Genomic DNA, 233868 nt, shown 5'->3' with positions numbered 1-233868 from the left:
GTAACGGTTATCAAAGTACTCACACTCGGAGGGCAAACAGCCAGTACCGAACGCGTCGCTCTTACTAGAAATTCAACAATAGTTCGCACACGAGCTAGTGTTATCATACACAACGTCAGTGTCATGGTCGGCCTGGCATCGCAATCATGGCCCGCCATCGCGCAAGGTTGCATCGCATACGTGTCTATACGTAACATTATGCCATGTCGGTTAACGTCCCGTCATTATAAGTTATCACGTCATCAAAATAATATCTACAATTGATAAAGGTCGAAGCAGTTTTAATTATTCATTTAAAAACAAAATGTTGGTTTTTGTACAAAGCCTAGAAATTACGCTTTAAAATTTATTTTCGTTTTGTCTTGGTAGTGTGTGATATGTCAATAATGACGTCATCGTTGTTGTTTCAAAGAGCAATTACAATATATACAATCCTTTCAATTGAACGGTCCGTATAAGCTGTGTGGGTTATTCTAGAGTATTGGGCACATGTGGGTGTGATTTCGCCAGACAACTTTCTCTGCATGTTGTAATACTTCGTGAGTCGCAAAACTTTAGCCCTGCTGCCAAAACTGATCATGTAACAACGCAACTGCTCTGTGACATTTTGAAAGATTCTCTTCTACATATCAAGGTAATCGACTTTTCTACTTTTGGACCAAAATTTATTAACCGGATTAATTATAAATTCAATGATCATTTGTAAATGTAAAAAGACGAGTGATTCATATTATTTTGTGGAGGTGTTATTTGAAATTATGGAAACTTGTAAATAATTTTCTTCCATAACAGATTTCAACTTAAATTACCAAGGAATGATACAGTCATCATTTAACTATGAATCAACTTTGTGTTTTTGTGAAACTATTTGAAGATTGTTACTATACCTACCATATCTCAAATGTGCCATAAAAAAAACGATAATCAAGTCAATTTAAAGCGATAAGAAATCAAATTTAATTAACATATGCGTATGTACTGTGTATTAACTAGCACATTAATTATTGATGTCTTCACTTTAAGAAAAGCCTTTAATATTAATTATAAATTCCTCATTGAGAAAGAACTAGTCATAATAGAAATTTAGAAAGACATAGAGGACAAACATATTAACCTCAAATTTATTAACAAATATAGAGATATTGTTAACTGACTTTTGAACAAATGTCAAAGATACAGAATAGAGCAGAACTTTACTTAAAGCGAAAAACTATAATGGTAACAAAAAACAATACTTATTTATTTACTAGACTAAGAACACAGATTTTTCATTATAAAAAAATATATTTCGCGTATCCTCATTGAAAATAGAAGGTCAGTTGATTTGAATCGAGGCACACTTTGGTTACATGCATGGTGAACAACGCTATCCATCTTGAATTGTCGACGTCGCCCTAAACACGTCATTACGGATCCTCCCGATCCATTAACGGTGCTTTTAGGTACCACAAGCACCGGTCACCGTCCTCGTCGAGTTCATTGCTTGCGACGAAGGGATCCAAAATTTCTCATATAATCACTAAATTCTTTAATTATCAGTCATTGTTTATGACACAAAAATTTCTGAGTAATCATTACACCTAGGTCGTCAACATTAGGAGTTTTGTTACGAGAACCTTGCTGTACAACGGCAACTTGAATCTGTAAAACGTTGACAATTATTGCTAAATAAGAACTCACGGTGTAAATCGCTCATTCACACCTCGTAAACACTAAGAACGTGCACTGCGGATACATATTTGAATAGAGTTCATATAACCTCGGACTCTTTACTACAAAGTTTCATAAATAAGTGACATTTAGTCTTAAGAAGTTACTTGATAATTACTTGCTGAACGTGTTCATTTTACAATTTTACGATAAAAAATAATCTATTTTTCATTTATTTGTGCCCACCTGATGGTAAGTAGTAGAACGTAAGAATCACACTCATATCAGTAAGGGAAGAATATTAATCACAGATAGTACATGTCAAAAAACCTCTGGAAACTGGAAAGTGGCTCCGGATAGTATGGGTAAACTCTGTTCCGGTGGTGAGCAGTGTGATTGTGAAGAAGAAATCATTACGAATACTTAATTCCTTAGAACATTTTCCATCTAAAAATATGTATGTATTTAAATATTTGAGTTATTCTCTCTCTCTCTCTCTTGTCCTTTGCTTGTCAACCGTTTTTATTATTTTTTGTATTAGCTATTGACAAGCTTTATCAACAAAATAATTTAGAAACAGTTTTCTTATACCTTTACAAGAAAATGTTTAATATAAAATAAAAGGTGTTACATAAAAAGTCTTGAGTAATTAAAAAAATATATCAAACAACAACTTCTATAAATTTTATACAATAATATTATAATTCTTCTGAAATGCGAAGTCCTAATAACACTCACTCAAGTTTTTAACACTCACTCTATGGAAAAGTACTAGGTAGTTTTTAGACTAAACGATTCCACGAAGTCTGTCCAGCTAATAGATCAGAAGAAACGATCACGCAGCCTCGTTCTCCTCGAGTTGTTTTTATTTGTCTTAAAATTATCCGTCCAATTTTTTTATTTTTTTATTGCTAGTATGGGTGGATGAGCTCACAGCCCACCTGATGTTGAGTGGTTACTGGAGCTCATAGACATCTACGACGTAATTGTGCCACCCAGCTTGAGATATAAGTTCTAAGGTCTCAAGTATAGTTATAACGGCTGGCCCACCCTTCAAACCGAAACACATTACTGGTTCACGGCAGAAATAGGCAGGGTGGTGGTAACACCAGTAAAAATCGCTCACATTATTTTCCTTTTCTATATTAAATTGTTTTGGAAGGGTGAATGGGCTCACCTGTTGTTTTGGCTGGGCAGAAATATATTGACACCGTAACAACGTGAATTACGTCACCTACCTTGAAATCGATATCTCAATTTTATAACAAATAATTACGCAAATTTACCTATATGTTTGCGGGTGTGTGTTTTTATTACACAATGCTATTCATTCATCGTGGAAGTCAGTCGTGAGAATACTATTAAGCACATATCTCCTAAAAAATGTTATCGGAAAGTTTGGTATCCGATACAATTACACTGAGCACCTTATTTCTTAGGCCTCGACGATTTAAAATTAATTTCTTATGTCCATCGTATCATCTGCCGGAACGAGTTGCTAATACCATTACCTCTTACTTGTGTTGCAAAAACAATCATGGGTTCCAATTCGAATTACTAGAAATTGGTAGTAGTAATTAGTCATTATTCCGGTGTAATTCAGACTCAAAAACAATGACTATTATATACATACTATCTGCGCTTTTTCAAAGTGTTAATTTATCAACACCAATTTATTTCTTATGTGTGTCTACTATTTGGATACATTTTAGCACTAAAATCTTAAAATTACGTTTCTGCTGCTATTACATTCTCACGCTGAATACACGTAACGAAAAACAATCATAAAATAACTATTAACCGAAACGGATTGTAATGAGAATAAAAAAAAGTATGCCTACAAAAATACACATCAGTTCGGTGTCTTAAAATGGATTTCACGCTTGTTTTTTGTTATCCTTCCAAATGCAATTTTTTACTAGGCATCGACGGAAACACATACATTAATAACATGAACATTTATCAACGTACTGTATCAAAACTATTTGATCTAAGTACGAAATATAATCATGGCGCACAGAGGTAAATTTATTAATAAAAACTGGAAATCTTAAAATTATTTTGAAGCATTACAGAAAAACTTCATAAAACTCCACTGCATACAGGTCAAACCCATAATTTTCATAGCTCCGATAGAGAGTCTCAAATACGTTAACAATTTATTTGAAACGAATAAATAATAATTAAGTTTTTGTTTATGTATTTTTATACCTTTAAATGAGCAATTCTTTTATATATATTATTATATATATATAATCTGAATCTCGGAAAGGGCTCCAACGATTTTCATAAAATTTAGTATACAGGGGATTTCGGAGGCGATAAATCGATCTAGCTACGATTTATTTTTAGAATATGTTGTTTTTTTCGTCTTTTCAATAATCAACTTTATCGATAATCAACTTTATGACTTTTCCCGACATCTATTGGCGAATAATAATACTATTTTTCTTAATTGAGAGCAACTAACTGCTTTAAAGACACAACAAGATGGCGTTATAAAAAAAAAATACCGAGTAAAGCTCGGTCATCATCTAGTTTAATTAATTAGATCTTTACCCAAACACATAATAAGGTATTTGCCGGTATATAATATTAGGAAAATACCTAATTATTAAACCCTTTCTTTTCAATTAATTTGTTAACGTAAACTTGATTATGGAAATGAGAAACATAATAAAAATAATTATTTTTAAATACCAGTGTGTCTTAACAACCGCAACGTAATTTAAAATTCAAAATCAGTTACGTATGTTCTGTGGGCAGAGTCCTCATTCAGTAAGCGCGTAGGATGTAGTGAAAGGAACTCAGAAAAACACGACATAGTTGATCAACAAAGTAAGGACCTGTCATATCAAATAAATTATCGACGGGATTGTGTTCATTATTTTATTTAATACTAAACTGCTATTTTTCCAGAAACTATTTTAAATGAACCTTTTAAAAATAAACAAAAAGTTATCTTTGAACAATAGGATTCAAAATCTTCGAATACCTTTTTTATGTCTTTGGATGGGCGGCCTAGTTTATGGCCTTAAATTAAGTAGTTACTGGAATCCATAAACATCACAACGTCAAATACCGCCCTACACCTTATAAAACCTTCCATATTTATAAAATCTAATTAAATAAAATCACGCAGAGGGCCCCTTCGGTTTTCAAGCGTAACCTAACCTGTGTACACTAATAAATAATATGACAACCCATACATACCCATGCATTATGCTATAAATGTAAAGATGAGTTTGATTGTTTGTTTGTTATGCTTTCGTGTCTTAGATTAATGTCACCGATCTTCCAAAATTTTGTGTGCACATTTTCATAATAAGAATAAAGAAATGTCATCAAAAAAAGTACTACGAGTATTCTGGGGGCATAGAAAAATAAAGTGTTTGACGGTCGACAGGTACAGAGTAAATGACTGAATAAACTAGAACATGCTAGATGCTTTAACATGACAAAAAATTGAAAAAGACCTCTGATATCCCGAAAAAATCTAGAACCTCGAAAAAGTTATTACTGGTGGTAGGACCTCTTGTGAGTCCGCACGGGTAGGTACTACCGCCCTGCCTATTTCTGCCGTGAAGCAATAATACGTTTCGGTTTGAAGGGTGGGGCAGCCGTTGTAACTATACTGAGATCTTTAGAACTTATATCTCAAGGTGGGTGGCGCATTTACGTTGTAGATGTCCATGGGCTCCAGTAACCACTTAACACCAGGTGGGCTGTGAGCTCGTCCACCCATCTAAGCAATAAAAAATTAAAAAAAAGTACCACCATTTTTAACAGGCGTTGATATCCCGCGCTTTAACAACAGCACTTAATATATTATACTGATATGTTCTAAAATTATCTTGAGTTACCAGATATACCCCTGATAAATTCAAATTGAAATATGCGTACCGGTTATGCTTATGCGAAATATATATGCACCCTGATTAATTATTGGCCACAATATAATAGGTGTCATTATTTAACAGGTAGGGATATTTTCAAATGACTATAACAAACATTTCAGATAGCAGGAGTATACCTATGTATTTGAAAATATCATGCTTTCCCCATAGCAGCTATGTGTAGCATGATCCCATGTGTTTAATGTCTAGAATTTAATACATATAATATGCTTGTTAGTGCCAAATAGAAGCACATACAACATAGTATAAAGCATTATCCTAAAATAAAGTCTACGCGTCTTGAATTTATTGACAAAATCCAAATAAAGTCAACCAAAGCCGCGGGGAAAACCCGAGCATTCTTGATAAAATTGTTGTAATCGAACGCAATACCCGTCGATATTTACGCAAATACGCCGCGGTTTTGTGTGACCCCGGCGGCTCTGAGAATTAGCCACGAGACACGAGAACATATACACATTTTAATTTTCAAGCGCATTGGCCCGAACTCTTCTATTATGAAAAATTTGGCCTGATATTCACATATAGACTAGCTGGCCCGACAAACGTTATTTTGCCTTATAAATTATTTTTAGGAAAGATAAATAACCTAGATATCGACTGCAGCGCCATTTGTCGGGCTGATTTGTAAATCTAAGCCATCCAGGGTGCTTCCCAAACGCATACAAAAAAATTTATTCAAATCGGTCCAGCCGCTTAAGAGGAGTTCAGTGACAAACACACACACAGAAGAAATATATATCACATATAAATATTAATTTTATAAACCAAATTATTAACCAAAATAATTGACATATAATATGAGTTTTTTTGAGACGTAGTAAGCTTTACAACTTCCTAAACTATATTTTGATATTATCTAAAATGGTCACGACCCGCCTTAAGGTAATCGATTCTCGAAGTTTATAGTCATCACAATCCAAATCGTGGATGCCGACTCTAAAAATAAGATTGAAGTCAATTAAAATTGCATTTTTATTTCAAATTTTTAACTACTGGTATATCGAATGTCCTACCTATTCAACAAAGAATACATTGAGCCTGAAATTTTCAATTTTATCGGTATTCTCGCAAATAAAAATTTATTAATGTTGTCGTAACCAAAATAATATTTAACTAGTTTTTTCATAGAATTTAATTCTACGACACAAGGAAATTATTGAAAAAACCTACCTTATTTTTTTTTTGTTTTTTGTTTCCTCCTTAAACCATTTCAGTTCAGAATGTAATAACTACATATTTGAAACGATTTGATCTCGCAGAATTTTAGTGATTTGATTTGGAGCAGAATGTCCACTGATTGAATTTTACTATTAAACATCTTAAGTATTTTTTACTTAAAGTAGCTGTCATAAACTTCCTTTATATAAAAAAGTGATAGTCCAGCAAAATATACCCGCTTCTTTAAAAAAATATCGAAATCTTATTCTTTCGGAATTCGGAACCATAATTGTAATATTATCTGTCTAAACGAAACAGCTTCAACAGACAGTGATTGATATAACGAAGGATATAAGTTCATGTGTCGTATGTATGCGTCGGCGTCTCCTTACATAACGTTACCGCCACAAAAGGGCACCACAAACCACATGCCGATGACATCATGACGAGCTACTTAACTGTTACATAGACCGTAACGCGTGGACCGAATAAAAAATCCACGCGTTCTAATGTGTTAATGCCGTTACTGTTTGCGCGGGTACATTTTTTTATTGCTCTAGACTCACAGTAATCTTAAATAGTCAATGAAGTCCTAAAACGTGGAATGGGGATACCGTCAACCGTTTTAAGACACTAAATAGGTCGAAAACGGCTATCTCCTTCAACTGTACGCATAACTGCTTCGTGGCAGAAATAGGAACCATGATGGCGTACCCGTTTTTGCTCATGACACGGAACACCAATATATAGTCGATTCTATGATAAAACTCACTTATATGTATAAAAAAATATCTCAGGGGATTTGAAGTAACAAACAGCAAATGCCTAAATTTATTTCATTTCGTCCGTCAATAAAATCTTTCGTTTTATAATTATTAACGAAAACAACTACTATTACATATCACTAACTATATCGAATAAATGTATTGTTATTGCACATACATGCAATCCTAACGTCATAAAATGTATTTCTCGCGAATACATTCATTTGCTATTTTGTTATTAGTTTACGATTGCTTTGCTGCAATCACTGTTCATAAACATTGATTTGCATTGGAAGAGCGGAGCGCAATCGTAAACGAGCGGTGACACAGCGCTAAAAATAGAGCTGAGATCGCTGTGAGGGCCAGAAAGACTCGGCCGGCGGGCGCCAGACCTGTCCTGACAACCCCGTCCCTCCCGTGAATCCCCTAACATACCAGCCGCCATCTTGTTGATCCACAGACCGTAGCGGGCAACAACTTAGGTCTACATGGCAAGGACATTGGAGTCAACTTGCAAATTTTTACGCGGGGCGAGGTTACAATGGTCGTTGGTTATTGATGTACCAACTAAATGATAAGGCGTTGAACTTTTTAAAAGCTGTATTATAAGATACATTTCGGTATACTTATATTCATAAACGAGTACGTAAAAGAAATTGCATAATAAATTTATACCGGTTTAAGCTTGTCTCTAGAGCTGTTTGTTTTTCCAGATAAGTCCAATAAACCAGTTTATTTTGCAAAAATAATATTCAATGAGAATGCACACAATTTTATTTCTACAAAGATAGTCATCTTTTAAATTTCCTTATTAATAATATGAAAACATTTTTTTATTTTTATTATTAATTAATTCAAACTGAAATGTACTTTTTACGAAACATTTAAATATTATGTGAGAATAAATGGAAAGCGTTATAAAAGATTTTATAGGTTAAGAAATTCCAAACTATTTATAAGAAATGATTTTAACCGTTTGCATGGCAATTTCGTAGGTAAAGACCTAATATTAATACTAATGGAGTTCTTAAGTTATACTTAGCCGTTGTAACTATACTGAAACCTTAGAACTCATATCTCAAGGTGGGTGGCGGCATTTACGTTATAGATGTCTATGGGCTCCGGTAACCACTTAACACTAGGTGGGCTGTGAGCTCTCCCACTCATCTACGCAATAAAAAATAATAATACTTGTTATTTACTTGATTACCGAGAAATGAAGTATAGTCTACCAGTAGTACCAAGTGGTTACCGAAGCTCTTAGATATTACAAAATAAGAATGGCCACCCACCTTCGCCACCACCACCAAATCATAGCGCTATGAGAAATGGGGTTTTGTTCGTAGTAAATGTTCTGTTCTTCAGTCTTCATACGCATTCGGGTAGATACAAGATTATCTTAGAGAGCTGGAGCTCTTTTACTTTTACTCCACTCCATGTGGAGCTATAACCTAGTCTACTTAAAAAAATAAAATTAAATGTTTTCTTTATGCTATAGTATATATAGCTGAAATGATGACCACGACCACTCTGTCGAGAGTGCAAACGACTGAAAATATAGTGCATAGTTTATAAAATACTGAAAAACCATAATATTGAAATTGAGAGAAAATGTGGGTATTGAAAATTCTGTAGAGTATTCTAGTCGCTAACAAAATAATCCATCTTCTAAAACATAGATGATGATACACTTGATACATTGTAGAATTTTAAAATTTCAAAGGACAGATATAACACAGGAAGGTGATGTCACTACTTCGACTGGTTTTGCTTATTATTCGAACACTGTTCAGCGCAGAATCGAAATACGAGATTTCTAACTCAACAATTAAAGATAATATTGTGATAAAAAAATAAATGTCTTTTTTATTTTCATAATAAAATAAGCGACTTGAATAACGAGCATTCATAAATATGTGCATCGACTTTTTCATTCATATTTGAAGATTCCACTTCATCCAGGCTTATTAAGTATTCTGTTTCTTTCGAAAGTCATGATTGTTCGTTGTTGAAAAGACACGCCGCATCCAAGATACAGGGACCGACCTAACAGCATTCTCAGAACATTAAATTCAAGCTTTTGTCCTCCGCATTTATAAGTCGTTGGACAAAGTCGATCGGCTACTTTTTATCATTTTGTAAAATACTTGATGAAATCGTTTTAAAATTTTTATTAAGATAACAAACCGTTTTCATAGAAGGTCGAATACAATGATAAATACAGTATATCTGATTATGTAGGCTCTCTCAATGCAATTTATTGTCATAGACCACCCTGACCCCAAAAACCTCAGCGTATTGTGCAAATGGCTATGTGATGCCAGAATAATTAAATAACCACAGCGATCACTGACAATTGCTCTTTTCAATGCTAAAAGTCGCTGAGCTTATTAGATTTATATTTCACAAGCATTATTGATTCACAATAAGTTTCTTAGAGAATGAGATCATCGTAGAACCTTGACCGATGACACAATGTGAATAGACGTCTTCGCATGGAAATAGAAAAGAAATATTCATTTATCGCATTGCTATATATGATAAATAAGTATCTACAGAAGAAAAAAAACGTATAGAATACGTGACTTCGAGTAACCAAAAGGAGCAATGTTTCAGTATATATATATAGAGATGTAAATTATCATAATTATATGGGAGAACGCGGCGGATCTGTAGCAACAAAAACAACGATGAGAATTGAATGTAAGTTGTTTATAATACTTTGCCCGAAGGACATTTGGGATCTTAGTATCTTCGCTATAGAAAGACCCCGCCCACTGAGTTTCTCGCCGGATCTTCTCAGTGGGTCGCGTTTCCGATCCGGTGATAGATTCTGCGAAGCACTGCTCTTGCTAGGGCCAGTGTGAGCAACACTCTGGGTTGAGCCCCGTGAACTCACCTATACGTCAAGGAGAAACTGAAATAGCCTCTCAAGACTATCAGCATAGGTAGAAAAATAAAGTATATATACTGATAAAATCTGTTCCCTTTGAATAATAGATAAATATACTTAAACCTACTATTCAAACTAGCACCTTTTTTTATGATTGAAGGATTACTGGTGGCCCGGAGGCCTTACCAGTTTCACCAGGACAGGTGGGACTAGCACCTACTTATCGGTATAAAGATTATTTCATTGTTAATTATAAAGCAGTAACATATTAGTTAGTAGTAGCATAAGTACAGTAATATTAGTAACATAAATTATTTTATAAAGAAGTAATAAATCGGGGGTTTTCAACAAATTCGGTGATACGATAAAACTTCAATTTGAATAGCAATAAAAAAAAAATATATAAAAGTTTCTTCATCTGTCACAAACGTATACGAGTATTTTACACATATATTTTTCATTATCTTTATATATAGTCAATAGAATATATACAATAAAATATGTTTAGAAAATGATAACTTTAGGTGCTTTATTTAAATAATGATGTATTCGTTTAAGTATGTGCTTAGCAAGCGGCTTGGCCCGCGCTGTTTAAATAATATCGGTGTAGGTGTAGTCAACGAAAGAACGGCCCCGTGCCATATCCGCCGACCGTGCTGTCGAAATTGCTTACGCAACGCATCTTTGGACGAACCGGTAACAAAGTTAAGTAGACACAGCCGCCGTGTAGAACGAGATACATTTCTCCAAATTAACATGGAGCACACACGCCAACTGAACTACTAATTACACCGGTACTTGTTCTATGCGCGAGTGGAATCCACGGTATATCGCCAAATATAACATTTTATACAGTTATTCAAGACATAACGGACAGGTTTTTTTTTTAATTTCTTACAATGAAGTTGGACGGCGCGAAACGATTTTAATCAAAACAGCTATAACATTGAAAAATAAATATGTAATTTTAAGACGTAGCGCCATAATAAAAATAAATGCAATCACTATTGCTTATTCATTAGCAGTAGTGTTGAGTACAATCCGAACATCCAAGGTTGTCACACAACCTACAAGACGTTATGAGTCAGTTGTTAACATGACGAAAATTAAACAAAAGGTCATTTGGAAATTCAGATGTTAAAAACAATTGAAACTTGAAGGCATGCGGGTTCCGCCACTAGGGAAGTCCATTAAAACATAATGTATAGTAACCGGCAAACTTCGTGAGCAAATGACCTTGACTGCGCAGAACCGAATTTTAGATCACTTTGGTGGTGAGGGTGAGGCGCGACGGCAGGGGAAATCGTATCGAGCGCGTTATTGGTAGAATCTGGTAGATCAGTCGAACCTTGCGTCCCGCACCACGCCTTCGTTCCGCTTGCTCCCAAAAGTACGCTTGCGTACAGTGAAAAGTCTATTAATATTAATCGTTGAAGTTATTTGTTATAATTATTATTGTTTGTTGATTTTGTTGTTATTGCTATTTGTTGAGTGTTTCTTGATTTTTTATAAAAAATATACTATGCCACGTCAAACTGGTGTAGTATTAAAAAGACAAGCTAGAAAAACGGTGTACGACGTATATTGCTTTCTTAAAAAGCAGGGAAATAATGATATGGAAACGGTAAAAGAGACTTCAGAGGCAACAAAAACATCAGTCAGTACTGTTAGGCGTATTATTAATGAAGCGAAGGGCTCTAACTTGCTCGCCGTGTTTCGTACTCCAGGTAAAAAAAGATCAGGGAAGAAGAAAGTTACCGGAATTGATAGTTTCGACCAATCTGCAATAAAAAGATGTATTCATAATTATCACATAACAAACAGCGAACTTCCTACCGTCGAAAGACTTCGTAAAAAATTGAAAGAAGATATAAATTTTAATGGCTCGGAACGAAGTTTACGACGAATTATGAAAGAGCTAGGCTTCAGATGGAAAAGAACAGAAAATAATCGGAAGCTATTAATTGAAAAAAGTAATATTCGACTACTAAGGATCGAATATCTCCAAAAAATAATTAAATATAGGCAAGAAGGAAGACCGATAGTGTACACCGATGAGTCCTATGTCGACTCATCACATGCAAGTGGTATGTCGTGGTCAGATGGATCAACTGGGGGTTTAAAAAAACCAATTTCGAAAGGACAGCGTGTAGTAATAGTGCATGCTGGCTCCGAAGATGGATTTGTTCCCAATGCCCTTCTTTTGTTTAAAGCTGGCACAAAATCTGGTGACTACCACGATAACATGAACTATTTGAACTACGAAAAATGGCTGCGTTGTCAATTGCTACCAAATCTGCCACCCAATTCCGTTGTAGTAGTCGACAATGCGTCATATCACAATAAACAGTCTGACCCCGCCCCAACTGCCAATGCCAAAAAAGTCTATATGAAGAAATGGTTACAAGAAAAAGAAATTCCATAAATAAATACATATTATGTTGTTTTTAATAACTTAATAACATTTTTGTACGTAATTGTACGATGCGCGAACTTACCCCCACTACGTCAACTAATGCTCAAGAAGTTTGCCGAGTATTATACATCTAGTTAAATTGATGACTCAATTTGAATGTTTTTTTTAATCGTGTTTCTTATTTTATACCTATCTTTACAAGCTATCTTATAATCTATCCTCCAAAATCAACTAAGCTAATAAGGTTAAAAACTTTTTAGATGCTAATGGGTTTTTTTTATAAAATTATGGACATATCAAGACCTACGCCATACTAGTTAGGAACTATTTTCCTTAAATGTTATTCGAAACGACATCGGAACATCATGATGACAAACACACTTTAATTGCATATTGAAATCAGGTATATAACCGGTGGGCATAAAATGTATTATCGAAAATACGCAAAAAATGGATTTCGACAATATTTTTTCTAAATTCCGCGTGTTTTATTTTAATTAAAAGATGTGATCTTGTAATCGTGGGAGTCGTCCGTGAAGACTAATGTGAGGAATAGAGATATATAGAATACTCGTAGAAGAATCGAGAGAAAAGAAGGGCTATTCCAACTATGCGAGGACGAGTAGGTGAGCTCACAGGACTTAACCTGAATGAACTTGCTAATAGTGGTCCTAACAAGAGCAGTACTTCGGTGAATCGTTCGCCAGATCGAAATCGCAACCCACTGAGAAGACCCGGCAAGAAACTTAGTAGGTTGTGTCAATAGGCTAGATTGCTCGCCGAAATCTTGAACTCCAAAACAGTGATTGCTGCTTGGAGTACCTAAAAACACCGAGACTGGATCGGGAGGATTCGATAGGAAATGCTTCGGGCAATTGCGGCTCATCGTCGCCTCGTCGTCTGGATCCGGTATGTAATTTGGAGGAACCTTACAAGAGGGCTATCACGTCACGCCGCATTTTCTAAGAAACGTTCTGACGCTGTCTTCATAACTCACGCATTAATTCGAATTTGAATTTATTGTGAAGATATAATATATTTCTAATGGACCACGGTGCTCCAGCGGCAAAAACGGAATTGGATGATCTGGAGAGAGTTTATGTGGGCGACGAACACTACACTTGCATAAGTGGTGGCCGGTTGCATGCAAGTTTTGTAGTGTATAACCGTGTTCGAAAGGCCAATTTACTTCGCTTGCAGATCATGGAGTGGAGAGGACTGACTGAGAACTCGATCGCGGACTGACTTAACGTGTAGACGAAATGGCATCCTTCCGTCGAGGGTGACCCCTAAGTACTTGACCTTCGCGGCTCAATGTGCTGGCAAAAGATTGTGATGGCGGAAATAGTATTACCGCGGCTAATCATCATCATTACCTGTATAGATCGTCACTCCACGGAACCCGAGGACGTCCTGCACTACGTTTGCCAATTCGGAGTCTTCACTCCAGAACACGTTTACCCAACGGTTATCGGTTCTCCAACTAATATGGCCAGCCCACTTCATCTGACTAATTCTAATAACGAGGAGATACTCGAACTGGTGTCGGAAATTGGTATCTCTCTGCGGGATTTAATTCGCATCGCTTGATACGAGTACACAGTGCTTAAATTGTTTATGACGCCATTACCTCAGCGGTACAAGTAAAGTGGTTGATGATTAATCAAGTCCTTTTTAAAATAATGCGGGTTTCTGCTCCCATATATACTAATAATAATCATCATTAAAATCAGTAAATCATTTAAAAGCTATTTTCCACATATGAATAAAAAAAACCAAGCATTGCTCATACTGCATTTCAACTCAAGCATACTTATTCCAAGATCACAATTCTTAGCTAATTGTTCGCACAACATTAAAAATGCAATTGGCTTATTTTATTATTTTTCCGTTTCAAGATCACAGTTGATGAGATCATACGGCTCATCAACATTATAATAAAAGAAGAATATAATATATATATAGAAGAATAATAAGAATATAAAGAAAATATAATTATTATTGGTCCGGATAAAATTTTACGGTGCAAATTAAGTCATTCTCGACTTTAAATAGTTTTAAGCTACTGTCATGAGTAAGCATAGGTTTACTAGACTTTTTTTTTATTGAAGAATTAACTTCAACGAAACAAAGAAGTTTTGAATGTTCAAAAATAATATTTAGGTGTAATAATAATAATACACGAAAATTTGATGCCAAATCGAACCCAAATCTATAAATTAAGTCTAATGGCACAATTTAAAAATGCCATTCCAAGAGCTCTACTTAAAAATTCTGTTTCTGTATTTTGTCAAATGGTTATTGAAGGAATTAAAGCTCATTAATAAATCCTTGCTGGTAAATAATATCTAACTTAACAAGATGAGGAATAAATGAAAGAGTTTTCGCAGAAACCCAGACACTCTTAAAACTTTATCGCTTTACATAAAATCAAATATGACATCAGCGTCTCGCGCATCGTCGCTCCCAACAACTAATAAGAATCCGGTCCAAACACAAACATTGAGCGGCGCTGTAAAATTTCACACCTTAACTCATCCACATTTCTACGTTTTGAAGACATTTAAACTTTTACTGCATTTCGAAATGAGAAATCGGTAACATAAAATAATTTTTAAAAATTTAAATTTATTAGTTTATAACTGCTTAAGATTTTTCAACCATGTTTTTCTTTACACAACTATTCATTTGCAAGCCCTCATAATATCGTTATCAAACAATAAAAAACAGCAAATTTCTCACTATTGTTTTTTCTGTAACTAGAATACCTTTTCTTTGAATAAAATTAAAATTTACAACTAAGCTTAATACACAGTCTCAATAACTGAGTAAGATATAATATTATATAGGTATATAGGTATATAGGTATATAATGTTTTTACACCACTGCTGCTCCGGGTGGTTTCTCTTGATATAAATCATAATAGAAAAATAATGTAGATGTAGCACCTACCGTTTATCTAAACTTAACACAATTTAATCAACTTTAAAAAGAGAAAGAGATTATTAATTTCACTGTATTATTATATGTTTTGTGTTACCTCAGCCCATAGACACAGCCTATGGTGTTTCTCGCCGGATCTTCTCAGTGGGTCGTATTTCCGATCCGGTGGTACATTCTGCGAAGAACTGCTCTTGCTAGGGCCAGTGTTAGCAACACCTCCAGTTTGAGCCCCGAGAGCTCACCTACACGCTAGGGTATAGCTGATATAGCCTCTCAAGGGTATCAACTTAGGTAGGAAAAAATATGTTACCTCTGAACTTTTTTCACGATGAACCGTTTTTTATTATTATTTTTTAATTTGAAAGCTAGTGCTTTTATTGTGGTCCCATTTAAATTTCATCTAGATTTGATCAGTAGTTTTTGAATTATTGTCAATAATGTATATTTATTTATGTATGTTGATTTCGATTTATGATATTCTCATTTTAGTTCGCTGAAGTCAGTTTTCAATTTGTTCAAATTGTCTAATCTTTATCAAACTTGATTCTGGGCTAGAACACAGAGTCAATTCTATGAAAAATATTTAAACAACACAAATTTTATTTCATCCTTCATATGTATAATATATATAGTTGACCTATGCGGTTTACAGAAGAGTTAGATGAAAACCTGACCTAATAGATATGATATTGTAAATTCGTTCACCTATCTTGACGCATAAGGTTGAAGTCTGAAGTTTATATTAAAGCTGTTTAACCGTTTACACTGAAAGACAAAAAAAGCGGATATTTTTACGCCAAAAGTAGACAAAGGTAACAGATCCGCTCAACGAGCTCTAAATAACAGCATGAAATAATATTTACCATAGAAACGCTTTCTTAGTCGGTATCTATGGTATTTTCTCAATCATTATAAGAATGCTTTGTCGAAATTTCAACCCTGTACGTTCAACGGTGTCAGCTTCAGCTAGTCTCAAATAGGATAAGCCATTTTATTACAGAACACTGAATACTTTCAAGTTTATTTGTATATTAGCAAGTATCAGCTGTTGAAAGAACAGAGAAAAACTAAAAATTACTTTTCCTAAAGTCTGTGATGCACTTTGTGTTTCTTGAAATCATAAATGAATGGTAGTCACTAAACAAACAATGCCCGGAGGCGTATGTTTGACGGGAAACGAAGCATTCATATTTCAAAGGAAGGGGCGGTGTATATTTAAATTTAAATTCTACATCAAACCTTAGATACTAATAATAAACTTTTAAGCATCATGATATAATATCACAAATTTAATACACCTATTACAATACAATTAGAAGGATACAAGACTTCTAGCAAGCACCAGTAATTATGTTCTGGAAATCTCACGCATGCACTACGTATAGGGGCGGAAACTATACTTAACTTACGATCCGATTTAATCGTCTTTCTAGCCGATCTCGACAATTTCCTGAATAGATGTGCATTTATCCAATTGGTCCTTTAGAATAGAAATTTATTATAGTGTCCCTTGTTGTCATCAACGCTGATGACAACATAGCATTCACTGATAAATCACGGTCATTAATTACGAGTCAACTAACAAGACTCACGACTACACAACAGCCTTTCAAGCTGATGATGTCACCAACTTCAGACCACATACAAATCGATTGCAAATAAAGTAAAGTGTTCCTTGATAATAAATATTAATATCATAATAGACATTGAAGCGTACATTAATAGATCGCGGCTGCTTTTTTCTTGTCTTCACAAAAATATATGGATTCAATAGAGATAATTGAAAGTACATTATAACATGGATCGTCAATGAGATTTTAATGCCATTGAAAAGTAAAGAAACTTGCGATTCGCTTATATACAAATATAATGGCCCCACTGATCCCTCAAGCTACGCAGACAACCGTAGTACTGCTACCGAATGATTAGGATGTATATTAAGAATAACTGGAAATCGAGGATGCGTATCTATGCGTTCCGTGTAGTATCATTTATTGATAGCTAATGACACAATTTTATTCTTCTTTCTTATTACAATTTAACAAACGAGAATACGACATATATTCTTTTATTCTTAATTTATTCAATCTGCCTACTAAGCCACACATTTATTGTAAAACGGATTTAATCATACAAATATGACATCATACCTAGACATTGACTAAGAAGCATTAGCTGTCGAATATCTTAAGCCATTTCATAAGAGCTGTTCTGTAAATGTTTATTACAGTAAGCTATGGCGTGGTTTGTACATTATATTTAACTACAATAAACCCATCGTGGTTATGTTTATTACAAATCTCGTACTTGTGATTTAATTTTTATAACTTTTTTACTAGCGCGTCTCAAAAAAATCTTTGGACAATACATTTAAAAGGTATATACTAGACTAAGCATTAGCGTAGACGCTGTTTTATTGTTATAAATGAATAATATTCGAAACAGTATTCGATGAGACTAAATTACATAAAGGCACTGTTCACAGGCAAGTAAAAATTATAAACTAATCTTATAAAGTGTTATGTTCTTGCTGCGTCTAAAATAGCTTACTACCCACTATGTGTTGATTTGCTACCGGAACCTATATGCACCATGATGTGAACGCTGCCACTAAACTCATGATATGAGGTCGAAGAACTAATTGCTTCATATAATAGCAATGTCAAACTCTAATTCGCCGCAAGAAAAGACGGCATCTTGATACCCAAAGAGACTCACATTACGCACTAGTTTGATTACCCAAACTAGTTATATTCTGTTAGTGAAATTTTTACTACACGGCGCTATTTCTTCATTATTAAAGTCTTTCGTGAACACACGTTCAGAGCTCGACAATATGTTGACAGTGACATGCGAAAGTCGGCTCTCAAATAAAACAATGAACGCATAGATACCAGTTTTCGTCAACGTTTGCGTTTTCACTTCAAGTTCAACGATCTCTAATGATATAGAAGTCCGTCAGCGTCAGATGAAAACGATGGTGCTAAATTTCAAAACTTGACTGTCGCTGGCGAGTTTCTTTAACACGCATTCAAATGCGCTTGAACTTGGACTTTATATCCGCAGTTATGTACGTGCTTACATTACCGTGATTACCTGTATGAAACTACAGTAACCACACGGTAATGTAGGAAGGTCATTGTTACGCCTTATGCCTTTAATTTACTAGGAAATTGTAAAGTAACGTCTAAATACTGCTTGTTACTTAATTAATTAAGTAATTAATTGAACATGTTACTGATTGTGAAGCAGTTATTTTAATCGATAGAACAACAGTTGTTGTTACAACCGATTGGTTATGAAAGAAATTAAAATCTTCTAACAATACGAATATTTTTAGATTAAAACGCTTCGCTAATCTCGTATCTCAAGTGTGTAGATTAAAAATAAAATCGTTAATCAGAAAACCAGAACCTCGAGTTTTAAGAGCAAAAAATAAAAACATTTAACTTGCACGCAACATCAAGTGGAATCGGCGTATAAAAATTATGCCGGTGTGTGTTATAACGCGAATTCCAAACGAAACAGTATATTCAATACATTATTATTATTCGATAATTTATTCGTTGATAATTTTACAAAAATTAATTGTATTTTCAAAGAGTACGTTAACGTCAGTATTGTTACTGTTTATAGATTGTTTATCGCTACTGGAATGAGAACTGTTATTTTCGACTATTGACCGCAGATCAGAATCCTCAGTTGACCCGTGAAGAACCCCGTCCGGGGGTAACTGGAATAGCCTCTTAGACTACCAGCAAATAGGTGGGGAAAAAACCATGAAAGATTGCCGCAACCCACTGACATTAGAATCCCAATCAAAAGTCATATTGAAGGTACGAGGTCGAGGACTTGATTTTATTAGAATACAGGTTCTACTCTTCTAACTGGTTTTTATGATTGCTTCATGAAACGATAGGAATAAGTGAGAGAAAAATAAGGTACTTACAGAATTGTGGTGCCAACCTGTGGAAGCTTAAAAGTAGCGAAGCCCCTATCTATTACTCTAACACTTGAAATAAATATAGGTCTTATTTTAATTTTGGTATTATCATTCCTTTGTCGTGAGTATCTCACGAAATCATACCGGATACATAAAGTACATAGAAAAATATCAGCATGTTATCAAGCTGCGGAAGGTTTAGTTCGGGAATATTAATATTTTATATGGACTATAAAGTTTACAAGAAATTTGTTAACCAAAGAAATAAAATTTTCTTTTTTTTTTGCCACTCAGAGTTTAATATGTTGTTCCCTAGGCAGGCCGTAGGCCGTAGCCCACCTGGTTGTATCACAATTTGTGTACCCCCACCCACCTGGAAAGTTATGTTATATCTCAAGGTCATCATGATCCAAGTCTCAATTGAATATGGACTCAATGGTATAACAACGGCTGTCTCAAACCTTTAACCGGAACGCATGACTACTCGCGGTTGAAACAAGCTTGGTGGTGGTATCTACCTGCGTATGCTTATAATACACGTAACAAAAAAAGACATCAACATTAAAATAAAGAATAAACGACCAAATCAGTTATTTCCGTTGAAGTCTTTTGTATCAAGGCCGCGACGTCGGCACCATTAAAGAACCTCGCGCCCAGTTTCGAACGGGCAGCTATAAAATGATAGATTAAATACCGAATCCGTCACACAACAATGGACCGTTATTGGGAAACTGGACTCCGGCCGGACGATAAACAGATCTCATCCGAGATTGTATCCCGCAGTAACTATAGACACTGTGACCGTCGACTTTAATAAACATATTCTCCTATTTATTACAATCAAAATTTTGGTGAAATTAGCTCTTTCTTTAACTTTAATTTTTGTTAGTGTACTGCGCAAACGAATTTCCGGCTCATCCCGCATTAAGTGATCACCGTTATCTTAATATTACCCCCCCCCCCACCCAACTTGAAACATGAGGTCGAAACCTCAATTGTATTGCCATTGTTTTTTTTATGATTGTAGATTACTGGTGGCCCGGAGGCCTTTCTAGTTTCACCAGGACAGGAGGGTGTGCAAAGGCTCAGCTAGGAGGGGTGGGATTTGCTAGCAGCTGCCCGAGCGACTCCGAAGGAGACCTAACAACTCAAGAGCAGCTGCTTCGCGAATGAATCTACTACCGGATTGGAATCGCGATCTGCTGAGAAGATCCGGTGAGAAATCCAGCGAGCTGATGGACGGGTTGGGTTGCACGTCGAACTCTATATCGAGTTCGACGAGTACGGCTACCAGGGTCCCTAAGCCTACTCCTAGTGTTAGAGCTGAAAGCGTCTAATGCAAGGCTTATTAGATCTGATGGATCCGTAAGGACGTTTCTAGGGCGCCGACGGTGACTGGCTCCTGCGTAATTCGGAGAGTAGTCAGCGACGGCAGTGATAAGGTGATTATCATGACGCATAGACTTATCGAAGTACCGTTCCGACGCTGACATGTATTTTCAGATTGATTCGAGGGCCAGGTCGTCGCGTAGGTCAACATTCCTCAAAAACCACGGAACTCCGACGGCTAACCTGCAAAATCGGGATTGTAGAGATTAGATGGTGTCTATGCGAACACCACATTCGCATAAGTCATTACAGGCCTTATACAAGTTTTGTAAAGTGTCACCTTGTTACGAAGGGATATTTTACTCCGCTTACAGATCATGGGGTAGAATCTACTGAGAATAAAGGCGGCACGGTCACGAACTGATTTTATATGCGGGCAGAATGTCATGGATGCATCCAGAGTGACTTCCAGGTACTTGACCTTCCTGGCCCAGAGTATGGGTTGGTTAAAGAGAGTAATCGGGGGTGTGAAATTCCTCCTCGTAATCCGGAAGGAAATCCACGTGGAGTTTCTCCTTTGAAATAGCACTGCTGTCCTCTTCGCTGGGTTAATGTCTATGCGCCATTTTCGGAACCACTGTTCTAAGGCTACGGCTGCACTCTGGAGTTTTCTCGCGATTAGGGACTTGTTTCTATTATATATTATATCTCAAGGCGGGTGGTGGCATTTACGTTGTAGATGTCTATGGGCTCTAGTAACCACTTAACACCAGGTGGACTGTGAGCTCATTCACCAATCTACGCAATAAAAAAAAGGAACAATCAGAATGGTATTATCTTTTTGTTATTTAGATTGTGGATTATACTGTTTTCCGAAACGGTGGTAGATTCTGCGGAGCACTGCTTTTGCTAGAGCTAGTGTTAGCAAATTTTCTCGAGTTTAGCACATGAGTTCACCTATCCGTCCAGGCTACCAGCTAATAGCTTTTTAGGCCGCGGCTTGGCTCTGCCCCTTACATTGCTGACGTCCATGAGTGATGGTAACCACTCAACATCAGGTAAGCCATATGCTCGTCTGCCTATACCGCAATAAAAAATAATAATAAAAGTATAGGTAAGAAAAATAAGAGTAGAGTTCATCATACTATCTGAAGCCACTGCTTTCATCCACAGTGCGTTTCCAGAGATCTTTTTTGCCACATATTATCCGGTTTTAGAATAAGCTCCCCTCTACGGTGTTTCCCGGGCGCTATGATATGTCCTTATTCAAACGAGGCTTGTGAAGACTACTTAACGGTAGGCAGCGGTTTGCCTATACCCCTGGTATTACTGACGTCCATGGGCGACGGTAACTAATCACTGTCAGATGGGCCATAAGATCGTCAGCCTACAAGGGCAATAAAAATTTAAAAAAAAAGAAAGTAGCCTTCCATCTAAGTTTAATAATACGATATTTACAGGACAGCTTTTTGTGAAAACGAAGATGCTGCTATTTAAAAAAAAAAATATTCTTTTGAAAACCAAAGTTCCACATTTTATTTAAATAAAAACAAAATAAGTCAACGCCCGGACTCCCTCGTGTTCTATAAATAGATATACCTTCGTTCATTACGTGTGGAACGTAAACTCTAGTTGCGAAGTTTACAGTGATTTAAATAAATGAAGATAGATATGCACTGGACGTGGCATTTAGCCTATTGAATAATGGTAACTGGCATGCTTTTACTGATCAATGCGTCAACGTTTTTTCTTAATTATTTTTTTGCTATCATAAATTTGACGGCCAATGCAAAAATCTCAGCTAAATTCCAAGTAAATAAGAATAAATTATTGTATGGTAGATAAATGCTAAGATGTATGATATTTGTGTCTGTGATGAGGACGACGCGACCGGTGACTTACGTAATGTTAGTACTGGATATTCAGCGAAAGGTCACACTGCTCGGTGACCGTGGCCAGCAGAAGGTACAGCGGGAAGGAGCGGGGTAGAGGGGCAGGTGACGCACGTCATCACCAGGGATGTCAGCGTACAGCGTATATTATACTTCTTTATATTTATATACATATACTATAATCTGTAACTATCATAAAGTACATGAAAAATTAAAATCACTCTAATTACATTAACTTGTTTTTTTTTTGGCACAACGCAAAAGTATTTAATATTGAATTAATAAAACAAACAAAACCTAAGGATATTTTTTCTTTGTCTGTCTCTACTGTCTATTCTTAACTTACCCTGTCTAAAATCAATAGGCTTCACTAGTTGCAATAATAATTGGCAACCCTATTCATCACACCACCTAGTGCAAGTCAATGTGGAAGGAGACAGGAAATCATAACAAATTATACTTCTACTGCGATGATTAAAAAAATTAATAAAGAACACCTTGAAATGAATATGTTTCAAATTCGAACATCTTCTATTGTAAACTTTAGACTTGTTTTTTACTTAGCTCTTTGCCTACTGAGTCACCAGTTGGATTTTATTCATACACGATTATAATCATTACGTGCTGAGTGCTCCTTAATTAGATCTTTTAAGCATATAAGTAAAAGATCAATACAGATAACACATAACTTTTTTTATTTTTAGAGTTTTGTACATGTAATGAAATATGGGAACCCTGATATACCAGGATTATTTATTCTCGTGTATTTCAGCCGGTATTTCAGAAAGTATTTCCACAAAACAAGTGGGCGTGTTACTTAAAATATAAAAATGAAAGCTTGTATGCTCCTTACTGTTATACTCATCTTACATACACCTTAAGTGTTTTATTTGATTGAATTAAAAGTTTGTATAAATGTTGTCAGTACTTAAATTTTTTTTTTATTTATTGCTTAGATAGGTGGACAAGCTCACAGCCCACCTGGTGTTAAGTGGTTACTGGAGCCCATAGACATCCACAACGTAAATGCGCCACCCACCTTGAGATATAAGTTCTAAGGTCTCAAGTACAGTTACAACGGCTGCCCCACCCTTCAGACCGAAACACATTACTGCTTCACGGCAGAAATAAGCGGAGTGGTGGTACCTACCCGTGCGGACTCACAAGAGGTCCTACCACCAGTTATTCCCACCGACTTAGGTTGGCTGAAACGCTTAAAAATTGTTGAATTGAAACAAACAATTATAATCACAGGCGAGCGTTAACAGTTTTTCAATATAATATACTTTTCCGATCCTTTTTTCACAAAATAATTTCTCGTTATATTCTCGCTATTTTAAGTACTTAACCAATCGTGGTCTGTTCAGCTCGCACTTGACGCTTACCTACTTATATTAGCGTTTTTTTTTTTTAAATAAATATAAAATGTTAATAAATTATTATGTATATGTATGCATTTAGACGTCCAGGTCTCAGTCTAAGTTTAACCTAAAAAAAACATTCGTTTCACTGCCAATGTTATCGATGCTACCCACATATTTTATATAATAAAATAATAATACTTTTTTTATGTGTTTTAATAAACACGCTTAAATTTTTTCAGTGTTTTTGAAATAAGAATTACTTTGACAAAGCGAATATATAAATGACAGCTGTTGTTACTTAACTTATGTTTAATAACATATCACTAGAGGTCCCGCAGTAGTCGAAATTCGACTATAATTGTAAGTTTGTACACTATTATGATTGTATTTTATACTTCTATAATCAGAAATTTCGACAAGGCTACACTATAATTTTTTTTAAATAAAGACATACAATATTTAATCTATTCTCAATTTGACCACAGACGTCAAGTACAAAAGTTTGACAATAAATAGTATGCATGCGTGTGTGCGTCAAATACATGGTATGTAGTGTGTGTAATGTTTTCTTTATTGATTTAATGCATCTTTTATGCATTATTTAAAAAAAATATTAGCATTGTGCACTTCTTCTCCATATTCACTATAAGTGTGGAAAATTTCATACTCCTCCGTCCCCGCAATTTTCGTAAAAAGGGATACAAAGTTTTTGCTTCACGTATTAATATATAGATAATATGTAACGGGACTCTTAAAGTATAACATCGAAGTTATTTGTACGACACTGAACGGGTATGTAAACAAGCTGAGCCCAGGTGATTGCTGCTTCCGTTTCTCTCGCTGGAACAGCTAACGTTAACGGTTTCAAAAACATAATTATTTAACAGTTTTATAACTTGTTTTCTATTAGACTACGAAATAGTTTCATTAATAACACAAACATCCTATCTATTTCTGCCTTGAATCAATCATGCGTTCCGGTTTGAAGGGTGGAGTAGCCGTAATACAATACAGTGGAGAGTTCGACCCCATATTTCTACAAAGCGATGATGTCTATGGGCTCCGGTAACCAATTAGCACTAGATGGGAAGTAATCTTCGTCTAACCATCAAGAGTAATAAAAAAAACAGTAGTCTTACTGGCGGTAAGGAAGTATTATGCAAGTCCACGGGTATCGCCCTTCTGCCGCAAAACAGGAATGCCTTTCAGTTTGAATCGGTAACATAAAACTGAGACTCTAACACTAGCCTTAGCAAGTGCAGTGCTTCGCAGAATCTACCACCGGATCGAAAACGTGACCTACTGAGAAAATTCAGCGAGAAACTCAGTGGGCTCGAACCTGGTGTCACCGCGATATCGCTGTAATGGGCCCTGCTAACTATGGTATAATACTTGAACCTTAAATTATTTAATCCGTTTACGTTAGTCACTACATCATAACAAAATTATTTATCTAATATTTAACACTTGCCTTGCACTTGCACTTGCACTTGCAAAACTGTAAAGCATTAGGAACGTCAGACATTAATAATATTATACAATTACAAAAAAGACACAAGGTTAAACCATAAAATTATTTTTGTATGAAAATATGACCTTTATATGATAAGAAGTTGATCTTTATTAAATCCGTCTTTGTCCAGAACCAGTCAGTCGCATTCCATTTGTTCTTCGACTTGCGTCTGAGAATAAAAAAATCTGTTTTCGATTTTATAATTATATCTAAGCATATATAAACTGCGGTTAATTTATTGGTTTTGTGGTAGATTTTAGTTATATTTTATCTTTATTATCACAAATATTCATCCCAGTCCATGTTTTCAAGACGTCTTACCGACGACAACTTTAACCGTAAACCAAAACTAAAATATGTTTCTCTGTCGAAAACAGCAGTAAAATATCCAGTACGTAAAGATATATTTAGCCATCTTATTCCTGACTTCAAACCGCAACGTTCTTACTGCAAAAATAGATAGCATGACGGTAAAGATCCCTTCGGGCAGTATACAGATTCTAGTTCCATAGGTCTTTTACTGGATTCTACTTTAGTACTATTCATTAACTGACACAACACTAGCTCGACTCTATTTTATGGGTTGTATTACGTTCACATAAAATTATTAAGAATGAATTTTCATAACCTTTAATATTTTGAATTCAATTCGATTTTTATTTTTCTGAAGATGATTAAGATCTGTAGATTAGATAGAAACAAGGTGAATATTCCATGATCGAGCGGACTGCGCGGGTAATGAACCCAAACTTCCGCAGGATTCACGACCAAGAACCGCGCTCGCGGCCCGTTCCTTGCCTCGCCCGCTATTTGCTTCCACCCTGCTCACGAATTGCTCACGAAGTCAATACACCTCCAGGCCCCGTGCTAGCACAATAAACAATGGCTTGATTTAATTACAAGATTGAGTAATGCCTAATTTAAAAAAGACGAAAAAAAAATCTCATAGTTTTCATAACAATGCATCAAAGCAGTCAGCATTGTTCAACACTATGGGCACAAAATTTACAGATTAAATTTTGAATACAAACCTGTTCACAATTGAGACATTACTAAACTTCTTTAGAACGTAATAGATACATCGAAAACGATTTTAGTTTCACGAGTAAAGTTTAAAAGAAATAGCTATTATTTTTTTCTTGAGAAAGAGTTCACCTTAGTTGAAGGTTTTGTATTGGAAATTCAAAGGTACAAATTAACCGACAACAAAATACTCACGAAACGTTCGTAGGTGATGAGTTGTCTCGTCTGACATGATATGTTGTATACTATGCTTTGTGCTAATAAAATCGTTTACCGGTAGGCGGGGGGTCCCTGACAATGCCGATATCCATAGGCGATGAAGAACATTCACCATAAGTGCCGTATGTTCGTCATGTTCAGTCGTCGTGGCCTAACGGATAAGACGTCCGGTGCATTCGTGTTGAAGCGATGCACCGATGTTCGAATCCCGCAGGCGGGTACCAATTTTTCTAATGAAATACGTACTCAACAAACGTTCACGATTGACTTCCACGGTGAAGGAATAACATCGTGTAATAAAAATGAAACCCGCAAAATTATAATTTGCGTAATTACTGGTGGTAGGACCTCTTGTGAGTCCGCACGGGTAGGTACCACCGCCCCGCCTATTTCTGCCGTGAAGCAGTAATGCGTTTCGGTTTGAAGGGTGGGGCAGCCGTTGTGACTATACTGAGACCTTAGAACTATATCTCAAGGTGTGTGGCGCATTTACGTTGTAGATGTCTATGGGCTCCAGTAACCACTTAACATCAGGTGGGCTGTGAGCTCGTCCACAAGGATAAGCAATAAAAAAAAAAAAAAAAGCTTACACTAGTAATAAAAAAATGATCGACTATTTTTAATTCAAATGACATATATATAAAATACGTTCGCTTTTTTGTTTTAATTGCCAAATGCAGAATGCGTTCATGTTCAATGCGAGCTCTACAACCAAGGAAAGATGGTACCCACGACGGCGAAATGTACGACTTCATTATTGTTGCAGGTATACAAGCAAGCCCACAGTCTACCGGGAGTTCTTACTGGTGGTAGGACCTCTTGAGAGTCCGAGCGGGTAGGTACCGCCACACTGCTTATTTCTGCCGAGAAGCAGTAATGCGTTTCGGTTTGAAAGGTGGGGCAGCCGCTGTAACTATTTGAGACCTTAGAACTTATGTCTCAAAGTGGGTGGCGCATTTACGTTGTAGATGTCTATGGGCTCCAGTAAACACTTAACACCAGGTTGACTGTGAGCTCGTCCACCCATGTAAGCAATAAAAAATAAAAAAAATTAGTTGAGTTGTCACCTGTCACTATTCGAACGCACCACTGCTATACGACACAGGTGTGCATCGATACCTCCTATGAATTGTATCTCTGCTTGACTGTTATGAAATAAACAAACTCATAATTATTTGCGTATCTGGTTGAGGCGAGTATTGGCTGTGCTAGTGTGTCGCTTCGATAGTTCACCGTTACAATTTCATTGTTAACAGTAAATAAGGAAACGAACAAATAAAATTTTTGTTCGTCCACATTCGTATGAAATTAGAGCGATACACGATCTGCATATTTTAAAAGAATTTACTTATGCGTTTTACCTACTGTTAGTTCAAGTGAAGCAATAAATACGCACACAGTTTCAAGTGTTATATTGAGGACGAACAGTTATTTTAATTCATAATCAAAGTGAAGATTTTTTTTGAATTACATGAAATTCGACATGCTTTATTAAATGGTCTGCAACACACCACATTAATTAGAGTTCCGAAAAAAATTCTCTCAATTATTTTGAAAATAAATTAAAATTTGATAGTTAAGTTGTACTTATTTCAAATTAAGTTTTAAGTTAGTTTGATAAGTTAACATAAAGGTTGGCGAAAAATTTCTTTCAAAACACCGCTAATGATTTCAAGCAATTTCTTCATTTCCGGAACAAAACCTCAAGTTTGTTAATATTAGCCTCGCCCCAGAAATTCTTAAAACTGTCTTCTGCTTACGTTTCCCAGTTCCCACTAAAAGTGTCCACAAAAGAAAGTGTGTACTTTGAATTGGGTTTACGTTAGTCACGCATGCTGTATTAGTTTAGCTGCCATCTTGTGCAGCAAGCACCTCTCGCAATACCTTTTATTGATTTTGTAAGAATTACTAATCCATTTCAGTTCGTAAAATCTATTAACACGCTTATAATATTAGATTAATACCAACAAAAAAAAACATAGTAAATTGAAACATCTAAATTATGTCTTAAAGTAAATGACGACATTTATGTTGTGATATCTATGGGCTCCTGTAAAAATCATCCTCCTTGAGAGATGAGGTCCAAGTCCCAATTCTAATGTATAACAGATTATCTAATTCTCTAAGCCGAATCGCACGAATGCTTCACGGCAGAAATAAACAGCACGGTGGTACCTAGTCGTAAGGGTTTAAATAAAACACCGGTATACTTACCTATTTTAATAAAAAATATTATATTTCAAGTACCTATCCATCTACACATATATTATATGTGATAGTAAAAGTAAAACATGTTTAAGAATTTCTGAATGAAGCCTTTGTAATTTTTCAAATAGATAATAATATTCTTCTTTAATACAATAGAAGTAAAAGGAGATCTCTAGCATATTTTGTGCGTTGTTGCTTTGTGAGAAATGACGTACAATGAAAAAGAGGAGATCTGGAACTGGATCTGGTTCTGAACTGGTCACACATTTAAAATTCACACATTAGAACGGCCGTCTGGTGTAGTGGTAAGTGACATGGTCACTACACAAGGGGGTCGCGGGTTCGAATCCCGCCAAGGGGAGATATTTGTATGATAAATATAAATGTCTTTTCCAGGGTTATGGATGTATATTAAATATATGTATGTGTATAATAAAAAACTTACATTTATTTCCGTTATCTGGTACCTGTAACACAAGCTCTTTACGAACTTATCACGGGAACAGTTAACGTGGCGTGATTGTTAGTAAATATTTATTTATTATTTATAAAAAAAAAAAAAAAAAATAAGAAGTAACTCTTCTATAGACAACCTCAAACCAATATCACCACACCAATCCCGTGTAAGGCCAGTGGTGGAGTCAGTATTCCGACTAATTTTCCTCCACCTGTTCCGTTCTCGTCACCATCACACTAAAATTTTCGCGAATAACTACCTAATCAAACAAAATAAGTAAATCACGGACGTGTAGATAGAAAGATAGAAGTCATTGTGGTCTCAAAGATAAGACACCCGGTGTACTTATATCGAGCAAATGCGACTATCGATATTCAAAAACAAAAGGCGGGTGCCATTTTTGTGATGAAATACATACTTAGCACATGTTCACGAATGACTGTTTAATGGAGACTTAACCTCATGTCTCAAGGTGGAGGCTGCAATTTACTTTGTGATTTTTATGGGATACTAATAAATACTTAATACCGGGTGGGAGGAGCTAGTTCACCCGGCTATACATTAAAAAAATAATTTACGTTTATCAAGTTAGGGAAATTAGCAATACGTATTTTTTTTCTCAAAACAAATTCGAAGTCGCAGTTTTAAAGCAACTTTGCGAAATCGTCAAAATTTTAAAATTAATAAGTAGGCAGGTAGATCTATCGTTTAAGGTGATAATAGCTATAGGGTGTGGGATGAATGTCGGGAAATGATATAAATGTGAATTGTCTGTAGGTAGCGCCTATAAGGTCAGCCTTGCACCCACACATGCCATATTTAGTAGGTATCTCAACTTAGCACTAAACAACGTAAAACGAGTAAAAAGGTTGTATGTAAAAAGAATATGCCATCCAAATAGAAACTCTATGCTCCAGACTTAAGAATAAAAGTACAGCAGTTTTAGCTTTGATTTTTCATTTTATTTAACTCTTTATAAATCCGGTTTGCAACATTCACCTTTGCCTAAACAGGCAAGCGGACTTTAGAATGGCAATTGTGGGCGAACATGCGTTGGAAAAGAAAATGACTTACTTTTTAAATGTATTGAGAAAAAGAATAAAGCGCCCCGCTGTATTCTTTTTCTTGCTATTTTATTATTTCAAGGCTAAGAAAACATTACTCACACATTACTTGAAATAACTGCTTAATGCATAAATAAGATATTTGTTTAGATTCCACAAATCCTAATAGTTTCAACAAATCTGATTTGTTGAAAAATCTTTCATCAACAGATATTCTGCTCAGACTATTGGCACTATTTTACCTAATTCGCTTACCAAATTTCGTCTACATATTTGTTGATTTTATAAATCGGGTGTAAAAACCGTGTATTGAATTTAAAAAATAAGTTCATGGCGACCCTCTCACACAAGTGCCGGAAAATAAAAAAAAAAGAAATGTTGACTAGGGGTTATAGGGACTCAGGGTAGAATAGAGACAAATCTGGGAATTTCTTTGCGGTCTTAGTACGCATTGATTTTGTATTAATTATAACTATATTGACCAATTTTAATTTAAAGCGTGCAAGATTTTTTCTCTAATTTAGCGACAGTCGTCTTTTCATTGTGAATTTAAGTGAAAGCTACAAAAGCTTATTTCATTGTGAAAGCTACAAAAATTAATCTACAAAACATTTTAATTATCTTTGTTATTATTTGAAAATTGTATCAAGTGATGTTTTGAGTGTTTTGGGAACAGTATACGATATAATTTAAGTGGTATAGCATTATTTTCATGTATCTAGCTTAACAAAATCTGAATGAGTCGTATTTGAACAAGAAATGAGGGGGAAGGGTTCGAAAAATGGGGCTTAACAGGGACTCGACTGGGTCAATCGGGACGGCTATTTATGTTTGATATAAAATTCAGAAAAGATAGATTTTTCTGAAATTCTATTCTTTTAACCCATTTCAATGAAAATAAGAGAGTTATTTTTTTACCATTCGCGTGCACACTGACAACCAAAAGGCAACATTAATAATTTAATTGATAACCAATTATGTATTTGATGTTTTTTGTTTTATTACGCTAAAAAAGTATTATTTCTTACTTAAATACACACAAAGTTTTTAAAAGATTGAAATAGATTATTTAAAACATTGAAAAGTACCAAGTAAAGATTACCAATTTGACTTCGATGATTTGAATTAATACTTAGTCATCAAAGTTTTGTAACTGACTAAAGATATTGAAAAGTTAATTACCTCTTGTACTATTGATTTGGAAGATTTGGCTGAGTTAGAAGTTTTGGTCAATACGCATATCGGGTGGGTAGGTAGGTTCCTACCTAACAACTAAACAGTGCCTTGCCAGCCCTATCTTTTTTTTTTCCTACCTAAGCTGATAGCTTTGAGAGGCTATTCCAGCGTAACCTTAACTAGTAGGTGAGCTCACGGGGCTCAAACCTGACGGCGTTGCTAACATGAATCCTAGCAAGAGCCGTGCTTCGCAGAATCTACCACCGGATCGGAAGCGCGACCCACTGAGAAGATCCGGCGAGAAACTCAATGGGCTGTGTCTGAGGGTTAATTTACTCGTCGAGCCCTTCGTCGCAAGCGACGGGTTCGACGAGAACGGTGACCGGTGCTTGAAGTACCTAAAAGCACCGTTAGTGGATCGGGAGGATCCGAAATGACGTGTTTTGGGCGACGTCGACTGCTTCCCATTCTTTCCGCAGGATCGGGAATGTAGTTACCGGCGGCCACGATGAGAGGGTTCTCGTGTCGTGTCGCTTTATCGAAGTGAGCCCTATCGGAAAACTCTATTGTCCCCATACGTGACCCGATTCATCCCAAAGCCAAGGTGAATCGGATAAAGCTAGTTTTTTTAACTTTTTCTGTATATTTTCCAATGAACTTTATGTATAATAAGGCATTGTATATGAAAATTTAAGCATCCGGAACCAGTTTAATCCGATTCTCAGCTTTTTTGATTCTCACACAGTCGTCCATTAAAGTCTCAACAAAGTCCCAAAATTTGACCGAGACATGACTTGATTCCATCTCATCGTTTATTTAATTTCATTCGAATTTTACTACAATTTCTGATAAATAACCTTAATTTCCATGTATAGATGTATTGTTGTTGTTGATGTATTTTATAACAAATTTATAAACTAATAATAATATTGCAAAAAAAGGATATAGGTACTACCTATATATACTTCACTGCGCTTACTATCGTAATTTATACTTTTCTGTGTCTTTAATGGACTTACCATCCGATTTTTTTCCCTACCTATGCTGATAGCCTTGAGAGGCTATTTCAGCTTCACCCTAACATGTAAGTGAGCTCACGGGACTCAAACCGGAAGTGCTGCTAAAGCTGGCCCTAGCAAGAGCAGTTTTTTTTTTTTTTTTTTTTTCCTACCTAAGCTGAGAGCCTTGAGAGGCTATGTCAGCGTAACCCTAACTTTTGTAGGTGAGCTCACGGGGCTCAAACCTGATGATCAAGAGCAGTGCTTCGCAGAATCTACCACTAGATCGGAAATGCGACCCACTGAGAAGATTCGGCGAGAAACTCAATGGGCTGCCCCATCCGAATAGCATTTGTAGTCTGATATAATAATATATACGCGGGATAATTAGCAGTGTCATTTTTGTAAAGTTAGGTTCAGTTTGATAAAACCGATTATTAAATGATCTATTAAATAGAATATTAATCCTTAATAATGTATTGATAGATTAATCATATATTCATATCCTATGTATATTATTCAAAGATATTCTTTAGTATGGAAGGATTATTGGTGGCCTAAAGGCCTATCAGGTATCACTGGGGCAGGTTAATCTAACGCCCATAGACACCACCAAACGAGTTTCTCGCCGGCCGGATCTTCTCAGTGGTGCGCGCGTTTTCAATGTTAGCAATTCTCTCCGGTTGGCGATTAATTGATATAGTCCCTTAAGCTACAAACGATTAGGTACGAAAAAATCTAACTTGTTATAGACAACAGCATACCACAGATGAAGTCATTTTTTTGTTTCTTGTCTATAGATAAGATGGCGGGTGATGAAACTGACAGGTTTGTAAATATTGAAAAGATGATATTTTGTTCAAATTCTTATGAAACATCTGCATTTTTAATAAAATAATTATTACTGTCAATAAAGAAGTACTCAAAACTTATATAATTTTCAAAATTTTCAGCAATTTAAAGCCTTCCAGTGTTGCGATCATAAGAGAAGTTTATGATAGCGAAAATGCTCACCTTAAATTTGAAATGGAATTGGAAAGAGCACTTGAGGCTGGTGTGAGCGTTATTGTTATAGAACCAGAGCCACTAGGAGAAGAGACAGCTCGTTGGATATATGTAGGAAACCTCTTGCATAAGGTCTCTGTTTACAGTGGCCTTTGCGGCATTGCATCAGGTAATTTTAATTTTAACACGCTATTATACGCCGTAATTCTATTATACATTGGATAACTCTCCTTGAAAGATGATTATACTATCCTAACCAAACTATTCATATGACCTTTATGTTTCTAGCAGATAGTACATAATTTTTATTAATTCAATATTTACTTTAGTTTAATCTACACATTTGCCCCAATCAAAATGATAAGTTGACATAAAATCCTCTTCGAACAATTTTCTCCCTCCCTACATACCTCCAGACAAGGCTATGACAGCCTGATTTTTTATTACACATTTAGAATCTTCTCCATTTCAATTGTCTAATTTTTTTCTTTGCATAATTAAGCTATGGTTTTCTGATTGAAATCTATGAGATCATCACTATTACATTTTGTGAAAAAATGGAGACAACTTGTGAGGGACCTATGTACCAGCAGGGTACCTTAGAGTACTACAACAAGGACATCACATTGTGATAACCTACTTAAAACTTTCCAATTTTCTTTCTCTGCTTTTTGACATGCGAGGACAGGCAAACTTCAGCAAAAGTTATTAGGCAAATAGTATCCTTGCTACCTCTTGTAGACATCACAATTTAATACTGTGCTCTATAAGAAATATGAGGCTGACTGCTCACTTGCAAGCTTCTTGACAAAGTAGTAAGAATTCCACTAATCTTAAAACTAATATTAGTACACAAACATTTCTTACTATAAGTAATTCTATAAGTAATTAACTGTTTTCAAGTGCTGAATATTTATTTTGGACATGTTCCTAAAGTTCTGTAGACAGCTTAGATACTGAATAAAAGAATACAATAAAATAATATACTATTAATTATATAAATTTAAGTACACTAATTTATTAAATGCATGACTATTCCGCGAAGAAATGCAGTCACATAATTTTCTCTTTATTACTATAATGTAGGTGGATGAGCTTACAGCTCAGCTGGTGTTAAGTCGTCATTGGACCCCATAAGTATCAACAACATAAATGCTGACATGCTCTTTGTTGGAAACATGAGTTCTAAGTCTCATTTTTTCAGTACAATGTCTGCCCCACTCGCATTACTACTGCACAGCAGAAATAGGCAGGGTGGTTGTACCTACCCATGCAGGCTCACAAGAGGGTGTCTTGTACCACCAGTTATTTCACAAATTATACTTTTTGCCTATTACACAATTTTATTCCTTCACTGTGAAAGTCATTCATGAACAGTTCAGTATCGTCATCAGAAAATTGCATGAGTGGTTTTAACACCAGCAAAGCTCTATAAGAACACACCAGTTGTCTTATCGCAAACCACTACGAATTCAAAGTTGAACAAAATTTGTCTAGACATTTTTAAATTACAGGTCTGATGTGGAATTCTTTAGCCTGCACACCCTTGGGTATTGTATCGATTCTATGCTCTGGTTGTTACACACTATCGTGGCAGTGGGACCCATGCTGTAAATATCAAGAGGAGAAAAATCGAAGGCATATAGCGACACTGCCAATGTTGAGTGATCTAACTTCTGCTTCACCTGTTGTGTTAGTACATACAGATAATAAGCGAAAAATTATATTTCATAATGCTATATCAATAGCGGCTGTTGGAATATGCTTATGGAGGTTATACAATACTTTTAAATGAATTTAGTGTTGAATGTATTATGCTAAATAATACAAAACTAGCACATTTCTAAGTATTTAAGTTAGTGAATATTTTATTATAGTGCTCATGTTATTGGTTATCTAAAGTCAAATTCTTTACTATATAGATAGCAGATTGTAAAAATTGTATATTATGTTATATAGTAGAATTAGATATGTACAAAAATGTTTTATTCTAAGCTTGTAGTTTAAAAATGTGATAGCTGTTAGTAATAAATAAATCTGTTACATTTTATAGACCGTGACCTTATAATAATATTGTATGAATGTTTTCAAACAATAAAAAAAATTGATAATTTTATTTTTCATTTAATAAAAGTACAATAATATTTTAAATCAAAACGCGAAACTGTATTCATGTGGCATAAGGCTCAGGTTTCGTTCGCTCTTTTTGCCATAATCGTAAAATACAATGATGGGAATGCGTGTCTCAAAAATATGGCAAATCTAGGTAGAAACTGGCTTAGTATCAGTTCATTTTTTTTATTAACAACTGCCTCTAATATTTTGTTTGCCGTATATTCTGCTGTGAAACCTTTCGCTGTGGTGGCATCCATAACTGAAAATAAAAACGATATCTCATTAAAATTTATGAAACCAGAAAACCTGATTAAGTGTGACTTGTGTAATATGTAATATTGGGTGTGACAGTGTGTTTAGGCTGTGTAGTATCTGTCTAGAATGGCACCACCCCACCGCTTCTCGTGGATGTCTTAAAAGGCGATTCTAAGTGATTTACGGAAGAATAGGCAGCAACGTTTTCATAAGTACCTAATCTAAGAGCATAATCCAATCACTAAACGACATTTTCTGGAGCTAGTAGGGTGTATTGTGTACTCGCACTGGTCCACGTGTTAGCGGAGCGGAGCGGGACAGTCGTTATAGAAGACATTGTAAAACTTTTAAAAACAAATTATTATGTTTACTTTATTTAACCTGCTTTAAGTTACAAATTAAAAAGGTCACTAGCAATGTGACCAAATATTTGAAAATATTGTGTTATTTCATGTAGATTAAAGGTTAGGTTATATGTATAAAGCATAAAGCTCTTATGCAAAGATATAGGTATTATACTTAGTCTGGCCATAAATACTGTTACAATTAAAAATAAACAAAATATTACATTTGAATTTGGAATCTGTAATTTTTATATGATTGCTCATTGAGTTTTCTCATTTTGGCGCCAATACATTGTACAATATTTTGCGATATTAAAATGGAGTGGGGTGATAAAGAGAACCGAATCGCTGTGATTGCATTACACAAAATAGGTATGGAGCCAAATGCAATTTTTAAAACTCCATACGCTTAGTATTAGTAAAATGTTTGTGTACCGGGCTATTAATAGGTGCAATGAGACCTCCTCTGTTTGTGACAGAAAAAGATCTGGCCGTCCACGTAGTGTTCGTACGAAAAAGGTGGTCAAAGCAGTAAGTTTTATATTTATATTTTAAACTAACACACTGTAAAAGTAATAAATGTTATTTGCAATAGAATTTTTTTTATTTTTAATTGTAACAGTATTTATGGCCAGACTAAGTATAAGTTGTAGGCAAGGTTCAACAAAGTTTTAAAATTAAAAATGTAACTAATGTTTTCGCGATTCGATAATGCCGAAGAATAACAATTTCATCGTCCGTGGCCGTAACTAAAATATTCGAACCTTCGAAGAAGATAATTAACGCCTGATCAAACCGACAAAGTAGGTACCTATTTTGATACTTTATATATTTTATACTTTTATAAATTGCTGTTAAAGGTATAACATTAGCCCGTTTTAATACGATCTTCTTTTGCAAAACATTCTCAATGCTTGTATAACAGTTTATGAATGACTTATACTTACCACCATGAGTGTCACCAGATCCGGTGAAAGCATTCATTGATATAGCTGTTTTTATATACCCTGGGCTAACCACAGTGACATTAATACCGTACTGATCCATCTCAGCACGAAGACAGTCACCAAAAGCTTGTAGAGCATGCTTGGATGCAGCATAAGCTGAACGATTAGGTATGGAAATTAGTCCTTGCACAGAACTATTAAATACGACATGCCCAGATTTTCTTTCTATCATTTTCGGTAGTACAGCTGAAATTAATTTATCAACATATTTTAACAAAAAAAACCATAAATATCTAGTCTTAAAATCCTTTACCTATTAAGCTTGAATTGGTTAAAATAAATAAATTCGTAATAGTAAACACATTAAAATAGCACGTCTTATCAACTGAATACATACCCTTTGTCAATGCTACTGACCCGAAGTAATTGATAAACATAATTTTCTGATCAACATCGGTTTTAGTGTTTAAAATAGATCCTCTATGAGTGACACCGCCATTATTGACTAAAATGTCAACGTGACCACATATCCCGTACACTTTCTCCACAAACAAATACATATTATCTATGTCCGCTAAATTTAACTCCAAAACAACTGGTTCAAGAGTTTGGATGGCCTAAAATTGTATAAATAAGAAATTGAAATCAAATACATTGACAAATGTTACATACACTCATAAGCTACTCTCTTAATTAATAAAAATATATATCCCAGCTAAACTTTCAATTGTTATTAAATTCAATATTTGAGTTAAACATGGAGGAACTAATACAATCCTCAACTGCAGCAGCGGCTTCCCTGTGACCCAGAGATTATTAATGTCCATAAATGACGACGACTACTTACCATCAGGTGGGCCGGCTTCTCGTCTGCCTTTAATGCCAATAAAAACTTGTGTTATAAAAATTACATATATGTACCCGCAAAATTAATACCCTTTTGTCGAAAGACCGCAAGGGTAGATATACCAACATCAAGCCAATTTCAATTCATTGCCAATTATTCCATATTTAAGACTGTTGGAACTACAAAATAAAGCTAAATGTGTAATACAATTAAACTCAGTGTAATCACTGGCATGTTGTGAAACTGAAGAAAAATATATTACTATACTGCCTATTTCTGCCGTGAAGTAACAATGCATACCAGTTTGAAAGAAAAACAGACGTTATTTGAACGCTATAAAACTCCGACCACTTTTCGCAAATTGTGCAGCAGCATTCATATTATGATTACCATGAGTTGTGTATGTAACTATGCCAGTAATCATGACGTATGCAAGCGTAGTGTTCGCTCACGCGGCCCACACCAACTTGAAGCCCCTTCAGGTTATACAATCACGATTCTGCAGGATAGCCGTCGGAGCACCATGGTTCCTGAGGAACGTGGATCTCCACGATGACCTGGAGCTCGACTCTGTCATAAGTATCTACAGTCGGCATCATTGCGGCGCCACTTTGAGAAGGCGGCACTACATGAGAACCCTCTTATCGTGGCCGCTGGAAACTACATACCCGATCCTGTAGGCCTGGTAAACAGTCGACGTCGCTCAAAGCACGTCATTACGGATACTCCTGATCCATTAACGGTGTTTTTAGGCACCACAAACACCGGTCACCGTCCTCGTCGAACCCGTCGCTTTCGACGAAGGGCTCGGCGAGCGAATTAACCCATAGACGCAGCCCACTAAGTTTCTCGCCGGATCTTCTCAGTGGGTCGCGTTTCCGATCCGGTGGTAGATTCTGCAAAGCACTGCTCTTGCTAGGGCCAGTGTTAGCAACACTCCCATTTGAGCCTCGTGAGCTCACCTACACACGTTAGGGTGAAGCTGAAATAGCCTCTCAAGGCAATTAGCATAAGTAGGAAAAAAAAATGCCAGTAAAAATATGTAGAAAAAAAAATATAACTTACAACTTTCCTGGATATCAGATCCTGTTTAACTCTTTCGAGTTCTCTTTTCCGCCGAGAAGCAAGGATAATTTTACAGCCCTGTCCATAAAATACATGAGCCAGTGCCTCCCCAATACCAGAGCTTGCACCAGTAATTAAGACCACCTACAAAAAATCGCCCAGGTAGTTAATTGAATTGGCTGTTTATTGTCTGCCTAGAAAAGAATCCATCTCTACCCCCCCAATAATCCCCCGTATATTGTTGATACGCTTATTGCTGGCCTGAACTGTTAGGTACCACGATTTTACTGGTTGTAACGAGGGCTGTAAGTTCGCATGAGTAAATACCGCCATCTTGCTTATTTCATTCTGAACAGTAGTCAATATGTTCCAAATACCAAAAATATTAATATCACAACCTTCAGGTGTTAATGCTTAAGGGCGACTAAAGTTATAACTACCAAAAACTATTTAGAAATACTAAACTATTTCTTAAAATAAACAGTTCCTTCTTCATAAAACTTGTGAACATATACCAATGTAACACTTGTTATTTTGTTCACACATTAACTGTAATAAAATCCCTTTTATTTTAATCCCTACTAATATATAAATGTGAATGTAAGTTTGTTTGTTACGCTTTCACGCGATAACTACTCAATCGATCATCATGAAACTTTGTACACATATTCTTGAAGTATTAGAAGTAACATATGATACGTTTTATAAAGAAAAAAAAAATTTTTTTTACGAAAAATTAAAATTTTTTTGTCAAAAAATCTCAAAATCTAGCTTCTTCAACGCCATCTACCGGTTCAGTAATGAAGTTCCAATCCTAAGTGCTGTAAATCAAGTCGCGGGTAAAATTTAGCGTTATGCCAAAGCAACTATTCCACGCGGACGAAGTTGCGGGAAAAAGCTAGTATACTATAAAATGTAAAATGTTATCTACCACCGATCCTATGTTTGCTCTAAATACGATTGCTGAGGAGTTTCGTGCAAAACTTCGGCTTATGTGTATCGCATTCTTGGACATGGAAAAGGCATTTGACCGTGTACCAAGAGATACGATCTGGTGGAGACTTCGCAAGAAGTATGTACCCGAACATTATGTTAACATCATAGTTGACATATACAGGGATGCGGGGTCAATGGTACGAACAGTAGTCGGTCAGACAAAACCAATAGTAGTTGCAGAAGGTCTGCATCAAGGTTCAGTACTGAGTCCATTCCTGTTTGGCATGGTTTTAGACTCACTCACTGAGGTGACGCAGTCCTCAGCCTCGTGGACTTTCATCTATGCAGACGACGATGCTATCTGCACCAAGAGCCGCACAGAGCTACGAGAGGCACTCCTGTTGTGCAAACAGCAGTTACAGGCCGGTGGCCTAGTATTGAGTGTTGCAAAGACACATTACATGTCTTTTAATGACCCAGATCCAGGTGACAACAGTCCAATTTCCATTTACGGTCAACTTGTAAGCATGTGCAATCAATATAAGTATCTGAGTAGTATGATGCACAGATCTGGGAACATAAAATGCAACATTCAACACCGAATAGCCGCAGCGTGGCTAAAATGGCAAGAAGTAAGTGGTGTCCACCGCGATAGGAGGATGCCCGTTAAACTCAAGGGTATGATGTATAAGACCATAATAAGGCCTGTTCTTATGTATGGCAGTGAAACATGGGCGGCAACCAAAAGGAACGTGCATACCATTCAAGTTGCTGAAACTAAGATGCTGAAGTGCATGTGCGGCGTGACTAAGCTCGATAAAATCCGCAACGAGTACGTGCGTGGAAACCTCGGTGTACGGGACATCGGCGACAAGATGCAGGAGCGTAAGCTGAGATGATATGGTCACGTAAAAAGGAAGCCACCTGACTACATTGTATTGTTATAAAAGTAAATTAATTTATTAAATTTGGGTTCCTAGTTTTTGAATTTAAGAATATTGGTTATATTGTATTATATTTGTTTTTGTTATATTTAATGTTGGACTGTGTGTAACAGTTACATGTAGTTACTTCATGTTCTTCCTTATCTTCAAAAAGATAGTAAGCCACATTGACTGTTTGGAAATCTTTTAGCTTACTTGGTTATTTTTTGACTAGTGCACTTACTAGGCACAGATGAACACTTTTGTTTATTTGTGAACTTCAAATATTAGTACCTATTTTTATATTGTATACTCCAGGAGTGGCCTACCAGTTGATCGCGACTATTAGTCCAGTTTAGTTCAGTTGATCAAGGCAAGGCCAAAGCTACAATCTAAGAAGAACGCAATGCAAGAAGTAGTTACTAAGATTAAATTTCAGTTTTATGTGTGTATCATGTTTTGTGTATTTTTAACAAAATAAAAGTATACTACTCATTTGTAGACTGAAATATACTGTTTCATTACATTTCAAGAAATGGTCATTACTAGATCGCAGCTTCATCAGTAAACAGTAGATCTTGGTTCTGATCAAGTTGGCCACCCCTGGTATTGGGATTTAGTAGTTCAGTGGGTTAACAAGATTATGCAATCATATATTTTTGGTAATAGAAATCCCTTACAGTATTTTGAAATAGGACAGTAATATTTAAGTTTTATTGAAATAACATTTTATGATGTTATTTCAATAAATTTTATTGTTAAGAGATTTGAAGATAATAATTTAAAAGCTTTATAGAATAATCTGTTTCATATTCGGGTTTGCGTCACGGTGTTTCGGGGTCGCCTTTCATGATATTTTGGTTACGGTATTAAATATTTTACCATTTATACTTTTCCATAAACCACTAGGTAAAACTTAGATGTAACTTATGTCAAGACTAGAATCTTTAAAGAGCAAGGGTTTCTACTATAAGGCGAAGTCAACTGTTTATTAGCTTTGATACTCTAAGCTGAAACAACCAGATGCATTAAGAAAAAACTGATCACAGTGTTATAGTAAGTAGTATTATATTGTGTTCACGACCAGACTCGAACCTGCCTTCACATGAGACAGGGGCCTCAAAAGGTAATGTATCACTAGTTATGCGAATTAATATTAATATCTAATTTAAAACGTAATATTTAAATTGACTGATATGTTTACCTTTCCTCGTAACGTTGATCTCCTTTTCTTTTGAAGAAGATGATTAATTACCCCGTACATTGTTACTCCAACCATAAAAGGTACACCAATGTAAGTGTACCAATTTTTTTGCTGTAACTTCATCAAGCTATTCATTTTTAGACAGATATAAATGGAGAAAACGTTATATTTATTATATTATTTTTGTATATGCAGTGATAATAAAATTTAGGTATTTTTTAAATTAAATTGTAGATAGGCAAGGGTCCAAACAATACACAATATTTTAAACCTAAAGACAAGGGTCATCGACCATTCCACAGATTATCTACGTAACGTAGTTTTATTTTTCCAAATAGAAAAGCAAAGGTATCACACCATACAGCCTAATCTTTTATATATTTTTTTTTTGTAATATGATATTATGAAATGAAATGAAGTTGATTAATATGAATCATGGCATGGCATGGCATGAAATGAACTGAAATGAGATGAGATGATATGATATATTTTTATGAAAAATGATAATATGGAGTGAAATGAAATGAAATGAAGACGATTGATTTGAGACATTAATCATCTGGGATGAATTTAAATGAAATGAGATGATATAGTATGAAATATCATCTCAGTAAAATGGTGATCGCTTATTTCGAATTTTTCAGTGGACTTTTTAGAGAATCCTGAGAAGCTACGTCCAGCGGCTTTGTTTCATTTTCTCACATTTGTGCACTTTCACAGATATTAAACAGTTAATAAACCACCGATATTACACATTTAAACCTGCAGAAATACTAAATAGACAAAATAAAACAAATCACACAACTTCACTCCTCGCGATTCATCGTTTTCGTCGAACCCGTCGCTTACACCCGTCACTCACATGCGCACGAATACGCAAACCCGCAAGTGTAGGACGACATTTGCAAATGATTATGCAAAGTTTTCGCTGCATTCGTGGTTTTCCAAGCTGTGTCGGTTTTTTAACAGACATCAAAGCGCGCGAACCTCGAACCTTCGCGTAGTCTCCCACACATTCGCTTGCCCAGTTGCGCCAACGATTGCGAAGGTAATGGACGTATCGCCATTTTCATAGTTCGTGACGTCTACTGTGTAGCGTATCTTCATCAAAAGAAATCCCATAAAAACAGCATGGCTGTTAATGATATCTGGGAAAGAATTCAAAACTCTTTTTCTTTTCAATGTTCTATTGACGAATTAAAAAGGAGGAGAAATTCGTGAGACATTCGTAAACAAGTGTAGGAGGAAGCGCAAACGGGTTCGCAAATTGAGTATGCGAACCCATTTGCACAGCCGCTAGGTTTGCGAATGAATGTTTGACGGCCCTTCACATGCGCGCAAACATTCGTACAATGTACGAATATTTGCGCGCATGTCAGTGGCCGGCATTACGACAAAGGGCTCGGCGAGTAAATTAAAACACAGACACAGCCCACTGAGTTTTATTTTTTTTATTGCTTAGATTTGCGGACGTGCTCACAGCCCACCTGGTGTTAAGTGGTTACTAGAGCCCATAGACATCTACAACGTAAATGCGCCACACATCTTGAGATACAGTTCTAAGTTCTCAGTATAGTCACAACGGCTTCCCCACCCTTCAAACCGAAACGCATTACTGCTTCACGGCAGAAATAGGCAGGCTGGTACCTACCCGCGCGAACTCACAAGAGGTCCTACCACCAGTAATTACGCAAATTATAATTTTGCGGGTTTAATTTTTATTGCATGATGTTATTCCTTCACCGTGGAAGTCAATCGTGAACATTTGTTGAGTACGTATTTCATTAGAAAAATTGGTACCCGCCAGCGGGATTCGAACACCGGTGCATCGCTCGATACGAATGCACCGGACGTCTTATTCTTTAGGCCACGACGACTTCAAAATTCCCGCCGGATCTTCTCAGTGGGTCGTGTTTCCGATCCGGTGGTAGATTCTGCGAAGCACGCCTCTTGCTAGGGTTCGTGTTAGCAACGTCATCAGGTTTGAGCCCCGTGAGCTCACCTACTAGTTAAGGCGATGCTGATATAGCCTCTTAAGGCTATCAACTTAGGTAGAAAAAAAAAACTCGCGTTCCCGCCAAAAAGTCCCTGCAAATGCAAATAAATAAAATCATAAATTAGATATACACACAATATTTCAATTATGTTCCCTGCTTTTTATGTCCCTCTTTGGTAAATAAAGATAGGAACTAAGGTGTTTTTTTAAAAGGTTTTTTTGCCTGGTTACGAAACTTTTGAGCCAAGTCTTATTTTTCTTTTAATCTTTTAAAATATGAAAAATAATGTGGAGTGAAATTAGATCATGTTGATTAATTTAACGACTTTGACTTTAATGAATTGCGATGAAACTAAATGAAAAGAGATGAGTTGAGATGAAATAAAATCTCAATAAAATGGTAGTTTATTAACAATACTTTTCTAGTGGACTTTTTAAAAGAGACTCGAGAAGTTACGTCTAGCGGTATTGTTTCATTTTCCCATATTTGTGCACCTTCAGAGATGCTAACTAATTAATAAAGTACAATTATTACACATTTTATCCTTAAGAAACACTAAATTAGCTAAAACGATCCACACAACGTCGTTCCTCGCGATCCCGTCTTTTTTTTTTGCCTACTTAATGGTAGTAACCTCAAGATATGGTAGCTTCACCGAACGTGTAGGTGTGCTTACGGGGCTCAAGTCGAAGACTTTACGAACACTAGCCCTAACAAGAGCAGTGCTTCACTGTATCTACCAAATACACTGGATTGGAATGTCTATCCACTAAGAAGTTCCGCCGAGGAAGTCAGTGGACTGTATCTGTGATTTAATTTTCATGATGTACCCTTCATCGCAATCTACGAACGGACATGCGAACGGTGACCGGTGCTTGGAATGCCTAAAAGCACCGATCCAAAACGACATTATTTTCTTCGAACGAGCCTTGCAGACATATTATCCGACCGCGACGGGGCAACGCAAAGCCGCCGTCACCCGAAACATGCCTTGTCAGATCCCTCGGATTCACTCTCGGTACTTTTAGGCCGCTCAAGCACCGGTCACCGTCCTCGTCGAAACTCATCAATTATGACGAAAAGTTCGACGAGGCTCGAAGAGTTTGACGAAAAGCTCGGAACTAACTCATAGACACTGCCCACTGAGTTTCTCGCCGGATCTTCTGTGTGGGTCGCGATTCCGGTCCGGTGGTAGACTCTGCGAAACACTGCTCTTACTAGGGCTAGTTTTAACTAATTCTCTCAGGTTGAGCCGGTAAGCTCACCTACCCGTCCGGGCGTAGCTGGTATAGTCCCTTAGGCTACCGACGAATATGTAGGGAAAAAAGACAACTCAATGGCAGCGACTTGGTTGTGCCCCTGGTATTATTGACGTCCATGAGCGACAGTAATCACTTACCATCAGGTGGGCTGTATGGTCGTCGGTCTACAAAGGCAATAAAACAATTACGATTTTTGGCTACGACGACTGCTTACCGCTTAGTCATCTAGATCGTGTTTGTAGTTGCCGGCGGCCACGATAAGAGCGTAATCGTGTGGCACCGCTTTTTCTAAGAAGCGTTGTGACGTTATGTTTAGATACTTACGCATTGAATCTAATTCTACCACGGTGCTTTGAGGGCTATTCTGCAACAAGGGTATTGAATGACTTGCTTGCAAATCATCGTATAGAGTCGTCAGAGTAGAAACGCGGCTCAGGCGCGCACCGCATTTATGTGGGGATAGGATGTCATCCCTCTGTGAAGATGACGCCTAGATATTTGCACTTCAAGACCAACATTATGGGCTAGCTGAAGGGGGTCATTTGGTAAATGACGTTGGTATTACCGCGCATAGTGGGCGTTCCCGCCAAAAAGTTACTTTTTTTTGTAAATTATGAGCCATAGACTGTGCATCATAGACATATTTCACTTTTTGGGTTGTCTAATTGGAAAAGCAAAAGAAGCGTAGCTCCATACATATATTCCTTTTAATTTTATACAAATCATAGCTAGGAATTTTTGAACAGTTCACTTCACCCGAGAGGCCTCGTCCATCGATTTTACTCTATTTCCCCCTTCCTTTTTCAATTATTTTACCAAGACGGATACCACAAAACGAAAGAGAACGGATTGAACAGAAAATCAGTTGAAGCCTCGAAGTATTCTAGAATACGATTATTTCAATTCAATCTTTAAATTTTTAAAAGTAGTATAAATTAAATAACTTGATAAATCCTGAAATAATTATCAAAAAAATATTTGGGAAGGAAGGAACCACGCTCTTAAAACGGTTAGGTTGAAGGTTACAAATCAGGTTTAAGTATGGAGGTTGACTTCCTACTGGTAATTAACAAAGTACCTCCATGTCTAGGAACCAAGGTGGCGTCCTTGCTAACACGCACAGATTGAGTTATCTATCTTAGATATGATATTTGGTATAACATTATGTTTTCACCGGAAAGTATGTGAATCGAATGTCGTCGTTCATAACCTTGGTAAGCTATGTAGTTAGATGCTCCTTAAAACAAAAGATATTAATCGGCCAACGTAGCGTGTATCTGCTATAATAAATAGGACAGTTTGCGGTCTGTGTTTAATGTAGCAGCCGGTCTACTAATCGATTGGTAGTTTTATAAAACAGAGAGAATCGTGTAAGGCTTTATCCAGGAAAAAAAATACTTGGTTCATTCTTTCTGAATTATGTACTGAGCGCCGGTGAAACCGCTCGGCAAGTCTCGTACCAACTTAATAAATGTGTATACGTAAATGTAAATATACTTAACTAAAAAGATATACTAGTATATTTAAAATAATTATTACCTGAGTCCGAAGAGAAGATACATACTAAATAGATCAAGGCTGACCCTACAGTAGAAGGAGAAGATGATGATGATTTTGTTATTCAGGTCGTATTGGTCAGGAAATTACGCTAAAGGGATACAATTACTACATCGTTATTAATTAATTTTACGTTGAAAATTTCCACTACATAGAGAAATTGATACATGTTAAGCTAATAAAAGTATATTAACTAATAAAAGTATATTAAAAACTATTAAACGACTAGGCTAACAGTAGGTTCCTACAAAATGATGTAGGTAGCGTCTAATTTTCTAAAACATAATCTATGCACCTCATAGCTAGCGTCATCTGGAAAAAATTTACAGTTTATGGCAACACCAATCTGCAATTTCTTGAGCTAAATGTTGAGATTATGTTTAATTTTTTCTGGCTATGTAAAATACAAATAGTTAGCAATGTTTCTGTGAGTATTTCATGTATATCAACACGGAATCTTTTACATACAAAGTATCGAAAGTTTTTCGTATCTAATGGGAGTGTCGTTTAGATGCGCTGACCTTCGTTTTGATGCACAACTCACAACAAAGCATCAAATTGACGGCTGCCCCATTTTCACAACAATCTTAGGATTTGTTACTGGTTAATTATTAGTGAAAATCAATTACTATGATGAGGTTCCAAATGATAAACAGCAACCTGTTATGTGCCAAGTGTTACGTGAGTGGAAAGTAAAATGATAATGGAATCGGCGACTACGCAAACAATTTTGTACGGTGTGATTTGTCGTTCAGAACCACAGACTTTCTTTTTAACTTCTAGGAAAGTATTATTAAACCTGAGGAAATAAAATTGTTGGATCAAAATGAATGAGAGGGATATTCCCAGTGTCCCCATTACAACACTAGCAGGAGTAGCTAGTCTGACAGATTGTAAGTACTTTATTTTAAGTAAATACAGAATTTACATATTACCATAATTATATTATAAATACAAGATAATCATGATGATATAGATCATGAGCCCTTGGGTAGTTTAATTAAAATTCAAGCATAAACATAAGTTAAATTTGCCATCAAATATCCATGTAGTTATAAATTATAATTTTATGATGCTATCAATTTATCAAAAACAATTTTCATAATTATGCACAATACATCAGTTAAATTAAATAATATTTAGCATTAAATATCGAATGTCAGTTATTAATTAACTGTTACTTAATTCTTCTTTTTCACCAGACATAATTCAACAAATTTTAAAGTTACTGTCACAACTTGTATTAATACTTGAAAGTATAAATACCCATAGTATAAAGTGAATTATGAATTGGTTCATATGGATATTATGAAAGAGCAGTTTATTTTTCAACAAAGATAATTGAGTCAAGTAATATTGGTGTCAGTCAACCAAAACTTTCATGTGCTTTCATAGTCTTGTTTAAGTCTTAATTATTGCTCTATACTCCTCCATACCAACTCCATTGTGTTTAGAATGTGCTGCTTTGAAATTAAATGAATAATTCTGATTCTAATTCTATCATTTAATTCTGACTCTATCACAATACCTGAGTGAGTAATAATAATGTTATCTAGAAATTATGTACGAGAAAATTAAATGTAAAATTAAAATCTCTCTAAATCGAGATTTCATTGATTTTGGAGTTGGGTTATAATTTTGTATTTTTAATACTTTCACTGCAACATTAGTTTATCTTTTTTTAATGCAAAAAGTGTGTCAAACGAGGTTCAACTAAGCTTATAAAATCTAACTGAGATTATTGTGGCCTGAAGCATAAGATACCATAGGCACTCATAATTAGTGAAGTTATGATGCTGGTGTTTGGTTGGTAGTTTTATAATAAAATACTTATTTAACTAATGATCGTAACTGACTTCTGTGATGAAAAAGTAACTTCACATACAAAAATCAAAATGCCAAAATTGCATAAAATAATTTGCATATTTATTATACAATTGAGACACACTTTAAAGTGGTTCCAACCAATCCAAACCAATCTTAAAGTGGTTGGAGGCATTTACATTATGTTCTCTGATAACCGCTTAAAACCAAGATCTTGATAATTACAAATATTTAAAAAAAGCTATGTAATACATAGATTTACTCCGCAGGTTTCCACTTGTTTGTCTTTCTTTGACTATGTTGAGGTAATAAACTCTATTTGCCAATAAGCTGCATTTCAGTATTTATACGCACATACAAGTGAATCTCCTTGTATGCCAGTATTAATGATCTTCTTATTGAAGCAGCAAAGCCATGTCAATCACTGCCAATCCCGTTTATGAGTTTTATAAAAATAAAAAGCAAAACTTATAATTAACATACTTCAGTAATAGCCATTTATACTTCTATACTAATATTATATATTATATATATAATTATAAAGAGGAAAGGTTTGTTTGTTTGTATTGAATAGGCTCCAAAACTACTGAACTGATTTGAAAAATTCTTTCACTGTTTGGAACCTACACTATTCCCGAGTGACATAGGCTATAATCTTTTTTTTTGAAATTAGGGATCCTTACTAAAACTCCAATAATATAAACCAAGGTGTACAAAATTACCCAAAATATTCTTTACATTGCATGCCCTGTGAAAACTTGATGATAGAATAAAATAATGTACTACGAGTTTGTAGAACACATTATTATTTATAAAAAGTGTTGAGACAGCATGTCTAACTATTATAGTTATGCCGCAATAAGTGTTCTTTTATTTAATAAAATAAAACAATGTCAAATATTGAAGAAATTTTAGTTAAAGACCCGAGCGGAGCAGAAGCGGGCCGCTAGTCTATTATATGAAAGCACTCAGTTGCTGGATTTTTTCTGATTTGACATATTTTGTATTCATTGTTATCATTGTTAGATCCAGACCTTAGTCTTGTTGTCTTAAAAAATCTTTTTACTTAGCACTTTATGTATTTTCCATATCATTCACTTTTACATTCAAGACACAATTATTATATATTTTAAACTAAATGTTTAAAAAAGTTTATTATTTCCAATTTATTGTTATTATAGTTGTATTGTTTCAGTTGTGGGTATATATATTTATAAAACAGATTAGATACAGAACAGAACAGAACAGAAACAGATAGAAGTATTTGAAAATATTACTATTTTATTATTAATAAATATTAATATTAATAATATTAATATTATTTTATTATAATATTAATATTATTAATAATATTATAATTATAGTAATATTAATATATTTAATACTACAAATATAGTAATATTGATTACTCAAATACTAAATGATGATTTTTATCTGCTTAATTAATTATTTGAATCACTACACTTTGAAACTATTTTTAAAATAATCAAATTCATAAAAAATAAAATATTTATATATTAACTTAAACAAAACATGCAGAGTATATATTAAATGTTTTTTCAGTATTACCAGTGTTACCACTTCCAACACCTTTACCGTCAACATTAAATAACAAGTCGCAACTTTTCCACCCACTGGTGGCTGAAGAGGCAGCAAAATTATTGGCAACACGAGATAAAGATTTAGTTTCGCAGCTTCTTGAGTCACTAATGCAAACTTCTGTACGGAATATGTAAGAACAATTTTGAAACAATATTAAAATTTGTTAGATTCATATATATATGTGGGAAAATTTTAATTTTAATTCTAATTTTAATTTTGTGTTGAAATTTTCAGAGATTTAAAGGATGAAAGCATTCCAAATGCAGTTAGTCCTGCACCTCAACAACAATCTACACCTGAATTGTTGAAGGCAATTTTAAGCATAAATCCCAATGTATTTGATCAACAGCAACAAAATCATTGGAGTAACAATAGTATACACACATCAAAATTTAATGGGATATCTCCATCTCCATCATATAGTTATACACAACATAATGCAGTTCCCTCAAGCCCTTCGACATTAGGGACAGCAATTCACTCTGGGACCATTCCCAGTCAACAGTTGTTGGCTCCACCATGTCAGTCATCACCTCACGTAAACATGGGTTCCCCTCCATCCCAGGCCAGACCAGGTTCCCAACTTAATATCACTGGACAAAATAGTATATCCCCGATTTGGAGTAATGCAAATTCATCCAGTACATATCCGAGTCCGCAGTCCACAACTTGTTCGAATCCTCAAAATGGTGGATTCTACAATAGTATAGTTTCAGACAATAGAAATTTTGATACTAATATTAGTGATGAAAAAGATCCATTATCTATGTCACCAACAAATCAACCTGAACAACAAAGGTTACACATGCAAATGCAAGACAAAACTTTTGAACAAGGTAAACTAATATAACATTTTTTAACAATACTTTCTGTACACATTAAATAGAATTTTGAACAAAACGTGACGTTTGACTATCTGGTTTTCAACAGCTGATGGTAACGTTATGACTGGCCAATCTCCAGCCCAAGCTAGTGTAGCGCCATCGCCCTTACGACAAGAACCTCATGTGCCTCAGCCGTCAATGGGTGCACCTTATGCTCCCATACAACAAACACAAAACACTGCTACTGATAAGCAAGACAACAAAAACGCCAATGCAAACAACAGATATCCTGTAGTAAAACTTGGCCGTCTATCTGTAAGTATCCAACAGCAATAATAATTAAAAACATGTGTTGTTCTGCAATTTTTTTATTAATATATAATTTTGCTAAATCATTTCAGGATGGAATTCTGAAAAAACACGACTTTTCTAATGATTCTCGATCCAGAAAAAATAGTGTTCTTGAATCGGATTCAGATGAAAACGCGCCGCTTAAACCAAAATCTAGTAATTGCACTCCCACTGTAGACAAGGAAAGGGAAGCCATAGATATTGCTAGAGAAAAAAATTGGGAAGCTGTCAAAAGGAAACATGAAGAAGCTAGTAAAAAAGAAGAAGCTGAGGCAGCTATAGGTGATATTTTATTTACAATGCAATTACAAAAATATAGTGTGTATCATACATAACCTTTGTCGAAAAGTATGATAAGCGGAAATTATTTCTATATTAACTAAAACATTTAGTTAAATTCACACTGTATTAAAGTTTTATGTGTTGTATTTTGCAAAATATGGGAGTTATCTAGAATCACATATCCATACATATTTTAGCTTTATACCGGTCACTCACATTCGCACGAATACCCAAACCCGCAAGTGTAGGACGACATTTGCAAATGATTATGCAAAGTTTTCGCTGAATTCGTGGTCTTCCAAGCTGTGTCGGTTTTTTAACAAACATCAAAGCGCGCGAACCGCGATCCTTCGCGTAGTCTCCCACACATTCGTGTGTCCAGTTGCGCCCAGGATTGCGAAGGCAACGGACGTTTCGCTATTTTCATAGATCGTGACGTCTACTGTGTAGCGTATCTTCATCAAAAGAAATCCCATAAAAACCCCATGGCTGTTAATGATGTCTGGGAAAGAATTCAAAACTATTTTTCTCTTCAATGTTCTATTGACGAATTAAAAAGGAGGAGAAATTCGTGAAACATTCGTAAACAAGTGTAGGAGGAAGCGCAAACGGGTTCGCAAATTGAATACCAAACCCATTTGCATAGCCGCTAAGTTTGCGAATGAATGTCTGACGGCCCTTCACATGCGCGCAAACATTCGTACAATGTACAAATGTTCGCCCGCATGTGAGTGGCCGGCATTAGAATAATCTCTTTACACTATCATATTTATACATGTAATGTAAGAAAAAAAAGAGACGAATTTGATACTGTTTCACATTCTTATCATGACTAAAAATGTTTTCATTACAATTTGATTATTTTTTTCCAGTGCGACCCAAACTAAGAAAAGTCGAAAGACGATTAGTACCTGTTTTAGAAATGTTGTCAGTGGATGAATTAATGGAAACAAACACGTATCAACGATTCAATAAATTAATTGAATCGGTATTTGAAACCATTGATGATGATGTAATTATAACAGAAGAAATGGGTAAGTGATTTCTTTGCTGTAATTATACTCTTTTCCTCTCACATTAATTTGCACATGTGCACTTAACAAAATGCATTAATAATACAATTTCAATAATCTTAGTCGCCACATATTCGAAATTATTTGTAGTCGTCGTGGCCTAAAGGATAAGACGTCCGGTGCATTCGTGATGAAGCGATGCAACGGTGTTCGAATCCCGTAGGCGGGTACCAATTTTTCTAATGAAATCGTACTCAACAAATGGTCACGATTGACTTCCACGGTGAAGGAATAACGTCGTGTAATAAAAATCAACCGCAAACTATAATTTGCGTAATTACTTGTGAGTCCGCGCGGGTAGGTACCACCGCCCTGCCTATATCTGCCGTGATGCGTTTCGGTTTGAAGAGTGGGGCAGCCGTTGTAACTTTACTGAGACCTTAGAACTTGCATCAAGTTGGGTGGCGCGTTTACGTTGTAGATGTCTATGGGCTCCAGTAACCACTTAACACCAGGTCGGCTGTGAGCTCGTCCACCCGTCTAAGCAAAAAAAATATATATATTTACAACAGTAAAAATTTTGAATACAGAAAGATCATCAAATTTTTATCGTTTTTTCGAGTTCACTTTTAAATTGTAAAAAGACAGCCGTTTTACGCAACTGATTCATAAACTTCGTAATTTTTGCTGAATTTGAGTTCACTTTTTCTTTTCATCTGTAATATTTCATACTTTTGGTGAGCTGGGAACAATTACATTTCGTCGTTTTATATTCAACAACATACCATCCCTACTGTATTCCTAGTTTTTTCAGAGAATTGACTCGAGATATGTAATAATATTTTAATATTTTAAGAGGGTACTGATATCCCAGAAGAATTACTGCTGCCACGGTATCAACTTCAGGAACTGTGTTCGGAGGCAGCAAAATTGAAAAACCTTGGTGCTATGGAAGCAATACCTTCAGACAGATTAGTTCGCCTATTGAATATATTAGAAAAAAATATAAGAGCGTCAGAGAAAATGTCATTGTTGGGCGATCCTGTAAGTAATTTGCTAGATTATCTTTAAATTTTATTAATCTTTTTGTTACAGTTTCATTTTATATGATTCTTACCAATAATGGTTGCTTCACAGGAAGACAGTGAAGAAATGCGGCAGATATGGATAGAATCAGCTTTAGAAAGAGTGATGTGTGCGTCAGATGCATGTCTCACGTCTTTGTACATAATGACATCCCCGAGCATGCCGAAACGAATATTTTTAGAAGACGTTATAGATAGAATTATTATGTTCATTAAATTCCAATTAAACAATACCATTTACTGTGTATATGATCCTGTATATAGTATTCAGACGACATCTAAAAGGAAAGGTAAATAATGATGGATTTCCTTACAAATAATTTAATATGGCCTGAAACCAAATTTTTCCTATTATAACACATTCACTGTTGAATGAATATTAAGACCGTTCACACCCCAAGTAATAGCGCATAAGTGAATATGTTGTCAGTTAATTCAATTGTTTTTAAATTTCTCACTTTGTTTTTGAGATTTATAAATTAGTATTGTCTTTGGTTTTTGCAATTTGGAATAGCTAGGAAGACAACACTATTGTTGGAGAATGTATCCGTAATATAACAGGCAAAACAGTTTGGACTTTAAGATCTTAAACAGTGCAAATGTTAATTAGAAACAATAACAAATAAATAATAGATAAGAAAATATAAGTTGAAAAAGCATCAATGCTGTGAATAATAATTGTATCATTGAAAATTTCCAGTGGACGGCCGCAAGCGTCGCGGCGGCGGAGCAGGGCTCGCGACGCGTCGCTGCGGCGGCTCCACGCGCGCCGTCAAGGAGCTGTACACGCATGCGCACGAGAGCGTCACGCTGCTCGCGGAACTGTTCGCGGCGCACCACCTCACCGACACCACGGTGCTGCACGCCTCCACCGTTGGCGTCTCGCCCTTCTTCGTAGAGAACGTCAGCGAGCTGCAGCTGTCGGCGTTGAAACTCGTCACGACGGTCAGTGTACATTACACACCTCCCACAATCTGGTCTTAATGGTGGTAGGACCTCTTGAGAGTCCGCGCGGGTAGGTACCATCACCCTGCTTATTTCTGCCGTGAAGCAGTAATGCGTTTCGGTTTGAAGGGTGGGGTAGCCGTTGTAACTATACTGAGACCTTAGAACTTATATCTGAGGGTGGGTGGCGCATTTACGTTATAGATGTCTATGAGCTCCAGTAACCACTTAACACCAGGTGGGCTGTGAGTTTGTCCACCCATCTACGCAATAAAAAAAAAACATTCGATTGAAATCATCATAATAATTATTATTCTTATTAACATCCTCTGTATTAACTTTTTATAACTTTGGACGTTAAATATTCCATGCTTTTGACCATTAAATGAAACACCATGCTGATCACGTAATTCTTGTTTTTAAAGTATTTGAATATTTTTAATCATAGTAAATCTCTTACATTGCTATAGAGCGAAGTGTCCATATAAAAAAAGCTAGTTCAGCTAGATACGAAAGTGTTTTTTTATCATTTTTTAGATATAATTTATTGTTTGCAGTTTTGAAAGTATGTTATTTCAATAGATTTTGTCATTCAATATCAGTTAAATTAGTTGACATTTTTAATATTCACGGCCTATCTCGTGGTTAAGTGATTACCATAATCTTGAGTCACCACAACGAGAATGCCATCACCTACCTTGAAAATTTGGATCTAAGACGTGTGGTATACTAACCACTATTGAGTCTGGACTGACAACTAGTTTGTGCAGCATAGGGAGCAGCAGCAAGATGGTGATAACTACCCCTGCGAGCTCACAAGTTGCTCTACCGAAACTCTAACAGTTTATAGTTTCTTCCACGTAAAACTTATTTTATATTCACATCACTAATTTTACTTTTCTAGATATTTACAAAATATGAACAACATCGACGTCTCTTACTGGAAGATATATTGGCATCGATAGCCCGTATACCCAGTTCAAAACACAATTTGCGTTCCTTTCAACTAAATGCTGATCAACATATTCAAATGCTCACGGCGCTTGTCTTACAACTTGTACAATGTGTCGTCACTCTGCCAGAGACGCTTTGTAAATCTAATGAGAAAGACAAGGAACATTCAGAGTCTTCTGATAGTAAAAAAGTAAGTTCCTAGATTTTATGATTCACAATAGCAACATTATATATATTGTAACAAATATAGGCCCATTGGTTTTAATTCTAAATCTTGTTTGCCTATGATTATGATCAGTCTAACCACATAGAAAAGCTTTACTTATTTAATTTATATCATAGTTCATTAAATCTCAAAACATTTTTTTTTATTGGTTTATTTATATGCAACACGAAAATGCGTAATGAAAGGCTTCAACCAAATTAATCTGTTTTATTTTCAGCCTGTAGATAAAGACCTGCTCATAATCTCAAAGTACGAAGCGGCAATAAGCGTAGGTGGCACATTCCTAACGTCATTCCTAAACAAATGTCGGAGTCGTTCCGAAGAGGTGGACTTCAGGCCGCTGTTTGAAAATTTTGTACACGACCTCTTGACGACTGTTAACAAACCCGAGTGGCCCGCGACGGAACTACTGCTCAGCTTACTCGGAACCATGTTGGCAAGTCAATTTTATTGTATTAAATTGAATTTGTGTTTACTACTGACAATATAAATAAAATCCATATAAAACAAATATTTATGTACAGTAGACGCGCGAGTTCATGTCCATCCTGAGGAATGCGGTAGTGCTGTGACCTAGTTAATTATGGTAATGTCCATAATAACTACCGATTTAGTCAACAGCTGTCAATTTGGCTTAATGTAACTTAAGATAGTTTCGCAATTTATGAAATAAAATAAATGTGTTATTTATTTTATAAACTTGTTTATTTAAACATTACTTGTTTATTTCTAATAGAGAAAAATATTTTTTAAATTCCAATTCAATCACTATCAAATACCGTCTGCCTACCAAGGCAATAAAAAAAAAAAAAATGAAAAGACAACCGACAGATCAGAGTCGGAATCAGTATGTATCTTTTTTCAGTAGATTTTTTCTATCTGAACTTAATGGAAGCGGAGTATTCATGACAAAATAACACAATAGCGTTAGCGTAAATTTTAGATATCGATAAGCGCGCGTCACAACCGTCAAGGACAACACTCGACGTCAGACAAATGCGGGGAGGCGGGCGAAGGTGGGGCGAGCTGTCCCCCGCGCGTCGCCTCTGGCTGCGATGGACATGAACTCGCGCGCATACAGTTTGCATTTTAAGGTTTAGCTCACACTGCAAAATAAAGCGCATTTTTAAGGTAGCGCGGGTGGGCTCTGAAAAAACACTTAATGGACGGAGTCCATAATAGTCTCATTATTTGACAGGTGAAATACATGTCGGACAAATCTATGGAGATGTCCGTTCGCGTGGCGTCGCTGGAGTACCTCGGGCTGGTAGCGGCGCGTCTGCGCAGGGACAGCGTGCACTCGCGCGGCAAGCTTGCCGCCATGGACGCTGTCGTGAGGGACATCCGCGCCGAGGAAGAGAAGGACGGCACCCACGGACAGGTATTCGCCTTCTATCCTCTATTACATCTCTAGCTCATCGCCAATGGGCACCATTCTCATACATGTAACTATTCCGATCGCTTAGAACGTGACGTCCGGCCTCGACGAGGACGAAGAGAGAACGGAATTCCTGCAGCGGGTCCTGCTGGATTATCTCGCGATAAACGGGCAGAAGGATCAAGCTTGGAATTGCGCTCGACATTTTTATATCACGCAGTGGTACAGGGATATGGTGGTTCAGCCGAAGAATACATCGCCGACAAAAAAGCCTAAAATAAATCTAAGAAGCGTCATAGAGAACTTTCTAGCGAGGAGGAGTCGGACGCCGACGAAGACAGTGATGGAGGCCTGAAGGACTCTAAATCGGATCGAAAGCATATCGCGAGTGCTATCGATTCGGCAGAAAAATTCAAAACAATAGAACGAAGAAAGAATTTCTTTATAGAAAAAATTAGGCCATTCCGGTACCAGGGTGGGACCCAAGTGCAGGTGATGCAATCGTACATAGATTATAGTGGAGCTGAACTTATTTCGCAATATCTAGCTTCAAAAAGGTCTTTCTCGCAAAGTTTTGATCGGTATTTGCGAAAAATTCTTGTTATACTGTGCGAAAATACGATCGCCATACGAACGAAGGCGATGAAATGCTTGGCGATGATAGTCGAAGCAGATCCGTCCGTATTGGCGAGGCCTGATATGCAGATCGGAGTGAACCGATCGTTCCTCGACCAATCCACGGCAGTGCGGGAAGCTGCCGTCGATCTCGTTGGAAAATTCGTCTTGAGCAGACACGATCTTATCGACAAGTATTACTCTATGCTCTCAAACAGAATATTGGTAAGTTTCTAATTTAATAGAACTACAGAAAGAATGTATGAATGTTTGTCACTGCTTTTATTAATTGTAAATGTACATTTTCAGGATACTGGCGTATCAGTAAGGAAACGTGTAATTAAAATTTTAAAAGACATCTGTATAGAATGCCCCGAGTTTCCTAAAATACCCGAGATATGTGTAAAAATGATCAGACGAGTAAATGACGAGGAAGGTATCAGGAAACTGGTTATGGAAGTATTTCAGAACATGTGGTTCAGTCCATGCCTAAACACCAGCCGACCAGGAGCCCTCGACATGACGGCGGCGGCCGCCGACCCTCTCACCAGGAAAGTACTGAACATCACGGACGTTGTTATTTCGTCCAGAGACATCGGTCTCGAATGGTTTCAGCAATTACTTATGAGCGTAAGTATTTTTAATAATTCAATAAATTTTACTTTCAGCAATGATTTCTTACATCCATCCAAATTCCAATTTTTTTTCAGTTATTCAAACCTAAAGAAGATAAAGATGATTCCACTAAAATAATATATCAACCGCCTAAATCGCTGCTAGTAGCTTGTCAACAAATAGTCGACTGTCTTGTAGAGAGCTTACTACAGTTGGAAGAGACTAGTTCAGAAGGTGAGATTGAACTAAGAAAAGATACATATCAAATAAATTCAAAATAATGATTACTAATAATCTATTGGATCTTTTCAGGTTCCAGCTCACCACAAAGAATTTTAGCGTGTCTCTCAACTTTGCATTTATTTGCAAAAATCAGACCGCAACTGCTCGTCAATCATGCCTTAACTTTGCAACCGTACCTCAGTTTGAAATGTCAGGTGAGCTTACTTATCTATACAGCTCATATATATGTTTAACTCTATTATCGTATTAAAGGACAGTAACAGAGTTGATCGGATATTATGAAATTTACCAATGAAATATCAAACAACTTTTAAGAGAAGCTAGTGCCGTCTCAATTACTGAATTTAAAATAGTTGTTATTTAAAGTGAATGTCAATACATGAACTTTTTTATTTAATTTACTTTTTTATATTTTTGTGTTCACAAGATGAACGATGCATTCACGTTGTGGTGTGAAGGGTTGGGGCAACTGTTTAAGGTCAGATCGAGGTCTCATTATAACCAGATTTCGTAGTCTAATAGCTATGACGCTCCGGCGACAGTGATTTTTTTTTTATTATTGCTTAGATGGGTGAACGAGCTCACAGCCCACCTGGTGTGAAGTGGTTACTGGAGCCCATAGACATCTACAACGTAAATGCGCCGCGCGGTTACCCACCCACGCGGACTAACAAGAGGTTCTACCAGTAATTACGCAAATTACACTTTTTCGGGTTTGACTTTTATTATACGATGTTATTCCTTCACCGTGGAAGTCAATCCTGAACATTTGTTGAGTACGTATTTCATTCGAAAAATTGGTACCCGCCTGAGTTTGAGATTATGTACTTGAATGAAATGAAGAAAATATATACTTAGCACATGGTCATGAATGACTTTCGCAGTGAAGGAATAGCCACAGTATGACCGCAGCTTAACCCGATAGACTTTATAAATTTGAATAATCCGCTCCAGTAGAGTGCACCCGTCCGTGCAATACATTCACAGGCTCCAAAGGTGATCCGATAATTCCGTTTTAGAATCAACACGAGCAGCAAATAATGTCGACAGTGGCGTCCACTCTTGAACTAGTCGTACCGCTAATGGAGCACCCGAGTGAAGTATTCTTGGCTCAGTTGGAAGAAGATGCCGTTAAACTTATTCTGCAGCGTGGTCAACACGTCATCGCTTCGTGCATAGCCTGCTTAGCAGCTATAGTCAACAATCTCACGCATAATTATAAACTAATTAGGGATGTATTTAATAAATATCACGGTAAGATAAATTTTTGTTTTAAATTGGATTAATATTTTAAATATATTCAATTATCCGAGTAAAAATATTTTGTTTATAGGGGTCCTACTCCAATGGAAAAGCAGCTGGCAGCGAAATCCCGAAATGACACGTTCATCACATTCGAGACCTCATTTTCGTCGTGCGCTTTTCATCGTGGGCTTATTACTTAGATACTTTGACTTTACGGACGTCAAAGTCATTGATGGTCTTCCAGTGAGTATAGCATTACATTAACGGACATAAAAAAGCTAAGCTAGTCTTAACTAGTGTTCGCACACAATGATGATCGAAATCAGACCGTAATTGACACCTCAGGATTTATGTTCATTTTACGTAATAATATTTTTTCTTTAATGTTGATGTTTTGGAAATAAAATATAAGCGTTCTATAAAATTTTAAGTGACAACACGAAAGCTCTTCTCATTAACAATTAAACAAAAACAAGAAAATCTGTGAACAAATAAAGGATTTTTTTTTATTTCATTGTGGTCGTTACCTGTTTATACTTAAAACTGAAATCGTTATGGCGTAAAGGATAAGACGCCCTGTACATTGGTATCGAATGATGCGACTGTGCCGGTGTTCGAATTCTGCAGGCAGGTACCAAATTTTCTAGTGAAATACGTACTTAACAAATGTTCACGAATGACTTCCACGGTGAAAGAACGATCGTGTAATTAAAATCAAAATTATATTTCGCATAATTAATGGTGTTAGAGCGTCTTGTGAGCCCGTGCGGTTAGGTACCACCACCCAGTCTATTTTTGTTGTGTATTTCAAAGCAGTATATCCAGTGGCGTAGCTACCTAGGGGCCAGGCCGGGCAGTGCCCCGGGGCCCTCAAGCTCAGGGGGCCCTCGAATCCTTACCAGAAATCTCGATCGAACTGAACTTTTGGAAATTTCTCCTATTTTTAAAATAAATATTGCAACTCCACTTTAATCATGACAACTCAGTTGAGAGAAATTCAAAAGTTATGTCTAGGGAATTCCCCTAAATTCTTTCTGTAGGTTGGCAGTGTTGTCAATTTGACGGATAGTGATATGTACGTTTTATTGTGAATTCGAGTTAAGCCTCGAAGGCTCCGTCGGTCGGGCGTCCTTGGGGTGAGCTGCGCCGTTTGGTTGTAGTGTTCACCGCGGTAACCCTTACTTCATCCGGGTTTTGACCTCGGAGGGGATCGGACGCTTGGGCGAGAGTGCAGGGGAGTTGCTTAGTGCGGTAGGGCCCTGAAAACATTCCTGTACCCGCGGTTTCGCAGTCGCGGACCAGTTCCACATACCCCACGCGCACCCTAGGCGCGGGGACCTTGTAGGAGGTTCGGCCCCCAGCCCAAAAGAAAAAGGCCCGACCTTTATATAATAAACCCTTGAATCTTCTCTATTTCGTTTTATTAGCCAAACCTACACCAAGTATTAATTGTAATTTATGTTGTTACTGTTTAATATTTTTATTACCTGCCCTGCAGTGCACAAAAAAGAGCTTAAGTAGCTTAGTATTTTTAAAGTATTTCATATTTTCATTTGATAAAACCTAATCTTACATAGCAGTGGGGCCCCATTTTTTAATTTGCCTCAGGGCCCTTGGTTACCTAGCTACGCCACTGAGTATAGCGTTTCTGCTTGATGGCTGGGGCAGCCGTTGTTCTACAAAACTGAGGCTTAGAACTCATGTCTTAAGGTGGGTGGTTGCGTTGCGTTGTTGATGTCTGTCTATGTGCTCTGGTAACTACTTAACACCACCATGTGTGCTGCAAGCTCGTCCACCCATCTAGAAATAAAAAAATGACTACTACTTTTAGGGCTTAATGTCGCGTGTTTTTATTGTCACATTATTTCTGACGTTCCGTAAATCTATTTGTGTATTAATGCCAATATACCTGTAATTAAAACGTCATATAAACAACAGTATATATTAAAAGTTTGTAATTTTTATCATTATTTTTAGAATGACATAAAAGAACAGGTTTATTCAACGCTGATGTTTTTTGTGGGTTTGGAAGATGAGGACTTCGTCTCACATACTCTTAAAGCCCTGGGTTCAGTGTGCGTACGGCATTACGAATTCATGTTACGCCCTGAACTCAAAGAATTCTACCATCAACTACTGACCTCAGATTTAGCTCCGATAGAAATGAAAGTGGACGTATTGAGGAACATTGAAATGTACTTACAAGAGGAAGAGCAAAGAATGATAAGGCAAGATAAAGAGTGTAAGTAAGAGCTGTCTTGAAATCTCCCGTAAATCATTTTAGGATGCTTAATATAATCAATTGGAATAAGATTTTTAATTTATAGAATAAACTATTGTTATAAAACATGTTCATCCCATTTGTACGTATTAGGGACCAGACAGTTCTTATTTTTTCAAATTCTCGCACAAGCTTAACTAACCGCGGCTGAATGCAACTACATTAAATGTGACATCATTTGAGTCAAAATAATACGACGACCTATACATAGAATGACGATAAGCCGACATATAGGCAACTGCTATTTGTTTCGGTTGATGTGGTTTACTGATTCTTATAAAATTATTGAGCCATAATATATTCACTAAAATACAGCGGTTATCCACATTTGACATTGTGTGTTTTAATTATTAAAAAAAGTATTAGAATGAACGTTTATGTTGTAAAATTAAACATAAATCATTTTTGTTACGCAAACAATTTTTTTTTTTTTAATTTTTGTAATCTGCTCAACATTCTATCATACTGTGTAAACTGTTTTGTAACTGGTATCCATTTGCCTATTACTGGAGTAAAAGCTAGTGTGAACTCGCACAGATAAAAATCGTTGGCCCGTCTCTATCAACATAAAGGAATCATACCTTTGATCAATTGAACTATGACTACTATAATGTCTGTTTTGATTAAAATAAATAATTTTGAATTCAGGGTCAACAAGATCAAAACATGAGAATCTCAAGGAGATGGGTGACGTATCATCGGGCATGGCTTCGACGGTGATCCAGTTGTACCTAAAAGAAATCCTCGGCTCGTCCATACATCACAGTACGGTCGTGCGGTCCGCCGCCATGAAGGTTGTACAGCTCGTCTTGGCGCAGGGACTCGTGCATCCTGTACAGGTAACGGACACTTCACATGCAAGAACTGTGATAAATTATAAACATCGTCGTCGTCGTGGCCTAAAAGGATAAGACGTCCGCTGCATTCGTATCTAGCGATGTACCCATGTTCGAATCCCGCAGGCGGGTACCAATTTTTCTAATGAAATATGTATTTAACAAATGTTCACGATTGACTTCCATGGTGAAGGAATAATATCGTGTAACAAAAAAAGGGTGCGTCTACTTATGTACGCGCGTAAGAAGTTATACTTTATTTTTATTAAACTTATTTCTTTTTTTATATTAAATAATTAATAATAAATATTTAACGTTAATAATTTAATAATATTTAGTATGAATTATATTAAATAATAAGTTTGTCATTTATATTACTAAATAATACATATACGGATAGTTAACCTCAATTGTATTGGAGCCCTTAGGAAGGTCGATGAGCACAGTTTTTTCACAAATATTTTCTAATATTAATTATCTGATAATAACTTCTGATTATAATTCAGACGCACATATAAAATTCGCACTTTTATAATGAAAACAAAATGAAAACACGTGTTTTAAATGTAGAAACTCAAAGCATGTGGATAAATATTATAAATATAAATACACAGTGAACAGAGGCGGCGTGCGTGCCAAAATGCGCCACTAACAGAGGTTCCATTTCTGTTTTGTTGGTAGCATTTTTTCCTCAACTTAATGAGCGATTTAGTGGGCAACTTCATTTCTGTTAATTTTGTGTCATGGTGCGCGCGCATCGTAAAATTTCACTCTCATCAATTTTTCATAACGCGCCTAAAGAAGTATAACTTCAAAATCAAACCCGCAAAATTATAATTTGCGTAATTGCTGGTGGTAGGACCTCTTGTGAATCCGGACGGGTAGGTACCCGTGCCTTGCCTATTTCTGCCGTGAAGCAGTAATGCGTTTCGGCTTGAAGGGTGGGGCAGCCGTTGTAACTATACTAAGACCTTAGAACTTATATCTCAAGGCGGGCGGCGGGTGGCGCATTTACGTTGTAGATGTCTATTGGCTCCAGTGGCCACTTAACATCAGGGGGCTGTGAGCTCGTCCACCCATCTAAGCAATAAAAAAAAACATTTTTTCACACATTTATAACAACACATTGTAAGTAGTTACGAATTTTCAATTTTGAAATAAAATTTTTTTTTACAGATTGTACCATACTTAATAAGCATGAGCACGGACTTAGAGGTAACAGTGTCACACACGGCGGACAAAAATCTTCAGGAAATAGATAAAAAATATCCCGGTTTCATCCACATGAAAGCGCAATTAGGAATCAAACTATCATACCAGTTACAAAAAACTTTGCAGTCGAACAGCAGAGAAAAAAACGTCATAAGGGGATTCAGGTAACATTTATATTCTTTGACCATTTCAATGGTATTGATTGCATAAATGAATCATTATTTTATTCTCATTTCCAATCTAAAATATCCATACAAACAAATTAATAATGATTTCAATAACCACACTCATATTATACTTTTATCCACACAATTAAAATACTACTAAGAGTTCCAACTCTTAAGATTATGAGAAAACACATACAACTATTAGACTTTCGAATTTTCAGCAACCATATAATTTATAATTATTGAATAGCCAATAAGTAATTTAAAGCTTAATTAAGCTTTTAATGATATTGTATTATATCGTGCTTTATATTTTAGGAAAAAAGAACTAGATGATCTACCCACTGCCCTTAACGGGTTTTTATATTCACTATTGAGGAACACAAGGCCGCAGAGACGAGCTTTAATTTTGTCATTACTAAAACAGTTTGACGATGTGTCGGTAAGTAAACTTATCTAAATTGAAACCACTTTCTATGTATATATCATTATGTAAACCGTATCTTAAGTGCCGATGATAAGAAATGTTGTAAATCCACACTAAATTCGTACCAATATTTATTGTGATGCAGTCATATGCCATAGTTGGGTTATAAGGTCGAGGTTGTATTGTATCGTAGTGAAATTTCAACCTTATTGACTCGAGTTGGGCGACACATCGTGATGTCTATGGGCTCTATCAACAGCTTAACCCCAATTGGACAGTGGATCATCACGAATGCAATATTATAAAATTTCAAATATAAGTATACAGTTTTAATTTTCTTTGTTTTGACAATTTCGTAAACCTTTTTCTTTTCTTTTCAGACTGCTCCATTAGATCAGATGCTGTACCTGGCCGATAATTTAAGTTACTTTCCATATCAAGTACAAGATGAACCATTGTTCATAATACATCATATAGATATCATAATTTCAACGTCAGGGTCAAATTTATTACAGCTTTTTCGTGAGGTATGTACTGTTGAGTATTAATTTGTCGATAAACGTTATATACAAACACTAACTATTGCCATCTCGCTTTCTTTACCTATTTCATTATACTCTACATTAGCGAACCCGACAGGCTTTTTATAAAATAATAATTAAAAAAACATTTTGCAGTGAATTGAATTGCGAATCTAAACAATTCTCGAATCCACTTGAACACATACAAAAAATTCTTAAAATCGATCTTTAGCTCTTTAGGAAGAGTTCAGTCACGTACACACGCACAGAAGAGTTATAAAGATAACTTAGACAAATAGATAAAATGTTTTTGATACCACTACGTTTATCATTATCTTCATAAGATCATCGTTATCTTTTTAAGAATATATTTTAAAAGTCATATTATCGTTGCAGGGCTTAATAAAATCCAATGCGGGAGAGAAAGGTACCGCGGAGGAAGAGGAGGAGGAGGAAGAAGAAGACGCAGAGGCGTTGGAAGCGCGGGTACCGGACAACACGCGCGCGCTGCGGGACGCCATGCGCCAGGCGCGCGGCTGTCTGCTGCTGCTCGTACTCAAACAGCACCTCAAGCAACTCTACGGATTCACAGATGCGTTAGTATTCTCATCGACCTACGCACGAGCATAATTCGAGCTGTATTTAAGCGCTTTCGGAATCAATACCCAATTACGCAAGACGAATATAAGCCTCCATCTTGCGACATTATATTCAAGCATCATTTTTATTGAATAGCAGATCGGAAGCATGTTTGCTTCGCAGCAGAAATAGGTCGGATTGTCGGATAATTTGAAAGAAGTCCTTCATATCATCGTCATCATCATCATCATCAGCAGCAGCAGCCCACAGTCGTCCACTGCTCAACGTAGGCCTCTCCCAACCTGTACCTGTTTACGAGATTTGAACTGATACTAGTACATTTGGCTTTTTATCTACTAGATTCCTCCTCCTTCTTCAGTCGATCGCTCATTGCTGAACATCGTGATGCGCCCGCCTGTGACTTTTTTTTGTAATTTGTAGCCACTTATGCCGGTCAGTGGCACAGTAAAGTGCGTGGCTCAGTCTCATGTCCAGATACTCGGACACTCCATCTTTTTCGCCTCCGACCTCTGGATTGTCTTCCATCCACTTTATCCGTCTACTAGATTAAGACTGCATAAATGTAATAATATTTAAAATTCACAGTAAAATCAATCAATATTCTCCATCGGAGAGTGTGAAAGTATACGAGAAGGCGGTGTCCCGACGGCACGCGCCAATATTCGAGCCCAAGGCCACGATCTTGCAGCTGCAGGAAGACGAGTGCGAAGACGAACTCGACAGACGCGGCCGCCGTAGACTCATCAACGATTACCTCGAAGTGAGTACAGGTCTTTTAGGAAACTCTTAAATTACATATAGATCACTACATAGTATAAAACAAAGTCGCTTTCTCTGTCCCTATATCTCAATGTTGTCTTTTCGCATTAAAAGTGTACAATTTCTAAAAATATTCGAAATTGAGTCAATATGCGGAATTATTTGTTACCACCAGTATTTTTCTCATAAATACTGTCAAAAGAGCTGGTTTAGTTTTAATTTTTTTATTTAATTTACCCCTTTTTTTTCTACAATTAACAAAATTAATACATAATTTTATCTTACTTTCAAAGACAGATAATGTGACTGGTAAACAATAAAAAATAAATTTTGCAAAGATGATTAATATTAAAAATATCACATGTTACACCTTTAAAACACTCCTGTAAAATTAGTAAGTTTCGAGATTATACAGTTTTAATGCGAGAAGACGATGTATGCCTAAATCTTTAAAATTACGCAACTGATTTTGATGCGGTTTTTTTTAATAGATAGTGATTGGAAAGGAAGTTTTATATGTATAATAACATCAATTAAATAGTGGAGAAATCAATAATAAATTACAGTTTCCGAAGCGAAGCGAGGGCGGGTCGCTAATATACAATACATTGATGAAGCTACCACAAAATTATTCACGCGTCTCGTTATTGTTGTGAACGTTACTATGGCGTAGCTTTGAGTATAATTTAGAGATGATTCCTAATTGAAGCGCAATGCAAGAGTGTTATCAAGAATATTATCAACAATAACTTTTATTTTGGTAAAAAAAAGAAAGGAATCTTGACACATTAAACTTATAAATAACGAAATAGTGTTAAATATTTAAACTAAATTGATGTATTATGAGTCTTCTGTCTTCTGTCGATCAATTTAGTTTTACTCAAGCTGCATTATTATTATTATTATTATGAGTATGACATACCTGTTCGTTACACGAATGTTATCACAATGTGGGAATCGACTTTCGGCCAAACAGTGAGAGGCCCAAATTACTGCAATGCCGAATCGGTCAAAGTATTTAGTATAACATATTAGTATGCCTTATTTTAGCACAAGTCCCACAAGCGCATTTCGGTTTGACTGTGCAGCTGTGGGAGCAATTGTTTCAACTTGTCTAATCTAAAGTTGCTTTTTCTTGACTAATTATAGTGGAAGTCATGACTGTTAATTTTCCACTTCAAACGAAGTATCTCCGTTTATTATTTCAAATAATCTAAATTTTAAGACAGATTTAGTTATAAAAAGTGTGTAATGCTACTTTTAGCGAAAATGAATGAACAAACGAAATTGAAATCTACAATTTGTATTTACAGTTGAAGCAGCTAATGCTGAAGTTCGACCCAGAAGAGGAGGACGAAGAAGAGAGTGCGGCGGGCGGCGGTGCCCCTCCCCCTCCCCCTACCTAGCGTCCCCTTCCCTCTGCCCCTCCCGCGCCCCTAGACTGACCGCTCCGCCGACCGACCGCCGCGTTACTTCGATCGGTTTATTTATTAGCGCTCGAGAGCCGGACGAGAGCCGCCTTGTACAGTGTCCGGCGACTCCCGCCCCGCGCCCTCCATGCGCCCGCGACGATTACGACGTCTTTGTACAACTTATATTTGATAAACTCTTGTTTTTTTTTTATTATTTTATTTTATTGAAAAGTCTTGTGTGTAGATATTTTTTTATGGAGAATATAAAGTGTATGTATGTACCTACTCTGTTTTGCGTTTCCGTGTGCCGTGCCGGTGAACGGCCTAAATTGTCACCGGTGCGGCGGTCGGTGCGTCCGTGTGTCCGATCGACCGACATCTGTTAAGATTTTTACTTATAGTTTTTTTTTTTGCATAAGAGAGAGGGTACCCGTTGCAATGATTTGCATTTCTTATAATGATAATTATAATATAAAAAAAATATTGTAAATAAATCGATATAACATTAAAGTTACGAAGTTAGATTTTTAATAGATTTTTTTTTTATATTTACAAACCCACACTCACAAAACAATATACGAAATATAATTGATTACATTAATATCACGGCTTGCTCTTTATTTTTCGTTCATCCGAAATAGCAAACTTGTTGCAGAGGAAGAAAATAAGTGTTTCAGGTGTGGGGTTCACTTTTCCTTCAGCGATGAGTCGCCGCAAGTTCCGTATGCGTTGCTTATGAGGGTACTCGCGAGACTTGGGCTGAGACTGTAACAAATACATGACATATAAAGTTAAAATTAAATACTATTCTATATTTGTTGTGAGCACTTAAAAAAGGTTTCTTCTAAACAAGAAAAATAGATGTACTACGCTGTATACTTCTTGCATAGATGAGTAAACAAGCTTGCCTTAATCATAGATATGACAACGAGAATATAGCTACTACCCACGTTCACATATGAGGTTGACATATCAATTCTATTGCATATTGCCACTAGAGCATTAAAACCGTGAAGACTTGATGGTAGGAATAAGCAGTACTCTGGTATGTACTAGTGCCGGTTTACCATAGGCTCTACAACCAGTAAATGTCGGTTGGCGATCTCAGTACGCGGGTATAATAAATACTCTGAGCGCGCCGCTGTTCTATTGCTGCGGTGAAGGGAAAAGAAGGAGGAGAAGCTATTTTAGTTGTATTAATTAAATTAAGCACTGACAAATTAATTACAAAGAATAATTAAAAATGATCAATATTATATGTCTCGTAGTAGTTTTCTTCGTGCATTTTAATGTCTATTTAATAGACCCAGAAAGTTATTAAAATGATTGTTGTTAATATACAATATTTAAAAAAACAAAAAATAGATTGCCGCTGGTGTCGGTATCTATGACAAAAGCCACCAATGCCTTAGGTTCCAGAGTGAAAAACTTCATCACAATAAGCGTCGTATCAAGGATAACTACTTTCGGTATAATCCAGCTAGATAACGAAAGTTTTTTAAAATATTAGGCGAAACTCTTCGCATTAAACGGAACAATGACGGTTGGATTAACATTCCACATGGCGGTAATCTAGTAGGCCAGGTCTAAATATCTTATTAATTTGTCCTTTTCTGCCTTCACGAGTTTCTGAGGTCATGAGGAATAGTGATATCAACCAACACTGCTCGACGCGCAGACCGATCTGTTATCACAATATCAGGCTTATTGGCAACAATAGATCTATCCATGATAATAGGTCGATCTCACAAAAGCGTAACAGAACTGGTTGAAGTTGGTATAATAAGGTACAGCAGATTTAACAAAACAAGGATAAGCTGTTGATGGATAATTCGAGGCACTTGGTTGTGTATAGACACAACCAAGTGCCTCGCCATTAGCAAACTGGAATCAGCCAGAAACAATATTATTATATTTAATAAATTTTCACGGTGGCACGTCCGACTAATGTCAACCGTCCCATTCTTTATATTTATTGTTTTAGGGCTTTTAGGAGCTCACAATGCAGGGAGAAACAAAATTGATTTATTCAAAAGATATAAACTAAGATAAAACTAAGATAAAAGATAAAAAAAGGTGTAATAAAAATGAAACCCACAAAAGTATAATTTGCGTAATTACTGGTGGTAGGACCTCTTGTGAGTCCGCGCGGGTGGATACTACCACCCTGCTTATTTTCTGCCGTGAAGCAATAATGCGTTTCCGTTTGAAGGGTGGCGCAGCCGTTGTAACTTACTTGAGACCTTAGAACTTATATCTCAAGGTGAGTGGCGCATTTACGCTGTGGATGTCTATGGGTTCCAGTAACCACTTAACACCAAGTGGGCTGTGAGCTCGTCCACCCATCTAAGCAATAAAAAAAATTACTAAGTTTATCTTCACGTTTTATTACATGATAAATATGAATGTAAGGATGCAATTGGAACAGCGCCCCTAACGGCAAACGTAGGCAAACGATCCCATTCCATACAAATATGAGCTAACTTTTACGCTATCGAGAACGTTAAAAAACTCGCACTAAGCACACTGCTAGATACAATCCAATACCAGACTTACCTCGTCGTTCACTGGGACGTCTGGTGGTGGTATACCGATAATAGAGCTGTCCCACATGACAGGATGCCAGGGCCGACGAACCGCTCGTTCCGGAGGCAGCTGCGGTTGCGGCGGCTTGAGCGGCAGCGAACGTACGTCCACATAGACATCATCGTAGTCCATATCACGTTGCATATTTTGTTAGGACTGAAAAATTAATATTAAGTATGATGCCATTCTATTTATAAAATTTCATATCATCTCAAGATCCATTAATGATATTAGCCGAATGCATAATGTATAATTTACCCAGGCATGCCATAAATATTGTTAAAAACTATGAAATATAACATTTACTACTGCAACGAACCTATGCAAGTGTAGTGTTCGCCCCCGCGGCCCGCGCTAATTTGAAACCCCTTCAAGTCATTCAATCCCGTTTTTATAGGATAGCCGTTGGAGTACCGTGGTTCATAAGGAATGTGGATCTCCATGATAACCTGGAGCTTGACTCAATCAGTAAGTATATACAGTGGGCATAAATACGCCACTTTGAGAACGCGGCACGACACGAAAACCCTCTTGTCGTGGATGCCGGAAATTACACATTCGATCCTATGGACCTAATGGCGAAAAGTCGATGTCGCCCTAAACACGTCATTACGGATCCTCCCGATCTATTAACAGTGCTTTTAGGTGCCTCAAGCACCCGTCACCGTCCTCGCCGAAGGGCTCGGCGAGTAAATTAACCCATAGACACAGCCCACTGAGTTTCTCGCCGGATCTTTTCAGTGGGTCGCGTTTCCGATCTGGTGGTAGATTCTGCGAAGCACTACTCTTGCTAGGGCTAGTTTGACAACACCTCCGATTTGAGCCCAAAATTTTTATTTTGTTTTAAAGGGTATTCGATGACATTATGTATGGAATATAATTTCAGCCAAAATTGCATTTGGGTTCATACCTACAAATTTCACATCCATTCATTGATGTATTAATTATATATTAATGTATCTATTGTTCTCTTTTCTATTTACGTTAAAAGTTGGGCCAGAAGATCGCTTATCACATGACATCTAGCTGACGGTCTGGTTATTTGTCAGCATTTAAGGTACTGTACCGCGGAACTCGACCAACTCAAGCTACTAAAACTATTTTACTATCATTGGTTCGTAGGTGATGTTTAACTTTATTTTCTTAATAAAGTCTCCCTTAACTATTTATCCAAATTTAATTTTTAACACTTGGAATTACCTTTCTTTTTTGGGCCGTTACACGAATTCCGGGCCTCTTATGTGGTCCCCACAAAGATTGTAGCGGCTAACAATTAAACGACTCCCCTGCACTCTCACCTAAAAGTTGGACTCCCGCCGAGACTGAATACGGTAGAGGTAGTGGTTTCACTGGCGGCGGAACGGGTGAGGGAGAGCTCTTCTTCTCTCCCGGCGCCGTGCCGCCGCCACAACCCATCGGCTGGACATCCTCGGGCAGACGTTACGAGTCTGGTTCTAGTGTTGACCGCGGGAACCCTCCTAATTTGCCCGGGTCCTGACCCCGGGTGGACATCTTACGTTAGCTTAGAGAGTAATTGTGGAGTCATTTGATGGTAGGGCCCTAACAACATCATTAGGTCCGCGATCTGCTCCCAACATGTGCAGATTGCCAAGTGGCACTTTCCCCACGTGACACCTCATATGAAGGTCACTCGGCCACTTGCGTGAACCCAAACCCCTTGTCACCTTGCTCCAACCAGATTCGCAGCTCACACTAAAGACCCAGCCGGCAAAGCCTTCGAGGCAAATCGACCACTAGACTTGTACATCGGCCCTTTCGCGATACGATGGCCCGTCCACGTGTTTTTCTTTTCCTGCCTAACTAACGTTGGATCATCTATGGTATCCGTAATCAACTCACAACAAATTGTTCTGAGGTAATCAATATACATTAAATGATGATAGTAATGATGATATTAAAACTAAACTGATTTGAATTCAAAAACATGTAAAATAATTTAAGATAAAGCTGCCGAAGTAAAACCGTTTCACGCCTGCAAGCCTTTCGCAGAAACGATGTAGGAGTATCGAAAATAACACGACGAAAATAACAACGTGCAATCATCGGAGCAAACCTCTGTTGAAAATCACTGCGCAATAAAGTAGCCCCGTTTTTTATCCAATCGTTATTTGGCAAAGAGACAAGAAATCATTTTTTCTACGCCGTCTATCGTCTGTTACCGATTGCCGTTACCCATTATCTTCGTTACTTAACATTTACAATTATATACACTAATCACTAGTTTAATACGTATTCAAATTGGATTTGGATCAAATTCGATTACTAGATTAGGTACTTTTTTATACTGATAGGTCGTGTTGGTAGCTTGCATAAGTTGATACTAATGTCTTATCTATTTCTAATTAGTCATATGTTTTATTTGATAAATAGGGTACTTAGTCGTTATTTAATGCAATAGAGGTTTAGTCTTATGTCTCAAATAGATAGCGTTATTTAAGGGCATTGACTCCGGTGACCGCTTGTTGTAGAATCAGATGGGCTCCGTAGCTGACTGCTTTTATTTATTGCTTAGATGAATGAACGAACTCACCGCCCACCTGGGGTTAAGTGTTTACCGGAGCCCATAAACATCATGAACAATTTGAAAGCCGTAACTCCACGCCCTCTGAGACATGAGGTCGTAGTTTTAGTTGTACTATATAAAGACTGTGAAGCTCTTCAAGCCGGAACGCATTACTGCTTTGCGGCAGAAATAAGCAGACTGCTGGTACCTGCCTATTTTAATTGACACTCCTCATTTTTTTACTTTACATTTCTCCCACTAAGTATCGACACTCTCGTCGGTTTCTGAATAAAGACTTTTCAATGTAATAAATATTGTATTTGATGTTCATACAAATATGCAGACAGGCTTCATAAATTATACACCCTAAATAAAGGTAACATTAATACGACTAACGTATTGGTAGGACGACGAATTGAGAACCTGCACGGGTTCGTACCTCTGTTCTGTTTATTTCAGCCCTCACAGTTTAACCCAAATGGTTTGACGTGTAAGAATAGTGGTTACATTCTAATAAAATGGACATTTCGACACAGCTCCAAGTGGAGAGCCCACATTAGGCTCCGGCAGGTAACGGCTGAACAGCTGGTATATCTGGAGCTTATTTAACCATCTCTGATAATTGAAAACTCAAATAAACTTAACTATTAAGATTATCAACTACGTTACATTATAAAGGAGGCAGTCGATATTTTAGTACCTACCCATACTAAGAAAAAGAAAATATTACTAAGTATACTCAACGAATTAAATAAAATAAAAACTAATGCAAGCCTGATTCGCTTTCCATCAATAGGCTGCGTAATAAATGTGTGCTACATAAAAACATCATTTTAACTATGTTATTGACAATGGTCGGACACGCTTTAATGGTTTGACAAATAGCATTAGGTCGGACCTAACAAGATCTCAAAAATAACGATCAAATGGATCAACATTTTTCAAATTCTTATGACTGTATACCAGCACAAGTATGTATCCACTTTCCTATCCTATCCTATACTCATATACTTACGTTTTATATAAACAATGAAGTAATGAGTTCGCGTAGTAGTTGATCACTTTGTTAACAGGATAAAAATAATTAAATTATATCTACTAGAATAGATTACCACTAAACGTATGTACTCACTTTTTTAGACTATGTCTAATTTTCACTTAAAGACGGGACCACACTGTTAGTTGTAGACGTCGTATGGTATACTATTTTTATTAAGAGAACAGTGAACTAACTACTGCATCGGCTGTAGATGTACGACTAAAATTAATTATTGTCTTCCGACTCTGGTAGGCTACGAGAGAGCGCAAAACTGTTCCTTCATGACGTATGTTCGACAATTACGTATAAAAATAGGTATCAAACAGTATTGACATCTAGGACGCTGACCGAGCTATAAGCCAACTATTGAAAAGTGTTTAAAAACAAACAATCGATCAAAACGTTATGTTCAGATCGGTTAAAAATGAAGTATAAAAACAAAAAGTAATCTCAGAATAGTCTTAAGATATTTTAATTGAAATAACGGTATCTTAAAACTTTCTCTTTCATGATATTGCAGACGTAAATTGACCGTGATAGCTGCGACGAAAAACAGCGATGTCGTAATTTTGAAGCCATGATAAAAACGCGCCATTATACAATAACAACATTTTATTCCCGATTAACATAAAACTAGTTAACAACATAGCATAAAGTGTACAGTCCCAATAAAAAATTAAACTACTAAAATATTTGATACTTTCTTTGCTGTAGCTATTTGTAATTGTATATTAACAGTATACAATAAAAGTTTTCTTGTTTGTCAACTTAGTCGTCGACCAACTGAAATCTTATGATTCCGTAACAAATATATTTACCCGTTGTCTCCAATTCAGGCTTTATTTTAGTCGCGACCAGTCAGACACGCTCTAAAAACTATTAATTATGTGGGCGAATAAAACTTAACAAAAATAACATTATTTTCATATTTTACGCTCCTGCAACAATTTCGTCAAAAGATGCTTCATGTTCTGACCTTGTCAACATAAATTCAGGTAAAGTGACGCCCAGTGTAGCACTATATCTTGGCAAAGTTTCGGACCAAAATGCACCCTTTGAGTCAACGCCGGCAAATTCTTCAGGAGCCGCTACATTTGTAACATCAACAATAGTCGCTTTAGATTCAGCTGCGGCCTCAATGCTGCGTTTTGACTTTTTCGTATTTGGAGACTGTATTGCAGTTCCTACAGCAGGAACTGTTACTGTTACTTGAGCAGGATTTGCTGCAGCTGGGACTATCGCTTGAGGAGCCTTCTTACGTTTTAATTTTTTACCATAATTATTATTTTCAATAACGTAAGCGGCTGATTTTTGTACAGCGGGGGCACTAGTGGTGATTGTTTGACTTTCGGCGCCTTCTTGTCCTTTTTCTATCGTAGCAGGTTTGGAAGTGAATTCCTTTACTTCCTGGTATGCTAAATGACTCCTCTTAGGAGCAGATTCTGACACAAACATACACTCTTCATTCTTAAGTCCTGACTTATCTATGCATTGGAAACAAGTCATGCCATTCTTCTGCACCCTCTTACACGAAGATCGATCTTTTTTCTTAAACTCGGCTAGAACATGCTCTACATCTTTTTTTGGTTCATTTTCGGTATAAAAACCTGGCAATGCTTTTTTATAGTCATAGGGTTTAGCTACAGACTCAGTTTCTTCTTTTGATGAACTATCATCTTCAACAGCTCTCAGGGCCTCGTTTGGTCTTGGTTTGGAATTATGGACGTAATAAGACTTGTATTTTTCGCCAGAATTATCGTCATCCTTGTTTTGCGATTTATAGTCGCTGTACGGTTTCTCAGGTTGTGATGCCGTTAATTTTGCATACTTTTGGGTTTCTTTTTTGTCAGCATCCTCATATTTAGCAGACTTTTTGGGTTGTTCAACTTTTTCATCACTTTCTGGTTCATCGGGTTCGTCGTTACTATCAAACTTTCTCTCTTTTGAATACGCATATTTATTATTTTTGGGTTCTGCGACATATGAACAGGATTCATAATTTCCACCTGTTTTTGGGTCTTTACAAGACATGCAAGACATACCATCTTTTTTAACTTCTTGACAATTTTCTGGGTTTTGTTTTATTTCAGCGGCTTGTTTCTCTGATAAAGCTTTTATGCGCTCGTATTCTTTATGGTCATACCCAGAGTCATATCCGTAAGGGTATTCGTAGTCTTTCTTTGGGTTTTTCTCTTCTTTATATGCACTGCTATACAGGTCACTATCGAAAGCTTTAGGTTTGGAATTATATTCAACTTTATAACTATATGGATCTTCCTCTTCCTCGCTATTTTTTCTTAAATTTTCTCTTTGTCTCCCACTTGTATATCGTCGAATACGTGCTGGTCCTGTAATATAAGCATTAGGCTTGTAGTTTTGTTCAAGATCGGTATCATCATCAACTTCTTCTTTACGGTATTTTATCGGATGTGAAACTTCAACATTCGTTGTGGCTGGTTGAAAATAAGCAGCTACGGAAGGGTTTTTTTTTAATGCCGCTAAAATTTCTTCTCCTTGTTCATTTTCCTCTGGTTTATATACTTTGTAGTCAGCATCGTGTACAGTGCGTATGTCATATCTTAAGGAACCTAATTGTTGTCCAATAGGTACCGCCGGTGCTCGGTGCTGCGGTGGTTGTGCAACTAATTTAGCGGATTTTGCTGGTGAAAAAAAGCTTTGACTGGCAATTGGATTAAAGCCAAAATGTTGGGCTGAAAATGCATTTTCTCCCGGTGCTAATCGAGTTTGCAAAGAATCAATAGAACTACTGACAACAGTGTCAAATAACTGAGGATATTGACTCTTATCTACTTTAAGCACCGCTGCTGCTAAAGGGTTCGAAGCCAAGGAAGTTATGCCTGAAAAGTTAAACATTCAGTTTAGGCAACCAATAGTACTAATACAAAGCATTGCAGAAGCATAAACTTGTGAAATTTAATTACATGTTTTAAAGGAAACCACTAACCACCATCTGCAGAATCAAATATTGCTCCAAAGTCCAATGGTTGCACAAATCCATTTTTTTCTTCACTGGCAAAAATACCTTCAAATATCGTCCAAATGAATAACTGCAAAAAGCCGAAAATTGTTAGAGATATTGATTAAAATTAAAGCAAAAAAAATATAGTGAGGATATCCTACCAATTGACTTAATATAATCATTTTTTTAGAGTGGGTATGAACCCAATGACGATTACTAGATTTTCGCTACTCCTGACCGAGCAGAGTTGTACTCTTAGTTTGCGGCGGGATGAAAGTAACGTCATATTATTGAAATGACAAGGTTTTATAGGCGTCAATATTGCGAAGGTGAAAGATCGACGCAACAGAGCGCGCGCACCACTCAAGCGTGTCTCACCGGACAATGTCCGCTTACTCCACCCGGCTCTCGACCGTTGGGGTCACCAGCTGCAGCAATCGACATGTTGCCTTTATTGTTGCAGCCTCAGTTTCTCCCGTTCGACTTTTGGGATTTAACACCGAATTTTTTTATCCTGTTTTTTTTCTGGTTGATTTGGGAAACTAACTCAGATTTACTGGAGGCTAATCGATTACCAATTCCCATAGGCACCGTGAACAACAGGAGCTACGCACCTCTAAGCTTATTAATTACTTTGATATAACGTATTGTTGCGTTTTTAGTTACACGTTCTATGTTCAAACCGGAATATAGGATGCTTCTCGGCAGAAATAAACGGAATGGTGATGCCAGGTCATACAGATCTCAAGCAACACTAACCAGTAGGTACTAAAAAAGCGTTACGCAATAAAACCTTATTTGATGGCTTAAACATTTTATTTTGATAATGCAAATGGCATGGCTCTTATTCTAAAGGCAGTTGAAAACAAACAAAATATATTATTAATAACAATTGCAACAAAATTGTTTTACCAAGCATTGATTGGAAAAAATCTTAACATGTTGTTTACATTGCTGAGACATGTATATAATATATATCTAATTTTTTTTTTATTCTTTATGATTTTCATATAAGGTACAAATTCTTCGGAAATAAAATGTTGGAATTTAATCAAACTTATAATAATATAGTCGAATCAGATTTCGTGTAGTTTGATTAGTAAAGAGATTGTAGGAATGTTTAGATGTATATCATATCTTCATGTAGTCATTAGGATAGTCAGTTTCAGGTTTGAACACCTTGTTCTAACTTCTCGAGCAACTGTCGACTTGCGAGATCTTCAGAGGTGCGCAGCGCGGAAAGAATGCTTTTCTGAAACAAAATATGAAATTTTAAACTACTGCACTACATAATAAATTCGAACACACATAAAATTCACATCGGATGCTTTTATACGAACTGCTGAATAAACCCAATTCAAATTTAGGTGGATATTGCGACCTGAATACCGAGAGTTTAATGACATTTTGTTGGAGGTCAAACATTTTGAAATAACAAGAACTTCAATTGTTTGAATTTGATTTTCCGCTTCAGATCAGTAATTAAACGATTCAGAAGCACTTTTTTTATTTGATTTGATCCAAAACTTTCTACTACCATTATATTATTATTATATATCTCTATATTTGACCATCGCTTTAAAATATACTTTTTGTCATGAATAAGTAGTTGGCGACTGTGATCACACTTTCCTCTGCCAAAATAAAATTATCTCAAATAAACTATTTTTCTCATGTTTTATACCAGCCTTTCCCAAATTGGGCGATAACGCTCCCTTATGGGCGGTAAGACACCTAGAAAAAAAATAGGGGCGTTCTGTTTAGAGGCTTGGGAGGCGATTTGTGATATCATCTAGGAGGACTCTTAAACACCGAATGAGCTATAGTGGTTTTTAAGTAGATTAAAAAAAAGGCGCGCTAAAAAATAATTTATTCTCAAAGTGGGCAGTAGACACAATAAGTTTGGGACCCCTGTTTTATACCTATAAGTATATTATATATGGTTACGATTTAGTATCGATACGTTATAGTCGAGTTCCTAAAGTGATATCGAAAACGACATAAAAGTTGTGATTGTAATGTTCGTGAATGAAAAAAACAAAACTCACTGCGAGTTTATTATTGGGATCTTGTATTTTCTTTGAAAGCATCCACAAGTTGGCCGCTAAAGTGAGCATGGAATGTTGTTCTAAATCGGCGCGTCTTATCACGCGCCAGAATAATTCCAACGTCAAATTGTACTGTTTCTTGGTCTCTTTGTTGTCGCCGAGCGCTTTCAGTACCACGAGCAACTCCTGGCATATGTCCGTCGCATACCCGTCTAAGACCGAAACGAATTCTTCGTCGCAACCATACAGCTTGTCGTTTGATAGAACTGCAATCAAATATACAAAAGGAGACATAACTTCGAATCCATCACTGAATGAATGATTTTGGCAACGTATTTTTAGCTCAAGAAGCGCCTTCAAGCGAACAACACGTCTGCTCGGCCGTGAACCGCTTACGTCACTATGTTAATGCGCGAACAACGAAAATTATTATTTTTTATTTCATACTAGCTGACTCGGCAGACTTCGTAGTGCCTCAGTCGATAAATAAAAGAACTAAAGTTTTGTATAACATAAACTTAAAAAAAAAACAAAAGGAATCCGTCCGACGGAGGACACATCAAAGGAAAAAGCGGCTTGGCTCTGCCCCTGGCATTGCTGACGTCCATGAGCGACGGTGACCACTTACCATCAGGTGGGCCGAATGCTCGTCTGCCTACAAAGGCAATAAAAAAAATAAAAAAAAGTTATTTTTATTTCATTCCGAGCATTTTCATATTTATCTACCTTTTAAACCTTCTCTGGACTTTCACAAATAATTCAAGACCAAAATTAGCCAAATCGGTCCAGTCGTTCTCGAGTTTTAGCGAGACTAACGAACAGCAATTCATTTTTATATATAGAGATTAAACGTAAGAAATTGAAATTCATTAAATTCGAAATACACTATCGACTGCCGATACATACGTCTGCAGAAATAATCATTATTATTATTACACAATCTAGTCATCATCTTCTTTCGTTACCCAAGTGTCGCTGAAAACGTGACTCCACAACATAAATGTGCCACCCACCTTAAGATATAGGTTCTAAGGTCTCAAGTATCGTTACAACGGCTGCCCCGCCCTTTAAACCGAAAAGCATTACTGCTTCACGGCAGAAAATAGGCAGGCTGGTGGTACCCACCCGCGCGGACTCACAAGAGGTCCTACCACCAGTAAATGTATGATAAAATTATTTTATTGTAAAAAGAAAGTGTGGGTGTTTTTCAGGATATTATCAAAATAACCCTTCTACTCATATCTATTCATAAAATATTTATAACTGCTGATACCGTGCACCATGCAATTGTCATCGGTCCTTAATAAGTTCGAGTTAATCCGATGTTTTGAAGGGGGTCAAAATCATATTCAAAGATTCCGTTACATACTAACCATACATACGTCTGAAGCTAATAAAAGCGTATTAAAAAGGCACAAACCGGAATCGATGTGATGTGCGTAATCCTCCTGCGCCATTTCGCTGAGCAGATCTAGAATGTTCAAAAGCGTGTTGTAGTAGCGCGGGTCCGTTTTCCGCCAGTGCACCCTCTCCATTGTCTTGATCAGTCCGCTCAGTATGTACGCTTTGCAGTTGCTGTCCACGTTGTCCTACAACAACAAAATTTAAGTATTTTCCCGATATATACTATATTTTTGCCGATTCCCGATTCGATTTGCGTATTCCCGAGCAGTTATGCTTATTGCAATATAAAAATTTACAATGAATTTTAAGTTTGTAATGATGTAAGAAGTTTTACTTGATACAGAGTGTGCGTGTACGCCGTGGTTTATATAATAGAAGATTTGGTGGACACCTGGTGTTAAGTGGTTACCGGAGCCCATAGGCATATATGACGTAAATGCGCCACCCACCTTGACATACCTTGAGTTCTAAGGTCTCAGTAATTATAGTTACAACGGCTGCCCCACCCTTCAAACCGAAACGCATCACTGCTTCACGGCAGAAATAAACTGGATGGTGGTACCTACCCGTGCGCATTCACAAGAGTTCCTAATACAAATAATTACGCAAACTATAATTTTGCGGGTTTGATTTTTACTACACGATGTTATTCTTTCACCGTAGAAGTCAATCGTGAACATTTGTTGAGTACGTATTTCATTAGAAAAATTGGTACCCGCCTGCGGGATTGGAACACCGTTGCATCGCTAGATACGAATGTGCCGGACGTCTTATCCTTTAGGCTACGGCGCCTTTTATTATACATAATAATATGTTTCGACAAAGAGTTCTATTATCTAAACTATTTATATCGATTACTATTTTCTGATTAAAACATGCGTTGCGGGCCGATGTCTAGTAAACCCTGGCAAATATTTTTACAGCCATTTTTGTCTCTCACCGGCAAAACAAGAAGTGTGGATAAGAAATCGCGCAATATTCCTTCAACTTTGACATTGGTTGATTTTTTTTGTCCGTCTTCTAGAATGTACTCCGGAATATCTGGTATCAAGCCTATGAGGGCTTTAAAATTTGCTTCCGCTAAAACATATTTGAGATCTTATTGTTAACTATTCCCTTATATCATAAAACAGTGTAGTAACAAACAATTTAGTGTAACATAAATTCAATTTCAGACCACAGACTAACAATAAACAAAAGAGTATATATAAATGTGTGTGTGCGTCAAATACATGGTACTGTGTGCAATATTTTTTTATATTTATTTAATGTATTTTTATATGCATAATTAAAAAAAATATTAGCATTCTGCACTCCTCTACATTCTCTATACATGTGAGAAATTTCATACACCTCTGTCTGCGCAATTTTCGGAGTAAAAAATTTTTTGCTTCACCTATTAATATAATATAGATTGTTTAGGGCAAACCTAAACATAAAATTTTATATGATCGTTTTTAAATGTGGGAGAACACACTAATAAGTATGACACCACGGTTAGTTGCAGTTGCACAAAAAATTCTAGTCATACGGACACTACACAAATAAAAATCCTTCGCTCTGAATCTTTTTTTTTTCTTACCTATGCTGATAGGCTTGAGAGGCTATGTCAGCATCGCTGTAACTAGTAGGTGAGCTCACGGGGCTTAAACCTGACGACGTTGCTAACCCTAGCAAGAGCCGTGCTTCGCAGAATCTACCACCGGATCGGAAACGCGATCCACTGAGAAGATCCGGCGAGAAATTCAGTGGGCTGTGTCTGAGGTTTAATTTATTCGTCGAGCCCTTCGTCGCAAGCGACGGGTTCGACGAGAACGGTGACCGGTTCTTGAGGTACCTAAAAGCACCGTTAGTGGATCGGAAGGATCCGAAATGACGTGTTTGGGGCGACGTCGACTGCTTTCCATTCTTTCCACAGAATCTGGAATGTAGTTACCGGCGGCCACGATGAGAGGGTTCTCGTGTCGTGCCGCTTTATCGAAGTAGAATTAAACTGAATCTAGTTTTTACATACAGCACACAAAAATACAGTCCACGCTCTAAAGTCTAAACATAGATGAATACCTTGTCCAATGCAGTTGTTGAGCAAGGCGACTTGTCCAGAGAGCAGGTACAGCTGTGCCTTAGTGATGGTGCAGTGCAGAGAAGGGACCGTGATGTAGCAATAAGCCGCACACGCCCTCTGCAGCCATTTGTTCCGCGCGTCGCCGGCACGTATCGCTAAACCATTTACCTTCTGCAACAATTCACGAAACACGTACTTCTCTTAAAACAGTCTTATTATCAAAACCAATATTTTTATATGTATATATTTATGTATATCGACGCTTGAAAGGCAAACGTGACTAAGCGACAATGCGTGAACTTTACAGTAGACTAATTTAAAGTTGAAATACCTGAAAAAAATTATATTTTAACGAATGTAGCTGTAGGATTGAAATGATTTTAATAAACCTAGAAATATTTTTTTTGCGCATCGAATATGCCTATCATTGCCTATCATTTATGTACAAAGCAGTTATTGTCGCTTAGTCACGTTTGCCTTTCAAGCGTCGATATGTATTTATTTAAGTATGAGTAATTGTATCTATAAATATTATGTATGTTATATAGACACATATGTTTATGTAATATCACTATCTTACTACACCTACCAAGGTTCATCTCTGCGCCCCCCTAAGGTTGTCAGAGAATGCCTATGGCGTTAAGTCCGCCTTTATACTATCTAGTATATAAACCTATAAATAAAGTAAAAATAAAATTCCAATGGGCAAATATATAATTTATATAATGCGTAAATTAATAGAGTAGTTACTAAGTGTCATGTTATAAAAAACATGTGATTAAATACTAAAATTATTTGATTGGTATAAGTTGAACGGGTACCGTAGCTCACAGACACCTCATGTCACCTTGAGACATTAGACAAACGAAACTAAAGCAACCATTATTCTCCAAAACATTTAAATCGGAATAACATCGTGTAATAAAAATCAAACCAGCAAAATTATAATTTGCGTAATTACTGGTGGTAGGACCTCTTGTGAGTCCGAACGGGTAGGTACCACCACCCTGCCTATTTCCGCCGTGAACCAGTAATACGTTTCGGTTTGAAGGGTGGGGCAGCTGTTGTAACTATACTGAGACCTTAGAACTTATATCTCAAGGTGGGTGGCGCATTTACGTTGTAGATGTTTATGGGCTTCAGTAACCACTTAACACCAGGTGGGCTGTGAGCTCGTCCACCCACGTCAGGAATAATAAAAAAAACAACCACGAGGTCACTGACCTGCACTAGAGCAACGAGTACAGCGTCGAGTTTAATGAAGGAGGATCTACATTCCACGTAGAAGTTCAACTGCTGCTCGAAGTCCTCATGAAACGTGCCCGCGTGGACGAACTTGTTTATGAGTTCGCTGCACACTTTTATTTCGTCATCTACCGTTATAGCACTATAAAAATGATAAAAACAATTTAAAAAAAAATCTAGTTCTCCGAGTTCATTATTTAACAAAATTTATGTCATAATAAGAAGATATACAATATAATATACATAATTTAGTATAAAATGCGAAAGATTTATACGTGCTGAAAGGAAACCAGAGTCACCGTCGGCGCCTTAGACACGTCCTTACGGATCCATCGGATCCAATAACCTTTGCATTAGACGCCCTCAGCTCTAACACTAGGAGCAGGCTTAGGGACCCCGGTTACCGTACTCGTCGAGCTCGACAACAAGTTCGACGTGCAACCTAACCCATACATCAATCAGTCCGCAGATCCGGTAGTAGATTCATTCACGAAGCAACTGCTCTTGAGTTGTCAGGTCTCCTTCGGAGGCGCTCGGGCAGCTGTCCTGGTGAAACTGGAAAGGCCTCAAGGCAACCAGTAATCCTTCAATCATAAAAAAAAAATTGCCTACCGCTTAAGTCCATGGCATTGCTGAAGTCCATGGGCCACGGTAACCACTCACCATCAGGTGGTATGCTCGTCTGCCTACGCCTACAAGGGCAATAAAAAAACAACTACATTAAAAACAAAAGAAGTCAAAGCTAGACAATCCAGGCGCTTAATAAAAGAAATCAACAGAATTACTTCAGAGCGCCACATAGGGCCCCGGTGACCTACATAGCAGCCAATGTGTTAATATACAGAATTGTAGCACTTGCCTGCGTAAGCTTGTTAAGTTCATAACATAAAAGGCACAAAGGAAAAAAAACTTATATAACCAAAACGTTAAAAATCATCAATTAAAAGTTACAACATCAATTAAATAAACGTATGCTCACTTTATGGAATCGTGGAGGGTGCAGCAGAGGCACATCAGTGAGGTTATAACAATATGGTCGTCGATGTGAAGAGAGTTATACCGCGCAAAGAACGTTGACAAAACCGTTTTCGCCATTAATGTGCGTGCGTTCGTTGTCTGTACCAATTCTATGAGTGGCATAAACGCATCCTGTTATCAGACGAAATCGATTTCAATTTTGTAAATAAATAAATTGATCTATGTAATTATTTTCGTTTTATTAAATTTACATGTCTCAGGGTGCCGGAATCATTGATAAATAGCTATGAACATGTTCAGAAAAAACCTTTTAGATCGCATTGATAACCAATTGACGCCTTTTTTAATTTTAAATCTAGCCCTGTCTGACTCTGTTAAATATCATTTCAGCAGATGAAAGCTTTTACATTAATTTTCATCTATCAGATTTCGTAACCGGGCCATGTAGAATGTGGGTAGTTTGCATATACCGTCTGTGTGATATCAACTAGTTAGATATTAGTATTACTTGTTGACACAAGGGCTCGACAATTATTACTGACAGTTTTGTATTATCAAAGCGGAATCTTTTGAATAAACAGCTGAATAAATCATCAAATAAGATCCTTTGAGGACTTACGTACACATGATATATGTTATCGATTAACATTGCCTTCACCGAAATTACTAGAGCCGCGCCAATAAAGAAACGAAGCTAAAATGGCGGCGGCGATCATGTGCTCTCACTCTAAACTATTGCTGTCTTTAGTCGCACACGGCGCGTACTGCATGCAAAAAAAATATCAGTTTTGACTTTGTTGTTGAGTTCGAGTTTTTTCACTTTCGAGTTGTGCGACTTAGATGACTGGCAGCAAAAGTGTCTACGCAAGTTGCATCCCAGATGAGACACCTCCCCCTCTGCCAGGGCATAAGGTAAAGTAAAGTACATTCTCATTTGTTTTTATACATTTTTTTACAATAAACAACTTTTTCTTTCGTTTTTTTTTTTATTTGTTGACACTACCATCTGTCAGTGCAGGTACATAGACGCCATTGTCGATTCGTTTCTTTATTGGCACGGCTTATAACAAAGTTTTAAACAAGTAACGCGAGCAAATAACGAAATAATGAAATCCGAATTATCGCTCACCATCAGAAAACATTCCTCGATGTCCGGAACTGATCCGAGAATCCTTTTGATGACGATCTGTAAGTTGCCGGAAAATTCGTCAGCCGATTTCCCGCACTTGATCAGGTAACGTATTGTTCCACGCAGAATTATATTCACATGCTGGGTCTGTACATTAACGTAATTTCAATGAGACATTAAGGAAATTCGGCATGTCAAATACACAACTAACTCGATATAAATATATACAGTAATACCTTATAACACGGTACTTTTATAACTCATTTTAATATTACGCGATTTCAATTTGTCGTATAACACGTGTTTGCCCCGTATAACGCGGGAATTTCAAACGCTATATATTTCTGTACTGTGAAATTTATAATGATTTGTACAGCTCATAATTAATTTCGCGTACCTTTGCACATTGTGTCAGTTGTGTTGTTATGAAATTAATTTTATTAATTTATTAAGACTGTATTCCTAGTTTTTGAATTGTAAAAACATTGTTTATATTGTATTATATTTGAACAGAACACGTTATATGGGGTCATGCAAGCGCGTTACGCGAGAACGCGTTAGTGGTCGTCGTGGCCTAACGGATAAGACGTCCGGTGCATTCGTGTTGAAGCGATGCACCGGTGTTCGAATCCCGCAGGCGGGTACCAATTTTTCTAATGAAATACGTACTCAACAAATGTTCACGATTGACTTCCACGGTGAAGGAATAACATCGTGTAATAAAAATGAAACCTGCAAAATTATAATTTGCGTAATTACTGGTGGTAGGACCTCTTGTGAGTCCGCACGGGTAGGTACCACCGCCCCGCCTATTTCTGCCGTGAAGCAGTAATGCGTTTCGGTTTGAAGGGTGGGGCAGCCGTTGTGACTATACTGAGACCTTAGAACTATATCTCAAGGTGTGTGGCGCATTTACGTTGTAGATGTCTATGGGCTCCAGTAACCACTTAACATCAGGTGGGCTGTGAGCTCGTCCACAGTTAAGCAATAAAAAAAAAAAAAAAAACACTCATACAACGCGTTTCCTATAACGCCGAACCAATTTACCGTGTTATAGCGGGGATTATTTTATATAATTAAAAACATTCAATCACATTACCGATAAATTTGTACAAGCGAATTGTAGCCAGGGTCCCAAAACTTGCAAAAAGTGCACAGTAGACCTTATGTTGCTGGCTATCTTCCACCAAGTTTGAATCAGAGTCTCTGAATTGACTTGTCGGCAGTTTTCCGACGCGCATAAATGTTCGCCGAGCGAAGACAAAACGTCATGGACCAGTACTAAAACAATGAATAATGTTTAATTCATATCCCCCATTGACGTTGATAAGATTTTCTTAGTGCTTAAATGGGTGAGGATGAACGAAGTAACCTGATGTTAAATGGTTACCGCTGCCCAACCACAATGCCGTCACCTAGCTTGAGACATGAGGTCGTTTTTTATATTTATATTTTTGTATATTTATTTATTTATACGAAATTTTGTGTTTCGGCTGTCCCACCCACCTTATACCACCTATTATTGACTAGAATATTAGAAAAAAATATTTATAAGTGTCTTATAAGGAACATGTTTTTTTTTTGTTAGTATTAATTTATGAGATACATTATAATTAGTGATAAGTCGTATTTCTTTGATCGCATATTTCAAATTTCAAATCAGTAATTACAACACAACATTAACATCCAAAGCAATAGTAAGTGTGGTAGTTACCCATTTTATCAGCAGATTCCACAATCATATCTAGTATTTTTGTAGACCTTTTAATTATAATTTTCGAATCAAATGCAGACAGAATACCACACAGGAGCAATTCACTGTAAGAGTTACAAAATAAATGTTTTATTTATTTTATTTAGTTACCTACATTACAAAGGATCATTTTTAATTGTAAGTCGATATTGTACGCCCACTTGTTTTGCATTTTCTGACATTGTTGAAGCATTTGATCCAAGAGTGTTTCCTTGCAGTTGGTAGAATGCAAAGTTCCAAAAAACAGCCAATCAACGGCCGGCATGTAAATGTTTAAATATTTATCTAAGGTAAGTAATTGTCCTTCGTATTTCTTTTTCATGGCCACATGATAAACCTGAAAACAAATTATTCTTTGCTTAAACCATTACTTAAATAGTTTTTTTCGACGTCCGTTTTTTGTTTTTGAAATGACATCTCTATTTCATTGATTTACCTGTTGATACTCTTCAATAAATTCCTTCAAATTTTCATAAAAATAATCAGAGCACTCGTTTCCTAATAATTTAGACGCCACCTTACAGAGGTATGCCCTTAAATAGATCGCAACTAAGGGATTTCCTATCCCTCTGATCATCGCAGTCAGTCTCACGATTGTCGGTTTTATTTCCTCTTTCGATGTAAACGAGTAGCATTTCAACAGAGCCATCTCCATGTAAAGGCGCGGCAGAAGCTCTCTAATCGACGCCATCTTATACAACCAGTTCTGACAGGTTTCTCTCGCCGTTTCCGGCACTTCCTTCGGGTTGATGTCCTGAACAGGCGTCACAAGCTTTTGCCTGAAAATAAATAATTATAACAAATATGTAGTATATTCTTCGGTTTTCGCGAATCTTAAAATTATGTATAATTAAAACTACTTTTACGTTTTAGTCTTTTATTATTGTATTACACATTGTCATATAACATTTTTGAAAATTCGTTCGTTGCCCCGAAAACTTTAATTTATTCGAAACGTTCGGAAATATTAAATGACAATCAACAAAAAAGTCGAGATCAAAAAGTAAAAGTAAATTTAATAATGCTGACTGATATCCGTCAGTAGAGGTTCTAAATACGAGTGGCGGTTCTCCTATTCTTCAAACCGGTTCGCATCTAAACTAAAACTACTAAAACAGGGGCGGTTGTACAAACGATCCCCAACTGAAACGATCCCACCACCAGTATTTAATACATAAAAATATAAAGGAGTTAATATTCTATAAACTTTCTACATTACAGTTCTACTTACCCAAAACTTTTTTCACAGAGCCTATCGAAGACTAAGTTACCGAATGTGTCCAGGATATCGGTGATGAGAATGAACTTGCTCGGATAAAACTGCATGACATTAACATCTGACAGTAGCTTGGCACATTGGATCCCTATTTTAAAAGCTTTCACTCTTTGCTCAGACTCCCATGCCTACAAAAAGGAAAAATACAGATACACGAATTTAAATAAAAACTTTATATTACCCTTGTAGGCATACGGCCTACTTAATGACTTATTATCGACACTCATGGACATCAACAATGCCAGGGACCAAATCCCTCCCTACTGATGTTGCTAATTCACAAAGAGAAAAAATTTAATTGCTTCAATGACGCATTTGCATTATATGAGCATTGTAAGTACGCTTCTTATTAATGTGTCAACATAGCAAAATTAAAATAATTTCCTAGCTTTTAAGCAAATCAATGGTGAACCTCAAATTAAAACATGTTTCATATTGGCACCATTTACATTTTCTACGAGTCGAATTATCATTAATACAGGCAAACAAATATTTTTCTGATAACAATAAAATAATATGGTATAGTAACCGGCAAACATCGTGAGCAAATGACCTTGACTGCGCAGAACCGAATTTTAGATCACTTTGGTGGTGAGGGTGAGGCGCGACGGCAGGGGAAATCGTATCGAGCGCGTTATTGGTAGATCAGTCGAACCTTGCGTCCCGCACCGCGCCTTCGTTCCGCTTGCTCCCAAAAATACGCTTGCGTACAGTGGAAAGTCTATCGTTATTAATCGTTAAGTTATATTTTGTTATAATTGCTTGTTGACTTTGTTGCCATTGCTCTTTGTTGAGTGTTTGTTGATTTTTTATAAAAAATACACTATGCCGCGACAAACTGGTGTAGTATTCAAAAGAAAGGGTAGAAAAATTGTGTACGACGTATATTGCTTCATTATAAAACAGGGGAAGAATGATATTATGGAAAAAGTAAAACAGACTTCGGAAGCAACAAAAACATCAGTGAGTACTGTTAGGTGCATTATTAACGAAGCTAAAGGCTCTGGCTTGCTCATCGTGCTTGGGACTCCGGGTAAGAAAAGATCAGGGAAGAAGAAAGTTACCGGAACGGATAGTTTCGTTCAATCTGTAATAAAAAGATGTAATCATAATAACTACATAACAAGCAGCGAAACTCCGTACCGTAGAAAGGCTTCGAAAATTTTAAAGAAGATATACATTTTAATGGCTCGGAATGAAGTTTACGCGAATTATGAAAGAGCTAGGCTTCAGATGGAAAAAAAAAACAGAAAATAATCGGAAGCTGGTAATTGAAATTGAAAAGTAACATTCGATTACTACGAATCGAATATCTTCAAAAAATAATTAATTATAGACAAAAAAGAAGATCGAACCGACCGAGTCGTAAACTACACCGATGAGCCCTATGTCGACTTATCACGATGATGGCGACTCGGGTGATGAAAACAGTGATGATGATAATGGTCAAGATTATGATAACGAAAAAAAAATTACAAATACCAGCTTCGCTTCAACTGAACGAAGACCTGGCAACAGCTCTAGTTTTGACTTAATAGAAGGAATATCTATTTTACCCCAAGATTAAATTATTACAATTATTAACCTATATTTTTTGTTGATGTTCTAATAAATATATAAATAAATACATATGTTGATTTTAATAATTTAATTGCATTATGACGCAGAGTAAATAATGTTTTTGCACGTGAGTGTACCATGCGCAAACTTACCCCCACTACGTCAACAAATGCTCAAGAAGTTTGCCGGCTATTATACCATCAAACTAATTTAATTTGAATTTGGTAATGAAACCCTAAAATGGCTAGTAGTAAACTTATCGAGATTAGATTGACTATAAACTTCACACCCATTTTACTGGGACTCAGCAATCGTTTTACAAGGCAAACTGAAATCAGTATGTAAATGAAATAATGACATCACGTCATACAAATAAGTCTTTCGTCACAAATTGATTTTTATACACCCCCAACTGATGTTTCATGTAAACCAATGGGGAAATAACTGTCACAACAATACATCCAAACTCACAGAATATCTAGTGCTTAAAGTTTCCGGAATCTCTAACAATAATTGCAGTACAAAATCTCAAATGAATAGAACTTTTTGGCCAGATACAGATTACATAATGCAATTCTAATTTCTAAATGTTAAAATACCACGCTGTTACAAGTGCATCTTCCTATCATACCAGTGGTTGATAATGTATCTGCTCTCCTATGCTTTTCTGTTAAAAAACAAAAATAAGAAAAGCTTGCCTTCTTAATTTCATCATTCAACATATTTATTTTGGTAACAAATTCTTGTTGGCTCAAACCCATTGTTTTCCTCACTGAATCATCATCAAAATCATCCAATTGCTCCAGTCTATTTTTAACTTTTTCGTTCAAATTTGAAACCTGTCTTATGAGGGCTGAAAAAGTACTAACTTAAACAAAAAAAAAAGAACAAAAGGAAAATTAAAAGTCAAATTAGTAACAGATTTTACAACATAACGTAAATAGGTTTCATAAGGCACACATTAAATTTTCTAGCCACGCATGCAAAAAATTATTTATTCAAACATATTTCTTTTCTAGTTTGCTGTATTACTTTAAAACATTAAAATTTGAAAAGTAATGTATCCCATCAATGGTTCTTGTCTTAATAAATGGTTTGAACCAATGAAAACACCTAGAATGACTTTCTATACATTTCTACACATGAGGTCTGGTAGAAAAGATAGGTTGCCTCCAACAAGAAGTTAGTAGGCTTCATGTATTATGTACATAATATTATATACATTCATGTACATAATATGCAAATATTTATAAATACTTATAGCAATTTACTTACATTGCTTTATGAATGAGCTATGCAAAACATCCAGTGTACCCCACAAAGTTAAACAGGTTGCACACCACTAGGAGTACCGTACCATTAGGAATTAAGCTGAGGTACTTACTTTTCTCACCACCAGGCAAAAAACTACTGACTATTGTTAGCTTCTCTCCAGTTGTGTATCTATTGAGGACTATTGTACGTTTTGTATTCCATTCTTTTGCATAATTTACCCCTATACCCTCATCATCAGCATGAACAAGATCCTGTAAAATAAAACATAATAAAATTATAACCATAACTAGTTGTAATGAATCTGCACAAGTGTGACTAGTGTGACTATGGCCTAATTGGTAATATGTGTACTGCTCAAATGGATGCTACTGTGCCAAGGTTCAAAACACATAGCATTGTGAGGTAGCACAAATAAAGACAAACATCCTACTTACATTGTCAGAAAGACTGTAATTCAGGCATTCTGGTAGCACTTTAACATGAAGCAGGCCATTAGCCTATCTTTGGCAGTACAAGTGAAAAGTTACAAAATAAAACTAGAATTTGTAGTTTAATCTCTTTTTAATTGTTTTATTTTACTATTTCTTCACTTTGCATACTTCACCTTTTTGCGTTCACAACTACTGACCATAAAACTTATTTTCTTAATGTCTTTGCATTATGAAAATGCAGGAAAAAACATGTGGTCCACATTTCCAAAAGATGTTAAGACAAATAACTAATTAAATTATAATTTTTTTCCATTAAACTCTATTAGCTTGTGCTGAAAATGTCTTATCACAAACTCAACTCTACATTATTGGTGTGGACCAAAATTTTTACTAAATTATCAGAGTTCTATGAATATTTTGCTTTTAAAAAAAACATGTAGCAGTTTTTAAACTAATCTAAAAAGAATAACAAGAAAAACGCTATAGTTCACTCATTCTAATATATTGTCTGACTTTTAAAATAATGCTAATACTTACTTCATCTAAAGCCATCTGTTCAAACTTAAGCAGTGGATCTATTTCTTCAAAGCCAGCACTCCATTTACTCAAGTCATCAATGAAGCCTTTGTTTGAGATTTTTTTCTAAAAATTGTTACTTTACTATATTTATCAATAATTTTTTTGTTAAATTAAGTAGTAAGCTTTCTTCAAAACTGCTACAGGTATTTCTAATATTTTTCATTTTAATTTTTGTAGTATAGTTCAAAAACATATACCGAAAATACAATTTACTTGCAAATAGTATATAGCAATCACGATAAATGGGGTTTTAAAACAAGGCTTCCATGTAAAGTTAATTCAAAATTACATTAGTTATAATTGAAAGTGAATAGTAAATTATTATGTGAATAGTAAAATATGTGAATATTCTTCAATTAAAATCAATGTTTTAAATATTTAATTATTTTTTTTATTGCTTAGATGGGTGGACGAGCTCACAGCCCACCTGATGTTAAGTGGTTACTGGAGCCCATAGACATCCACAACGTAAATGCGCCACCCACCTTGAGATACAAGTTCTAAGGTCTCAAGTATAGTAAAGATGAATGTCTTTTAATTAAGCAATTGTATTGTCTAATTTGGTGTTCTGCAGATCTCATATCAAAAGTTTTGATAACTTACAAAAAGTACATGATTTGTCTTCAGAGGATGATGAGAGACTTCAAATTTAAGTGCTTTGCAAATCATCCGTTTTTTGTTTTTTGATTTCCTGAAAAAATACAAACGTTACCGAATGTTTCGTATTTAGAGAACGAAAACACTTCAATAACATAAAGAGATCGAAAACACTTCAATTTACCATTCAAAAGTTGGCATTGTTTTACCCAGTTTTACCCTTTGTATATTTATTTTCAGAATTTTAGATTAGTTCAGTTTTTAAGCGATTTTATGACCTGGTAACTAAGACCTTTAGGTCAAGTCTTACTTTAATTTTAATTATACGTACCTTTTTATATGAAAATGATATTATGAAATGAAATGAAGTTGATTATTATGAAACATAGCATGAAATGAAATAAAAAGGAAAAAAAATGAAATGAGATGAGATGATATGGGATGAAGTATAATCTCAGTAAAATTGTGGTCGTTTACAGAGATTTTTTCAGTGGACTTTTTGGTGGATCCCGAGAAGTTACGTCCAACGGCTTTGTTTCATTTTTCCCACATTTGTGCACTTTCACAGATACTGAACAGTTAATAAACCACCGTTATTACACATTTAAACCTGAAGAAACACTAAATAGACAAAATAAAACAAATCGCACAACTTCACACCTCGCGTTCCCGCCAAAAGTCTTCATATTTTAAGAAAAAAAATTTTTTTTTTGACAACTAAAGTGGCGGATGAAAGGCGATTGCATGCAGCAGAGATGTTAATGTTGCGGTGGATGTGTAGAGTAACGAGAATAAATAGAATATGGAATTAATGTGTTGGAGGAAGTCTGAAAGTCGCACTTGAGACCGGGAATCTGAGAAGTGCGCGCTTGGAATGGTATGGACATGTGATGGGACGAAATGAAAATGAGGTTAGTAAGAAAATGCTAACTATGAATGTGTAAGGATATAGAGGAAGAGATAGACCTAAAAAGAAATGGATTGATTGCGTGAAAAACGATATGGGTAAGCGAGGAGTGAGCGAAGAAATTGTATATGATAGAAGAGTATGGAAGGGAGAAGGGCAGGATAATGATGATGATTTAAAGAAACTACTTTTTATATAAATTATATCGGTAAAATCAACCTTAAATGACATGACTATCGTGTACAGGCGAAACAAAACGTCGTCTGAACACGATGGGTGACTAGAGTTACCGGCTGAAAAAGCCGCCTGTACACAATGGGTGACTTTAATCACTGACTAAAAACACCATTAAGCCCGTTGAGTGTTGTGCGCACTTTCAGCACGGAGCTCCGTTTTCTGCGAAACACTTTGCAGCGCGTTTTGTCGTAGTGAAACGCTTAAGTGTATAATTTAAAACGAAAATTCAGAGGCGGTCAACGTGGGCAAAGCTGCATACGATTGCTAAGAGGTTACATATGACAAAACAATACAAATGGCAAATTTTATGCACTTTCTTTTTAATAAATTTATTCCACGCTCAAAACTGAAGTGACATTAAAATTCTTATTATTTCACTCCTCTGGTCGACTCTGGTTCTTGATAAAAAGTTCTGCTCCCGCTTCGTGCTCCCGCCATAGAATGTACTTAGTTTTACGATACAGATTTCCTTTGCCTATCCAATTAATTTAATTTGACATGTGGAGAAAATAGAATGGAATCGATTATGTACTGACAAAAAAAATTGCTTATATTTAATATTTAATGGAAAAACCACGAGGAAAAAAACCTTTGGATCTAATTTAAATAAACAAACACTATTTATTAATAAAGTAATGCTAGTAATGCAAATAAATGCTAATAATGCAAAGAAAATGCATTACATTTGTACTACAAATTCCTGTAGATTTTGTTTAGCCCATGTTAATAGTGTTGATACAAAAGTATTCATTGTAGGCAATTTTTCGTAATTTAAGTACCTATGTTTGACGTTCATAGTCAACCAAAACTTGGCTCCATACCAAGGTGATTTATTCACTGCGTTTTCCCGTGATCAGGAAGAGACCTTGTAGAAATATGAATATGTTACATAATATAATTTTGCAATGGGAGTTTACAGCAAATTTGCAAATGCGTTCAATAAATATCCTTTACTTAGAGGAATGGCTTCCTATGGCATAATTTGGCCTCTTTCTAGTCTTGTACAGCAATCTTTTGAAGGCAAGAACTTGGGTGGGTGTCAATATTTCTTTTAAAACGTTCTAAATTCAACTGTTCAGAAATCACCTAAAAGTATCTATTATTTCAGAAAACTACGACTGGTGTAGATGTGCAAGGTTTGGTTTTTACGGCTCATGCTATGTAGCTCCGACTCTTTACACATGGCTAACCATAGCCAATTCAGTATGGCCTGGGAATACAATACGTGCAGGTATAAAAAAGGTGATGTTACTTTTAAATTTGTTTAAATAATTCAAACTTTTTTTTTTAAATGTTGAATATGTGACTATTGCTAAATTGACATTGAATTATTATTTCAGACTATTGTTGAAACCGTTACTTACACACCGTTTGCAATGTGTAGTTTTTATTTTATAATGAGTTTATTGGAATCTAAACCCATTCATGAAGCAGCTGCTGAAGTAAAAGCAAAATTTTTACCAACATACAAGGTGTGTTAAAAACTTGCATTTTTTGCTAGAGAAATAAGCCTAACTAACTAATTAGTGATTGCAATGTATATAAACTACCAGCTAGGAAAAGATATGATTTTTTTTTATCCTTCAAGATATATTCTATCATCAACAGTGATTCAACTAAGGTAAACTTGGAATTTAGTATTATGATTTATAGTGACAGTGTTGACTTAAAGGTATGTTGGTGGTGCTGAGGGAGAATAATATGTCCATGAGTATGTTTACTCAGGATTTTAGGCAAACACATTGAAAGAATTTGCTTAATTAGCTGAATTGCTTGGCCTCGATTATTGAAGAGAGAATGATAAAAACTTCAAATACCTTCAATTAATTTAAACCTTATTTGGAATATGCCATGGAATTTTCACCATGAAACTTTGAGATCATATTACCAATTCAATACTATGATTCAAAACAAAAAAAACGATGTTTAAACTTATTAGTTCTTACATCAATTATGTCTTATTATATCCCCATGAAAGTTAATCATTTATTTAGTAATTTATATGGTTATTTCAGGTTGGTGCATCAGTGTGGCCAGCAGTAGCAATGGTTAATTTCTGTTTTATAAGTCCACAGAATAGGGTTCCTTTCATTAGTGTATGTAGCTTTATATGGACATGCTTTTTGGCATATATGAAACATTTAGATCAAGATAACGAACGCTTGAGACCTGGTAAACTGCTCTCATGATAATTGGAAGTAAGGTCACCATTCCCAATATCATTAATTAGTAAATTCTTATTTGCCCAGCCAAAGCTAAAACAGCTGATGACACCTGTCATATGACACTTGAACCTTGAAATTCATCTGGTTTTTATTGTGTTACTTTCAATGCAGTGAGAATAAGTAATTAATTAAACTTCTATCATTTTTGGGAATGGTTCTTTTACACCCAGTATTAATAGCCAATGATAGACGAATTATATTATTTATTATAATTATTTTATTTAAAAAATCTTTAAAAGATTTTTAGATCACTGAGTCTCAATAATGTGATAAAATCGCTAATAAATCTATAAAAATAATTGTGTTAAAATTATTAGGTATTTTATGATAAGTACTATATATTTATCTTACACTATGTAGTTAAATAACAAGAGTATATTGTTATAAAAAGTTGTTATAGATTAAATGATTTTAATTCATTCAATTACTTTTTTTTATTAACAAATTACTTTTTTATTTCTTAGATGGTTGGACGAGCTCACAGCCCACCTGGTGTTAGATGGTTACTGGAGCCCATAGCCATCTACAACGTAAATGCCGCCATAAACCTTGAGATGTGAATTCTAAAGTCTCAGTATAGTTACAACGGCTGCCCCACCCTTCAAACCGAAACGCATTACTGCTTCACGGCAGAAATACGCACGGTGGTGGTACCTGCCCGTGCAGACTTACAAGAAATTCTACCACTAGTAATTACGCAAATTATAATTTTGCGGGTTTGATTTTTATTACACGATGTTATTCTTTCACCATGGAAATCAATCGTGAACTTTTGTTAAGTACGTAGGTATTTAATTAGAAAAATTGGTACCCGCCTGCGGGGTTGGAACATCGGTGCATTGCTAGATACGAATGCACCGAACGTCTTATCCTTTAGGCCAGGACGACTTCAAGTTGTGAAGTACTATTTCACACAGAAAGCTTAATAAGCACATACGTTGAATTTTTTGTAATTGGTCTAAAGATATTTCCATCTGTATATGAACGATATCTATTGTCTGACCATAGTTTGAATGAAGTAAAGAAAATTTCCTACTTCAGTGAGAAAAACACGGCAATGGGCATGAATTAAAAAAGTTTTGTATCAAATATTTTAGTTTCACTGAGGCAGAGAGGTAAGGAGAACTGCCTGTGTGTGAAAAGTGTCCGTTAAAATCTGCTAAATAAGGGTGGCGCTACAGTAGCAACCGAGCAAATTTAAAAAAGGCTCTGTAAGTTATTAGAATAAGATAGAAAAATAAAAAAGGACGAAATATCTGTAAGCACTGTAGTGCTTTAAATAAAATACTTTTGTGATTTTGTAAAATCACAAAAAGCTGATAAGAAAATGCAATCGATGTCTCCACGTTTTATCACAGCATTAATTTTAGAATTTATTGACGAAATTAGTTTGGACTAGGTACCTAAGCATGTGAGATCTTGTCACTGTCACTACCATGACATGGGGTAAATTGGGATCCTGGGGTAAATTGGGACAAACCTGCGGAAGATTCTCAAAGTACCTGTAGCACGGAATCTACCTAATTTTGTTTATGTTAATATTTATCAATGTATAGAAGAAAAACCAAGTTAACTATGGAAGTACTAAATATGAGTTAAGTTGGTCCCAAAAATTCGTCAGATTAAATTGAAAATAGTGGTTGAAAAGTGCGTTTTAAAACAGCTTACAGAACTTTTAAAAAAAGTAATATTATCGTTGTTTTTTCAATAAGATCACAGTTTATATAAGTTTTTAATACACCTGGAAATACCACAACAAACGGTAAGTTGCAATATTCTTATTTTAAATACAATATTTCGACAAAATAAAAAATGTATAATTTTTCCTTTTTTTTTGGGGAAAATTGGGACGTATGTAGGGTAATTTGGAACGATACTGGAAAAATTAGGGACGAGAAAACACAAAATTGGAACGCCAAAAGACAAAATAGGGATGGATTGTTAGGGTTGTCACTGATATCTTATAATAGATTTACTATACTATACTATCACTCAATTGCGTGATGTAAAGAAGGTTAATGTGTTTATCAGTTAGTTTATGTAAGTACTATAGGTAAAAGAAAAGTATATATATAATTACATTTTTTCGCGACATTTACCTTGTAATATCTGCCCGGTCGTATGTCCTTTATAGCAATAAAATAAAATTAAAAATTATAAAGAACTCAAACGAATCAAAACTTTTGTTATTTCAGAATCTATTCATGCGTCGAATCATGATTTTTTTAACATTCACAACGCACATAAAAATAAAAACAGGCCTCAGATTTTAAATGTAACATTAATTAAAAATCCGAGATATCTAGGTTCCAATTATGAGTGAGTGAATTAATTGAGTTTAGTTATTTAGCTTAGAAAGAATTTCTTTTATTTTTGTTATTAAAGGCAGTAATCAGATAAATCTGCTTTTTTATCTTATTCACCTGATATCTTACTCTTGCTCAAAGATTATTTTGAAAATGTTGATTAAATAAAATTGTATTATTGCATTTCCAGTCCTTTTGTTTTCTATTTTTTATTCTATTTTATGATTTTGTTTCAGAGTTGTGATTTTTAAGAAATTAAATAACAATTTTCTAAAATATAACATGCACATACTTTTTTTGATCATTGTATTGTTGATTATCATTCACGTCACATCGCTTCGGAATAGAAACCAGCTTAATTTACACTATGTTGTGTATTGTGCTTAAATTATGGATTGTATTCATCATTTCGGTCCATATAAATAATTGTATGGCACCTACCTACCTACCTATATATCGCAGTACCGCGAACTGACAACCCTTACAAATATCCCAATTTAACCCTTACCCGTGTCAATTTACCCCGAATGCGGGGTAAATTGGGATGGCCATTATTTTTCCGATTATTTCTTTAAATTGAATAATTAAAATAATGTAACGGTTTTTATCACCTAGGTACGTTCAAGACTCAACTTATTTCTTTGGTTGAGCAGTGACTATTTAATTGGAACTATGTTAAAATTCAATCTGAAGTTCGATTTTGTCCCTATTTACCCCATTTTACGGTAACTACTCTAATCAATAGATATATTAAATTTCCTAACTCAGCATACTTCAATCAGTTAACAACTGCTCAATTCATATCATAGCCTGTGCCTATGCAAATGCCATTCTGGAGGATTTTTGATTTGATTTTGTTATTTAGTACTGAAAGTGGGACATTTTTTCAAGCTTCTCCCATATGAGACGGTTCTCCTTACCTCTACCCTTAGATTATACACTTAATATATTTGAGACCTCTACCCTCCACACTGGGGTTGTTTTATGATTTCTTTTTTCCCATGATCTGTAAGCGGAGTAAAATGTCCCTTCGGAACAAGGTGACACTTCACAAAATTTGCATAAGGCCGGTCGTGACTTACGCGAGTTTGGTGTTCGCTCACGCGGCCCGCACACATATAGACACCCTCCAATCTCTACAATCCTGCTTTTGCAGGTTAGCCGTCGCAGCTCTGTGTCTCTACCGGTTAAGTTCCCTTTGCGTGCTAATGGACGAACTACAACAGTGATTGAAGTGATTGAACGGTGTCAATACCTACCATAGATTAAACACAACATTTGAGAGTTTGAGAGTCAATACTGAACACCTACATGTCTAAATAGTGTTTTACTGTTTTTAGTGTTTGTAATTTTGTATGAAATCTGTGAATTGTATGTGTATGAATTGTTCATGTGCTTACTGAACAATAGTGCAAATTTGTAAATTGCACCAACATTTAGTTATAGCTGAGATATATTTTAGAACTTAAGGTCTCCCAGTAATCGATTTAAAATGTTTGAAACAACTAAGTAAAGTTCAAAAATATGTATTTATAACTTACTTCGCTCTCTATCTTGTTAAAAATGAGTGCTAATTCACTGTTGTTTTCTATCAATAATGAAGGAAAAGTTTATGCATTGTCAACAAATGGGTCCTGTTGGAGAGAATTCATGTACCTGGGCTTGGAATTCAAAGCATTATCTGCAGTACCTCACTTTCTTTGGGCTGTAGGAGGAGACAGACAGATTTACCTTCACGTTCATGGTTTAGAAATACCAATTCGTGTTAAAGAAGAATCATATGAGAATGAGAGGTGGCTGCCAATGGAAGGATTTAGTGGGCGCCTCTTACCTACAGACCGCTATCATTTTTCATCTCAGGATGGTACAAAAGATCGCTCCATTGATCACATTAGACTGCCTTCTATGGCTTGGCAGTGGGAAGGTCCTTGGCAACTTGAATTAACATTGGATGGACAGCCATTAGACCATGATGGCTGGACATATGCTGTTGATTTTCCAGCTCAATTTGGTCCTGCTAAACAATGGAAATCCTGTGTCAGAAGAAGGAAATGGATAAGGTATAGAAAATTTAGTGCTATGAATTCATGGTGTGCAATAGCTCCATTACACAAGGATCCAACTCAAGAACCATTTATTGATATTAGTATAGGTGGCAATCAAATGCCGTATGCCTCACCAGGAACCCTTGTAGTGTGGGCTATTACTGCTCAAGGTCGGGTTATGAATAGAACAGGTGTTAGTACAACTTCGCCTGAAGGGTTGAAATGGATAAATATAAGCATTCCACCAAATTGTGATATAAAACAGATTTCTGTTGGCCCGACTGGTTTAGTTTGGGGCCTTCTGTGGACAGGACGCACAATAGTTAGAAAAGGTGTAACAAAAGATTGTACAACAGGAGATTCTTGGTTAGAAGTAAAACCTCCACAAGATACAAAACTTATTTGTATTTCTGTAGGCTACAACGTAGTATGGGCTGTAAGCTCTGATTCCAGAGTGTGGTTTCGAAAAGGAGTGGAAGGAAACAATTCGGGAACATCAGAGTCGGCAGCTATGGGTAATGGGTGGTTAGAAATCACTGGTAATATGATTCATGTTTCAGTTGGAATCAATGATCAGGTGTTTGCTATAGGAGAATTTGATAAATGCATTTATTGGAGGTGTGGAATTACTGCAGCAGAGTTAACTGGAAAAAAATGGAAAAAGATACAAGCAAATATGCAACTCAGTCGTACTTCTAGCTCAGCAAGTGTGGTTTCATCATCATCAAATACTAAACATCATAGCTTGACCACATTGAGTGAGACAGAGCCTGAAAAAAAAACCAATTTGCATTTAAGGAATTCATGGGAAGAGTCTCATTCTGCTCCTATAGAACATACTCTACCAGTGAAACCACAAAGACAATCAAGACCCCGCAGTCAGATAAATACAGAAAAAATTGATTTGACTGGTAAGAGTTATGAGACTACTTTAAAAAATCCACGAGCTTGGAGTCCTGTAAGAAGTGTTGGTTCAGTAGTGGGTATGGAAGCACAACCAGATAGTGACAGTAGCGTATTTGATGTGGATTCAGGGATGTTATTTGATGATGAGATAAGTCAAACAGCCTGGGGTTCCTGTGAGACAACATGGTCTTATGTTGAAGCTGGAGCATGTTTGGTTGATACGGTTCAAATTCCACATTGGTTTACAGACTCCCATAAGGTCCAAAATTCTGATATAACTGCTGGATGGAGGATACAAATTTTGGATTATTTAAGAAATAGAAATAAAAACCAAAGCCTTGATTTCTCTGATTATGGAATTGCTGTAGAAGACAAAGGTTGGACGCGTAGCTGTGAAGCCAGATTAGTTCAAGCAAACAATAGTACAGAAGAATGTATCATATCATTGTATTGGTTTGACTTAGAGAATACTGGGACATTGTCTGTTTTCCAACCAGATGGCACAATCAAATTTATTTTAAATCTTGAAGAGCTAACCAGTGTTTTTGTTTCATCTGAACCTGGTTGTCCAAGAATAGTACTAGCAGTACCACGTCAAACTGAGTGTTCCATTAAAATACAGTTCATGACAGAATTTGAACAAGAAGAATGGCTAAAAATGTTAATTGATATAATTTCGCAGATCAATGGAGTTACTGGAAAACCATCTGCTAACTCTGTTTGGGCTATTACAAATGCAGGTGATATTCTCAATTGGGACCCCTTGCCTGCTAAATTGAGCAATAAAAAAGATGGAATGTACAAAAAAGAATTCCCAGTGTTTGGAAAAAATATTTTGTCAGGGTACTCAACCAGTCTACACAACAATTTTCCCCCTGGCAGTATCTTGAAAATTGTAGGATGTTTATTTGATGAGGTGCAAAGATTTTATATAGATTTTACAGGACCAGAAGTCAAAAAACAAAGACATAAAATTGAAACTGAAGTGTCTGAAATCCCTTTTCATTTCAATGTCAGATTTGATGAAAAGATTGTAGTTTGTAATACAAAAAATTTTGGAAGCTGGGGTACTGAAGAACGGCATGAACTTCCACTAGCTGTGGGACAGGAATTTAACATTGAAATTTATTGTCATGCACAAGCCTTTAGTGTCATAATAAACAATAAAAGTTACTGTATTTATGAACACAGACTGAATCCAGAGAGTATTACTAGTGTCACAATACAAGGTCCCTTGAAGCTTTACAGCATGGAATACTGTACAACTAGTGTTATAATTGGCGCAGATGAAATGTTTTGGCGTTTGATGGGTGGACATTTACGACGTGTTGAATGCTGTGAAGCTGATGTCGTATGGGGAATATCACATGATCATAGAGCATGGGTATATACAGGTGGTTGGGGAGGAGGAATGTTTCAAGGTAGATAATGTATAACTTATTTTACATGGTGTTACAATTTCTGCCAATCACAGACATAAATGTTATCAAAGGCAGCATATGCTTAATATTTAATCATCATTGTCACTTATGGGAGTTGACATTACAAAGACATAATCAAGCAGATTCTAATCACCGAGAGTACCTCATGGACATCCCCACAGTGCTTACAAACTGCTAATCATCAGTCCAGAAGTTGCTAATTCCTGATCTTTTCTTCAGCCCATTACCACTTTAGCTTTTTAAAGCTGTAATTGAAGGTTTGGCACCTGAAAATATTTAGTAATGTAATAAGTATGATACTCAAGTATCAGAACATTTTTAGTAACTAATTGAGAAATACCTTATTCATTGTACAAATAGGTACAGAATGAAAAAGCTAATTTAATGGTAAACAATCAAATCTCAAGCAAATATTATTTTTATATAGGAATATCCAGTAATACTGGTATACATGCTATGACCGATACACATACTTATTGTGTCTATGAAAATCAACGATGGAATCCGCTGACTGGTTATACATCCGCTGGCTTGCCAACTGACCGTTACATGTGGAGTGATATAACTGGCAAGCACAAAAGAACAAGAGAACACACTAAACTTCTCAATCGCCATTGGCACTGGGTAAGAATTTTAGATACAGAATCTCCTATCAAAACAGAAAAGATAGAATATAATTCACGAATAAAACCGTAAAACAATCTGTTTTATTGCTTAAACTGATAACCAATGAGTTTCTCGCCGAATCTTCTTAGTGGGTTGCCATTCCCATTCGGTTGTAGATTCTGCGAAGCACTGATCTTGCTAAGATTAGTGTTAGCAAATTATCTCAGGCTGAGCCCGTTAGCTCGTCCATCTGCCCGCGCGTAGCTGGAATGACCCTTTAGGCTACCAGCGAATAGGCTAAAAAAGGACTTTCAGACAACAGTTTTTAGAGTACAGTATGCTTAGTGCGAGTTTTTTAACGTTCTCCATAGCGTACGTGTTAGCCCAATTTTTTATGCAGTTGGAACAGCGCCCCTAGCGGCAAACGTAGGCAAACGATCCCATTCCATACAAATATGAACCAACTTTTACGCTATCGAGAACGTTAAAAAACTCGCACTAAGCACACTGTAGATAAAATCTACCCGATGATATGCAGGCGAAGTAAAATGTCCCTTAGAAATAAGGTGACACTCTACAAAACTTGCATACGCCCCGTTATGACCTATGCAAGTGTAGTGTTCGCTCACGCGGCACGCACTCACTTAAAATCATTCCAAATTATTCAATCCCGTTTTCGCAGGATAGCCGTCGGAGCCCCGTGGTTCGTCAGGAACGTCGACCTCCATGACGACCTGGACTTAGAGTCCATCAGTAAGTATATGCAGTCGGCGTCGATGCGCCACTTCGATAAAGCGGCACGACACGAGAACCCTCTCATCGTGGCCGCCGGTAACTACATTTCCAATCCTGCGGAAAGAATGGAAAGCAGTCGACGTCGCCCCAAACACGTCATCTCGGATCCTCCCGATCCTCTAACGGTGCTTCTAAATACTTCAAGCACCGGTCACCGTTCTCGTCGAACCCGTCGCTTGCGACGAAGGGCTTGAATAGTAAATTAACCCTCAGACACAGCCCACTGAGTTTCTCGCCGGATCTTCTCAGTGGGTCGCATTTCCGATCCGGTGGTAGATTCTGCGAAGCACGGCTCTTGCTAGGGTTCGTGTTACTTCATCAGGTTTGAGCCCCGTGAGCTTACCTACTAGTTAAGGTTACGCTGATATAGCCTCTCAAGGCTATCAGCTTAGGTAGGAAAAAAAAAAAGTTGATAAAAAAATATTGTAACAGGTCTGTTGCACTCTATTCACAACTGTATTTTAAAGTTATTTGAGCAAAAACAAAATACGTAACAAACAAATACTGGTTTCAAACATGTTAAAAGAAATCTAAATATGTAGGTAGTATATTGACAAGCTTTAGTATTTTTTTGTTGCCATACAATATAATTTATAGATAAGCAAAAAATTATATTACGATTGCAATGTACTGTGCAAAGCCTATCTCGTTCAAAATAAATCTATAAAATTTAAAAAGAAATCAACAGGAGAGCATAAAATTCATATTGAGTTCTTAATATTTGAAATTAGCTTCAGTGTTCCGAAAATACACCTTTCGACACAATATTCAATATTCAAATACACTAAGTCAATGGCGCTCTCGAGGATAAGCCTTTTGATTAAGCCAGGTTAAAAAACAAACAACTGGTGACCCTATTCAGTTTGTGTTTTCTAAAAGCTCCTTGATCCTCTACTAAACAACAAGATAGATTAAGCTAAATGAAACAAAAAAATAAACTAATGCTTACTTCATACTAATTCCTGTGCATGGAAAATAGATTTCAGAATGGATGATAGATTACAATACACCGGGCGGTGTGGATAATGATGGATGGCAATATGCAACAGACTTCCCCGCACCGTACCATGGCAAAAAACTATTCACTGATTGCGTTAGGAGACGAAGGTGGTATAGGAAAGCGCAAATAAATACGGAGGGACCGTGGATTCGTGCTGGTAATACGGCATTATTGGATATTTCACTATGGGTAAGAATATACATAATTATGTCCATAAGTTGTAATTGCTCTCCTGCGTGATACTTACGGTTTCATCATTTTTATTTATTTTATTCATACCGGAGCCCATAGACATCTACAACGTAAATGCCGCCACCCACCTTGAGATATGAGTTCTATAGTCTCAGTATAGTTACAACGGCTGCCCCACCCTTCAAACTGACGCAGTACTGCTTCACGGCAGAAATAGGCAGGATAGTGGTAATACTTACCCGTGCGGACTCACAAGAGGTCCCACCACCAGTAATTAAGCAAATTTTAATTTTGCGTGTTAGATTTTACACGATGATATTATTGATTTTATTGATTGATTGATATTACACAATGTTATTCGTTCACCGCGGAAGTATATCGTAAACATTTGTTAAGTACATATTTTATTAGAAAAATTGGTACCTGCCTGGGATTCGAAGAGCACTGTATGGCTCAACACGAATGCACCGGACGTCTTATCTGTTGGGCCACGACGACGATTTACGGTTTCATCATTTAGGCTATCACATATATGTAAATATTTATTATTTATATAAGTCAATGTTCGTTTGTATGTTTTCTATGCTTGCTGTAATGAATCTGTACAGTTGTTTTTGACCCTCGAAAGAAGATTTATGTCACAGTATCATCAACATACGATATTATGATAAAATTACAAATAGCAAATTAGAGCCCGTTCACGCATGGTCTCCGTTTTACTGGTCCGTTTTGTCGAATACGCTTTTTTTCATTGATGGAGCATGGAGTTGTATGAGCGATTTCAGATATGTTACAGTATTCAGTAAACAGTAAAAAAAACGATCCGGTAAATTATGACATTCTGTTTTGTCATCGAATGCTGGATGAACGGAATACGTATCCGTCATGTTTCCGTACAATTTTACCGGATAAACTGTACGGGGGTGAGGGGGCCGGCGGGCGGTGCAGCTAGACAAACAAGTTTCATCCTGGTAGAATAGCGGCGGTATACTACGAATTTGCTTGTGAACATCGTATCTAGTAATGACGAATACGTTGAACGTTATACGGTACCTATGTGTGAACAAAGCATAATTTTTTGTCGTATCCGTTAAAACGGATACCGTATACACGGAGACTATGTGTAAACATAGCCTTATATTGCAGTATGGACAGTTTTCAGTAGTACTGTATATGAATGCTACTTTTACCGTCAATCTGACAAAACACGATGTAAAGTAATGCACTAGCTGTCCCAGCGTTATTAGTAAATTTCCTACTAAATTATAATGCATTAATAATAAACATATCAAATAAATTTATCAGAATTTCATAAAACGAATTCTAAATAATCACTAGGAACGGTAAGAATGGCGAAATACCTAGAAAATATTATTTTCTAGGCTAAGGGTGATGAAGTGTCTGTTTGGGCAGTAACTGTAGCGGGAGACGCGATTTATAGGACTGGAGTAACACCCTCAACTCCAACAGTGAGTATTCAAATTCAAAACGAGTGTAGCTAAAATAATGTAAAAAAATTATTTAATACTAACGCATCAGGTCAAATACTAAAAGTGTCGTGTGATTCATCTGCATAATGGAGGAGCTAACAAAAATTAAAAAGCCGTTTGTTTTCACATTGGAAAAACCTTTGACAGAAATGATGAAATTGTTGGTTTTTTTGTTCCTAGCAACAAAATTAGCAATCAATCATACACATTATAAAAATTTTGCAGGGCAATCACTGGGAACATATAGATAGCCCTCAACTACTTATGGCTATAAGTACATGTAACAATGTGGTCTGGACTATAGGAAGGAAAGGTGAATTATACCATAGGGAAGGCATCAGTGTGGAGAACCCTGGAGGAACCACTTGGAAATTAATAGAACCACCAAAAAGTAATTTATATAGTCACAAAACAACTGGTGCCAAAGTCATTTCATTAGCTACAACAGTTGCTTGGGTAGTGATGTCAAATGGTGCTGTTGCTGTAAGAACACAGATTTCAAAAGAGCAGCCTGGGGGCAAAGAATGGAGATATATAACAGGTATTGAACACAAATATGTTTCACTTATTGCTGGTAGGGGGGAATGTGTGTCCTTTCTGCTGTACCTACTACTGCTACTGTTTATTGCAGACTCAGAACAATCAAAAGTGTTCCGGATTGAATGGGGGGGGAGGGTCAGCTATCATGTAATGCACCTCAAACTTTAACCTCATTTCTTAGGGTATAACCACCATATTATTAAAGTACATATTATCCATATTGTCTATTTCTGCCACGATCATTCTTTCTAGTTGGAAAGATTGAATACAATTGAGATTCAAAATGTAATTGAACAATCTTAAGGTGGGAATCACGACACTATTTACTTGGTGATGTCTGTGACCTTTGATAACTAACTAAGTAGCGGGATTAAAGAAAAAAGGTTTTTTTATCATTATGGCCAAGTTCAAGACTAAAATATTCACTGTAATATAAATTTTATATTTCAAATACTTGCTAACAGACAAATTATATGATTTTACAAAAAAAAGTCGTCATTTTAAGAAATTCCCTCAGCCATTTTAATTTGATGTAATCGTTTAAAAAGAAAATTATTCACAAATGTTTTCAAAATATCTAATTTACTGGTGGTAGGATCTCTTGTGAGTCCGCACGGGTAGGTGCCGTCCTTTGCCTATTTCCGCCGTGAAGCACTAATGCGTTTCGGTTTGAAGGGTGGGGCAGCCGTTGTAACTATACTAAGACCTTACAACTTATGTCTCAAGGTGGGTGGTGCATTTACGTTGTATGTCTATGGGTTCTAGTAACCACTTACCAGGTGGGCTGTGAGCTCGTCGAAATGAAAAAAATTATAATTAAAAAATTGATTAATCCATAGATAGCGAAATAAGTTTCAAACATATATCGAGCGTGCACAAAGACGTGTGGGGTGTCAGTACGGACGGAACGCTCCAGCGGCGTCTCGGCGTGACCGCAGACAATCCGGCGGGCTCGTCGTGGCAGCGCGTGCTCACCGGAGCTGCGGTGTACACCTCGGCACGAGGAGGATCATTGTGCTAATTATAATATAAAAAACAAACATGTGCTTGTAAAAGGAATAAGGATGCTGACAAATATGTGATGATTAAATAACGTTAAAATAGGTTTTGCTGCTATCATAAAAAAAATTTAAACGACTCCTTAGCTGTCGTTTAATTATAAAATTTATGAGGTTCGTGTAATAGAGTTTTGAAAATCATAATAAAAACTTAGTTGCGTTTTTATTCGATATATATACAAATTGGTATCTAGAATTCCGGAAAAATATATCATAAAAGAATGAGTGTGCTTAGTGCGAGTTTTTTAACGTTCTCGATCACGTAAAAGTCAACTCAATTTTGTATGCAGTTGGAACAGCGCCCCTAGCGGCAAACGTAAGCAAAACTTTCCAACTCCATACAAATTTCAGTGAACTTATACGCTATCGAAAACGTTAAAAAACTCGCACTAACCACACTGAGCAGAAATATTTAACTTTTTTCACGTAATTTTTTTACTATAATAAATAAATAAATATTTACTAACAATCACGCCACGTTAACTGGTCCCGTGATAAGTTCGTAAAGCACTTGTGTTACTGTTACCAGATAACGGATATAAATGTAAGATTTTTATTATACACATACATATATTTAATATACATCCATAACCCTGGAAAAGACACTTATATTTATCATACAAATATCTTCCCTTGGCGGGATTCGAACCCGCGACCCCCTTGTGTAGTGACCATGTCACTTACCACTACACCAGACGGCCGTTATGATGATGGGGACACGAACCTCAACCCCGTGGTATTGTATTATACTTAGTGACTAACTACTTGAGAACGAGGCGGTCGAACAAATAAAAAAACCATTATTATTTGTCAACATCCTTAATGACACATGTGCCTTGACACACATACATACATTGTACAGCTTAAGCTACGAAATGTAAATGAAATTGAAATACTGCCAGCATACTCGACAATCAACTATTTTATAAGCGTATTAATGTATAGAAATGTTTCAGTGCATTTATTTTAATTTGTATTTATTTATTTTGTCTTTAGAATTAATTTATATACAGGAACTGATCTTTTTAGTTTTTCAAAACAATATTTAACAAAAAAACGCATCGGGATTGGTGCACATATTTTATTACTGTTCTATATTTATAAGTCCGATTTTCAATTTATTACCAATGATTAGAGTATGTCACTAAAACCTCTCATGTAAACTGCCTATGCAATTGCCGTATTATTAAATATATAAGCGCCGGCGATGAAATCCAATAATAAAATATTATTATCGTAATGGCTAAGTGCTGGTTCAGGCCGAATCGCGGGTGCAGTCTCGAAATATCTCTTCATATTACAGTTTCCTTGTCGCTTATCCTATGGAAATTGTCATAGATAAAAATAACATTAAGTGACCGTCGCCATACGTGCTCGAGGTCATCAACGATGACGATTATTTCTGTGTACCGTACACTATTTAAACAAGAACAGTGTGCTTAGTGCGAGTTTTTTACTTTCTCGATCGCGTAAAATTTAACTCAAATTTGTATGGAGTCGAACAGTTTCCCTTCGTTTGCCGCAAGGGGCGCTGTTCCAACTCCATTCAAACTGTTCGTGTTGAAGTGGTTTACGGTTTAGGCGCCAGCGCCATTTCAGTAGACGCCTGTCTATATTTCAGTCTGAATGTGAATTGAGGCTTGAATAAAAAAATTACATGTTACATGTGTGATATAACGTGACCGCGGCCGCGAGTCTGTGTGGACATATTAATTATTTTATTTAAGAAAACTAAACTTTTACACGAAAACTTATATAGATATCTCGTTTTTTTTTGTCAAATAAACAATTTTCCGCCTTTGAGTACATAACCAATAAAAAACTAAATTGCCTATCATTTATGTACAAAGCAGTTATTGTCGCTTAGTCACTTTTGCCTTTCAAGCGTCGATATGCATATTTACATGCGAATGAAATGCGAAAGAAACCGAAACGCGGCTAGCAATCTACCTACATGTGTAGAAACGCGGCTGCCTGCACGTCTATAGGCTCTGCTAATGTGATCTGGAAACGTTTGAAGAAACTGTTTGATATTATGCGGCTATCTTATTTATTACACAATTTACTGCTCAATATATTAATTTAATATTTAGTAATGATAACAACCCGTGGACCTGTTATAGACATCTTTGAATGTTCCATATGTGAAAACATTACGTTCTTTTTTTAATGAGGTATTAATAATGAGGCTGTTATATTCGAGTATTTTATTTTTAAGTCCAGTGAAATTTAAAATTAATTGTATCACGGATCTCGTTCTGGTCCTAAGACATTTTTGTTCCTTAATTATTCCCAAAAATTTAAACATTTATTTCATATTATTTAAATTATTATATAAAATGTAAACAAGTACGCTTTCGCTTGCCAAGAACATTGCCAAGAAAAATTATTGATATTATTGTTTGAACTAGAGGCCTTTAAATGCAGTAGAGCTTGATCGATTCATTTAGTGACAGCATGGCTGGCACACCGGTGGCAGTGCGAACATATTTTCATGACAGTCCAGTGTTGGATTAAATAGTGTTATTTATTAGTCCTTTCCATGAGCTAAGGCCGTATGACATGATGATTCTTTGTAAGCGGGGGTCATATGGTTTTTCTGTTAAATTGTTACTACAATAAATCTGCCATTTTTAATTAATTTCATAATCATAAAGTCTATGTACGCGTGATTAAGGTGATGCTACCCCGTGTAACCAGTAACTAAGATAAAGTAAAATGTAACCAGTCACTAGGTGGGAAAAAAATCTTTTAAAATGACCTGGGCGAATCGATATTGTACTCATCGCGATTATTCAAGCCGCGTCCCAATGAAAACGGACGTAAAATTTGTAACAATAGCTCGGAAATAGTTTATTAGTGCAATACATCAATATTTGCTTCCATTCTATTAAAAATTATTATGGTAAGCTATATTGGAAAACGTATATTCAACAGAACTACAACTATAATTCGGAATCTACTTCAATTGTGCTCATTTATTTAAATATATAATATTAAGGTGATATAAATAAATACTTCTATCGGTATTGATTCAAAAGACATTTCTAGTCATCTTTTGTTATTTTCACGGTATTAAACAATCGTTTTATTGATTAAAATAATGTGAAACCAAATTAGCTTTTGCTTAAATTGTGTAATTTCTCAAAAATATAATTATAAGAAATTTGACAATCTTTTAATTCATTTATCTTCCATACATATTAGTTAAACAATAGCTCTAGAATTTCATTTTTATTATTTGTAACGTGACTTCCGGTAAGACTGCCTAAATCACTTTTAGTTTGTTTGAAAGGGAGATTGTGTGCTGATCATGCAAGAATCAATTTCGGTAAGTTTGACTGTATTCACTTTGTACAGTTTTCATAGACATAGCATACAATATTCGTACAGGTGCGTTATTTGCATTAAAAAAAAGTTCTATAAGAATGTTTCAACTTTAATTACGCCAAGCAATTAGTGGTAGTCGCCAATTTATATTATAGTCTCTAAAATGAATGTAAAAACCCGTGCAAACAATTAAGAAAATCGTGATTGAAATTGTCGAAAATGTTGTAATTAGATGTAACTCCGCGGTCTCGTCCGAGGAGTTCTTCCCTTTAGATTGTGAGGTTAAAAATAATGTACTTGCTAAATATGTTTTATTATTTATTTTTAACACTTAAACTTTGTTTTTACAGTTTCAAATGCAGGATGGTTCAATTACACATGAACCTACGATAAAAACATTAAATAAGAACAATATCTTTGCATTATCATTTATTTTTCAGTAAACCCAGAAGTGTTTCTTAATTATAACTATCTTAATATATTGTTTTAAAGCAGATAATCTAATTCGTATCTAATGAAGTGATTATTTGGGTCATTTTGTATTCTGGGATATCCTGCAACAAGTGCATCCTGTCCTCCGATGTAAAGCGTATTGTAAATTTTCCAATAAACGTCGCGTACTTTCCTCGCTGGATGGAACAGGCCCTGTGAATGGTCACGCATTTCAATAAATGTTTATTTTTCTACTTTAATTTCAATATATTCATAAAATGTATATCATGATAACACCTAAACATAACATAATAATATAATTTAGGATTTATAACTAGAAGATACAGAGCAACCTAAACTTTAGTAGTTTTTTTACATTTCCTGCCGACACCAAAAAGTCATATATTTTAACACCTAGTTGTTAGCTAGAGTACTGACTGAGGGAGCTGCCTATAATAATATGTGTCGTACCTGCGATGTTAAGGGGGCCATAAGGGCAGCCATTATTCGAATTAAGTTGAGGCTTACAAATGTTACAATTAATTGGGCGGCGTCTTCGATAGTGTAGTCTCTTAAGGGTACTGGGAACCATTTAACACAAAATACTTGACCACATTCGAAGTGTATACATGACAATATTTTAGATCACATATATTTCAGAAACATGAAAATAGTAGTTAGAAGACGTCTTTTAATGAACTCTTAAGAATGTTTTGATGAATATTACAAACCTGTAATGCATATTGAAGTATTTTAATGGGACCTAGGGCAACTCGCATGCCCTCAACAGCGTCCATGAAGGCTTGCACCAGATGCGGTGATGTCTCAAAAATATTTGGCCAAACATGATTTAATAGATGTACTAAGGCATCTTCACAGCCGAAACCATAGACGCCGAGCGACATGTGTTTTATGGCAGCGCAAGCCGTTTGTCTGTGTACTAAATCTCTGTGAAATTTAATAATCAATTTTATTGGGGTTTGACGAAATATTGATTAAGCTTAGAAAATAAAAAGCTTCTTTATACTAATATCCAATGAATCTTAAATAACAACGTATGTATATTATTCAATACTGATCTAATTTATACAACGAAAAAGGAAAATGTTTTTGGGGCAGAAAACATGTAACATACCGATCCATAAGCGCGTCTTCCAATAATGGGCAAACTGCATAAATGTAATCTTTGCCCATTTCTCCAATGTACTCGAATAGGAAAGATAGCGATTTGAGCACACCATTTTGAACATTTAATTCCGGTACTCTGTATTCATTCATTAAAGCAGGTAGCACTGTGAAAGGTGAACAGGTCTCTGCAACTATAGCAATAGCGACCGTTGTGCACACTCTGAAAATTAATTACATTGTTAAATATCTCTCTTAGTGCATTAGTTACACGAACTCCATCCATACACAGAAAACTTCGATCAGTTTACTAGAACCGATTCGTAAGTGTCTAAAGGAAGCGTGAGAATGGTACTTTGAAAAAGCGGCGCGATACGATAACCCACTTATTCTGTCCATCGCTAATTCGACTCAGGCGACGAAAAGGGCAAAGTCGCCGTCACCGGAAATATGTCTTATCGGATCCCCTTTGGGTGCTTCTATTCTAGGCTCCAAGCATCAGTCACCGCCCTCGTCCAACTCTTCGATTACGACAAAGAGTTCGACGAGCGAAATAACACCCACTGAGTTTCTCGCCGGATTTTCTGTGGGTCGCGGTTCCAAGTTGGTGGTGGATTCTGTGAATAGCCAATTTTAGCGAGATCTCTCAGGTTGAGCCCTGTGAGCTGACCTAGCAGCCCCTTAGGCTACCAGAGAATATGTAGCGAACTAAAATAAGTTTACTGTAAGTTTAGATGGGTCAATGTGATCATAATATATCTGAAAAATTGGTTCAACTTTCTGTGACCGTATTGTTATTAATAATTTATTTTGGATATTTTGTTAAAATGGGTTCTTTTATTTGATTACCCTATGTAAATAATAATAATTAATAACAAACATGCAGGATCTCCAGTATCCTAGTCATTTTAATAAGCTCAACCACTAACTTCAGACATATTTTAATGAATCTACTAATAATTATTAATAAAATAATGACCTGTTCTGTCTCTCTTGCACTTTCAGATTGTTAAGTAAGGTTGCGAGTACGTCATGAGGACCGATGGCTTTAGCAATATAACCAAAGGTATTCACTGTGGCTCGTCTAATTGCCTTCTTATGAGCCTTTAATAGTTCAAGCAATTCAAAACATATTCTCATCCATTCTCTGGCCGACACAAATTCCGGTCCTCTGTCTGCAATACGACCCACTAAATCAATACAATTCTCTTGTACTTTTTCATGCCTGGAATTAAAAAAAAACATATTAAAGATTTAATTTAAAGATTCTATGAAGTTATCAAGTCACTATTTATAGAACAAGGTTACCTGTTTTTCAAAATGGGTGTAAGCCTAGGCAGGAGATCCTTTATTGGTGGGGTCATCTTTGTCATTCCAATAACATTGACAATTGCTTTTAATGCACCAAGTATAGAGCCTAGCACTTCAGGATATTCCTCTCCCAAGTACTCATACAGTACAACACCAAGATGCCCCATTAACTTTTCCTATGAAATAGCAAGCAATTAAAATTTTCAAAAAACAATTGGTAATGATGTTATAAATTAAGTATATTTGGATACATTTCCTAATGTATCCAAATATACTTCAAGACAAATTAAATTCGGTGTATGGACCCCCGTTAACTTTGCGACAGTTGAGCTTGTTTGCCCATTTTGTAAAATATATTACAAAAAAACTATACTACACTAGCGACCCGCCCTCGCTTCGCTTCGGAAACATTAAAACACACATGAAACCAAAAAAAAAAATAAAAAAAAAAAAAAAATGTAGCCTATGTTCATCAGGGACAATGTCAAAAGTTCAAATGTTCTAATGGAAAAAGAATTTTTCAAATCGGTCCAGTAGTTTCGGAGCCTATTCGAAACAAACAAACAAACAAATCTTTCCTCTTTATAATATTAGTATAGATACTAATTTAGTAAGGAAGCATAGCGTACAAGAGGATATGGCAAAGAAAATGTGATTACCTCCTGACAAGTTTTCATCACGACAGCGATCCGAGAAATGAGATCGGCAGCTTGTTGCCGAACTTTAGCAGATTTGTTGTTCATACGCCAAAGAATAATACCACATATCTGTGGTAAATAGGGCTTTACGCGTTTTCCCAATTGATTCACGATTGTTCCAAAACCGTTCAGCATCACAACATCCTATCGAAAAATCACAATTTGATTAACATAAAGTTTGAGCTTACTTACAAAAGATTTGTGTCACGACTTAAGTGTTTAAAAATCAGACATTTAAACTTTTTTTAATGTTTTACCTCAGTTGTCTGTTCTTGGAATGCATACAATATTCCATCGATAAGAGCTTCTTCGAGCTTAGAATCAATGTCTGCTGCTCCTAAATTAGCGAGAATCTTTTCAATGGACTCCATCACCATTTTTCTATACTGCTCATTGTCGTCTTTTAGATCATCAACAATTCTGTTGATAATTTCTGATGCACCGACCTGCGATCAATAGTTTCACAATGTAAGCAATGCCTGATTAGGAAAATCATTACTTTTGAGTGAATTAATTAAAATACAATGATTCTGGTTGAAATAATTACTACCTTGTTTGCAATTTCCACCGTGGTGTCGACAAGCTGGCGATAGTTTCGTCTGTCGAGGGCCATACGATGGTTCCAGAAGTGTTTAAAGAAATGCGGCAATATTTCATCCATTATGTATTGGGGCTCAACACCGTCGGTACCGCAACATTGTTTTACTACCTAAAATATTAAGTACAATGTGTATTAAATTACATTACAGCGATTATTGGTTTTGGTGGGATAATTAGTATGTGACTGATGCATTATCTAAGACTTACAGTCTAAGCTAATAGGCATGTTTCATGTTAGAAATTCGACTTTATCATTTTATCCGCAACAGCAACAAAGAAGCAACTTTTTTGTAAAAACAACATCGTGATTCGTTGTAAAACAAGAGAGTAGAGATAACTATTTTCCAATGGATATACAGATGTGTGTGCATATTATGTGTATGCATGCAACAACTGGCCATCTCTCTCGCATATCTATAAATCATATTACATTAATAGCAAGAATGTTATGAAACATTAAATTGTTTTTTATTTTATTATTTGAAATCTTTTGGATTGATTTGATATTGATTTGAATAGATATTGGTTAAAATCTTTTGTTATTTGAAAATTAACCCCACCCCATACCACTGCAAAATGTTTCTAAATCAGAAACTTTAATTAAGAAAAGTTTATATGTAAACTTTTTTAAAACATTTATAGGCGATAGAAACATGAAAAAATCAATAATGCACCAAAAATAGAATTACAAAAGAAAAAAAAGAGACATACTTTTAAGACGATTTTTTTCATTTCTTCATCGGGCGACTGGAACTCACGAATAAGAATTAGCATCACTTCTCGTGTGTAGTAATTCGCGTATTCTGCATCCATGAGAGGGATGAGGTATCCGATGGCTTTCAGGAATGCAGCCAGACCTTTACCACGATGCGTACGAATACCTTTCCACAGAGGTTTGAGCACGGAATCGAAGGACTCGATACCGTAGGGCGTGGCGGCCTCGGCCAGAGCCGCGCTCGCCAGCGCCGTGATCGTTCGGACCTTCTGTTGTTCGTCCACCAGACCTATTTGCATAAAATGAATTATTTAAATACTGTAATTTAATAATCAGCTAGACAACCGAGACATTATTAATGTTTCATGTAAAACTGAGCGGCGGTACAGACGATCTATTGTGTCCATTAATCGCTAGATCGCATGTCTGTTCATCAACGAAAATAAAATAGTATGTTTCATTATTCTAAAACTGGATAATAAGTGCCAAAAAAGACGAAGACAAAGTTGTCGAAAAATGTATTTTTTTTAATAGTATCTTTCACATTTGGTAAATTAATATCGTTCTCGCGAGACTCTCGGAGCTTCAGAATTTCATGACCTTATAGTAACAATAAATGTAGCATACAAATACAAAAATATAAATATGTTTATACTAATGATCCTCGTCGAGACATTAATCCAAAGTAATATCCAATTATAGTAATTTATTGGTCTTTAATAAATGTGTTAAGTTTCAAATTAATCAGATGTTTCTTAATTATTAAAAAATATTTTATAGGATTACACAGGTAAAAATACAGGTTAAACTAATAGAGGCATATTAAGAATACACTGATTAGATTATATTCTATGGTTTACGATAAAGATTTTCTTTTTTAGTATAGTTACAACAGCTGCCCCTCCCTTCAAACCGAAACGCATTACTGGTTCACGGCAGAAATAGGCAGGGTGGTGGTACCTACCCGTCCGGACTCACAAGAGGTCCTACCACCAGTAACCACTAGGTGTTGTGGAATTCCGAAAGTTTCAGTAAATCCTTAAAATATAATTAAAATATTAATCTTACCATGTTCAATAATTTCAACAAGAGATTTCAAATGTGGCAGAATAGCACAGCCCATCAGAATAGCAATTTGTTGCACAATCTTTATTCCTGTGTGACGTGCTTGCCAGGATTTCTTAGATCTGCACACAGCTTTTAAAAATGGCAATAAAGATGGAATACCTGAAAAAAAATAGGTTTGTTTTATGGTGTGAAAGATGTCATGTTAACAGTAACTCCTTATGGAAATTCAAAGTTCATACCAGATAAATAGGCTATTCTTAGAAATACCAAGTATGCAAACTTGAACAATTTATTATTACTTCCTCATAGACTTAACCATCCCGCTAACTCAAATCATGATGTGTATAAGAATGTCCAAAAGAATGACAATTTTAAAACAATAAGATGAAGCATGTTGCGGATAATAACATGTACTTAAAGGTTAGGAATATTGTGTTCTTTTTTTTTATAATAAATAAATTAATAAAGAAAACTAATCTAACTTATAATGTAAGGAAATAATTTTTTTTTGTTAATTATGGTGTAGATTTTACTACTATGGAAAGATTAGAGGAAACTCCATAGAGGCATAGGACGAGGTGAGGGACTAGAAGACGACAATAAAATATATGCCCTTTAAAAAATAATTAAATATGCATATGGCAAAACTTACCCAAGGCCGATGCCACTACTGCAAATGCTCGAGCAGTTGTGTTTCGTACATACTCATCGATGTTGTCTATATCAGGCCTCATTGTAGAAATCATAGTAGCCAAGCCGGCCGCTTTAGCTAAATTTGAAATGATCTCGCGACCTTCGACACGCGCATAATAGTCTTCATCAATAAGCAGAGGTTCAATGACGACAAGAATCTGAAAAAATTCAAATAATTTAGGATAAAGAAAAATAGGTTTATTCTAATGAATAACATAATTATTACTTACCTTATGTACGTAGGGTCGAACCAAGTCGTCTAATTTATACAAAATCCTGTCTATCACTTTGACCAGTAGATGTCGCTCTTGATCTTCCAGCGTAGGACTCATCAGTAATGGCAGAATTTGATTGAAAAGTGGTCCAGCACCGAATTCGCGAGCTTTATCTGTTATTTGTCGTAAGGCAGCTTTGCACATTGGTGGCGTACCGTTCTGGAACATGATAATAGCATTTTGTTTTTTAATTTTTAACTCAATGAGTTTACATCAAAATCAAAATGATTATTTAACGTTTACGGTAAAAATCATCGAACCTTTATTTTCAAAAGAAGCTTCATTATTTTCCGTTCCTTAAGTTCGTCAGGAGAGAGTGTATCCTCGTCGACGTCGATGAGAAGTTTGTCGAAGTACTGGGCGTCCTCGGGCTTCATAAAGGGCAGCTGCTGGTTACCCTTGGGCTGAGGGTCGAGCAGACGCGCGGCCGCCGCGGCCGAGCCGCCCGGCTCCTCCGTCTGCATGAAAAACCCGATTGGAGTACCACCCAACGGCGTGGGCGTCGCCGTCAGCTTGCGGGCCGGCGTCCGAATCGGGACGTACCCTGGGCAACAATACTTGCTATTAGGTTTTATTTTAAATTTACAATCGTAGATAGGCAGACGATCTCAGGGCCCAGCTAATGTTAAGCGGTGAACTTATATGCACCACAGCGTGAATGCCGTCGCCCATCTTGAGACATGTGATTGATGTCACAGTTGAGTTAGTTGAATTGTGATTTTTCTACCCGACAATCGCTAACACACTTCTTTACGCCAGAATACGCTGCTGCTTGCAACACGAACTCCCCCAGCACATGAGACAACAATTGGGGGGTTAGAAACGAAAAGAAGACGACGTTGTGACTACAGGTATAAACAGATTCTCGAAGAATATTAGTAGTAAGCCGTAATTGGTGTGGTTCAGTTCAGTTCAGGTCACCATGTCGCTAAACTTGAGATTTCATAGCTAAATATGTATAATATGAGCATGTAAGATCCCCTAGTTTTGTGTTGGGCTCCACCGTCGTGTTTATAATCAACATCCTATATTTAAATATAAGCATTGTACACCAGCTTCTTTTTGTAACTGATACGCCCTATTTATATACTGTTTTCTTTTTATTGATTTGCTTAGCTAATGGGATGTTGTGATTGCTGGACTGGTTAGTATTTTTTCAATTAATTTAGCTTTCGGTCCGGCAGTGTAGTCTAATTGTTAATTAATTTACTAAATTATTCGTATTTGAATTTTCATAGTATATTTTTGCTATGAAAATATACAGCCAAAGGTAGCGCAGCTGTAAAAATCAAATATATACAGAATATTGTCTCCAGATAAAATCAGCAGTGTTAATAAAAGATATTTTTTTTATAAATCCACAGGCACGACAATGTACAAAATGTGTGATCATCTGAAAGAAAAAAGTTATATTAAAATAGTACTCTTTAACACACGTTATTCTAACTTTCACAAACGTACGTCCCATCAGCTGGTTTCAAGTAATTAACATGTGTCCTGAAATGAAATTTTGATTAATGTCTGATTTTCCGTAATGATAAGAAAAAATAAGAAATAAAGTTTCTGAGTGAACTCATTTAGAAAGTACATACCGGCAGGCGGTGGCAAAACCTTGTACCCAGGAGGGAACATGGCATCCAGTTCTTCATCAGTATAAGGTCTATTACGCTCGTCTATTTCTTTCTCCCAACGATAAGCTTGTAACTGTTCTGGAGTCATGGCTGCAACATGACCAGGTGTTGGTGTAGCCAGTGCCATCGCTTTCACTCCCACAGGTGTAGACTGGATAAAAATATGATAATATTACTGCAATTGTAATTGTACTGTTCATTCATAGGTACCACTTTTCAGGTAAAATTAATCGAAAGACATCCGAAGACACTTACCCCTCCTGGCGTGAAGACAGGCGTGTGCGGCGTCGGTGTAGAGAGCGATGGCGTGGCGTGCGATGGTGTGGCGTGGGAAGGCGTGGCGTGAGAAGGCGTGGGGGTGGCGGGTGCGGGCGTGGCACCAGGAGTTTCGTCCCAACGAGAGCGCCGCTTTGTGCCAGGGGTGGGGGTCTCCTGTATTGTATCCACGCCTGACCCGCGATCTGTTCGTGGTGTCTCAGCCCAACCACTGTTGTGTCCTGGTGTTTCTGAAGTCACCATATTATATTTATTTTTAATATGATTTCATTTGGTCCCTTCTTTTCATTCGTCGTCGTTTTGGAAATAAAATATGTGAGTTGGAAGTATAGTTAGCCCTTTAAGGTCCAGTGTCCACACGTATTAGGAAAATACTCTTACATTAGATTAGTCTTAGAATCGCAAAGGGTTAATACAGCAAATATTAAAAAAAACATTTTAAAAATCTAATACATAAATGATTTTGAAATTATAAACTAGCGTATATTATTTAGATTTTTAGTTGTACTGTTTTTCGTAGCCTGAGAAAGATACATCGTGTGGCGCACGAGTAATTTTAACATTAGGGTACTTCTTTACCGACAGCCAGGACGGAGCCATTCCGTGTTTCATTAGTCGCTAATAAACAAATATAGGTCTGTGAAATCTACTTCTGCAATGTCCAACGCAGATTTTATTCAATGAATGAAGCCTATAAATTTCGTATGGGTAGTATATCAACGGTTTTATTCGGTTAATTAATATTAAGATTATTAACTTAACAGTACTAGTCTTTACACAGTGGTATTATTTTGTTTCAGTACATTATGAATTTACGTTATTTGACTTCATTTGAAATGAGCAACTTCGAAATGGGGTATCATAAGGTAGTTTTCCAAAAAGTGGTATGGTCCTTTATTTGTTAAATAAATTTTGTCACTTGGACATATTGAGGATCTCAGGACCTACCTGAGATATGAACGACGTATATGCCGTGGATGGTGGCCCACCTTGAGACATGAGTTCTAAAGCTCCCCATGAAACTGGAACGCATTACTACTTCGCGGCAGCGATAAGCAGCGTGATGGTATCTATCCTTACGAGATAGTAAGACGACCATTGACTTTTTGGCGGGAACGCGAAGAGTGAAGTTGTGTGATTTGTTTTATTTTGTCTATTTAGTGTTTCTTCGGGTTTAAATGTGTAAAAATGGTGGTTTATTAACTGTTTAATATCTGTGAAAGTGCACCAATGTGGGAAAATGAAACAAAGCCGCTGGACGTAACTTCTCGGGATCCTCCAAAAAGTCCACTGAAAAAATCTTAGTAAATGACCACCATTTTACTGAGATTATATTTCATCCCATTTCATTTCATTTAATTTCATCCCAGTTGACTAATGTCTCAAATTAATCATCTTCATATTATTATCATTTCACTCCATAATAGCATTTTTCATAAAAATATGAATATAAATTAAAATAAGACATGACTTAAAGGTCTCAGTTACCAGGTCATAAAATCCCTTAAAAAAAAGACCATTTTCTAATAAAATATTTAGAACCTCTATCTGTTTTTGGTGTTTCATCCCAGCGATTTCTGCGAGAAGCGTGATGAGCCGGAGTTTCGCGGCCCGGAGTGGCGTGTCCGGGAGTGATGTGTCCTGGTGTGGCATCCCAAACACGTGCCGATGGCGTGGCACCGGGCGTCTCTCCGCCCCGACCTGCTCCCGGAGTTTCTTCCCATGTGCCTCTCTACCAATAGAATAATAATATATGTCATCAAGTTTTTTAAATACTACTCGATTGATTGGTTCAATCAATCTAAAATCATATTTTTAAAACCTAAATTATCTATTAAATACCTCAGCATCCCAAGACGGAGTGGTCTGCGAGCTTGGTGTAGTTGATACTGTTTTCTTAACAACTGGTGTTTCTTCAGAACTTTGATCCCATCTACCTTTGCGTTTTGCTGCTGGTTTTATGGATTCTCCATTAGATTGTGGTACTGGTTTGAGAGTTCCTTCCCTAGCTTTCTCTAACAGTTTCTTTCTGAGCTGTAAAGAAATTTGTTTTAATTAGTAATAATAATTATAATTGATATTAGGCAATTTAGAGTTCCTAGTATTATTATTAGTATTATCCTTTCCATTCATAATTTACTTTCAAAATGACCCATATGATGCTAAGGGTTACTGCAAAAGGAAGATGTATAATTGTTTCTATAAAATACTTAAACTCTGGAAACAAATTGAACTCACTTCTGTTTCTTCAGCAAGAAGATACTGCTCTTTCATTATATCAGTGTATGTCCTCGATCCAACATCAGGAGTTTTCCCACCTGAAGTAAATGTTAAGATCAGTAAACATGTTGTGTGTGTGTGTATCTATACTGGATATGACAAGTGAAGCTAACCATTTTTCAAATTATAATACTTAAAAAATTACCTTCCTCTGACGCTTAAAAGGCACATGTAGTGTTTAAAAATGTTGACTGTGAAAATTAATGTAATTGAATGAGTGTAACTGAAATAATATTAACTCTCTTCATCTCCAAATTTTAAGGAAGGATTAAAAAGGCCAAATATAAGTAATTAATCAATTTTTATTGTTTGCATCAAATTAGTTGCACCAATGGCCAAAAGGTACTATGAATAGAAAGAGCAGTTATGTATGTATAATATAAGACTATACATATTATGTTACCTATAGGAGTGAAACGGTTCCTATCTAAAAAATTCTAACATTACAATAGCAGACCCAGAATGGTGCTTGCCTAATGGTTAGTGATTACTAGTGCTTATAGATATGTGTGTACGATACCAATATATTTTATTGTAAAGTTTTACTTAAAGATGAAAGAAAACCCAACTTTATATCAGAGTCTTACATATATAATACAATATGGTACAAAGTGATTTAGTGCAAAGTGCAAGTTACGACATTTCTGCTTTCTATTTTGCCACTAGTTAGAATAGGCACTGCATATTTTAACCTGATTTAATCTGCCTAAGTATTTACCTAATGTCAACCTTACATGAGAAAGAAGTGTAAGATTGGAAATCAGAATAGTAGTTTTGATAAATTGCATTATAGTATTGTGTGTGGTGTGTATCTGTGAGTGTGTGTGCAATTGTTGAAGATTAATGAAAAAAATTTAAATTATCCAACCTTCTGCAAAAGGATCATTTCTTTCAGGTGATATAATCATCCTGCGCCTCTTTTGTCGATATTCATCCTCTCTATCAGCGATAGTTGGTCTTCGTTTGTCAGCAAAAGGATCAAATTCTTTATCACTCTAAAACAATATTTTTAGATGACATTTTTAACAAAAATTTATGTATAGCAGTTAACAATTCATTTCAACATACTTGTGCAATGTCATTCAGCAGTGAAGCAGGTGCTGTATATCCTGGCCTTTTCTGAGTAATAGGAACATTTTCGAGGTCATCATCTTCTACTTCGTCATTAGCAGCAATTGATGTCACATATCCGTCATATCTGGACTTGCCTCCTTGGCCTGTGCTATCATATATATCGCTGTCATAGTAAGTCTCGCCGAGAGACACGCCTTTGTTGGAACCATTTTCTGGTGCTTCAGTTTTTTTTGATTGTATTTCTTTTATTTGTGCTTCAATGGCTAAAATTATCAATGCAGTTAAGTATTATTTAAGCATTTAACATTAACGAGAGTGCATAGGTCAGCCAATGTAAATGAACTAGTCAGGACAAATCGAAAATTCCTAAGTGTGATCATTCCTTCACAAATTGAATCGATACTTATAAAATATTAAATAAATAAATTGTTTATGCGTCTAATTTTGTTATTGCCTTAACTTAAAGCCACTGATAGATCAAACAAAACTTTTCAAATTTAGAAAAGATAAATATTACCGAAGTGACCCAAAAACTAGAAGTTTTATGATAGAAGGATTTCAAGCAAGCTTAAGGGGACTTAAGCGTGAAATCATATGTTATTTGATATCTGATGGCTATAACATTGAGTAAATTACAGAAAAACCTTTCAAGCTACACTTTTAAACAAGCACATTTAGAATAATAATAAAATGGCTGTTATTGTACGCAAATCAATATCTTAGAAGACAACCTTACCTTCATGAGTTCTTGGTATTTTATCCATTTTTAGAAGATTGTAGACATTTAAGCAACTTTACGGACAATGAAATCAAATTATTTTCTCTTCTATCGATGATTTATTAGATAGGTAGCGTGAGTTTTTTTCGTAAACACAGACTATGCCCGATTTTATGCATAAGTAATATATTAAGTGTATAATCTATGCATAAGTAGATACATACTCTTCCTCGTAACGTTACCTCTTCCTAACCTATGGAAAATGGACTCCATTTCTCATAGAAAACTGTTTGGACTTTTAGGCGGAAACGCGGGGAGTGAAGTTGCGTGATTAGTTTTATTTTGTCTATTTAGTGTTTCTTCAGGTTTAATTAAGTAATAACCAGAGGTCGGAGTAGGTAGATTGATTTACGGTTGTTGACGTCAAACGTAGAGGACAATATGGATATGCCTCCAAAATACCGGAACTTCATATTTTTGTGATATTTGTTCCGGAATTTTGAAACATGAATCTGTGTTTAAGGTGAAAAACGTATTAATAATATCAATCTACGCTACCAGTGCTAGCTAATGGTGAAAGAAATCAGTATTTTATTTTACACAAAAGCACCTTGGAATAGTTACACCGTATTTTGTCCCTTTCTGTTGAATTAGAAATGACGCTTGTTAGTATGAGACAAAACTTAGACAAGGCTTTTTGTTACTTTATCTCATGTTCATCTATGTTCAAAACGCACCGACCGCACGCAAAGACCAATTAGAAGCAAGTATCCTGTGTGACTCATTGGGTGTTTGTTAGAAAAAACGATGCGCGCACGCTGTGTTCCAGGCATCTCACTCGCTTACCTTGGTTCGTAGTGCGCTTCTAATTTGTGAAATTTCAGTGTTGGGTAAATAATAATCTCACCCTGGCTTCTTTACTGATTTCTGGTATCTTCTTAAAACGATGAATTTGGCTTGTATCTATGGACATCGATTTGTTTTTAGATTGGATCTTTACTTCAAGTTATTTTGGTTCAGGTAAGCTTTAATAATTTTCTTATGTAAGTACGTTTTAGGCCTTTTTTAAAGCATAATGCTAACATTTTTAAATATAGAAATTGTATCTGATGAGGATTAAAAACATTTTTTTTCAATTTAAAAAAATAATCATTATGGATAAAATGGCATGTCCATATTATAATCTCTTGACGCAAGTATCTCTTGACGTAAGTAAAATCAATCTACCTACTCCGACCACTGGTAATAGCGATAGTTTATTAACTGTTTAGTATCTGTAAAAGTGCACAAATATGGGAAAATAAAACAAAGCCACTGGACGTAACTTCTCAGGATCCTTCAAAAAGTCCACCGAAAAAGTCTCAGTAAATAACCACCATTTTACTGAGATTATATTTCATCCCATATCATCGCATCTCATTTCATTTAATATCATTTCTTTTCATGCCATGTTTCATATTAATCAACTTCATTTCACTTCGTATTATCATTTTTCATATATTATGTAGTGCAGTTTTCATTAAAATAAAAATAAAATTTGACCTAAAAGTCTTAGTTACCAGGTTATAAGTTCCCTTAAAAAAATAGAAAAGGTAGGTATTTCGAGACTAGAGATGAGATTTATTTGTTAAGATTGTTAAGCTTAAGGCGTAAAATGGCTGTTTTCCAATTACAGCACAAGAGCGCATTATGCGGCATAATGCTCAACTAAGCTTCAGCATAATTCGGCATTGTGCGTCACTGAGTCGCATTATGCTCTGTGATTGGAAAACTACCACTAAGTAATGGTTAATGTAATGTAAAGTAATGGCCAGTATGAGTAAATAAAAACTATGAAAGAAAATCAATATTTAAAACTTAAAAGTATTTGGTTTAGTTGACATAGAAGTCTATTAGAGAAATATTAGAAACTTAAGACATTTCATTAATCTGACCTTAGCTTTCTTTTTCCCAGCTGTTTGACTGCCGACCTGGTGATGGCGCACTGTCGCTTAATCTCGTCACTAGATCCTTTAATGATTGAGATAGTAGACCGAGGTAGATGTATCTCTGTAGAACTTGGCAATCAGCTGTATTTTGTACATTGGTTCCATTTCGTTCCGCTTGATTTACTATCAACAGCTTTGACTTGTTCTGGCTCATAGCAAATCCGAGTTTAAGACTGGTATCTAGACGAACTAGTAAAATTTCCATGTCAGTCTATGCGAGCAGGGTAGTGTCATAAGCGTATTTCAAGTTGATAAGATGCATCCTTGCTAGAGTGCGATCAAGAGATAGGCCGACTGTCTTGTGTTGATTATGTACAGTACCTTACTTGCATGTACAAAACAATTGTAGTCCTTATTATAATAAAATAAGGACCTATTTATTACATAAGTATTTTTAAATCTGGTATTATCTATGTATTATATAGTTGGATGTTGTATTATATAGTTTATATGTAAAGAAAAATCTATTTTTTATGTGATTTTAATGTAAAACCTTTGAAACTTTTTAGTTTTTTATAAAAAGATGTTTTTTATGTAGACTGACTGAACTCTCTATCATTGAGAAAAACGAGTTCAGTTTTACATAATTCAATAATACTGTGTAAAATAATAATTTGTCGAAAATAAAGGCTTTAAATGTTGTTTTCTTAACATTGTACAGGAAACGCAATTAAGTCTTTCATTATTTTTTCAACCATTTTTAGAATATTCCATATCATTATTTAATATACTGGGTATTAGGAGACCGCTTCCAAAAACGAAGACAGACGATAGTACAAATGACACTTTTGATGATAGAACGGAAATAACGTCGATCTTGTCTAAATATATATTTTTTAAAACGCTTTATTAGCATTAAACACCTACGATACACGTACACCTAATACGATAGTTTCATAAAAAATACATTATTTCTCACAAAAAAAAACCAGCAATGAAACACAAAATAAAAAACGCCTGATGCTCGGATCAACGAACGCCCGGGCACGCCGTTTCTTTTAAACGCATGGCGATGCGACCCCGCCGCGCCATGCCGCTGATACCACGCTCCCCAAAATTTACAACTTTATAGGTACAAAATTTACGTTTTCGGAAGTGGTTTCCAAGCACCCAGTATTATGGTAGGCAGCGGCTTGGCTCTGCCCCTGATATTTCTATGGGCAATGGTACCCACTCACCAACAGGTGGGCCGTATGCTCGTCTGCCTACAAGGGCAATATAAAAAATGTTTTATTATGTATACCTACATGTTTTAATATGTTTTATTTGTTGACTTTTTTATACTTTGTACATTTTAATGGAATTGGCGAACTTCGTGATTAAGGTCTTATCTATCCAAGGTAGATGCAGACTAGAACGTAGTAGTTGCACTCTTATTTACAGGAAAGATATGTGTTAAACAGTATACTATGTTTAGTACCCGAACATGTAAATACATCAAATATAAATTTAAGCAAATACATAGGTCATTTTCTGCACTGCTGACGTGTATGCCAAATTTCATGACCATTGGTTGAGTAGCTTAGACGTGAAAGAGCAACAAACAAACAAACTCACTCTTGCATATATTAGATTAGTATGCATTATCTAAGCTGTTTTACATTATCTCTCTAGCCGTTACTGATATTTTGATTCCAGCCTCTACAATAAAAATATAATAAACTGGCAACACTAGTATTGTCTCTTGCTACTGCAGCTGGGTACGTCTATTAAAATATTTTCATTTAATTAATCTCATATTTTATAAGTTTTAATCGTTTTATTAAACTGTTTTTATACAGGGAAAAAATTGTACGATCCTGGCGTCTACGGCGTAATCTTTCAGTTTGATTTGATACAGTACTTTTGGTGAGTGTTATTGTATTTGTTCAACACAAGTTCCACGTCAAATGTGCTGGAAGGTGACACGTATTATCAATATTCACGAAGAAACCAATGTTTCACCTAAAAAATAATAATTCATCCTTAGTCTGTAAAATAACGCACAATTTTAAAAACCAGATTATTTATGCAAAAATATGTACGCACATTGAAAACAAAATTTCAAGTAAGTACGTACATAACCCACAGTGATGCGTAGACACTTCGACATTTATACTTTAAAATTTACATATACTTTTGAAAAGTAAAGTTAATATTCTTGTTGAAAGTAAATAAAATTACATGGTCAAAGTTCATTTTATATTATTTGAGTCTTCAATTCTGCTTAAATATAATGTGCACATGTAACAAGCTATATTTTTAATGCTCTAAAAAGTAATTACATATATAGATACTGACATATTTTAGAATCTTAATAAGACTGGTAAAATTTTAAGAAAATAAAAGCAAGGTTGTGTAATTTATCAACAAAAAATAAGTGAAAATAAGTGCTATTGATAAAATAATCTAGAATAGTTCTGACCCGAAATATTAAAAACTCATTAACATCTGGATGGAAATTAAAATTTCTAAGTAAAAAGTACAATTATGATAAACAGTACAATGATGAAAATATGTTTAGTTCATCTGAACTAAACATATTTTATAAACATAACTTTATCAAAATTTACTAAGTAAAATGAACACAAAACACAATATGTTACAAGATATTTTTTATTCATGCTCTTGGTTGGTGAAAGAACTCACAAGCCCTCTGGTTTGAACTGGTTAGTGGAGTCCATAGATATCACAGTGTTAATGCTGTTGCCCACCTCGAGACATAAGTTCAAAGTCATGTTATACAATGGCTGTTCCACTGCTCAAACCAGAATGTGTGACTGCTCTGCAGCTTAAATTGACAGGTTTGTGTTCCTGTGTAGATTATGTATCATGCTATCAACTCTACTAATGGCTATTTGATGATGTCGATGAAGTCATTAGGTATTAAAGTATAAGATGTCTAGTGCATTCATATTGAGTGATGCAACTGTCAGTTTATGAATCCTGCAGGCTGCTATTATTTTTCGTAATGAAATATGCACTTAACACATTTTCACAAATGACTTCCACAATGAAGGAATAAAATATTTTAATAAAAATGAAACATCTAAAAATTCTAATTTGTATAATTAGTGGTGGTAGGGCGTCTTGTAGGATGTGACAGTCATTGTATTATAACTGAGACCTGGTGTCTCAAAGTGAGTGGCGTCATTTACTTTGTTGATGTCCATGAGCTTCAGTGACCACTTAACATTAAGTAGGCCATGAGATTGTTCATGAATATCTTAAAAACAAAAAAGTATTTATAGATTTCAGAATTTTGATTTTCATCACAATGTTATTCCTTGAAAGTGGCTGGGGAACACAGATATGTAATTTTAAGGAAAAAAATTGTACCTGTTGTATAGACTGAAACCAATACTTACATTGCTTGATACAAGTACATTCTGTTTTTATCTATGAGGCCATTTAAATAAATGTCACCTTCAAGTTTTCAACACAATTTTTTCCCATATGTTTTTCATTTATCTTTCAAGGTGGTATTGTTAGTAAGCAAAGGTCACCTTTGAGACTAGTCAAGCTGCTACCTATGAGTGATGACATGTCACTTAATTTTTGTGCACTAAATGCCTTATCCTTTCAGGCAGGATACTTTGGATTTTATTTTATTTATTTATTTCACCCAGTCCGGAGGGGACCTCCTCCGGGAGCGAATCTCATAGTCGGCGGAGTATCGATCGCTGTCCAGCCGAAGCTCAAATATTTGGGCCTTGTGCTGGACAGTCGATGGCGGAGAGACCTCTCCTTGCGGGCTGTCATCGCCCGCATGCTAGAGGACCAGAATTCTTGGGAGGCCATGACCAGGTTTTGCGACCTGGTCATGGCGTTCCGTGAGGCTGAGGAGCGCGAAAGGGAGTGGGATCCCTCTTCGGCTTCACAGCGAAGAAGGCGGAGTGGGCGGCACGGGCGCGAAGCTCCCGTTCATCTCCCGTAGGGGCTGTCGGGTGCCGGGTGCGGGGGTGCCCGGTACTCGGCTGTTGGTCCGGTGGTGAGGCGGCGCAAGGTGGCTCCTGTGCACCGCTCACGGTGTGTCTCCGAGACGACGTCCTGCGGGATTTTCCCGGGGATGGAGTGCCGTCCTATTAACAGGATGGGTACCGGCGACGGCGAGCCTTCGGCGCGCACTGTGCGGTACCGTGGGTTTCGTGGAGTCGGAGTGGTGGGGCTCGATGGGGTTTAGTCGGTAGTCGTTCTGCGGGGCAAGTGCTTCGCGCGCCTTTTTCAAGGAGTAGTCTCCTGTGAGAAATTGGGGGAGGTGAAGGACCTCGGCTCTTCTCTTCTCCCCTTCTTCCTCTCAGGAGGCGCCGGAGTCCGACATAACCCGGTCCGTTACCCCCCTCGACCGGGTATCCGTAAATGGATTCCCCAGCGTTAAAAAAAAAAAAAAAAAAAAAAAAAAAAAAAAAAAAAAAAAAAAGGCAGGATACTCCTTTTCCAAAATGAATTGATACCTAGATCACCATAGCCAAATTTCTTTAAATCCTATCTAGTTTTTTTCAAACACATGCCGAAAAACATGCCAATTTACCATTAGGTCCTACTGTCTTCTAGAGTAACTCTTATCCTAATCTTTTTTCTTTATGTGAAGACAGTACATTACTTGTGTATTAATCTTTAATCCTTAAACAGTTCTGGTTTATAAAGCATATAATCACAAATGAAATTATGCTTGATAGTAATGTTACACTAACAATAGAATAGAAATTAGTAGCCATAAAGAAATACTTAGATTTAAACTACACAACCTGCACAGTTATTCCAATATGTGATGTCATGAAACAATTTTACTATCTCATTTCATGTCCTTCACAAAATTGTACATTATTCATATTCAATAAAGTTTGATTATAATTAGTATAAGTACTACAAGTATTAATATTTAAACAATCGTTTTAATGAAATAAAGTTAGCAAATAGAGTTGCAATGATATGTTTTTGTGTATTTCAACAGTACTGTAACGACTCGGCGCGGACAAGGACTGCCGGAGGAGACAAAAATGATGCATCAGCAATCCATGATGGTTGGAGATGTGATACCCGTTCATCCTGATGTACCCATGCATGTTGAAGAAATGAATAATGTTGGATATGAGAACAATGTGTCATTTGCCTACGATGACCTATTTCCAGCATTGCCGCATTCCCAGCCCCTTGTGCAACGTAATATACAACAGGCTACAAACAAACTTCGAGTTGGCTCTTCACTGCACACTCAAGTAAGTCACTAAATTATGATATGTACTCTTCAATTAAAAATAACTGCAATTTGCAATATTTTGTGCAATGTAATGCAAGTTCCAGCAGAAAGGGTGTAGATCAGGCCCGTCTGTTTCTCCCCCGGAGCTCGCTCCCTTGGCTTCCCTTATATTTAACATCAGAAACAGACATTAAACATCTACTGATCCAATTTCGCCGGCGTACGATCCGATCCATGATGATTACGATAACAGTCAACTAAGACGATGGCATGATGACCTGGCGGTGAAAATACAACACATAATAATAAACTTTGATTTGGTTCTTCACTGCACCTCTAAATTTACCGCTTTTCTTTTAAATAAATCTCTTTTTGACTGTTCCAATAGATCGTTACATAAATTAATTATTTTACATAACAATATTTTGTTAAATGGCTTGCTATAACTAGCAATTTTTTAAATTGGTGTCAGAAACACCTTTTTTGATAACCATGGTCAACAGCATGGTCAAAAACAATGGTTATGGTCAAAAGCCATGATCATTTTTTTAACAAATCATTATTAAGCTTGAAGATTAAAACTTTCGTTGTGGAAAAAATTAGGCTTTTACCTTCGGAATTGTTAGTTACTCTACATAAAGTTATGGATTTTTTTTTTCACAAATATTTGATATTTCTACCAATCGAAATATGCATCCATGGGATCTGCCAGCGCAGTGGTAAGTTACCAATGCCCTTCGTTAAAAAAGTCGGGTGTACTGAGCTAACAAACTCTTCAAAGACATTTGCACTGCTTTTCGGGTATTGATTTTTCCCTGTCAAGAAGTTGTCAAGAACTTTAGAAAAAGCAGAAGTCTGTCGGCGAAAAACTGGTGAGAACAGTGGACAACGCAAAACTTCCGATCCTCCTGTAGCTTCTGTTGTCAGTTGTGCCGTATGAAATCAAAAGTTGTATAGCAAGCACTAGGAACGAGCGATTAACTACGACTGGCCATCGCAATTACGCAAATTATAATTTTACGGGTTTGATTTTTATTACACGATGCTATTCCTTCACCGTGGGAGTCAATCGTGAACATTTGATAAGTACGTATTTCATTAGAAAAATTGGTACCCGCTTGCGGGATTCGAACACCATTGCGTCGCAAGATAAGAATGCACCAGACAAACGTCTTATCCTTTACTTGAACCAGTCCAGTTTCTCCACAATACACATCCGTAGTAATGCCAGTGCAATTTGTTTATAAGCTGTGATAAGTTAATCGGGCACTAAACCACCAATGACTATAAACTTTTTTGGGATATGTTCTCGTTTGAGGCCTCGGGTGCTGAACCAGGTTCTAACCAACATGACGATTGCTTACATACGATTATTAAAAAATCATTTTTCAACGCAAGTGACAGTGCGATTCAAAATCTTTAAGCTTCTGTATCTGTCAAGCAACGCGAGGCATAGCTTATGCCGTTCGTCGCGCTGGCGATCGTTCAGTTCGTGCAGTAGTTGCAGTACCCACTTAACAAATGTTTACTTTGCCTCTTTAACGCAAATGGACCGATATAGTTTTGATAAAAGCTGCTGCTAACTCAACGGTAGATTGAGTGATTATCGTCAGCTTCCACTATCGCCTTTAATTCGACGTTGTTGACTTTGGTTTTCAGGAGACCACGGGGCTCTTTTCTAAAATCAATATTTCCAAGACAAAAATGTTCAAATCAATGACTTCATTTCGTACATGTCATATTATACTTAAGATTCGTTTGTACGTTATTGCTACCGCGATGTAACTCATATTCCATAATTGCTGGTATTTTATAGTGTCCAAATTGATGAAAAAAATCGAAATGTAAGGAAAAGAAAATACTAATCAATAAACAAATGACTGAATTTGAAAATAGAACTCCATATTTTTAAAATAATTTCATTCGAATTTAGATTATTTTCCGGTCATACATAAAATAGATTTCAAATTGTATTGTAAAACGTAGGTAAAGATCTATTATATAGATATAGATATCTTCATAGGTAAAGATCTATTATAAATATCTATGCTAAATCTTAAACTAGGTACCTATTGAGAATGCATGTTTCAATAGTTACCTACATAATTATGATTGATATGTAATTTTACCTAAAGTAGCATTTTTATCAGATAAGACTTAGGAATTATTCTCATATTTTATATTACAATAACTTACATTCTTATTTAAAACCGAATACATCAATAAAAGTTAAATTAAATTAATTAGATAATTTTCCATAAGGTTTTCCATGTGCCATATGAAGAACGAAAACTTGACAATGCTAATACTTTTGGTGAGGGAGAATCCTTAAGAACTTGCCATTCCATAACTAAGGATACAGGAGCGCACATCGAAATATCTACCAGCAAAGATGGCAGTCTGACTTTCCTTATCACTGGAAAGCAGAGCGCTGTTCTCGAAGCGCGGCGACAAATTTTGACCCATTTTCAGCAACAGGTAAAAAGAGATGTGAAGTTATAAGTAAAAATGAATATTTGGTGTATTTACAATATTTTATGAGCTTATAAAATTTCAGGCCAGTAAACAAATCTCAATCCCTAAGGAGCATTATCGTTGGATCTTAGGAAAACAGGGACAGAAACTAAAAGAACTTGAAAAGGTCACTGCAACTAAGATTAATGTGCCAGGAATTTCAGACAATAGTGAAATAATAACTATTACTGGCACAAAAGAAGGGATAGAAAAAGCTGAACATGAAATCAGGGTGTGTTCAGAGGAACAGGTAAAATATATTAACTTTCTGTTTGTCTATTAAGTATCAAAGTATCAAGTAAAGACCAAAGCTCAAGATTAACATTGGGTTTTCAGTCACGAAAGGCTTTAGAACGTGTCGTAGTACCGAAAATTTACCATCCATTCATCCAAGGGCCGTACGGTGAAAGAGCAGCAGCGCTAAGTGCCGAAACTGGTGCCAGAATCCACATTCCTCCTGCTTCTACTCAAAGTGATGAGATTGTTATAGCTGGGGAAAAAAATGGTGTGCTAGCTGCAAAGGCTCAAATCGAGCAAATACATGAAGAAATGGTAATAAACATAATAAATAAAACACAATATGTACACTATGCAATGTATAATTAAACAACTTATAATCCTTCAGGTCAAGAAATGTGCAACTGTTCGGGTAGAAGTGCCCAAGTCTCAACATAAGTATGTAATTGGAGCTCGTGGTACTACAATCCAGGAAATTCTTAAGGAGACTGGTGTCTCTGTTGAAATGCCTCCAACGGATTCTCCTACAGGCACCATCACCCTTCATGGACCTCATAATAAAATTGGCCTTGGTATATAAAAACTACATTATTATTTTTTATTACTGTAGATAGAGAGAAGTTAACAAAATATATGTTAGTATTATATGGCTTCTGTTGTTCATAGCCAAAGTCATAACTTTATTTTAAATTATTTAAGAGCAAAATAGGTTGTATTTCTTGTGTTCAGACATTATATTCCTTACATGTTTTAGCTCTATCAAAGGTTTGTGAGAAAGCAAATTCTGTAAAAACGGCTACTGTTGATGCTCCCACTTGGATCCACAAATACATAATCGGCAAGAACGGCTCTAATATTAAAAAGATTACTCAGGACTTTTCAAAGGTATTCATAGTGTGTGTAATATAGTTATGTTAATGCAATAGCAACATTTAGTTCAAAAGTTCTGTATGCTTGTTTGATATTCTTGTTTGATATGCTTGTTTGATAAGAGTAATTAGAAACATCAAAATTAAGATAAGATTTTTTGCTAATAGTAAAGAAAATATATTTAATAATTCTTATAGGTACACGTAGACATAACTCATTCCGAAGACAAAGTAAAAATTGATGGACCTCCTGAAGAAGTGGAGCGTGCTCAAGTTGAACTAGACAACTTTGTGAAGAACTTACTTGCTACACTTACTTACGTGGAATTATCTGTTGACCCAAAATTCTTTAAACACATTATTGGCAAGAATGGAACCAATAGTAAGTATAAAATATAAAAAGGTTGTTTTTTTCACAATTTTGTTAGTAATCGAAATTTATAACATGTTTTTATTCTTTTAGTTAATAGACTGAAAGATGAGACTGGTGTAGTTATTAATATTAACGAAAACGAAGGAAACAATATTATACGTATTGAAGGAAGCCACCAAGGTGTAGCTGATGCTGAACGTGAATTAAGAGAGATGGTTATGAAATTAGAAAACGAACGAACAAAAGAAGTTTATGTTGATCATCGCTACATTAAGTCACTAATTGGAGTCAGGGGAGAAAAGATCAAAGAAATTCGTGACAAATATGAACATGTGTTGATTAGCCTTCCTGATCAGGGACAAAAGAGAAGTCCTATTAAATTAAGAGGTCCTCAAGAAGATATCGAAAAGTGTGAAAAATTCCTTCATAAATTAATAAAGGAAATCGCCGAATCTTCCTTTGTGCAAGAAGTTCCCATCTTTAAGCAATTCCACAAGTTCATAATTGGAAAGGGTGGTGCTAATTTGCGAAAAATAAGGGACGAAACCCAGACTGTGATTGATCTTCCGGCAGAGGGCGATGATAGCGATGTTATCACTGTACGAGGCAAGCGTGAGAATGTAGAAGAAGCAGTTAAAAGAATACAACAAATTCATAACGAAAAAGCTAATATTGTAACCGAAGAAGTGACCATTCCTCCTAAATATTACAATTCACTTATTGGAGCTGGCGGAAAGCTAATTCATTCTATTATGGAAGAATGTGGTGGTGTCCTGATTAAATTCCCACCGACCGACAGTGAGAGTGACAAAGTAATAATCAAAGGTCCAAGTGAGGATGTTGAGAAGGCAAAACAGCAATTGCTGGCACATGCAAACGAACGGGAACTGACGTCGCACACAGCTACTGTCCGTGCAAAGTCTGAACATCACAAGTTTTTAATTGGAAAGAATGGTGCTAATATCAAAAAAATTAGAGAACAAACGGGCGCTCGTATAATTTTCCCGACTGAAAAGGACGAGGATAAGGAAGCAATATTTATTATGGGTAAGTGGTAAAACTACTTTAGCCTTTATTATTAAATTTTGATCTTTGAGACTTTTTGTTTTTGTTTTTATGTGCTGTGCTAGTTATTATTTAAATAAGCATAAATTATGATTTCATGAAATTATCTATTTTGTATTAATTCATAGGTCGAGAAGAACAAGTGGAAGCTGCCCGCAAACAATTGGAAACTGCTGTAGCAGAGATCAGTAATGTGTCTGAAGGGGAGATGTCTGTAGCATTGAAACATCATCGTCACTTCGTGGCGCGTCGAGGTGAAGTGCTACGTCGTATTGCCGAGGATTGTGGTGGAGTACAAATTTCTTTTCCTCGGCAAGGTGTCAACAGCGACCGCGTCGTGCTTAAGGGACCAAAAGAATGTATTGAAGTAGCTAAAGCACGAATCAATGAAATTATTGAGGATTTGGAAGCGAAGGTACTGATTTAAATGATTTTTTAAACTTCAACATAACATAATATGCCGTTGTTAAAATTTGATTATTATGATTATTAGGTAACGATTGAATGTGTGATTCCACAAAGACATCACCGAACTGTCATGGGTGCACGTGGTGCCAAAGTCAAGGACATCACTGCTGAATTTGATGTTCAAATAAAATTCCCTGAACGTGACACTACAGAAGGTGCAGATGTTCCCAGCAGAGATATTGATGAGAATGCTGAACCAGGACCTAATGACATAATTAAGATAACGGGTCGCCCTGAAAATTGCGAAGGAGCTAAAAAGGCTCTTCTTGAACAGGTAGAAAGTTATACACTTTGTTAACAAATGCATGCAGAAATGGCAACTTATAGTTAACATTAGTGCATGTATTTTTTTTGTTTCACTAGATTATTATATTATTCATAATATAAAATACGATTAATTGAAATATGGTGGTTATTTAAGAATTATGTAATTGCGATTAGCAGTAAGCAATGATTTGTAAAGTTACAGGAATATGTCCTTCAGCAAGGGCATCTCCTCATCAGTGCATCATATTAATTAATCATCAAATATAATGTTGTAAATATTATTTAATATTTTCATTGCTTATGAACTTACTATCCTATACTAAGTATTACCATAAATTAAATATTTTGATTGTATATTTGTCAAAAATATGTTTCAAGTATCAATGTTCATAAATACATAACAATAAAGAATGCAAATAAAACAGAGAACTATAGTTGCATACATAATTCAATCTTATTATGTAAGACAAGCTCCACTCCACATTCTGCTGTGCTATTACATACTACTACAGAGCATCATGCTGTTCCTGAACCTTAGGTACACTTCAGCAAAACATAGTTATTGTTTCGAGCCTTTTATATATTGTATATATTATAATATAATACATATTACATAGGTTTCATTCAAGGTGTCTCTTTCCATTTAGGTGCCTATTACAATTGATGTTGAAGTGCCAAATGAATTGCATCGTCTATTAGCTGGTCAAAAAAGGAGAGAACTGATGCAAACATATGATGTTCACATCCTACTGCCACCCAATGAAGATACCAGTGACATTGTTAAGGTTAATAAGCTTTTATTATTTAGAAATAAAACCCATCATATTGCATTCTGTATATGAGTCGACTATTATCAAAGCCGGCAATCTGACTTTTGGACAATGATTGGTAAATCAGAAAAACGAATTATTGACTTTGTATTCCATTGGCAGTCACAAAACTCTTCGGAACGACATCTTAGATAAATAACAGATTAACTATTAACCTTTATTTAATGCAGGTTTTGAACCGTATTCTTTGAAAGAGACGATTATATTCAAATCAATCTGTATTGACATATCAATAAAAAATTTTTGTCCAAATGCACAGATTGCCACCTTTGATAATAGACGACTCATATGCAAGTAACTGTAATTACAAGTATACTAAAATTAATAAACAATATATTTTTTTACTAAGTTGTCAAATTTTTTATTTTAGGTGACAGGAACTCCAACCAGTGTTGAAAATGCTAAACAAGCTCTTACTGAGAAAATTGCTGAGATGGAAAAAGAAAAAGAAGACAGACTACTCAGGTTTTTGTTTCATATATCATCACAATTGCTTTTTAAAATAAATGTATAGTTTTACATTATACATTATGATGCTTTAATTCGAATTTCAAAAGTTAATCGAATAAATTAAATTCGCAGATCTTTCGAGCTTAAGTTCAAAGTTGATCCAGAATATCATCCTTTGGTAATAGGAAAAGGTGGTTCTGTCATTACAAAAATCCGAACAGACTTTGGTGTCCAGATCAACTTACCCAAACGAGGAGAGCCAGATGATGATATCATTACTATTCAAGGATATGAAGATAAAGCTCATCAGGCTAAAGACTCCATAATGGCAATAGTGCATCAACTGGTATGTTGTGCAAATTTCTTTCTTATCTTATGTTAAAAATGTACGATTTCAAATGAGTTAGCAGTGGAAAAATATGTCAGTATCTAAACTTGAAACATACTGATTGGTAAAGGGAATTACTTTTTCTAGTTTTGTCAAACTATTTCACTATGCAGGTTAGTTTCATGGAAAATGTCCTTTAATAAATCAATAATTTGATGACCCATTTCTAAGTAATTATTATAGCGTTTATAGAAAGTATAAAAATTTTTTAAATGAATTTATAGGATAATCAATACAGAGAGGAAGTGGACATCGACCCGCGTGTCCACAGAAGATTGATTGGTCTGCGAGGTAAAAATATAAGGCGAATTATGGACGAATACAAAGTTGACATTAGATTCCCGAAACATGGAGATGACAGTATTGTGGTGATAACGGGTGATGAAGACAATGTACTTAATGCCAAGGAACATCTTCTTAATTTGGCTGAAGAATATGTGAGTTTTTTTACTCAGTAATAATATCTTGATATGTTCAAGAACATAATTAATACTACTTGTACGCTTTAATCTCGCGTTTTTTATTGTCATTATACTTATGTATTATTGACGTTTCGAATGCTTCAGTTTTCGTGATCACTGACGATGATGTAAAAATTGTTTTAATTATATTTACTACTCGTGGAAACTGAAGAAAATACTGTAACATATCTAAGAATCTAAATAATGATGACCACTTTGTTACAGACGAATTAAATAAATATTTATTTTATTATTATTTATATATATTATTAATTCTAGTTACAAGATGTCGCAGACCGCTATCAACCGCCGGCAGCACCTTCTTTGGGTGATTTCGGCGCTGTACTGGGAGGGGAAAATCCAAACGCACCGGCCGGTCCCGGGTTTGTAGTGAAGGGTGGACCGTGGGAACAACGCGCCCCTGACACCGCCTCCACTCACGAGTTCCCGACCATGCCCGGTGCTCAGCAGCCGCAACCCTCGCCAGCCGCTTGGGGACCGCGTCGCTAACATCTCATCAACTGCACTAAGTTCTACTTTTCTATTTTTTACAGAACTAGTGCTATCCGAGGAAGCGGCTCTATAAAATATATGCTATCGTTCGGCCTATTTCATTATTATTTTTTAAACTATTTATAATATTAAGTGTTTACGTGATGATTTTATTCCTCATAAATGAAATGAATGGTTAATGTTAGTAAGCAGTCAGTGTACGAGTTGCTCTAACATATTATCATATTTCTTATATTCTGCTTTCACTATATCTCAAAGCTTCATATTGGCACATACTTATTTAGAAATAGGTTGATCGAATGTTATATTTTAATGATGTGAGAATAATCAAACAGGCCATGTTATTTTTATGAATTGTTTAGAAATGGTTAATGCCATTTGACATAAGTTGTTATTCAAATTCATATTTATGGATATTTTATAAACATTTTTGCACATGCATATTAAACATGCATAATAATAAAAAGGTTTTGATTTTGTACTTATTGAGAAAAAATTTGTAATGTTTCATTTTCATAATAATGTTTTTATACGATTTTTGTAAACATTGCCTATAATGATAAATCAATAAAGTAGTAAGAAGAAAATAATATTTTTACATAATAATTTGTATATAGTAAATTGTGTTTAATACAGAAATAAAATCTTTTACAATTTAATTCGTTCTTTTCGTAATTTTGGTGTTGGGAAAAATTTCCACCACTGTAATTAATCGGATGCAAGTGATTAAAATAGAAGGACGAGCTACATTATATCAGATAACTGGAATTTTTTAAAGTGATAATAATTGAATAAGAATTTATTTTTGAAACTAAATTAGTTTTTGTGATTACCAATAAGTCTTAATGCTTAAATCGAATTCATCAACTGATGCAGTCTCGAAAAAATACGATAGAGTAAGCATAGGCCCAAGTCTCTCCCGACGGCTCCAGTTCATTAGATTGGGAGTTCCTGATTATTACAATAGCTGAACTGTGAAGCAAGTCAATAGATGAGTCTGGTATTCATGGTGAAAAAATTATTCCATGCGCTGTGACCTGCCACTTCGATAAAGCGTCAGGACAAAAGAACTCACGTCATCTCGGATCCTCCCGATCCAGTAACGGTGTTTCTAGGTACTTCAAGCACCGGCCACCATTCTCGTCGAACCCGTCGGTTGCGACGAAGGGCTCGACGAGTAAATTAACTCTCAGACACAGCCCACTGAGTTTCTCGCCGGATCTTCTCAGTGGGTCGCGTTTCCGATCCGGTGGTAGATTCTGCGAAGCACGACTCTTGCTAGGGTTCGTGTTAGCATCGTCGTCAGGTTTGAGCGCCGTGAGCTCACCTACTAGTTAAGGTTCCGCTGGAATAGCCTCTCTAGGCAACCAGCTTAGGTAGGAAAAAAAAACAAAAGAATCTTGTCATCGTGGCTGCCGGAAACTACATAGCCGATCCTGCAGACTAAATGGTAAACAGTCGACCTCGCCCAAAACGCGTCATTTCGGATCCTCCCGATCCACTAACGATGCTTTTAAGTATCCCAAGCATCGGTCATCGTTCTCGTCGAACCCGTCACTTGCGATGAAAGGCTCGGCGAGTAAATTAACCCACAGACACAGCCCACTGAGTTTCTCGCCGGATCTTCTCGGTGGGTTGCGTTTCCGATCCGGTGGTAGATTCTGCGAAGCACGGCTCTTGCTAGGGTTTGTGTTAGCAACATCATCATCAGGTTTGAGCTCCGTGAGCTCACCTACTAGCTCTGTGACAATGATATGGTCTCTCTAGAACATCAGCATAAGTAGTAAACAAAAAAAGCTGTGATCTGAACATAGTAAAGTCAAAGCTTTACTATCATTTTGATCATGACGTTAGTCATTGGTATACAATACGAAGAGATTTTAGTAATGAAAACATAAAAAAATTTCAAGAATGTTTACAAAGTCTAACTTTTTATGATGTATTTAATTCAAATGATCCCGAATATGCCTTTGACTCATTTTTTGAAGATTTTAAACTATTTTATGACCTTTGTTTTCCCAAGATAAAAATAAGAAATACCTGTGTTAAAAAAACAAGGTGGCTATCTAAAGGGATTGGTAAATGCTGTAAACAAAAGAGAAAATTACTTTGGAATTATCGAACCAACCCTTCAGAAAGTCAAAAGCAGATTCTAAAAAATTATAGTGCGCGACTTAAAAGAATTATAAAGCTAACTCAAAAGTGTCAAAACAATTATTATATATCAAATGCAGACAATAAATCGAAAGCTACATGGAGAATAATTAATGCAAGTAAGGCAAATTTTCCAAAAGAATATATAACACGAATAAAAGTAAATGACCGTATAATAAGAGACCCCATTAACATTGCCAACGAATTTAATACCTTTCTTATTAATGCTACTAATACTGATAATGATATTGATAAAATAAACTGTCCGGTAAATTTAAATGAAACACCAGAAAATTTGAAAATAGATACAAGTAATAGTCACAGTACACCTCACTCTTTATTCATGAATCCTGTTATTCCGTACGACATCGTTTTGTTAATGAAATCCCTTAAAAACACTCATAGTTCTGGTTATGATAATATTACTACATCGGCAATTAAATCGGTAGTACTTATTATAAGCCCAGTACTTAGCCATATCATAAACTTATGTATAGAACATGGCGTTTTTCCAAGCAAACTAAAAAGATCTGTCATTAAGCCACTCTTTAAGAAAGACGATAAAGAAAACATTGTTTGTTAAAGACCGCTACATATCTTTACTTCCCATTTTTTTCAAAATTATAGAGAAAATTATTTACGAAGCTATTAACTCCTTTAAAAACATAATTTATTTACACAAGAGCAAAAAGGTTTCAGAAGAAATAAATCAATTAACATGGCTATACATGACCTATTAAAACCTATATATTATTATTACAACTTAGATAATCGAACTCCTACTGCTACACTGTACATGGACATGACTAAAGCGTTTGATTATGTGGATCATAAAACCCTTCTAGATAAATTAAATGCTTATGTACGGAATTAGAGGCAATGTCCATAAATTATTTAAATCATATTTAACTGACAGATATCAAAGGGTTGAAATAGACAACATATGTCCACTGAGTAGGACAGTACAAAGCTATCACTCAAATTGGATGAAAATGCAATTCGGTGTACCTCAAGGCAGCGTACTAGGGCCGCTCCTTTTTCTAATTTATATTAATGACTTCCCTAAAGCCATAGAACATCCGATGATTCTCTTTGCCGATGATAGCACCGTCATCTTTACAGAAAAAGAATTAAATTCCTTAGAGTCCGCTATTAACACTACTCTTAAGCTAGTTATAGAATGGTTATTAAGAAACAATTTAGTAATTAACCTAAATAAAACAAAAATTGTCACATACCCACAAGAAATACAACACTCTTTGAAAATAGAATATGATGGGACACATATTGAAGAAGTGAATAGTACTAAATTTCTTGGTATTTGGATTGATAATGATATGAAATGGCAAACACACATTGATACAATATGTAAAAAATTAAACCAATATACGTATGCCTTGTATAAGTTAGTGAAAGTAGTAGACCAATCAGCTGTACTGACAGCTTACCATGCATATGTGGCGTCAACCCTTAGATATGCTTTAATATTCTGGGGAAACGCCACTAATACAGAGTACGTATTTAAAGCACAAAAGAAATGTGTGCGTGCTATAGCAAACATTCATGTACCAGACTCATGTAAGCCTTTCTTTCAAAAGTTAAAAATCCAATCGCTTCCTGCTATCGCTTTTATATCGTCTATCCATCTTTTTCTAGGGCGCCCTCTTCTTCTTTTTCCTCTTGGTCCTTTCCACATAGTTGTCTGTAATGTCCATCTTTTGTCTGTGCGTCTTGCTATATGTCCTGCCCACTGCCATTTCTGTTTTAAAGCATATTGTAAGGCATCTATAACTTTAATTTTTTGTCTAATTTTTTCGCTTTTTACTTTTTGTATTTTTCTTATTTTTAGTACGCTTCTTTCCATTGCTTTTTGACATGTTATTAGTTTATTTTTTGTTTTGGTGCTGAATGTCCACGTTTGGCATCCGTATGTAAGAGTAGGTAGAACACAGGTATCCAACACAATTTTCTTTAGGTAAAGGGGGAATTCCCCTTTCAAGATTTCCTTCAGGGACCAAAACTTTTTCCAACTCATGTTGATACGCCGCTCCACCTCTAGTTCTTCATTATTGTCATCGAATGATAGTTGTTTTCCCAGGTATATGTAGTTGCTCACATATTCAAGCGGCTTTCCGTTCAAGTATATGGCGTTAATGTAATCATTAGTAACTATTTTTGTTTTATTTTCGTTCATTTTGAGGCCCACCTTTTCGCTTTCTTCATTTAAACTTGTTATCATTCTTTCTAATCCTTTGCTTGTTTCAGAAAATAAGACAATATCGTCTGCGAATCTGAGGTGTGTAAGCCGATCTTTGTTAATTCTAATCCCTTCCGCCTGCCAGTTAAGATTATCAAAAACGTGTTGTAGTACCATTATGAACAGCTTAGGTGAGAGAGGGTCTCCTTGTCTTACGCCTCTACGGATCGGTATATCAGGACCTCGCGTCTCCAGTTTGACTTGGCTTACGCTACCTTCGTAAATGTCTTTCAGTACTCTTACATAGTTTTCGTTTATGTAGCATTTATTCAGCGCTTCCCAAATAGCATCATGAGAGATCGTATCAAACGCTTTGGCGTAGTCAATGAAAGCAATGTAAAGTGGCTTGTTGAATTCCTTGTATTTCTCCATTACTTGTTGTAAAACTTGTATATGATCCGTTGTAGAAAATCCAGAACGAAACCCTGCTTGTTCTACTGGCTGATAGTTATCTATCTGCGGGCTCAGCCGGCTTTGTAGTATTGACGTGAACAGTTTGTATACACTTGAAAGAAGACTAATCGGGCGGTAGTTATATATGTCTTGAGGGTCTCCTTTCTTGTATATAAGGATTATATCAGATCTTTTCCATTGGATCGGATCCACTATTAGTTTGCTTTTTTTATTGCCCTTGACGGCAGATGAGCATACGGTCCACCTGATGGTGAGTGGTTGCCGTCGCCCATGGACTTCAGCAATGCCAGGGGCAGAGCCAAGCCACTGCCTAACCAGGGGCAGAGCCAGTCACTGCCTAATAGGAAGAAGGAAGGAAGAAAGTGCTACTAAAGCTTGAACCAGTGTAAAATCGTGGGTGACATTAGTCAAGAACGACTGCAAGGACGCAATCTTATCCACTCGACTCTTAAACGCTGATGTGGTTTTCAGGAAGATAAATTAACTAGATCGGCAATGATTGCTAGTCAAAAAATTTGTTGCAGTTATGGAGAGTCTTCCATTTTTCTATGGAGGGTAGAAGTAAGGAGCACCATCTTCTTCATGGGACAATTTGAAAAAGTGTCTACCTGTAAACGGCAAGTTATTGTTGGAAGACCCATTAAATCCAATTTAAAAACAAGATTTTAAACGGTCAGGAGAGACAACTTAGATGACAACACTCTTTTGGAAATTCCTCGTAGTTTCAGATGCACATGTACTATGTGACTTCTGTTAGTATTTTTACTATTATTCATATTATGTTTCTTGGCCCACCGTCGACTTAAGGATTTCAATCTTTTCACATTAGTAGCTGTTTGTTTCATGTTGCAGATTCTACAGCTCACTGGGCGCTTGTTACCGGTAACCCACGTCATTTCGGATCCTCCCAATTCACTAACGGTGCTTTTAGGTACCTGAAACACCGGTCATTGTTCTCGTCGAACTCGTCGCTTGCGACGAAGGGCTCGACGAGTAAATTAACTCACAGACAGCCCACTGAGTTTCTCGCCGGATCTTCTCAGTGTGTGGCGTTTCCGATCCGGTGGTAAATTCTGCGTAGCACTGCTCTTGCTAACTACTTGCTAGCAACACTACCGGTTTGAGCCCCGTAAGCTCACCTACAAGCTTGGCGAATCTAGAATAACCCCTCGAGGTTACTAGAATAGGTAGAAAAAAAAGAACACATTGAGATCATGCTTTTTTTTTTTTTTGCTCCTGCACGGTTTGTGCATTAGCCAATGTCAAGTAATAAGTTTTTTTTTCGCCGTTACAGTTACGCATATTTACAGTTTATGAATAATAAAAAACGAAGGAAACTGTTCGTATTGGCCATTATTAATATCAGTGTAAGTATGAATTAAATTAGTAGCGTGGGACGGTATAGATAACTTAGATTGAGAAAGTAATTTGATTAATGTAGTACCATGACATGGGGTAAATTGGGATCCTGGGGTAAATTGGGACAAACCTGCGGAAGATTCTCAAAGTACCTGTAGCACGGAATCTACCTAATTTTGTTTATGTTCTTAATTATCAATGTATAGAAGAAAAACCAAGTTAACTATGGAAGTACTACATATGAGTTAAGTTGGTCCCAAAAATTCGTCAAATTAAATTGAAAATAGTGGTTGAAAAGTGCATTTTAAAACAGCTTAAAGAACTTTTAAAAAAAGTAATATTATCGTTGTTTTTTCAATAAGATCACAGTTTATATAAGTTTTTAATACACCTGGAAATACCACAACAAACGGTAAGTTGCAATATTCTTATTTTAAATACAATATTTCGACAAAATAAATTTTTTTTATTTTTTCCTTTCTTTTTGGGGAAAATTGGGACGTTTGTAGGGTAATTTGGAACGAGACTGGAAAAATTAGGGACGAGAAAACACAAAATTGGAACGCCAAAAGACAAAATAGGGATGGCTTGTTAGGGTTGTCACTGATATCTTATAATAGATTTTTTAGCCTATACTATCACTTAATTGCGTGATGTAAAGAAGGTTAATGTGTTTATCAGTTAGTTTATGTAAGTATTATAGGTAAAAGAAAAGTATATATATAATTACTTTTTTTGCGACATTTACCTTGTAATATCTGCCCGGTCGTATGTTCTTTATAGCAATAAAAAAAATTAAAAGTTAAAAGAACTCAAACGAATCAAAACTTTTGTTATTTCATAATCTATTCACGCGTCGAAGCATGATTTTGTTAACATTCACAACGAACACACACAAATAAAAACAGGCCTCAGATTTTAAATGTAACATTAATAAAAAATCCGAGATATCCAATTATGAGTGAGTGAATTAATTGAGTTTAGTTATTTAGCTTAGAAAGAATTTCTTTTATTTTTGTTATTATTGGCAGTAATCAGATAAAGCTGTTTTTTTATCTTATTCACCTGATATCTTACTCTTGCTCAAAGATCATTTTGAAAATGTTGATTAAATAAAATTGTATTAATGCATTTCCAGTCCTTTTGTTTTCTATTTTTTATTCTATTTTATGATTTTGTTTCAGAGTTGTGATTTTTAAGGAAATTAAATAATAATTTTCTAAAATACAACTTGCACATACTTTTTTTGATCATTGTATTGTTGATTATCATTCACGTCACATCGCTTCGGAATAGAAACCAGCTTAATTTACACTATGTTGTGTATTGTGCTTAAATTATGGATTGTATTCATCATTTCGGTCCATATAAATAATTATATGGCACCTACCTATATATCGCAGTACTGCGAGTTGACAACCCTTACAAATATCCCAATTTAACCCTTAACCGTGTCAATTTACCCCGGACGCTGGGTAAATTGGGACGGCCATTATTTTACCGATTATTTCTTTAAAATGAATAATTAAAATAATGTAACGGTTTTTATCACCTAGGTACGTTCAAGACTCAACTTATTTCTTTGGTTGAGCAGTGACTATTTAATTGGAACTATTTTAAAATTCAATCTGAAGGTCAATTTTGTCCCTATTTACCCCATTGTACGGTAATTAACTCTGCAAATGATAATATGAAGTGAAATGAAAAGAAGTTGATTAATATTATGAAACATGGCATGAAGCGAAATAAGATGAGATATATGGGATGAAATATAATCTCAGTAAAATGGTGTGGACCTTTTGGGAGGATTCCGAGAAGTTATAATACATCCAGCGGCTTTGTTTCATTTTCCCACATTTGTGCACTTTCACAGATACTGAACAGTTAATAAAACACCGTTATTACACACCTGAAGAAACACTAAATAAACAAAATAACAACAAATCGCACAACTTCACTCCTCGCGTTCCCGCCAAAAATTCAAGTACACTTAAAAAACACTTTGCAATACTTTGCATAGATAACACACTTATCAGAGAAAAACTTTGTTTTCCTACGGCAGTCAAGAGTCGGGTAAAAACCATCAAATCGTAACAATATTACCTACAAAAGTAGGTACATAATCATAAGCTGTACGCGAATATAATTAAACGAAAAACGTATTACGTATCAGTAAAATCAGTAAACATAACCTATAAACATACTATATTAAAATAATATCATTAATCGAAATGAACACGAAATGTACGGACAAAACAGCTATGTGAGAATTTTGCACAGTATTAAATTAATACAGTGTTATTTAATTACATACTTCTGACCTTATTTTATAACTTTATAGTTTAGCAGGTGCATTGTTAAATTTTAAATTTAACCTATTGTTACAGAACTCTAAAATTTTCATTCACGTCCAATGATAATGCTTCTCTTGTCTACGATGTACTAAATGTTGACAAGGAATTAAAAGGAAGTGGTGTACATAGAGAATTTCAATTAAAGTCTAATGTTCTCTACATGTTAGTATTGAAATATTGCATGAATATTGAATACCTATATTTGTATCTGTCATAATCACATTTTTGATTAAAATTTAATAATAGTCATATTATTAATTTATAATATTACTGAACAAATTATAGAAAATACAAGTCAAATTTAAAAAAAGATTTCACCAAGTATTTCACTTGTGACTTACCATTGTCCTTATTTGCCTTTAAATTAAACTACTACAGACAAAATTTTACACTCACTTAAAACTTTTCTTTTTTCAGAGAATTTAAAAGTTTAGATTTAAAACGCCTAAGAGTAGCTGTGAATGCGATCCTAAAAAATATACTTCTTATCACAAAAACTGTGGAAAACTTTGCAACAAAATAACCAGCAATGCCTGAACACACACCAGCACCGACACCATCAAGATCTTTATATGGCTTCTTTCTGTACTTATTTAGCAAAACAACCCTAACAATGTTTTGTATTTGGGCTTTTACACCAGATAGTTTTCTACATTATTTTAACATTTATTACTATCCACAAAAGTACTGGTCAACAGCACTACCAATACAATTTCTGGTAGCATTAACTGTATTTGCTTTTCTGATTTATCCAAGTATTAACATGATACTTACTCCACATATTGATAGTCCAAACACTTTTCAAGATAAATTTTCTGATTTTACAGGTAAAGCAAATGATAAAACTTTTTCCTCAAATGGTTGTATTTGTCAGGATAGTAATAATTGTGAATATAAAAATTATGTTGATTCTAAAGAAAATGCTGTGCCCCATTTAATAGATATAGATATAAAAAGTGTTTGTAAAAAGCTATATTATGTAAAGAAATAAATAAGACTGAATTTTATTAGTCTTTCTAGCATTCAACATGTTTTTGCTAACTTTAATATCAAAACCTTTGATGATTTAGAATCTAAATGTGTTGTTTGCATATTTTATTTAAAGAAAGTGATGATGCCCATATTGTGTGTTATTACTGATTTTAACACTGGATGTGCAAACCAAAACTGGCCACTTTAATAGATATAAAGAAAGAGTTTCCAGAAATTAAAAATACTAAATTAACTGAATTTCGCTTAAGATCCTATGTGATTTTATCCTTTCGAAGCTGCCTGAGCGCCTCCAAAGGAGATCTAAAAACTCAGAGCAACTTCTTCGCGAATGAATTTACCACCGGATTGGAATCTCGACTCGCAGAAAAGATCCGGCGAGAAACCCAGCAGGCTGATGCACGGGTTAGGTTGCACGTCGAACTCTTTAGGGTTACCGGGGTCCGTAAGCCTGCTCCTAGGGTTAGAGCTGAAGGCATCTAATGGAAGAGTTATTGGATCTGATTTATTTATTTATTTATTTATGATGATGATGGATCTGTTAGGACGTGTCTAAGGCGTCGACGGTGACTGGCTCCTGTGTAATCAGGATTCGGCCAATGTGTGTTCAAATAGCACAGATACCTACATAATTAATACATTTCCAAATGAAGTATTATTAATTTAATGTGTGTGTTGTGTTCTTGGTAACTTTGCCATATTGCTCGGCGGCCATCAGACAACCTTGAAAAATTGGCTGTGGTGGGCAAGGTAGAAGGTAGGTAGGCCGGCCGCCAAACCGTTGGTCAGATCAGGTACTAGGCTGCACTAAAAGTATCGGGAATGGAATATTTCCACTGTTCCTGTCATATTAAAATATTTTTAATTGAAAACTCCTTGGTTTTCAAAATCGAATACCATTTATTTATTTAAAAAAAGATTCTCGGTCTTGTCACGAGATTTTGTCAAACTTTAGTCGTTGAGAAAATGGAATTGACTCGAGAAAATTCAAGAGCGATGATTTTGATTGATTCCATCACGACAATGCGAGTTCTCACACCGCGCACAGAACAAAAGAGTTTTAAGAGCAAGAAACCATAGAATTATTAGACCATCCGCCGTACAGCCCCGACCTAAGCCCTAATGATTTCTATACTTTCCCTAAAATAAAGAATAAATTGCGTGGACAGAGATTTTCATCACCTGAAGAAGCTGTGGACGCCTACAAAACGGCCATTTTGGAGACCCTAACTTCCGAATGGAATGGTTGCTTCAATGATTGGTTCCATCGTATGGAAAAATGTGTCAAATTTCGCGAAGAATACTTCGAAAAGCAATAAATACATTTTTAAATAGTAATGTTGTGTCACTTCGTTAATTCCCGAAATTTTCAGTGCCGCCCTCGTAACCGCGCTCTCTCGATTCTTACGACCGCCCTGAGTGAAGCCGACAACCGAACGAAATTGAAGCTGATGGTACAAAGAGCCACGAAGGCCTTTCAGGGACACGACCTTCAGCAATGATGTATGCGACTAAGATGTGTTCTTAAACAACTTCTACTATCAAGAAATATTATCCTAAAGTAAGAAAAATCAAACTCCAAAACTTTAATTTCAAAATAAATTTACGCGTCATTACTGGTAAATAGAGCGTATTGTGAGTGGGGATAGGACGGAAAAGCTGTTATGCAATACAATTTAGACTCCGACCTTAATATCTCACAAGTGACTTCATTCACGTTGCATGTCTATAGGACAGTATGTGTCAATTTCACGAAAATTGTACTCGCATAAAGTGATGAGACTATGGCGATGCTCAAATCTCGAAGGCAGATATCAATCTTTCTAACGAAACACGACATTGACCTGTGCTTGTCTGCCGAACTACAGCTATAAAAAGGATTCCGTAGAATGACACTTTCCCACGTCATTTCGGATACTCCCGATCCACTAACGGTGCTTTTAGGTACCTCAAGCACCGGTCATCGTTCTCGTCGAACCCGTCACTTGCGACGAAGGGCTCAACGAGTAAATTAACCCTCAGACACAGCCCACTGAGTTTCTCGCCGGATCTTCTCAGTGGGTCGCGTTTCTGATCCGGTGGTAGATTCTGCGAAGCACGACTCTTGCTATGGTTCGTGTTAGCAACGTCATCAGTTTTGGGCCCGTGAGCTCACCTACTAGTTAAGGCGACGCTGATATAGCCTCTCAAGGCTATCAGCTTAGGTAGGAAAAAAAAAACACTTTCAAAATACCTACCTAATTTATTATGCGAGACTATGTTGAAGTTTCGGTTGGTATTGATGTTTACAGTGAAATCTTTTCTGTTGTTTTTTATTGCTTCAGAATAAATCACGACGCTCGAGCGCGCTCGTTTAAGTACAATATTGTAAACAAAGTTGATTTCCTTAACGTCCATGTCCATTACGACAGTTGCATTCTTATCTTTTTTGGTATTCTGTGGGTACCTCCATTTATTTATGAAGTAACCAATGCGAGATTAAATAACAACAGGTAGGTAATATAAGTAGTCAACAACAGCACCACTTCTTTATGGGAAATTGTAAATTCAATCAGAAAAGAGAAAGCTTGACACCTTAACCAGGTTAATTTATTCTGTAATTGAAGTATTATATTTATCTAAATTATGCTCTAGACCTTTACTCAAATAATGCAGGGTATAGGTAACAGGGCGGTATTTGTCACAATGTCCCAGAATGGCAATTAAAATAAGTATGGCCCAGTGTATAATTCTATTGTTGCCAATAAGCCTATAGGTTATTGTGACAATTGGGCGGTCTGCGCGTTTGGAAGTGTTGGTTGATATCGCAATTCCTCAGGACGAGAGTCTTGTACCTACAGACAGAAAAGCATAAACTAGTAAAATATTTTAACCTAAACCACGAGACTACTATGGGTTTGCAATCTCACTTTGTGTGTCTCTGTGTTTCTCACTTTGGAGCGCTAACCAGTATATTATGTAGTGGCTTGTATCATAGACACGCCACGAGAGGCAATGTATTTTGCGTACTATTTAAAAAGAATTTAACACATTTTGTTTACTTTCTACAAAAAAATAAATAGCTTAGGCGAGTGGACGAGCTCACTGTCCACCTGGTTTTAAGTGGTTACCGGAGTCCTTAGACATCTAAATACAACGTAAATGCCACCACCCACCTTGAGATATAAGCTCTAAGGTCTCAGTTTTTAAAGTACAACGGCTGCCCCACCCTTCAAACCTAAACGCATTACTGTTTCACGGTAGAAATAGGCACGGTGGTATAACCTATCCGCGTGGGCTCACAAGACGTCCTACCACCAATTAATTAATTTGATTTTATAAGTACAAGAAAGAAATTAAGATTGAGATAAGATTAACATTTGGGATTATGCGCAGAAAAATATCGGATAGTGTCGCGTGGCATGCGACGATGGTAGAGGCCTATGACTTTATTTTAAATTAAAAATAGAAGTTACTGTGATGAGAGGCCCACTTCGATAAAGCGGCACGACACGAGAACCCTCTCATCGTGGCCGCCGGTAACTACATTCGTGTTAGCAACCTCGCCAGGTTTGAGACCCGTGAGCTCACCTACTAGTTAAGGTTACGCTGGAATAGCCTCTCAAGGCTACCAGCTTAGGTAGAAAAAAAAAGGATGAGAGGCCCTTTGACCATTCTCGTTTTGATTGTCAGAAAGACAACCTTAAGTATGCGATCGAAAACAATTATGTCCAATCCATTTTCTATGTAGGTACTTAGTCTGGCCACAAATACTGTTACAATTAAAAATAAAGAAAATATTACATTTGAATTTGGAATCTGTCATTTTTATATGATTGCTCATTGAGTTTTCTCATTTTGGCGCCAATACATTGTACTTACAATATTTTGCGATATTAAAATGGAGTGGGGTGATAAAGAGAACCGAATCGCTGTGATTGCATTACACAAAGTAGGTATGGAGTCAAATGCAATTTTTAAAACTCTCCATACGCTTGGTATTAGTAAAATGTTTGTGTACCGGGCTATTAAAAGGTACAATGAGACCTCCTCTGTTTGTGACAGAAAAATATCTGGCCGTCCACGTAGTGTTCGTACGAAAAAGGTGGTCAAAGCAGTTAGGGAAAGAATTCGAAGAAATCCTGTCCGAAAGCAAAAGATTTTATCTCGGGAGATGAAGATAGCACCTAGAACCACGTCGCGTATTTTAAAAGATGATTTAGGACTTGCAGCCCTTAAGAGACGTACTGGTCATTTCTTAACTGATAATTTAAAAGCGAATAGGGTGGTAAAATCGAAACAACTACTGAAGCGGTACGCAAAGGGAGGTCATAGAAAAAATTTGTTTACGGATGAGAAATTTTTTACAATTGAGCAACATTTTAACAAACAAAATGACCGTATTTATGCTCAAAGTTCTAAGGAAGCTTCCCAATTAGTCGACAGAGTGCAACGTGGGCATTATCCGACTTCAGTGATGGTTTGGTGGGGTATTAGCTATGAAGGAGTGACTGAGCCATACTTTTGTGAAAAAGGTATCAAAACATCGGCACAAGTGTATCAAGATACCATTCTTGAGAAGGTAGTGAAGCCCCTTAACAACACCATGTTCAATAATCAAGAATGGTCCTTCCAGCAAGATTCGGCGCCAGGTCATAAAGCTCGGCCTACGCAGTCTTGGTTGGAAACGAACGTTTCGGACTTCATCAGAGCTGAAGACTGGCCGTCGTCTAGTCCCGATCTTAATCCGCTGGATTATGATTTATGGTCAGTTTTAAAGTACGGCTTTCTGTAAACACCATGATAATTTGGAGTCCCTAAAACAATCCGTACGATTGGCAGTGAAAATTTTTCCCATGGAAAGAGTGCGTGCTTCTATTGGTAACTGGCCTCAACGTTTAAAGGACTGTATTGCAGCCAATGGAGACCACTTCGAATAAGCTTTTTCTACTTTAAATTGTTTTATATTTATGTATTAAACTAACACACTGTAAAAGTAGTAAATGTTATTTGCAATAGATTTTTTTTTTCCTTTGTCTCAGTATTTATGGCAAGACTAGGTATTTATTGGTCGATGCTTTTCTGCAATCTGCAAACGTGTTCCTAATTGTTCAAATTGTATACGTTTGTGTCCAAGAGACAAGTGTACTATTTTCAGATATACATAATTATGTATATCTGAAACTTTATATGTTTTTCCTTCTACCTGTGCAAGACCTTGCTTCTTGCCAAATTTTATAATTCGAGGTCAACGGGAAGGCTTACACAAAATGTATCTTTTTAGTAATGGTAAGTATTTTCTGTACAAAATTAAACATAAGTGTCCTTGAATTAATGAGTAAGAAGACGTCGTGTATTCCTATTCAGTGTTGTAACTGTCACTGACTGAAATGCATTAATTCAATGCAACAATGAACTCTTTTTGCCGTAGACGGTTTATGGCTCACTTGGTTGTAAGTGTTAATCCGAGACCATAAATATTGCTTAAGGTTCTCCGCGCACTAGGCAGCTTGGCTGCGGCAACCGATATATTTAAGCAGTCAGTTACCTATAGTAGCCAATCGACGCCCATTTATGATCCTTTCGTCGAGCGATTTGTACTTTATCTCGTAAAAAACGCAAAGAAAAGAAAAGACACTGGATTCATCCTCTTTTTCTAGAAGGACATTCAAAAGGCTTATTCTATAACTATTTTAAATATGTTCATACATACCCAGATCCGTCTTTTTAAATACACGAGATTGTACAAGCATGCTGTGTCATTACATTTGGCAAAATTAATATGCATTGGCTGCTACAGCAAGTGCGCGGGGACTGACAGCAGCCACATACATTCGCCAACACTCGCTCTGGCTGCCGTGCAACAGGCGCTTTGTATTGGCTGACGCAGCTAAGAGTTCCGGGCTGTCTAGTGCTCGGGGAGTCTAAAATTACACACAGAATGTAGGTTCGTATGACTACTGTATTTCAAAGTTTCACTGGTGAATTAAAATTTATGTATAGTTTAAAATTTAAGCAAAATATTCAGAAAATACTGTGGTATTTTCTCGCAAACTTATTATTATTTTGTACAATTTTTATATTAATATTAAGTTCTACAAAATAAGTAGACTTCTAAATCCTGCTAACTGTTGAGATAAAATACTCCTTAAAGGTATGTACATACCGTATTTTAGATTTAAGGTGGTCTCACGCATGTTAACAATATTATTTTTCAACGTTTGTATTTCTACTAATGAATGTTTTTGTTATTTTGTGACACTATCGTTAAACAGATAATTTAGAACGGGTATAAGCCGCACGACTGATTTACGGCAGAAACGGTGCAATTTCCCAACATGCCCGTACATAGCAAGCTTCTTCTTTCTTTCCTATTATCCTACTGGCGATAGTAGCTCTTGTGATTACTGGTGGTAGGACCTCTTGTGATTACTGGTACTAGGACCTCTTGTGATTACTGGTACTAGGACCTCTTGTGATTACTGGTACTAGGACCTCTTGTGATTACTGGTGCTAGGACCTCTTGTGATTACTGGTGTTAGGACCTCGTGATTAATGGTGGTAGGACCTCTTGTGATTACTGGTGGTAGGACCTCTTGTGATTAGTGGTGGTAGGACCTCTTGTGATTAGTGGTGGTAGGACCTCTTGTGATTAGTGGTGGTAGGACCTCTTGTGATTAGTGGTGGTAGGACCTCTTGTGATTACTGGTGGTAGGACCTCTTGTGATTACTGGTGGTAGGACCTCTTGTGATTACTGGTGGTAGGACCTCTTGTGATTACTGGTGGTAGGACTTTTTGTGTTACTGGTGGTAGGACCTCTTGTGGTTACTGGTGGTAGGACCTCTTGCGTTTAATGGTGGTAGGACTTCTTGTGAGTTCGCGCGGGTAGGTATCACCACCCTGCCTATTTCTGCCGATAAGCAGTAATGCGTTTCGTTTTGAAGGGTGCGGCAGCCGTTGTAACTATTATACTTGAGACCTTAGAACTTATATCTCAAGATGGGTGGCGCATTTACGTTGTAGATGTCTATAGGTTCCGGTAACCACTTAACACCAGGTGGGCTGTGAGCTCGTCCATCCATCTACACAATAAAACAAAAAAACCTCGACTGGGGTTGGATAGGTGGGTGGAGCACATAGCAAACAACACCACTAATTAATTCGGGTAATTTCGGGTAATATTGAAATATTTTTAAGAGTTAGAATAAACAAGTGAAGCTCGAAGAGAAACTTTTCTTCGCCTTAGATACTTTGTAGCAACAGGCAGATAATAATTTCTTTAAAAAAAGCACCTACTGTGGTTTATTCTCTGAATTAATTTATTAAGATCGGAAATATGCTCCAAACTTTTATTTCAAACTAAGGTAACCTGTTTTGGGTGGTATAAATACGTTAGTTTAAATTTATAGTTTATACTTGACTCTCAAGTAGTACTCATTGAAACCATAATATAATGGAGCTCAATGTTAATATATTTGTAAGGATAAAACAACACTTCCCATGATTAGTACAAAATAAAATTAAATATTATGTTAGTTTTTTACATAGGTAAAATTTATTTAAAAGTACAGAACATTTGAAGAGGACTACACACTGATTTGAGATAAAATATTTAATATTGAACTTGAAAATTATGTAAGCCACTTTAGTATTCACAATTTGAACATATTGCATCATTAGGTTTATTTGTTTGGCAGACCAAAAGAGATTTTCCAACAGTGCACATGTATGAAACCACATTATTTGTAAGTGAAATTTGGAAAAAGAAGCTGTAAGAAAATCTGCGATTAGACTAGCCACTACACCTTATATGCCGAAACATTATGGCTAATAATCTTTTATATGTGATGTGCCAGCATACAAGTTCAGCTGCATGCAGGCAACGAGGGGCCAGCATACACCCAATATAAATTAAATTTAAGTAGTAATAGTTTATAGGTAATAATTTTAATATATTTTGTACAATTAAATACAATTAAGTACAACTTGTAGCAAAGATATTTAAGAGAGTAATATTTATTCAAAGTGTTAAAGCTGCAATTACGTGTGTGTACGCACAAGGCATATTTACACAGCACACACGTATGGCAACAACACACAATGTGCTGCACACTATAGTACATAATTATAGTATTACTTAATAGAATATAAAGACACGCCCAAGCTGAAAACACTTCCACTTTTATGATTTCAATGCATGATTAGCCAATGAACATGCTTGTACCTCTCTAGCAGACTGCTATTAAATAATACATTGATCATTGCTTAATATCACAGCTAATTATGCTTTGAAAATTTAAGACATGTCTAATTTTCACTAAAGTAGATAACAATGTAGAGTATAAGTAGACAATCTGAATTAATTTACATTACAATATCATGTCTTTTCATATGAAAATTTAAAATTACATTACCAAAAAAATTAAACAGTGCAGCGCAATATTTAAATAAAAGTGCATACCTTAATATTTAATTGACTAAATAAATTTGTTGCCTGCAGATCTGACATATTTAAATATCGAGAGGTAATATCTTATGAGAAGTTTTAATTTCAACTATTGAAAAAAAGTTAAATCCAAATTTAAAAATATTTTTGTATTTATTATTAAGACAATTCCCTTCAAATCCACCTAGTTATTATAATGTGAAATATCATTCCAAAAGCTGAGTCTTCTTCACATATTTCACCATGCCACTGTAAATGTGGAATAAAAGTGAGGATCGAAGAGAAATAAAAGGTAGCACTTCACGAATGAGCATTGCTGTTCACATGCGGTTTCTTTTCTTGGGTATCAGGAGTGCGTTGACCATCCCGCCTTGGTGGCATGCGCTCATTGATGGCATCTAACCCCTTGGCTTCAGCAAAAGAGGTTATCTTATGGTTAGGTGAGAAACCTTGCAAAGCATTTTTTAAAGATGTCTTGCCACCAGAAAGTGCTCCCAGGGGTAAGGCACCAGTAGGAGTTAAGCCCTTCAATTGCAAAACAGATTCACTTTCCTCACGAAGAACAGAGAATACATGAGCCATCTTTCCAATTGCACGGATTTTATTGCGAATGACTTCTTTTCTGAGATTAGCTTCCTCCAATGCATCATCTCCTTCTGACATCAATTCATCATCAGAACAAATGTTCAGAACATTGACCAGCATCTCTGTAACTTTTTCACCTACAAATGGAAGAGACCAAGTAAAAACATCCATGAAGTTGGGTAGCCAATATGGATGTGGAGAACAGTTGAATTGGCGTATGTTCATCACATTGTTTTCATATTTTAATACAGCAGCCTTATTGTTATAGACATCCAAATAGTTTGGTGCTGAGAAAATAGTTATCAGACTGGGAAAGCCAGTTGTTTGGCTTTTACGATACATTCGGTAGCCAGCATCTTGAGCTTCATGAGCACGGATGATAGAAAGTAAATTGTTTCTTTGGAGAAAATCACAGCAGGCTGCATAGCTATAGAAATATGAGCAACCCCTAACGGAGTTATGCGAGAAATGTTCTGCATTTTTTTCATTGCCGAAATCTTCAAGAGGATCAGACCACAGCAGGTCACACATGGCTCCAAATGCAGGTGGCTCTTTGAATCTATCTAGTTTACGGATATCATCTAAGCTGTTGATTTCAGGAGAAAGACCTCCATGAACGCAGAGGAACTGTTGGTTCATAAGAGCAGCCAGGGGCAAGCAATCGAATGCGTCCATGCACGCATCATACACCTTCTCTGAATATTTGATTTTACATTCTTGTTTGAAAGTGAAATATTCTGTCAAGTGTCTGCATTCGTGGTTGCCGCGTAATAGGAATAATGTCTTCGGATAGCATAATTTTAAAGCCCAAAGATAGAGAACACATTCTATACTGAAATAACCTCGGTCGACATAATCACCTAAGAATAAATACTTAGTACAAGAGGGAGAACCTCCAACCTCGAACAATTTCATCAAATCATAAAATTGCCCATGGACGTCTCCACACACAGTCACCGGTGAATCGATCTCGATCATAGTTTTTTCTGATCGTAATAAGGTGGCACCATCTTGAATAATCCGTAAGGCCGCATTTTCTTCGATCCGACCTTCTAGGATAAAATGTTGCTTCAATACATCTGGTAGTGGCTTTCCAGTTTTTTCATCGAACACTTCCGATACTGTGAGCTTGTGGCTGGGAGGGAAAGCGACACTTTGAATCATACGCTGCGTAGTCGACACTTTATCATTGCTCCCGGACATATTTGTCACATAAAAAACACTAGGTCTAATCCATACACGCCACTATTTTCAAATGGCAGAATAGATATAATACTAAAACAGAATCCCGATTTCACGACAGAGCAACTACTGCGCACTGGAAAACAATGCGCAAACATCTGGCGAGTGGTCAATAAAATAAACAGGGATATCGAGCGCGTTTTATTACTTTTGAAAATATTATTTTATAGTAACACTGGAAATTTAATAATTCTGTTGCCAGATAGTGAAATTCATAATAATTATAACAAAAATTTTAGACTCTAACGCCTAAAATGGCCCATTATCATATTTCGGAAGAAAAATTTAAAATAAATTTATTTGAAAACGCAACAAAAAGACATATCAGAATAAAGTAATACAGTTGAAATCCAAAATATTCAAAAAAATATTTTTTAAAGCTAGGAAAATTAATGTAGAATTGAAAATGTTTTGCGTTTTCTCGTTTGTTAGGTCCTTACAAAATTGGGTGTGAACGAGTGTGTCTATTACAGCACGGCGGCAAATTTAAATCCCCGTCCCAATGAGAATATATATTATTTATTTAGTGTATTACCATAATTTTAAATTTATGAATTTATCCATTTTTATATACGTATTAACACAAACAAAAAAAGATAGTAAAGATATTCGTAATTATTACATAGTAAGGTTTTACATTCAAACACATAGCTATTCTATGTACCTATTCATAGAATTTTCGACTAAATGTAATAACAACGAACCAAAACACTTCACTTTTCATAAACCGAAATTCACTACGAGTTTAAAGTAATATACATTGCACTATTACAACTGAACTCTCTTCTTCTCATATTTTAAGATAGGTGGCGGCATTCACATTGTGATTTCTAACTGTTCCGGTAACCACTGAAAATTAAGTAAGCCGCGAACTTGTCAGTTTAAATAAATAATCCTATAACGATGACGTAATTGGATAGTAGCATCAATGTCGTTCTATGTTGAGTAGACCAGAATCAGCTTGTTTGGTCGCCGCGTGGCCTCGCCACCTGAAGACACTCCATAACCATCACCCAATAAGGTACCACGAATCTGTCCATTTCTGCCGTGAAGCAGTAATGCATTTTGGTAAGGGCCGAGCCGCCGTTGTACTATAATAACTGAGATTTGTAAATCATGTCTCAAGGTGGGGGCGGTATTTACGTTGATGTCTCTGGGCTTTGGTAACCACTTCACACAAGGTGGGCTATGAGCTCATCCATTCATATAAGCAACAAAAACTCTTAAGAAAAATTAAAAAACACATTTACAAAACACTAATTACATCGTTGACTGTTGATTTTATTAAATATTAAAAGAGATTAGGTAAGTCTTTGGTGTAGATAGCTACCATAGCAAAATACTGTGGTGAATATTGGTGCATTCGAAAAGAACCGAGGTCTGCGCAACTAATACGCTTCTAAACTCTAAAGAACTAGTGTGATACAAGTCTAATATCAAGTGGTTAAAGTGGATCATACATGTTTAAATAAGGCATGCGTTCTCTAATACTTACGAATCCCGAATCCGAGAAGCAAATAAATAAAAATAGAAAGAAGACATCTCACTAGATGTTGGGAAAGATTTCCGTGTCGTATTTTCGTCGTACTAGTGTCCCTTGGTTATTTTCCTACAAAAGTCTCTAATTTCTATCTTATGGTCTGGTCGTAGACCATAAGATAGAAATGAGATGTTGACTGTCTTCACGAATAGGTACCGCCATAAGTCTTGTTCCTATTATGAAGTAACCGCGGATTCCAGATTAATGGATAGAACAGTTGCTGCATCAATTCAATCGAGATTTCAATTTATTAATCGTTGTGGGCGTTAACGATATGTGCTCTATATGCTCCAGCTAAAATGAAGAGGCTGCAGCCGTATATAGGCTGCCTGTATTAGCGAAGTAGTTAATGATTTACATACTTAAGTAATACATGTGTCAACGAAGAATTAATAACTTTTTATTTTTATTTATTTTCCTTTAGAAATTAGTGAGTCAATCCAGTAAATCGTGAAAATCGACAAAAATTACAGCCGTCCACATACCATCATACGATTTTTTTTTATATGAAAACTTTCCTTCTCCTTTGAAAGTCTAAACACAAAATATCATTGTTCGTGATAAACGTTTAAATTTACCTATTGTTTAGCATAGCTGACTCGCGACTATTTCTAAAACGTTTATTTTGGGACATCAAACAAATTACTGTCATGTAGATAGTTCTCAGTATGTAGGTATGTATGTGGTGGCGTGGTAATGTCTATGAAATGGTTTTTAATATGAATTTGACATCAGGGCTTATTCATGATCTTATGGAACTTCTACTAAAACAATATTTTCTATTTCACCGGTTAAATATGCTTGTCTAGCTTTAAAATTTGCCTAAAAATAGCGCACATTTGTATTTAATACATTTGACGAGCTATCGACTTACAAGGCTGTAGGTATCTTAATCGTTACATTTTATTTGCCGTTTTGTGATCATTGACAGAGTGACGCACTAATATGTAGTATGATGCGACAATTACAGGTGCTATGTTGCAGGTCACTACCTTTGAACCTAGTACAGACGTCAGCTCTTTCAAAGGTTTACAAAATAAATTATAAGGCTAATTTCTATTTGTTGTGGTTTTACTGGTGGTAGGAACTCTCGTGAGTCCGCGCGGGTAGGTACCACCACCCTGCCTATTTCTGCCGTGAAGCAGTAATGCGTTTCGGTTTGAAGGATGGGGCAGTCGTTGTAACTATACTGAGATCATAGAACTTATATCTCAAGGTGGGTGGCGCATTTACGTTGTAGATGTCTATGGGCTCCAGTAACCACTTAACGCCAGGTGGGCTGTGAGTTCGTCCATCCATCCAAGCAATAAAAAAAAAGTTTGTATTTGTATCTATATCTATATCTATAAGAGAGAAATAAATAAATAATTATTATATTATTATTATACAACTAAGAGAAGGAATCGTTGACGACTACGTCATCGTGTCACCACGTTTTAGTATATGACAAAGGAAATTATCTTTCACCGAGCACGTTCGGATATTGTATTTCATTTTGCAAGTTTATAGTTGTTATTAGGTGGATTTGATAAGATTTTTTTAATTTTATTGCTTAAATGCTTGGACAAGCTCATGGCCCATCTGATGTTAAGTGGTTACCGGAGTTCATAGACTTAAACAACGTAAACGCCGCCACCCCTGAGACATGAGTTCTAAGTTCATAAGTTCTTTACAGAACAACGGCTGCCACACTCTTCAAATCTAAACGTGTTAGTGTTTCACGGCAGAAATGGGCAGGGTACTGGTAGATACCTACTCGTGCAGACTCACAAGATGTCCAGCCACCAGTATTATGGAAATTATAATTTTGCGGCTTTGAATTTATCACACTATTATTCCTTTACCGTATAAGTCAATCGTAAACATTTGATAAATACGGATTTCATTATAAAAATAGGTAGGAGGAATTGACACATCGGTCAGTCATAACTCGAAGCGAAACAGCGAACGGATCACCTGAAGCGAATTGAGAGTTGTAAAGTGTTTATTGAGAATTTTAAAGTGTTTGTGAAGTGTTTTAAGTGCTCTAAGTGTTGAATACAGTTTTTAGTTGTACTTTGGTGGAATTTTATTTATCCCAATCCAAGCGCGTAACAATATTATTAAAATTTAGAACACTTAGATATTAACAGTAAATAAAGTTATTCTGAATTCGATATAAGCATTTCCTCATTTTTGTATGTTCTGATTTAGTTTTTGCAGCATTTCATCATCAGGCTTACAGTTAATACAGTTTTGTCCATTTCTTTTGATTGACTGTTGGGTTAGAAGATTCCCTTTTATAGTCCGGGCTAACAATCAAATAGTTTTCACAAAAGGTTACTTTTTTAATTCATTCATGACCATGGATACAGAGTCCTTCAGTCAAATAAAGGTAGCAATTCATATTAAGTGTATAATCTATGGTAGCAATGTCACGATGTTTTAACTATATAGGTCTATGTGTTTTAAAGATATCATTGTTAACTTTAACGGATTATGGTTTCAAATCGTAGGACCACGGACTTTTTTCAAATAAATAAACCTTCGCTGTAAAAAACTGCTAAGCAGTGATCCGCAATCATCTCGACGGTAGGGGGTAAATTAGTGGTGATTCGGTGCATCTACCGTAATTACGTACTAGTAGTATTTTTGATATTCGTTTCTGCTACTCAACGGTAGATGGCGTTACTCTTACCAGCGCAACAATACTAATTACTGGATAAGAAAAGGTGTAATTCGGGCTACACTCCACAAATCAAGTAGGAGCTTACAATTTGACCAAAAAAATTACTACGCTTTCGAATTGTAGAAGTCGAAAGGGGCGGAATTATTTGAACAGCCTAGGTACTGGTGGCAAATGCGAATATCCACCACGCCATTTCGGATTCTACTGATCCACTAACGGTGTTTTTAGGTTCCTCAAGCACGTTCTCGCCGAACCCGTCGCTTGCTTGACGAAGTGCTCGGCGAGTAAATTAACCCACAGACACAGCCCACTGAGTTTCTCGCCAGATGTTCTCAGTGGGTCGCGTTTCCAATCAGATGGTAGGCGGAAGCACTGTTCTCGCTAGGGTTAGTGTTAGCAACATCGTCAAGTTTGAGCCCTGTGAGCTCACCTACTTGTTAGGGTTACGCTGAAATGGCCGCACAAGGCCACTAGCTTAGGTAAGAAAAAAAATAAAGTATATCCACCACTGATTCGGATAATAATTTTTTTTATTCGTCCAGGACAAACGACTTCCTTCTTATTATAGAGCAGGCAGTTGATGTAGTTGCTAGGGGCTAGTGGTAGTAAATACTTAATACTAAGTAGGACTTCAGCTATGTAATATAAACGGATAAAAATAGTTATAAAAAACACGCTTTATTAGGAAGCTGATTTTATCCCGGTCAGAATATTGTGCTAAAGGAATAAAATTATTGTATTGTCTACATGTGAATACAATAATTAATAATTTGGGCGTCTTTAAGCTGCTTTCAAGCTAATTAGGTTGAAAGAATTCGTTACGTAGACAGATTTAGGTCAATATAATAAAATCGCATTAAAAATGAATGCTCCTTGCCTTCGGTATCAGACGATCATAAGGTCCGCTTTATGGTGGGAAGTTACCATCCCTCATGAGCAACAGCAAAACGTAAGCAGTATTGGCTGGTGACGACTTTCCAATACTTCCCCAAATAACGGGGAGAACTATCGAGATATGAGCGAATCTCTAAGTAGGAGGTATACACTCTAGTCCGTAACCGTAACGGGTAGTGCAATGGTAAAAATGAAACATATAAGTACACGATACAAACAAAACCGGACTGAGATTTCGTGTGATTGTCAACAATCCGAACGATCTTTTTGCACCGAGTCAAATGTAAATAAACAGTATTTATCAATTGTTATTGTTTTGTTAAGGGGAGGAAGTGTAATCGAAGAATCGGCGACCGTACGTACGTATGCAAGTTCATAATTTACTTATAATTTGTTAATTATTAAAGTTAATGCAACATTATAGGTTTCTAATTATTGCACATTTTAATAACGAACGAATGTCTTTTAATACATTATTTATTTTGATTTTTAAACATAGGTGCTATCGGTCTACCGAGAAAATGAGCAATTGCATTATTCGCTGTTAATTAAATTAAAACAATAAATAAAATATGCAGGAACATTATAATAAAAACTGTATTTTTTAAATATAGCATACAACAGTATCTTGATTAATTTAACTAAGACATTTCCACCCATAGCTTGCAGTTACCTGCATTTGCTTATATGTCGTCAGTTCACTGTGACTGTAGAATCTGCATTTCTATACTTTGGTTTGTTGTGTGTAAATGGCAGATATCTGTATTTGATCATATGCTGAAAACAAAAAAATAATTTGTTTTATAATTTAGACCTAGATCTGTCTTTTTCAGGCTGTATATATGGACAGCCGACTTATGTGATGTTCGGTAATCACTAGAGGTCTTAGACATCACAAGATGAATGCCGCCGTCCACCAAAATACATGAGTTCGATATTTTAATTCCATTAATACAATAACAGCGAAACTGTCCTTTTAAGTCGAAACGCACGAGTGCTTGGCGGCGGTAATACCAATCTTTAGAATATTACTTACTACATTATATTAAAAATAATATATGTGCCGTTTAAAAAAAATCCGTTTAATACCATTAAGACCATTCGTTTATAAGATAATGCACGAAATACGTGTAGGAATGATCACCTATCAGTATTAATATATGTACCTAATATGTATGAGTTGTTAATGCTATAGGCTAAAACAAACAGTCAAGCAATAATTTTAATCCTTTTCCAACATTCTTTGCGAATTCTCAAAAGCAGAACAAATCATGGGGTTTCGATGGTGTAAGAAATAACCTTCAATAGAATTCAACAAAGTTTTTAGGCTTCTTGTGTATCCATATAGGAAGTTGCATCTACTATATCTATGGGTTCACCACTAAGAACGACCATGATCTATTCACAACAAACAGTTTTATATTGCATTATATTAATAATATCATCGAAATTAAAATTGAATACCTTGATTTGTCTCTTCATAGTAATACAAAATAATGTTATGAAATACATAACTAGAATAGGCCAAAATACTGGAATATTGAAAGCATCCACAAAAGTACAGCAGAAAGCTATTAAAGTGCTTTTGGTAACGGACAGCCAAAACTTGAATTCTGGTAATCGTCTAATGAATGGTCTAAATTCTTCACTAGCTCTGGTAGGTAATGCAGGTCCGTTTTCATCATCTGTTGGTAAAATAATTAAAATAAATTAACTGTTCGATATGCTTTTAGAAAATATATAAAAAACAATTCGAAATTTTACGTTTTATATGATGAAGTATATGGTTTCAATTGTAAATTATGTTGAGGGGTGAAAGGCTAGGTTTAAGCGACATTTCGTTTAATAACATTTAATTAAAGGTACGTTTTATTTGGTATTAGTATCAACAATTCGATGATTTTAATTGAATTTCAATTAAGTTTACTCCACTTAAATAAGCTGAAGAAGTTTATTTTTAATGATATTTTTTCTATATTATAAAACCTCTCCTGTAAAGTTGCCAAAATGTCGCTTAAACTTAATAAGCCTTGCGCCCTTCAATTTGTTATATGTATTTAAAATTTAAAATTATGTGAGAATAACAACAATCCGGCTGCATTAAAATCACTAGCAAAAGACCGAAAATAAATAACAAATATATTGTTGTACATTTTCTTCGGGTTTCTTTAGTTCTCGCGGTTCGTAGTGATGATTAAAACTACTTTTACGTTTTTGAGGTTTGCAATAATTTAGTTTTCTTGGTCACAGACTGTAAATTTCGTATTCGAAACGTTGAATTTGAAATGACTATAAAAAACGCGGTATTATTTACATAATCATTAGTTTTCATTAGACATACTCTACCTAGTCCAGCCATAAGGCTGTCTGTCCACCGGAGCGGAGCAACGGAGTCAGGCGGAGCGGAGTTGAGTACTGCGTCTGTCCACCGGAGCGGTGCGAGGCTGCGGAGCGGAGCGAGAAAGTAATGCGGAGCGAAGTTCAGTACCTACGCGACGAATCAGTTCGCACTTGCTTCTCCACTTCGCTGCCTCATTCCGCTTACCGGTTTTGTATGAATTTTGAACTAGTTCGCAATTCCCTGTCCATTAAAAAGGAGCGGAGATTTTGTACAATCTTATTGGTTAATATTTCTCCTTTTCTCTGCTCCACTGCCTCGCTCCGCTCCGGTGGACAGGCAGCCTAAGTTCTATTACAAATGAAAATGCATTTTTTTAATGAAGTTAAGTAATATTATTAATACTAGACGATGACCGATCGCTAGATCGATTTATCGCCCCCGAAATCCCCTGTATACTAAATTTTATAAAAATCGTTGGAGCCGTTTCCGAGATTCAGATTATATATATATTTAGACAATAATTGTTCGTTTAAAGGTATAAGATTTATACCTACATATTTATTAGTATCAGCAAAAAAAATATATTCGAAATAGCCACTTTTATACAGGCCTTTAATCTGTTTGGCCACGAATTTATGGATTTACGCAGTTTCCAAGGGAAATTACGTCACTGCTTGCTGCAAAGATTTTTTAACAAACTCAATGTCGCCGTGTCGTTTAGAGCAGGCCATGTCCTCTAATACTGACTATAATTTGAAGTCTAAAGGGTTCAGGTCTGGGCTAATTGAGGGCCAGTCTTCAGCTCTTATAAAGTCTGGAACGTTGGTTTCAAGCTGGGCTTGGGTAGTTCGTGCCTGGTGACCAGGTGCAGAGTCCTGCTGGAAAGTCCACTGTATATTTTTAAGTGTATTGTTGAGAGGTTTCACAACATGATCCAAGACTGTATCTTGATACACTTTGGCTGAAGTTTTCACTCCTTTTGTAACAAAAATGTAGTTTTGTGACTCCTTGATAAGACAGGTCCCACCAAAAAATAACTGACGCAGGATGATGACCACGTTGTACCTTTCCGACAACTTGAGCAGCTTGTTTAGAACTGTGAGCGTACACTTTATCATTTAACTTATTTTAGTATTCTTCAATCGTGAAAATGTTTTCATTGGTAATGAAGATATTTCTGTGCCTTTCACCTGCGTATCGCGACAAAAGGCGTTTTGATCGATTCAATTTATTTCATTGTAAAGATTGATTTAGGGCATGTCGTGTATATCGACGATAAGCACCGAGCTTCGGGCCTTTGTTTTTAATACGCGACAGAGTCCTAGCGAGAATCTTGATTTCTCGCGATAAGATTTTTTGCTTCCTAATGGGGTTTCGGCGGATTCTGGTTTTAACAGCATTAACACCCTTTGTAGTTCTAACAGCACGCGGCCGCCCCGATCTTTACTGGTCTTCGACAGACGAAGTGTTGTTGTATCTATTGATAGTACGACATACGAACATAGGCTGATGCCAAGCTTTCGAAGTGTCTGGAATATGACCGACGGCTCTATACCCACTTTGTGCAAGGTGATCACTGCAATCCTATTTTCTTTATCACCCCATTCCATATTTTAATTTGATAATGAGCACGAAAAAATAAGTGAAATGATGCAAAAACGAAAATTTTTAAAATACGTGTTGCAAATTCAAAATAATTAAAATGTTGAAAAAAAGATAAGTTTTTATGTAACAGTATAGGTATATGGCCAGACTATTTTTATTATAAATACGACTTGTCAGAAATCTTCAAACGCTTGAAGGAGGGTACACGTGACGCTCATATATCGAAATCCTGAGACCCTGTTCGTAACAATATTTATATACGTTCGAAAAACTGCCCTCCTCCTTTTTTCCCGCGGTGCACATAATATTTTTTCTCCTACTAGACCGAAAGTTCGTAGTTTTTTTTTTTTTTTTATTGCCTTTGTAGGCAGACGAGCATACGGCCCACCTGATGGTGAGTGGTTACCGTCGCCCATGGACTTCAGCAATGCCAAGGGCAGAGCCAAGCCGCTGCCTACATTACAGTACACAATTTAACTGTTTTTTAATTTTTAAATAAACTACTACTAATTGAATAAGAACTGTCTGATGAAGTCATCTTTGTTTAATACATCACTATTAAATTTTATTGCCTTTTGTTTATTTTACTTTTACACTAAACACAATATTGCAAATTACCCGAGCACAACAATGGCGGAGAATTTTAGGTGCGTGAGAGCAGACGTAGACACTAACGCGCATGCGCACTTGTACCCAGGGATGAAAAGTTACACTTTCTTCCCTGTATAACGGGAGGAAATCCGAACTTTCGGCGTAGGTAGGAGCAAAAAAATAATATTAATATTGAATTGGTATGGTAGGTATTGTATTTGATAGGCATTAATTGGCACACTAGGTATATTTCTTTCACTGACTTACCATCTAAATCCATAGCAGGATCAATTTTCGGCGTTAAGAATGCAATGAACAAGTTTAAATGGTAAATACCCAACGCATATGTGACAATATACCATCCCTGAAAATAGAATGAAATATTGATTAGTGATGAGTCGAACTCATACGGCCGAACGTCACGAGGCCGAAGTCATACGGTTTTATTCAATTAGGTTTTTGTTATTTGGTTAATTTTCGGTATTGAGAGCTCACTGCTCCCTAGTTTCGCTTTTGTCAGAGCGTAATAACTAGATACCCAGTCTCTAATCTGGGTGAAATCGCTAAGATCATAGACAAGTAGTTTTTTTTTGTTATTCATTAGACGAGTGGACGAGCTCAGAGCCCGCCCGGTATGAAGTGGTTACCGGAGCTCATAGACATCTACAAAGAAAATGCCGCCACCCACCTTGGGACATGAGTTCTAAAGTCTCAGTTTTTACAGTACAACGGCTGCCCCATCCTTCAAACCGAAACGCATTACTGCTTCACGACATAAAGAGGGTGGGTGGTGGTACCTACCTATTAACTGTATTGACTATAAAAAACGTGCGCAATTCATATGTGAAAGTGAAACCTTCACAAGTATTATATTTTTCTATATATATGTACACAGATTTGTTGACTTTTTGGTGTCCTTACAAGTTTCAAATCAAAACGGTGCTAAAGTAATATTCATTTCAATAAATGAACAAGCCACTATTATTATACTATATATTTTAATACATTACAATAATATTTACAACATATTATTATTACAATAATAACATGATCGTTACTGTTGAGCAAGAGACAAGTTTATCACACATGCTTAATTTCAGAACGTTCCTATGGAGGAGGATGTTGTACAGTCACAAAGTCATATCATCACTGATAATGTGTCGCCGATGCCGATGGCACACAATTTTTTTGTATTAAGGGATTTCTGTTTACCCGGAGTCCTTTCAGCTTCACCAGGATTGGTTTTATAACATAACCATTAAGTCAAAAACACAAAAATAGCATTAATAATGGTACAAATTAAAATACTTACTTGTTTAGTAATTATGCGGATAATAAATGCAGCCATGACCAAGGCACTTCCAACCCACCGTGTCTTTGCGTGAGGGGTCCATCTGTCTAATGTACTCTGATAAACCTATTAAAAAGAATTATGCAGATCATTTATATACATATCTAATTTACATTCAAAATCCGATCCATTAGTCCTATTTAAATTGTACATTCTGATTCAAAGAGAATTATAGTCATTATTGATTGTACTGTGTAAGTTTATTCAACCTTGTTTGAATTCAGTTTACAGTGCGAATGGGCTCAGGCAATCATTTAACACAAAGTGTAATTTTTTCATTTTGTCATATTGATCATTTACTTACATCTTTATAAATATAATAGCACTGTGTATGTGTATGATGTAGTGTGAACATTTCCTAAAAGGCTGGACCAATTTTGATGAATTTTTTTTGTGTGTGTACAGGGAGTTTATTGGGTCTTTGTGCTAAAATTATATTTTTTAACTATTTTGAAATGTGATTTCACTAGTTTGAAAAAAGATTGAAAGTAGTTATAGTTTAATGTTTTTTAATCATTATTTGGTTGAAGAGGTGGCTGTCCACCTGATGCTAAGTGATTACCAGAAACCATAGGCATTGCAACATAAATGCCAGTTTTTCCAAATCAATACTTGCTTTGTATTGTACAATTTATACCAAAATTGCACCTTTGGTAAAAATGGTTTTATACCAATTTTATTATTGAACGTATATGGCACTGCACCACTATAATCCTCTTATCGTGCTTGTAAGCTTGTAAGCTTTCCAAGCACCATTCTCCATTCTCATATTGCAATGAACAATGAGAAGAGCAACCTATCCAATTGCATTTCTTGCCGAATCCCCTCACGGATCCTCTCATGGGTCACGATTCCAATCTGGTGGTAGATTCAGGGTAGCACTAACCTTGCTAGGGCTACTAGTGTTATCAATGTTAGCAGTGGTTATGCGATATTGTTAAAATTTAAGTTCATATCCACCAAATAAAAATGCATGAGTAATTTGTGGCAGATTTATGTCAGTACTCTTGTTTGCCCTAGTTTCGTGCAAGTTCATGACTCATCTGGTCTTAAGTGGTTACTGGAACTCACAGGCACTGTAACATGAATGGCACCAGAGTTTAGTATCATCATACAGAACTGACTAAAACTGGTGAACTATAATAATTTCAGGCATATTGGAAGGCCCTCCGCTGTACTATACATACACAGTGTACTTTCAATTCAATTTAATATAAATATAGAATACAACACCTTACAGAATGTGGTGTATCACAGCCAAATTTCACTATCCAATTAGAGATATATTCAGATGGTTAAAAAAGTCAAGCAATGTGACACTGTATTTTCTAGATTTAAATTAAACTTATTTTATTTTCTAGATTTAAAATTAACTAGAAAACTATGATAGTGTAAGCAGAACACCTAGGAATCCTAGAAGCGGCCACCAAAATCCACATTAAAACATGTAAAAGGTTGCAAAAGTGTAGCAATGTGGTCCAATATAAATATCTCAAATGTCAATCATAATGTGATACCTGATAGGCACTTGTAAAGGTATTTTATTTAAAAAAAATCTTTCAATGGACTAAGAGACATAATGGATCATGTAAAATATTAATACTTTTGCTCATTTGGGCACAAAGCTTTCAAGTCATTGTAGCTCCTCCCTTTAAACAAGTAAGAGCATTACTGAGACTGTATAACTGCAATAAGCAATAGTTTTATTGGTCTTAAACAATATTGCTGACAAGACCAATTATATTGAAAATAAAACCAAAGTTAATTTTTTTTACATCATAACAGATGAGAACTATGGTTGGCATATTCATTGACAACAGCCATACAATAATCAAACGGGTATTTGAGACAGTCCTTGATCTGCCGAGAAACCCACTCAAATGTTCATCTAATTCACAGGAGTGGCACATACTAGGTTTCACCCTTTTGGTTACAAACGTCGCTCTCCAAGGCAGCTCATTGACTTCTGGAGGAGATGGGATTGTGCTCGTAACGAGTCTACCCACACACAGAATTGGCAAAATTAAGATGAATTGCAGAGAACTACTAGTTTATTGAATTGAAGGGATAATAAAATATCTAAGTATATGGATAGATGTAGTAAAGTAGTCGTTGTAGTTTACAAAGACTAGGGTCACATAACATTTCATTTTTAAATTTGAAAGTAATAGAGTTAAAACACAGTGAGCATCGTGAAAGTCAAAGGGTAAGATTTCCTCCAATACCTGCGATATTCGTGTCCAACCTTGAGACAATATTCCTTTTCTTGTAATTTCAGAAGATAAATCATTTCCGTCCATCATATTTTCGATGTTTTCCTCATGGGCTTACTCCAGATAATTTGAACAAATATCGAATAAATTATAGGTTATTTTAAATTTTTCCCCGCATTAAACAGACTTACTATGTATATTTTTGATATAGTGTAATACTTCAAGTTATTTATTTGAAAACAATTTATTAGAATAAAATTGAGGAGTTGGAAGTTTGCACCAAATCATAGATTATACACTTAATATCACCAAATCATACTTAGTTAGGGTTGCCTGCTTAAATTAACACCATAGATAATATGTACATTACTACAGACTAGCAATAGGTGAGTCGAGTTAAATAACCTGGGTAAATCAAACTATTGATTCAGCTGGAATTGACTACGTAAGTCGATTGGGACACGATAATTAAGTCACCTCATCCTACCCACGGTAATTCAAGATCAGCGAGCACACCGAGCAGTACAAATAAGAACTTTTTTTATCATCAACGTGCGAACAAAATAAATTTTTAATTCATCATCAACCTGTATCTCTCCACTACTGGATGTAGGCCTCTCTCATAGTCCGCCACAATGAACGATCCTCCGCCTTCCGCATCCAATGTTTCCCAGTATATCGCTGCAAGTCATCGGTCTAACGGGCAAGAGGACGCCCAACGCTGCGCTTACCGGTACGTGGTCTCCAGTCCAGAACTCGTCTGCTCCATCGGCCATCGGTTCTGCGACACGTATGTCCGGCCCATTGCCATTTAAGCTTGCTAATGTTTAGGGCTATGTCGGTTACTTTGGTTCTTTGACGGATTTCTCATTTCTGACTCGATCCATCAAAAAAACTCCGAGCATACACCTTTTCTTAACACGCTGAGCGACTTTAGAGTTTACGGACCAGATCTACAGTCAATGTCCACATTTCAGCGCCATATGCCACACGCTGAGACAGGTTATTCAGAAGACTGAAGAATACAATCGTCCTCTGTGTTTCGCGTTTGTGGACTACGAAAAAGCCTTCGACTCCGTCGAAACTTGGGCTGTTCTGGAATCCTTAAAGCGATATCTAGTCGATTATCGGTACGTTGAGGTGTTGAAGAGTTTATATTAAGCCGCTTTGACCTATCTAGGCCAAATTGAATAATTTGGCCTAGATAGGTCAAAGGAGCTAGGTAGGGCCAACTTCGAGAAGGAAGCTGATAGGCGCATACCGTTGGGCTGGGCTGCGTATGGATTATAAAAATATCGCCATAAGCTAGGTACCACATTTAACTTGAATCCAGCACCTTCATTCTGTTTAAAACTGCTATATTCATATCATTTCCATTTCCTACACTAGCGCTATTTCAACGAGTCTTCCACCAATAACTTGCTGTTTACAGGTGGACACTTTTTCAACTTGTTCCCTATAAAAGATGGTGCCTCTTTCCTCTGCACTTCATACTACAACCACTGAAACTCACAGTGTAATTAATCTATGGTAGAAACAGAAAACCTGTTCTAAAGCTGGAAATTGTAAAATTGCAAGTTTCATGTTTTCATTGTAAAATGTTGTTTAAAATGATTGTTAATTCACTTTAACACGGGACGGCCCCTTGCCCTCACACTTCCCAAGCTCAAAAAATCGATGAATCAGAATTATCAAGAATATTCCACAAAAGTCGAGTAATGTGTGTTTCCGCTACCTGACAAGAGATGGCGTTGGAAATTTAACCCTATTTTGATTAGTGCCATTCTAACCTAAAAACATGGATAACCGCAGGGTTAGGATGGTACAGGGGGTAAGCCCTTTTGCCAGGAGCTTAGTAGACACTATTGTGCTAAACTATATTTTTTTAGTATATAATTAAATACAAGATTATTTTTGTCTTTAAGAAATTTAATGAAGTTGGGTTGTCTAGTTACAATTTATACATTATTTCAATTGTATTTTACATAACCATAAGATTTCAAATGAAATCCAATTTATCAAGACTACAGATTAAAATATAAACAAAAAATATTTCGGTTAATATCTAGATCTAAGACTATAATTGCGAGTCTTTTATTTACATTTTTTTTTGCAAGAAAATGTTCTTGTTTCATTTCTATAAAGTAATGTTAATAAGACTAAAGAAAATTTTGGTCCAACTAAGTTCTATAACTTATTGAATATCTAGAGAAAGAATTGCAATTCATTATTGCTTAATGTAACTAATTTTATGTAGTTTATTTAGCTACAATTGCCATTTACACAGTTTGTTAAATTTCAAGCATAACACTTTCAGAAGTAATGTATATTTGATTACAAATAGCCTCTGTTAAGAACAGTTTCTATGTGCCAACACTAATAATTTATTATTATACATTTCTAATATTATGTTACTTTATAAATAGTCGTAACAAATACTGATGGATTGTAACAAACTAATAAAATGCATGTTATCGAAAATATTTAACTACACCTACACTAGTGATCTCAAGACTATAAGGCGAATTTATTTATTAAGTCCTAAGTTAAAATATATTTATGTACAAAATAGGGTCTTGTGGAACATATTTTTTTAACATAAACATTTTAGGTACTTAGTATTTTATCCCATCCATAATTAACATAAAAACTAACTATAATGAAGTAAAGTAACGCAAAACATATTCTATGACCACCAGATGTAACACTAGTTTGCAACGATAATGCTTAATAATAATTTATTTACACCACTAAATCTACTTAATTAATAATTTACTGTATGGAGGTTTATTTTATACAAATACAAGGCTGATAATTATTGCTTTCATTTTTTACAATTATCCTTAAGAGACAAAATAGTCAGCATTATGCCTAACAAAATAAAGACAATTGTAAGTCATAGTTAAACTTAAGGACATTTGGTGTGACATAACAACATAATTTGCCGTGTTTTGTATATGATTTAAAAATCGAGCATGATCCTAAACATAAAAATAATTAGAACCGATTATTTTTTTGCCACAAGAACCATTATGAACAAATTAAAAATAATATTCCTTAATATAAATCATAAGTATCATCAAAACATTAGTTTTAGGAATGGCTGCCATTTCATAGTTTGATTTGCATGTTTACGGCCTAGAATGGAACATCGAATTTAAAAAGTATGGCATGTAATTTAAATATCGAAACTATGAACAAACTACATTACTTGTTATTCCTGCTGATATGTTTATTTAACTGCTGAGAAGTTTTGCATTTGATTACTGTTGTTTGATGCCACCCAGGAACTAAAGACATCTCTGAAATGTAAACAACATAATTCGTGTTTGATTATTGTTGTTTTCTCTAAATATAAACCAAAAATATTCCGTTTTGATATACCTGCAATGGCTGACTACACATTCATTGGAGCAGTACTCATCCTCCCATTCGCTGTTTGATATCGCTGGATTTGTGCAGCCCTGTCGAATGCAAGGATTACTTCTCTTTTCATTTTGCTGTAAATTAGTATGCATATGTTACCCATATCACATTTTAAACTACCTATTATGCAGCTGACTAAGATCAACTTGTAACACTAAGAGTTTCTCGAGAATAATGCGATACTTATGTAGTATCTCATACCATTATTCCACAGTAATAGTCCACAAAGTGATATTCAAAGTTTATCTGGGGATTAGCAGATGGAAATATGTAGCTAGTATGTGGTCAAAAATGCAGGTATTACACATTCACCCATCAGTGCAATAAAAATCATAAAGTTGTTTGATAATGGTTTTGTGATTGATGGTTTCATGTCAAAAAGAAGACTAGAATTATCTCTATTAGATCCTTAGAGCACACCCCTTCCTTACATAGTATTTGAATTGCGGCTATGTTTAGGCAAATTGCACTGAAACCTTTTTTAAGAATTAATTCTTATGTGGTGAGTTTAAGGGGAAAGACCATAAAATAAATTTATCTTATATTTGTTGATAAAGCAGGGATTGAGTAAACAAGTTTTTTTTTTTAAATACATATAGTACGCTTTAAGACACTTAATTCAAATCTACTCTTTATATTTACTGTAGTATTTTTTTAAAGATCTCACGATGAACACGATTGAATACTTACTTCCGTAGATTGTTGTGGATGCCCATTACCACTAGTATTGGGTGCATTTTGCTCAGATTTAATCGGCTGCATTTGCTGCTGCACTTGTGGTGGTTGGGCCTGTTGTTGCTGCTGTGAATTTTGAGTCTGCTGCGATTGTTGTTGTAGCATTTGCTGTTGGTTTTGTTGATGCAACAACTGTTGTTGCTGAGATTGTTGTAAAATCTGTTGACTTTGCTGTTGTTTTAACATTTGTTGTTGTTGCTGCTGCTGCTGAGTTTGTTGTTGTTGCTGGTACTGCTGCACTTGATGAACTTGGGCCTGTTGCATCTGAGCATGTGTTGCTTGTATTTGCTGCAACAAAAGGAACTTAAATAGGTGGTTATAAGCTGATGGTTTATGGTGGTGTTAGTAGCCAACAATAATATCTTATAATATTACTAATATAATTGTTCCACCTTGTGCTAAAGTGAAGCGAAAGTAGTGTTCATTCTATTGAAATTATGGTAGTTTTTCAAATCGGAATGCATAATTTCTCCATAGCAGAAACAGGCCGACAATAAAATCAAATGCTATGAATATTTTAGATTAAAATAGCTAGTATAACTTTTTAAAATTTGGTTAAGTTCAATTACCTATCTATGCTGAATAAAAAGACAACTTTTTTAAGCCATGATGCTTTTTTAAGCTCAAGAGTGCTAAACTCAAACCTTGTCACAACATTGAGTTATCTATTGGATACATTTTTTTTTATTCTCAATTGTGATTTTTGACATCCTAAAGTCAGGAAAATATTGATTTGGTACATGTATCCATAGGATAGAACTACACAATGACATGTAACAATTATCGTTGTTATAAGTTCATAGTAGGATTTTTTATTGTGCTATCCATGCACTTTTGTAGCTCACTGTACCTGTTGAGGATGGTATTGCATGGCAGGATGTACTGTTCCCATTGGAGGTGATGTTGCCTGCACTTGTCGGTACCCAGGTGGTGACATTGAAGAACTTGCAGGGTAATTTGTTGGTGACTGTGTGGGTTGGTAGTTTCTAGGTGATTGAGCAACATTTGGTTGACAATTCTGATTTGACGTTGAAGAGTTTATTTGATAGCCCTGTGGTGATTGGGCTGGAACATTCTAGAACAAACAAATTGTTCCAATAATTAAGTTGTAGTATTATACAATCAGGATTGTAATAGTGTTGAGTGTCTTATTTTCTGTGTAAATTTTTCAGAAAAAGTCCTTGTTTTTCTACACCCGATGAAATAAAAAAAGAACATTATAGTAGAAGTGCAGTGTGGTGGAGTCATCCTAAAATAACCTCACTCTCGTATGAGTATTGTAATAAGGAAGTGATGGATTTCTGAGAAAATAAGCAGCAAGGTTCTCCAAGTATTGTGTATACTAGTGTACTGCAATCACCAACCAACATTCATTGGTGGTAGTATTTTTACCACCATCCTGCCCATTTTTTTGCCAATCTCTGATATGTTCTGGTTTGAAGTGTTTCCACCCTTTCCGACCCATTTTATTAATATATTGATACTTCAAGCTGTTGTTTCAAGGTTGGTGGCAACATTTACATTGTGATGTCTTGTGAGCTACCCTAATCGCTACCACTCGATGGGCTCTGAGTACTTTTGTTTTAATTTTAAATGTGTTATTGAAAGAAAATGTCACATGCAACTCATATCTCCAATTAAATTGTAACTTTTTAATGACTTGATAATTACCTGGTATGTTTGGGGAGCAATTGTCATATTGGCTTGGTAATTTTGAGGAGATTGTTGAGAGTTAGGTGGATACTGTTGAGCTGATCCGGGATATGAAGGTTGTGGCTGGCCAGGTGAGTAATTTTGCGGAGAGTATCTTTGAGGGGAAGCATTTTGCACATAGTTCTGAGGCGAATGATTATTTCCATAAGTCTGTCCTTGGTAGTAGTTACTGTATGTGGTGCCACTGTTAGTTCCACACACATTACCATTATTAGTGTGGTTGTACATTGCTTGGTTTTCTTGTTCTCCACCCTGTCAATGAGAAGTTTAAATATATATTCATTTTGGTTTTTTCTTGTTTTTATTGAATACATGAGTTAACCAGGTAGTTATTGAAATCTTTGAAAAACAGGGTCAAAGCTTCAGTTGTATTAGTTATTAGAGTTGTATAAGAAAACATGAAATAGGCATATTGTGGGCTTACAATTCACTCTATCACCAGAAATTATGCAAATTTTTCTATATTTTTTGATTCAGCTTTTTTTTTTAGCCACATGATCTACTAGTTCCACTGTAGATTTATTGATATGGATATCTTACAATATGTAGTGCATGCACCGCCTATAAAATTATTTTTCTCAAAAATATGGGTAAATGTCTAAATATGCTTAAAGTAAATAAATAAATAAAATTGCTGTTTATTTTTTATTACAAATTAATCTTCAGTCTGGTAGTCATGTGTAAGCACAGTTAAGTATTAATTTTCTTAGAAAAAATTGTACTTGGCTCTGTGTTTTTACACCAACCAGGATATTCACATCACTCTACACAAGTACACCAGAATTTTGATCTTTTAAGTCATGAAGATGATTTAAGTGCTATGTACCAGGCATTGCTTTAACCTTGGGCTACAATAGCATTAAGACAATGCAACTGAGATTTGAGAACTGAGACAACACTTTGTTTCGAAATTGACAGCTGTATAAATATTTGTGTCAATAGGACTTGGTAGTGGAAAAGAACAGAATCAATTGGCAGTTTGTAGCTTGGGACATTTAAATTAACTTTTTAAAACTACAAATGTTTTAGGTTATAAGAGAGAGAGTTATAATGAAAGCCCTTAGAAATCACATCTTGAGAAATAAGATTTAATTATCTATTCTGTTCCTATTGCTACGATAGTAGAACTGCCCTTCATACAAGAACACATAATGGCTTTATGGGAAAAATAGGCAAGAGTAATGTCCATCTACAATTATATATTTATTGGATTTTAGCTACATCCTTTTTTTTTAGGAAATTTAGTTTCCTACCTAATAATATCAGTAAAAAATAAGGTTTCAATATTGAATAAGAATGATGACATGATAGTACACTTATTGTTCATATTTTTTATTGCATATGTAGTATTATTCCTTTGCAGTGGGTATCAAAGGGTTGAAGATGTTAACTTATACTCAAATATAAGTTGAGATGAAGATTATATGATTTTCTTTTTAAATTGCTTTGAAAGTAGCGTACGATTCATCCGATGGTGGAGTAGTCTTGAAAATATCAAAGAACTTACCCAAAAAATTAACCTATTGTTAACATTTTGTACATAAATTAATGTGTTTAATTTATTTTTATTTACATAATATTTACCAAATCTGGAAATGATTCGATGTTGTACATTTAACACTCAAATGAGGATGTTCTCCTGTGCTCTATAATGTGGTTACCGGAAACATTCGTACCGAAGAATCCAATGCAATATTTCTAACAAAGACAGTGACTCCGAGGAGAAATCGTATCCCGAATTATTACAGTAGATCACTAACCAATATATCCACGAGGCGATACAGGTTGATTTTTGAATAAAGAGATTTAAGTCTAAGACAGAAACATAGTTTTAACACTTTTAGCTTATTTCTCCTCTCCTTTCGAATAACAATGAAATTCGTTTTTCTCATTCAATAGAGACAAACGGAACTAAGCCCAAACGGCCAGAGCTTTTATAACCAGAAAAACGGTAGCTATGCTTGTCGCAAAATCGCAGTTAATAAACCAAGATTACGTGTTCAAACCAGAAAACACTCGACAAACAAAATACAACAATTCACGTAACCTTTTCTACTCGCGTTCCTGCAAAAACCCAGGTTTTTGAGTCGTAATTTGTGGCTTACAGCTGTTACTTTCTATCATTTATATGATAGTTCTACAATCTCCTTAACTTTACCCCCAAGTAAAAGTATTAATTGATTTTTGTTTATGTAATTTGTTTCATTAGGAGGGTAAAGATGACAAACCATAGTTTTGTAGTAAAAGGACAAGCTATGCTGTTCCGCTGGTATTTCCCAGGCACTCCTTTCGTTTTTATGCTCTACCACAGAACCGCACGGAGAACCCTATCATACGCTTTTTTCAAATCAACAAACACTATGTGCACGTTTTTACTTGCATGGCGGTACTTTTCGCACAATTAGCGAAGGGAAAAAATGGCGTCCGATGTACTGCGTCTCGGCCCGAACTGGTTCTGTGATACCTCATTCTTCTCGCTATTACTTGTTCCCAAGCTTTCATACTATGTGACATGAGCTTTATTCTCTTATAATTATCGCATACCTGTATGTCACCGTTGTTGTTAAACACAGGCAGGAGTGATCTTTTGCGCCACTCGTCAGGCATGACCTCTTCTTGGAACAATTTATTGAAGAATAAAGTCAGCCATCCGCTTTCAGAGACTTCCACAGATTTATTGGGATACCATCTGGTCCAGTAGATTTTTCATTCTTCATATTTTTTACAGCCTTTCGTACTACTTGCACACTTATTTCCCTTACTACACCAGTATTTATCGGAACATTTTGTAGTTCACCACTCCAGTCATTCTCTTCATTCATCAATCTTTCAAAATACCTCTTCCATCTATCTCTTATTTCCTCATCATTTGTTTACACTCTTCCTGCACTATCTTTCACGCACTTAATGTGGTTAAAATTCCTTCCATCCTTCTCTCTTGTTTTGGCTATCCTATAAAGGTGTTTTTGTCCTTCAAATGCATTTTGTGCCTTCCTTTTCTATTTTTTCAAATGAAAATATGTTCCGACATTTGTAACGTTCCTGCTAAAAGATTTCGTGTCCAGTTAACTCCAGTTAGGTACTATGAAACACACCCGACCGTTATGAAAGCCTTTTTTCTTTTAACCTTCCTTTTCGCTTACAGACAGAGGGACAGGAAATACCTACAAAGTTTAGAATGTATGCAGGCCGTCCGGCAAATAAAGAGTCAATTACAAACAATAAGAAACGTAAGCATGGTTTATACTATAAATTATAGCAGAATAAAAAAATACGTATCCCTAACGAAATTAACATCTTTATGTGGTGTGTTTTTGAAAATTTTATTTTTACGCTATTTCTTGATAGTCTAGGTTTTGTTTAATGCCTCTTGTGTCTTTGTCTTAATTCTGACATTTTAATCTTAATTATTTAACATACAATGTGAAATATACTACATGAAATTCAATACATGATAAATTTTGCAGTCGGGCATTTGTTAAAACTCCTTACCTACATTATGGATTTTTACTAAGTTCTGGAGGAAAACTACAACGCGTTAGCTGAAGATATAATATTATAAAAGAAATAATAATAATAAAGAACACAACGGTGTCGTAGGATAATTTTATTTTATAACTAGAATTCGTGAGAGCTGAGGTTGCGATTTAAATAATACTTGTTGGAGTTTGAAGAAAGTAATGGCAGGCAACATTTGACGCATGTAAGGTTATAGATTTCGAATATTGGAATGCTTATTTAAATCTTTAAAAACAAATAATTGTCTTCTCTTCAGTGAAGACAATGACTTCTCATCTAGACACGGTCAGAGCAACATCTTAGAGTTTAATAAAATAAAATATTATAATGGTGTAATAGTGTACAAAGTATTTGCAATATAATTATATTAACGATGAAGCAGTGTTGTTTTTAAATAGCCCCTCATCACCTACAGAACCTAGTCCCCTCAAATTTAATCGCCCAACAATACTAATATGACATGTCCTTCTTCAAACGAGGCTTGTGGAGAGTATTAAGCAGTAGGCAGCGGCTTGGCTCTGCTCCTGGCATTGCTGAAGTCCATGGGCGACGGTAACCACTTACCATCAGGTGGGCCGTACGGTCGTCTGCCAACAAAGGCAATAAAAAAAAAAAAAAAAACTAATAGCAAAGGGACGTAATTGTTATGAAGTATATAGTTATTTAAATATATTGATACTGCTGCTACTTTTACTTCCCATAACTTGTAACGACGCCACCTAGCGACGTCTGATTTATGTTGGTGATGTTTTATAATAGATGGTGCTGATTGAGTCCTTTTTTAAATTAACTATGCTAAAACATGTGTAAAGCTAGTTAAGTATTTCACCGTAAAACGAACGAGGAATGGTTTATTTAAATGTTTCGTTTTTATTTCAGTAGAATTAATGAACTTGATGTAGCTGTTAGGCTGTGTTTTAAGGCTTACAATGCAGCCCCTACCGTTCTCATAATTATAGACTTAGGCTCCGGTTTTTTTGGCGTTGGAGACTAGCCATTTAGTTCAGTAGAGTTGGTATTAAGTAGTTAGTGGAGTACACAAACATCACACATGACCACACTTGAACATTGCTTACCACTTTCAGACATGAGGTTGAAGTCTCAATTGATGTAAATGAAACTATAAAAGTTAGATTTGATCATTCATAATGTCTGCAAAAAATATAAAAAAATAAAACCTGTCCTTTCAGGTAACAATGCATAATCGAGTAAATTGTGATTACAAAACTCACAATACTAAGCTTATATAGTATGGGATTACCTATGTAAAACCAACTTAAGGTTTGTTAGAATAAAGAAGCATCTCAAATCTAACCTACACATAAGTTCCTAGGTGAAAGTTATACAGACAAGGCCAAAAGGCAGTGTTAAGTCATTTCAGATTGGGGAAGTCACTGGTCATTTTGGTACTAGAAAGCATCTCTTCAAGACAAACTCAGGTGAAATCTCTACCTCTAAATTGTGGAGAGGTTAATTAAAGACCATGTTCAGTTGGACAAAAACCAGATTTAGCCAGCTAGTTCTTTAAGATAATTTATGTTGAATTTAGCAATGTCTGTTCCGTATAGTCCTAAGTTTAAGTATTAGGGTGGTTATTTTTCAGGCATTTTAAATATTTGTCTTAATTTTTGTATATTATGTCTAATAATTTTGCCTTTCTGAAATTATTTGACTTACCTTTGATACTAGACTGGCTCTGTAGGCAGCAAGAGCCTTAAGGTATTCTTTTTTTGCTATTTCTGTCTTTTGTTTGTAAACCTGTTATATGAAAAATATAATGAATTGAGAGTGTTCAATGTTTGTATTTGATTATTAGTAAGAAATCATTTATATTACATATGACCCAGACTTACACTTTTATGTTCTGAGTCTAAACCATCCCACATTGAAGCAACTATCTTTGAACTTCCCCAAAACTAGCATTAGGGTTTTGACCTTTGATTGCTGCTTGGGTATCTCTGAAGAATAAGGCATATGCTGATACTGGCCTGTTAAAATAAATACTGTTATAGTTAATGATGTTCTGTTAATAATGAATAAAACTTTACTGTGACTAATTTATCATACTTTTGTGGTTCATTTGGGTCTCGTTTTTTCTTTTTTTTTCTGAACTTTAGGCTTTTTCTGCATCTGTCCACGGTTCATTCCATTGTCCATTGGATCAGGTGAAGTTCTTTTGACAGCCATGTTTGCAACACCAATCTGTGAAATTATGGTTTCATTACTTTGTTGTTATTTTATAAGTTAAATTCTGTTTGTTTTCATAATAAAAATATATAGTTCATTGGCAAATAAAGACAGTTAATTTGATAAGAATGAATGATAATATTATAGTGATAAAATTTGCCTATACCTGATGAAGCGTAGTTTGTTGCTGCCGGCTCGCTGAGCAATAATGGATAGGCAGAAGGCTTTCCGCATCACCAGGCAACTACCAACAAACAACGAATTCATTAGAATCTCTATAAATAACATTCTAGTGAATTTCTATTATGATTGCATAGTTTCAATGCCAATGAACTATATTGGTGACAAAATGGAACAACAAAGCATTATATTGTAGAAAAGTGTGCATTATAATAACTATTAAAAAGTAATCATAGGTACTTATAATAAGTTCTTTCATGTAATTAGTATTTATGATTTTATATAAGTTTACTGATTAAGCATGAAGTTTATTGACAAATGGTAAAAGATGAATAGTTGAAAAGGGAAAATAATGTATTTTTTACTCCTAAGAGTCAAAATCTATTTATTTTAAAATGTAAAGTGTGCATACATGCAGTTCATACATCATTCCGTTCATCATACCTGAGAATGCTGTGAAGGTACACTGTCATCTGAGTCATCACTTGTAGTGCCTGGTGGTGATGCTCTTTGTGGGGAGCCATAGACTGGTCCTGATGGCTGTGTTGGTGTACTTGGAGTCGGTGGCCCACTTATAGCTTGCGCAGGTTGCATTATTAAGAGCCGCTGTTGACCTCCAGGTTGTTGCTGAATCATATAATTGCCTGCTGGAGCACCTGCCCCACTGCAAATTTATTATTAATGTGATATCGGAACATGATAATGTATTTGTTTTAACTTAAATGTTCGTTTTTTACCTGTGTGTTGTGACAGGCGTGTGCGGCTCTTGTAAATAAAGAGGTTGTTGATAAGAAGGAGCACCACCTGGTGGGGCCAAGCCGTCTTGTGCTGGATTCATCATGCCTACCTAGAAGTGTATTAATTAGAATAAAATTCATACATGTTCAAAGAAGTTCTTTTGGTTACATACATATTAAGACAGGAAAATGTTTTTTTTTATGATTCTAGTTGAGTAGCATACGACTGTGAATAATTTAATCGACTGTTTTACACAGTTTCACAATATTAATATTTAAGAAATATTTCAAATCAATTAATCATTTTTGCTGATAAATTAACATTATTTATTTTCGGAAACTGAAGTTCTTCAAACTTTTGTGAAGTTTTTTAATTATTCTAATGACATGATTCGACTGGATTCTGGTCTTTTAAGCCAAATCTTTGCTTTGTGGCATTTTCATTTCTCAGTTGTTTGTGAGTACTATAAAAATAACTATGATAGACTAATAAAAACAGGAAATAGATATGAAATAATAATAATAATTCTGTTCGGTTGCATAAATAGTTTTGTTGTAGTAGCATAGATAAATATCAGTTCCAATTTTTTTTTTTCAATTTTCCAAATCACCTTTTTAAACGAATGAAATATTTTGTGAAAACCATTTTTCATTTTCAGATTTTTAAATTGATAAGCACATTGATTACATTGAGAGCATAGAATAGATTGATGTTTTTCTATACTCTATACTAATAATAATATTATAAAGAGGAAAGATTTGTTTGTTTGTTTGTTTCGAATAGGCTCCGAAACTACTGGACCGATTTGAAAAATTCTTTTGCCATTAGAAGCCTACATTGTCCCTGATGAACATAGGCTACTTTTTTTATTTATTTTTTTAATTATTTTTTTTTGGTTTCATGTGTGTTTTAATGTTTCCGAAGCGAAGCGAGGGCGGGTCGCTAGTAATAATATTATAAAGAGGAAAGATTTGTTTGTTTGTTTGTTTCGAATAGGCTCCGAAACTACTGGACCGATTTGAAAAATTCTTTTTCCATTAGAAGCCGACATTGTCCCTGATGAACATAGGCTACTTTTTTTTATTTATTTTTTATTTCTTTTTTTTGGTTTCATGTGTGTTTTAATGTTTCCGAAGCGAAGCGAGGGCGGGTCGCTAGTAGTACAATAAAAACATCAACAACAATACAATATTTCAATGCATCATATTAATAAAAAATAACCTATTTTATGTACGAAGGACCTTAGAACAGATAAGTAACATTGTCTATCATACTTTTTTTTATTGCATGGATGTGTGGACGAGCTCACAGCCCACCTGGTGTTATGTGGTTACTGGAGCCATAGACATCTACGACGTAAATGCGCCACCCACCTTAAGATTACATGATGATGATTACAGATTATTACAGATACAACGGCTGCACCACCCTTCAAACCGAAACGCATTACTGCTTCACGGCAGAAATAGGCAGGGTGGTGGTAACTACCTGCGCGGACTCACAAGAGGTCCTACTACCAGTAATAACGCAAATTATAATTTTGCGGGTTTGATTTTTATTACACAATGTTATTCCTTCACCGTGGAAGTCATTGTGAACATTTGTTGAGTACGTATTTTATTAGAAAATTAGTACCCGCCTGAGATTCGAACACCGATGCATCGCTCAACACATATGCACCGGACGTCTTATTCTTTAGGGCACGACGACTTCATTGCATCAATGTATTATAACAACTGGATGCGATTGATTGTACCGATTCTATTATTTATATATTAATATTATATAAATATATTGAGTCATATTTTTAAATCACATGTAGGGTATTAATAAATTGAATATCCTTTGATGATCACAACTAAAAAAGATTTTAACACAATTTTATATTATTAGTGTGGGGGGGGTGAGACATTTGCTAGTAACTGCTCGTATGCTCCCCTAGAGAGGCCTAATAGTTCAAGAACCGCTACTTGACTTCCAATGCATTCAGTATCAGCGTTCTCTGTATCCTTTATCACCTCATTGTCCATTACCAGTCGGCATTTACTGGCAATTACCTACAACGAAGTCTTACGCTCCGGTTTTGGGGGTGGGGCCGGTATCGAGGGTGGTATGGCTAGTATGAAATACTATTTAGATAATTGAGGTCGTAATGACATTGTGATGTCTATGAGCTACGGTAAAAACTTAAAACAAGGTGAGCCGTGAGGTCGCTCACTTAAAATATTAAGGGAAAAAAAAGCGGGAATTAATGATTGATTTCAATATTTTCCTAAGTGCACGTGTTCTTAATTTTATACACAAATAACCGGATTAAACTTCGCTGTCGCGGGGTGAATAGATAAGGAAGCAGCATTTTAAATTCTTAATAAAATTAATATAAAAGTCATGCCAAGAGAATATTCAGCAAATACAATTTACTAAGAGGTCAATAATTTCAAATAAGTTCAATAATTTCGTGAAAAATGCGGATAAAAAAACCGGTTCACTGTTATTAGAATTAAAAGAAGAAACAAGCTGAAAACTCGTTTAGCAGTTTCTCCGTCAGAACAGTAACAGTTTATTAATGGATATCACAGGTACTACACTTTTTTTTTTAGGATTGAAGGATTACTGGTTGCCCGGAGGCCTTTCCAGTTTCACCAGGACAGGTGGGCGAGCAAAGGCTCAACCAGGATGGGTGGGATTTGCTAACAGCTGTCCGAGCGCCTCCGAAGGAGACCTAACAACTCAAGAGTAGCTGCTTCGCGAATGAATCTACTACCGGATCGGAATCGCTACCCGATGAGAAGATCCGGCGAAAAACTCAGCGAGCTGATGTTTTTTTTATTTATTGCTTAGGTGGGTGGACGAGCTCACAGCCCACCTGGTGTTAAGTGGTTACTGGAGCCCATGGACATCTACAACGTAAATGCGCCACCCACCTTGAGATATAAGTTCTAAGATCTCAGTATAGTTACAAGGGCTGCCCCACCCTTCAAACCGAAACGCATTACTGCTTCACGGCAGAAATAGGCAGGGCGGTGGTACCTACCCGCGCGGACTCACAAGAGGTCCTACCACCAGTAAAAATGATTCTGATTCATGGGTTAGGTTGCACGGCGAACTCTTTGTCGAGTTCGACGAGTACGGTTACAGAGGTCCCTAAGCCTGCTTCTAGTGTTAGAGCTGAAGGCGTCTAATGCAAAGGTTATCGGATCTGATGGATCCATAAGGACGTGTCTAGGGCGTCGACGGTGACTGGCTCCTGCGTGATCAGGATTCGGGGAGTAGTCAGCGGCGGCAACGATAAGGCGATTATCATGACGCATAGCCTTATTGAAGTACCGTTCCGACGCTGACTTCATGTATTTCTGGATAGATTCGAGGCCCAGGTTATCGTGTACGTCAACGTTCCTCACGAACCACGGAGCTCCGACGGCTAACCTGCAAAAGCGGGATTGTAGAGATTGGAGGGTGTCTATGTGTGTGCGGGCCGCGTGAGGGAACACCACACTCGCGTAAGTCATGACGGGAGGTATTATCCATTAACGCGCTTAAGTGTTGTACATTATTTTTTTACTTGCAAAACAATTTCACCAGTTTCACCAGGAGAGGTGGGCGAGGACGGGCTCATCCAGGAGGAGTGGATCTGCTAACAGCTGCCCGAGCGCTTCCGGAGGAAACTTAACAAATCAAGAAGAAGGAGACCTAACGGCTCAAGGGCCACTGCTTCATGAATGCATCTACTATCGGATTGAAATTGCAACCCGCTGAGATGATCCAGCGAGAAACTCAGCGTGCTGATGTATGGGTTAGCCTGTACGTGGAATACTTTGCCGAGTTCGACGAGTACGGTTATCAATTTTCGAAAGCTACTCCTGGTGCTAGAGTTGCAGGCGTTTAATAATGCTGTTCGTGGATCAGAAATAAACTTAAAATTCTAAATTATTAATGAACATTGAATTAAAAAGTCAGCGAACGCAATTTTTGGTCGTGACTACGAAAACTAAGCAATTTGAAATGTCGGATTATGGCAGAATCAATAAATGGTTATCATTATACACAGTTTTAAAGTTTAAGCTTAGTTTTAATTATATTTATTTGCTATAATAAAGTTATCGTCATAAGTTGTAATAAAAGGTAAATATTAATTGATTGAATGCGATTCTTAAAAGCATACATCCATAAAGCAAAATAAAATAAAATGGGCGTAAAATTGACATTGACCATTGTCATTTTCTAGATGCGACGCGTTTAATTTACGATAACCTGTTTTGAAAATTTCGAACTTTTAAGCCCGGATGAGTTTGGCGAGCGAAGCTTTGATTCAAGTTTGATAGATGTGGAATAAAAAAAAATACTACATTAAACGATTGATTTCAGTAATCAGGTTAACGATTTTATGAAGTTAAAATGAATTAAATATATTTTTTGCGTTTCATAAAAAATAAGAGAATAAAAACACTCAATAACACCACACTTTGCCAGCAGTCCACGTTTTAACAGTGCTCTTAATATATTTAATGCTGGCACTTTACATCACAGCATATATTATTTTAATCTACCTACGGTAGTTGTATTTGGCATTTTAATTGGCCAAATATTTCATTTATTCGCATACTATCAGAAATGCATAATATGACAATCATGCTTTAAACTATTACTTAAAAACATTTTTGTTCTATACTACACTAGTACTTAAAAACATGTTTTTTTTCATTGAAAAAATTCTAAGAATAAACTGAAAAAATAACTAATTTGAATACAACAACAAAAATATTTCAAAATTTACATGCTCGTAGAGAAAAGGACTATTTGTAAACTAATTTGTTAGATCGGCCACCGAGTTCATTAAGTTGAACGCAATGTGAATATCGCGCCAACCTTTAGGTTGATATTTATAGAAGTCTCAATTCCAACGGTATAACACAGGCCCTATTTTACAATCCAAGCATGATTGCTTCCCGACGAAAAAGATGTGATGGTAGAATCCACCCGTGCGGGCTTTTAGAATAGGTATGTATTATTGCATCAAGCTTATTAAAAGACATCGATCGCATTATTTTAAAAATTAATAGTCTATGTCGGTGCCTTATCATTATCTGACATAATATTATAGTTTCTAATGTTTATACATATTCGTTTCTTTTTTAGTCTCCCGCTATAAATACTTCACTTAACATTCACTATATTTAAAAAATCCTAGGTGTTCGTGATCTGTGACGAGGAACTCTATATAGTACTTCAAATGTCCGAAATCGTAAAATGATAAGTGAGTTTTTTAATTTAGAAAGCACATAGTTATAATAATTTCTGCGACTTTCTTTGTGTTCTATGGATTCTCTTATCTTAGTTGTGTTGTCGTTATTTCAGTGAATCTCTTTCGTTATAGCATCAACGAAACACGACAGGTAGGTGTATCTTGTAAGTAGGTAGTTTCATTTCATACAACGTGTGTGTCTAGTTCAAGTCTAGTAAATATTTGGTCTTAGTGACAGCGAAACGTGGTTGACTCACTATATTCACTGCAACTCATAATTTTACATCCCAATGCTTGCAGATATCGGACAGAACACAATATTACATTAATTACGTAATTACCTTCATAAAAATTTGTTATATTATTATGCTCATATACCTAATACATTTTGCAAGAGAAGACGAAACAAATTTATGTTAAGTTCTAGGCTGTTCTTTGTTATGCAAATTAAAAACACGTGATGAATTGAGAAATTCCATCTGCTAATTTATTAAAAGTCGGTGCAAATATTGATTCTCGAATAATTCGAGCATCAATAGTTCTTATTTTAAATTCTAATCGTAAATTCATTGTTTAATTCTTTATTTTAATAATATTTAAACTTAATTGATAATTATCTAGTTTATTTTTTATGCTAAAGTTACTAAGCCTAACAGATACCGCTTGTAGTATCCCCATGTGAGTTTTTAAAACTTAGGTTCATTTTCAAATAACAATAAAAGATACAGATTAGATAAAGTTTGGCTAAACGTTTAAGAGAGTCCACAGGCGACCCGGTGTATATAACAAATATGTACTTGAACTTAGACATACAATATAACGTGAATGCCTCTGTTCAGCTTGAAACATGAGCTCAAAGATTCCCTGACTTCAATCTTTAAATAATCTCAAAACTGTTTTGAAATCCTTCAACAAAAGTATTTCAAAAGTTAAATGATCTGAAAATTCATAGTTGTTTGGCATTAATAGACGATTTGGATTTGATAATGATTAGACGTATTAGATGGGGTAAAAGCAAAACCCATTTAATTATCTATAAGATAATAAAACGAACCTGCGGCGCAGCGTGGTGTAATTGTGTGTACTGAATATGCGTATTCTGGACTCCTGATCCCGGCGCATGCTGCCCGTGTATTAAAGGAATATCAAATTCTTCGTCACCAAATGAAGGAGTGTGAAATGTCTAAAAACGAGAATATAATATAAAATGAAATTGTTAAAACATTTTACCACACGTACTTGGAAAAATGTTTCGTGTTTAACTCTGTTTTAAACGTTTATTCTTTATAGTCATTAACGACGAAGCCAAACAAATACCTGATCATTCATGGCGTACACACTGTTTTGGCGTCGCGAGTAGCGGACAGGGGCACTTCGAGATTTTCAGGTCTCTGCAACAATGAAATATGACAGAATAATGATATGTGTCCGTATAATAATATGAAATTTTATAAAAATATTTCCTAAGGGACGATTCCTGTGGAATACTGCAATAAGATTCTTCTTAAGTTTGTGTTCAACAGATAATGATTGTTTGGTTTGAATTTTTAGGTAGTTTACTTATTCATTCTTGAAATTCCCACTGAGAAATTCTCGCCAGATCTTTTCGGTGGGTCGCGATTCTGATCCAGTGGTAGATTCTGCGAAGGACTGCTCTCGCTAAGGCTAGTGTTAGCAAATTCTCTCAGTTTGAGCCCGTGAGCTCACCTACCTGTCCGGGCGTAACTGGAATAGTCTCTTAGGCTACCCTCGAGTAGGTAGGGAAAAAAGTCTCGCAATTTCAGACGTTTTGGTAGTTACACTAAACATCACAATCGAATGTCATCCGAATGTTCTCTTAAGTTCGCACTTTGGTAGCTTTCGGCGTATTGGACAGTAGCAGTGGTTGGTCTTCAAACCTTATGGCAGAATAGGATGGGCATGAAAATATTGTATTACTGATATTGGGGTGAAGTCCCATAACACCACTTTCTTAATAGCTGCAGTACTTACCGAAAAGCTATAGAATGGATTAGACGTAGAATTTTACAGAGTTCGTATTAGAAATACTTGGGTTAAAAAAAATACCTATAGTATGTTTTTGTACTTAAGATGAACAGACTACAAACTTACAGTACATCTCATGTTAAGCGGTCATCGTCTATTTGAAGCATGCAATATCTTGGCGGTATAAATAGGCAGGTTAGTAAAAAAAAAACAAATTGTTTAAAAAATTGTCTCATGATTAAACAGATAATGATGTCAAAATTTCACTTAAAGTAAATTCGATCAATTTAATTCGATATTGAACAAGATGTTCTCCGCGTTTTACAGAGATGGGATCGAACAGTTTAAGAGATCGTAAGTAATACCAATAACCGTAGCACATAACAACCTCGTTAAGTTCCCGACGTAATAGTTAAGGACGATTTTATTGCTTTTTACTTTTATAATATCACGACGACGCGACGAGCCCGAGGGATCGTACCTTATCCCGGCAAATTCGTTTAGGTAAGATCACGACTAACTTGTTTTAGATTGGTCGTATTTTATTTTTATAAGGGCTGTCAGCTAACGAATCTCACGTAACCGCCCAAGTCCAAATTGTACGAGTATACATGATATTTGCTTAGCAGTTCATTTCAATACCTATATCGCTCATTTTTGAAAAACTTATAGATCATAACTAACTAAATACAACATGCATGATTTCAGATGCATTACACGAATTTTTTTGCATCTCTGCGAACCTCTATATATAAAAATGAATTGCTGACCGTTAGTCTCGCTAAAACTCGAGAACGGCTAAACCGATTTGGCTAATTTTTGGTCTTGAATTATTTGTGGAAGTCCAGAGAAGGTTTAAAAGGATTATATAATTAAGAAAATGTTCGGAATTAAATAAAAATAACTATTTTGTTTTTCCTTTGATGTGTCACCCGTCGGACGGATTACTTTTGTTTGTTTTAAGTTTATTTTATACAAAAGTTTAGGTCATTTATTTATCGATTGAGGCACTACGAAGTCTGCCGGGTCAACTAGTCATAAATACAATATAAATTAAGTTCTTTTACATTAAATTTTTTCTTTTATTACCTATTTTCATTGTATTATTTTTGATGTTTCAAATACGGTTTACGTGATCGCGAATTTTCACAAACACTCAAACGTACTTCGAAACGTCCGAAGCAATAAAATTAAAGTAATAAATCTGAGAATAAACAATAAAGCACATAGTTTCATCACTACATAGTATAAAACAAAGTCGCTTTCTCTGTCCCTATATCTGTCTGTCCGTATGTATGCTTAAATCTTTAAAACTACGCAACGGATTTTGATGCAGTTTTTTTAATAGATAGAGTGATTAAAGAGGAAGGTTTATATGTATAACAACATCCATTAAATAGTGGAGAAATCAATAATAAATTACAGTTTCCGAAGCGAAGCGAGGGCGGGTCGCTAGTTGTATTATCTATATAATTTAATACGTGAAGCAAAAACTTTGTATCCCTTTTTACGAAAATTGCGCGGACGAAGGAGTATGAAATTTTCCACACTTATACAGAATATAGAAAAGAAGTGCACAATTCTAATATTTTTTTAAAAATAATGCATAAAAGATACTTTAAATCAATAAAGAAAATATAACACACATTACATGTCATGTATTTGACGCACACACACATGCATACTATTTATTGTCAAACTTTTGTTCTTGACGTCTGTGGTCTAATTGAGAATAGATTAAATATTAATTGTCTTTAATAATATTTTTTTATAGTGTAGTCTTGGCGAAATTTGTGATTATAGAAGTATAAAATACAATCATAATAGTGTACAAACTTACAATTCCAATTAATTATTATAGTCGAATTTCGACTACTGCGGGACCTCTAGTAAGACTTTAATACATTTTAGTCACATCTATAAGCTTCTAAATTTGGATGTTTTTCGTTAGTGGTTTGCTAAGAATTAGATCTCTCTATGTGACAAAACTGCTTATCTGGGAGATTATTGCAAGTTCTTAGCTGAAAATTGATAATAATTTGATTGGTTTTTTAAATTGCCGAAAAGCAGTTTATCAAAATATCGTTAAAAAATTATGCATGTCACTTCGTACATGTAGTGAAAATCTTTTGCAGATTAGGTATCAGAGAAATTGGTATTAATAAGTTATATACATATTTGAAATATTGAATTCATTATTGACCATGAATGCTTATCGTGCCTACCGAAAAAAATAACGGTACGCATGCAGCTTGGTGCACGTGAAAGAAGCGAAGTTCTTTTCTGGTGTATAATATTGTGGTTCTTCATTTTTCATCCTTAAATAAAAAAAATCTTGTAATAGGGAATGTTGTTTATAAGAGAAACGACCTCTTCGCCGTTTATATATATTTTAAATTACATATATAGAAAAAAAAGATATTTTTTTTCTAAAATCCTTCGTTAAAAATAAAATATAAGATATTTATTATGTTACTGCCTTCTACAGTAGCAATGAGAAACTAATAACAAGCCATCTAGTGACCGACGCCCGTAAACAGAATGTTTATAAGAGAAACGACATAGCTCGCTTTCTCCCTCTCTCAAAGGACGAGTGGTTTGCGAGACGTTCTATTTTCTCACTCTCGCTCGTCCTAAATTGTAACTTTTCTCTCTAGCCGTAACTAATCTGTTGCGAGTTAAATTTTACTCTCAACGCGCCTAAAGAAGTTTCATTTCAAAAAACATCATATTTACGATAAATCTGATCATAAATGTTTACCGCCCTTGAACATCAGAAATAACAGAGGTATTAAAAATGTCGCAGCTCGCAATTAGTTCTTAAACTTGAAGGATATTCGTTAGAACGATGTTCGTTAGAATTTTTTTATATCTCCCTGAAAGATACATGATGTTTAGATGAAACCAATTATTTTCTGTAGACCCAGATTCATACGTAATCAAATTGATTCTTCGGAACTATGGGCTCACTGAGTAGTGTAGAAGCGGACACCCATTGAAAATCTGACACTATCAACTCTGACGTTATATTGTTCTAGTGACCGGATCTTATAGGAGTATCAATCTTCCGCGGCTCTCAAGGTGAAAGGTTCATTATTCGTTAACATTTGATCCAATAGGCCGGTGTCAAAATATTACGGTAAGCATCGTGATGAACTTCTGTTCATCACACCTGTCTGGATACGTTTGGCTCTTTCATTTTGCGTTTACATTTATCATTTTTGCCACGTACGAATACGTATCACAATCTGTAATTAATGTATTAATTTGACTCGGTTTTTTCATTTCACTGCATGTGCATTTTGAAACGAAAAGGGTTCTGAGCTTTGGCAACAGAAAGTAGATTGTAGACGCCAATAGCCCTGTCATGGCAAGTATTTCTCGAGGTGTAGGGAATCCTGAACCATCGTCTTCAACGGCGTCGCCCGCCTTAAGATACGAGTCCGAGGTCTCAAGTGTGTTAATATTTGTTAATTTTATTTTTAAATTGCACAGACACACAATTACACAATACAAGGATGAATATGGACTCATTTTTGTAGTCCTAACAAATCAACGTTTTGGTGATTATTTTTTATTGTACATATGTAGCTTTATAGAGTATTGTATATGCTGTTCGAATTTCGTACGACTATTGCAGGTTGGTGCGCCAATTCACAATCCAGTTAGATTTCTTAATAATGTTGCGATATCGAGTGTCGAGATTTCTGTAAATAAATATCACTTCGAAAAGAACTAATGGTAGCAACAGTGTTTTAACTCACTGTTCATTGTTTCCGCATTCCACGTTTTTGACAGTTTTTGTCCTCTAAAAAGACGTCTTAAAATATACGTGTTCTGCCGAAATGAAATTACTTCTTTTTGGAATTTAAATTAACTTCTGTGAGTGGCCTCGCAGTCTGCTTAACTTGGTAAAAGTAGATCAGAAATTAATCGCATAAATGTTAATGTAAGCGGTTTTAAACAGATAATAATTGTTGCAGTTTAAATTCAGCTATGCATGTACTCATAAAAATAGATTTTTTTGAATTAAAACGTATTTTAAATTCCGTCATTTTATATCAATTTGAAACTAATAATGTACTTATACTTGGTAGTGTGACGAACAGAATCATTAAAGCATTATTTAAACATTGAAATTCTTTCATAAGAGCACGAGGACCGTTTTAATCGTTCCAAAATGCGATTGATCAACATTGTAATAGTACCTTGAGCCACAAGTCGGTCTCATGCCTCTCAGACCGGTTCCGTGGCACACCGGCTGCGCTCCCAATGTGCCTTTTATACACACACTAATATCGCTGGGTAAGTGAAAGGACACGCCGATAATTGCTTTCGGTGCTCGATTTTGTAATAATCTATTCGTTTATTAATAAAATATTCATATTCGGTAAAGTCAATATTGTAAGGGTATTTTGTTGTTTTTGTTTAGAAACAACTGCAATGCAATTGCAATAGTTGCTTGTGGTCACGTTTCGTAAGTTAGATTTTGAATTGCTACAGAATTGGAATTTGTAATGTAAATTTATTAAAAACCACGGTAGCATTTCGAACCAATAAATTGTTATAATAGTCTATTATAATGTTTCTTCCATAATGATTTTACTAGTATGTTTTTAGAGCGTGGAAAGTAGAAAGTTAACAAAAGTAAGCATGTTTAATACACATTCGGAATGTACACATAATTTGAAAAGTAATTGGATTATAATTTTTTAATTATAGATATAATCATCTTTTAATTATTGGAACATTGAACCGCCCTATGAAAACTTTGGAGTTACGAGCCATATGTAGTAATTCCTATCACATTATCTTAAATACCCTAGTATTTAAAAAGTTTGGTTTTGAATACGAGTTTAAATTTAATATAAAATCTACACTATAATACGTGACACCAAAAAGTATTCTCAATGCTAACACACTTTCATTATGATCGTAATTTATTCACCGATTCTAAGAAAACTCGTACAAAAAAAAAACAAAAAAATGTAGATTTCGTAACGCTTCCATTAAAAACGTATGCTGGTACTAACAGTGAATTGGTTTGTGGCTGTGGACGAGTCTCTAGGAGACGTAATTGTCGGTCAGTGACCTCGTTTTGTTCCTTCTACTAAAATAGCGTTAAATCAATTGATGTTATTACAATTGGAACGCAACTTTCATCATAACTTGTTCACTGTTTGTGGGGGACATGTTTGGTAATGAATATATTCATAAGAGGTTTATTCTGTGTGTACCGATTATTTTTCTTGAAAAAAAAACATTAATTGGTATTGAAAAAATAAAAAACTTCTGAGTATGTATACCTCTTATTATTTTTGATTGAATTTAATTTTAATGTTAAAAATAAAGAAGCGCGTATATACTTATTTGTATTAAAGTAGTATTGGTTAAATAATTATTTTATTTAAACCCGTGATTTTAATTTAAAAATCAACGTTTCATAGAAAACCGTGGTTTGGATTTTATCAAATAATGTAAAAATTACAACCTGTTTTCCTTCTATTAGTAGTGAGGAATTATTAAAATATTTCAAGTAGTTGACACGGACATGTTAATTGTCTAATACGAAGGTCTTATTGGGTTGCCGTTTTCTTTTTTGTCACTTCAAGAGGAAAATGATATAGAAAGAAGGCTTATAGAAGATCTATTGATAAACAAAAAGCAATCAAAGCTTTGGAGTTTCATTAAAATCATTGGAAACGATTTGAAATTTATGGTGCACGAAGAAATTATAATAGCAAACTTCATACCAGATCGTCGAATCTATAATTAATGGAATTCCGAGTTTGGTTATATGTACTTCCAAAAGACAATTCCCAATCTTACACATTGATTTGTTTTTTTTTTGACAACTTATTATTTGATTCCTTTATTTAAAGTATTGCTACCACCAAACGGTAAGGAAGTGTTTGGAATTAAATACGATCAGGGTATATATTAGCGATTATAAAATCATTTTACTTAAATCGTTTACATTGTCATCGAAATTCCTGTAGATATTTTAAGAATTAACGTTTTGAGTTATAATATGTGTAGAGAGTAATTATTATTAATCCAGATCTTATCTTATCTTCGTATCAATATTCACGTTCCACTTCGCAAAGATAGTGTTACTTTATCAACATTTAAATAGATGAGTAAACAGATATTTCGTTTATATAATTAAATACAACGATACATTAACTGTAAACCGAATAAATTAGGAGCGTTACATAGTGATAAGAATGAATTGATTAAATAAAAATCGAAAACGCGTGTTTTTCGCTAAAATCTAAAGTAGACTCTATTTGTAAGCCTTTTGACGTCTTTTCCAATAACTCCCGGATTTTATAACTTAAGTATGTTTTTTTTATAATTGTTGATTTTTCAGTTTTACAATTTTCTCATTGTCACTTTATAAACAAGACGTTAGTTTTCCACATAGAATTATCTAATACTGTGAATGCTGTTTATACTGAAAATTTCTTCCTTGTTCAATTGTAAAAAATGGGAATAGATAAATAAGGGGCATATCAGAATAGTCGACCTGAGTTACTTATTGAGCAAAGTAACGATACCAGCGTTGATTAAAGTAACTGAATATACAGTTTTTAATCCTTATCAATACGTAAAACTTCCGTAGTTATAGATTTTTTAAGACAAGATTTGATTTATATTGTTATTAGCTTTTTACTAAACAAATAAAGGTCTTATGTTTGTGTACAAATAGCCCAGATTCAAGTATGAAAGTGACAAAAATGAGAACAATTATCATAATACTTTTTACGACTTTCTCCCAGATCGAAAGCGAAAATAAAGAGTAAATAAGAAATATTCGGACGATGTTAAATACAAAGTGAATGGTCAAATTAAAAATATGTATAGAAGATAAAAAATATATATTTAGGTATATATGAAAACTAGATAACATAAAAAACAAGGCTTTACCTTTTCTTTCTTCATAAATTAAAATAAATATTATTAATAAGTGCTTTTAACATAATTGCTAGTTATAGTGCGATGTACTTCATTTCCAGTAAACTCCTTTTTTTAAATCAAACACACAAACTCAATCATTTACATAAAAAAGTTGTAAAGTATTTGTGTAGTTTTACATACCATTTAAAATATTGAAATAACCGCCTAAAATTCCATCCAAGAAATTGTGTCATTTGCCGCTCTGCATTTCCACTATACGTACAGTTATTAAATTACTTCTACGTGCTGGTTTCATATAAGATATAATTTGTGGACGGAGGAAGTAGAAAATAATTCAATTACAACTTTAATTGATGGCACACTGAAGTCATTTATTCGTAGCACAATTTAAGTTGAACGTGTGATGTGGCACAACCTTTGTTTATGTATGTAAATTAAATTTAAAGACACAAATTTTGAATGTTCTCATAAAATTAAATCACTCGTAATGTAAGAGTTCGTGGATTTAGTTAAAGCACGATAGGAATGCACGCCAGACACACGTGCGGGCCGCGCGGGAAGACTGCGTGGCGATCGGGGCGCGCTGCGGTGGGGAGCCGCCGCGGTCCGCGTCACTTTCTAGTTCGGAAAACTGTCGCTTCTACCCCGTGGCGGTAATGGCGGCGCGCTTTTCTTAATAAAATCCTAATGTTGATTTTAATTATTTCAGGAGCTTTTGAATCTATCTTATATTATCTCTAGTAATTAGTTCATAATTTTGGTAGAGATGATTCGTTTAGATTGTATAGAGTCTATACAATATAATATAATAATCTACATATTTTAATAAACTTATAAATATAATTACTTTTACTAATAATAAGTTTTTATCTAAATTTGTTTTCTTTTTGTTATTCAATATAGAAACTTGCGCACGGCCGATTCAATTTTAAATAATTACTGAAACACCACAGCCTAAACTGTGACTCCTTCGTATTGTAAAAAAGAAGACATGCAAAACTATTTTTTGTAACATAAGTAAAATTAATTAGGGAGAATTGGTCTTCTAATAATTTTTAAATACCTATATACGTATGTACGTACATATATTATGCTAGCTCCAATTCATTTCATTCCAATTCATTCCTAGGAGTATTTGTATCTTATATAAAAATATAGTAAATTTAACCTTAATGACTATATATCGACTAATGCAACTAATAATGAAAAAAACAATTTCTATGAAATCGTTAAGAAAACATGGAATTAACAATATGTTGAAATTGAAACACGTTAAATGAAATAAAGTTATTTTGCGCGATAAGTCTATATGTCAGGGTCTAAATAGATTCATAGAAATAACGATTAAAATATTTTAAATTTACCTAGTATTATTACATTATTCAGCTCAGTATTATAATATATTTCAGGATACCTATTTAATTTTCGAATCCCATTGTGATTTAAATGAGTCCGTAAAGATTTTAACATTTATTTTTCTCTCTTCACGACGTACTATTATTATCATATTACTGTTATTATTATTTTCATAAGTGAGGCTATAGAGACAATAATTATAGTTCCTAAGCCCTGCATGTTAACATGAATATTAATTAATGGTGCTAGAGCTGTTTTTCAGCCAATGGCTAGTATCAATTTATGTGATATATGTACATAATATGACATAAATTGATGTTTCCAGAATGTTGCTGCGGTAAACAAAATCATGTATTTTGGTTTGACTGAGAGAATATAGAATAGCCTCTATCCTAACACTATTGAGACTTCCATGTTATCTTTCAGGGCAAGGAAACAATCACGATGTATAAACTGCCGCGCCGCTTAATTATAGATGAGCCGAAAACTTGTCCTATTTTCTACACCGTTGATACTAAAACAGATTCATCGAAAGGTTATTGGCAATGATTAACCGATGTTGGCTTTTAATTTGTGAAAAAGTATCATAAAGTCGTTTTATTATTGAATCAATGCCAAAATCTCGTTATCTTGTTTATGACGGAAAAAGTGCTCTTAGTCTCGTGAAAGAATTGCGATGCATCTTACAACTAATATAAAAGATACTCGTACTTGCTACTACTAAGATACTCAGAGAAGTTAATATTATTTTCAAATTATAAACGGGTTTGATACTTTTATTGACATTGGTGACAAATGATCTTATATCCCCTATGATCTTGAGTGGTTACCGTCGCTCGTTGGCAATGCCAGTGGCACAACTACGTCGTTACCTACCGCAGAGGCTTGTTTTTAAGCCATTTAAAGTGCTAGTAGATGCTTTTCAATTATAGTAAGAATGGGTTTGGATATTTTTTTTAAAAATATTATAAATGACCGCTTTTTGTAGTTTTTATATATATTGTAGATATATTTTTAAGAGGATAAGATTAGAGATAAGATAAGATTTTTAAGATTTTAATTTGTAATTATAATATTATGTATTTCTAAATTCATACCAATCTCAGTATATACTTTTTATTATGTAAACTGCACCTACCTTAAAAAGAAAAGGAAATTAGTGAATAAAGCTTTTTTTGTGATGAATTGTAGTAATAATTTGCAGCTAGTGTCTAAATCTCATATGAGAAAATGAAATGTTAACGTTGTTTAAAGAATAATAAAAAAATCGAACAAAATTATTTTCACGGAGTCTTTAATTGTTCCAGTTCACTTTTTTTTTTTTTTATTGCCCTTGTAGGCAGACGAGCATACGGCCCACCTGATGGTGAGTGGTTACCGTCGCCCATGGACTTCAGCAATGCCAGGGGCAGAGCCAAGCCGCTGCCTACCGTTTAATACTCTCCACAAGCCTCGTTTGAAGAAGGACATGTCATAGCGCTCGGGAAACACCGTGGAGGGGAGCTCATTCCATAGCCGGATTTGTTTACAATTTGCTTGTACAATCCTGTAGCCCGGGTATATTTGTAAATGCTAATCATAAAATGGTTAGGTACTTACCTTGTACATATTGTACAGCTTGTATGACCTATCACGATCTTCGGAAGCAGTTTGTGGACACTCCATTCCGATTCGTGCACAGAACTCGAAAAATTATGACGGTCCATTTACAGCATGAAGTACTGATTTTCTTAAAAGGTTACTTCGACCTCTGCAGTCGCTGCACTAGCAAAAGGAGATTTGTTTTTAAATTTTTATTCAATTATGTGCATTTCTTTTATAAAAAGCGAATCGTCTTGTATTGAGTGATTGAAAATACAATAATGTACAAAATAATTACAATGATAAATTAATTTTAATTTTATTTCAATTTACAAATCTAAAAAAAAAATTATAACTATAATTGAATTAACTGAAATATATAACATGTGTCCGGTGTTCTTATTTTCAATTTTGTCAAAGTTTGACATTGCCGACGGCAAAATTGTTTCTCTGAACTAACTTATGGATAGCAAATGTACGCCTGATTATTCCGAAACGAAATATTATTTACTCAAATATTGAGATTTGATTTATTGTATCTTATTAATTATACGGAACTTTTAGTGAAGTTATTAAATAGAATTTTATCGCTAGGTACTTGTTAAGTTAAAATAAAGTAGAGTTATAGGGAAATTGTTAATAAATAGATTTTTCAGAAATAATTTTAATATTAAACACACAATTGAGGATGATATGATTAAATGGACTAGTTAATTGATAATTAATTAGCTGTATACCACAAATATTTGGCAATCGACGTTAGTCAGAAAGTTCACTTTGTTGTTTACTACGACAACGTGATTATTAAGTCCAGTTATCAGCGATTATCAATGAAGTTCAAGCAAAAAAGCGGGGTGCCGCCAGTGTCGAGCGGATTGCGGAGAGCACGTGGCCGGCACGCGGGCTCGGCACGCTGGGGTATAGTTGCGGAACCGCGAGGGAGCACCCGCCGGAAACCGAGGTGTATCGGGGCTCCTCGAGTACAGAGAAGTGGCGGCCCGCGGCGCGCCAACCCCGCGCTTCCAGCCCCGCACTCCCCGCACCCGGCTCAGCACACACATGCACTCCGCAGCCTTCGTCTCCTCACCACCACTCACCCCGCACTGTATTTGCCTTAATCGCGAATTAAGGTTCCAGTAATGTTTTCTGTTAAGCTTAAAGCTGAATTGACGTCATTCATTAGAAAACCCAATTTCGTTAGGGCGTTGTGTTCTAGTCCGGAATTTCTCATAACTATTTATTTGTTTCATCAGTATTAATTATAACAAAATTAAACTATCACATATCGTTAACAAACATGTTGACTGAATTTACACTGCTTTCTAAATTTCCAAGAATATATTGTTTTAATTTATATGGTTTTTATTTTATTTTTTTATTTGTAGAAAGCTTAAGTAAGTTTAACAATAATAAACAAGTGTTTAACATAAATTAAATAAATCAATGTTATCAACTTCTAACCTTAATTGATTGAGAACAATTAATTTCATGTTATAAGCGTAATCAGAAATGATTGGCATGTGCACCACGCCCAGACGCACGCAGTAGGTATTAACCACTATAAGATGCACTCTCGGTCGATGCCTGACGATTCAAAGCTGGATTGGTCAACATATACGTAGGTTATAGGAAATTTCGAGGTTTCCGTATAATTGTATTTGCGATGGGGAAATCGGACATGGGAAAGCGTCTGAATTGCAATTGAAGTGTACTAACGAATTTGAAGTTCTACATTACGTATGTCTTTATATAAATATGTACCTATATTTGTAACATTCAAACATGTCGTCATTTTTGATAATTTTGCTAAGTTGAAATTATACGAAATAATAATTATAAAAAAATCATCAAGTTACCTACATACTTTGATTAAGTGAGAACTTTAAAACATCAGAAATCCTATTGAATCATAAAGTAATATTAATACAATGCGGACTCTACCTAAGACAATTGAAGAAAATTAATTTCCCACGGGCATCTAACAAGTAAGTTATTATGTGGCAGCTTATTTCTTAGATGAGTAATGCTTTTGATTTGTTAATAAAATATACAGTTATTAAAGTATTACATAGCATACTGTACAGTTGTTACTGCTTCTGATGAAAGAAAACAGTTCTTAGTTTTACCGTTGAAGTTTAATAGGAAATAAATTAGAAAAAGCATAAAAAGTGGTCATGATGAAAGTTAATAGAATTAAAACAATATCGTTATTTTAATCGTTCTTTCGTAATATCGTATTATTCGTCAATATCGTAATTGTTAATCGTTCTTTATGTTTCTTTAGGTTTTTTTTTTTTTTTTTTATTGCCCTTGTAGGCAGACGAGAATACGGCCCACCTGATGGTGAGTGGTTACCGTCGCCCATGGACTTCAGCAATGCCAGGGGCAGAGCCAAGCCGCTCTCTACCGCTAAATACCTGTTATGTGCGGTGTTAGTTATTTTAAGTCTATTTTTCAAATTATCGTGCAAGATACCTATTTCAGCCGCTTAGAAATCTTGTGTTATGTAAGGTTTGTATGATAGCCGATGTATGCCAAAGCAATTGAGATCTTAGCTCTATGGCTCAAGATGGTAAGCTGTTGTTTTATTTGTGGAGTCAGTAACCGCCTAATATCAGTAACGACATAATGAAAGAGAAACAAATCTAGATATTATAATTTGCGTTTTGTTTTTGCAACAAAAAAGTACCGTCATGCTTTAGATTTAACCAATTTGTTACCGGTTTTTTTTGTTACTACTTTATATTGGTAGATGAGCTCATGGCTCAGCCGGTGCTACGTGGTCATCGAAGCTCATAGACATCACAGGATGCTAAGCACTTGGAGACATGAGCCCAAGTCTCATTTTTTTTGCTTATCGGCTGCCCCTCCACACAGACCAGTATGCATGTTTGCAGCTGTGTCCGCATCCCCATGATACCACTAGTTTTTATATATCTTATGAATGAAATATGTCATGAAAATTTTGTTATAAACTTACTTAAAACCTGAATTACCCTATGAAAATGCAAATACAGAATGACGGGTATAATAAAAAAAATAGTGTATCTTGGAAATCTAACTTCATCTCACGACCATAAGAATTCACAACTAAATAATTATTAGGAATGGACAAGTGATCCGAATTGACTTTTGCTTGGGATACCAGAGAGTTTCAGCCTGCAAATTGGTATTTTCTGACTACATATTAAGGAGTATTTATTACATATACACTTATATGAGTACTACTACATGCTGCGATCGTTGGCCGGCATTTACTGACAGCCCGGGTTATTGAAAGCACGCATACTTTGGTACCACCACCCTGCCCATTTCTGCTGCGAAGCAATAATGTCTTGCGGCTTGAAGATTTTCATAGCCTGTAAACAATCCATGGTGGTACCGATTGCCGCCTATACCCACGCTGCCAGTCATTATGCAAATTTATAAATTGTGTGAGTTTGATTTTAATTACATGATGGTATTCTTTATCGTGGAGGTCGTTCTTGAGTTAACTAAAGCTAAGTGTGTGTATCCTTAAAAAAGTTTCCTAGATAGGATGCAGATGCAGGATTAGAAGATTAGCACAGCCGCATCGCTTGATATGAATTCAGTATGCTTCGATTATAATATTATAATAGATATGCTTTTTGTTACGAAGTTTCTATTATTCACGTATTGAGATCAACAGTTTTTAACTTGACGCATCTTACCTTACCTTACGCAATTGTTAAATTTCATCGCAAAAAGTTGATGTTTTGGGTTTTTTTTTTTTTATTGCTTAGATGGGTGGACGAGCTCACAGCCCACCTGATTTTAAGTGGTTACTGGAGCCCATAGACATCTACAACGTAAATGCGCCACCCACTTTGAGATATAAGTTGTAAGGTCTCAGTATAGTTACAACGGCTGCCCAACCCTTCAAACCGAAACGCATTACTGCTTTACGGCAGAAATAGACAGGGCGGTGGTACCTACCCGCGCGGACTCACAACAGGTCCTACCACCAGTAATTACGCAAATTATAATTTTGCGGGTTTCACTTTTATTACACGATGTTATTCCTTCACCGTGGAAGTCAATCGTGAACATTTGTTGAGTACGTATTTCATTAGAAAAATTGGTACCCGCCTGCGGGATTCGAACACCAGTGCATCGCTTCAACACGAATGCACCGAACGTCTTATCTTTTAGGCTACGAACACTTCAAAATTAATTTTTTTTGTGATGTCGTGTGTTTTCTGTTTGGGCTTTTTTATTGCTTAGACGGGTGGACGAGCTCACTGTCCACCTGGTTTTAAGTGGTTACCGGAGTTATGTTATGTTCATAAATATCATCATTTGAGTATCATGCAAACACTACTATTTGTACGACCGTTTTGTATTTGGAAATAGATGATATCTGACTTATTTCGTTGCAATGACTGCAACTGGAAATTATTTTATAGTGAACATGCTCACGGTCTTCATGGCGTTAAGTGGTTGGAGTCCATGGACATCACAGTGAGAATTCCACTCACCTTAAGACTTAGATCGAAATCTCAGTTGTATTGTAATATATAATGGCAGTACCATCCTTCAAGAGCAACGCATTATAGTTTCACGGCAGAAATAGGAGAGACAGCTACAGTTCTGTCGTGGACATAAAATTTTCGAGTATTAGACCAGCGCACTTGGATTGTCTACCGACATTTACTGGTGTAGGGCTTATTAAGAGCACGCATGGGTGGGAGGGACTACAACCTGAAAAGCTTAGAAGACAACTACTTAGTGCTTCATAAAATTCACTCGTGTCTGTGATAAATTACAAAAATAAACAAAACATTTACTCTTTAATTAGAATAATAACTGAACACATATAATAAAAAAAAAACAAAATAATGTAATTCGTTAATGACAAACCAAAGAAATGTACGAATGACTTTTGTTTCATGGAATCGTTGTGTCGTAGGTTGATACGAGCTTGTTGCGGTAAATCACAGTGGTTTCGAGTAGGTCGGTCTATTTGTGGTGACAAGAGAGGCGTGGGAGCCGCGTGTACCGAGCTGGAGTGGCAATGACCTTGACACTAAGCGAGTGGCCTTGGGTAGCACGTGGCGGCTGACACCCGCTGTCTGTTGTCGGAACGCCGCCGCCGCCTTTCCCAGGGGAGCCTATTGTGGACATGTCTCAAACTTGTTCGGTTTGCTGCAAGCACAGAGATTTTTTTATTGTTGGTACATTCTTTTTATACGTCAAGTAATGATTTGACGAAATTGAAATTATTACTTGAACGTCAAATCTCATGTCACGAAGCAAAATGATACAAAATGGGTGGAGCTGTTAAAAATGTTAACTAATGACAAGATTGAACAATACAGAAGAACAAAAAAATTACATATACCGCAAATAATACACGGACTGAATTGAGAATGTCCTTGTTGAAGTCATTTTAAAATGTCCATAACAAACACGCATCAATCGGATTTTTTATATGTACCTATAAACTACATACCATAAACATGTAATTTAACTCCGCTTTTAGCTGTTAATCCTGCAAGCTAATTTGACTTTAAAAAATCCTATTTAATTTGATTGGTCGGACGACCTTGTATGCCCTTAAAAATTTACATATCTTCTTTATTTGTCAATCAATTTAAATAAAATGAGCATTAAATGTAGGCCTACACCTAGGCAAGCTTAAAAACTGAAAACAAAATACAAATCATTGAAGCTTATTGTGCATAAATGAAAAGACAAAATGTCTATTAAAGTTCTTAATAGGTGTTACAAACACGCATATACATATTAGAATTTGCTAGGTCACATCCAAGTTAAGCCATCGTGTGAATGGGTGCGATTCACAGAGTCAGCGACGTGCGGCAGCGTGTCGAGTGCGGTCGCCGCGGGGCGGCTGCGAGCGTTCAGTAGCCCCCGCCTGGCCGATACGTTTACGAGCCGACACTAACTTTAAGTGACCCCGCCCGTACTCCTGCGGCATACTGCCTTGTTTATATCCCATCTCAATGAAAATAAAAGCGACGCCGTTTCCGTACACTGAAAACAATTTCTTGGACAGCTGTTCGGCTTGTCTCGTTTGTCGTAACCAATGCTGTTGCTTAGGATACTGAAATTGTAGATAATTTATTTCATTCTTTCGTAGTTTCATTATTCTTTCGAGACAAATTTATGGGAAAATGTAAGTACTGTACGTACGACTTACAAAACAAATCAAAAATAATAAATTCGATTTTTTGTAATACAAATTATCTTTGAAGATTGTTTACATTTAAGTAATGTTGCCAAACAAGCACTAACGTTGAAACGGAAAGCGCGGATCCCGTAATAGTAAGTTGTCCAGTCCAACCAGTCCCATCCACGCTCCGACGATCAGAATGTCGTCGAAGCTAGATTTTCTTCGCTCGGAAGTCCGATAAATTATGAAGAGCTATTGAGCATGGCGTGAGTAGAGTAGTGCAAGGTGAACCAGGTACCGGCTGTCAAAGAACGCGTAAGATGTGACATGAAGTGTGTTGCGGCATGTCTTTAGCGGTGTGTCGGCATGCGGTACTACTACGGACATGAATGGACGGCGCTTACTCGCTTTTTATCGCGCTTTGAACGAAAGCGGCATTTATTTAGAGCCAATAGTAATTTACTTGTTTATTTACATCGTAAAACTGAGTGGTTAATCTACCACTCACTTTTACGATACTTCTATATAACTATATACTTATAATTTCTGAGCTTGGAAACTATCATTTAGTTCATAATCATACATATATGATAGGTTATCAATCATTTAAAAGAAGCGACTGATTGGAGTAATAGTAAATTATGATCCAAATACAATACTGTAAATCGTTCATCATTCGAGTTAGCTGACTATTATAATACTGAAGAAGTTATTTAAATTCATCTGTCGACTGAACTCTATATAAATAAATAAAATTAGATTTTATGAGAATTACGCCCTCCGAGCTTTAATTTTCACAACTTATTCAAAGTTATTAAAGTTTATGTATTTGTTAAAGTAGAATTTACTGTAGCAAACACAAATTTTAGAGCAGCTACGAAAATAAAAGTTACCTATTTACATTTTCGCATTCAATTAAAGGTTGAAACATCGTAGTAAAATTGTTCATGTATTTACGTTGGTTGATAATAAATGAATCATTTGTTGTGGTATCACGGATATTCCAAACGTCAGACAAATTAGGCACGGTACTAAAACAACGCAGTGGATAGGCAGTAGTGCTATACGGTACTAAATTGTGAGTTGTTAATCACTAGGCACAAAGCTTTTGATTTATTCTACTATGCCTATTAAATTGTGATGTGAAAGAGTTTCTGTCTCATTTTCACAAAATCACGTATTAAATGAAACATGATTCATTGTTATCAATAAATTTGAAGATCATTCTTGAAATATTATATATAGCAATTAAATTTCGAAGATTTTTAAATTGTAAAATAATGTAATTCAATTGAACCCGCTTCAACCTTCAAAAATATAGCTTTTTTAACTTTTATAGTGGTGTATAGGACTAGTCGATTTCATGGCCCACTTAGTGCGAAGTGGTTACCTTAATGCCTTAATGCATCATAAAGTAAACGCCATCATCCAACTTTAGTCGGATTTTTCAAACGTACTATAAATTGTAATATGGCTGTTCTACTGTTCTTATTGGAAAGCAGATACACAGAAATGAGCAGTACGAGGGCTGCACTAAAAGTATCGGGAATGAAATATTTCCACTGTTCCTGTCATATTAAAATCTTTTTAATTGAAAACTCCTTGGTTTAAAAAATCTAATACCATTTATTTATTTAAAAAAAGATTCTCGGTCTTGTCACGAGGTTTTGTCAAACTTGTTTAGTCGTTGAGAAAATGGAATTGACTCGAGAAGATTCAAGAGCGATGATTTATTATGACTTTCGAAGTGGTTTAACACAAAAACAGTGTGTTGACCGGATGATTTGTGCATTTGGTGATGAAGCCCCATCCAAAACCACAATTTATCGCTGGTTTGCTGAGTTTCAACGTGGACGTGTCAAGCTCAGTGATGATCCCCGTCAAGGTCGTCCAAAAACTGCAGTCATCCAAGAAAACGTTGATGCTGTGCGTAAGCTGATTGAGGAAGATCGACATGTGACATACCGCGAAATTCAGGCAACTTTAGACATTGGCATGAGTCAAATACAAATAATCTTGCATGAACAATTAGGTGTAAAAAAGTTGTTTTCCCGATGGATACCGGATTCGCTCTGTGAAGAGCAAAAAGCGGCTCGCGTTACTTGGTGCGTCAGAACTCTCGAAAGATTCCACGCAGGATCCTCAAATGCTGTATACAACATTGTATCAGGTGACGAATCCTGGATATATGGGTACGAACCCGAAACAAAAAACCAGTCGCGAGTTTGGGTGTTCAAAAATGAGTTAAAGCCAACAAAAATTGTTCGTTCACGGAGTGTTGCAAAAAAAATGATGGCCACGTTTGTCTCCAAAACCGTCCATGTTACGACTATTCCTCTTGAGGGACAAAGAACGGTTAATGCAGAATGGTATGCTAGCATTTGTTTGCCACAGGTCGTTTCTGAACTCCGTAAAGAGAACTGCAATCGCCGCATCATCCTCCATCACGACAATGCGAGTTCTCACACCGCGCACAGAACAAAAGAGTTCTTAGAGCAAGAAAACATAGAATTATTAGACCATCCGCCGTACAGCCCCGACCTAAGCCCTAATGATTTCTATACTTTCCCTAAAATAAAGAATAAATTGCGTGGATATAATACATTTCAGGGTAACGCTCATCCAAATTTTACCTAAAATTGCTTTTTCCACAAGTCATTAAATGTTGAAATCCATTGGTGTTATTATCTTAATGTTATGACTTCATGTCTTTCGCTAAAAGAGAATTCCTAATCCTACTCGTCGACTCGTCGAACTCGGCAAAGAGTTCGACGTGCAACCTAACCCATGCATCAGCCCGCTGAGTTTCTCGCCGGATCTTTTCAACGGGTCGCGATTCCGATCCGGTAGAAATTAAAGCTTTTGCTCGCCCACCTGTCCTGGTGAAACTGGACAGGCCTCTGGACCACCAGTAATCCCACATTCATAAAAAAAAATCTTCACTGCTATTAACAAACATTGTATTATAAATCGCACGCAGTAGTACCACAGTCCCAAAATACATAGGCGGCACTGAAAATTTCGGGAATTAACGAAATGACACAACATTACTATTTAAAAATGTATTTATTGGTTTTCGAAGTATTCTTCGCGAAATTTGACACATTTTTCCATACGATGGGACCAATCATTGAAGCAACCATTCCATTCGGAAGTTGGGGTCTCCAAAATGGCCGTTTTGTAGGCGTCCACAGCTTCTTCAGGTGATGAAAATCTCTGTCCACGCAATTTATTCTTTATTTTAGGGAAAGTATAGAAATCATTAGGGCTTAGGTCGGGGCTGTACGGCGGATGGTCTAATAATTCTATGTTTTCTTGCTCTAAAAACTCTTTTGTTCTGTGCGCGGTGTGAGAACTCGCATTGTCGTGATGGAGGATGATGCGGCGATTGCAGTTCTCTTTACGGAGTTCAGAAACGACCTGTGGCAAACAAATGCTAGCATACCATTCTGCATTAACCGTTCTTTGTCCCTCAAGAGGAATAGTCGTAACATGGACGGTTTTGGAGACAAACGTGGCCATCATTTTTTTTGCAACACTCCGTGAACGAACAATTTTTGTTGGCTTTAACTCATTTTTGAACACCCAAACTCGCGACTGGTTTTTTGTTTCGGGTTCGTACCCATATATCCAGGATTCGTCACCTGATACAATGTTGTATACAGCATTTGAGGATCCTGCGTGGAATCTTTCGAGAGTTCTGACGCACCAAGTAACGCGAGCCGCTTTTTGCTCTTCACAGAGCGAATCCGGTATCCATCGGGAAAACAACTTTTTTACACCTAATTGTTCATGCAAGATTATTTGTATTTGACTCATGCCAATGTCTAAAGTTGCCTGAATTTCGCGGTATGTCACATGTCGATCTTCCTCAATCAGCTTACGCACAGCATCAACGTTTTCTTGGATGACTGCAGTTTTTGGACGACCTTGACGGGGATCATCACTGAGCTTGACACGTCCACGTTGAAACTCAGCAAACCAGCGATAAATTGTGGTTTTGGATGGGGCTTCATCACCAAATGCAGAAATCATCCGGTCAACACACTGTTTTTGTGTTAAAACACTTCGAAAGTCATAATAAATCATCGCTCTTGAATCTTCTCGAGTCAATTCCATTTTCTCAACGACTAAACAAGTTTGACAAAACCTCGTGACAAGACCGAGAATCTTTTTTTAAATAAATAAATGCTACCCTGCTACCCTGAAATACATTTGAATGACATGCGTGCTAGTTGTTGTATAAACAAGCGGTTCTATTTCTACATAGCGATGATCACAGTGAGGCCTCGCCCGTATTTTCCAGTACAAATACATATTTTGTTGCATATGAAAAGGATTTCATTAATGTGAATTTCAAGTATAAGCTTATTCAACCTTGCGCTGAGAACATTTATAATAAGTTTTAAATTTTCAAACAAAAAGATTTGCTGTTTCCAATGTTATTGTACTTGATATGTAACAAGATGGAATAGGAACATAAATTCAATCAATTCCGTTCAATAAGACCTTGTAAATCATCTTACGAAACACGGACCGCGACCCTTAACCTTAGGAATGTGAATACGTACTTGGAACAGCACCAGTCGCATACGCAACGTAGGAATTTTTCAATAAACGTATTTATTGTTACGTACCAAGAATTTATAATAAGTATAGCGGCTTAATTAACAAATTGAGTTCCAATAATTAAATTACTGTTAGCTAATTTTATGAAATGCGATTAGACCGTTCTGGCAAGACATTATTTTTTTTATTTTTTTTTCCTACCTAAACTGAGAGCCTTGAGAGGCTATTTCAGCGTAACCCTAACGTTTGTAGGTGAGCTCACGGGGCTCAAACCTGATGACGTTGCTAACACGAACCCTAGCAAGAGCCGTGCTTCACAGAATCTACCACCGGATCGGAAACGCGACCCACTGAGAAGGTCCGGCGAGAAACTCAGTGGGCTGTGTCTGGGAGTTAATTTACTCGTCGAGCCCTTCGTGGCAAGCGACGGGTTCGACGAGAACGGTGACCGGTGCTTGAAGTACCTAGAAGCACCGTTAGTGGATCGGGAGGATCCGAGATGACGTGTTTTGGGCGACGTCGACTGCTTTCCATTCTGTCCGCAGGATCGGGAATGTAGTTACCGGCGGCCACGATGAGAGGGTTTTCGTGTCGTTCCGCTTTATCGAAGTGAAACAAAGCACATTGTAATGTTGATTATTTTTGAATCCCTGTAAAGTATCAGCAATAGTAGACTATGCGATTGAATAAAAAAAGTTTACTCCCAAAAGTATAACCAGGCAGCTGCCTACCGCAAGGTATTTAAGTACCTACCTTGAACCACGTTTTAACGTTTGAATATTGGAACGCGGAAAGAGGGAATGAGAGACCTGAGTGAACACCTTTTTTATTGCTTATATAGGTGGACGAGTTTACAGCCCATCTGGTGTTAACCGGAGCCCATAGATATCTATAACGTAAATGCCGCCTCCCACCTTGAGATATGAGTTCTAAGGTCTCAGTTTAGTTACAACGGCTGCCCCACCCTTCACACCGAAACGCATTACTACTTCACTTAAGGCTTAATAGTAAGGGAGAGAAATTATTGCTGCAAAAGGATTGTTTCCAGAGCTAAGTGGTTCCAGGTAGTAAGGCTCAACTCCAGAATGACGATGAGCAGTACGGTGGTACGTGGAGAAAATGGTATCATCTTGAAAAGCACTCAGAGCGCTTCCCATGAAACATATGACAGGATAAGTGGACACAACTAAAGTCTCTCCGCAACCCCAAAGGCTCAAAATTTTTACAGATAGTTATTTTTTAAGTAATAGCTAAACAACAAGGTAAATTTTCTAAAGTTTTGCTCTATGCAACGAGGTGTGTCCTTACACCAGTTGCTATTTTCGCAAGATTCAAAAAACACACTCTTAGTGTGGTCACGGATAGAATTATTCACATTACCCTTTTTGAAAATCACCCACCCGTACGCATTTAGGACAATGCCAGGATTGCTTTAACTAGTGGTAGGTATCTAGAAAATATATCAGGGGGTACATTTGTCCATTGGAAATAAGTTGTATTCTTACGTCTTCTTACTACTGCAGGTCTTTCAATTGAGTGACACTGGAATATGTATATAAATATATATATAAAATCACTCGCTAATGTTGATAGTCCTAATTGTTCATGGTGAATAAATATAAAAGTGTTACAATAGGCCTGTCGAGTAAAAGAATAATTTTGGTTACTATTTTCCATCCTTTTAAAAGCATTGAGATATACACAAGAACACTATTTACCAATTAGTTGAAGTATTAACAAGTACATCGAAATTTGTTACGGGGTAAATTAAAACAATTTAAGCCAAGTCAAAAAGTGACATAACCTAAAGTTATCGTAAAGCGTAATAATCAATTTAATGTGGTACGAACAAGGTTCGGATATCAAAGATTAACATAAAGTTGGTTTTAGCAATGAACACTTTGACAAAGCCTCGCATGCATGAGTCTGGTCGGAGATTGCTTTGCCATCTAATAAACCAGGACTCTACAATCAATTTACATGCAAATTTTCCCAAAATGACATCAAAAACAAGACTGCCCTCTAACTAATGAAATATTCCATTGACTTTCCAGCTAACCTAACAAATTTTATTTGAAATTTGAGTGAGGAAACTAATGTACTGCTAATGAGATAATTTATGTCATCAGATTTGCGATTGCCAAAATCATGTAGACTACAGTAAGTTTTATTGTACCGTTTAAAAAGCACAAATTCCAAACATTAAATACAAAAGGACAACGGGCGGTGCTATCTTAAATTATGGAATTCTATTTTCAAATTCATTCATTGAGTAGTGTTTCGTTTTCACTATATTAGTATCTTTTTCATTAATTAAAGACACGTTAAAAATACGAGTAATTACTGAATATCAGTTTCGTTGCAATGGCAATAGCAACAGTGCAAAGGTGTTGCAAAATGTTTTAAAGGAAGCGTCAGAACGCTACTTTAAAAAAACGGCACGACATGATCGGGCTGCCGCTAATTTGTTTACCAACCCAGGCGACGGATCAACGCAAAGCCGCCCTCGCATGAAACATGTCTTATAGGGTCCTCCGGATCCACTCTCGGTACTTTTGGGTCATTCAAGCATCGGTCACCATCCTCGTCGAACTCATCGATTACGACAAAGGGTTCTTAATAGACTGAGAAAAGAAGGCATTTTGAACCACATTGTTACTTGTGATTAAAACTGGATTCTTTTGTATAATCGTAAACGGTCTTCATGTTGGTTCACCACCTAGGTGACGCCCCAAACGAAAACTTATGTATAAAAAGGTATAGCTGCTGACTGTCTTGGCCTTGGTTATCGCTCGTCCCCGATGCTTCTAAACGAAGAAGCTCGACCTCATACGGCTCAATGTAATTGGGACGTCAACCTTATGTCCATAAACAATTAATCACTTAGGATTAGGTGAACCGAGCGCTAGTTCCACCACAGATGATTAAGCGATGTCATAGTGTAGGATGACAGAAAAGAGATTTTTACGATGACTTTCTTCTTTCTTTTTTGAAACGGAAGGATAGCTGGTGACCCAAAGGCCTTTGCAGCTTTACCAGGATGGGTGTGACCGGGCATAGATTGAGCTATGAGGAGTTGGATTTGCTAACAGTTACCCCAGTGTCTTCGAAAGAAACCTGACAGCTCATGTTAAAATTCTTCTCGAATGCACTCCTACCGAAATTGCGACCCGCTGGTGAGATACGGCGAGAAACTCAGGGGACAAATTCTGCCCAGGTTTCATGTTGAACTCTTCGATGAGTAAGATTACCCAAGTCTCTATTCTTCATCCTAGTTGCTTAAGGGCAAGCGTCTTCAGAAGGCAAATGACAAATGGAAGATCTTCAACCGAGCGGTTGAAATTGTTCAGTAGACCGACGCCACGACGGTCCAAATGTTGTTGTTCGAAGCTTGTATGTTCGAAGCTTATCTTGAAAATGTCGTCAGCATGATTCAGGCATCTGTCAAATAGCTGGTTTTTTATGATGGCTATGTCTAATAAAAGACTTTTCCTTGTGACAATACCCTTATCTAAAAGAGTTCTAAAATAAAGTATAAAAATCTTCAGAGATTGCACCTTGAGACATATATACAACGTTATTGTATAGTCTAAAGACTACCCAAACCGTTCTCAAACCGTTGCAGATGGGCAGAATGGTTTTACCTACCCGTGCAATATGCTCTACCATCAGTGATTCAAATTTATTGGGGGGTTTCGTTTTACTACATGTCTTGAGTTCTTCACTGTGAACGTTGTTCGTGAACGCATCCGTTCATAGCATTTACTTGAAAAATGTTATACTTGATAGACAGATTAAACGTCGATAAAGAGGCATCACTCGTTACCAGTGAATATAGCGTCTTACCCATTAGATCAGGGACGCTTCAGATATGTACGCAGCTGTTGTTCCATATTTTGAACGATATATCACCAGGACTGGCCAGGTTAGTCTAGGTTAGTGTACCTAGGTGTTAAACTTTGTACGCTTAATACTATTATTAGATAGTATAAATATACATAGATTACGGAAGTATTTTACAATAGTAAACAATAAAGCCTATCGGTGTTGTCTGCATTGATCTTGTTTTTTACCGAACTATTTCCCTTTTCATTAAAAAAAAGAAAAAGTAAAAGAAAGTTTCTGCTATCGTCTGAATGTCAAAATTAAATTTGTCACTTAACCCAATTAGTTTCAATCTGTTCTTATGAATAGACTTGGTTAATTTAGTTGTCTTGCAATCGGAAAATTGTAATCTTTGCTATGCAATTTAGTTTAATTTTGTTTCCTTCCCCGACTAGAGCTTGAATTTGATTAAAAGCGGCCAACGGCGACGAACTAGTGAATGAGAGTTAAATAATTGTTTTAGCATTGTTGTAAAAGCTATTTCAGTGAAAAGGTTTCCGATTTCAATTAAGATTTTACTTAAGAGTATATTCCGTTCGAATACTCCGTTTGTTAATATAACGTGTTGAACATAAAGACACACACGCATAGCACTCCAAATGCGATACAGATAATATAATAAAATAAAATTGCGATACGAATTCGTGAGAAAATTTAAATAAATGACTTTTCTGTTTGCACATAAAAAGAAATATATTGCGGCACAATGAATGTTGGGGGAGGCGAGGGGCGTGGGGGACAGTCGCGAGGCGAACGAAAGACTGCTTCTGGGGAGTGAGCGCAGGGGGCCGCGGGGCCTAGGGGGTGACCCACTTTAACGGGACAAGTAATATTACTTTTTACTTTTAGGCAACTATTTCATGTTTTATCGCGATAATAACATATATTATATTAGATATTTATTGCATCAGCTCTATTCTTTTCAGAAAGTAAATCGCACTATAGTAACCGTTTGCTTGCTCAAATGTTTGCTTAATAACAACGAACATTATTTCACATAAAAAATATTCACACTCATCACTGTTGTGTATTTAATTAAATCAAGTAAATTATGACAAATGAAAAACAAAAAGTGTTTTGACGTTTATTCAACTCTACTGTTTTTATTTAGCTAAAGATAATCTGCCTGAATTTATTACAGTAAAAAGGTTTTTGGGGAAAAACGAAACAAACATAATATATTTACATTCATAACATTTATGAACTTTTTCCTTACGTTCATAAGAATATGCGCAAAATAATTGACCAAAATAAGTAATATGTAGTTTAAAAAAACAAAAAAAAATCGCTTTTATAGAAAATCCAATTAAAAAATAGAAAATAAATTTTAATAAATTTGAATTAAAAATAGTGTAAGAAAAAATGATTTTATTGTAAAAAAGTGTGGGGTGCTTTTCAGGATATTATCAAAATAACCCTTCTACTCATATCTGTTCATAAAATATTTATAACTACTGATACCATGCACCCCACGATTTTTTTACAATAAAATCAGTTTTCTTACACTATTTTTAATTCTAATTTATTAAAATTTATTTTCTATTTTTTAGTTGGATTTTCTATAAAAGCGTATTGTGTTAGTTTTTTTTAAATTACATATTATTTATTTTTCATTTTTTAGTTGAATTTCAATTTTTTAAATTGTTTTTTAAATATTGATTTGTCATCAGTCCGTAATACGAGTTAATCCGACGTTTTGAAGGGGGTCAAAATCATTTTCAAAGATTCCGTTACATACTAATATACATACGTCTGAAGCTAATAAAAGCGTATTAAAAAGAAGACAGACACACTGCAACTTGTACCTAAAGGCCATTACTAAAGTCTTGTAGTACTGTCCTTCTCCACTTTGTTCAGCGCAAATGTGGGTATCTGATTAGCATCAGATGGGCTGCGAGTTTGTCTATTCATCTACCCATGTTTTATAACAAAATTCTAAATAATTTTTTTTTATATATTACGTCAGCAAGATTTATTCTACATCTAGTTTTAATCTTAAGTAACGAATTCATATAGAGATAAATAAATATTTATATATATTTATTTTTGCGGTTTGATCTCGCGTTTTTTTACTGTCATTATAATATGTTGTTTCCGGCGTTTCGAACACTTTAAAGTTTCCGTGGTCATCTATACTTTTGTCTGTTTCTTGAAAAAAATAGGGTATAAAAGAGTAACGCGGTCGAGTATTCGTCGGGATGCGTCATATTCCTCTCATTAATTAATAGTCTCCTTGTACGGATTTAGTTCGCACAGATATGTTAGTTATTTTATTTTTTAATAGATTTTTAAAAAGCAGTAGCTTTACCTAGGTGAACCGATTTTGATGTTTTTATTATTATTTGAAAGCTAGTGCTTCTCATCTGACCATTTGATGAAGATCTGACCAGTAATATTTATGTTAATCAATAATGTATATCTATTACTATTTTTTATTTATATTTGATATTGATCATATTCTGATATTAGTTTGTTGAAATCAGTTTTCTTATTTGTTGAGATTTTGTATGATAATTAATCATTTTTCCTAATCGTATGGATGTAATGCTCCAAAGTCGTCGCAACACATTATATTTTCAGTAGTAATTTTATGTTGGCAGATGCCATATTGCATACTCTTTGAGTTAATCAAAAGCAATTCACAGATAATGTACAAAACAAAACAAAAAAACTGCAACCATAAAAGTGTACTAAAGCTTTTTGTATTCCATCTCAATTGCAATTCAAAATCTTGAAGGAAAATCGGAGACGTCAGTCAGCTATCATCGCTATACAATTGCAAGTGAACAAAATTAGGAGTTGCCGTGGCGACAAGTATCTGTGCTTAGTTCGGTAAATAAATGTATATGTTTTTCCGTAAGTAGTTTATCGCCCTCTCAACTTCGGGAACGGTCTCATCATACCCTGTATAAATAAATACACAATAAACGTAATGTAATTTATATCGACGTTGCTTGTTTGTAGACACACAAGCGGAACAGTGTGTGGAAAATTTCCTTATGCTTGCAAATTTTAGCTTTGTTCCTTGTACCAAGTCTATTTAGTTTTACGCGGCGCCCGGGAAATAATTTCCATAAATTAATTGTGATAAGTTAATAAATAAAGTACTATGTTGTCTAATATGTTGTTATTGCAGCCCACAGAGTATTTACACCGCAATGTGAATAGTGAGATCTTCAGAAATGAGATCTAAATTGTATGTCAGAGAATATTTCCTAAAACTATTAACCGATATTTACTATTTATTCCAGTCAGCCATATTGGAGGGTAGCCATAATCGGGCTGCCATACGGATATGCTGTCCTAATAATCGGAGAACGCTACTGCCCATTCTTTGAAGGATTCTTTGGTCGTCTTTTGGAGAGGCGTTATTATTTTTCGGGGCCAGACACCACACGGTCAGCCTTTGGGAAGCTGCGCCAAACTTCTCATCCCCAATACAGTATCACAAGTTTGACCAGAGTGATGACTTTTGGGAGTGAGACGTGGTCGCTCACATTGGACCTTAATCGCAGGCTCAAACGCACACAAACAGCAATGGAGAGGGCTGTACTTGAAGTTTGCCGGCGAGGTCCAATTAGGAATGAAGATATTCGCAGACAAGCCAAGGTAACTAACATAGCCCAAAGGATTGCGAGGTTGAAGTGGCATTGAGCAGGGCATATTGCTCGAAGAACAGATGGCCGCCGGGGCCAAAAAGCTCTCGAGTGTCGACCTCGCACCGAAAACTGCAATTTGGATAAGCGTCCTATGAAGTAGGTCGACGATTTGCTAAAGATCGCAGGAATCCGTTAGTTGCTTGCTGCGTATAATCGGTCATTGTGGCGAATCTTGGAGGAGGCCTATGTCCAACCGTGGACGTCTGTGGGGTGATGATGATTTACCATTTTGAAGCTTCTTTGACCTAATAGGAACTAAATCTCAGATCCCAATGGCAGACATCAACTTTTCTATTTATACTTAATACGTGTTCACGACTTTCACAGTGAAGCAATGTGCTATTGCAAAAAATTAAATTCGCAATTTTTTGCTTAGTCTACAATTCGAACCGGAATCTATGATTGCTTCGCGCCAAAGTAAGCTGAAGTGCAGTGCGGCCTTGTAACGTAAACGACCAGTTTATAAAACAGGAATTGGAGACTTACGTAGGAAAGTAAGTCAGGGTACTGCTACCAAGGACACAGCAGCTGGAGGAGACCGCGTATCAGATTAATTTTATTGCATAGATGAAAGAATTAGGACACGTTTCCACCTGGTGTTAGGTAATTACAGAAGCCCATTGATAACATAATGTAAATGTCACAATCCGGCATTCAGACATAAGGTGGAATTCTTAATTTTATAGTTAATACATATAATGGTGATAACAAGATTCCCAAAACGGACAAATCATTTAAAATTAAAAAAAATAGGGAAAAAAATTACCGACATTAACTCTTAGAGATGAAATTGAAATTTTATTTAATCGCATAGCTGTATGTTGATGGTTCCTGGAACAGATAGAGACCATTTAAAAGTCGTGAAAAGCACCTAGCTTGACAAATAAGGTTGAAAATTGAAAAATTATTCTTACTTAATTCTTACTTAAATTAATAATGCCAATAATTGGGTATAAATAGTTAAGAGCAAACATGAGTTGGATGGTGGCACCAATCTGTGGGTGTTGACGAAACATCTTAACGTGTAATAGGGAATCAGCTAAAGGAGCTCGAGGTGGTTCAAACCGCATACTTAAAACTTATAATAAAATTATTAAGATAGAGACGCTTAGGTACCTCAAGTATTTACATAATATCTAATATGTAGTGAGTCCACTTATTCTGAAGATCTGTACTATGTGTTATCGTTTAATGTAAATCAAAATAACATTTATGCGTCCGATTTCACTTAAAGCGATCAATGAACAATTTGGACTATAAAATAATTTACAAAATGCTTTTAACAATTCAGATCAATTCGCAACAAGTTAACATAGTTTGATAGTGTTCGAACAATTGGACCAGTCAGTACAAATTGAGTGACGGGAAATGTATTCGCGTATGTACCACATAAAACGTTTTGGGTAGCGGCCAGAATTAATCTACTTTCAAATTCTTTTCCAATTTACCCAGCTGTAACGAGTTTGGCATTCAGTCTGAGCTTGGTGTTTTCTGCAAATTTTATCAGTTTGCTTTGGTCAAGCAGCTTTATACAGCATTTATTTTTCGGTTATACTATAACCTTTTTTTTAAATACCTTAATAATGGTACAAAACTGTCCATTTATATTATTATTAGATTGTCTTTGCATATAATTTGTACGGCTGATTTAAGCAAAATATTAAATCCATCGTTCGCGTATGAATAACTACTATGCGTGTGGTAAGCCACATTCGAAACTGGGATGCGTTGTGAAAAATGGTGAAATCTTTTCACGGGAACAATCTCCATAAAGATTGAAACTGCGTTATTATTTTTTCCATAATAAGCTATGTAGGCCTGTTGATGTTTAACAATCAAATCGACGCTTGAAAGGCAAACGTGACTAAGCGACAATAACTGCTTTGTACATAAATGATGGGCAATAATCATATTCGATGCGCAAAAAAAATATATTTCTAGGTCTATTAAAATCATTTCAATCCTACAGCTACTAGCTAGATTCTACTACAGCTAGATTCGTTAAAATAAATTTAGTTTTCAAGTATTTCAACTTTAAATTAGTGAACTGTAAAGTTCACGCATTGTCGCTTAGTCACGTTTGCCTTTCAGCGGGTCGCGATTCCGATCCGGTAGTAGATTCATTCGCGACACAATTGCTCTTGAGTTGTTAGGTCTCCTTCGGAGGCGCTCGGGCAGTTGTTAGCAAATCCCATCCCTCTTGGCTGAGCCTTTGCTCGCCTACCTGTCCTGGTGAAACTGGAAAGGCCTTCGGGCCACCACCCGTAAACTTTCAATCATAAAAAAAAAAAAAAAAAAAAAAAAAAAAAAAAAAAAAAAAAAAAAAAAAAAAAAAAAAAAAAAAAAAAAAAGAGTCGAAATCCTTTTTGCAAAATAAGATATTTCGAATAACGAATGATGACTAAAGGACTTTCGGCTTTTCCTTTCCCTCGTCTGTTTGTTTGTTAGGGACAACGACAGAAAGATTCTGGCGTGACTCTAGTGGGTCGCGCTAGAATTCATTATTAATTTATTTTGGCTACTTATATCCGGGACATGCCTTATTAATCAATTATCGATTTGATTTAAAATTGCAACAGGACTTTCATTTAATTAGCAGGTACATATTTTTTTCAGAAATCTTGTTGCCCTAACCCGACGATTGTTACTTCGGATACATTTTACAACAACCGTTCAGATTCGCAGCAAGCAAATCTTGATAAATCAAAATTTACATAGCTTTTATCAGAATCGGCACCGCGACTCTTTTCAGAATTCCCGTAGTTTCAGATTTGGTATTTTACTTGAACAATGATGTATTGAGACAACCGTTTTTTAAGATAACATATGGTTGGGCTAAAATTAGATTTTTTTCGATTAAAATCGAATACAAAATATTGTAATACATATTTATTTAAAAAAAATACAGTTTGAGAATTGAGTTGTGTGCATTACGCATATAATTTTTTTTAATCATTACAATTACATTTAACTTTGTACATATTTGAGTTAAATTTCAAGTATTAGTAAAATCGACTTTTGGAGATCGAGAGAGCTGTTGTTCAAACGTTGACCTTTTTAAATTAATTCCACTCGACTTGAATAATCCGATCAAAGGATTGCTTTTGTGTGATTAAATCGACACCTATTTGGGATGTAATACCTATAGCTGTTAATTGTAGCAGAATCTACTATTGTTTCCTTAATTACGATTCGTACGTACCATTGATTTAGGAAAAATTTAAGGTAATGTCAGCAAAAGCGTGTCGTTGTTCAAAAAGGTCATTGTATGAAATTAAAGAGAATTCCATAGAGGTTGCTAGTGAATGGCGAGAAAATTTAGATATTTTCAGTTGTGTTATGGTTGCCGGAGTAAACGCTAAAATTATACATTAGAGTAATTTCAGGAATGAAACGAAGACGAGTGCTCGTTTATAAGCGTGATTTAACAACTCCAGCATATTGATTTTTACGTCGCCGTGGGCCCACCCCCTCCCCCGCGGGAAGAGTTGTGCACGGGGGTAATGCTAAAATGCTTGTTCCCCTATTTGAGAGTACATGCTGAAGGGATGTTCGACAGCGGACTCGACGTTTCAAAGTTTTTCTTACACATATTTATTGACACTTTTTTACTTATCGTGAATGCTTTACGTAAGATTTACGACCGGATGCGTCTTCATTGTAACGTGAATGTGACACACTTTCTATCGTACACATTTCTTATCTGTATTGTATTTTAACAACTATGTAATTTAGGTACGGTTTTTGTTGTTATTGTTATGCCGTTGTTTGTAATAAGCTTGTTTTTGTTGTTAATGCTGTTGTGACAATAATTGATTACATGTTTTTACTAAACATAATTCTCTACACTTAAGTTTTCAAACGAAGTATTGTTGTATACCTATTTAAGATTGATCGAAAACAGTATCATTTCAGAATTTGAAATAGTTAAATATTAGGATATGATATGGCTTCAGTTGTATGTCCCCGCGAGTTTGTTCAGCCCCACCCGCGCACTTTTCAGTGAGCCGCCCCGCGCCGCACCCTTCGCTGCACCCCATGTGTTATTCTCCACTCCGTCCCGCGCCGGGACGCTCCTTCATTTTACTCCAATTTACAACCTAAAAATTCACACAAACATTCCTCAAATTAAATCTAATTTTACAATCTTGATTGAAACTAATGTTTAACAAAAACGTCGGAGCATGAAATTACCTGTACATTCATAAATGATGAAACTTTTCATACAAATCTCGTATGATTTTACCTAGGATTCGTTATAAATAATAAAAATATTCGTTAAAATTCAATTTACAGAAATACTTTCAGACATTACATTTAGCTTGTGGCTATAAGTTGAAAATAAACATCTAGACTCAAATTAAGTTTAGTATGTATAAAATTGAGGGGTGGCCCCCAACCCTACAGAGTTTGAAAAGGAAAGCTTTTAAGAGCTTTTTGTTTTCTAATTAATTATGTTTTTATTTACATTCTTGAACAATGTTGATGTAGTATTTTAAAGTGGAGTGGTGGGTATATGTTAGTTTTACGATCCTCTCAGTTTTTGGGGACTATTTTAAAGTAGTTCAATTCCATATACGTTTTTACGGTAAAGTAATGTCTGATTCGTTACATATCACACCATTTAAAACCATCGGGTTTAAAACGGAAATATTCTTAAGATCTCATATGATAATGATCGAAAACTGTGTTATACTGAAAAAATGCTTAGTTTAATAGTTTAATATAATTCCATTCATCATGAATCGTTCATGGGCCGTCTCGAGAAAAGGTTTTAAATTGTTTCTCGATGTTAATAAATTTTAAACAGATAAACCTGTACATCTCGAGCTCGCGGCTTAAAAAACGAGTATCGTGAGTAGAATCCAGACGAAAAAAGTAGTCGTGCAACATTTCACAAGGCACAACGGCCCGCTGCACTCGCATTGTGTGCCTTAACAATATCCAGAGGGCCACAGAACAACACAATAAATACAACGCGTTCGCATCGTCATTTCAACAAATCAAATACCCTACGCAAACAAACTCAAATCGACATTTCCAGCCAATTTAAATTTTATGTCCTCCCTATATGCCATGCACGAGAATCGGAATGAGATATTTATAAATATAACGTACAGTACAGTACTACGCGATGCCATGTCTGTATAATATGTAACTAGGGATCGAGAAGATTCGGAGCTACGTGTGTATTTGTGTATTATTACCACGTTGTTCGTTTACATCGCGCTGGTCTTCTCTAAACTTAGAGAAGATCAGCGATTAACTAATTGTGTGATGAAAAGAAGAATAAAAATTTTTATATTATACTGGGTTTATTTATTAATTAAATTTTATTACTTACAACATTCGTGGTCACGGAAGTTTAATTTTTTTATAGTCATACCTGGTTTTTCGTAGTTAGCACTATGAACTTGTTCATACTTGTATTCTCACTATATCAATAAGGGATTGTAATTTATAAAATCTTTTCCTATACCTACTCTTACTACAATTTTTTTTCGATCGAGATTTGTGACAAATTTAGAGATTGAAATTACTTCACAGATTAAATTTTATAAACAAGTCCAGTCTATTTCGTCTAAAAATTTTATTTCAAACTTAAAAAAACCGTAATTAAATTGTGTTATGTAATTAAAAGTGACTTAATTTTTTTTTAGTTATTATTTTGAAATTTAAGAATTTGTATGGGATTTTTAATTTGAGATTGTTCTGTAGAATACGACCTGTAATTTTTCCTATAAGCGTTAGAAAGCTTGGGATAAATGGTTGTCATCTGTTAACGGCAGTTGTGTATTTCATACTTGAACTATTGGAACTGATCTGAAAACAAGGAGAGATAGTGTTGTATAACCTTACATGACAATAAGTATAATAATAAATCGTGATTAAGATATTTATTTATTCTCTAAACCTATAATAAACAGACAAAACAATATTGTATTTAAAAAAAGAATGTAACTAGTCAGGTCATAAGTATTGTCACACAGTAAAAACTTTTCTTTTAGAATGCTGGCTACAAAAAAGTTTATTGAATTCGAATTCCGAATTGTTCATGAGAATAAAAATGTACACTTTTAGATATTTCACTCATTTTTAAATATGGAGTGGACGCTTAAAGAAGACCGTGTTGCAGTTATTGCGTTGCATCGTTGCGGTTACGCGCCAATTCAAATTTTTAACATACTGAAAAATTTGAATATAACCAAAAGATTCGTTCATCGTACCATCAAACGATACAATGAAGACTCTAGTGTAGATGACAGGTCAAAAAGTGGTCGCCCTCGGTCTGTTAGGACTCCAGCAGTGATAAAAGCTGTGAAGGCGCGAATTCAAAGAAATCCCAAACGTAAGCAGAAACTGTTCGCCCTGCAGATGGGGTTAACCAGAACTACGGTGAAAAGGGTGTTAAATGAAGACTTAGGGCTTCGGGCATATCGAAGAAAAACAGGACGTCGTTTGAATGCTCGTCTAATGGACCTGAGACTGAAGAGATGCCGCGCTTTGTTGAAGCGGTACGCGAGAAAAAAATATCGGGAAATTCTTTTTTCGGATGAAAAAATTTTTACCGTAGAAGAGAGCTACAACAAACAAAATGATAAGGTGTACGCACACACTAGTGAAGAAGCGAGCGACCGTATTCCGCGTGTCCAACGAGGTCATTTTCCATCCTCGCTCATGGTATGGTTGGGAGTTTCTTATTGGGGCTTAACAGAGGTACATTTTTGTGAGAAAGGTGTAAAAACGAATGCAGTTGTGTATCAAAATACAGTCCTGACGAACCTTGTGGAACCTGTTTCTCATACCATGTTCATTAACAGGCACTGGGTATTCCAACAAGATTCTGCGCCAGCTCATAGAGCGAAGAGCACACAAGACTGGCTGGCGGCGCGTGAAATCGACTTCATCCGGCACGAAGACTGGCCCTCCTCCAGTCCAGATTTGAATCCGTTAGATTACAAGATATGGCAACACTTGGAGGAAAAGGCGTGCTCAAAGCCTCATCCCAATTTGGAGTCACTCAAGACATCCTTGATTAAGGCAGCCGCCGATATTGACATGGACCTCGTTCGTGCTGCGATAGACGACTGGCCGCGCAGATTGAAGACCTGTATTCAAATCACGGAGGTCATTTTGAATAAACTTTAGTGTCATAAGAATCTATGTTTTGTTAAGTTCATTTTGGTATATGAATGGTTACATAATGAATAAACTTGTTTCAATTATTTTACATTAAACATGTGAAAGAATTTATGACCTGACTAGGTACAAAGGCGAGTTTAACTCGTTAATGAGTTTTCATCTAGTAAAACATTTTTTCTTATTGCATGACTGGCTGGATACACGCACGGACTCCTGGTGTTAAATAGTTAGTGAAGCCCAAAGACATAAACAATGTCAATGCTGCGACCCATCTTTAGACATGAGTTCTAATTATTAGTTTTATAGTACAACGGCTGTCTCATCCTTCAAACGCGAAATAGGCAGGGCGGTGACTCGCAGGAACGTTGCGGCGCGCGACGCTGCAACGTGCGATATCAGTCAGGATGTCCGCGGATACCACACCGTCTCCTTTGAGGTGGCTTGCGTTCTCGCTGGGACGTCATCCTGGGACCTGGAGACGGAGGCGCTCGGCACCGATTAAGTGTGGCGATTCGACCTCTGCCACGGGAGGGAGCCACGGCCCGGTGAAGGAGCGATTAGGGCGCGGAGGCTCCAATCTCAGCAGTCTGTACTAGAGGTCTCACCGCTTAACGAACCCGCCTTCCGGTTTTTGGACCGTCGTGGCTGTGCGCCTGGTCCTCACGGGTGCGCGATGAACCGCGATCGAGGGCGTCTCACCTTCCGGTTTATGCAAGTGCTCATTGGCCATGAGTGTTTCGGCTGGTACATGCACCGCGTTGCATCGCGAAGGAACTGATGATGGAGTGCTACCACTGTGATTGCGACGAAAACACGGCCGAGCACACGTTTGTGTACTGCCTTGCGTGTCTGGAGCGGCGCTTTTTCCTCGTCTCGCAAAGAGGACCGGACTTGTCCTTGAAAGCGATGCTCGACTTCTGCGAATCCACCATCACGCAGAAGGAGGTGGCGGAACGAGATAGGGAGAACTTATCGCTCTCCACAACTACTCACTATCGCCACCGAGCCGGGCGCCGAAGCCGGAAGCCGAAGGGCTTTTGCCCGGCTCAGGCCCCTGTAGAAGGCGACCTCTCCCCTGGTGAAGGTTACGGGGAGACCTACAGAACTTCAACGGAGCAACCGGTATGCGGTGTATTACGTTCCGACCCGGCATGCTGGTTCTGGTCCAGCGGGGTATTCCGTAGCACCGGCGGCACCGCATGGGTTGGCCTGACGGTCTGCCGTACTGAGACGACTGACACGTAGAATCGTCGACCATAGCTTCGACGACTCATCGGTCGAGCGTCTTAGAGGCGGCGCCGCAAGTCTGGTTGTATTCTTGACCGCGGGAAGCCCCCTACTCTCATCGGGTTCTAACCCCAGCCGGAGGTCGGATGTCAGGTGAGAGAGTGCAAGGAGTCGCTTAGTGCGGAAGGACCCTAAAGCTATCTTCGGGGCCGCGGTCTGCTTCCAACATCTACATATAGACTGTTAAGTCTCACATACCCCGCATGCCCCCTAAGCGCCGCAAACACCTCGTAGGAGGTTCGGCCCCCTACCTGAAATAAAAAAGAGTGGTGATGGTACATGCTCGAGCGGGCTCACAAGACGCGTTACCGCTAGAAGGGGAACAGAACACAAGGGATAGAAGATTTTAAAGAAGAGCATGTTTACAGAAGGGTACAAAAAAATAAAGTAATGAAATATACCCGAAAATATAAAATAAACTACATAATAGTATTAAATAAACTTCCAGGAATAAAACCATGATCATCAATTTTAAAAAGAAATGCTCCTTCGTTCTTCTTTTAAAATCCAGAAGAAAGCTAGCACGATAGTATATGGAAACGAATCTCATAGTGCTGCATGAATGGAGAGTGAATCCGTATATACAAGACGTGTGCATGCGAACCTTGAAAAGGGAAGATGTGATCAGTGCAGCGTATCAGCCCACTGAATTTCTCGCCAGCCCACTGAGTTTCTTGCCGGGTCTTCTCATCTTCTCAGAGGGTCGAGATTTTGATCCGGTGTTAGATTCAGCAAAGCACTGCTCTTGTTAGGGCTAGTGTTAGCGAAGCGTCAGGCCGAGCACAGCAGGGTCGCCTACACTTCCGGTGAATCTGGGATAACCCCTCGAGGATGATAGCATAAATAGGAAAAAAAAACGAGGGTCTCTGCCGCTTGATAAATTAATTAAAAGTGCGATCTTGACGTACTGGTAGAACGTATTTTGTCGGTGAGATATGTGAAAATATCCTGTTGTTTTTACCGTGGGTCTTGGTTAAAGGGTTGGAGGGATGGAAGGACTGTTATACAAGAAAATTAAGACTTCGGCTGCTTTAAGACCCGATATAGGCTCTGTTGATTACTTAACTTCAGATGGAATAAAAGTTATCTCGTTTCTCTCATTAATTAATAATTATCCACCATTCAAATACTTAAGTAATAAAGATTGGCTATCAGTCTCATTCATGCAGATTAAAATAAGAAAGTGTTTTTAGATTTTTACTGGTTTCACATCTTTTTAAATAATTCAACATAATATTCACCAACTCCAAGATGTCCGAATAACTTGAAATTTTTGCAAGTTGCAAGGACTGATGCCAACACAATTCATAAACGATAATTTTATAGGATGGAACAGGATTACAAAGAAAATAAATTTAAATGCTGTTTCAATGTGGATTTTAAACATGAAGCTTTCTTAAATTCAGTTGTAGCAGCGGTAGCCAGCGGCTTGGCTCTGCCCCTGGCATTGCTGAAGTCCATGGGAGACGGTAAACACTCACCATCAGGTGGTCCGTCTGCCCACAAGAGCAATAAAAAAAAAAGTTTTTTAAAACGTATCTAACGTAAAGTGAGTATGTATTACATCATATATATATTTAATGGAATCGAAACAGACCGGTTAAATTGTTAATTACAGAATTTCTGAAGTTCTGAGGTGATTATTATTTTGGTAGGGCTTTTTTATGGCCTTTGAACGCAGATGAGCGTATGTCCCTCCTGAGAGTGAGTGGATATCGAAAGCACCAGGAACACAACGAATTATTCGAATCTTGAGCACTAGTTGATTCGGCGCCAATACATAGGTTTTAAGTACCATGTAAGGCCATATTTTCTTTTTTGTTTTTTTATTGCGTCGACAGGAGAACCAGCTCAGGGCTCACTGAGTGTTAAATGTTTACCGGCGTCCACAGATAGCACAATGTGAATGACCTATCTAAGTCTCAGTTGTATTTTATAACAGCTGTTCCGCACACTTCAAACCGGAGTCCAAGATTGCTTGTTGGCAGAAGTAGGCAGGATGGTGGTAGCCGTGTAGACTTAAAATAAGCCATCGGTAGTTATACCTATGAGGAAATAGACGCCGTATAACACAACTGCATCTTGGACCTCATGTCTCAAATTGAGCGAATTCACAGCGTTTTAACAAAGGTAGATCGTGAGGTCGTCTGCCCAAACAAGGAAATAAAAATGTATTGCGCTGTAGAGTCCAGTCCGGTTCGTATTAATAGTCGATCTTTGAGCTCTTGTTCCGTGTGTGTTTAATTTCTAGTACTCATAGTACAGCAGAAAATAATAGTTTGTATGCAATTAATATGTAATAATATCTTCTATTATTATTTGATATATTTGAAATAATGTTATTTCTATTGTGTTTTACTATACATTGTGTGTTTTAATCACTTAATCTATACTAATATTATAAAGCTGAAGAGTTTGTTTGTTTGAACGCGCTAATCTCAGTAACTACTGGTCCGATTTCAATTTCTTTCAGTATTAGGTAGCCCATTTATTGAGGAAGGCTATAGGCTATAACATTACGCAAAAACGAATACAAGCGGAGCACCAATAAATAATGTTTCAAAATCGGGGATTTTTCCCTTTTGAGAGCTTCCGTTGCGTGCGCTGCAGAAACGGTTAAAGTTTAGCTAAAATAATGTATGACAGAATTGTTCCCCTTTAAAAGATCTAAAAAAAAGTCCGTGACAGCATATGTCTAGGTTTGGCTCACTATAACGTTTTTTATTTATTTATTTTTTATTGCCTTTGTATT

The 233868-nt window shown here is 35.9% G+C and overlaps 15 protein-coding genes across 32 annotated transcripts; 7 read left to right on the top strand and 8 right to left on the bottom strand.

Annotated features, from left to right (window-relative positions):
- Positions 1–11589: 11589 nt before the first annotated feature.
- On the top strand, positions 11590–12810 carry LOC149502197 (uncharacterized). The gene has a single exon (XM_089730493.1). It carries the CDS (start codon positions 11908–11910, stop codon positions 12808–12810), a length of 903 nt encoding a protein of 300 aa, XP_089586619.1. The 5' UTR covers positions 11590–11907.
- Positions 12811–33603: 20793 nt separating this feature from the next.
- On the top strand, positions 33604–36047 carry Pmi (Transmembrane protein Pmi). Its single transcript, XM_028185421.2, has 3 exons — positions 33604–33759; positions 33885–34105; positions 35451–36047. Exons 1-3 carry the CDS (start codon positions 33701–33703, stop codon positions 35729–35731), a joined length of 561 nt encoding a protein of 186 aa, XP_028041222.2. The 5' UTR covers positions 33604–33700; the 3' UTR covers positions 35732–36047.
- Positions 36045–42883, bottom strand: LOC114251224 (dehydrogenase/reductase SDR family protein 7-like). The gene is made up of 5 exons (XM_089730367.1): positions 42573–42883; positions 39510–39653; positions 37995–38214; positions 37598–37843; positions 36045–36310 (listed from the first exon to the last, which is right to left on the bottom strand). The coding sequence occupies exons 1-5, from the start codon at positions 42705–42707 to the stop codon at positions 36123–36125; spliced, it is 933 nt and encodes a 310-aa protein (XP_089586493.1). The 5' UTR covers positions 42708–42883; the 3' UTR covers positions 36045–36122.
- Positions 42884–47697: 4814 nt separating this feature from the next.
- Nipped-B (Nipped-B cohesin loading factor) lies at positions 47698–69336 on the top strand. The gene is given in 27 exon segments (XM_089730524.1): positions 47698–48281; positions 50776–50944; positions 51049–51650; positions 51745–51953; positions 52040–52271; positions 53144–53305; positions 54141–54328; positions 54422–54659; positions 55070–55314; positions 56219–56458; positions 56712–56930; positions 57693–57875; positions 57961–58147; positions 58150–58712; positions 58797–59117; positions 59198–59336; positions 59415–59539; positions 60365–60599; positions 60679–60833; positions 62568–62832; positions 63520–63710; positions 64884–65083; positions 65405–65528; positions 65894–66040; positions 66431–66630; positions 67220–67394; positions 68707–69336. Coding segments are annotated over 27 exon segments (5874 nt in total). The 5' UTR covers positions 47698–48214; the 3' UTR covers positions 68800–69336.
- LOC114251212 (uncharacterized) lies at positions 69311–75184 on the bottom strand. Of its 2 annotated transcripts, none has more exons than XM_028185409.2 (3): positions 75048–75184; positions 71362–71547; positions 69311–69570 (listed from the first exon to the last, which is right to left on the bottom strand). In XM_028185409.2, the coding sequence occupies exons 2-3, from the start codon at positions 71533–71535 to the stop codon at positions 69409–69411; spliced, it is 336 nt and encodes a 111-aa protein (XP_028041210.1). In that variant the 5' UTR covers positions 71536–71547; positions 75048–75184; the 3' UTR covers positions 69311–69408. The 2 variants fall into 2 exon arrangements, with proteins under 2 accessions (XP_028041210.1, XP_089586660.1); XM_089730534.1 differs by lacking the exon at positions 75048–75184 and adding an exon at positions 74931–75046.
- A 567-nt stretch (positions 75185–75751) lies between these two features.
- On the bottom strand, positions 75752–78378 carry LOC114251228 (uncharacterized). Its single transcript, XM_089730492.1, has 3 exons — positions 78313–78378; positions 77920–78046; positions 75752–77812 (listed from the first exon to the last, which is right to left on the bottom strand). The coding sequence occupies exons 1-3, from the start codon at positions 78376–78378 to the stop codon at positions 75885–75887; spliced, it is 2121 nt and encodes a 706-aa protein (XP_089586618.1). The 3' UTR covers positions 75752–75884.
- Positions 78379–78731: 353 nt separating this feature from the next.
- LOC114251221 (VPS35 endosomal protein-sorting factor-like) lies at positions 78732–101212 on the bottom strand. 7 transcript variants are annotated; one of them, XM_089730530.1, is made up of 18 exons: positions 101032–101212; positions 94281–94368; positions 93636–93740; positions 92777–92918; positions 92091–92245; positions 89788–89960; positions 88993–89335; positions 88718–88893; positions 88518–88621; positions 87903–88084; positions 86804–86950; positions 85676–85845; positions 84676–84838; positions 83451–83622; positions 82327–82466; positions 81403–81571; positions 79983–80248; positions 78732–79186 (listed from the first exon to the last, which is right to left on the bottom strand). In XM_089730530.1, the coding sequence occupies exons 2-18, from the start codon at positions 94344–94346 to the stop codon at positions 79100–79102; spliced, it is 2760 nt and encodes a 919-aa protein (XP_089586656.1). In that variant the 5' UTR covers positions 94347–94368; positions 101032–101212; the 3' UTR covers positions 78732–79099. The 7 variants fall into 7 exon arrangements, with proteins under 7 accessions (XP_089586656.1, XP_089586655.1, XP_089586654.1 ...); XM_089730529.1 differs by having other exon boundaries at positions 92091–92260; positions 101032–101186; XM_089730528.1 differs by lacking the exon at positions 101032–101212 and adding an exon at positions 94459–94553.
- Positions 95957–98067, top strand: LOC114251218 (mpv17-like protein). Its single transcript, XM_028185414.2, has 4 exons — positions 95957–96450; positions 96527–96660; positions 96759–96890; positions 97434–98067. Exons 1-4 carry the CDS (start codon positions 96324–96326, stop codon positions 97605–97607), a joined length of 567 nt encoding a protein of 188 aa, XP_028041215.1. The 5' UTR covers positions 95957–96323; the 3' UTR covers positions 97608–98067.
- Positions 101213–101231: 19 nt separating the features above from the next.
- Positions 101232–110097, top strand: Pex23 (tectonin beta-propeller repeat-containing peroxin 23). Its single transcript, XM_089730526.1, has 6 exons — positions 101232–104321; positions 104770–104966; positions 106723–106932; positions 108318–108404; positions 108651–108966; positions 109805–110097. Exons 1-6 carry the CDS (start codon positions 101513–101515, stop codon positions 109984–109986), a joined length of 3801 nt encoding a protein of 1266 aa, XP_089586652.1. The 5' UTR covers positions 101232–101512; the 3' UTR covers positions 109987–110097.
- Positions 110098–113658: 3561 nt separating this feature from the next.
- Positions 113659–126445, bottom strand: Sf3b1 (splicing factor 3B subunit 1). The gene is made up of 21 exons (XM_089730525.1): positions 126268–126445; positions 125526–125794; positions 125326–125452; positions 124416–124495; positions 124020–124211; positions 123720–123909; positions 122157–122407; positions 121863–122052; positions 120531–120814; positions 120226–120429; positions 119955–120153; positions 119303–119461; positions 118231–118523; positions 117470–117628; positions 117177–117365; positions 116881–117063; positions 116219–116397; positions 115890–116135; positions 114921–115133; positions 114517–114733; positions 113659–113998 (listed from the first exon to the last, which is right to left on the bottom strand). The coding sequence occupies exons 1-21, from the start codon at positions 126293–126295 to the stop codon at positions 113840–113842; spliced, it is 4011 nt and encodes a 1336-aa protein (XP_089586651.1). The 5' UTR covers positions 126296–126445; the 3' UTR covers positions 113659–113839.
- A 562-nt stretch (positions 126446–127007) lies between these two features.
- Dp1 (satellite-binding protein 1 Dp1) lies at positions 127008–142510 on the top strand. 4 transcript variants are annotated; one of them, XM_089730521.1, is made up of 18 exons: positions 127008–127269; positions 129876–129937; positions 130019–130085; positions 133171–133435; positions 135679–135894; positions 135974–136180; positions 136267–136482; positions 136556–136739; positions 136922–137052; positions 137235–137418; positions 137500–138456; positions 138603–138889; positions 138968–139216; positions 139857–139994; positions 140410–140504; positions 140622–140835; positions 141102–141314; positions 141618–142510. In XM_089730521.1, the coding sequence occupies exons 4-18, from the start codon at positions 133217–133219 to the stop codon at positions 141846–141848; spliced, it is 3741 nt and encodes a 1246-aa protein (XP_089586647.1). In that variant the 5' UTR covers positions 127008–127269; positions 129876–129937; positions 130019–130085; positions 133171–133216; the 3' UTR covers positions 141849–142510. The 4 variants fall into 4 exon arrangements, with proteins under 4 accessions (XP_089586647.1, XP_028041231.2, XP_089586648.1 ...); XM_028185430.2 differs by lacking the exon at positions 127008–127269 and having other exon boundaries at positions 129866–129937; XM_089730522.1 differs by lacking the exons at positions 127008–127269; positions 129876–129937; positions 130019–130085 and adding an exon at positions 130113–130284.
- A 7511-nt stretch (positions 142511–150021) lies between these two features.
- Positions 150022–151416, top strand: LOC149502196 (phosphatidylinositol N-acetylglucosaminyltransferase subunit P-like). Of its 8 annotated transcripts, none has more exons than XM_089730516.1 (3): positions 150022–150108; positions 150423–150551; positions 150807–151416. In XM_089730516.1, exon 3 carries the CDS (start codon positions 150919–150921, stop codon positions 151378–151380), a length of 462 nt encoding a protein of 153 aa, XP_089586642.1. In that variant the 5' UTR covers positions 150022–150108; positions 150423–150551; positions 150807–150918; the 3' UTR covers positions 151381–151416. The 8 variants fall into 8 exon arrangements, with proteins under 8 accessions (XP_089586642.1, XP_089586640.1, XP_089586645.1 ...); XM_089730514.1 differs by having other exon boundaries at positions 150042–150146; XM_089730515.1 differs by having other exon boundaries at positions 150059–150150.
- A 7394-nt stretch (positions 151417–158810) lies between these two features.
- Positions 158811–162061, bottom strand: Cna (calcineurin A). Its single transcript, XM_028185413.2, has one exon. It carries the CDS (start codon positions 161591–161593, stop codon positions 160106–160108), a length of 1488 nt encoding a protein of 495 aa, XP_028041214.1. The 5' UTR covers positions 161594–162061; the 3' UTR covers positions 158811–160105.
- A 5252-nt stretch (positions 162062–167313) lies between these two features.
- LOC114251227 (protein RER1) lies at positions 167314–175116 on the bottom strand. Its single transcript, XM_028185428.2, has 5 exons — positions 174848–175116; positions 172584–172688; positions 171539–171635; positions 168199–168419; positions 167314–167511 (listed from the first exon to the last, which is right to left on the bottom strand). Exons 1-5 carry the CDS (start codon positions 174923–174925, stop codon positions 167428–167430), a joined length of 585 nt encoding a protein of 194 aa, XP_028041229.1. The 5' UTR covers positions 174926–175116; the 3' UTR covers positions 167314–167427.
- Positions 175117–176743: 1627 nt separating this feature from the next.
- On the bottom strand, positions 176744–204503 carry LOC114251219 (uncharacterized). Its single transcript, XM_028185416.2, is given in 17 exon segments — positions 176744–178137; positions 178220–178335; positions 178952–179284; positions 179847–180071; positions 180668–180961; positions 185906–185986; positions 186082–186134; positions 186137–186216; positions 186296–186333; positions 186335–186430; positions 186582–186659; positions 187040–187259; positions 187333–187442; positions 193630–193758; positions 193893–193913; positions 193916–193966; positions 204438–204503. Coding segments are annotated over 17 exon segments (2061 nt in total). The 3' UTR covers positions 176744–178067.
- Between the last annotated feature and the right edge of the window lie 29365 nt (positions 204504–233868).

The sequence above is a fragment of the Bombyx mandarina genome, chromosome 10, assembly GCF_030267445.1.
Source record: "Bombyx mandarina strain Sakado chromosome 10, ASM3026744v2".
In the NCBI taxonomy this organism is placed as follows: domain Eukaryota; kingdom Metazoa; phylum Arthropoda; class Insecta; order Lepidoptera; family Bombycidae; genus Bombyx; species Bombyx mandarina.
This window is presented reverse-complemented; position numbering and strand designations above follow the sequence as displayed.

Bases quoted from the DNA above. Each gene is read 5' to 3' on its own strand.
- LOC149502197 (XM_089730493.1), top strand. From the start codon at position 11,908: ATGCCACGTCAAACTGGTGTAGTATTAAAAAGACAAGCTAGAAAAACG.
- Pmi (XM_028185421.2), top strand. From the start codon at position 33,701: ATGAAGTCATTTTTTTGTTTCTTGTCTATAGATAAGATGGCGGGTGAT. The intron at 33,760-33,884 runs GTTTGTAAATAT...CAAAATTTTCAG, and splicing joins GCGGGTGATGAAACTGACAG to CAATTTAAAGCCTTCCAGTG. The intron at 34,106-35,450 runs GTAATTTTAATT...TTTAAATTACAG, and splicing joins CCTTTGCGGCATTGCATCAG to GTCTGATGTGGAATTCTTTA.
- LOC114251224 (XM_089730367.1), bottom strand. From the start codon at position 42,707: ATGAATAGCTTGATGAAGTTACAGCAAAAAAATTGGTACACTTACATT. The intron at 39,654-42,572 runs GTAAACATATCA...GATTTTTTGTAG, and splicing joins GATCAACGTTACGAGGAAAG to GTGGTCTTAATTACTGGTGC. The intron at 38,215-39,509 runs GTAAGTTATATT...ATACAATTTTAG, and splicing joins ATCTGATATCCAGGAAAGTT to GCCATCCAAACTCTTGAACC.
- LOC114251212 (XM_028185409.2), bottom strand. From the start codon at position 71,535: ATGCAACGTGATATGGACTACGATGATGTCTATGTGGACGTACGTTCG. The intron at 69,571-71,361 runs GTAAGTCTGGTA...TATTTGTTACAG, and splicing joins ACGTCCCAGTGAACGACGAG to TCTCAGCCCAAGTCTCGCGA.
- LOC114251228 (XM_089730492.1), bottom strand. From the start codon at position 78,378: ATGTCGATTGCTGCAGCTGGTGACCCCAACGGTCGAGAGCCGGGTGGA. The intron at 78,047-78,312 runs GTGAGACACGCT...TAATCAATATCT, and splicing joins GAGTAAGCGGACATTGTCCG to CTAACAATTTTCGGCTTTTT. The intron at 77,813-77,919 runs GTTAGTGGTTTC...TTAACTTTTCAG, and splicing joins ATTTGATTCTGCAGATGGTG to GCATAACTTCCTTGGCTTCG.
- LOC114251221 (XM_089730527.1), bottom strand. The intron at 81,572-82,326 runs GTGAGAGACAAA...TTGTTGTTGTAG, and splicing joins CCACACTTCTTGTTTTGCCG to GACAACGTGGACAGCAACTG. The intron at 80,249-81,402 runs GTTTGTGCCTTT...ATTTGATTGCAG, and splicing joins CGCACATCACATCGATTCCG to TTCTATCAAACGACAAGCTG.
- LOC114251218 (XM_028185414.2), top strand. From the start codon at position 96,324: ATGGGAGTTTACAGCAAATTTGCAAATGCGTTCAATAAATATCCTTTA. The intron at 96,451-96,526 runs GTGGGTGTCAAT...CTATTATTTCAG, and splicing joins TTTTGAAGGCAAGAACTTGG to AAAACTACGACTGGTGTAGA. The intron at 96,661-96,758 runs GTGATGTTACTT...TTATTATTTCAG, and splicing joins TACGTGCAGGTATAAAAAAG to ACTATTGTTGAAACCGTTAC.
- Pex23 (XM_089730526.1), top strand. From the start codon at position 101,513: ATGAGTGCTAATTCACTGTTGTTTTCTATCAATAATGAAGGAAAAGTT. The intron at 104,322-104,769 runs GTAGATAATGTA...ATTTTTATATAG, and splicing joins GGGAGGAGGAATGTTTCAAG to GAATATCCAGTAATACTGGT. The intron at 106,933-108,317 runs GTAAGAATATAC...ATTATTTTCTAG, and splicing joins TATTGGATATTTCACTATGG to GCTAAGGGTGATGAAGTGTC.
- Sf3b1 (XM_089730525.1), bottom strand. From the start codon at position 126,295: ATGGATAAAATACCAAGAACTCATGAAG. The intron at 125,795-126,267 runs GTAAGGTTGTCT...TGATAATTTTAG, and splicing joins AATACCAAGAACTCATGAAG to CCATTGAAGCACAAATAAAA. The intron at 118,524-119,302 runs GTAAGATTAATA...TTATGCAAATAG, and splicing joins TGTTGAAATTATTGAACATG to GTCTGGTGGACGAACAACAG.
- Dp1 (XM_089730521.1), top strand. From the start codon at position 133,217: ATGATGCATCAGCAATCCATGATGGTTGGAGATGTGATACCCGTTCAT. The intron at 133,436-135,678 runs GTAAGTCACTAA...ATTTTCCATAAG, and splicing joins GCTCTTCACTGCACACTCAA to GTTTTCCATGTGCCATATGA. The intron at 136,181-136,266 runs GTAAAATATATT...TTGGGTTTTCAG, and splicing joins GGGTGTGTTCAGAGGAACAG to TCACGAAAGGCTTTAGAACG.
- LOC149502196 (XM_089730516.1), top strand. From the start codon at position 150,919: ATGCCTGAACACACACCAGCACCGACACCATCAAGATCTTTATATGGC.
- Cna (XM_028185413.2), bottom strand. From the start codon at position 161,593: ATGTCCGGGAGCAATGATAAAGTGTCGACTACGCAGCGTATGATTCAA.
- LOC114251227 (XM_028185428.2), bottom strand. From the start codon at position 174,925: ATGATGGACGGAAATGATTTATCTTCTGAAATTACAAGAAAAGGAATA. The intron at 168,420-171,538 runs GTAAGTCAGTGA...TTTTACCAACAG, and splicing joins TCCTGCTATGGATTTAGATG to ATGATGAAAACGGACCTGCA. The intron at 167,512-168,198 runs GTATTCAATTTT...TTTTGTTTTCAG, and splicing joins CTATGAAGAGACAAATCAAG to CATATGATCAAATACAGATA.